The sequence below is a fragment of the Aphelocoma coerulescens genome, chromosome 4 (assembly GCF_041296385.1).
Source record: "Aphelocoma coerulescens isolate FSJ_1873_10779 chromosome 4, UR_Acoe_1.0, whole genome shotgun sequence".
NCBI classification, from domain to species: Eukaryota; Metazoa; Chordata; class Aves; order Passeriformes; family Corvidae; genus Aphelocoma; species Aphelocoma coerulescens.
The window spans coordinates 28,918,344-29,181,986 of NC_091017.1; the positions used below are offsets into that span (position 1 = coordinate 28,918,344).

General features: G+C 38.5%; 4 protein-coding genes and 1 long non-coding RNA gene across 12 annotated transcripts; 2 read left to right on the forward strand and 3 right to left on the reverse strand.

The window, feature by feature from the left end:
* Positions 1–22,161: 22,161 nt before the first annotated feature.
* Positions 22,162–70,867, forward strand: NPNT (nephronectin). Of its 4 annotated transcripts, XM_069013299.1 has the most exons (13): positions 22,167–22,400; positions 23,815–23,915; positions 31,319–31,369; positions 39,238–39,330; positions 45,480–45,599; positions 46,413–46,532; positions 50,640–50,774; positions 51,963–52,085; positions 54,182–54,571; positions 63,115–63,210; positions 63,586–63,684; positions 67,141–67,397; positions 68,942–70,867. In XM_069013299.1, the coding sequence occupies exons 1-13, from the start codon at positions 22,330–22,332 to the stop codon at positions 69,035–69,037; spliced, it is 1,752 nt and encodes a 583-aa protein (XP_068869400.1). In that variant the 5' UTR covers positions 22,167–22,329; the 3' UTR covers positions 69,038–70,867. The 4 variants fall into 4 exon arrangements, with proteins under 4 accessions (XP_068869404.1, XP_068869400.1, XP_068869403.1 ...); XM_069013303.1 differs by lacking the exons at positions 67,141–67,397; positions 68,942–70,867 and adding an exon at positions 66,359–67,130 and having other exon boundaries at positions 22,162–22,400; XM_069013302.1 differs by lacking the exon at positions 45,480–45,599.
* On the reverse strand, positions 69,968–81,003 carry LOC138109610 (uncharacterized). 3 transcript variants are annotated; one of them, XR_011150640.1, is made up of 6 exons: positions 80,719–81,003; positions 74,832–75,004; positions 74,403–74,461; positions 73,994–74,134; positions 71,525–71,720; positions 69,968–70,051 (listed from the first exon to the last, which is right to left on the reverse strand). It is a non-coding gene; the product is annotated as an uncharacterized lncRNA (long non-coding RNA). The 3 variants fall into 3 exon arrangements; XR_011150639.1 differs by lacking the exon at positions 74,832–75,004 and adding an exon at positions 79,407–79,562 and having other exon boundaries at positions 80,719–81,002; XR_011150638.1 differs by lacking the exon at positions 74,832–75,004 and having other exon boundaries at positions 80,719–80,997.
* Positions 81,004–98,148: 17,145 nt separating this feature from the next.
* TBCK (TBC1 domain containing kinase) lies at positions 98,149–192,782 on the reverse strand. 3 transcript variants are annotated; one of them, XM_069013296.1, is made up of 26 exons: positions 192,581–192,782; positions 187,984–188,218; positions 185,465–185,537; positions 169,535–169,649; positions 167,995–168,068; positions 166,861–167,002; positions 166,329–166,389; positions 164,914–164,975; positions 164,101–164,162; positions 163,590–163,738; positions 162,486–162,624; positions 160,973–161,072; positions 159,240–159,289; positions 158,759–158,888; positions 157,852–157,950; positions 156,549–156,611; positions 155,885–156,011; positions 155,273–155,323; positions 154,494–154,577; positions 152,210–152,295; positions 144,077–144,113; positions 142,525–142,686; positions 128,512–128,687; positions 115,143–115,318; positions 110,292–110,451; positions 98,149–98,804 (listed from the first exon to the last, which is right to left on the reverse strand). In XM_069013296.1, the coding sequence occupies exons 2-26, from the start codon at positions 188,174–188,176 to the stop codon at positions 98,694–98,696; spliced, it is 2,682 nt and encodes an 893-aa protein (XP_068869397.1). In that variant the 5' UTR covers positions 188,177–188,218; positions 192,581–192,782; the 3' UTR covers positions 98,149–98,693. The 3 variants fall into 3 exon arrangements, with proteins under 3 accessions (XP_068869397.1, XP_068869398.1, XP_068869399.1); XM_069013297.1 differs by lacking the exon at positions 192,581–192,782 and adding an exon at positions 191,898–192,548; XM_069013298.1 differs by lacking the exons at positions 142,525–142,686; positions 144,077–144,113; positions 152,210–152,295.
* A 108-nt stretch (positions 192,783–192,890) lies between these two features.
* On the forward strand, positions 192,891–225,292 carry AIMP1 (aminoacyl tRNA synthetase complex interacting multifunctional protein 1). The gene is made up of 7 exons (XM_069013304.1): positions 192,891–192,963; positions 208,689–208,822; positions 209,600–209,713; positions 211,920–212,078; positions 214,577–214,788; positions 218,108–218,276; positions 225,027–225,292. Coding segments are annotated over exons 1-7 (957 nt in total). The 5' UTR covers positions 192,891–192,961; the 3' UTR covers positions 225,194–225,292.
* Positions 225,293–226,019: 727 nt separating this feature from the next.
* Positions 226,020–230,455, reverse strand: GIMD1 (GIMAP family P-loop NTPase domain containing 1). The gene is made up of 3 exons (XM_069013305.1): positions 230,376–230,455; positions 228,632–229,053; positions 226,020–227,479 (listed from the first exon to the last, which is right to left on the reverse strand). The coding sequence occupies exons 2-3, from the start codon at positions 229,022–229,024 to the stop codon at positions 227,210–227,212; spliced, it is 663 nt and encodes a 220-aa protein (XP_068869406.1). The 5' UTR covers positions 229,025–229,053; positions 230,376–230,455; the 3' UTR covers positions 226,020–227,209.
* Between the last annotated feature and the right edge of the window lie 33,188 nt (positions 230,456–263,643).

The following is a 263,643-nucleotide window of genomic DNA, read 5'->3' on the forward strand; positions in this document are numbered from 1 at the left end:
AAAATATGGGTGTTGATCTAATATCGACACCCAACTAAGACGGACATATACTCTCTAACAGAGTAGAGTCAGAAAGTGTATGTTTATTCCTGTGCCAGGCAGCTGTGCTGGATAGCTCCCTAATGTGCACTGCAAAATTACAAGCCACTACAGAGTCTGTTTAATTACAGAAGTCTTGAATATTCAAAATACAAATGCATAGTTATAACATTGACACCTTCCATTCTCCTCTTCGTATGGTATTTAGTTTGAAAGTCATGAAGCATGCGTAGTTTGTTGTTTGAATTGCGCTGGTTGTCTCTTTATTTGGGGAGTGGTCTTAAAAGATGAAGTAAAGCTGCTCTCCCTCACTTTGAGTCTTATACCTTTCTGATTTTTGACAATACAAATTACTCTTGGGGGACTTCCAGTTCCTCCTTTTGTGACTTCTGAATAGGCTCTCAGAGGTGGAAATTAGTAATTGTCTCCATTTCTTTGAATCTATTCATCAGGGTTTCTGTTTCTCATTAAAAGCACAGCTAAACAAATAGAAAAGTGACAGGCAACTAGCTACCTACATCTAAAAACTTCTTTCAGGTCCGGCTCTCTTTGACTACTTATTAACATTTTATCAATTCCAGCAGGGCCATCTACTTTAACTAATTTCAACAAGTTAGCCTTTAACTAAAATCTTAATGTTTCTTTTAAAACCCATGTTTCAGAATATTTTTGATCCAGCCCACAGTGCAGTGTGGCTGCTCAAATCTGGGGTGCCACTGCTGCTGTGCAAAGCAGAAACATGCAGCAAACATAGCATGGCAGCTATCTCCTGACAGGCTTGTTGCTGAACCTTTGCAAAGAAAAGGCCTCCAATTTTACATCAGAATTTGCATGACCCACCTCCACTTGCACCAAACACAAGAGCAGCTTTGGGTATGGGGTTTTATGTCTTCAGCAACTCCTCATGTACTAAGCAGTGTTCAGGTGAATTAGCCAGTTTGGGGGAGAACGAGGGAAAGAAACAGCTCCAGCCCCAATCCAAGTAGGGACTGAAACAGGGGAGCAGGGAGTACAGTGTTCAGGGTGGTTCCTAAGTGCCTCCATTTCTATCGCCCTGCAGGACAGGGAGCAGAGCCAGCAGCAGCCACATCCTTCCCGAGCATCAGAGAATTCAGCCGAGGCCCTGGCAAGGGATGATGAAGAGGAACCAAGAGAAAATGATGGGTATGTGAGAGAGAAAGTGTCTACTATCTAAACTCCAACTTGAGATATGTGGTAGGAACAAGTTTGTGCCAAGCTTTTGGCTTCTGCTTAACTCTGTGCAAATACTTCAGACCTGGAATAGAGTGGCCTGCCTGGAAGAGAATTAAAATAAACCCAGCAAAATCCAGCAGAAGCGTTTCTTCTCTGTTTGTAAAGCCATAATTGTATAGAAGAGAAAGGCTTGACATGCTGAAATGCTGGCAGTACATAGAAATTGTTGCAGTGGTTGTGTTTCTGGGCTGAGATGTTGCTTAATCAGAATAGGGCAATAGGTTTTAAGTGCCACCATTTTCTTTGTTGGTAACCCTTGGTGCCCAGTGAAATAAATGGCTGCACATTCTTTCTGGTTCTGTTCCCTCCAGTGCATGGCCAGCAGGTCCTGCTAGTCCTGTGACGAGGGAGGACAACATCTCAGAGGTGCAGAGCCAGCAATCCCCACTTGGTTCCAGGGAGGCAGAGAACGCAGCTGAGCTATGGGCAGGTGACAATGAAGAGGAGCCAAGAGACAACGATGGGTATGTGACACATGAAGTGTCTCTCCAAAGTGTAATTTCTTACATACAGTTGACACAGGATTTTGCCAAACTGTTGGATTCTGCTTGATTCTGTGTGAAGGATTCTGATTTGGAACATAGTGGCCTGGAAGGGAACTAATGGAAAAGAAAGCACTAAACCCAGCAAAATCCAGGAGAAACCTTCCTTCTTCATTCAAGAAGTCATTCTTGAATGTTTCTTACACTATGGATAGCGACAGACTGAAATGCTTGCAGTACATTAAAGCTCTTGCACGGGCTGTGCTTCTGGGCTGGGATGTTGCTAAATGAGACTAAGGGGATGTTCTGATTTCTGCAATTTTATGTCTTGGTAACCCTCTGTGCACTGTGAAATTGACGGCTGCATGTTCTTTCAGTTCTTTGAACTCTAGTGAATGGCCAGACCATTTTGAGAGTCCTCCGAATTCGCAGGATGACATCACAGATGTGAGGATCATGTTCTTATAAGATGTTCTTATCATTTCTGCTTCATGGGAGGGGAGGGGACAGAGGGGGAGCTGCACAACTCAGTTTTCCCTGGTGGGATGCTGTGGGCAGCTGGCTGGAAGCACAGCCCTCGCTGTGAAGCTCCAACTTGCACGTCTCTCCAAATCCCTTCTTGGAGGTGTCCGTAGAGGGAGAAGCCCTTGTCGGGATTGCACCGGCAGATCTGTGTGTTCCTTGTAGTTCTAGCATTGACTGACAGACTGCACATGTTCCAAGTTCTGTTTGCCTGGTGCCAATAGAGCAGCTATCTGCAATTCTTTGCCCCAAATTCCTGTAGTTGTGGTTTGCGTTCCTCAGGAACTGTTCATCCAACATGAAGTGTTTAGGGCTATGACTGCAGAAGTTGCCCTTTTTGGGGCTAACGAGGGAAAGAAAAGGTTCTAGCCCAAATCCAGTCAGGGATCTGAAACAGGGAAGCAGGACGGAGTGGTTTCAAGCAGATCCTAATCTGTCTCCATTTTCACCCCACTGCAGGACTGGGAACAGAGCCAGCAGTACTCGCTCGGCTCCATCTCATCAGATAGTTCGTCCGAACCACTGCCAAGATTCCTTTTTCTGGAGCCAAGAGATATTGAATTGTAAGTGACAGATAAAGTGTCTCTCCAAAGGCTAATTTCTTGTCGCTGTTGTCCACAGGGACGGCGGCAAGAATCACGACATAATTCCAGGGAAGAATAGCTTCCTTTATTCGTTTACAGACCAGCTCATATACTTTGGTCCAAAAGAGTGGCTGTAGGTCATTGGTCCTTTGACCATCCACCTCCTCGAATGATTGGCTGAATGCTACAACACCCATTCTGAAAATACTATTCTCAATGGACCAAAACAATATCCACAGTATTCCCCAACAACCTGCACCTGCAAAAATAATTTACAAAATAGCAAACGGTTTCTCAGCTAGTTTGTGTGAGAACAGGGACTTTCACAAGAGGGTGTAAAAAGCTCGAAAAATTTCTCTGCCAGCCTTTCTCAGCATCCATAATTTCTGATATATGGTAGCCACAGGTTTTTGCCAATCTTTTGGGTTTTGCTTGATTCTGCTTGAAGAATTCTGATTTGAAACATAGTGGTCTGTCTGGAAGAGAAGTAATGGAGAAGATAGCCCTAAACCCAGCAAAATCCAGGAGAAACCTTCCTTCTCCATTCAGGAAGTCATTCTTGAATGTTTCTTACACTATGGATAGCGACAGACTGAAATGCTTGCACTACATAAAAGCTCTTGCACGGGCTGTGTTTCTGGGCTGGGATGTTGCTACCTGAGACTAAGGGGATGTTCTGATTTCTGCAATTTTATGTCTTGGTAACCCTCTGTGCACTGTGAAATTGACGGCTGCATGTTCTTCTGGTTCTGCTCCCTCTAGTGAACCGCCAGGAGGTCTTGTTAGCCCTCCGACTAGGGTGGATGACAATGCAGAGGTGAGGATCCACATGTTGTTGTCTTTTCAGATTTGTGGGAAGGGAGGGGAGAGAAGGGGAGCTGCACAACTCAGTTGTCTTAGGTGGGATGCTGTGGGCAGCTGGCTGGAAGCACAGCCCTTGCTCTGAAGCTCCAACTTCCACATCCCTCCAAGTCCCTTCTTGGTGGTGTCTGTAGAGGGAGAAGCCCTTGTCAGGATGGCACCGGCAGATCTGTGTGTTCCTTGTAGTTCTAGCATTGACTGATGGAATTCTTTAGTCCCAAATCCCTTCTGTGCTTTCCTTTCTTGAGCTGCTGATATTCCAATATGAAGTGTTTAGGGTTATCACAGCAGAATTAGCCAGTTTTGGGAGAAAGAGGCAAGGAAACAGCTCCAGCCCAAATCCAAGTAGGGACTGAAACAGGGGAGCAGGGAGTACCGTGTTCAGGGTGGTTCCTAAGTGCCTCCATTTCTACCCCGTTGCAGCAGCAAGAGCAGAATCAGTGGCACCCACTTATTTGTTCTCAGGGCAGCAGCTCTTTGTGCTACTGCTTTGAATGTTCTTAACCAAAGTTAGAGGGCGATACGCCACCCTTCCTCACCTCCTGTGCTATAGCTGCTTGCTGAGCTGAGGTTTGCCTGCAGCACGGGGGTGCGCACCAAAGCCTAATTGTATCTTCTTTTCTCTCCCTTCCCTTATGCATCGATGGAAGCTTCTTCAAGGTGAGTTGAAGTTTTACAGTTGAAAATGGATTTTATCTAAAGTGTTATAGGTATTTTTGTTGTTCTTTTCCAAGCAACTCGAGCAGCAGGGATTGAAACTGCTTTTAGCAAACGGCAACGGCCAGGGCTAAAGCCTCTGGCCAGTGTCTTAGAGAATGGATCCAATGTGTGTGTGATGGCCTCTAGCAGTCATGGCAGAAAATCCCTGCAGTAAAAGTTGTAGCGGAAGACTTATGCCGAAGGAACTTTAATTTGCTGGCTCTTTCTGCAGTTTTAATTGATTAGTGATTGATTAGTGTTACACGGACACTGGAGTTGCAGAGGTCATTGCTGCCTGTGGTTTCTGAGAGTTAAAAGGCAAACAGCATTTTGTGACCCTTTGGGTGTTACTGAGCAGGCCATGAAAAATTGATCTCCCTTTAACTTGGTCAGTATGTTGTCCACAAAAGTTGGATTTGTTACTGGGGTGCAACAGGTCAATAATTATATGTGGTGATGCGATACCTTTATTGTATTTTTATACAAGTTTTCTGTACCCCAATGGTTCATCCCTACCTTCCGCACTCCTATTCCCAGTTGGTTTTCCCCAGACCCAAGCCGCTCCCCCGGTGCTCCCTACATGGTTGTTCTCCTCCCCTTGTCCTAGCTCTTTCCCTATCAATCCCTCAAACCCCTCCTGTTGTTCCCGAAGGTCCAGTGTCCATCACCTGAAACCTCCCAGTTTACCCTTATATGGTCCCCATCAATCCCCCGAGACCCTACCCCTCTAGATACCACCCCCTTTGGAAATCGCCTAAACCTCGATGCCCCATTGGGGCATGTGATCCTTTTCCCTCCTCCCCTTGAGGCTATTGGCCCAGGGAAATGTCTATCCTCATCCATATCCCTTCCTTAGAGATTTCTATTAGTCCCCAGTTAAGCCATCCCCATTGTAACACCGCCCTTTAAAAGAGGTTCCCTGGAGCTGCTCGAGGCTTGTCCCCTGTGAGTTGCCTCCAATAAACTCGGATTATCCCGTGTGGCAAGCCTCCTTGCTACTTTTTATCCTCTCCCTCGTCCGGGCTGCTGACAGCCACTGTGCCTGGAGCTTCAGCTCCCCTGGGCAGAGCTGAACTCCTGAGGAGCAGCTTTAAACCAAGAGCCTCCAGCTGCTCCCCACTCCTGTCACAAACTGCAGGGGCGAGCCTGGGCAGTGGTCAGTGGCGGTCATTGCCACAATGATACACTTGAGACAGACAGTGATTGTTTATTCCAGCCTTGCACAAGTCTGGGTGCTCAGTGGTATTTCACAAGTCAGGCACACCCACTATCAAAACTTTTCATGATTTATAAATTTTAGCAAACAAAGGAATGAGTATTATTGGTTACAAGGTACATGGTTATCTTATTAGTTAGTATTCTGTCTTCTCCTGGTTAATGATTGTCTCACTTCTCCTGGTAATTAGTCCGCATGCTCAGTCTCTCTCTTCTTTTGGGCTGGGGAGTTTCTTGAGTTGCTGCTCCATGAGTCGGTGGTCGCAATCTCCCCCTGCCAGAATTAGTTTTCCCGGCCAGAGCTGATTGCAGGACAGCTGGGATTTTTGCTTTCTTCAGTTTCTTCCTTGTCTTGGGAGCTGTGCCAGGTGTCCTTTTGGCGCAGCAATTCTGCATTCTTTGTGTCCACTCTCAGTGGGCATCCTTCTTGGCAAGCTTTGTTAACCTTCCCCTAGGTGTGAGCTCCTTGAAGCATGACAAGCCCTGAACCTTTACAAGGCACTTCTACCAACAAGGAATTAGTTTTTCTAACCCATGGAATCACTTAGAGCTTGCTTGTTAGTTGCTGTCTATTTCATGGATTAAATCTCCCTTCTAGTTGATTGGGCTTGAAAGTATACCAAGATCCAATATATCTATACAAACAGCCTCCTTCCTTAGGAAATCTTTTACATATTCTCCATTTTGCATCACATAGAACTCCACTTTCAAACTCCCTTGACTCAGGAGGGAGATGATGACAATTTCTAAGGGGCCACGGCTCCAAGGAATTTTATCGTTTCCGAGCACTGTCCTTTAGAATCTCTCCGGTCACGTTTTTAGCTGTGCATAGGGTGGAAAGAGCAAATGTTTTGCGATGGTCTGTAGCAGAATACTCGCAGTGTCTGGAATGGTTTCAGCCTTACTATTTGGGAAAGTAGTTTGTTTAAGATTGTTTTAAACCCAGCTGAATCGGGTCCATTTAAAACAGGAGCCATTGGTGACTATTTATACAACTCGTTTCAAGGGTAGTTGCAGGGAGAGAGAGATGTAACTTCCAAAAATTAAATTACAGGGCATGAACAGCAAAGGGAAAATGTCACACTGAACAGCCACGGGCAGGTGGATGGCTCTGGTAATGGAACAGGAGCTAATGATGCACCTGTGGCTGATGCAGCCCCTGCAGAAGAGGGAGCAGAGGAGGAGGCCACTGCAAGTTCAGAGTACGTATGGCTCATGCCCTACCAAACACGGAATTCTGTGCCTTTTTTCCTTTTCTGTACAGGACTGAGTTATACTGCTGTGCCTGGTTTATCTGCAAAACCTTCCCTTACTCTACTTATTTCCCTCCTTCTCCCGTGTTGCATGAGGAGTAAATGAGACCTTTTGCATTTTGGGAGAAAAGGGCAGGCCAAGGCAGATGTACAACTTTGCACACAACCTTAGAGACGAGTGCGGGGGTATGGCAAGGAAGGGGGATTGGCCACAGCTCATAATGTATTGCATTTACTTTTTCTGACCAGCTCTAGTAGCGCTGTTAGATATGGAAATAATTCCATTGTTATCAATGAGGCTTGGCATCATGGGACCGGCAGGCAGCAGCTGGGCAATTTCCAGCAGAAATTCCCTGCTTTTTCACACCGTGGCATCAGCTGGCTGCCTCTCTCCTGGAGCTGGAGCCCTTCTTCCCAGGGCAGGCTTGCACACAGGCGGTTGTGGAGGTCATGCTTTTATGGCCAGTCCTGGCTTTCACAAGGCCTGATTTGTTTGCACGTGTGATGGGGATCTTGCAGCCCAAGCTGGGTGCCTGCACAGTAAAAGCCCCATTCTGCAGGGGGAAACAGGAAAGTCCTGCTGTAGGAGCACTCCATTAGGATAAGAAAGGTGCAGTGCATTAGACTGGTGAAATTAAATCAGGTGTCCATGTCACTAGGGGAGACAAAGAAGATGGGAATTCTGGTATAAGGTTTTCTGAAGTGTTTCTTTGGGGTGGGGGGGAAAGACACAGGTTTTAATGAAGCTGGTGTGCTTTGAGCCTTTTGGCAAGGCAACGTAGGAGAGCACTTGAGTATGGAACTTTTAGGTGTCAGGTGTTAAATATGCCACCTCAAGGGCTTCTGCTGTTCTAAACCATAATGCATTTTGCCATTGAATTTGTAGATGTTTAAGTTTTGGTTGTTTAGTCTGTCGGTGAACAAATCCCACCACTTGATTAATATAAAAAAGGAATACTTTGTTCCTTCAGTCTCAAGCTTCTCTGTTACTGAATGAGCCTTCCTGCTCTGTTTAGGTAAGGCTGAAAGAGCTCAGTGCTGCAGCATTTAACATGGACCAAGGGCTCCTTCCTGGGGCTGGAGCTGGCCAGAGCCGTGTTACTCTGTAGCGTTAGACCTGGGTCCTGGAATGAATATTCTGGGGTGAATAGTTCCCAGCGGGAAGCTGGATGCTGTAGTTCCAAAGCTGTTATTGATGACCTGGTGGAAGTCAAAGTTGCCATACATAAACTGCTAGAGACTGCTGTTACTTCAAATCCCAGAGCAGAATGACTGGCTGCACCTTTCTCCTGGTGAAAGACCAGGACACTCTTTCTGTCGGGGCAGGGAGACCCGAACTGCTCATCATGTGCAGCAAAGAGAGTTAAAGGCAGCAGGGTTCTTCAGAGGAAATGTGTCACGGCTGGTCAGTGCAGTTGCAGGATTATGTGAGCTTTTATGTCTCAATAAGCACTGCAGTGTGGTGATATTAACAGCTGCATGTTCTTTCTGGTTCTGTTCCCTCTAGTGCCCAGCGAGGAGTTGTTATCAGGTGTCCAATTTGCATGGATGCTTACTCAGAGGTGAGGACCCACACAGTGTCATCCTTTCTGCTTTGTGGGAGGGGGAAGGGGACAGAAGGGGAGCTGCTCAAGTCGGTGGGCTGATGTGGGATGCTGCGGGCAGCTGCTGGAAGCAGAGCCCTTGCTGTGAAGCTCCACAAGTCCCTTCTTGGTGGTGAACGTACAGGGAGAAGCCTTGGCCAAGATGGCACTGGCAGATCTGTGGGTCCCTGGTTATTCTGACTGCAGGTGCTCTAAAGTCTCATTTGCCTGGTGCCAACAGGGCAGCAAACTCAAATTCTTTCCTCCCAATACATGTTGTGGTTTTCTTTCTTCCAGATTATGGAACATGGACGACAGCTTGTGTCAACCCTGTGTGGCCATGTCTTCTGTAGTCGGTGCCTCCCTATTGCCCTGGAGACTGACAGCCTGTGCCCAACCTGCAGGATGGACCTCACACTTTATTATGACCTCTATCATCCCATTTATTTATGAGTGCTTCCACTTCTCAGGACAGACTCGGATCCTGGAGAGGAGGCGATGTAGAGACTTGTTCCTCCATGTATATAGTTCTTCCTGTATATAGTTTCTTATTTTCTGAATTCAATTTTAAATACAGTTTTGATTGATTTAAACATAGTCTGTCTGCTCCTCTGTGCTGGACTCTGCTGAAAGACAGAGATGTTGTTTAACAGGTGGAAATAAGGCTCGTGGTCTGAGCTGTCAGAAGGTCGTTCTTTTCATCCCACTGTAGTCATTGGTTTGGGGGAAATGTGCTGAAGACATAAGCTCTGTAGTTCTTGTGGCCAACGTGTGTAGTGTGGGGGAAAAGAAACAGGCCCTGCTTGGGGTGTGAGGGGTTCAGGGTCTCAGGGCAGACTCTGGCGGACACTTTGGTGAAAACGCTGTGATCTCATTGCTCAGAAGATGGAAAGAGGAGCGGGTTGTGCACACATCCAAAGAAAACAATTTTCTTTGAGAATAACTGGTACATAAACAAACTGCAGCATGTAGTGTTGTAAGGTTGCATTCTAATTAGAATCTGGAGGTTTTTGAAGGAATGTGTTTTTGAATGTCTGAAGTTGGCTACTGACTTGGAGCTGTTACCAGTACAACAGTGTTGCAGCTCCAGTTCCTTCAACTGCAGCAAGATAATCCTAAGTGACATTGAAGAGAAATGCAATTGTCGAGAGACACAATAATTGGACATAAGAAAGGAAAGAAAGTTACTTCTGTTCTATAAAAGCAATAAAGAGGAAATGGCGGATCTCAGGTAAACAATGAAACAGTAAATTCAGTGTGTCATGCAACAGATAAGTGAAAACTTTCTTTATTTCCAGCACTCTCTTGAAGCCAAATTTTTTATGTCTTTCCCAGTTTTAGTGTTTTTTCCCTTTGGATTTCTATAATTTTGTTCACCTTTCAGCAGTAGCATCTCAAAGGCCTCAGCAGGACTCCAGTCATAGATATATGATTTTGCAATGATCAGTGATTGATAGATCCAAGGTTCTTAAAATGATGTTGCAGATAAGAAGGATAGACAAGTTTCACAGTTTTAGAGCTTATGTGGGGAGGTGATACCCATTTCTTTAGGAAGCTACAGAGTTAGATGCAGATCATAGATGTATGGGTTTAGAGGTCTTCCAAGAGACCTTGCTCTGATTTTTGCAGGGGTGGAAATGAGATTGACCTCCATGTAGGTCCTTGAGTTTTCCTTCTGGATATAAGATTTACTTTTCTGTAATTATTGGGAAACCTCCCTAGGCTTCACAACCTTTCAAAGACAATAAGCTGCATCCTCATGATGGCACCAGCCAGCTCTCCCAGGACTCTCAGATGGGTCCTATCTACTCCTATGGACTTGTATGAGTCAGAGAACTGTGCGCAAGTGGGGAAAACAGGCTGTGGCTCTGGTAAGATGGGAAATGACAGTCATGGAGGAAACGGCTAAGTTTAGTGACCTATGAAGCACACAAGGACTAGTCTAAAATGTATCTTTTAACTTACTTTGGGGAAAAAAAAACCAAAAAACAAACAAAAAAACCCCAAAAAACAAACACACAAAAAAAACCCCATGCAGTAAGTACCCTACTGATCAGGTGTTTTAGCCTGATATTCTCCAGATAGCTGGGGTACTTCTGGTGCAGGCATGTGCAGAGGGAAGGGTGAGCTGAATGGAGGATGGTTATTTGACATACTCCAGCTGTGGAACTCTCTCCCTCTAGGAATTTTGTTTCCCTCTCCTGCCATATGTTTGTAGAAAGGTTTTTAATCTGGTATGTCCTGGACTGTGGACCATTTCTGGGTTATCTGTAGCTGTTTGAATTGATAGAGGTAAGAGCTGTTTATGTGGTGTTTGGGGGTTTTAATTGTGACAGGCTGATCTCCAATTTATTGCATTCAGTCTGTATAAAAATACACATTAAAAACAAGCATAAGCTGAAGAAAATAATGTAGGTGATTTTTAATTCTTTTTATGCAAAGAATCCCACTGTTTTGCAAAGAAAATACAAAAATGGTGGTCTGGGATAACATAACCAAATTCTTGTAGAACTCTGGGAGTGCCAATAAGTTTGCAAACTTATTTTAAGTGATTGCATTTATAACATGTATATTTCTTTGTGGTATTTGTATTTAGCCAGTGGAATTTCCCACAACAACTACCATTGATCCGGGTTTTAAAAAGAGGGGGTTTTAAATAAGGACAATGAAGTTACGCATAGTTAAAATAGATGCTAGGGAAGGATCATGGGGGATGGAAGCCTCATGGTTTAGAGCTTAGGCCAAGAATTTTGACCCAACTGCTATTCATTACAATCTTTGCTGCTGCTTTCTCAGAGGCCTCCAGTCTGGATCATTGTTGGCAACCAGAAGAATCAAAGTTCTGATTCACTATTGCAAATCCCAGGCACCCTCCTTCAACTGAGATCTGCAGTGGCTGACTTCCTAAAATTAACTTTTATTCAATTTTATTCTGCAACTACGAAAAGGCTGTAGAGTTGCCAAGCTTCTGGTTGTTATGGGTTTTGTCCAGCTAACATTACTTTTCAGCTTGAACTGTAGATTTCTCTCATTAATAGATACCCATTTTTATATCCATTTTGCAGTGTTACAGTTCCTGAGCTATAAGGCATATACACTGCCATGGTTCAATATAAACTTGGATGATGACCTGTTGGGCTGGTAATAACTTCTGGTCTATTTTATTGGCATTGCTTTCTTAAAATCACATCAGATATAGACTATTGAGTTGCCTGAGAGGTCAGCAGTTATAGTAGGTGTGTGTAATTTTGCACACACTTAGCTGATTTTGTAGAATGAACTAATGTTTGGCACCCTTGAAAGTTGTTTTTATTCATCTGGCATGTTTCCATTCAAATACCCATTTAATGTGGTCACCAACTATAGAAATATTTAAACAAGTCTGTAAATGGACATGTTTTCTTTGTTGGGATGATCGCTGACACACTGAATTCTTTTCATTAAGCAATTTGACCACAAGGATCTCTTTACTTTGGAAAAAGGAGGAAAAAAGCTCTAGCAAATAGACTTCCTTTCAGTTTTCATATTTGCAGTGTTTATATAGGGGGATATAATTAGAATTTCAGGATAAAGTGCACAAGGTATTGGAAGAAAATCAAGACTAAAATAAACATTCAATTCCTCTTTTTTTTGGATTTCACCATTGCACACAAACATTTGGTTATAAATAGATACTTCATCCATGCTGGAGTAACATTTTACATTCAAAGTAGGATTCTGGAAAAGAAAATCCTTTTCAAAGTGATTTAAAGCAAACATGCAATTTGAAACTTTTGGTTAGTTTATGAATCTTTACTACAATTGGATTACTTTTATATGCTCTGTAGTAAATAGCAAAAAGCCCTCTGAAATAAACCATGTTCCAGCTGAATAATCCTTACTGAGGGAACTTACAACTGCAGTTGTTTTTAGCTCTTGATAAGTTTGCATTAGCAGGGTGTTGTGTACTATTGGTACACACAGTAGCTACTGTTACAAGAATAAACACCACGGATATGTACACTGCCAACCTGACAGACATAAATCAGTTAATCAACTCGATGGTAGCACTTGCCTTACTTGAAAGAAGTGGGAGCACTCAAGTTCTGACGATAACAGTACCATTCTGTGTCTACCACCCTGATACAGAATTTGCTACTCTATGTGCAGATTGCTGGAAAATAGTTTTACATTTTTCCTTGTGAATCTAATCTTGAAGAATGTTAGTGTCTCTCTGAAGGTCTGTTAACCACGAAAATGTAGGCACACACATGCACAAATTGCTAGGAATTAATAGCTATCTTAATCTACGGGGAAGAATCAGTGCAGTGCAGAAGGCAGTAAGATAAACTTTTTAGCTAGTGTTCTCAAGCTGTACTTTTGAACAGTAGTGCTTTCTGCCTGGGTGATCAAGTCCACTGGATTTGTTCCTCATACAAAGCACGGCAGGTTCCTGTAAGTGCTATCCGACTCTCCTAGTTGCATGTATGCACCTTCCTTTTACTGAGAAAGAGTAGAAAATATCTTTATTTGGTAATTTGCTGGTTTGAACCAAGAAAATTAAAGCTGAATTTGACACCCATGAAACCAAATAGGAAGAAATTACTCAAAGCAGTAAATGCCAGCGGGTGCTAGTTTAATTCTAATCAATACTCCAGACCTTGCTGTGCTGTTACAGTATGAGGAGTGAGAAAATCAGTCAGGTTTTGAGATGCAGGAGGAATCTATAGAAATTTTTAGGAAAGATGCTTATAGTGCACACTAATACAGTATTCCTTGGGGTTGCATACAATGTGTAGAGTTGCTCTACATACACCTAAGTGAGCATACCTAACTTTTTATTCATAAATGCTATTGATGTTGGGGAAATGAATAATAAACTCAATGAATTAGAAGTTCAGGACAGCTAGGTTTGGCTTCAATGTCTGTTTGTTGTTTGAATCCAAAAATCATAATCTTCTGGGAGCCAAGAACTAGACATTAGCACCTTCAGTGTCATTTATAGCACAAACAAACCTGACCCATGGTCAGAGGGTTGAAACTAGATGATCTTAAGGTCTCTTCCAACCTAAGCCATTCTATGATCCAATAGTCGTTTAAGTTTTAAAACTAAAATGCTAAGAATAAAATGTGCTTTCTGAAATGTGACAGGAACCAACTTTCATCCTTTTGTCCTAATTCCATCTTCTGTCTGTCCATAAAATTGTTCATTAATTCTGTCACTAAGTCTGCTACCTGTGGATTCTGTAGAGCTCTCCAGGTCTGTTTTTAATTTAGCTTGGAATATTTTGATATAGTTCTGAAAACCAGTTTTTAAAACCATCAATAGATATATTGCAGTCTTTTTTAGATTTCCTGTCTCCTTTCATGATATTCATTACAACAATTTCTGAAATTTCCTTACTTTGTCTTCTGCAGAGTCTCCTCGTTACTGATGGAGAAATCTAGTCATGTGCTCCCAGTCTAAGTCAGAACTGTTTTATTTCTCTGCCTTAAAAACATCACAGTTCAGGAGGATTTTGGTTTATTTCAACAGTTCAGGCATTTGTTGGATTGCATTTTAAAGCAAGCACAATACTTATTGTCTCCTCTCAAAAGATACCCCTGAAAACACATAGAAGTCTCAAAGGTGTTAATTGTACTTTCTGTTTTTGAATATACACCTTCAAAGAGAATATGTTATGAAATAAAATTGAATGCTACTACATTATTTTAGCAGAGTATAGAAGAATCAGTAACTGTCTACCAAAAACCTGTAGATAACCCTGAAACTGCTTCATTTCCTTTCATGCTGAGCACTCAAACCCATCTTAAATCTTTTGCATCCTCTTGTCTCTTACAGTGTATTCTGAAGACATGAAGTTCATGCACATCTTAGTTTCTCAAATCCGACCTAATGAAAACCACAAACAAAATCTGTAATGCTGAAAGGCATTAAAAGGCTCGCAAGCAGCTCTGTGTACTAATTATCATATCAATCATGTGCTTTATTTATTTACCACTAATGAGATCTTGTTTGTTTGTTTTGACTTAATACATATGAAAACTTCATTGCTATAAATTTCTAGTTTCACAGAGGTTTCACTGGGTCCTGATCTGTTTAACGTCTTTGTTAATGAACTGGGTGCTGCGGCACAGTGTGCCCTCAGCAAGTCTGCTGATGGCCCCAAACTGAGAGTGCGGCTGACATGCCAGAGGGTCATTTGCCATCCAGAGGGACCACGACAGGCCGGAGCAATGGGCTGGCAAGGGCTCTATGCAGTTCAACGAAGGAAAGTGCAAAGCTCTGCACTTGCAGAGGAACAAGCCCATGCACTACACACCGACAGCTGTGTGCCTGGGATGCAGCTTTGGAGAAAAGAGCCTGGGGGTCCCAGTGGACACCAGGTTGAACAGGAGCCAGCAGTATGACCTTGCTGCAAAGGCAGTATCCCGGGCTGAGTTAGCAGGATTGTTACCAGCAGGTCAAGGGAGGTGATCCTTCCCCTCTACTCAACACTGGTAAGGACATACCTGGATTGCTGGGTCTAGTCCTGGGCTCCCACACACGAGAGATACAAAGCTACTGGAGAGGAGTCCAGCAAAGGACCATTGAGTGTTTAAAGGACAAGACCATCTCTCCTAGGAGGAAAGGCTGAGAGAATCAGGACTGTTTAGCCTGGAAGATGAGAAGGCTTGGGGGAATTTAACTGATTTGGAAAAATACCTGAAAGGAAGGTGTAAAACAGATGGAGCCAGGTACATGCTGACAGTGTCCAGTGACAAGACAAGAGGCAAAGGAGATTCCACCTGAACATGAAGAAACATTTTTTTACTGTGAGGGTAACTGAGTACTATCATGGGTTGCCTGGAGAGGTTGAGGAGTCTTCATCTTTGGAACTATTCAAAAGCTACCAGGACACAATCCTGGGCAACCAGCTGTAGATGACCCTGCTTGAGCAGGGAGGTTGAACCAGGTGACCAACAGAGGTCCCTTCCACCCTCAACTATTCTTTCAGAGTTTGAAGTTTAGTATAAAGTGGAACAGAGGAGCTGGGTCAACAATATCAAAACTAAATGAAAACACTTCCTCAGAGCACCTGTAGTAGGTTCTCCTGCCTACTACCTCCCCTTGGCATCTCAAAATATACTAGGAATTGTCTGTACATCAAATCAAGATTGAAATTAAATAAGGAATTCCATTAGACACAGCCATTTTCCCCTTGAGAATAGCAATTTAAACTCATTTATATAAGCAGTTCTAGGTCAATTTATCAGCAACCAGTACCAGAGGATGCAGGTCATTACACAACTATAGTTGAGCTTAGGCAAACAAAGATACAGCACCTGAAACCAAATGAAACTGAGGGAAAACCAGGACCAAGAGTGATTTATTTATTTATTTGCAGCTAATTTACTCCATCTTTGCTAGAATTTATGTAGAGGTTCAGGTTCATTATGAAAAAATTTAGAACAACCTGAAGGAGCAGGTTATAGTAGTGCTTGATCATTTCTTTCTGGAAAGGCATTGTCATAATTTAAAATTTATAATTTGTATAGGAAGTCTGGGCAGCATACTTACTTGCCCTCTCCCTCCCCTCTCAGTATTGGCAATGAGCCCAAGGCACAGGGAAAAACAAAGTTATGAAAACTGTGCGACAGTCTAAGCTGATACCTTAGGCTGTTGTAAATAATTTTCTTCTGGTTCTGCATCTCCCACTGTATTTCTCGCTGTAAGGACCATAATTCATGAGCAGGAACAATTGAATCCATGCTGCACCATACTTTTTGCAGCTTTTGTCATAAAGACAAATCTGATAACTTTTCAGGTTGATTTATGGCTCCTGCTTATATATTACAATTCTAACGCAACCAAGAAGTCCTAGCCTGCAGTTTTGGCTCATGAAAGTAAAAACTTAACTGAAGTCCATAATTTTTTCAGGTAATACACAAAACTCCTGGCTGCGTGATTCAATACAGTTCCTGTTAGAATTATGGTCAAGAACACGTCTTCATGCAAATCTCTTCTGTTAATGTTACCTTTTTCTTTTGTTGAAATTACAGCAGAAATTGTGAGGTTAAGTTTGGTTTCAGCTCACATACTGGTGGTTTTTGATTTTAAAAGTTTTTGAATAGTTATCTTCTGTCTGACGTATGTGACTCTTCCTGTTTTATTTTATTTATTTACGGAGAGTAATCTGGTGATTACATTTTTGGGTTTTGGGTATTTTTCTTTTTTTTTTAGGAATCTGTCATCTGCCTCTAATGTTGTTGAACAAGGTTTTCATGCACCTCTTGCCCATGAAAAAGACAGTGCACTGTTGATCCTAGATGTTGCTGAGTATGTATTTTTTTGCCATTTGAGTAATATTTCTTTGGTAAATTCCACTAAGGCTGAATGTCTTGCTTGTGCCTCAGTTTTGGTCTCTTCCCTCTGGCTGCTAAATGCATGTGCATTTAGCCCATGGAGAAGATAATGATTTAGGTGACAAAGTACCAATGATGTATACTACAGTGTTCCTGTGTTCAAGGATTTGCCTTCCTGAGGAAAGGAGACAGCATCAGGCACTGGCTGCACAGTGTAAAACTGGACATGAAGAGCTGTAGCATGATCTGAAAAACACATGCTGTAAAGCCATAGGAGTTGTATTGGACTCTCTATTATAGGAATAGTAGGACCTTACAAAAATCACATGGAAAAAAGTGAGGCAAAGTAGACTGACTCCCTAAAGAACAGGGTCATATTAAATTGGGGGATTATCATTCTGATCCCCTGTGCAAAATACCTTTGGTATCAAAATCAATAATGTGGAGAGCTAGAATTCTTTTAAAAATACATATGCAAAGGGGAATGTGAAATTTTTTACAGGGTTTTGAAAGGTAAATTGTTGGTTTTTTACAGGGGAAGATAACTTCTTTGCACTGTAATGAAATGCAGTAAACTTCAACACAAATACCATTCATAGTTTTTAAAGAAGAAGCAAGTAGGTGTGGAAAAAACTTATTGGAAAAAAAAAACAAATTAATTTGGAAGACTTCATGCAGAAAAAGCATTTGGAAGCTTTTGAACTAGGATCCAAAGCACAGGGCTTATCTGTATAGAAGGTAATTGGATACTACAGTGTCTGACATGCTGGATGACTTTCTTACCCTTTCAAGAAGGTTTACTAAGAGACAGCTGGAGTACAAGAGTGATTTAGCTGATTGAATTGCTGTACTTTATTGATACCTTATAGTTTTGTTATTAGCATGGGAGTCATAGAGATTGGTACCTGCCATGTGACGGAGATAATATTTACTTAATAAATATTACTTTTAAATGCACCACAGAATTGCATAGCCCCAGAGAAAAAGTAGTGACATTGAAAGTCTCATAGATAATTTGGACTTGGATTCCTTCCTTCTGTTCCATTTTGTAAGAGGTATACATGCTACATTAGCAGCTCAAATGCAGACTACGATCCTGCTTGCCATTAACTACAAATCAAATGTTTTTTACACAAGTTATGGCGTGATTTAGTGACTTGGGATAGTGTGGGATTTGTGGTCAACTTTCTTAGCCTCAATGAGGGTGAAATACCTAGAAAAGAGGAAGGATGGATTTATAGTTTAAGTCTGAAATTGGAAAACAGGAGATCTGTTCCTGGTTTGATGACAGATTATTTGATTTGTGGAACAGTAATTTTCTGTTCCTTAATTTCTGCTTATGTAAATGGGAGTGTAACGAAAAGTATTGACTGATTCTGCTGAACAGAGGACTTGATTTATTAACATTCATAATGTGCTTTAAGACAAGGAGGAAGTCAATATTAAAAAAGTGGACTGGAAAGAACTTACTCATTTAATACCTTCCTCAAAGAAAAGTTACTTGGAAGTAGAATACCCTGAAAGCAATATATTCTATTGGTGTGTTTATGTCCAATTCATAGGTATGTGTAACAACCAAGATAAATTTTAAGGTTCTTTCTGTGTGACTTCTGTTGTATCTACGGTATTCTATCACCTACCATATTTACCAATATCTGTTAGCCTAAAATATCTGCCACTTGTACCTTTACAGCTCTTTTTTTTCAATATTGCCTGTCCAGTCAATGCCAGGGAGTATTCCAGAAACTGTTTCTGTTCTGTTGGTTTTCCCCCTTGGGAATGGTTATAGCAACAAAGAGCATATAAAAACCTGGACCTCATCCTGCTGCAGAAGTTTGGAACACTGAGACTGCTGGGCACAGCCTATCCCATGTGAAGCAGAAGTAAGTAGTGTTGTCAGAGAGGAACAGGTGCCATGCACACAAGGAATGTTCATTTCACTAGAGAAAACTGTAAGTAATCCTCTCTTAGAACTGGGTTTCCTGTTGTTTATGCATGTTTTTAGTTGTTATTACCAGTTACATATATGGCTCATGACACTGGTTCTTTAATGGAGTATACACTGCAAATACACTCTGCACTGTACTGTTGTGGATTCTTGAAACATCACCACTGTCCTGAGCAGTGCATTGAACACGTTCCTCTGTGTGTAGTTAAACTGCAGTGTGCCAGATGTCACTCTGTCACACTTGCCATCCCAGAACCAGCAGCTGTCCTCACCACCTCTACCCTCCCTGCAGCAGAATTAGCAAGCCCCTCTCTCACAGCAGTTCTTCACCCTCTGCCACCTTATCACCAGAATTCAGTTTTGTGTGCAGTCACATGTGCCTTTATCACTTATGGTGCAGAATAGGAAATAGAATATATACCTGGAGCTTCATTCCCTGGGAAATTATAGGTAATTCAGAACCTAATGGGCTTGCTAATGGCATGGTCAGCTGCAAGTATTTTCAGCTGCAAATACTTTCGACTCTTCCTCTGCTCTCAACAGGGTGTCTCTTATCAAGCTTAGGGTCCTGATTTGCATAGAAGGGTCTCAATCTGAGCTCAGTATACCCATGAGACTAGAAGTCTGAGATGAGAGTCATGACTGATAGTGTGGCTTCTTTGGCAAAGACACATAAAGATAATTATGGAGGAATGAAGAAGAGTAAAAAAAAAGCAGGCAGGATCACTATGCTTGCATAAAATGAACACCTTTTCAGGCAAAATTCACCTTCCTATGTGTTTTAAGTTTTTTATACACAAGGATAGCCGCATTGCAGTTCAAAATACTGTCTTCCTCTGTGTTTCTGCTTTGCTGCTGCTAATTTGCAGCTAAAAACCTGACTATCATGTTATGCTTAACCAAGCATCTTACCAGTATCTTTGAAAAATTTTTCTTGGACACTTGTTCTAGTCAATCATCTGAGTGCTTTATGCACAGCTGCTGGACTTCTTCTGCTAGTTAAGTCTTGCTGAACATCAGGTCAACCCACCTGATGGCATCAGCATTTTGCAAGAGTTTCATTTTGCTTCACTAAACACAAGGCATGAAAGTGCTTTTTACTGTCATACTGCCAACAACTTCTCCATCTTGTATATAATATCTTGATGCATGCATACCCATCTAACTTCATACACCTTTAACTCATCAAGAGATCTGGTTCTTTGACAGCTCACTCACAGAAGTAATCCTTCTACTGCCATGGGTATGAGAAACTGCCCTGTTAAGAAAACTCCACTAGTGATGATAAACCATTGCCAAAACAAATGAATTCATAAGTGAATGGATGTTCAGTCCCACTGATGGGTGTGGAAGTGTAATATGTGATCTTTCAGTGACTGGTTAACTGTTTTTTTTGGGCTGATGTTCCAAAACAAATTGTAAAGGCAGCAGAAGTTAACCAAGAGCAGACAATCTTAATTAGACTAGGCACCATGTCTGACCAGCACACTAGTATTAACATACAAGAGAGCCAAACAGGCTGCTGAGGAAGTCTTAAATACTCAGTGCAGTCTGGAGAGATTAAATGATCTTACTGCCATTTGTGAGTGAACAGGCTTTAAAGGAATAGTGTGTGCTTTAAAGTTGCTGTGTACATTAAGTACCATTATGCAGCATTGCATTAAAGGAATTGATTTTATGACATGTCCCTTTGGACATGAGAGGGAAAGTGCCAGGTTGCCCTAGACCTTAATTCAGAGTGATGTTCAAATGTTGGTTTTGGCACTTGTCCTGGACTTGGTTGTGGCATAATTTGTGGACACTTTTTTTCTACAAGTTGGAATGGCACATGCAGATGCTGTTACCAGAAAGAAATACTTGTGGTTGTCACAAATAGGATATCTCCCCTTTTGCCCATTAAATCTTGACAGCGATTTCCCTATGCATGGTCTGTTACACCACATCACACATCCAAGTGGAAAAAAAAATTATCAATCAGTCAAGAACTGGCAATCAGCTCTATATTTCAGCAAGGATCTAATACAAGCCAGATGCTCTTCTGTCTTTCCCAAACAGCATTGTGTCATTGCCTTCACTGCTCGGTTATCCGCTTCTCATGTGAATGGAGGGAACCAGGTTTGGTCCTCAGTGCAGTTTTTATATCTGAGTCCTCTAAGGGGGCTTGCAAGTTATCTGAGTACAGGTACAAGCACCTTGCAGAATCATCACGTTGTAGCTTCTACAGTTGTTTTTTTCTCTGTGTCTGAAAAGTTCCGGGCTGATGCTGTGGACAGAAAGCTTAGCATTGGGATTGTATGGTCATGAAAAATGAAAAAAAGAGGGGAAGGAGCATTGGAGGGGGCCTTCTGCTCAAATGTGAGCAGGAAGTGGTAAAACCATTCTGAGGAACTGTGTAATTTTTGAAGGCTTACTGGCACAATTTGTATCTTGTGCAAAAAAATGGCCAGCTTTGGGCAGTGTTACTTGAATTATCTGTGAAGTGTTTTGAGGGTGGAAAATGCTCTGCACAGAACTACCAGCTCAAATCTGAAGCTTTAAGTTGTGGTTGGCATCCAACTGCCTCCTGAAGGGTTTAGCTTTGTGTTACAGCACAAACCAGAGAAAATCTTTGTTTTCTGCTTCTAAGCAACAGCCAGACCCTTGTAAGAACAGCAGATGAGCTTTAGCCTTGATGTAGGCACAAGTCAAACCAATGCTGCAACCCAGTCCAAGTGGTTGACCGCATCTGTCTGTAATCAGAGAGATCTTGGAGCAGCTCTGACCCTACATTGGTGACAGGCTGCTATTAAAGTGTCCTTTGTAAGTCCCAAAGCCGTAGTTCATAGAAACCAAAGAAAACTAAGGGCTGTATTTTAACATGTTAATGATGAGTACAGACGCAGCCATTGCTGTCAGTAGTGGTGCAAGCACGTTACATGATGTGTGGTTAGTGTTTAAACTTGTCACTTTTTCTTCTGGACACGGGCTGGGACACCTGATATCATACACACCAACACCTGAGAGCTATTAATAGGAGTGTTTGAGCCAGAAAAAAAATCATGTACACCTTGTAAGCCTTTCAAAAAGCTTTGGTTTTGGGGAGGTTTGGTTGGTAAAAGAAGGCCAAATCTTTAACACTCCTGGCTTTAGATGGGAGCTTTGCAGAGAGAAGGGTGTAACCATCTTCCTTCAGGAAGTTCAAGATACAAAAGCTCATGATAACAAAGCCCACCCTGCTTAGTGCCCCCAGACTGCGGTTTGTGCCTGGCTGTCCGCAGTAGCTGGGGCTCGTTGCCGCTCTCTCCCGCCCCAGGTGTCCCACGCACGCCAGGTGCCCCTCGCAGGGGGAGGCGGGCGGGCCGCGGGCGCCTCTGCCGGGGGCGGGCGGCGCTGCCGCTCCCCGCGCCGCGCCTCCTCCGCCCGGCAGCCAGGCGGGCGGGCAAGGACCGGGAGAGGGAGAGGGAAAGGGAGGGCGCGGAGCTCGCCGCCGCTCCGGAGCTGTGGCAGCGCGGCCAGCCTGGGCGGCAGCGGGGCCCTCGCCCACTCGGGAGCGCCTCCGCCACCGCAGCGGAGCCCCCGCCGGCCATGGAGCTCTCCCTGCGGCTGCTCCTGGCGTCCTGCCTCTCGCTAGGGGCGGCCGGGGAGTTTGACAGAAGGTAGGCGCGGGGAGAGCGGGGGCGGCGGCCGGGACCGGCCGGGTAGGGCCAAGTCGGCGTTCCCTCGGGCAGCTCGGAGCTGCCGCGGGGAGAGCGGGGGGAGCCCGGGCTCTCTCCCCCCCTTTTGACGGCGAGCGCTGAGGTGGCCCGCGGGCTCCTGCCTGGCACCGGCCCCCGGGGCTGCCTCCCGGCGAGGCGGGGGCGGCCGGAGCCGTCGGCGGGTCTCGTGTGGCGCTCCCGGTCCCCCGATGCCGGCGGCGGTGCCCGCGGGCACGGCTGGCCGGGGGGCTGCAGGTGGAGGCGCGGGGCCCCGGTGCCGCTCCCGGGGCTCCCCGGCACGGACTCTCCCGGCCCCCCCCGAGCCTCCCGCCCCTTGCCGAGTACCGCGCGTTGCTCGGCAGCCTAAACACGGGCTTAGGTATAAGATAAGTTTATTGCTCTGGCGGGGCTGCGTCCCGCAAGAATTAAAAACAAAGCGCATCGCGTGCTGTAGAGATAAAATTAGCTTATTGGCGCCCGGAGGCACTTGAAACAGACGGCGGCGGAGATCGCGACTCAAGTTTTAACACGAAGCTCGGGGCCGCGGGCCGTGTCGCGTCGTGTCCCGTCAGGTGTCGCGACCGGCGGCGCCGCAGGGAGCGGGCCCTGCGCCCGGCGGGACGAGCGGCCAGCGCGACCCCCGCCCTCCCCAGGGTTTCTTAATTTTTAAAGGTTTGTTCAAATGCAGCGCTCACGGGATTTCAGCCTGTCGTTAAAAAGACATTACCGATTTGTGTAAATACTTTGTAACTGCGTGAGGCCATTGTATCTTTTGCTTGGAACATAGGGAAGACTGCAGCTTTCCCTTTGTATTAAATTTATGCTTAACAGCCCAAGAAGCTTTTGTTTTTATTCTTTTTTTCCTTTAATGTTTCAGTGAGAAAGTTTGGCCGTATCTGTGAGAAAATTTTGCCATATATTGTGAAGTAAAACAATGCCCAAACTTTATGATGGCATTTATTCCATACTATAAAGTCTGTTTCAGACTTCTAAAACTGCTTAGTGCCAGCCTGGGAGTGGCAGCAGTGAGTGTAATGCAAAGCATGTCAGCTTTTTCCAGGCTTTCCTGAGTTACCCTAATTATCTTTTCCTCTCTTCACCTATTGTCATTTGCATTTTTTGAACTAAACAAAGTATTAATGTTAGGAATATCCTAGGCTCAGCTGAGAACAGTTACTCTCTTCAAAAAAAGTAAAAAAAAAAAATTGTATCTCTATGCAGGAGAGGTTTTTTGTGTTCTTTGTCTTTTGGGGTTTTTGGTTGGTTGGTAGATTTTTTTTTTTTTTTTTTTTTTTTTTTTTTTTTTTTTAACTCTAGGATGATTTTAGCTACTTTCAAAATGTTTCACTAGACTTTGTTGAACTGTCTTGTACAGGTGGCCCAGACAAATGCTCTCGTCTTCAGGACTGTGTCGATTTGGAAGCAGAATTGACTGCTGCTGGGGCTGGGCCCGAGTGTCCTGGGGACAGTGCCAGCGTGAGTATCACTGCTGCTGGGGCTTCTACTCACTTGTAGAGAAGGCTTGTACACACTAGTCATGTCTTTTGTGTCTTCACACACATCCTTACAATGCAGGGCCTAGGCTTTTGCACGTGTGAACCTGACTGACTTAGAAGGATGCTGTCATGTTAAAATTCTGTCTGTTTTTAACAGTACTAAAAATGGGTAGGATAAAATGGAGTTGAGGCAATGAGAATTTGGAAATTTTGGTTTGGTTTCTGCTTCGTCTCATGCTCTGATCTGATAACCTGATGTAACTACACTGAGTCATGTTACAGGTACTGCAGGGCATTAATATTTGCATCCAAGAAGGAAACCCAAATTATTTGTATTTCACTTAGAAAATTGATGGAAATGTTCCAATTAGCATTAAGTTCAAGTATTCTTTCAGTAACCCCAAACTAAGGGAATAAATCTGCCTGACAGCATCCTTTTACTGGGTCACATGTGAAGAGAAACATCTCTGAGATTCTCCCATCTATCTAGAATCTTTAATGTGACTGCACGATAAGCAACTAGATAAGTCTTCATCATTAACTACACCTTCAATAGCTACTGTGGAGGCAGCTAGTACCGTGTAGAAGTTAAAATTGTTAGGAGTGCTGTAGAGACCTCAGCTTGTTAAAATTATAGCCTTTGATACTGGAGATGCTTGCTCATGTATTTAACACTCATACATGAGGGACATCCTGAAGTTTTTGCAAGAGCAAGCCTATAAACACTGGTCCTTAGTTTTTGGTTTTTTTTAAAATTTAGATACAAACCTATGTAGACAAGATAATTTTCTGCCAAGTCATTTTCAAAGTAAAACAGTGTTAAATGCTGTAAGTTTCATAGTCTGCAGGGCAGTGACTGTAGGTGGCAAATATTTGGCAAAAGTTAGGAAAAGCCTTGGAAATGCAACTCTCAGCAAAGGTTTTGTTCAAATTTGTAAACATCAAGATTGGTTTCTCTCTTCCCAAATATGTTAGAAGCCCACAGTGTTTAATAGATATATAAGATGACTAGTAAAATGCTGTGGAAAGTACTTCTGGAATACAACATGTCTCATTCTGTTTCTTTGATGCAGAGTTCTCAGGCTGATACCTCTCAGGCCATACCATGAATAATTTTGATTTTTAGGACTCTAATTGGTAACAAGTATTCATGCCTTTCCTTAGCATGAATATTTATGAAGAAGGAAGGAGAATATGTAGTAGATTGATTGAGGCTACTCCAGAGGCAATAGGATCTATGTTCACCTTTCATGATGCAGTTTTATTTGAAAAATCATTGTGTGTTTAAAAGTTTGAGGCTATGAAGGCTTAACTGGCAAATATCAATAATTTGCATTGTTTAAAAAAAACCAAACCAAAACCAAAAGAGTCCAGACTACTGTGTCACTGTGGCCCTTTTCTTAGACAAGTTGTGACCCATGTTGTGACCATAAATTACAGCTCATGTTTAGGTGGAAGTCAATTTCTCATTATTACCAAATCTGATTTGTGGTTGCATTTTTATGATCTTGGGAGACAGGAATAACATAAAGTGATACTATCAAAAGATTCATAATTAAAAATTGAAACTGAGACAAAAGTAATAATACTCAGAAAGTATATTTTATTTTTTGTTCTTTGAAATTTGTCAGTGGGGTAATTTTAGTGTTAGCTTTTCCAGATACTATAAATGTTTTTTTTTTTTTCCTTGAGGCTAAAGGTAGGTGAATTCTCACCTCCTTCCACTGCATTTTAGTACATTATTCATAAATTAGTTTCCATGCATATTTAGAAGGCATATACATAAGTATTTTCTGTGGTCATCCCCAGTAATTGGGACCAGACTTTCAAAGGAATACAATTATCATTTAGGTGTCAAAAGGCATTTTTCCCCCTTTTTTTCTTTGTATACTGATAATTTTTGAATTGGTAGTTCAGAAGAATCTCAGATGTTTAGGTGAAAATTCTACTAAAACCATCAGCAGCTCCTTCTTTATTTTAAATGGGAGACAAATTATTGGCAAAATAAACCAAGAAAATCTGCCCCAGTTGTGGGTGGTGAAAATTCCAGACATATCACAAAGCAGGAGATTACACTAAATGAAAGTGAATCTTTCTAGTGCTTGCAGCCAAATAGAAAATCTGTAGTCAGCTCTCCACCTTGGGAATGTGGCACCCAGTATGAAGGATTAACCTGGCACAGAAGGCAACATTCCTGGCCTCAAAGGAAAACTTGGGTATTTTACTGTACAAAGGAATATAGCTGAAAGTTTTCCAAAAAGCCAAGTGCATGATTACTACTTCTCCTTTCTCTCTGGTCAAAGGTAAAGCTCTTATCCCTGTCCCCAAAATGAGTGGCATAAGCAGATGTCAGGCTTTCTCAACCAGAAAACACCATTTTCTGTGGTGTTTTTAGTATAAGTTATACTTGTACAAGAAAAACAAGTATAGAGTCAGGCTTAAAAATTAGTAGTGAGACCCAATTTGTAAATGTCTCCAAAAAGAAGATTCAAATATTGAGGCAATAATGCTGCGATCTTTATTAGTGAGTTGTAACTGCTGTTTTTCAAACCAGTTTGAGCCATCCTTGATATGCCTGCAACTGCTACAGCACCTTTGGACTCTCACCTGCTTACTCATGTGTAATTTACCATGTGGGCACTAATTATCTCTGAATTTATCCTTCTGACAACAAATGTGAGGTGAGAGCCTTGCTGGAGCCAGAGTGGAGCAGGCACATAGATCCATGACAGGGTGGTCCCAGTTTGCATCTGAACTGTGATGAGGCAAGGGCAAGTGGTTGCTAACATACCTGGATATGTTTTCTGCTGTCCAGCTGAGCTGCTTCACCAAGCATATGTGGTTATGCCCTCTGCCACGGAGAAAAAAATGTGTTTGTTTAAACCAACTGTGTGATTTAAGGTAATGGTTTAATTGTGACAAATGCTTAAGCCTGGATATGTCAGCTCTAACGCAGCAGGAGCGTGGCGCAGCTGACAAGTGTCATGAGGGCCTTAAGCCTTGGTGACTCTGTGCTCCTGATCTTCCATCCATAATCCATCCATACAGCTGCAAATGGAAACTGAACTGTGTTAGCTAAACTTGGTTTTGTGAAGTGTGTAGTTATTCCTTTTATGTCCCTTTGACTGGCAAAGGAGTGCACGTGGAGCACAACCACCCTTAATGCTGCTTAGCAATGCCAGTCAGCATAACTCAGCTGTCTTCTGCTCTTATAAACATGTAAGAAAAAGTTGAAATAGGGTCCTCCTTTAATTTACACTCTTTCTTTACAACATCCTCTGTCTCCTCTTCACACCAATCAAGACTTGTGCATGTAGGTCTGATCTGTCTGTAAACTTGTGTCCAGAGCCTGTCAGTGTCAGCTGTAACATGTCAGCCAGTAGGAATATTCACTCTGCAGTGACATGAAATTCCCTCCCCAAATGCCCTTTCCAATTCCAGAAAATGCACTTATAAGGTGTCCTTCCAGCTGAAATAATCAAGAACTTTGAAAGAGGTTGGTTTTTTTTCTTTTTCTTTTTTGCAGGTTTTGAACACTCAAGTGAGATCCATGTTTAGGCAACTAGATGCATTTTGAGATTGATAAAAATACAGGCCTATTTTCAAAGGGGCTGAACAAATGTAGCTCAAATTCGTTGGCATTTCTTAGTCCTTGTAAATTGAAAATCCATCCACACTTGTTTAGTGGCTTAGATTTAGAACTGTGCATGTCTTCCATCATTAACATAACTAAGTAGATTTTCTTAGATTTTGATTTGGTATGTAAACCAGGTTCATTAGTTAAACCTAGTGTGTAGAAAGGCTAATTTGGAAGCAGCAGAAGTGTTGTTTAAGCACCAACTATTAGCTCTCGTGGAGTGTCCTCATCATTGATAGAGTGATCATTTATACTGATGGACTCACAGCATCAATGCACTAAAGTTAGATATTAAATATCCCATCTGGAATTAGTCCAAAAATCCTATGTTGCTGCCCAGCCTGCAGGATTTACTCACACTTTAATTAGTAGGAGTGGGAGTAATAGCTGTAAGTGGGGGTAATCACACAAAAGCCTACCTCTGTGAAAGATGGTATGTTGATAAAGTACCTGATTAAATGTGTGTAAAAATAGGGTTGTTGTTGTCTTGCTTTATGTCTTACTGTTGTGCACACAGCTCAACTATAACCCAGAGCAAAAGTAAGGGTAGGAAGTGTTTCTTCTGGGCTTCTTTTCTCAGAGTAGGGGAGGTGACTTCCCGTGACAGAGTGTTTTTGGTGAAAGCAGATATCTTTCTGCACTACTAGTGCATTTTTAATCTCTAAATATTTTTGCATTGTAAGGCAACTGCATCTGAGGTACTGAATCTGTTGTCCTAACCCAGAACCCCTTCAATGGGTTTTTAAAGGACACAGGGAAAACCAAGTTGTGACATGAGTCCTTGAACACATCGTGCACAAATGCAACAAATAATTCCTTGTGGGTATTTTTGCCACTCCTCTATCCAGGTTCCCTCAAAATTATTATTGAAACTAATGGTCTGTCTGCCTCTTTTTTAGCCAGCTTACAAATATCTCTGTAGTTCTTTCAAAAGCTATAAAAATGGTTTCCACGTGTTTGTGCCTTTCATGAACAAAATACACCTGCTTTGAACCTGGCTGTGTGTCTGTTTGTAATTGATTTGTACACCAGTTATATGTAGTCAAGGTACACTACAGATGTAAAGATTGCTTTGACATTTTAGCTGCAGTCTAACAGCCAAAAACTGTAGAAAGAGATAATACTTTAACATAGATTCAAAAGGTTAAGCAGGATTTTTAAAAGAAAAGCAACATGAATTGGCTTGAATTCTCATTCTGTGTTACAGTTTGGACAACTCCTTTGCTAGAGGTGATGGCAAAAATGGTTCTTTTTGCTATGTTGATACAGGTACAGAATAGAATGTTGGATCTGCAGCTGCTATAAACAAATGCAGATCTGTTATCTGGTCCTCTGTTGACTGGAGTCTGTGTGGCTGTTGGAGTCAGCAGATTTTGTCTGATGGATAGAAATTTTGACTGACAGAAGATGCTTAACAGGAATAAAACTTCACTGAACTTGGGTTTGATAAGCAGTGATATTTGATTACTTCACCCATTTCTATGTGTAATTCTCCTTAAACAATAAGAAAGTCTATGAAGTCTGTCTCAAGAAGTGGTGGGCTCTTTCAGAGAGTCCATCTGTTGTAACTCCATCTGGTTACCTCCCTGTGCTGAGGTTTGAGTGTTTTACCTAGGAGGCAAATCCAGAGTAGGTCAACAAAGTTGTTTCCCATCACCTTGCACTAAACCCACGACAGCTGGCTAAAAAGCCTAGGGACAGAACAGTCAAGAAGGTATAAAGTCAAACCATCAATTTACACCTCCCCTTAGCTTTGCATCATTATAAAAGTGTTAATTGAAGGATGTCAGGCTAGTGTTTAGATTTAGCCAAACCTAGTAGAAAGCATATGATTTCAGGAAGTTCTAAAGAGGACTTGCAAGAGAGAAGAGCTTGTACAAGTCCATGTATAGCAGATGCAGGCATAACTGAGTGCTTTGCTGGGAACTGTGCATGCTGCTGCCTTCTCTCAGTGCTTGGGAAGGCTCTTGCAGTGTCTGTGCTGCTGCTCCTGTCCTAATGAGCTCAAAGGCTGTGCACCTGTACTGTGCAATCTCTGCACAGAGGTGTGAGGTGGTGGGAGGGGGAGGAAGCGGTGGCTGCGCTCTCATTGATGCGTAGAGGGAGATTTTGTGTAGCTAACACTAAACTTGATGGGAGTTTACCCATCTAAATCATCCGAGACATCAATGGGAGAGGAGGCCATGGGCTGCTTAGGGCTTCTGTTTCTTGCACATAACATTGCTTTCAGTGGAAATGGCAATTCTGTATAGTCCACGATGCACAAAAATAAAACCATGATTGTGTCAATAATGAGCTGTGAAAATACTGGTTTCTAGGAGGCTGATCCACTAGGAGAAACATCCTTAAAGTTGGTAAGAGTTTTGCTGCTGAATTTGTGGTTGCAAGATCACAGTCTGAATTAATGCACTGTGTTGGCAATGTTTAATAAATACTGATATGAAGCACGTCTGCTTCTTACAAAATGACTGGTATTCTTGTGCATCCCTGATACTTTTCAAAGAAAAGGCATTTTATACAGAATTGCAACACTGCTTTACACTGCTATGCAAGAATAAAAATGAGGTTTTGCTATTTTTATTCAGGTTTTTTTTTTCCAGTTTAGAACCTTTATGCCTTTAAAGCATGACTTTACTGTGTTAAAGATACAGTATCCTTTTCCATTTCCCTGCTGCATTTCTCATGCACTTTGTTTGCAGATTAGTAGTTTTGCAGCCCACTTTTCCATAAGGAAATGTCATCAGTAACATGATTTGACCAATTACAGCTGTAGTGTGTTTGTAATTGCATCTTCTCTCAAAGCCCAGGAACAACCTGAGGAGCTTCCTTCCACTATAAAAAAAGCTAAGGCACTTCCTAGTTAAAACTAATTTAAATTAGTGTAAGTTGGAATCATAGAAAACCCTTAAGGGTCAGTCACAAGCTACTTAAAGTACAAAGAGCTGCTGTTGCTTAAGTCCCAGCCTGCTATCATAAGGCTGTGTAGCCTAACAAGCCATGCTGCTAACATTAAATTTATTGGCAAATGAATTGATTTCAGATAGCCTGAAACATATATCTATGTTTTCATTTTATTTATGTTTTGTAGCATATCTTGTTTCATGTGGTAGCAGGAGCTGAAAAGGTTTCTAAGTATTACTTTGAATTTAGATGACATTAAATTTTTAAACATTATAAAAATGACCAGTAAATTTGTATGCCAACATCTCTATTGGTTACAGATATTCAGATACATATAAATGGGTGTAATTTTTATTGCTCTCAAATAAGCATCCAAATGCTGAGCATTTATGTTTGAGCTGTGGAGATGCAGTATTAAATTAAAAATATGTACCCATTACTTTATACTTAAAGGATACTGTGTCTTTAAGAAAAGCATTTGTTTTCTGTTGATGGAAACAGTGAACCTGAATGGTGAAACATAAGAATTTTTACAACTACTTTCTATATGAAACATGGCAAAGTGTAGTTCCTTAGTTGATTGAATAAGAATAGCATCACGTCATTATATTTAATTACTGTTATGTATCAGAATGTATTTGTTAAATCTCATAATGAAATACTGATGTAAAGTATTTCCATTTCTAAATGTGTACCAGAATTTTTTTTGTTTCAGAAAAGCTCTGAATGTTGAATGTATGTAATTCTCCAGGAATGTAACAAGTTGATAAAAACCACAGCCAAGTCCATCCTCCTTACAGAGAAAAAAAAAGCTGGAATTTCTCTTTTGGATATTTGTTTTGCAGCATTCTACGTCTTAAGGCAGAGAATAGCCAGCCTAAGGTGCCAGCCCAAAGGTTAGCTGAACCTATTTCTTGAAATAATTTTGGCAAGGTTATGACTTGGAGTTATGGCCTTGAAGTCGTAAGTTTACATAAAAATTATAATACGTGACAAGAAGATATGGATGTTTTTAGTTTTTTTCATTTTTTTGAACGTTTGATTTGGGGAAGATGAGGGGGGAAAGAAATTAACAGGGCTCTTTTATCCCAGATGCCTATACAATGATATACTTATTTTCTAAAATACAACACTTTCCCCTTTTCACTCCTTTTCTTTACTTTACCCTCAAGCCCTGTGCAATATTTTTTCCTTTCTGCAAATTGTTTGTACTCCCAGCAATGTATTTACAAGCTGTCAGGAGGCCTAATTTGCTTTCACGGTATTGAATCGTGCAGTGGGGGGTTAGTTTGGGATGGCTGAGGCACTTATTGCCCGCCACTGCCTGCTTTGCACTTCCACTACAGGTTGTCCTTCCCAGAACAGGAAAACTCTACAGCCCCTGTTCTCCAGCAGTGTAGAACCTGGCATGTTAGAGCAAAATGAAATCAGCATAGTTTACTTTGGTACCCAGGGCTGTAGGCTGCTGCTGCTTAGGAATTGATGTGTCTTACTGCATATCCTTGTGGCAGAGGCACTGTCTCAGACAGGGAGGAGGAGAGCACTCAGCCATTCATCTGTCTGTGAAAGTCAGCTTTGTCACTGTGATACAGAAGTTACTCTGCTGAAGCCAGTGTATGTTTTATATTCGAATAAACAAAATATCAGTAGGGCCCAGTTTGTCTTCTGTCACCGCACAGAGATACTCATGCTATCCTGTTTCTACCTGGTCGAATTCAGTAGACACATAGAAAGATTCAGGTAACAAGCAAACATTTGAGATGATAAAGTACCATTCTTTAAACAATTACAGTAAACCACTTGAAATGCAAACACAAAGATTTGCAAAGAATGAAGTATTTCTTGCTTTTCTAATTTTGCATGTGTTAGCTCTCGTTTTTGGCGATTTTTAAAAAAGAGTATTTAAGTGTATAAGCATTAGATTAACTTCTACTGACTTCATTAAATCCTACTGGTTTCAGTGCTACCCATGCTTAAGTTATGCATGCAGTTTAGTGCTTTTCTGAATAGTAAGGCATTCATAAATCAGGGTCTGGATTTGTCTGTGTGGTTTAGAAACATGTTTGGCAGTCATAGCCAAGCCAAGAATTCACTGCAGTGAACAGCCCACACCGGTTGCAGTTTGTCGTGTTAATGTGCTGTTACCAGAATCATATGTGCAAACTGAGTAACTGATTTACCCAGGCAAGTGTTGGAGTTGTGCATAAAAAATTAGGAGCCTCTTACTTAATGGAATGTATGTTTCAGATGGAAGCATAAGGATGCATTTTGACAACATGAATGTCACAAATAAGGGCAAGTAATTTGTGAAAAAATGTTCAGCATTAGATACTGCCATTTTGTCTGATGTTATTATTAGTTTCTAATTACAGAAGTTGGTCAAGGACATTTATTATCTTCCAAAAAAAATAGAGTAAGGAGTGTTGTGCAGATGGAATTATCTGAAAATTAATACCCAGTTGCCCTAGTCAGGCTTATTAATCTCTGCAGAGATATATGCTGTGACTACTAGTACACTTACTTGGGAAGCAAAGTCACTTTTTCAGAAATAATTCTCTAATGTGAGTTATGGGTATGAGCTGTTTTTACCACCTTCAAGTAACTTTGAGGTGGGATAAGCTTTATGTGTTCTCTTGCAGTTGTGAGTAGTTGAAGTATGTAGTTGAACAAGAAAGAGATACGCAACTCTGAAAGATCAATTTACAAATTAGCTTGTACCTTTGGGATCCTAGATCAAAATTACTGTGAATAAGGCAGTTTCATTTTCCTGAGCATGTTTATGCGATTGCATAATTTACAAAGAATTGCAGGAAGTAAACAGAAAAAGAGAGATGTGAGCTGCAGCTGACTCTGAGGGAGAGAAGTATTATGGAACTTGGAGTTGTGGTCTTTGAGCACCACAGGAGAAAGGCAGCCAGGTTCAGGTGAAGGAGGCAGCACAGAGGAAAGCCTCTTTCACCAACATGCAAGTCTTGTTAGAAAGTCGGCACTGGGAGGATGTAAGAAACAATCTGAAGATGGGAAATCTGTTCTGCAACCAGCAGTGTAAGAGGATCTAATAAAGGTTTGTGAAGCTGAATTCATTATGTAATCATTTCTGGGCTGCTGTGCAAATTACTTGCTGTGCCTGAGCAAACTGAATTTTAAGGAGCTGGAGTCTGGAGTCAGAATAAGTAGAGGGCTATAGATTACTTGGGAAGAGAGGGCAGAAGCAAGGCTGTTGAGGGAGATGGTTAGTATAGTTTGTTTCAGATGCAGGTATTCCTGTGCATAATTTTAGACTTCAGGGAGATGAAAAAGAAGTTCAGAAATTAGGAGGCAAAGCAGAGAAGAAGAATGTAAGAATTATACTCAGTCCTGTTTTAATGAAAAGCTTAGCTAGGAGTGTTGGAAAACCAAAGAGAATTTAAGTTGCTGGAGATCTATTAAGAAAACTCAGGGATTTCCATTGTTGGCCACAAATGAAGAGGAATTAGTCAAGTAGGAACCAGGCAGTGCAATCATCTGGTTAGGACTCCACCAAATTGTGTTTGGTAGTCAATAAATAAAGAATTAATACTAAAATTCTAGAAGAGAAGGAATGGAGGGGACAACATGTGGTAGTCACCCATGCCCTCAAAACTGGGCAGCTTAGTGCAGAAGAACTGACCAAGTCTGAGGAGTACTTCCAAAGCAGTTTTGAGGGAACTGAGTGCAGTGAGAAAATACAGATGAAATTCAAAAATCCCCAGCATTATAGACCCATAATGAATTTGTTGAATGTGTTTTTCATTTGTTGTATTTATTCAACAATTAAAAAATAATAATTCAGAATGATTGAGTCATTCTCAGATACCACCAACAGCAGGCAGTGGCTGGGAAGATTGGTGGCTTCTGGCTTTGGCACAAGCGTAACACATGCTAACAGCATGTGCATTTCACCAGAAATTCTTTCTTCCACGCTTCCACACTTGAAAAAAAGAAAAAACCAACAACCAATCATAAACCCAAACCACCTGTTCACATTTCAACTCCTTGTGTTATTTTTACAGGAAGTTTAATTTGTCCTGAAGTTTAAGTGAAACTTAAAGTGTGGTATTTGTCACCTTATTTTGGAGGAAGAAGGTAGTTCTTTCCAACCGTGAAAATAGGTAGTCGGTTAGATTTATGGCTAAGTAAAAGGCTCCAGGATACCTCCTTGACTCCACTGAAGTTAATGGGAACTGAGACAGAGCAAATCTTCACATCTGACCCAAAAAACCCCTTTTGAAATGACCCAACTGAAATGAATAATCATGAGACCAGGTTTTTTTTGCTGATTATCTCTTGAATGAATTGGTCAATAAAGTGGAAAGGAAAGTTTAGTTATAGTTTATTCTATGGCACAGATAAAAAAGCAAGACTTGACTAAAGATGAAAATTGCTGTGCTTAGGATTATTTTTCTGTCTATCTCAGTCCACACTCTTATCCAATGGGAGTGCAGTTAAACAGCTTTCAGTGAGGAATCCTTGGAGAAGTGGTAGGTCTGTTCTGATACTGATTCAACAGTAAATTAGCAGTCTTATTTTGAGTGGCACTTGTCTATCCAAGTATAATTTTAACTTTTGTTTGCAACAGTTACTACTATAAAGAGTAGAAAGTTTTTACTGATTTTTGGCAGCCATTTTCAGACTTCTGGATTTCAGTGCCCTATTTGCTTAAGAGAGTGACTTTCTCAGTCTGATGTAACTCTTCTGTCTGCATTTCCTTCTTCCCTAGTAGGGAAGCAAGTGTTACATAACAGGCTGAAATCCATGGACATGGGTTATTTCAGTCATATGTGGGTCACTTGGAAGGAAATGATGGTTTATTGGTTGTGGAAGAGTTTTTTAATTGTCAAGATGCAAAAAATAGTAATTGGGAGACTTTTTTTCCTCCATTACTTGTGAGTCTACTTGTTTTCAAAAAAGTGGAGAAACTCCATGTGTCTGTGTGTGAGGAGAGTGACTAAGTATTCTGTTCTGTTGTATCTGGAACTTTGCAAGAAAACAAGTGGAGTGGAGAATTAAAACACCCAGTCACACTAGCACATGTAGTGAATGCTCAGACTCATACCAAACAGCTGAAATAGTTGTCTGCTATTAAAAGAAATGCTGAAAGTCTGGCTTAAGCTTATTTTTGTACCTGGGTCTGGTTGTTGCCAGTGTTCAAATAGAGTTTCCTGGCAGTCAGTGAGTGGATCTGCTGCCATGCAGGGGCAGCTTCTCCTTTGGATAAGGGTTTTCAGGCTGGAGATGGCAGAGCTGGAGCTGACCTACTGCTCTGGGCCTGGTCACTCTGGTAGGGGTCAGTGGGGACCCCAGCCAGGCATGTAGACTTGGCTGAACCATCTGATTCTTTAGTCCTGAGCACCCTGCAAAGCCCCAGTAAAGTTAATAGGAAGATATACAAGTTTTTTCCTGAGGGTGGCTTGATTCCCCATAGGAAATGCCATCAGATTTATCTGTGGTGTTGGCTGAGCTAAAGATGTTGCTAAGCCTACTGCAAAGCGTTTTCCTCCTGTACATTGAAATTCTTCACTTGTAACATTGTATTGAATTTCAGCTGTGTCTAAATAAGATTCATGATGCTGAAGTAGCCCAAGTTCATAGAATATACTCTAATAAACAGGTTTTCTTCTAGAACGGTGTTTGGCAGCAAACAAAGGTTTCCAAATACCCATTTAATGTGCAAAACCTCCAACATTTTATAATTACTTTGACTTTATGGATAATGGTTTGCTAGTCATTAGGAAGCTTTCCTTGGGGAAATAGAGATTCTTGAACTGCAGGCTGTGAGGGGCTGAGGTCTTTAACTTTGAGACTTTTAAAAAAGAGAAAAGAGACATGTCTGTTGTGTGATTTAAATGCATTTCTTAATTCTGTTTTGAGATTAGGAGGTAGACTAGATCAGCAATTACCCACTTGTATGTCAAACAAGACATTAAGTCCTGCATAGTATAAAGCCACATTTGTTGGGATGTGTTGGACTAGATAAATGCTTGGAGAACTCATAGATCAGGTTTCTTGATGTAATAACAGGGCCTATGTTACATGTTTTGTATCTGTAGAAGTTGTGTAGTATATGTTTTAAACAAATACTAGTACATAATTTTGTTCAATATGGTATCTGACCTACTTGGTTAACTGCAAGAATTAAACAAAACACCTGATTCCCATTACAAATGTGCTTGACCTTTTGAATTAGAGGAGCATTTAACTTATAAATGAAATGAAAATCTCATTTCCTTACTGAATTTTACGAGGCTTTTTGTCTTCAAGTATGAGATCCTTTTCTTTTTCTCTGAGCAGCTAATAATATACAATCTCTGCAATTGAGGGAGGGACCAAGGCTTTAAAAAACTCAGCTAAACTAAAATTGCCATAGATTCAGCTACTGAACTGTTACACTTTACACCAAAGTGATCTCATGGTGCTTCAGGTTTCTTAAAAAGAACTGATTTAAAGAAGTGTATCCCACTTCACAATATGGATCTTCTCTAAAGGGCAGTTGAAAATTCATAGAAGTTTTCAAAAACATATTTATAGTAGTTTCTTTTTCTCTACTGTACTTAGATCCCAACTTTTCTTTTTGCCTAGGGACTTTAAAGTCATGAAGTTGGTCTTCACAGTTTTCATTTTGCCACCATCACCTCTAATTAGACCTGGGTCTGTGATGTCAGGAAGATAATCTCAGCATCTAAATGAACTCTTAAGCAAAGACCTTTTCTTCAGTTTATGACCACAGTGATTAAAAAGCAGTAATTGTTTCCAAGTACAATGTTCTAGAAGTGTCTCGTGATCTATCAGTTGCTCTTCAGTCAGATCTGTCTATTACCCAAGGGCACACTTTCTGAGACATAACCTTTTAGTAGTCTGAGAAACTCCTGTCCCTTACACTTCCATTGAGATGTGTTTCTGAATCTGAATCCCGTTTCTTTGTTTCCAGACAGTGTTTGTTGTGGAAAAAAAAAAAAATCTTGTATTTCTGTTGCCTTTTAAGATACTCCTTAACAATTGTTTGTAAAGAGACTTCCCATCGTACTAGGAAGATCCATCAGGAGCAGAGCTGTAGACTTAAACCCAGGGTTTTATGCTCTCAGGATATATCACTGATTATACATACATATTAAGCTTAAACAAGAAACATGCCTGATAGTAAAGGGCAAATGCAGTCCTAAAACTGGAGCAAACTCCTTCTATGCTAACAGTTGCTTCTCTGGATGTATTTGTGGGAATTGCTGATTCTGGATGCTTTGAATCTTATGGAAAAGATTTTCAGAACATCAAAGATCTATTTGGATAGTTCTTCCGCAACCAGAACTAGTATCTTGTTCCTTTTTAAGTTTTGCTTAATTCAACCCTGTTGAACAGCTTGGCTTGCATGCAAATTACATTTTTTAGTGTGTTCTGGCAGATTTCTGTTAAATTATGTCCTTAATATATCCAGTTTTATGATACAGCCCATTGTTGTCAGATTAATATTGCATCTGGATCTAGTTAGTTACTTGCAAATTCCAAATGATACTGTTACCTTATAAAATAAACTTTAAGCTGGGGTAAATAGATAAATCCTGGTTACAGGGTATTCAAGTTATTCTACCATCTGATTTCTGTCTATTTTGTATCTATCTTGGTTTAGCAGAGAGCTCACCACGATTGTGCATGTGCATTTTGCCATATAATGATAAACAACATCTTAGAGCTTAGTAAATACTGCATTTTTCCAGTGGGTTGAAGCAGTGGGTTTAGTAATAGAAAAACATTTCTAATGCAAAAGACTTTGAAGTGCTGTTTAAAATTTTCATCTGTCAAATGTTTTTCATTTATGCAGGAAAATATTCCTGTTGGCTAATCCTACATCAGTAAAAATGTATTTGTGCATGAATTCTTACATCTCTTCAAGAGCAATGCATTTGTTATTTGTTACTGAAGTTTTGAAAGTTTGTTTTATGAATTTTGTTTATGTCATATTGAGAGAGGTACCAAAAACTGGCTTTATAACTATTATTTCTTGGAGTTCTGTGTTTATTTTCTGTATATAACTTCTGAGTTATGGTTTGTACATTCTGAGACTGTATCTATAGAGCAGGGTGGATAATAAATGCTTGAAATCATCTGAGAAGTGACTTGGATGTGTGCAGTGGCAAAGCAGCGTATTACAGTCAGTGTTGCTTTTGCCCTGTTCTTTCTTCCTCCAAAATGAAAGAAAAAGTAATTCCCATGCCAGAATCCAAATGCTCAAAAGGGAGAGACTCAGGCAAAACTTTGCTCAGTAAGGGGGTAGAGTGTTGCTGTGTAATCATGGAGGAAAATGGTGAATCTGTGGGACTGTGTGGTCTGTGCCACTGGCTACCGATGACTGCACTATGGCTTTCTCTGTTGCCCAGGACATTGATGTACACATTTTCTGCATAGCTGGGGACTATTCCAGGTTTGCCAAATGCAATGGCATCAATCATAGTATATACATCCATAGAGCAAGTGAAGGCACAGTGGCTGCTTGCTGGTTAGGTATTAAAAGGGTTTAGTATCACACAAACAGCACCATGTATTGTTGTGCAAAAATAGACTACTAGCAGGTATCTCCCTCTTCCCACAAGTATTTGAAAGTGCACCTGATGTTTAACAGTGAAGCATATAATGTTGCTGAAGGGAGGAACATAGACAGTACTACTGTTTGTTAGGTAGTTGCTGTTTATTTTAAAGTAGAGCACTGTCAGCTGTGACTTGAGTGGAAAGATAATGAGTATTCCTCTATTTGCAGCTATATGCCAGCCAGGGTGCAAACACGGTGAATGCATTGGGCCGAACAAGTGTAAGTGCCACCCAGGATACACTGGAAAAACCTGCAACCAAGGTAAGAAAGAATTTATTTTTGAAATCGTGGAATTATTGTTGGTCTCTCTGCTGTACCCCACCAATGCTGTGTGTGTCACCTGTGTGTATAGAGTAATGAACTCATATACCAGGTCTGTTATTGCTGCAGCAATTCTGATCTTGAGACTGACATTTGTAGGGAGATTGATATTTGCAGTGGAATGACATGGAGGAAAAACTGCTTTAATTCAGAAGAAATCAATGAGATTAATGTATAGTTGGTAGTTACCTGCTCTCCTTAATCTGAAACAAATTATTTAAACCTTATGGTCAGGGTTGTTGTTTTTTTTAAAGTCACAATTTTCAGGTTTGAATAGTGAAATAATATTTTTTTTATTAAAAACTCCACAATTCATACATTCTAATTTTAGTGTTTCTAATCCTGAACTAACTAGGTTCCAATAAACTACTGGGTACTGAAGGGTTGGTGTAAAGATGAAGTTTCTCTGTTTCATTGTTCGGGGTTTTTTTCTCAAAATTTATGTCGAAAGCATGTAACAGTATAAAGATCATAGAGTATAAACAATTAGAGAATTTTAATATGTGATTGATTAGACTTTGATGACTAAGATGCGTTCACATACGAAGATATCTCAGTTATATCTCTTCTGCAGTTGTCTCAGCCTACAGGAAAATTAATGCATTTTCTGAGTGTTGAGGGAGTATAGTAGAAAAGTGTGATATTTAGAACAATTTTCTTATTCAAAAATGTACCCTGATGTTGCTAAGTTTCTTATGACATGTTGTTTTTTAAACTGAGCTATTTTCTTTAAGAATAGATACATATTTATTTTCGGATTTACTAATCCTTCCCACACTGATGTGGAAATGTGTGTTGTGTTTTTCAGTTTTCTCAAAAGTTTCTGTCATCTCTTATATTATCCTGTCTTTTTTTCCCCCCCTTACTCTGGGCTGACATTTTAAAGGATGGGTTGTTATGATTTTATTCTACACATGTTTTAGTCAGTCTAAAACTTTTTAAGAAAACAGGGCAGTGAACTAACAGTTGTTATATGTATGTGTGACAGTTTTTATATGTACTAATTTAACAATATAGAAAGAATGCTTTGGAAATTGCTGGAGGCTTCAGTCTTGAAAACTGAACTATTTCCTTGCCACTAAATGCTAAGGAAGGAAAAAATGTGATAAGTTATTACAGGAAGCCCGTTGGGCAGTATTGATGAAATATTCTTGTATGGTGTTGGTGACAAAGCTGCCCTGGCAGATGTACATGAGGCTTCTGAGATGCCTGCTGACTGGTGCCCCAGATGTGCACCAGTTCGGGTGGCTGCTGCTGCTCTACATGGTGAGACCCTTGAGCTGTTCCTGGGGTCACACTTTGTGTTCTTGCCAGTGCTGATTCAGTGTTTGGGTGAGACTTGGAAATGCACAGTGAATGCAGAGTCTGCTTTTGCTGGGAGGAGATTCAAATGGCACCGGAAAAATTGACCTTTGTTGTTATACGTTAATAGAGCACCTGTCCTCTTCAGTCAGTGGTCCATTTTCTCAATTCTGTTCTAGAATAGTAACAGAAGGAATAATGCTGGCAGAAGAAATGTTGGAGTTCCCCCGCAGAGATGGAAGTCTTTCTGGGATGTCAATGGTTCTGGGCTTTAAAGTATGCTTAGGTTCTTGGTGAAAGAGGATTTGTTCTAGGAACATAATGCAGAGTTCACCACTTGAAATGCTTGTCTGCCCTTGATATAATGTATATTTATTAATTTATAAATGAAGTAATGCATATTGCCTGATTTTTATTGTGCCTTCTCCCTGCTCTGCGAAGATGTGCAGCTGTACACAAGTCTACTTGGTCAGAGCAGTGAAGCTCTTATATTTCACCCCCTGGATCATCATGCAAGAAATGTAGCATCAAGGGGTGAGATGGTCCTGTGTTTCAGGTGTTGTGCTCCTCCTACCTACACAGCTTCAAACAGGAGTGCAATTTCTTTTAAAGGGGTGGAGGCTGATAGACGCATCAATGGCCAGGATGTGAAAGCTGACCCTGCAGTGCCATTAGCATGCAGAGCAAATAGCTGGTTGTATTTCCTTGGTGCTGCTGTGTGTCTGTATTCTGAAAAGTTTTGGCTCTCCACCATACTCACGGTTGTCACTTGCATTTGTTTTTTTCCTCTGTTCTTCTTTCAGAGCCTGCCTTTTTTTATTTTCTGAGTTCCTTTGTAAAGTGATAGTGATGGAAATAGTTTGTCAGGTTAGATAAAGTCAAAACTGTGATTTACATAAAGTTGGAAGTTGTAGAAAATGAGGGTTGATAACTTCCGAATTTGGCAAGTCACTACTAGTTGATTAATCTAAGTGTTGTGAACAAAACTCTTCAGGTGATACAAATCTCTTATGAGTTTGACATGTTAGTGTGATTGCAGTTGCTGGAAATGAATGCTGATCTACTGTTTACAGTATGGTGATAACAGTTTAATTTTTGCACTTGGTTTTAGTCCTTGGCTTTCTATTTTCAGAGTTGGGTAAATGTGGTATTGAGTATTTTACTTCAGTGTTGCCTGATCCAAGTTAGGTAACAGACAAAAAAAGGCAGAAAAAGTCTGAGTGCTGAAGTCTTCAGAAGCTAATTAAAAGAAAATAGAGTGTATTGAATCTGCCTAGAAATAAGTGACCCATTGTTGGGTGTGCACTGAAGTCGGTCCAAGATCATGTGTGGTGCAACACAGCAATCAAAGGAGTCACATCTGGGTTTGCCAGCATAACGCTCTTGTCCTTTCCTTGCACTCACATTTTCATTTCATTTCTTTAGATATAAAATACTTGTACTCAGCAGCTTGTGTTTGTTATAAACCTGCTTTCCATAGTGGCCAAAATGGTCAATCTGCTTTTATGTACTCTACTGTCTTATGTTACTCTGAAATCAGGATGCTGGTTTTGCATTGGCTGTGCAGTTGTAGGCAATGTGGGAAATTAAATGGCAGAATGATGAAATTCTCAAACACAGAACATGAGTGGACATCCCCACAAAGAAATTAAAGGGATTTGTTAAACTTTTTAATAGTGTAGCACTTTATACTATTCTCATAGTATGTTACTAAGAGCTGTTGTATTTGTCAGTACCAGAGCTTTCATTTCTGTACTAAGAATACTTTGTATCAAGTGGTGGTGTAGAATTCAATCCTATAGAAGGATCCAGTATTTTAAGGCTTGTAATGTAACCTACTCTATGCAAGGCAATAAACTGAGAACAATTCATAAATTCTTGTTTTCAGCTTTGAGTCTGTGGTCATAACTCTGGAAGTCAGTGCATGACAGTTCTTAAGTCTTCAGGAGTATCTAAACTTAGGAGCTGAAGTGCAGTAAGCACTAGGAGTTAACACAAGGCACTGTCAAAATCCTGCCCTATCAACTTAATTTCAGTGTTACTTTTCCTTATTCTCTCCCCACTTCTAGGTAAGTGTTTTATACTTAGCTCTGTTATGCCTTTATTTTGTGAAGTGATGCTTTTTGTAGAAAAGAGGAAGAATACTAAAATACAGGTATTTTAGACTAGGAGAACTTTTTTTTCCTCTTACTTCAAAATGATTGTTGTCAGTGAACCTCAGTACTGTGGGTTGCTTGGGGATATGTTTAGGAATTGAAATCAAACGCTAACAGAGTTTTTGAATGTAGCAATGACTTTTTTAACAGATGCATTGCATGTGTAATAAATATGTTAATGCAGCTATAATGTCTGTCAGGAGCTGCCTGCTTGTGGTATGTTTTACAGAAAAAAGAAAAAGCAACTTCTTTTCGTGCTGCCAAGAGAAGTTTGCCTTTCAAAATGTGAGCTTTCATCAGCTTATGATTGAAGATTTTTGCGTAAAGCTTTTCTTACACAAAGGTTTCCACAATGAAAACTTGTCCTTCCCCTGTAGCATAATCATCTGCAACATTTCCATTTGACCTAGACATATACCTACAGTCACAACTCTTAGCAGAAGATCCTGCTTTCGCAGGAGAAAATGTACCTTCTTCTACAACTGTTTCTCTCAAACCCAGCAGGTACATTCTTGTGAGTGTGGCATCAGTGCCTGTTGTGAGAAGTACATTCTCCTTGAAACTGCTGAAACTTTTTCCAGTTCCCAAAGAGCGAGAGCTGAAAAGGGGTGCTGTCTCTGCAGCACATGATCCACAGGAAGACTGCAGAGGTGGTCGTCACTCCTTCTTTGTCATGCACAGGTCCAGCCCTTATTTTGGCAGTCTTTCCTCCCTGAAGGCCTGCTTAGGCTCACCTGATCTTCCTCACAACTTGAGGAGAAAATATTCCCCTTCAGGTTTCCTGGAAACATCTTGTTCAGCCTTACACAGGAAGAAATGGAAAATTACATCCCTTACCACTACCCTCCTGTGGAAGAGGGGAGCAGGAAATATTCTTGTCTTTAAACATGTTCTTCCTGAAATCTTGGAAAATGAAGTAAGGGGAAGGGTTCTGGGAGGATCATGTCTGCATGATGCTCGCTATTCCTTGGCCCCATGAAGAGGGAAACAAAGTAGGTCAGAAGACAGCAGATTTTATGATAACATAAACACTGTTAGGAGCTCTCAGGAACAGCAGTGACATAACAAGCAACATCCTCATGGCTGAGTTTGGATTACATCAATGTTTTATAGTCTGATACATGTATTTTCACTTGATGGCTCTGCATTTTATCAGTCAAAATGAAAGGGAATGAATTTCTCAGTTTTACAATGCCATTTAAATGTAGTTTGCCTGAAAAGAATAAGATGAAGAATGTTACTCTCAAAAACTAAGTGATTACAGAGTTTCAGGACGAATTTAAAATTCAAACATTAGGAACTTGTAAAATTCCAGGTGTAGTTGTCTAGAATCAATGTTTTCTCTAACTTCACTTCCATAGCGAATGTATTCTTTCTCACTCCATTTACTACATAGACCAAGTTAAGTTTTCTGCTTTAGTTCCAAAAAGCAATCAATGAATCACTGACTTCATTTTAACCACAGTTGTATTTATCTTTCTGGTTCAGCATCTTAGCCCTGAGCCTTCACCTCTAGTCCACAGAAGGCATCTGCCACCTCCCCAGCTGGCATTTTATAAGTGGCTACTCTGTGTGTGTGTATCTACCACATTATGGGAGCCTCAAGGCTTGCTTTTCTACTACATGGATTGAGGGACACTTGATAAGATAGTGCTTAATACTGGGAGATGGTCTTTGAAAACTTCTGGAAATAATGGTGATTCTCTGTCTGCAACAGACCTCCAGAAAGCATCGTGCAGTATTAGAGATGAGGGTTGATAACTCAGTTTTTGAAGTTATTGCTGGCTGGATTTGTGGATAGATTTATTATTTTCATCTCCGTTGTCATCTTTGTTCATCACTATACAAATAACTAACAATAAAAATAAGTAACAAATTATTCTGGTTTACTCAGATAAAATCAACACATATTCTTGGAAGAGAATTCTGAAGGAAGTCACTCCATCTTTACTTCTTGTTTGGAGTTCTGTCTACTAATATGGAAATTGTAGGCTGAATATTTTCTGTTCAAGTCATTAATTCTGTATTAAATTGCAAATCTGAAATAGTAGCCCTCATGGATAGTCCTTGACGAATATAGCTGATGCCAGATACTCTTTTTTAGTATTTTCTAGATGATAAGGAATAAATTTTCTCTGTGAGATTATTTAAAGTAGGTTAGCATCAGCTTTCCTACCGTCCTCTGCCACTAATTTTGAAGCATGATAGTGAATCACTGAATTGCTATCAGAATTGCTGATAGTGATTGCAGAGTGATGTTTGCTTTCTTTCTCCTCCTCCTCTTTCCGAGTGCTGGCTGGTCCTGGACATGGCATCAACATGAACAGTGGCAAGATGTGGGCAGCCTGAGCTTGTGTGTTGCCTAATGAAACAGCTGGCTCTTCATCTAATACTAATACTGTCATTTTTTAAAAGATGCATTTGAAACCAAGCAAAATTAGCTGCTTGGCCAGAGGGATGAACAACGCTTCGTGCAGGATGTTCTGGACACTTGCTGTCAGCTGAACTGCATATCAAAAGCTAATTGCCATATTTTTCCTTCCTTCTCCAGCAGCTTGCACCGGTAGTTTTGCCACGCATGCCTTGTGTGTTTTCTTTTCCCACCCTCTTCCCCTGTGCCCTTCATTTCAGATGTGAATGAGTGTGGACTAAAGCCGCGGCCGTGCAAACACCGGTGTATGAATACCTACGGCAGCTACAAGTGCTACTGTCTGAACGGCTACATGCTAATGCCAGATGGAACCTGCTCAAGTACGGCCAGCCTTGCTGCTTGCTCTTTTCCAGCTTCTCAAAATCCCTGCTCGAGTTTCCCCGGGAAACTTCTGTGAAATGAAGATGAGTCCCAAAGTAAAAGATTAATCTTGCTGGAAGTTAGGCAGCTGCACAAGATGAGCTCCTTTTTTTCCTAGTTAAATTAGGCTGAAAAAAGCAAGAGCAATTGTTTTGATTGTACTAGTTTTATTAAAAGTTTCCCCCAAAGCATTCTTCAAGGCTGTAAATCACTGTTAATTGGCCTTTGAGGACAAGTGCTTGCAGTTTTCATTGCAGCAAGACACCTGCAGTTCTGCTGCCTTGTGGCTTTATAATGTAAAATCTTTAACGCTGCAGATGTTGATTGTTTGACTGGCATAAAAATTGTACTGCCATCTCTCTGGAGATCAGGTTCCTGCTTGCTCCCATAAAAGCAGTTATTTTGAATGTCTGGGCAGAGAGAAGGGGAGAGAAATTACCTTTAATTAGAGATGCCCCATTTTTAAACTGGCAGTACTGTCCAGGAGAGTCTATAGTACATACTAGCCTTTATATTCTGGGGACTGCATTCTGTAACACAACTTACTACAGTTGTGGTGGTTTTCTCTTTTTTTTTTTCTTAGAGATATAGTTTGTGGAAAGAAAAATTTTACTGGCAGATGTAGTTCCTCTTCGAAGGATACCCGTCAAACTCGACAAGCAGGTTCCCACTTTTATCATAAATATGTGACATCTTAATTCTCCAAAGTTTTCAGTTGTTTTCTAGTACTGATCAGAGTCTTTATCTAAATATGTCCAATTATTTTTCTTCAGATGCCCTTTCTTGCCTGATGGCAAACTGTCAGTATGGCTGTGACGTACTGAAAGGGGAAGTGCGCTGCCGCTGTCCTTCTCCAGGGCTGCAGCTTGGGCCTGATGGCAGGACTTGTGTAGGTAGGTGATCAAATGTAGATTTAACTTTACTTTATTTCTGCAAAATGCTTTTATCCTTACACAGAATGCAGTTCAAGAGAGTTTATCAGATGTACTTAGAATGCATTGAACATGCAGTTTAAAGTTAATAATGAGAATTGTGATAAGGCTGTTGCTCAGGTGCCCTTGTGTCAGAGATTGCCAGTGTTTTCCTCCAGTCCTGCAAGTTTCATTGTCTACCTAAAGCCCATACAGACTCCTTGGTATCCAAGCCCTTGGCCGTTGCCACTCCTGCTACTGGGTTATTTTAAACTATTGCTAACTCCAAAATACCTGCCTGCTTAAAAAAAGGAATGGGGAGATCACCTTTCCCTCATACCCAAAAAGGTGGTGCCTAGCTCACTGGGTAGAAGAATAATTTGTAAAAATTATTGATATTATAGTGGAGCAAGGTGAAGGGCTGTTCATGCTCCCAGTATTAGTGGGACTGAATCTTCAGTCTTTCTTCCAGACTGTGAAAACTCCAGGTTAAAATAAACACAGAAACTCAGAGTGTATAAAAGTGAAATGTTTTGTTCCCACGTTTGTGAGCATGGAGAAGGTGCTTATGGTTAATCAGACTCTACTATGGTCTGAAGAACAGTGTGACATGTGATTTCATTAGTCATTAACTATATATCCTGAGTGGATATGATGCTCCAGTGATTTTATTATTTATATTCTGTGAAGTGCTGCAATTCCATAACCAGTAACACTTGCACTGAAAGAATGTAAGAAAATGGGGATGTGCTGATCATGCATTTGGGTAACTTGGCTGTCCACAGGATGGGTGGCCCTTTGTGTGCCTGACCCATGCTGACCAGGAATTTGTTGTCAGAGAAGGGGATAGACTCTAGATCTTCTGATGAGAAGAGCAAGCTCCACACCAAGTCAGAGGCTTTCTGAAGTGCATGACTGACATGTCTGTGTATGGAAAAGAATGGACAGAACAGGAGAAAAAAACCCACCATTTTTACATGCTGAAGGGACTAAGTTGTGATAAATCCCATTGTGGATATTATGGCAGAGAGATCTTTGGAAGATACTTGTGCCATGCCATAGGGAGCTGAGTGATTTTAAGTACAAATTCAAGAAAAGTTACATCAAGTAGAGAAATTTGCTAGAAAAAATTCTCCTGGTGTGCATTTTTCAATTCAGGTAAACTTCACTCTTTGAAATAAACAAAGTGCACTTTAATGCCAAAGACTAACATTCAGACCAGTCCTATGAAGCTCTTTGAAGTTTTCAAAAAAACACTTTTTTCCTCAGAAAGGCAAAGAACTGCGTACCCACATTTTAGTTGGGTGTGCATCATTCAGAATGACCTCATAACCTATTTCTAGAATTTCCACAAGAATTTCAGAGCAGCCTTGTACAATACAGAGAAAATAGTTACAGCAAGAGATGTCTGTTCTTCCTACCTTGTAACATAATGTTCTCCCTTTTTTTGGTAAGAAGCGATTGTGACATGCACCCTTTCTGTGTTATTTCTTTATTGAGTTTGAGATAAATATGTGACACCTCAAAGAACTGAAGCTGCTTGGAACTAGGGCTGGTTTTTTCCTCCTGTTTGTACAAGCCTGTCACTGTTGGAGAGGTTGTTGGCTCCAGCAAGGGTCTGGATAATGCTGTAGTACAAACAGAAGTGTAGATGATGGTAAGAAAATTGAAGTGTGCATTGGCTACAGCTCATGAAATCCTTGTTTGAGGAGAGTTGGAAAGACAGCTGGGAATGCAATGTTTATTTTTAGCACAGGTGGAAATTCCTCTAGGCATTATTCTATTTTTAGTTTAACACTTGCTGATCATCCTCTTGTTTAAAATGTTCCTTCTCAGTAAAGAGCCACTAATTTGGCTAGAAAGGTAAATCATATAAACTAAATGACCACAAAGTGAAAAAATAATGCAGCAAAGTATTCAGTGAAAATGTCGATTAAACAGCTAATTAATTGATTAATGACTCTTGAATCAATAAATCAATCAGTGTTGGCAGGATTTTGGATTGGGATTTTCATTTAATGAAATTATCAGTATACATATTTCAGCTTCAAATGATCTGAGATTGAGGGCTGAAAATAATTACTTTCACTATAAATTGAAGTCTTTCCTCTTTTTTGTGTTTAGAAACTTGAAAATATGGCCTTGTAAACTTAAAAATCATACTATTTTTAGAATAGTCCAATAGTTACTTTGTGCTTGAGTTGGTAATATGGTCATACTTGCAGCAAGAGAGAGAAGCAATTCTGCTTCTCTGGTGGACACTGACCATCAGACTCATTAGATGCTGACCGTCACACTCCCTTATGTGCCTCTGGAGCAGCTCCCTGGGCTGAGGTGAGATTACAAACCACGCCCCCATGCCCTGCCTTTCATGGGAAGCAGGTATGAGCCACAGCACTTTGCAGCAGGCAGAGGGAAACAGCCCCACACCTTTTGGTCCAGGTGTGAATTGGCTTGAAAGAAGCCACCGTCACTGTACTGTACTGTTTGAGAGCTGCAGGAAACTAATCACAATCATATTGCATATCATCCTGTGGCTACTGATCAAAAAGTGGTTTTCCCCTCAGTAATGAGCATCCACACACCTCTCATTATATGCAAGTGGAAGGCTGTTACATTTTTCCATACTTTTGCATCAGTTTTGAGCAGTGTATTGATTAGCAGTTCAATCCTGTATCTCTAGGACACATAACTGCCTACCACCACACTGCTGCCATAATTTAACATAATTTTTGCCTTATGTGAGTTTGCAAAAATGTGAATAAATATGAATATGTACAGAGGAAAAAGCAGGACATGCTACCTTAGATTTTTAAGATCGTAATCCATGCCATGATGAGGTATATTCAGTGGCTAATCTTTTTCTTACTGAACTACTTTTTGAAGTTGTGGTTTAAAGATTAAAAAAACCCAACCAAAACCAACAAAGAACACAACTAACTCATCAAGAGTCTGACACTTGTAGCCTTGAAATAATATTTTAATAAAGGGTAGAAAATTGTGACTAGTAGATTAAATTATAATAAGAAACATGGTAGGGTTTGTAAAACTTCGTAACATATTCAAAGCCTAAAATGTTAACAATAAATTCAAATCAAGAGACAGATTTATAGGAAGATTCAGGCATGTGGAGAGGTGCCCAGTATTGGCCTTGTTTTCTTTCTCAATGAGGCCTTTGCTGCACCATTCCAGCAGTGCTCTTGATGGAGAGAGAGCAGTCTGACAGGCCAGGAGGATGGGAGCTCAGGGGTTGAATCCCTGCTGTCCTCAGTAATTCTTCATGCAGAGTGGGACAGTGGCAGCAGGAGCTACTGGGGCAACCCGTCTGGCCAGTAATTCATGGCTTTAGGTCACTTCTTTTGGCTGTGGGAGCACAGCTTGGGGAAGCTGAAGCTCCATCTCCCCCACCTCAGGTAGCTGTCCTAACTAACCAGCAGCTCTGTGGTAACATTTTTTTCTGTTCAGTAGAAGAGACTCTGCCTCGTTCAGCCCTCTTTCACAAGAGCAGCAGAGCATCAGTCACTTAGCTTTGTTTTGCACTCTTGACATCGGCAACTGAAGTGCTCCTTTTGGGAAAAGAGCTGAATGGAGAGCAAAATCTGCTTTCCCGTAGATCAAGAGTGTGATAGAGCTGCAGAGCAGAGGCTTGAACTGTGCCCTGTAGATAAGCAGCAAACGCGAGGAGCTGTGTGCGTCAGAAGCAGCCGTGCATGGCAGGTCTGTACCTCAGTAGAGAATTAGTGTTTAAGCACTCAGCAGCCTCAGATTGGTGTCCAAGGACTACAGAGTGAGTGGTAGTGCAAGCAGCTTTTGTGTGTCAGCCTGACCTCGTCTGAGAGTTTCCCAGGCAGGGAGAGCAGCAGTGGGTGAGCATCGGCTGCTCCCTGGGTGTCTGCCTGTGACCCAGAGCTGAACTGAGGGCACAGCCAGAAGAAGTGCTCAGGTATTACTGCTGGCTGACCAAGGGCCCTTATGAAAAATACTTTGGCTATTCTTTAGCTTTCCATTATGTGAAACCAGTTTCATTTAGACAGCATACATTGTATTTTAACTGTTATTAAGAATAATACAGTTCCTTTGTTTCTACAGATATTGATGAATGTGCTACTGGGAGGGTTCTCTGTCCACGGTTTAGGCACTGCGTCAATACTTTTGGAAGCTACATTTGCAGATGTCATAAAGGCTTTGATCTGATGTACATCGGAGGCAAATACCAATGCCATGGTAATAACGAGCTATTTTTTTATGTGCACATAACAGAGCTGCATATTCTGAAATGAAATTAATGGTTCAAAGAGGAATGTTTATTTTGGCTGAAACGTTGAAGCAGGGGGTTTTACACTGCATCAGTATTTTAAGAAAGATGGATTATAGAAATAGCTTGTGAAAGAGAAGGCATGTATTTGGCCCACATTCTTGTAACTGGTTCTTGTGTGGAAACTAGTGGGGAGAGCAGAGTTGATGACCCCAGGAATTCCTTTCCAAAGCCCTTTTTCCTCCGGGATTCACTGTCATCAGCAGTTGTAGGCTTGGAGCAATGTATGAGCTTGGGCTATACCTGAGCTGTAACACTGGTGTGCTCCATAGCATGCCCCAAGATCCAAGATAAGAAAATGTGCACACCCTCACTCCTTCCAACCCAGACTGCCCAACTTTTCCTTCCCCTGAAGACAGGTGGGGAAGAAGCAGGAGCTGGGAAATAGCCTGGTGTTGTCTGGACATGAGACTGGAATGCAGCTGGTATATGCCCTTCAACAAAGATATTCCTGGGTCTCTCTGCCTTAGTTTCACAGGGTCTTAACTGGTTATGATTCTTTCACTGAAAAAAAGATTGTGTGGTGATAATGAGGCATTGCTTTATGTTTGCTTAAGTATTTTTTTTTTCAGAGACATTTGTATTCAGAGCACTGAAATTTGGAGATTTTTGCTTGCATCACTGGCAATAAATGTGGATATGAAAGGTTTCCAGCAGTTTCTACTTGATGTAGAAACATCTATACAGATGTTTAATATGGGAAGCATTTTATGAAGAAAAACCAGTTTAATATCTGTGTGATTAAGAACATGCATGTTCCTAGACTCAGTTTTTTTCTTATTCTGTCACCTGTAAGAAGTGGCTGTTAAAATTGTGACCTTAATGATCTCAACTGCAATCTACCAATGGCATGTCTGAAGCTGATGCTAAGGTATAAACTGAGCAATACCAAAGTTGCCCAATAGTCCCTATTTACCCTAATGCTTGGATCACCACACTGATTTGTGACTATTTTCCTTTTCCCACTGGAAAAAGTTTTATTATTTTTTTTTACATAATCAAAATAGTAATAATGTTTGGGTTTTTTTGCAGGGATAAGCAGAAAGTCAGGTTTCTTTGAAGCAAATGATTTTTTTAATGTAAATTTTCTGTTGCAGATATAGATGAATGTTCCCTTGGCCACCATCAGTGTGGTAGTTTTTCACACTGCTACAACATTCCAGGATCCTACAAATGCAAATGTAAAGAAGGGTACAGAGACAATGGAACAAACTGCACACGTATGTAATGCTCCTTTTAAAATAGAAATTCTGAAAGCTTGTGTCCCATTTTGTAAACTTTAAGGTACAGCACTATCAGGCTCAGTTTCTATTAACTGTTTTTAGTACTAAATTGGGGGCTGGGGAATGTAGGTGGAGTTTTCTAGGTCTTAGCATGCCTTGGTAAAAATATCTTTCCCTGAGACATTGTCATAATTAGAAAGAAATTCACCTCTCCCTATTCACAGCTTGATTCTAGAGATTGCATCAGGATGAGAACAGCTGAGTAAGCAGGGTAGGTCTGATCAAACAGTGCATATTACTCATACCTGTTGTTATGTACACTCCACAACTGACCCATTTCAGCAGCTCACCCCCTCCACACCCTGCTGTTTCCCAGATGTGAACAGAGGCAGGAGGGAAGATTTCTCTGGAAGGATTTGCTGTTGGAAAATTCCCTTGGCCACCTTTCTCTTGGGAGAAGCAGCCACCCCCTTGGTACAGAATAGGCTGTTGGAGCTCCCCCTTATTTGACATCCCACAGGACTCTGCAGCTCTATGACATCTGCTGGATCTTTTTGATCCTGCGTTCCTTTGTGGGATCTGGTCCTTGGTGACTCTCTGATCTCTTTAAAGAGCAGTACCATTTTTTCCCTTTGGCTGTAGCTGTCATGGTAAGAGGTGTTCTTTCACATCCTGAGTGCTTGCAATTTTGTGTGGGCACATTTCACATGTGTTACTGGGACCTAGTCCTAAGGGGCATTTTATATTTTAATATACTATAAATGTCAAAACTGCAAGGTGTTCAAAGGGATAGTAATAAACAAGTGGCCAGAGGGAAAACTTCTTTACCTGCTATCATCAAACAATTCACTGTTTAACAAATAGTAGTTCTTCATTTTAACTGTGTGTTATACTTGAAACTCTTGTGCACAAAATGTGTGAGTAGAGTTCTTACTGAGCCTTTTAAGATCTCCAGTGAGATATAAAAGGCTTATTAAATAGAAAAAAAACAGATATTCTTGTGTTTCATGTCTGCAGAAACTCTCCTTGTGAGACCAAGTTAAAATTTGTTGTACTTTCTTTATGAAACATTGGAGGAGATGGTATTGTGGGCACTGTCACTGTGGTGGAAGTGGTGCTCAGTCCACCACCTCATTTTTGTGAAGGCGGAAAAATGTCATTTACTTAGTTTCCTGATGTTTAGCAAAGGTAAAGATCTAAATGAAGGCTGACTTAGGTGCAGTCTCTAAAATTATTACTGCTTATTGACAAGGAGAAATGTTTAGATGGAGAGGTCTGCAAGAATTTTCTTAAACCAAGGGTATCTGCCCATCTCTGACCAAAATGGTTTTGACATTGGGGTCTTACTAAACTTGCTGCCACTCCTGATTATGAACCACAGAATCACCAGGTAGGAAGAGACCTTCAGGACCACCGAGTCCAACCCATGCCCTAACACCACCTCAACTAAACCACGGCACTGAGTGCCACATCCAGTCTTTTTTTAAACACATCCAGGGATGGTGACTCCACCACCTCCCCAGGCAGAGGATTCTGGAACTTTATCACTCTTTCAGTAAAAAACTTGTTCCTAAACTTGAACTTGTCTAGTTTAGAGGGCTGCTTAACCCATGGCTTCCTGCCCATGCTTTTTTAACCTGCAGTGCTTTTGGGTAAGTTTTGCCAACTCTGAAAGAGACTTGATGATTGGGAAGAGGTGGGATGGAAGTGTCTTGGCCTTCAGTCATTCTAAATTATCTCTAAACTGCTGCAATGCCAAGTACCCCCTAAAGGGATGTGATAATTTAGCAGCACTGGTGCTAAAGCATGTTGCTAACTAACAGAAACTTTCAGAAGAAGAAAAATCCATGTCTCTCTGTGTCATAATGAAATAGATTGTTAAGTTCCTGGGATGAGAAGATGAGATGTCCATTTTGGTCCCATTTTGATTCTCTTTCCCGTTTTTCCTGTTGTTATGATTGAACCACCTGGTCCATATCAGATATTCAAGACAATTGCACTCTCCCTGAGGGAGGCAGTGGTATAACAAGTAGGATTGTTGATGCTGGAGGCACAACCCCTCAGACCATCACATGTACCTGCTTTTGTTACAGAAAGGCCAGTGACCAGGCCAACAGCTTGGCCGACACCCAGGCCAACAGCTTGGCCGACACCCCGGCTGACAATTCGTCCTACCCCTGGGCCAGCAACTCGTCCTACACCTGGGGCTACTCAACCTGCACCCAGGACAACGACTCGACTGACACCCAAGCCAACCACGAGATACGTGCCAGTGACAACAAGGCTGGTCACGACACCAGTGACAAAGACTCCAACACCGCCTCAGCCTACAACAGTAAGACCTACACTACCACCACAAAGAACTCCTCTGGTAACAACTGAAGAGCCTTCACGTGTTCCCATTGAAACTACATCTTCCCAAGGAGTTATAGATGACAACAGGATCCAGCCAGATCCTCAGAAACCCCGAGGAGATGTGTTCAGTAAGTAATTTTCCATATGCTTTCGTTTATCAAAGCTGTAGATGCAGTGAGGTGGAAGCATGCACAGTACTGTTTGGGTTTTTTGGAACACTGTACCATTGAGAACAGAGAAATCAAACTGAAAATGGTCATATGGTAAAGCTGCACAAATAGTTGATTTTATTAAGAAAAATTTGGGAAGGAAGTTCTGAATCAATTAATCAAAAAATGTGTTTATCTTTTTCCCCCTGAAATTATGGAGTATATTGTCCCATAGAAGTACTTAATTATGCTTTCAGATGAAGGTTTTAGGGAAATGGGAGACATTTTATTGAAAAGTATTGAAGTGCAACATAACTCATAAAGTGGTTGGATTCAAATTCAGAGAGTTGAGAGTCACTCTTAAATAAAGTATTACCATAGCTTTAAGAATGGTAAAGAAATGGGATCATGTCTGATTACCTAATATGTGACCTATTTTGTATGGGTTCGAATAGTCTCAGATGTTCATGACTAAACAATGGGAAAAATGCACAAAAATAGCATGGAGACTAATCCCTGTGGAAAGGGATACATGAAAAGCTGAAGATAGGAAAGATTCTCATAGCATGAACACATGTAATTTTAAGAGCTCCTCTGAAATCTACAGCACCATTGTGCCAGCTTTAGTGCATACCACAGGAGACATTACTGGCACTTACAGAGCTGTGCATGTCTGCCAAGAAATACTCAACACCCGATTTCATCTTTAGTTCTGCAGCTAATTTTAGAGATGGGGAGGGTGTTGGATCAGCTCTTCAGCTTGTTGTACAATAAAGCTGCTGAAGCAATGTAGTAGGAGGAAAAGTTTGCTGTCTCAGAGCAGGTGCACAAGTAAAGTGGGAGTTTTTTTCTGGTTGCTTTGGCATCTGTGTGGTAATTTCTTGGGCGTTGTTGTTGTAGGTCATTACTCAGTGAAATATTTTGTTCCTTGTAAAAGAGTTTTCCCTGTGACATTTTATCTGTTGTGGACAGATAAATTGAAAATGGAGAGAGAAGCTGACAAATGTTAGAAGCCAAATCCTGGTACTGCTTAGCAGAGTGTACTTTTGGCTTCATATTCAAAATATAGAAATATGTTTAAGTGAAATTTTAAAAGGAAATACAATAAAGACTTACAAAGCTTAATATAGTGGGAGCCAACAGTTAAAAATACAGTTTTGTGGACATTATTTTAGACTCCAGCATTGTGCTTCCCAGGTGTCTCATGTTGCAAGTGTTCTCTGGAATTCTAAAGCAGAGGGATAGTTTTCAGCTACTTTCATGAAGTCATAACAATCCTTTGTGTAAAACTTGTTATTTACAGTTAGTCTTTCTGTATTGTCCCTAGAGGCTAGATTTTGAAGCTAATGCTTTCAATACATATGCTTCAGATACAGGAGTTTGGAAAATAGAAAAGTAAAAGCCTTTTAAGTTTGGCTTGGTCTGAGTGCAGCTTACATTATGGTACGTATAACAAACACAGGATCTTTGCAAAGTGGTTATCAACTATTGGTTTAGGTCAGCTGCCACCCTCTGAGGTTTGTCATGTCCATACATAGCTTCAAAGGCTTCAGTGCACAGCACAGCAGGACTGAAATGGGTCAAACACCAGCAGCTGTTCCTGGCCTCAGTAGGTAATACAGGAACAGAGAGTCCTCAGATCAAGTCAACAGATGTCTGTCTTCAATTCCATATAACTTTTTATGATTCCCTGCAAGGGACACACTTGATGAACATATTTGTGTGACATAACTCTTTGACTGAAAACATACTCCACTTGTGCTCCAGATGATGCTAGTAGTGTGATCCTTCATGGAGCTGGTGTCTGTTTTTTCCTCTCTCTTATCTTTTTCTTTCCTTTCCACTTTGCTTCCTGCTCTGTTTTTCTCCCTTTCTCTTCTGGACACTTTGGAAGTGTCATCTAGGTAGTGGTCACTGGAGTCCTCTCCTACCTTCTGTCTGTCTTAAGCATTTGTGTAGGGGGTGCAAAAAGCATTTGTTAAGGATTTGAAATGTACAGTCGAGTGCAAAACAGTTCTGTTTCAGGAGAATGTGCTACTTTTTCAAAGAAAGCATTGCTTGTAGAGTAAGGTGTTTCTTCACCTGTTGAATCCTGTTACTGTAGGAGTTTGTGGGGAAGAGAAGTTACATCTCCTCATGTGGGACATACAAAAAAGCAGGTAGAAAAGTTATAGCCACATACATTACTACAGTAGGATGCACAGAGTGTGGCTCTGCCTCTCCTCAGTACTGCACTTGTAAGGATAACCTGAACAGAGATACCTGAACATCCCCAGATGCCATCACTCCAGGGGTTCAGCAGCGTGGGAGCGTTACGCCAGGTGCTGCATTCCTGGGCATTAGCAGGGCTGCAGACCCAGCTGCGTGAGTGCTCTTGGCTTGTGGCAAATGTGGAGTGCGTTAGCTGGAACACCTTTCCTGTTAGCTTACGGATGGAGTGTGCAGGGTGGGTTGAGCTTCAGGTTCCTGCTGGCCAGTCCTGCCCCTGCTCCAGGCCTGTAGGAAAGCAGTGCCTGGTTCTGTTTGGCTGCAGCTGCTCAGTGTGAAACACTGCGAGCTCAGGACAGCAGCGCTCCCACCGAGTGTAAGCCAGTGCCTCTCCAAAATCATTCCTCACAGCCAGACACAATGTTAACAACCATGGCGTTACGACAACACAGGATTTCAAACTGGAATGACTAGTAACATTTAGCTAACCTTTGAATTGCTTCTTAGCTGCTATTTGGATGTGCCAAACCCTCCCCCACTGCCAAAAACATTTGTGGATTTTTCACTTGCCTCTATATTTCCTCAGGGAAAGGGAGTTTTGAACTAATTCCTTCATCTTCTTTAAAGCTGTTTTGGTTTTAGTCTCACCTACATCAGACATCTTTGCAATATTCCTGGGTTGTGGATATGAGGTAATTTTGTTTGGCTTGTACTGAGCTTCTTTAGGTTCATTTCCCCACACCAACTGCTTCTCCAGTCGAGGCAGCGAAGAAGCCAGTTCTCAGAAATTTGCACTGTGGTCCCCATATGCCTGCCTGGAAAGAGAAAAAAAAGCTTTGTTCTTTCTGCCTTTATTTGTTTCCCACTAGGGAATACAGACAGCAATTAGTAGTCTTGTAACTCTTATTTTCTTGAAAAACAGAGGAGAAAGTCAATGTTAGATCCCCTCAGGTCATGAAGTAGGATTTAACTTCAGTTTTGTAAAGTCTTCAGAAAAATTTGTGTCATCTTAGGTGGCTGCTTCCTCCTGTGTCTCCAAGGGTTATTGTATTTCCAAAAGTCACGAAAGGTAGTGTTTTATCACAGGGATGGGCAAAACCCAGCACAGAGAGCATTGTACCCAGCAACCACTGGCAGTTCTGGCCTCCCAGCCATTAGCATCTGCTAAAGACCTCAGTATTTAAAGTTGTGTTTTCAGCTAGGTTATCTTGTGATGCATGGACATTTCCCTTCCTTTTTTTCCCATGGAGCTCTGAAGCCTTAGCCAGGCTTGGAGGAAACAGCACTCTTTTGCTCTGCCATTGAATAGCTGCTTCTTCTGTCAGGCAATCTGTGGCAAAGGGGCCAGTGGCTGCTGTGCAGTGATAGATGTCCTAGTGTTCCAGACCAAATCCTGCAAATCCTGGTGCTCTAGGATTGGTCCACATCAGGAGAGGAAACGTCCTGGGGCAAATGTACTTTTTTTCTGCAAGCATTTTTCAAATTCTAATTTTTTGTTAGTTAACCTTTTCCTGGGCTACCCTTGGTGACTCCTTGCTCCCTATCTTCTCCCTTTGTTGTTATTTGACCTGCTGTTCCACACACTGAGTAAACTTGACCTCACTTTAGAGCTCTCTTGAATGTGCTGCTCAACTTGAAATGAGCTGAGGACCAGAGAAATTGCTCTGTTCAGGAGTAATGAAGAGCACAAATGATAAAAATGTTGATAATGTTATTTAAATGCCTTCACAATTTTGGAAAGGTATTGGGTTGTTGCTTTGCTTTAGGTGCTTTACCCCTTTTCTAAAAATGCCTGCAGTGACTTTGGGGTGCTGCTTTTTTAGAGAACAAAAAAAATTAGTATTTTTTAAAATGGAATTCCTACACTTGGCCTTTGAACCACTTAGTCAGATGCAGACAGTGGAATCTGGCACCAAGGATAATCTTCTCCTGATATGGATATGGGGGGAATGGCAATGAGAGAGGAATGCAGTGATAGCTTAATATTTAACTATTTCAGGACTGATACAAACTACAGTGAAGTACAGAGGAATCTGGTCTAGTCATAAGTCTCTAACAAATAGAATAAACTTCTCAATGAGACTATGAATTTCTGCTACTATTGGGATTTGAATGATAAGCACTAAAAGCATAAACCTAAAGCATAATACTAGATATCAGGAGAGCAAGAACAAACCCCCTTATCTGTATTAGAAGACAGTACAGCAGTTTTCCTTCTTAGCCCTTAGTGGAGCCAAAAAAGTTGGAATTAGGAAATGTTTCTCGTAACAGCTATTTAAAATGTAAAGATTGGATTAAAACTTGATTCTTTCTTTTCTTCCTTTCAGTGACTGCAAAGTCCTTAGTGCTGCTGTAAGTGCAGTTTTGTGATGCTTGAAGCTGTTGAAAAAAGGGAAATAATAAAAGCAAAGAATGGAGGGTGTGTTATTCCTTGATATCATTAGAGTAGCATTATTTTACAACAGCATTTCATTTGTCTTCACTATTCTGGCACCTTTTAAAATGTATTTGTCTTTGTATTTAAGCATTTAAGATAGGCACTTCGTTCCTGTTGATGCTCTGGAGTTCAATCATGAAACCTAGGAGTCTTACAAGTCTCACCCTCAATCAATCTTCCAGCAAGTTTTGTCCCTGAATCTGATATGCAAGCTTCTGTACACTCCTTGTTTTAGCTGTGTTTCCCTGAAACTCAGCTGTCACTCTGCACCTCCTGAATGGATGTTCATAGAAAAGCAGGCAGGTTACTTTGCAGAAAACTCTCTGCGAAGATAAATACCAAGATGCTTGATTTCAGTAAAACTTAATGAGCCTTGTAATGGCCTGAGAAATGCAAGACTGGACTTCAGAGTGGTGGCATGCTGACACTCTTGTGTCTCCCCTCATATGTAAATAGTGCTGGAGAGGCTGGTGCAGTCCATGAAAGCCCTTCCTGAAATAATTCTTACTGCAGAATTTGAATCTGTAGAATTAGAAGAAACCGATCTTGGACACTGTGGGTGTCCAAAGGGAAGGGTGAAAGGCACCTCTCTTGCCTCTTCTTTTTAGCCCAGCATCTATCAGAATCTTCCCTGGAGGAAAACAGGACTTAATCCTGTTTTCTCAGTCCAACTGACCTCTGGACTATCCTTATTTTTAGCTGTTTTCTACTAGTTCTGTGTGAGATCTCATCACTTGCGGGAATTTTTTGGAAGTGGGATTTAACAGCTTTCAATCGTAACTACTCAGTCAAAAAATCTTTGTCCTTTTTTTGTTATTGTTGTTAGCAAATGGGAAGATTAGTCATGATCATTGTGTGAAATGGAATTGTACTTACAGTGCAAAACCAGTGTTTTCTGTAAGCCAGAGAACTGCATTATTAATAGTAATAACAATTACTAATAACATGAAATTGCACTCCATGTTTTGGTTTGTAACACCAAAACAGCAAATATTCTGTTTATTGCAAACTAGCTGATATATATACATGCACTTTCTTATACTCCCAAACTCAGCAATTAGCAAGTGAATAAAAAAAAGCTGTATTGTTTTCCCGAAGGTTAAAAAAGCTGGAAAGAAATCACTCTTACTTAATATTTAATAATCACAGTTATTATATTGTCCCCCAGATTTGTGCATCTATGAAGAAGTTAGCTCATGAACTTTGAGAATATGGTAGTGTTGATGTATTGGCTCGCTCAGAGCTTATAAAATTCTCCAAGAAAAAGAAGCCAAGTTTCTATTTAACAAGCTTTATCAAACCATTGAAGTTAAGTGAAAAGCACACTGATACACTATATAAAGTACACAGAAAGGGCTTGGAAAGCTTGCAGAAAGTAAGTGTGCCAAGTACTTTCTCCCACGATCTCCACTCGACATGCTGGTTGTCGTGGCAGAAAGAAGTGTACATGTGGGTCGTATTTAGAGTCCTGCATCACTTATGGTAACCCTTGTTTCAAATTGAGTGCACATTCCTGTAATTAAGTCCAAGCACTGAAGTGACTGTATTAGAGCACTGCAACACATTCTTCTAGATCTTCATAAAAAAAAGTGTTTGGAAAGGACTCTGGGGGAATTTTTGAAAAAATATTTTTGCAGAGCTTTGATTACAGGCAGATACATCAATTTGGAGAATGCTTGTATGTGTGCACAGACGTAACTCAGGTTTGTAGAAAACAGCATCGCATTAGAAACGATACTTAAGGAAGTAAACGGAAGTAGTTTACAAAATAAATTCCCAATATTTTTTGCAGTATTTTCCATAAACAAGGATTATGACAGACTGGGAAGAGGGTGCACGGGACATGTACCTTAAAACTGTGACCCCTGAGTATCCTACAAATCTTAGAGCATGGCAGTGGGTTCCCTTCATGCTCTTTGCCACAGTGCTCATTTAGAACCTTTTAACTACCTTCCTGTGAGCCCGTGGTCCGAGCCTTTGGTCCCTGCCCTGCTGCACTCAGCAGTTCTGAAGCGAATTGCAGACTTGCTCTCCATAGCACAGAAAACAAACAGTATCTTCTTCCCTTGGCACAGTCTGAGGTGAGGAAAGGCAAGGTGGTGGTCCCTGGGCATGCAGCAGCATAGATAGGGCTCCTAGGAAAGAGTGGTACACTGCTGGCAGGGATTAAGGGTGAGTGATGCCTTTATATGACTGAATATAATATTTGTGTGTAGATGTACTGCAAGGCAATTATTGGCCTAGGTCGTGTGGACTGTGCACATTTGTAAGGTTTCTTTCATGTTAAATCTCAAAGTTTCTAGTCACGTGGGCAAAATAGCCCGGAAAAAACAAAGCAGCAAAAATACTATTTACAATCAAGGTATTTTTAAAAATTAACAGTCCTCTAATACCCAAGTCAGCTGTAAGCCTGAAGCTGTTTTGAGCATTAATATCCTAGACTGCAAATAGACATAGTCTAAAATCTGCACAGGATCAAAAAGAAAAAGGAAAGCAAAAAAGGGAGACTTAATGATTCAAATAATGACTATTATATTTATGAGTTCATCAGTTTCCTACAGATTTTGAGCTTTTTAAGTATTTGATTTTATTGTACAGAATTTTTATTCAAGATCTCTAGCCTAGAATAGTACTTTAAAAATACATTAGAGTTTGCTTATTTTGTCCCAATTTCAACATTTTTTTCTTTTCTGTATTCTGGCTTTAGAGGAGCTCTTGCAGCAGTGCTATTTTAATGTTGTCCTAGTGCAAAAGAAGTTCCTTCTTAACCTTTGATTTGATTTTCTGAAGACAACAGTCCTTCCAGTCATCTTAATTCTTCTTGTTCTCACTTGCCCCTGAAGTCTGTAGAGACATTAATAGTTATTTTAGCACTGCAAATGGAAAACATGTCAAGTTTTTAATAGATAAGGCCCTTACAAATACCTTGGGTGTCAGAGGTGCCTATTAAATCTAAGGACATGTCTGAAACACATTACCACTGTTATAAATTATGCATTAGACCTGCCTCTAAATGAGGAATTTTCCAAGACAGCTCTATTCAGTGTAATCTGTTTATCTCTAGCTGACAGCTGTCCATCAGGCAAGAAATCTGCATGAGATGTACACAGACTGGCACAGCATCTTCAGAAATGCGTGGGAGTCTTTGTAGCCACCTGACTTTGGCAGCCATCACTCCCACAAAGACCTCATAAATTTCAGGTCGTCCTGGATGCTGAATGTCTAATAACCTCTGGGCCTCTTAATCACCAAGAGCTGTTCGTTCTCCTTGCAGCTGGGAAGAGCAGCTGAAGGACTGGCTGTGCTGCTGGAAAGCAAAAAGTGTAATTACAGTTGAATTCCAGCTTCCACTAGAGCTCCTCCTTCTCAGCTCTCAGTACAACCCTGATAATTGGGGAGCTCTGATCCTTTGCAGATAGATGGATGTACCTTCAGCTGTAGTTCAAAGGTTAAGTGCACGTGGGGCCTCTTCCAAGTACTGCTGCCTCCTGTCTAGGTTCTCCTATAAACATCGGTGGAAGGGTTGAGTGAGGACTTTCATGTGGCTTTATTTTATTGAGAAACCACTGTCTCTGAAAACACATTTGGAGAGCAGTAGTGTGCTTCAAGGATAAAGCTTTCCCCCCGGTTAAAAAGGAGCTTTCATTCAGAGGGCCTTTAGGAGATTTGGAATTACCTTTTATAGTGCTTAGGTAAATGTTGCAACACAAATCATAAATCATGTAGGCATAAAGTTTATGAGTCTTTGTGTCAAATATAATTAAATGTATTGAAATCTACAGGAAAAGCACAATGCCCAAAGCTGCTCTGCTGGTTTTTGTTAAAGATAAAGCTAGTTAGTGACCTACTTCCTTATCTCATTCATTTTTTCTCACAGTTCCACGCCAGCCTGGAGTGAGCAATAATCTGTTTGAAATACTTGAAATTGAAAGAGGGATTACAGCTGATGAATTTGAAGCAAATGATGACCCAGGTAAAGACCATGTCTCCTATGCAGGACCTAGGGTTTATGATTATTTTGAGATTTCTTGGGGGTTTATAAATTTTTCAGGGCTCCTACATCTTATGCACCTCTTTTAAACTGCTTTATAAAACCAACCCCTTGCCTATGAAAACCTTTATACTTTTATTTCTTAAAAAAATTAGCACAAAAATAGTGTGCATTGTTAATAAATACAAGGGTCCTTTTTATTGTTTTAGTACTTTTGCAGGTTCTTTTCCTAGGGCTTCTTCTTCTACATTTAATTTTCATACTTACTTGCTAGTGTCAGCCACATGGGAAATTGAAAACCAAACCAATCTGAATCATTTCTGGGGTTTTTTGTGACCTGCTGCTCTGTTCTGCCAGGTGTGCTGGTGCACAGCTGTAATTTTGATAGTGGACTATGTGGATGGATCAAGGGCAAAGACGATGACTTGCACTGGGAACCAGTGAGAGATGCATCAGGTAAGTGATCTGTGTACAGTCACATCCTGCAGTTGAAGAATCACCCAGGCTTGAGGTTGATGACAGTTCCTGCTTTAGGACAAATTACACAGCTTCTGTTCCCTTTAGTTCTGGGATATATTTCACACCCACACCTCTTCTGTGTATAAAAAGCAAAATTGAGCATTCCCAATGTGAAAGAGCAATTGAAAATTTACACTTTTACCATAGCTGGCATCTTTAAAATAGGAATGTCTGTGAAGGAGTAGTAAAAATAGCCAGCAAAAGTTTGTCTTAAAAGAATCTGGGGGACAAAAGTGGACTAGAGAACAGCTTTTACTTATGGTGAAACAAAGCTTATTTTCAAGCAACCATGTGAACATAATTATTTCCCTATCACCAGCAAAATTATAGAAAGTACTGGAAATAGTCTGTTTTGCTGCCAGATATAATGTTCTAGTTTAACCTCTCAGATTGCTGTAGGTTGGAGTAGAATTCAATAAAATCAATCTGTATATAGGAAAAAAGTAACTGGAAGTAAAATGTTCAAATTCAGAAGCTTCTGAAAATGGGATTTTTTGGGATGGTAAAAAGTGACATTACACCAAACATTAGAGGGGAGTGTGTAGTAGCTGCTTGCAGCACAGGAGACTGGCATCAGCATTGGTGGTCAGCATCAGCCCTGCCCTCTGGCCCACCTCTGCTGTCCGGGAAGTGGGATGTATTTTGTCCACGATTGATTTTGGTGTGGCACTGAGAGGTTGCTGTCCTTTCCTGCCTACCCTTCCCCCAGCAGTGCCTGCCCAGCAGTGCTGGGGATTAGACACACATCCCTGGCTCCCCGTAATGATGGGATTACTTCATCCATCCCCAAGGAGCAGCCTTTGAAGTGCACAAAGCTCACATTATGTGAGGGACGGCGGCCTGCGGAAGGAAACGCGCTCTCAGGCGGGACAATGGTACAGGTTAAGATGAGGGAGGACGAGGGCATTTTCCTCGTGCACTACCCTGTCACATCTGTCTGGCCTTATGCTGCCACTGCTGGCACAGTCATTTGCCACCGCAGCAGGTGACCTGGCACCTTTTCCAGGCTGTTTGGCTGGCTCAGTGGAAGTGCTGTCTTCACTGGCTGGGCAGGGCTCACCCCACACAGGCTGCTCTAGTACTTCAGGAGCTCTTTGTGACACTTGAAAAGCCTCAGGAATGACTGGGAGAGCAGAGCTCCTTCCTCCTGCAGATGAGAAAACAAGCAGCTGTCTCCTGCTTGCAGAGAGGCACCTAAAAAAAAGAAAATATGACATGTAATTCATACCTTTTTTGAAACAGCAGATGTAAAAATCCATTTTTTCTAGGTCACTCAAAGCATATTCATTATCTGTACTCAAAAACTCAAAAACTGTTGGTAATGCATACTAAGTTCCAGAACTATGATTTTTAACTGGCTCTTTTTTGTCAGACTTTTCCCCTGCATTGCTTCCCAGTAGTCAGGGACAAGCTCAGCTTTTTACTTCCTGTGTATGTTCTGCTGCTGTTGACATAACCTGTTAAAACTAGTCCCTTGAAGTCACCCACCCACTCCCTCCTGTCTGGAATACCTTGTTGCAAGGATTTATTTTCACAGCTTGTTCCTGACTGTTTGCTTTCACCTTGCAAAGTTTGCTATTTATGGGTTTATCAGAATCTGCATTTTGAAAGGTGCTGTGCTGAAGCATTATAAACTTACCTTGCATGCAGAAAATGCTGATTTGAGGGGACCTTTTCCTGCAGGGGCTTGCCTACAGATATGTTTGCTTTGTGCTTACCTAAATCTGTTTCCTATTGATCGGATTCAGCCACAGTAACTATCTAAAAACGATGCACTTAATAAGTCAGTACTTTCATAGTGGTATAATTGTATCTTCAGCAAACAGGTACAGTTATTTAAACAGTATTGTGCTTATTTTAGCAATTAGTGACCTTGCTACAAAAGCAATGCATTAAAAAAAAAAGAAAACTCCCTGAGAAAATACCCACCAAAAGGCTTTAACAGATCCTTGGGCAAATGGATCCCCCTTCATGGCTAAATGCTGATCTAGGGGCCCAGACAGCAGCATAATACTTTGCTTTGTTAAGTCTCATGGAGACCAAAGAACTTACAAACTTACGTAGAAGTAGTGAATTGGAGACAAGGTTGTCTTTCCTTTTAAGGGTGTGACAAGCCCTGGTGCACTGTCATTAAATCTTACAGCTTTTGAGGGAAATCATTGTGACTTTCAAAGAGAAGCTTTCCAAAAACAATGCTCTGGTTGAGAAGTAGCAGGGAGATAATTAAAAATTTTTCTATCCTATTTAACTGTATGTCAACAATATTACAAACCCCCAATATTTCTGCATCTTCAGTTTTAACTCAGGAGACTAAAAATGCCACCTTAATGAATTTAAGGTAAAAGTGGTATTTTTTTAATTTAAAAAACCTCCTAAAATCTGATCTCATAAAGAAAAAACATTCTTAAATTCAGTGTAAAATAAGTTTTTTGGGGTTTTTTTGAACCTTTTTCCCTTTGGTCATTTCAGATTTTAAAGGTTTCACCCACCTTGCAAAAGTTTTCATTAAAAGTACAAACAGCACATACAGGTCTGGATTTTCTCCAAGATGTGAAATCTCATTTAGTGTAGTTCTGAGTGTCAGTATGAAAGGTGCCTTTTTTCTTTCTAGGTTGTATGGATGTTGCCATTCCCGAGATCCTCAGCTTCTCATGTTCTAAGTGTTTTCTGGAAGGCATCTTTACTTCATACATGATAAGAGATAATAATAGGGTTTTGAATTGAGTATGTATGTTCACTGCCAACTTTCTACCGTTAGGCTTCAGGGTTAACAGCCATGTGGAAATCATTACTGCTGCTTGCTTTATCTATCTAATCCAGATTAAGAGTTTAAATTACGGTTATATAAAAGAGGTTGTCGGGGTTGCAAATGGATATGCATTGAGACTTAACCTGTTAACACAGTTCCCAAAGGAAAGGAAAGGGACAGAGCCATAGCTCAATTACATGATAGCATTTATTCTGGTCTTCTCCTTTATCTGTCCAACAGCAAAACATTGCAGCTTGAAAGGTGCATAAATTTGCACAGTGGCTTTAATATCACTGTGGGTTTAAAATCATGCAGTCACCAAGGGGTTGTCAGAAATTATAGAATACATGAGGTTTCAGTTTTTGAGAGGTATCGTTTGCTTTGTCAAAAAGAAATTAGATGGGCAACACCTAACCTGGTATGAATGTATAGAGAAGAGCAGCACTGTAGATCTTACCCTGTAGGAGGCAGATGCACCAGTTTTGGTTATATATGCCTTATTTAACACTCACTGAACCTTTGGGACCCCTTTATTATTTTTTTTTTTTTAATAACTCTTCATGCATTTGGTCCTGCAACCTAGTAGCATTAAGAAAACCAAACAAAACCTAACTGCTAAAAACTAACTGCTTTTTCCACTGCAGGGGGACAGTATCTTACCATCTCCGATCCCAAGGGCAAAGAAGGAAGAGTAGCGCATCTTATCCTGCCGTTGGGTCACATGGCTCAGGCTGGAGACTTGTGCCTGTCCTTTAGGCATAAAGTGCCTGGGCTGCATTCTGGTGCCCTCCAAGTCTTTGTAAGGAAAAATGGTGCTCATGGCCCAGCTGTCTGGGGAAGAAATGGTGGCCATGGCTGGAGACAGACACACGTAACTTTACGGGGACTGGGCATCAGGAGTGTAAGTACTGATGCTCGTGTTGCTTTTTGGGTTTTTGCATGAAAAGCTGAAGACAGTTAAATGGTGCAGCACTGCAGTGTTCATCTTCTGGGTTCAGTTTCAGTCTGTTTTACTACTGTGATCTCTGCCAATGGAATCACAATACAGATGAGAGTCATTGTGCCCTTTTTTTCCAATTAGTTTTATGCACAAAAAAGAGAAAGAAATCCCAGCTACAGCAATAGACTCAGGCTACTGTGTCATTTCCTGAGCTACCTGGTACAGCCTATTTTAAGGGAATCATCACACAGGAAAGAACAGCCTTGTGGACAGAGGCATACTCTATAGAGATTTCAAAAAAAGCCTGTATCAAGAGTCCTCATGAATAATGCTTTGAATAATACAGTGCCATGAAATAGGAATAATCATCCCCTGTGGATTAGTAACTGGCTCAACCAGGGCAAAGATACTGAAAATAAGTAATTTTTAGTAAGGTAGGGAGATTACACATGCAATCACTTGTGGTGTTATGCCCTTTAGCATCCCTGCAGCTGATCAGGCCAAGGAGGTGAATGATGACCTGACAATACCTACAACACAAAGGGGTTTAATGCAATCAAAAGAAGCTGCCCGAAGTGCCATGGAGAATCTTTTAACACTTGGAAATCTTAGAAACATTGTGTGATTAACTGGTATCAAAAGCTCAGTGTTATTCTTCAACCTCTGAAGGTAGTTTCTATTTCAGATCTGAAGAAGTGGCTTGGGTACTTCAGGGCCTGTTTTAGTCTGACTTAAATATCAGGTGCTCTGATGTGAAAACACATCAATGTTCATGGTGGGATCAGGCTACAAGACACACACAGTATCTATTTCTAAAACAAATATTAAGGCTGTAGGTACTGCAGATAATTTTCTGGAAACTTTACCTCAGGAACAGTAGCAAAGACACCTGACTTTGTTAGCTGTAAATGAATGTTGGTCTGAGAAGGTGGACATTTGTAACAGGTGAACAATATATTTGCTATATTCTTACTTGTTTTTTCCCCCCTAAATTTATCACTTCTGACAGTCCTTGTGTCTGTCTCAGTAAGTGTTGAATCACTCATGTCTTGTCTGGTAGACAAGATCTCAGACATGACCAGCAAAAAGTTCCTTTTCTCACAGTTCCCGTGCCTCTCCTGACCCCCTGGCAGTAGCTGTCAGCGTGACCTGCCATCCATTGGACCACAGACAGGAGCTGCCTCACGGCACACTTGAGTTTGGGATCTTTTGCAGCCAGCATGGGCAGCCAGGACTGCTGGCCTGAACCACTGTGATACTTATCCAAAGATCGGGGAGCAAAGGAAGACTCCTAAGTAAGCAGGGAAGAAATGTGGAAGTTTTAGTTTCTAGCTAATTAAAACCCAAAAGCAACCAAACAGTAGTGATTTTGGAGGGGCCTACTGGAAACCTGAGGAGAATTTGGATGAAGACCAGAATCTTTCATCACACTTTTTAATGAATTATCTCTGTGTAATTTTTTTTTTTTTAATCCTCCACTTAAATTGTTCTATTTCTCTTCCTAGGTTATTTTCAGAGGTGAGAAAGGGAAAGGAAGAACTGGAGATATTGGACTAGATGATGTGGTCTTGAGGAGAGGACGCTGTTCTGAAGAGTATTAGCCAAGACAATGGACCAACAATCATCTCCTCTTGCCCTTCTCATGCAATTCCTGCCAAACTTTGAAATAGAACTGCATGGAAAAGAAGAAAAAAGTGGGAGAGCAACAACTTCTTAGTGGTCTGCTAAGTGCAATCTCATGGAAATTTCACTTAAATACATGGAGAGCACCTCCCAGGACTGAGAAAATCCAATCTCAGGCTGGTTCTTTCTATTAATCCTTACCCCTAAATCATATTTTGTATGTAATAACGTTTTCCCCTTAGGTCTGGTGAGTGCTCACAGAAAGAGCACTTGTGAAAAAGGGAGAATTGATCACAAATGGTGAAAAAAGAAAGCTCCAGCTCAAAGTTTCAGTGTTAACTGATAGTCATTATCTTCCCTTAGTACTACTCTTTCATTGATTAATTTGTGTGAGTCACATTGGATTAGTGAAAGCCTGGACCTGAACTTTGGCTTACTGCCACTGACCTTTGGAAGAAAGGTTTGTCATATATGAAATAGCATTTATTTTGCTGTTGCATCTGTATTAACCAAAACCAGTTATAGAGAGTAGGCATTGCATCCTGTAATATTGCTTGTGCTGTGTTTTGTGTATATGTGTATGGTTAACATATTTATGTTTTTAGTATTTACAGACTGTAGTTGCAGGGTAATTGGCAGCTGTACTTTCTTTTTGTATGAGACAGGCGTTCAGCATCTTCTTCAATGCTGCTGGTCATGCCAAGTTACCAAAGTCAATTAAAGGTGCTCACTGAAAAATGCTGGTGCCATTTTTCGTGTTGTAATGTCCTGAAGGCAAAAGACCAAGCACTTCCCTGATGTAAACTGGCCTCTGAAAAAGCTGTACAAAGTTTGCATCGAGCTCACAAGCACGCCCTAAAGGGCTCTCAATCCTGCAAGAAGCTCCTGGTTCAGCTGAAGACTGAGCAGCCAGGAAAAGATGAACTTGGATCTTGTAAGGCTGAGCCTGTTGACACTGCCAGGAATGATCCCTTCCCACAGGTGCCACAAGTCTACACATAAGGAAAAAGGGCAGCTGCATTAACACTGTACAAACAATTCAGACCATGAAATGCCTCGAGTGATCTTTGCCAAATGTCCATACTCCGCCCAACCTTCTGTATATAATAAGCATTTTATTCTTTAGAACTAGAACAACTATTAGGTCTAGTGGGAACTATGGATTTATCAAAACTTTGGACTAATTTTATAGCCATGTATCATGAATGTGCTGTGCAGTTTCCCAGGGAATTCTTCTGTTTGGTGTGGAATTTTTTAAGTGGGCTATCACCACTGATAGCAATTCTAAAATTGATAAAGTAACTATAACATGTTAAGAAAATGACAAAAGATTGGTAAAACGTTGTTAGTGGTGCAGCCTTAAAGCTTCAAAATACATGTATAGAAGAAGTAGATCTCAGTACAGTGTAAAATAAATGTCAGCTGCATAGCATGTTCAGTCTTGTACAAAGCTCACAGACACAGAATTGCAAGACCATTAGAGGTCATATTCCAAATCCCTATTTCTGACAAAGTACCAGTCTGAGAATACTTTTCCCATTTGTCCCCTAGGACAAAACACTGTGTGTAGAGCAGACGTGAATGTGACCAAACAGAGAGTATCCTGCAAAATTGTATCAGCAACCATTTTGAAAAGGAAAAAAGCAATGTGTTTGTAAACATTAAATTTTAAACTATTTTGCTTCAAATACGATTATGATCTTTTTCTCTTATGTTACTTTGTGATGTGTCAGAAATGTCTGTGAATAGTTGAAAACCTTGTCCTTATTTTAAAGTAATCAGTAAAAGAGACTGTTACTTGCTACTAATTGGGAATCTTGTTTTCATTTCTAGATTGAGAGTCTCATTTTCATTGCAGTGAAATGAAACAAAAGATGACAATCCCAGAGTGAAATAGCTCTTAGTACCAGATTTAAAAATCAAAATACATTTCACTATCATATGAAGAGAGCACTGTACATATTATTCAGAAGGAAGAATGACAACTTTCAACCTAACTTTAAGAGAAGTATCACAGGTAATTTAAGAGCTTCCGCAATATAAAATGTCCATTTTACAAGAAGGAGCAGCTACCATAGTTCCTCACTTTGATTCAACCTGCACAAACTGCTGTTAGATGCCAAGGAACATAAGATAAACACATTTTAGTCTGGTTCATCATATTACTACACCTTTCTGAGCTTAAGATTCCCTGGTTAAAGGAGAAACCTATGCAAGACTGTCAAGAGCTTTTTGGCCATTTTTACAAGGAGTCCCTAGAACTCAGAATCTGAATTAATTCAGAAGGCAGACAGAAATAAGTACTCAGGTGACAGGGGGAGGATTCAGGTCTCTGTTTTATCAGTGCATTTCATTGCTACAGTCAAACATAGGCTTGTAAAGCCTTGTGACAGCTGCAGTCTCAGCAGACACCAAGGCAGTGTTTTTGAGCTCTGGGGGAGCTGCTGTGGCTCTAAGTCACTCACCTCCACTCCACAACTGGCTGATCTGTGACTGTGTGTGCTGCCTTCTCTCCATCTTTTGAATAGACAAGGTGAGGTCACTCAGGGGTTCTGTTGTGAGGATCCTTCTCATCCTTCTCCAGCTCTTTCTGTACAGGCTCTTTTCAGGCAGCTCCCTCCAGCCACACACCTCAGCCAGGACTGCTCTTGCCATATGAACCTCAAAAAAGGGATGAAAATATGGCCTGAGGTCTTCCTATGAAGTAGATTATAGTTTTGGGTTTAATAAGTAGGTAGTAGAAATTCCTGCTTAGATACTTAAGCAAGCAGAAGAAATTACACTAACTTAACATGAAAATATTTATCAAATGTTTAACTCTTGCCAGTTTATAATTGAATGTCTTTTCATAGACATGTTCAACTCTTTTCCCCAAAGAGATTGAAAATAAGATTCTTCCTAAATGACAGTTACTGGGACCAGTGGCAGTGTGCTTTTATGCATTTGCTGACATCAAAATCAGCACAAGGGAAGGGACCAAGACAAGATTTTTGGTTCGAGATTCCATTTTATAGAGTCCCCTCACCTCTCATCAGATCCATGTCACTAAATCAGTAGTGTTTTTAGTGAAGCGCATTCATTCTGGAGAACAGCTTCCCTCGGTTCCCTTCAATAAATTATCTGAGACTTGGAGGTCAAAACTTTGGTTTTACTACAGTTGGAGATGACAATAACCACCCTAATAAGACTCAGTCATGAGAAGACAACCCTGAACAGAAGAACATTTATGACAGCAACCTCCATCATCCTGCTCTGTTCTGCTGGAGAAAAGGTGCCACAGTAGCAGCTCTCTCCAACCCACAGCCCAATGGTCTCTATATGCACCCTAACAGAAGTTATTTCTCCTTGCAAATGAGGCACAGTAGTTATCAAAAATGATAGCTTGATCCAAAGTCTCTTGATTTTAGCAATGCATTGTGACACTCACCTTGAAATCTGTTCACTCTGCCTTTAAAAATTTGCAACAAGAAACTATAGCTGCCTTTAAAATTTTAATTGTGAATGTTACACATACAGAGTTATTAATTAGCAAGTAAGGTCCAATTAAATGCAGTGCAAATTTTTGGTTGTATAGATCTATCTCTCAAACAGTGTTTTATGACTTCAGATTTTCCACATCAATTAAAAACAAGAAAAGAATTTGAGCAATGCCTTGGTGTAAACCTGCAAGAAAGAATTTTAGAAAGAAATGCAAAACATTTTAGTGGTAGGCTTCAGAAATGATTTGAAAGATCACTGCATTAACTTTCAAAGCTTGAGGAGATTCCCTTCTCAGACCCCACCTACTGCATCAGACCTAGAGATACATGAGGAAATGCATTTGGAATCTCTGTAATGCTCCATTTGTTTAAAATGCCAACAGACCAAAGACCATCAGGAACCACAAAGACAAGTCTTCAGCAGTACAGACTGTGAAGCACCTCTAGATTTCAGAAACCAGCTCCATGTAAGTTTTCAGGATTGCAAGTCCAAAATGAATCAAATCATGTTCTAGTGGCTCTGCTCTTACCAATTCTGCTTGTGCACTTGTGTGACCTCTTCCAAACCCTGTTCCTTTGCTTTGAAACAAACTGTCCTTTAGACAGTGTTTTACACTGGTTGCTTTGGGCCAAGATGGACTATTATTGGACAAAAACCCAAACCAAACACATGGGTTATTTTATATTTATCTTTCTTCTTAAAGCTGAAAAAACATCCTGGGTAACATTACTGAAATCAGGATAGTCAGATCAGGATTGATCCAGTTCACATCACTGGATGTGAATGCTCACTGGACTGATCACGTTAGGTTGCCTTTTTTCTCCTAAGAAATGTTTAATTTAATGGCAGAGAGCCAGACAGGACATCATGCTTACACATGCTTGATACATGTCAAAGGCATAGGTTTATTCCTCAGTTTCTCAATAACATGTTAAACAGCAGAGCAAGTTAGACCTGAACTTTCTGGATAAAACCAGAAACAATTCCTGGCTTTCCATCACTATTTTTCCTCAGTTTGCTTAAGAGATGTTAAGAATCAAACAATGTTTTTCTTTAAGAAATATGTAAGCTCCCTCTGTACGTATGGTCAGATTTTTGCCACTGCTGTTTTCCTGCAATCCAACTATTAAAGATCTCCCTAAGACTCCACTTCCATCAAACCACTGCAGGTGTCTAAAAAACCACATGGAAAAGGGCCATCTCTACAGCATCTCTGTGCTCTGTGTGCCAGGGAACATTTGCATGATGGCTTATACAGAGTGTGTGCACGTGATTATTGTGCACAACAGGCTGAGGCCTGTATTCAGTGTTTGAGCAAGGAAGCCAAGATCCATCTGGCACACAGGATAAGGATGTTCCTCTCTGGGACACAGCCAAATCCTGCTTTCCTCTCACCACGAGTTACCACAGCACTTCTCCTGTAATTTTTTTAACTTAATACTTTGACTTTTTACCTTCTCTTCATGGCAGGAATAGTCCTCTGTCACAGTTTTCTCCCAGGTTTTATCTTGTTATGCATTTCAACAGCCCATGTTCTCATTTCAGACTCTTACCCTGAATACTCTTGATATATTCATTTTGAGTTTGGCAAACACCTGGAAAGACAAAGTACAGTGTGTACTCAGAAAATTATTTTACTGCATTTGTATATAACACCAGTGCTAAAATTTGAGATTAATACTCTCAAGGAATTTCAGGAAGACACCATCATTGTTTTGATACCACAGTGCCCCAGCAGAAACAGGACCACATCACCTCTACCCTTGCCTTTTGCCCTGCCCCCATTTTAGATCAAAAACTTGGAGAAATGGACTCAGCAGATTTTTCCCCCTATCAGAACAGTGCAGGACAGAATTCCCTTACATGTGAAGCAGGATTACTGTGGCATGCATACACTCCAGTTCAGTACCAGTGTCTTTGAACTGCAAAGAACAGAAAAAAAAAAGCCTTGCAATGAAAACTGGCTTTGATCTCACAGCCCTGGGCTCAAGTCTAGCACAAAAGCAAGAGCTCCTCATCTGGGAGCTCATGCAATTGTGCCACATCAGCTGGTGATAACACCACCAGAATCCTCAGCAAAGACCATCCTCACATCCAGCACAATGTAAATAGAGAACTAAACCCAAATAAGTACTGAGCAGTGCCAGTTATATTTTAAATTAGGAAAATAACTGTGAGACTGTCTAAGGCAAGAAATTTGATTAACAGGTTTCAGAGGTGTGTCCAATAGAGAGACACTTTGACTTCCATCCCTCTGATGTTGAGTTGGCTCAAAGAATGTTGTCATCTTACCTCAGTTTCCTGGATCAGTTGGAGGACCAAAGTTGGAGCTCTTCAAAGTTTCCCTGTCCCAATTCCAAGTATTCTCTCTCGGATACGCATGATTCTTGCATGTCTAGGGGATTCCTTTAGCCATTTGTATCTTGGAGTGAATATACAGGGTTTGAAGCCGCTGGAACTGCTCACTAATAATAAAGTCCACAACTCTATGGAGCACATCAATTTGCATAGGAGCCAGGAATCCTTATTGCATAGTTAAAGGGTCGTTAAACTGTGAGCAATTCAGTCACTCTCTTTTCCTATGCCACTGGTTCTAACCTGATTTTAAAGATATTATAGTTGGGCGAACTCTGTTGCTTGAAGGTTGCCTCTTAGAACTGAGTGATGTTTAGTTACTCACAAGGTACACCAGGCAGTTTTGTGGGGTGTTAGGAGACCTCAGCATTCTGGCAGCTCGTCTCTGTATTAGCAAACAGCCCTGGCACACTCACTACAAAATTCACTGTGAACTGCTCTGCCAGCTTTTATTTGAGTAATTTGCTTGCCAAATAAAGATATGTGACTGGGACTTGAAAAAAATATTGCAGTAATATGAAAAATAGGCAAAGAAAATACCTGGTACATCAAGGAATGTCTTCGTCACCATGTGGCCAGCCCACAGCATCTCACACAAGTTCTTTATAACCCTGTTCTTCATCTTTTATTCAGCCATCCCCTCCCAGGGTACCACTTAGTCCAAAGAGTGTGTTTGGCATTGCAGCAAACACCAATGATGACAACCCCTCTCTGGCTGGCTGTGACCAGGTGGTCCCTAAAGTGTGGAACTCTCTTCATGTTTCTCCCAGGTTTTGCCAGAGGTGTCACCTGGGATACTAAGAAGACATTGGGCAAATTCAAACTTTCATGTGCCCTAATGAAGGTAAGGACCTTTTCCTTCCCTGATGTGGAAGTCTGCTTCCTCCCTAAAGAGAGACCCTCACCAGAGGAGACCCATTCCATACCACCCTCTGCACTTGCTGCTCCAACTGAAATCCGGTGTTCTGCCACTGGGTCTGAGTCTGCAGGTAACAAACCACACAAACTCCCCAAATAGGGCAATATCCTGAGCATGCAGCAGACAGATTGGAGCTTTGACACTTTTAAGAAGCAGCTATGCATGAAACTTCAGGAGGCACAAATGGGGCATGCAAGAAATCTGCAACTGTACTCAGCAGTACACAAGTGCAAAAGAACTGGACTCCATTTCTGGCCTGAACTGACAATGACCTGTGAGTTTTCCAACAGCCAGTCTGCCTGGAACAGCCTAGGAATACAGCATCTCCAAACCACACTGCCAACAGCAGAGGCTGCCAACAGCAACTACAAGGTAATCCTGTAGCACGCAAAATATTATGTGAGAGGGATTTTCAAACCTTGCTATTTAAAATATCCTTGGAATGATGGCTCTGTCCTGACACTCAATACAGACAAGCCCTGCTTCATGTTTCAGTGGCAACAACTCTCTTTGGGGAAGAGAAACACCTTGCACTCTGGCACAGAGCTGCAGCAGAACAGGCACAGGCTGCTCCAATGGTCTCAAGCCTTGCCCACCAGCCTTTCAGTTGAGGGGTCAAGCTGTTTGTGAGCTCCCTGAACACATTCAAGGGGCAAGTAGAAATTTTCTCTGTGCACCTCTCCACACCCATATTACTTTCTTACTGCTGTAAGAAAGGTGAGTAAACTCACCAATGTGACAGATAAGAAAGGAGAGCAAACGCTTATATCGTGCACCCAGAGCAGGTAAGTGCCATTCACCTGAACTCACAAATTCTCCTGCCACACACTGTCTTCTTGACACACAGCCACATTAACAGGTCTTTGACTTCCAGAAGCCTGGACCTTTTTCACTCAGCCCTTTCTCACCACCACAGTCAGACGAGGCACTATGGACCCAGCTGCCACTGGCTTCTGGGGTACAAGATTGGGCCGGTCGTTCATACGATACAAAATGCTGTGCTTCAGATTAAAATGCTGCTCAAAGAAATGCATCTGACATTCTCTCCTCAAGAAGCTGCTGGACAGGGCCTCTCGAAGCTAAGAAACCCAAAACACAAAATTACAAAGGAATTTGGGCAGCTGTGAGACAAGCAACTGCATCAGGCACTGATGAATTCACCATGCTCCCTGAGCTATTTGCACGTGATTTATCTCAGTTTCTAGTTAATTTTTAACAGGTCCCTGTCCCTTGCCAAGCATTTGGCAAACTCACTGCATGTGCTCCAGAAACAAACATCCAAGCAGCAGTTCAAAGAGGATGCCGTAAATGGAGTTTTTACTCAAAGTAAGAAGCATTGCTTAAAATCCTGTTTCTCCGGTATCTGAAAATGAACAAACTCTTTTGCCCACATCAAAGAATTGAAGTGCAACTTCCCTCCCTTCTCCATCACATTCTAATGTGAACCACAGCTGCTTTTCTTCCTACCTAGGTACAACGTGTCATTCCTATCTCATATGCAGACCACTCTAAGGGCTCCAGAGTAGATCCTTCAATTAAACAAAGCCACCAACATTCAAAGTCTTTTACAGGGTGCATTTGCACCAACACAAACCAGGGCAGCATGAGGACAAGACAAAGGGAAAGCTCTTGCAGCCTCACATTTCAGGACACTACTACTTTGCTGCAGGGAGTCCAGTCTAGCCCACAGTGACATCAACCTGTCAAAAGCTCTCCAACAGAGCCCCCAGCAACTGGATAAACACTACACTTGAAATACTGGAACTCTCACCTGTAAAATGCAAACCCTCAAGATGCCTCCTCTAGTTCCAGTCATTTGAATCCTTTGGGCTGGTGGAGAGGTTGTGCTGCTCGCTACCAGCCCCAGCTGAGGGCTCTGACTCCAGGCAGGACCCAATCCTGCCACTACTGCCCTGGCTTCAGTGCAGGCTGGAGCCCCCAAGTGTGAACAGATTCAAACCAAATCTCTACAAATCAGACTGGAAGAATTCCCATTTGCCTCTGAGACTTCTGAGTTGGGCAGTCCAAGAAGCACAACCACCTGAATTTACACAGCCCATCAGGCCTGCACTACCCATACCACAGTGCTAGGGCAGCCCCAGGAGCTGGGATGCTGAGGATACACTGGACTGACAGCAGGTGAGTGGGCACTGGTGTTACTCCTAAGCATGACCAAGTCTTTGATTAAGCAGCAAGCAGCCAAGGCTGTGAACTCAGAGGTGGAGTGTTTCTTTCTCTTGCCCAAGGCAAGTGTGTGTATGTGTCCTTTGGAGTTGCATGTGCTCACCACAGCACACCATGTGGGGGTACAGCTTCCCATCTTCGGTACCTCTTACCCCCCTTCCTCCTCCTCATGCTCACAAAGATTTCAGAGTTTCCCCAAATGCATTTTACCCTCCAGTTTGTTCCAAGAGCCCAACTTCTTTCTCTCTGTCTTCCAGCTCTCTGTTGCTGCTGTGATCTTGTGCTTTTTATGAAAAAAAGGGCTATTTCTCCTCAGCTGCAAACTTCTAAGTTTAGGCCTCCCCATCTACCAGGAACATTCAAGTGAGGTATCAAGCACTGCACCTGGCAGCGTTTTCCAGATCCTGTCTGAACAATAATAAAGTTTCTTTGCCTCAGGACTTGCTGAACCCAAACACTGTTTTCTCTGGCACAAGAGGCCAATTTACTCCTGGAGATAAATATTAAACAAACAGGAATTTTTTTTTACTTTAGGAACTAAGAAGCTAGAACATTTTCCTGCAGCCACAGTCACACCCCTTTGTGCTTGTAACACTGAGCTATTTTTAAAAATTCATTCCTGTGGTATTTTCCTAATAGCCATAAAGCAGCAGGCATTCTCTATAACACAATTTGCTATTATTACTCCTTCTATGACCTTCCAAATTCAGATAGATTAGCCAGCTGTCAAAAGGAAAAAAAAATTATTCTCTTTGTAGCCTTTCCTCTATTGCTTGTTTTCCCCAGGCAGCAGCTCAGATCTGGCAGGAAACCAACTTAGTTCCTGCCCTAAGACTCCATCATATTTTGGAAAAGTCCATGTCCTGAATGTTGCAACATGGGACTTCTGCATGCTAAAAAAAGAAAATAAAAACTTGTATCTTTTGCCAGTGCTTCAACAAACAAAAATGGTGAACCAACCCCAAGTGAAGAATTGTTGCCCATCCATACACTCTCAATACCCTAAAAAAATAAGATTAGTATTTGAAATTTGCCAAGGGGCACCAACATCAGCCATTTAACAATCATTTCAACAATCATACTGTTTTCTTCATCCAGGAGATGACAGGTAAAATGAGTTTGTGACCTAGCTAGTAATTTTTAAAAAAGCAGAGTCCATAGCAAATGATGATACAAGCCCATATCAGCATGAGGACCTCTTGTTAAAATAGCAGGCAGAGACACAGAGCACTTAGCTGTTCTCTCTCCTCTGTATTTGTTCTCTGATATAAAATACAAAACATTTTTTCTAAGTCTATGCAAATATAAACAAAGATTAAACTTAGGACAAATATCTCCTTCTCCTGATTTCATCGTCTGAACCCTCAATTAAACTCCTCAGTAAGCATCTATTTTCTATTCATACCCACAATTTATTTCTGCTTGCCCATGGTCCATGCTGGGCTAGAGCACTCCCATGCACTCAACCTTTCACTCCCAGGTCTTGACCTTATTTCTTTTTTCCATCCTTTTACATGTTCCAGCCTTCTGACCATCTCCTAATGGTGAAATCAGCTTTTTGCTGCCTGAAGCAAGAGAAAATGCAGTGGCAACATATCTTTAATGAAGAATGGATTGCCTCTTGCCATGTTCTCTACATGCCAGAGCAAGTCTGTAGCCATGTGTCACCCTTGCCCCAACCTGCTCTGTTGCTGCTGCCCTCAGCAATGTTTGTGAGGCCACAAGATGTGGCAAGTTCTGTAGGAACCCCTCATAGCTCTGGTTTGCGTCTCGTCACACTCCCCCTGCTCCTGCCAACACACCCTTAGACAAAAGCCTCTTTCAAGTCAAAACCCAACTTACTGACACACAATGAGTCCAGCAACAGGTAATGGCAGATTTTGAAATTTAAAAATTTTCCCCTGCATGTTAATGCTATTTTTCTTCTACCTCAGTATGTCCGCCTCTGTCTTAGGGAGGTGATGAACACAAGATACTACAAGATACTTGCAGGTCAGAGCTTCATCCATCAGTACAGCCCAGCCCACCCATGTCACCTTCCACCTGCAGCTCACACTACAGAGACAGCAGTACTAAGCCGAGTGTTACTGCTCTGCTAGGAGAGTACAGTCACATCAATTCAGATCACAGCAAATTGGTAATAAAGTTTTAGTTCAAACTATGCTGGTTTTCATCATCTGATATTCTGGCCTATGAATTCCAGCATCATTCATTTAGTCAGAAATTATATTTAATTCTCATATACATCAGGATCAAAAAATTTACTTTGTTCCTTCCATGTCAAAGTTAAGGAAAAAAAAAAAAGCTGTTGGGTTGCAGAGCTTCCTAAAGCCAAATGCTAATAATTGCTGGATGAGAAAACAGCAAAAAAAAAGTTATCAACAACTTCTACCTAATTTCAGAGAGCAAACAGGATAAGGACTTCAACAAAAAAGAGCCAAATTCCACTAGAAAAAAAAGTAAGCATTTTTTCCTTCTAATCAATAGTTCTTGCAATAATTCCAGTGATTTATCTACATTTCTAGACTCTTTATTTGTTCTCACAGACACTGGAAATTAAAAACTAAAATCAACTTTCAACTCCTCTGAACAAGCTACGATGAAGTGCAATGGATAACAAGTTGAACATGCCTCTAGCAGGCAGCCAATTCCAACACTACACATTTATTTATATAGGAGGAACAACACATATTTTTTATATACATATGAAAAAATATATACCCATTTATGCATCCAGGTAGCACATGTAAGAAGGGTCACTGGAGAAATATTGCCAAGGCTGGTCAGTGCTGGAAAACAGGACCTCCCAGACCCCTCCCTGGGGCTTTCTGGGGCAGCAGGCACTACCTAAGGAGGAAAGACCTCCCCTAGTGCCAGGTTTTCCCCATTTCACAGGTGCAAATCCTCAGCAGTTTGTCAGGCTCTGCTTGTTATAACAAAAGCCTTCAGTCTCCTGACATTTAAAAAGGGTTCAAAGAAACATAACATGAGCTAGTTAAAAATACCATGTGGAGTGTGTACACACACCCACCCTGTGCTAAGCCAAAAATCATGGAAAGCAAAGTTTGTATGGCCTAATAACATGTCCTACCTATCCCCCTTCTCCTGCAGAACTCCTCCAAAAGAGTATCTACCCTGTTGCCTTGCCTGGTGTGCTTTGAAAGCCCCAATGGCCCCTTCTTCTCAGCAGGCAAAGAGCCTGTGCACACCCAGGCTGTGCCTGGCACAACAGGGCAGAGCCTGGCACCTCCAGGGGTACCTGATGTAAACAGATGATGGAGAGATCACACTGCAGTACTTTTCCTGACCTTCAGCCAGAAGGTTTGTTTTACCTAGTTTGAAGCTCCTCCTCTTGGAGACCACCCAAAATGTCTTTGTACAGTTCAGGTTGTGTCTTAATCACATGGTCAAACTTAAGCCCTGCGGCTCTTTTGATCTCTCATGGAAAATCAAACTTCTCGGTCACTTTGCCACTGTTGATGCTGCTCTCAGATGCAGGGACTGCTACAGAGAGAAGAAAAAATTATCAAGAAAGAAATGATAAATAACATCCACATAATGCAGATAAACCACCGCCACCAGTATCCTGTCTCTTTGCTGGGAAAATTCTACACGTCCCAGTTTCCACTACACAGGGTCATTTTATATTAAAAAAAATATGTAAATTAAAAAAATAATGTAAACTATATCACCAACCCTACTGTATAAAATAACAGAAGGTTACAGACTGTGCAATGAGTAGCCAGGCAACCAGACTTCCTGCATGACAGTTCTGGGAAATTATGATACTGTGCCAGAGCCTGACAGCAGCCCTGGGTTACTGCCTCCTAGCAATGCCTCCAGGCTGCTCTTCCTACCATGCAATTCATCACTGTTCTGCTGCTCACATCAGCATGCTCTGAATGCCCAGTGTCAAGCTTTGGGTCAGGGTGCATTTCACACCACCTTTGTGCTGGTGCAAAAGTGATGCCACAAAGTGGCAGGAAAGAAGGCGTTGGGCTCTCAGACTAGGAAACATCGAAAGAATTGATGGAGAAAATCCCGTGCCACTGTAAGAGAAAGATTGTTTTTGGAAAGTCAGTAGTGCCCAAATAGTTTATGCTACAATAGTTAATTAATACTTTTATACTGTGCCACTGTGATCCATGAGAGATCTTACACTAGATGCTGTATGAAGAAGGAGTTTTTTTCAGGGGAATCACAGCTGTTATGCCATTTGCTTTGACAGACAAAAGCCCCAAAACAGTCTTCTCATCTCTTCTTTAGGGTACTTTTTATGTGAAAAATTATTTTCAATAAAAAATATACTTGACTCTTGCAATACCCTCCTGACTGGTACAGTGCCATCATCCAGAAGAAACCGCTCTCAGATGAATTCAGCATAGCCTGCTAACAGCACTTAAAGATCTTTCCGTTCAGCATTATAAAATTGTTTGTCTCCTGAATATAAGAGTTTCACTTCACACCCTGCCAAGGTCAATATGCAAGATAAATACTCTCCCCCATCATGGCCTAGTGGGAGGTCTCTTAAGCACCTCAGGTTTGCCATATAATCCCTGGGGAAACATGAGATCCAATGTTTTGCAAGCTAAATTAATTCAGATTTCAGAATGCAAGCAAGATTTTACTTCAGCTACTCTGTTCTAACCCTCTCTGATACAGAAAAGAAGGGATCCTCTCTAAATCTGAGATACTTTGACTCACAGCAGTAGAAAAAAGAAATCAGTATTTCTTATAGGAATTGCTGCGAGAAGAGCTTTAGCTGAACAATAGCTGTCACACCAACCTCCTCCATGAAAAGTTAAGTGCCTGGAACTGAGGAGGAAGGGGATTGGGAACAGTGAGTGGGAGAGAAACACCATCACTCACTCACCCCTAAAACAGAAAGAGATCCATTTTAAGACTTGTCTCCCTCAGAGTATCTTCCTTAAAAATCACTTTTCCCCCCCTTAAAAATGGATGTATCTTTGATAGTAATATTGTCAATACTTATTTTTGTTATTGTTTTGCCAGTGAAAGTCTGTGCCACTTTGAATAATCTTTTCTCCAAATGAACCCATAAGTTTAGTTTTCATTGTTTGGCCTGGAATGAATATGTGCCCTGATAAAGTGCAATGACATTCGCTGAAATCTAACTACTTTACATTTCATTTGGCAAAAGTATAATTCAGAGGTCTACATATTCCTCAAAACATCTTGGTTTTTCAATTAAGTTCATAATGAAAGAGGAGTCATTCACAGGAATAATCTGTTAGCCTAAATCAGGAACTTCATACCTGAGGACACACACTAACACATGCATGAAAAGATGATGTGAGTTTATCTTGGTTGGACTCTATCTGTACCCTTTGTGTCAATCTGCAGCATTTCACTGTCAGTACAGCTACAGCTGTCTGCACTACCAAGCTAGAACAGACTAATTAAGTCTAGTTAACTCTGAGTCCTGACCCCAATGTGTCCAACAAACCTCCAGACAGCTAAGGAAAAACTTGCCCTTTTTAATTTTCAGCAACAGTATGAGCTATTGAGACTTGTCAGAGATGCTGCCATCTGAATATGCTTCACAAACTTCTGAGTTTTGACTGCTTCACTGTATTTCCTGAATGCATTGTGCCTGCAATTTTCCTCCTCTGAATCACACAACTCATCTGTGTCAAAATAAATTTATCACCTATTAATTTCCATTCTTCTGCACAGACAGTTATTTCACACCTCCAGCAGACAAGGGCAGTGCAATGGCAGGGCATCAGGTTGGTAACCTAGGAAGTTACACCATTCCCCCCCTCTTCAGTATGTGCACTTGGCAGTCTTCTGAATAGATTTCTGGCAAAAGATAAACCAGATACATTTTTTCAGTTTTAAGAGAGCTCTTCCCTGAGTTCATAGACCTGGTGTCCACTTTGACTCTTTCAGTTTAAAGAAAGATGCAGTTTTTCTTGTTCTGCTGTAATTGATGAAGGCTCTTTCCTAAAAAACATTTCATGGGGAAGTTAAACCCTACACAGAAAACATTTCACAAATGATGAAAAGTTGTCACCTTTGACAATTCAATTTTCAAGGGAAAAGAACAAACCAGAAAACAACAGACCCAAAAATAAGCATGTTTGAAAGGATTGAGAGGCAATTCTTAAAGGAAACTGAAGCCATGTATCTGACACAGCAGTGATACAGCTGGATAGAGCTCCATTTCTTGACCATCCACGTAAAAGATTAAAAAATAAAACAAGTCAAGATATATTCTAGTGTGGAGTAACTCAATCTCTCACAGAAAAGCTCTCAATTTGATTAAACCACTCCATCCTGTCTCTCAGTCAAATTAAACTCAGTTTTGCTTTCACATAGTTCTACTCTACAGTGCCTCCTTGCTACCAGCAGAGTGGGTGTATTTTTCCACAAGAAAGTACTGGCAGAAGTGCAAAGGAAGTGTACTTATCATCATGCTCTCACCCTAATGCCCAACTAAAACAAAAGCTGAGCAAACCAGTTGTTTTCATGTTTGGTAAATCAGGTGGCCAGCACCAGCTCTCTCCCACCCCAACCTCATTTGAAACTGATGCCACTCGTCAGCAGCAGCACAGCTGCTCCCTGAGAGCTGCTCTGTCAGCACAGCACCGCAGTCTCTCATTAGGACAATGTTAATTTAATTAAGAATATTTTAACATGGACAAAAGGCAATTAAAAAGCCTGTCAGTCATTGTATACAGTTTCCCAACTTCTGTTCTTTGAATATATGAGCTCACCACAAACCTGCCACCGATACACCAGGCTATCAGTCAGGCTATCAGTCCTCTTTATGGCACAATGTCTGTAGCACACAATGAACACCCTCTCCACCTCATACATTTACTCAGCTCAGTGGCAGAGTTTCATCACCAAGCTGCTTTAAAAAGGTGGTTGCTTTTTGAAATTGCCTTACACTGTTCTCAGATTACAAAAAGAACCCTGTCCAACAGACTTCAGACGTGGTTCTTTTTAAAAAATACACCTACAGGATTCCTTCTGCAGCCTGAAAAGGGAACAGAGCTAACACCCTGGACACCTGGTGAACACAAGTAAAATCTTCCTCCCATAAATTCGAGTTAACAGCAGTTAGCATTGTTACATGAACAGCTATGCCTGCGGGAAGGTGCTCCAGGGGGACCACTGGTCTAGAGGATACCTGTTTGCAGTGCCTGGCAGAGGATATCTGTTTGCAGTACCAGCACATGGACATCTGAGAACTGAAACAGCCCTCGAGTGTGCCAGGCTAAACACCACACTGAAGCCAGCAATCTGCAACAACATTACTCTTTAATGCCCAGTCTAGTAAAGTCTCACACTCAGCTCTGCCAAAATCATGCTATCAAATGCCAGGTTGTCATGTCCCACTGATTTGCACTGGAATACATTCCCTGAAACACATCCAAGAAGTGCCACAAAAGCATGCACCTAGAAGTGGCAAAAATAATAACCCCAGAAAACAAAAAAGGGAGGTAACAATAGGAGAATTCATTGCAGGAAGAGCAGCGTAACAGAGCAATGACAGAAAATCAAGCCCTAGCAGGGTAGAGAAGTCATGCAGAGCAAACATGACTTCTATCATTGTATGAAGGATCTGGAAAGACAGATAGATCAAGCACTGGAGCACATAGGCAAGTTTCCTCTTACAGTTCAGTATGGAGGTTTCCAGCCAAAACAATGATATTTGCTATAAGCTTCAGTGTCTTGCCTCAGTGTTCATTTGGGGGCAGATCAGATTCACAGTTTTCTTTCTAAGTGACCGTTTCTTACTCACCATCAATCCTAATAAAAGACACAGGGTATGAGACACACCCAGAAAATACCCAGTCTGGATTGCTACCATTTACTTTTCTTCTTCTGTGTCCAAATCAATATTGCTGCTCTTGACAGATGCTTTTAACAAGAGGAGTGCCCAGCTTGGTCCCCAGCTAAAAATGCATTATGATCTTTGCTGAGTAGGATGGTTGGATTTACTCCACTGTTCAGGCAGCTGTCTAAACTACTATTCTAAGTATGATATTCAGCTTGCTGCATTAATGTCAGATTTCCTGTGCGCAGTTTTAACTGGAGGGAAATTGGCCTGATCACAGGCTGAGTGAGAACAACATTTATACCCTTGGAGGTGGTATAAAGAGAAGAGAAACAATAACTGGCTGGCATGAAACAGAATCTGTGTCACAGGGGGCAAATGGACACTTGCATCCTTCAGGATTCTAGCTGGCACCTTTCCTTTCAGCTCCAAGCTGAATGTTTGCCACTGGAAGACACTGAAATTTTGCTCTGTAGTTGTATACAAACCCCAAAGACGTTAAGGGAAAAACAGCAGGATATAAAAGCTGGCTAAAACCAAAAACCCTGGGCATGAAAATCTAACACAATCAACATCAGTGTTACTTCTGGTAAATAAAAATTGACATAGCTGAGAGTTGAAAAGGGGGGCAAAGAAAACCAAGGAGAGAATCTGCTACATTCGATAAACTGCTGATTTCTCAGGATACCCTTATGTCATGAGTGTGCCACAGGACACTTGTCACATTAAACAACTGCCCACAAGACACAGATGTATATCTGATAATCTTTCCTTTGGCATGAAATATTCCGCATGTCATGCTCTGCACACCTTCCCAGAATGTGAGCTCTTGGCTCACTAATGAGACGTGTCCCTCATTTACGCATGACTGGGCCTTAGACTTCCTGAAGAGGCCAGACCTACCTGAGGGGCTCTGCAAAGCAAACACCAGCTTCAGGAAAGGCAGTAAACACGAGAATGCCTCTTAAACAAATAATTACACAAGCGCAATACTGGGAGAAGGGATGCATTCCAGACTCGCACTAGTTGAGAGTTTCTGGATAACAAATTAGTTCAGCAACACTTGACATTAATCCCTTTGTTCTCTGTACATATTAAATTGCTCCCATGTTGTCTGTGGTTAACAGACAGAATATGGGGAGCTGTCTGTTACCTCGAAGTACTCTGAATAATAAAGAAAGAGTACAGTTTCTATTCTTTTTGTAATGGTAAAAACCCCTTCCATGCTGGCAGTACATTCTAAATGCCTACACAAACATTTTATTTGACTTTGCAGGTCTCCCAGGTTTCCATAGCCCTTCTTTCCCCTCTGAATGGGTCTGAAGTTAAAACTCTTCCAGTGATACCTGACTGTAACTCCCACCTGCACTGCCAATATTCTCCAGCCCTACTGATATTTGAAGAAACCCACTTGGAGACTGAAGACTCTGGATTTTTTTGATTAAGCTACAGTAAAATATTCCTTTTAATTAAGCATAATTTTGTATAATTAATCTCCACAGAAAGCATTAATTTACCTTGCTATCTCAGATTTCCCCAGAGAAAACCTTTACAGTTCAAATGATCCCTCCATGTATCATCATAAATTATTGTACCTCAGTAATGCAGCCTGCAAGTACAAAGAGCTTCCCACACACTGGTTCTGTCAAAACAGAATATATATGCCACATACAGGACACACATGAATTCCAGCCTTCAGCAAAACAAATCCTGCCACAAGATGCTCCAATGTGAGCCAATCTGTCAGCATCACCAAGACTCTTTCCCTTCACAGCTCTGGTGTTTCACATATGTCAGCAACCCAGGAATCATCAGTATGAGCCAACTCAACAACAATCTGGTGACTAGGCAGTCTAGTTTACCAGACTTGCCCTCTTTGGGAAACTGTTCCTTAAAGTTTTCACCTATTAAAATGAAGGCTGTTTTACATTTTCATTAAACTGCAGGATTTTGCTTGGTGTACTTAGAGATGTGCAGTGCAGTGTGCACAGGGATGTTCATTTGAGCACCAGCTCTGTTAATTTGCCTTGGAAGAGGGAAGAAGTACTCCACCATGACATCAACTTGTGGATTCATTTAATGCAGCATCAACAGCTCTCATGTGCCCTCCCAGTTCTGCTGTTGTGTTGGGAACAGTTGCACCAGAGAGGGAGCAATGTTTCCCCAGCAGCTCCTCTCCATGAGGTCAACTGGACAGACACCTCCATACGTCTGGGGGGAAGGGGGGATTGATAAATATAAATGAATTTTAGTCTATGTTAAAATACTTTTGTTTTTGCCTCCTGACTGAGGCATGAGTTCTGAATAGCCCCCTAATATCTTCCCACAAAATAAGTCTAGTCTGTATTATAGGGCACAGGGGCATAATGAAATAACTTTTCCCTGTAGACATTTGAGCTTCAAAAAACTCACAGAAATTGCTGTCAATTTAGCCAGCATTTACTCTTATTAACTGCCATTTGTACAGGTGAGAGCAGCATTTTTGACAGGACTGATTCTCCCTCTTTCAAATTGTTCTTTGATTACAGAGAAATTGCCATTTATAATTAATTGTTATGTTATTAGGTTTGGAAGCATTCTCTTTAAAAAAACCCCTTTAGTTTTCCACTTGGAACAACAGATGGCACAACTATTCAGTCTCTAAAAACATCATCTCCTGCTTCCAGGAGGATACATGTACCAGGGAAATGAGGCAGGGGAAGTAGGCAGGCAGAGACAGCCTGTGTTCACACACAAGATAAGAACCGGGAGCGTGCAGGACAGGCCTAAGAAGGAACCAGGGTTAGAGACTGAGCACTTGCTGAATGAGTTTGACTGTGCAATGGACAAATTTGAGGAGAATATCTGCTCTCTTCAGTATCTCTGTCTTCTGCACACTCCTTTGTTTTCACTGAGTTTTGTTTGCACTGAGCTGTGCAAACTTTTAACCACCTTGATGACAACAATGTAACTTCAACTTCCTTAGTATGTCACTTTTAAAAGCTACAGTAAATAATAGCTTTTGGTCCAAAACCTGATTTCCTTCTAAATATTCCAAAAATATGCTTGGATAATTTTTACTTCTTGACTGCAAGCAAGAACAATCCTATAGTGGATACACTTATGTATGAGAAATCCCATGGTTTCTCAAGCTCCATGAAGAACACTAAAAAAACCACCCAGAAAATCCCCCAAAACCCAGGCACTCAGATAGCTGGTAAAAAAAAATAGAAGAGGGAGGGGAAAAAACCACTTTTAAAATGTATTATGTACATGTGCACTCATAGACAAAACCTACTTACAGTATGATTCTTCTAGAATTTAACTTATAGTTTTGGAGAGTTTGATATGACCAAAGGTTACAAGCCTTTCTTGCAGCCAGACTTGCCTGCCTCTTCTGTGAAGCTCCCACTGAACAAGACTGGAGGTGGGGGAGCATGATTACTTACTGTTTTGTACTCCAGGCAGGCTTTCAGCATCAGCCAAAAAGTAATCAGCAATTACAAATTGTACTATGTGACAAAGACCATGCTGAGCACTGGTTGAGCATTCTGACTACACACCATCTCCTCGGCAAGAGTTAATGAGACAATTTTTCTCCTTGGACGCTACATCACTTCTAAATCTGAGTAAAGGCAGCCTTTACACAAGCAGTACCTCCCCTAGAAGCAGGTCCCTGAAACAAAACATTATCTAATTGCAGACTGCAGCTCCACCACTACAGCCAAGAAAGGCTCCTCCGACCTCTGTGAGCCACTGCTCACAAAAGGGATGTGCTACTTGAACAGGAGAAGTTCCAGGACTGGTGTGTGTACTCTCTGTCACATCCCTTCAACACGTCTTTGGTGGGCGGCCTTTCTCAGTTTTGGTTTTGATTGTTTATACCCCCTCCTCTTTCCCTCAAAGTACCATCATTATTATTCTTCTAACAGCTATTCCTCAGTGTGATTAAGGCTCTCTGGCTATAGGAGGTATTTTTAATTTTGGCTTAATAAAACAAAACAACGTAGCGGAAATCCCTCAGGTCTTTGAGTGAATTCAGGCAAAGTTGAAGTTTTGACCATCCCTGCTAATTGTTTCTAGCCAGCTCAGAATAAAGCATTTACGGAACTTGAGCCTACGTCTAACTCAAAGCTAGGAGTCATGACATTTTCTTCAACCTGAGGGTGCCTCTGATCATCTTTGTGTCTTGCTGAATCACTAAAACAGTGAGGAAAGCAATCTTCATGCCTGCTAATATTTGAACTTCTTAAGGTTTCTTATTAAAAAGCACTCCCCTGAAAATGAAATCTGAAACAGGGTCAGCAGAGACTTTATGAGGATTTTATAGTCAGTCTAAGATTTCACAAGGTAAACAGGTACAGGAGATTTTTTTTAATCAACTAAATGAGATCAGTAAGGACAAATCTCATCAATGAATGCTTCACTCAAGCTTGTTCTATTGCACAGACAGAATGGGTGGTCTGCAAAACAGGTTAGCAACACTAGAGGGATGGCTCTGCCAGCATTTCCCACTGAAAACATTTACAGACCGTGGATGTAAAGCCTGACCCTTTTGAGGACAAATTCTACAAGCTCAAGTTCAAATTTTTAAATTTTTAGCAGCGAGTGTGGAGGCCTGATTTTCAAGAACCTGGGTCCCATCTACACCCAAATTAACAAAGGGTTCAGATTTTTGCAAGACCTCTGTGTAAGTAACTGAAGACGTCTGAAGACCAGCTGGGTGTTACAAGAAGCTGTTTCCATTGTATGAAATAGCCTTTTCTTAACCTGGTTCACACCTTGTGGCACAAACACAAGTCTGATATTTCTGCACAAAACTGCAAAAGTCCAATGCTGTAGTAATCTAGGTGTTGTACATTGTGAACAGGTGAGGCTCTGCAACAGGACAACACAGCATTGCAGCAAATTAACAGGTGTGCACTGGAGATTCCTAATATCTGTATGTTTAGATTACTTGCCACCATGACCATTTATCACACTACTTTTACATGCAGCAGAGCTGCTTGAATTTTTTCACTGCCTGTTTTTTCCCAATATTTTAAAAAAAAAAGAAAAAAAAAGGAGAAAAAATAAGAAGGCCTCCACCTTGTCTTTGCCAGAAGAGGAGGTGGCTGTTCATGACACAGTCTCAAGATGTGCTCACCCAAGAACAGCCCTGGTCCATGAGGGATTGCTGCTCCTATAATGAGCAGTGAGCAAGAGGCCGTAGTCTGAAGCACCAGCTCTATGTGTCAATTATTCTACCTTGCTAGGAAAGAGTAATTAGAGAAAAACTCTCTGATGCCTTTAACTCTCTCTGCTACCCCCACCCGTTCTCATCCATCATCATGAAGACTTCTCTCGGTGATTCATCACGGGAGGGCTGCCTTTCCAAGGGCAGCACTGAAAGGAATTTTCCACTTCTCCTCCCTTCCATCCACTGTGCACAGCAGCAATCCCATTTCATTACAAGCCCAGGATTCCCATGTCAGTGGCTTTAGATATTTGCTAATAAGGAACAAGTAGCTTCCAGGAACAGGAAAAACAATGAGTGCACTAAAAACTCTTCTGAGAAAGAAAACTCATCACATGTTTCCAACAGGGAAGGTGAGCTAAAGGTAAGGGCCTGTGAAAAGTTGAATGAAATCCTGGAGGGAGAGAGGGAGGGCCTGTTGAGTGCACAGTAAAACAGTATCAGGCAGGATGACAGACAGCCAAGAAGCCCAGGCAAATACTGGTTTATCTCCAGGACTTTAAGAAGAAATGTAGGGTAAGTGCATATTTGCACATATTTCACCAAGAGGCACAAAGCATTTCAAAAGGAGTAAATAGAACAACTGAGCTCAGATACATTGCAACAGCACTGGGTTCTTACTGCCCATTTTGCTGTTTCCCCTTGAGAAGCAATTGGAAAATTTCTCTCTGAAGTGACAGGAGGACTTACCTGGTTTAGTAAAGCACTTGGATTCATGTGTATGTGCATGCACTGCATGCCTATACAATTAATGCAAAGGAGAAATTTTAATTATTACAACCTGTTTGAGCTATTCTAACTAGGTTCAGAGTACCCTCCAAAAAGAGCTAGCAGTTTTTAACGACCTTGTCACTTTTAATTAAGGTGTTTGCTAACTATATTGTTGTATTCATACACATATTACAGCTACATATATACCCATAAAGTTTTATACTAAAGTAAGTTTTCCATGTTCCTTCTTCCAGGTACATATTGTACATGGGGCATCTCTCCAGACCTGGAGTATGGGCATTCCAGCTGCTCAAGAGTTACCATTGAACTGATTCCACACTGAGGACATGTAATACTTCAGAGCCACCAAGTTCCTCTCTTGAGGACAACATCCTACATCTGATGTCACCTTTTTCTTTGAGGCTGGAGAAACAATGTTGTTTGAAATAACAACTTTACTTAAAACAAATATTTAAAATCAGAGACATTAGCTCATTCAAATTTCAAAGGACTTGAGAAAAAAAATGCATTTAGGGTAGCAACTGAACCAAGTCAAATCAAATTAACTGACAAAATGTCACCTGTTCTGTGGAAGCTAAATACTGTGTGCTCCCTAAAAGTATGTTTCTGAAATTCGCAGTTTGTTGAATACTTCTAAAGTAATAATTATAATTACACAGCAGAAGATAGGACACAAGTGGCACAGTCTCACTCATGCTACACACTAGCTCCCAAACAAAATAAAGTTCTTTCTATGGATGTCAGTATAAAACACAAAAGCACAGCTCAGACTTGTTTTGAGTCAGCTTGCCATGAAAATGCCATGTGAGAAAAGTTTAAGGCTAAAAACCCTGTCTTTCAGCAGCTGTGAGAACGTCAGGAATACCCAGAGGATGAATATATTCAATTTAAACAAGAACACAGACAGTCTGAAACTATGAAAAACTGAGTAATAGTAGGAAATCCCATGCTAATTTATCTAAAATGATGACTATTAGTAAAGGCTAAATATCATGATTGATTCTATGACACTGAATTTAAAAATTCTCTAGATTTATCCCTGTTAACAAGAATTATTTGTTTCACATTGAGTCCTTTTAATAGTCATATGAAGTGGAGAAAATGTGGAGAAGAGAAATGAAGAGAAAGATCCATCCAAAAAGCTTGATACTTCCTATATTGTGGTATTTTAGTGAAGCATGTGAATGCATCAGTGAGATTAGACCCCCCTGCTATAATTTCATGCAGACCTCAGTGCCTGTATTTCCCTACTGAGAAGCTGTGAGAAAACTGTTAGCAAAAAGAATTTAACATTTTACTGCTGCTGAGTCAGGCAGAGTTTTCGTGCCTTCCCAAGCCATGGTAGGACAGAACAGCACAATGCAAGCTGACCTACACATTACTCTGTGCACGCAATGCAAACCCACTTGAAATGCTGAAAGAGCAAAGAGAACTGATAATCTAAACTAAAAATACTTTTTTTATTATGCTCTGACCTCAGCTTTGTAAGGGAGGCTATGGTTTTCTTCCTGGTATTCTAGGGCTGTAGAGCTTGGTATTTGGCTAAGTTTACAGAAAGTACTAATCTTCATTAACATGAAAGAAAAATCTAAGTATTGTAGTCATTGAAAATACATCCTATTTTATTATAGCCTAACTACACCAAAGTGTTTATTATGTACTATTAACATTGTTGCTGGATGTAGCTGACCAAAATTTATAGCAAGCTTTGCAATACCTAATAAATAATAAATCACTATTAGTATATTCTTGATAGGAGCTGTGAATTGTTTGTGGCAATCTGTGAAATTCATTCATTAGCAGTACTTGCTAGTGAAAGGATTGTTTACAAAATTAGTGATGGAGAACTCATATTGTCATCTACCTTTGGCTTCCAAAGAAAGTGTTTATTCCTAGGAAAGACATATTTAGTCTTCGCTGTCTGCACTGTCCTCACACTCACACACAGTACTGTGGTCACAGTATGCACTGTGTATCTTTTTTCTACACTGAGTAAAATAAGGAAACGTTATTAGCTTGTTTTAGTGAGGAGAACTGAGTCACTCAGATTATACAAGACATCTCAAAAGTTTGTAGCAAGGAAGGCAATAATGGCCTGGTAACTCAAGCTACTGCCATATGCACTGGATTTACTAAAACCCCATAATTATTTTATGTACCTGTTCTGTACTCTCAGTTTTACTCCTTTGGCCAGCCCAGCTGAAAAAAAGCTGATACCACCAGATTATGTTTCTCTCTAAAATGAGGTAATGCAAGATAATTCTAGACAGACAAAGAGGAGACATTTAATACTGCTTCAGTTAGGAAATATTAATTAAAGCAGTGATCTGCAACTTTCCCTGAATTGTTCCCACTGAATACAATGACTACCATACTGCTTTACTGTATCTGCTCTTTTACACACATTACTGTGTCTGCAAACTTGGGTGTCCCTGCTCCTAAAGCACATAAGGACCTATCACCAGGGAAGGAAAATACGTGAGTTACAGGAGTGCATGCACTGGGGTCTCTCTACCTTTACATGCAAGACCACTATTAGAGATTAATCTGAACATGGATTTACATTATGGTTCAAGAAATTTTGGGAAAAGGCTTTAGAAAAAATACTTAAAAATAGATTCAGTGATAGTAACACTGTACTGATTCTATGTTTTTGTTTAAATTCTGTATAACATTGGTTTATTAAATGTTGATAAAATGAGAGACATACAACAATATTGAACTATGTTCAATCACACATGCTTATGGCAATACAAGAAGAATTTTTAAACCTAAATGAATGGAATACAGACTCTGTTGTCATAGAATAGAGACTGTTGTCCAACAGGAACAGGTATTTTGGTGCTATTATTTAAAGAACACTACCAGTAGCAAACTTAAAACTTCATGGTTACTTGAAATGCAAATGAAACACTATTTCCAAATGAGCCTGCAGTTTCTGGCATTAGCTTTCTGCTAAGTCTGGAAACCTAAAAGATTGACAATACCAGCATTATAGCTTGGGATTCAAAGAAAAAGGAGAATCTGCAATTTTACTAGTCAAATACACAAATTTGATGTTAGCTCAGTCAGCACAGATCAAGTTTCATCACTTGTCCTGGAAAGAAACACACTTTTGGGAAAAATTATAACTCTTTCAGTCAATTTTCAGAAGCTGGGCCCAACAAAAAGAATTAAAAATAGCAAGATAAGACTGATGACAGTAAAGTTTCTAACATAACAATGGGAGAGGCCAGTCTGACTCATCAGCAAAGATAACTGGAAATGGGAGATTAAAAGGCCATACTCAGTCCCACACAATTCCCAGACCTCTCAGTAACTCAATCTGAACACTGTGAAAGCTAAATAAAGACATACCCAATTTTTTATATGAACTGAAGGAACTTGGTAAGACACAAACATAAATTAAATCTCAGGGATACTGTGTACAACATTCACACCCTGTAAATAAGAACAGCAAGTGTGTCTCAGGCCACAGAACTAACAGGCTCTCACAGTACCTCCTTCAATAGTGAGTGATAAAGCTGCTGAAGAACTAAGTCATGTTATTTGGGGTTTTTTGTTTTGTTGAGTTTTATGTGCTGCAGCTCTGAAGTCCAGCTAAGAGATATTCTAACAAACATCTTCTTCAGCAGGCTAAAATATCAAAGGAAGTGTAGATACTGATATCCAGAAGGTCACAGAAATAGCATCATACCACTGTGTGATGCCTACACAGATTAAGAATAGGCAAAGGCACAGGCAACACATTGAAGTGTGCAGTGGCCTTGTCAGTAAGCCCAAGGATAGATTAAAACTGGGAAAAAGAAGCAAGGGAAGAATCACATGAAATTTTACCCTTACCCACTCTAACAAATTATTTAGTCCTTAGTACTTCTAGTGACCATCCAGGAAATCAGAAAAATAAATTACCTACGTGAAAGAATACATACCACTGTCTGCCCAGCTGCTATGGTCACTGCTTCTAGTTCAAATATCAGGAAGACTCTACCAAAAGACTCTACCAAAAAACACTACCAGTGGGGAGAACATAATTTGAAAGGGAAAACTTATGCTACATTAAAACAACAAAACCTCTCAAAAATCAACAAAACCTCCCCAAAATCAACAAACCAGAAATACCTTAAGCAGACCAGATTAGTGAGAGTGAAGTAAACACTGTAACTTTCCTCCTTTCTGCTACATTAGCTGAGTTGTTTCCATCCTGCACTGGGAAGGTACTGTGGTCACAAGGAACCTAGACATGGAGAAACCGGGATGAATACGGGAAACAAAATGGGTGCAGGAAGGGAGGTTCCTAGGATAAGAACAAATAGCCTTAGTCTTTGCTCCAAAACAGAGAACCAAACAGGGCAAATACACACTTGTAAAACCAAAAACAAACTCAAGGAACTTAGATGCAAACTGCAATAAAAAGCTCAAAGGACTGTATGTTGTCTGAAGAAGGACACTCAAGTGTTAGCAGCAATTGTTTCACAGTCTGCAATGATTAATAGGTCTCAGGCTGCCAAAAGAAGGTTTAATTCCTTTGCATTTTTTAGAAGCCCACCTGGCTACCCTCTGGGAATATGGCTGTCAGGGCAGGAAGCTATAGGCCCAGGTGGCTGGGACAGATTCAGGATGTTTTTAAAATGGTAGGAAAAAACAGAGTAGGAGAGGCTGCATTTTCCAGGCCCACCAGTGGGAAATATTTAGTTAGGATATTTTTATGCTAGCAGCAGAAGACACCAACATGAAGCATTAATATTGGTTTTTCTTTCTCCTACTAGATCTTTATGGCATCCAGTTGCAGTCTAAAACAGAGAATGACAATGGTACAGCTGGACAAACCATGCTTCTGGGAATGTACATGTTTGGAAAACCCAGCCTTCAAAAATCTTTCAAGAGCTCTACAAAACCTTCTGCTTCCCCCACCAAGAGAATGAAGACTTCCTCTTTCAGCACCTTTCACAAAGTCTCATCTTCCACAGTTTCAGCTCAAAAAACCCCTCCCAAAACAACAAACCCCAAACCCCACAACCACCAACACTAAAAACTCCACAGAACAAGTGATCAAGTTGCCTGTGATTTATAGACACTGTTCCCAGCTTTTCACTGACCACCTCTCTGAGAATTCTCAGTTTTGGAAGCCCGTTGTGACAGAAGAAAAACAAAATAAAGTAAGGTGCTGCAATGTTCTGCTTGCCAAATTAAAAACTATTCCTGATATAAAATCCTCAAATGAGGCATACAATAATCCCATCTCCAGAGCAAATCCTCATTACCCTACAGTGACCTTGTATGGTGGAAACTGACTTGTCTCAGATGATACTCTAATAATAAAGAGCAGGGTGCCAAATTCACAATGCAAGCTAATTTGAGACTGTAACCAGGTGAACAGGTCTTTGGTGTCATTTTGTTAATTTGTTAATTTTACGAAACACATTTTAATCCTCATGCTTCAGTGATTATTAAGTCTCATGTCACATCAGTTTTTTCCAGCTTCAAAAATGTAAAAAGACACATCTAACACTTCCTTGTCTTCTAAAACACATTCTTCCACATTCCCATTTAATTTCAGTGCCATACTGACAGTCTTACATTATCATAACTGGTTTCCCTGGATTAAATGTAATATTTTCAAGAAGCATTCTTGAAGACAGATTCTTTTATTTTCCTAGCCTTCCTCCCATCTCCACCATTATTTTTAGAATAATGGACCTGATAAGATAGCAAACCTAACCTGGGATTTTGAGGGGGAGGAATTAGGATGTTGGTTTTTTTTTCCCTTGTATCTCCTGAAAGTTGGTACTTGTCTGAATCAGGTTTATTTTCAGCCTCTCAGCAAGAGATATGCCAACTCCTGTTTCTGTTGGTGCTTTAAATGCTTTCAGCTTCTTACTGCAAATTCCCACATCTTTACTGCACAGCCACCTTATGCCCTTTGTGGGAACCTGCTTTCACTGATCTGCAGCCCTTGCACCAGTCCAGTTCAAAACCAGGTTGCTGTCTAAATATGTCAGTTTTAAAGTTCATGTTCAAGGACTTAAAAAAGCCCCAAGAAAATTGACACCACTAGCTGAGAGAGTAGAGGGCCAAAGAAAACTCTCAACTTCCAATCCACGAAAGAGTGATTATTCTAGAATGTTTTTGAATGAAAATTAAAATTGCAATGTTTCCTTTCAAGGCATGAGCTTCTAAAATGGAAGCACACTATTATTGGCAGAATAAATGATTTCTAGTCCTAAGACACAGTACTGTTGAAAACCCACCTTTCTGGTAAGTGTAATTGTTTCAGAAATTGTTACACTTGATACAATTATAGAAACAAATTGTTAAATTCACCACAGAGTAGAAGAAATTTTCCAACTTTTGATAGCTTTTGGACTGACTCAGCAGCAGCTCTTACAGTGACTTCCAATTTGGGACACATCTTTATTTCCAAACCAGATGAAAAAAATGCTTTCTCAGAAATAAAGCAGGTCACAAGATACAGCAATTACTTTTAAAATATTGGAGAACACACTTTTTCCACACAATATACATGGCACAGTTTCACTTTGCTACTTTCAACATTCACAGTAAAATACTTTTTCAAATAATCTAAGTGCACCTTAGAGCCATCAAGTGCCAGTTAATTTTGCTCTGCAGAAATATAAGATACCAAACCCAAGATGAGGTCCTCTCTCTTTGTTCAGACTTGCCCAAGCACTTCTGCACTACATCAGTGCTGAAAGAGGTTTCTTGAAAAGCTTAAATCTTCAAATTTGGTCAGTTCCAACCGAATCTCTATACTAAGGAACAAACACAAAGCTCCTGGGCTCTACAGCTGCAGGATAAGACACTGATCATCAGGATATCTTGTATGGTGAAGATGTCATAATGCCCTTTAGGTTCAGGATATGTGTTGTAGGTAAGACTTTCCTCTTCAGACAGATTGTCCTGAATGTTTACAGTCACTTAGATTTGTGGAGAAGGAACTGTGAGGAGACCAGTTGGCTTGATCTTGTTGATTCCTCCATCTAGGATGCAGACCCTTGGGTACTTGTTTTTCACTAGATGAGCTGCAAACTGAAACGAATGTATCATTAGCCCACTGCATATCATAGTTCTTAAATCACAATAATGTTAAGTAAGGCAAATTAAGCAAAAAATATCAGACCCTTGAAGTTCTTTTTTTTGCACTAACTAGTCAACACAGGAGCCCAGGCCAGTGTGTTGAAACAGCTGGGATGAATTTTGTGGTCATGAAAGTGTCACACTAATAACCTTGAACTTTATTTATCTCTGCTTAGGCAGGATTTTATCTCATCCTAAAAGGACTGTTTAATCTCAGGGCAATCACTGGAGCCTCTCTCAAAGCATGAACTAACAGATATTTTTCTGTGCATTAATCTAACTCCCAGCTGTTTCCTGTAGGTTCCCAAAGGTACAAGCATCACAGTTTGAGGGTGTAGTCATTTGCTTACCCTGTCAAACTCATCCGATGTGACTTGATCTCACAGCTGTCAGAAATGAATTTGGGGTCTATCATCTTTCATCTTCCCTGCTCCCACCAATCTGCCCACAGGCAGGTTAAATAGTGCAAGCACCACTGAAAGCCTCTCTCCTCAAATAGTTCATGCCATAAACAGCAATTGCTACTTTCCACACAGTAACTTTATGAAACATATTACAATGACAAAGATATTTTGTATATCAAAATAATTATGATAAAAAAAAATTGAAATTATGTTTCAGAATACCAAAATCCAACCTAAAGGAACAGTATTTTGTGCATTACAGGTCAAACTTGCCTTCTATACACTGACTACAATTCATTAAAAAGCAAGCACCAAAACAGATTAATCAGTGAGAAATTAATAGTTTTACTTAATTTCCATAGCTGTGATAGATTGCTCTACCATCCCAGTCCTTGAGACTGTTGCTTTAAACTTGGCTGTCAAATCAGAAACCATTTGTAAAATCACTGAATGCTTCCAGTGGGCTATGTAAAAAAAATTGCTTTTCCCTTTTTGACTCTTTAAAATAATTAGTGATGCTATGTGAGAACCTGTGCAAGTGTGATGTCCAGATAGCTAACTTTGCTCAAACAAATTCCCAACTCAAGAACAGCTGTGGGCACCCCAATCAAACTCAGTACATGGGATTTCTTTTTTCATTTACTTTCCTTCTAATTACCTGTTACAGTGTAACAGATACTGAGGCAGAACTAGATGTACTACACAATTATCTGTAAACATTTTGGCTGTTAAATTTATTCAGGTAGTTGCCCAGAGAAAACCAAAAGGAAGTTCAATTATCTCCTTCCCCATCAGTTTGGGTTATTCAGTATAGGAGTCAAAGAACCAACTAAAAAAATCCCCACAATCAAGGAATCAAAGCAGCTGACAGTAATCTTACACCATATGTGGATGTCAGCTTTCATGAGCAAAGTAAATGCTATGCTTTTAGAAAGGTTCTTGGGTGCACAGGTGGTATAATATGCACAGAGGCATCACGAGGAGAGTCCAAATATCTCTTGCTATAATCACAGTCCATAAAGATGTGGTGTACAGTAAAACAGAGACATAAATATAGCTGTGCATACCATGAACTACAGAAGTAGTTTCTATTCCTAGTGAAATACTCCTACCAGACATCTCGGCTTCACATGGACTTACCTGTCACCTCACAGTGCTCTCCACCTGTGACTAGTGGACAGTGCTCTGCCTTGGACACCAAGGCTGCTCAGAGCCAGCAGAAATGAAAAATGGTAACAAGCGTTCTGGCTGGCAGGAGGCACCATGTTATTTCCTGAGTACAGCGTCCCATGTGCCAACAGAGATGTTCCACTCTCTGACTACTGATAACTTTAAAATGCTGATAATAAACTAAACTCCGCTCCATGTGTTTTGAATGCCCTACCTCTAATATAACTACCATTCAATGTAATCTTAAAAGAGAATACACAAACAAATGCCTTGTACTTGGGGTTTGAGCATAAAGGCCTGTGTCCGACTGTATTTTAGAACTGTGTCAGTAACCAAGTTATGTAAAAGTAATTTTCTTCACTGCATATGATGACCTTAGAGTGAGGCATTTGTTGCTTCTTGCAGGGCCTCTGGGAAGAAAGCACTGCAAAATCTGGGTCTGGTAGCAAATGATGGGCAGAAAGCACAAGAGCACAAGATGATATACCATAAGACGAACTTCCTATTTTTTTTTTCTTAAGTTGTCACAGAAGTGTTTTCTGTTGTCTGCCTAGTTTAAGTGAGAAATGCTGCAAATGCAGTTCAAAATATTGCAGCTCAACATCCAGCCAGGGAAAAATCACTGAGCAGGAAACATACTACTATCAGTATCTCACTACTGTGGGAATTAGCTGTGAGTCAGGGGCCCAGAGGCACATTGACATAAGCTGAGAGCTGCCATCCAACTCCCAATATCAGCCTCCAAGAGCTTTGCACATACATCTGTCCAGGCAATGCATAGAAGACTCCAGGTTTAAGTCACATGGCAATAGGACTTGATCTGATTAAAGACATTTAGTTTTACCTTCTGCCTCCCTCCATTTTTTCACTGAAAGTAGAAATAGTAACTTTTGGTAAAGCGTAGACTTAGAAATAGCCTCTTACCAGCATAGCAGTCTCCCTTATTTAAAAGTTTGACTTTTTATAGTTCTGTTCCTCTGTACATGTCTGTGCCACCCTCTCCCAGACAGAAGAGAGCCCGTCTGTTGCAGACAAGAACAGGAACTTGTTCACCATGTTTCTGAAATGTTCCAACACCACCTGATATCTTGCCTTGCCAAAATACACTCTATGAAGCCAGTATTTTCAAAACACAAGGGAGTGTTATTTCTGGTGTATGCACTGATGGAGGGGCATGAGAGGAAGGACTATTTGAAATAGCTACATAGATTTTCTCCCTAGTTTGACCCTCAGTTATGCCAAATATCAGTAGCCTGAATCCAAGAAATAAAGATAAAAAGCAAGGTTTCCTAAAAAGCTGAAAAAAAAGGTAAAATCAGTGATCCAAAAAGAGCAAACTTCATGCATCAAAAAAATCCCAAGGTGCTCTTCTGAATGAATACCCCAGACTTTCTACAACAGAAACTGCCATCTTGGCATGCATACAGGGGCTCTATTTGCTTTATAAATGCAATCATGAAGTGTCAACTAGAAGTTTACTAACAGGCACCTGAATATATAATTTGTAATTTACTAAGTAATCCAATTTAAAAAGGTGCTGTTAAGACTGAAAATAACATGGTGAAGAGATAAGCACATGGGTTCCATCATCCTTAGCAACCTGTAAAGCACCTACATTTTAAAGAGCGATGTACTGAAACATACAAAGGTAGTGTACAATTGAATTTCCATTATACAGAAATATATTTCTGTACACAGAAATAAACTGTCCTTTATTATAGATTAAACTTTCTCAAATTTATCAAATGTTTGTGTTGACATAACTTCTGAAATATATCTTTCCCCATACCACCAATGGATCACACTCCTCTGTAATGCTTTTGCTTTCATTTAGACAAGAAGACTACTTGAGGGAAATGGGAGTTGTTTCTATCTGAGGAAAGGCTTTGAGGGATACTACTACAAGACTTTTAAGCTTTTTACTTTCTGCTTCAGGTGGTCTTTCCTCAAAATGAGATTCCCAAATTCAGTTGCTGTGTTTTCTCTGGTTGCATCTAATGTTTAAACTGAACTTCGAAACTGAAATTCTTCTTGCTGCTTTCACAGCAAATATTACATATGAAAGGATGAATATGTGAGAAACATTGTTTAATGACTGCAATATGATGACTTTGCTGAAGACTTTGGAAACACAGTTCCTCTTTAAAGTAATGCATCCATCAATTCCAGATAAAACACCCTTCTTGGTGAGCATAACTAAGCCAGGAAGTTGCAATTTGCATTTGAAAGTAGTCATTTAAGACTCTAAATGCAGATACATAAAGTCAGGCTTTCAAAGACAGACAAGATCACAGAAAATTCATACCAAAATTAGGGCAAATATTAAATATTTTATCCTGTCTTGGTGATGCTCTCAATATAAATAGCATAACAGGACTGCTCCTTTAAGCACCATCAAGAACCTTAATGATCTGCACATTGCAGAATTTATCAAAATGTTTCTACTACCCTGTTCCAAGCAGCAAAATAACAGCTTTCAAGTGCTGCATGTCTTATGCCAGGCACATCACGTTTTCAGACTGTCTACAGCACAGAGTCTAAGAACACAACAGCTTGAGCAGCCCCACTCCCAGCACCCTTCGGGCCAGCCACGAGGGTTGCTATGTACACATTATTCACTTTCACAGACATTCTTGTGACAGGCTTTAATTAAAGGGCACGCTGGGAGGGAAGGAGGAGTAACATACTGCACCAGAATAGCAGAAAAGATTGCTGTGACAAGTGTTACCATGGTATAAATATTAACAGCATACTCTGAAAGAGTCAGAAGAAAAATAGAAGTTGGAGGAGAAATATCAACCAAATTTTGTATTATTCATTCATTGCCACAAGATTATTTCTAGTTTTCTACTTGTAAACTCATGCTACATAAACCTCTCAGGAGTTGCAGTCTATTTTGCTGTGTGATTTCAGTCCAAGAGCTCACCTACACCTCTCTGAAAGCTCAACAGTCAAAGTGATCAGTCTGCAACTTTTTTAACAACACTCTCCATATGCCAGAACACAGATCCAGTACACAAGATTATTTTTAGTGAGCTACTTCTTATATTAAAGAGTTCCAGATAAATGAAATGACACTTTAACACCATGGAAAAGATAGGAACCTAAAACCTCCCATATCAACAGAACAGTGCCTAGTTGTTGGTTATGGTATTACCATAAACTGAATGGAAGCTAAAAAAAAAACAAAGAAAGGACAACTTGATGCAAACACATACTAGGGGGTGGGAGGGGTGGAACATAGAACCAATCGCTCTAACAAGATCAAGGGAAAATTCTCTGCATGTAGATCTGGCCAAAATGGAACACTTTCCATTCTATCACAAAAACACAGCAGTAACTTAAAGGACATACATGCAAAGATTTGAAAATAAGCCTACAGAAACAGGTATTTAATAGCTGGTTTTGGAATAAGTTTTACTGAGAGCGAAAGTAAGAGTAAACTGTCAAATTTTTTCAGGTAATAAATTTTAAACACCTGTATTTTAAATTTTCCACCTAGAAATTATATACATTAAAAAAATACCCAGCTGAAAGTGAGCACTTGAAAATTAAAGTCAGTTGCCGAGATTTAGCTGTTGTAACACAGCTAATTTATACTGACTAAAATAAATGCAGTGCACACATTACAGTTGAATGGAATGTAAAATGAAAATGCAGAAAGAAAATTATTTTATTTTTCACTCAACAGAAAATAAAAAAGCTGTTAGTGAACAGAAATACAGGATTTTGAAAAGAGGCGTAACAGCTGGCTTGGATATAAAAAGAGAAAGTATGAGTCTTTGTGAAAGATTCTACCTCTTCCCCCCATGTCTAAGGGTTGCCCTGGATCTTGAATAATGGTCAAAGAAGTATTTGATAGCGAAAAACATTTCTTTGTCATTTGCAGTACTTTTTCCTAATACTACCCAAAATGCAAGTTTTGTCCAGTTGCTACTCAAACTCTACTCAAACCTCCTGCAGCAGTCAGTCATTCAGTCAGTCAGTCCTCTTCAAAGGCTGGTTCAGATACAGTTTAGAGAAAAGCAAAACAACAAGCAATATCCTTGCAGCCTGGATATTCTAACTGCCAAATTCACCAACACCATTCTAGCTGGTATATCCTTACACAAGGTCCTGAACTTCTAACACTATTTATAGGTCATTACCATCTCTATTTCAGTTATCACTATTTCTGATTCTCTGAACTGGAACACCAGGAAACACAAAACACCGTGTCAGAGCTGAGAAACAGCCCCAGAAAGTGAAAATTCTATGTTATAATGCAATAGCTCTGAGCAACATGGATACAACCAAATCCAAGCTCCATCAAGAACAAGAGTACTCTTTCAGAGGTGCAGTCTACAAGGAGTATAACAACAGCTGAGACAGATGTCTGGAGAAAGTCTGGAGCCTGACAGCACCACTCCAAGATTCAGGTTAACCATTCTCCCATCCTTCCTGTCCTTAGAGAGTTCCCAGATGATTGAAAAGAGCTGACATCCTGCTTGCCAGCATCTCTCAGACATATTTTCATAGGTAAAGCCAAGGACTCCAAGACTCCTCATTCCAGAAGGATCCAAACCTCTGCATAGCAAGGCACACAGACAGGCCAAACAACACCTACATCAAATGAACAACTAAAATTTCCAATGACCGCTACCACCAGTCTCAGTAAAAATTAACAAAGAGAACCTAGTTTGGAGTTTTGGAATTAGCCTGTTTTCCGTGGCGCTTACTTCAGAGGAGGAAAAGAAACACGCCAATTCTGCTCTGAAGATCCATCTTGCATTTTGCCCCTTCCTCTTTCATACCTGGCTGGAACAGTGAGAGATTTAGCTCATCACTGCTGTACCTGAGGCACTCAATGCACACGAACCAAAGCCAGGGGCAGGGGCAGAATTACAACAGCACAACACAACTCCTGGCTGGCAGCCCAAGTGTCTCTCTTGGGCTGTGTGAAGAGCATGTACTGGCAACAGCAGCTGGGCTGCTTTCTCTCCATGAAGGAAAGCATGCATACATTATGCATGTTACAGTAATAAAAAGGGCTAAATGTATGGAATAAAATAATGAAGACTTAACCATGTATTGGGGAGAGTTAAAACCAGAAGGACTGTTGCTGATTAACTCAAACCTTTCAAACTTTTCAAAATACAAGCTTAATCTCTTCCTCTTTAAAGGCAACAAGGAGGCTCTGATGATTCCAGTAGCCTCTGAGTCTGAATGCAGATAGGATGATGGGGCCTTAACAAAGAAACATGAAAGAGCCATTCTGGGAATCATAAGGGGCCTCTCCATCCCTGCAAAGAGAAGGGTTTCCATTCCAATTGTTCAGTCACTTTTCTGCAGAAACTATTTACAAAGAAACAGAGTTTAAAAGATGTATAGTGGGAACATCTCCAGAAGTTTATTGTCTAATTTCTATTTACTCACACTCCACAAGTTTTATTAGGCCCTTCCAACTAAATATATCTGTCTTTAGAAGCACAAATGCACCTGTCCTTCCTTTAGTATTCTATGCAATACCTAATCTTCAGATCACCCTATGAAGTTTCATAGGTATCCATTTGTAGTTTTAAGACAAGTTTATAACAGAAAATCATGCAAGGACTTGCTTATCTGGCAAGGGGTTTTTAAAAGGCCTCAGGAAGATGACAATAAAATCACACAAATTCAGTAGTAACCAGACACTGTAACCTATGTGTCTCAGTCTTCATACAAGAAGAAATGCATTTTTGATAGTGTGCTGGGAGAGAGAAAATGCTATATGCTATTTTCATACAGAAAAAAATATTTCTTTTTTCCAAGCTAAGAATATGTTATATAAAAAGAATTTTGAATTTGACCCTGTCCCTCTTGCCTTGAAAATGGTCAGAAAGATCTCATGGAAAATCAGAACTTCTTGTCTTTGTTTTGGAGATGATTCATGTACTTTATCTATTAGCTATTGCGATGCAATAAGAATGACTGCTTCAGTAACTTGTAGAGGTTCTCTAGACAATATATTTACAGCAGCATAACTTATCTAGACAAAAAGTAATCAATGTAACAATTAGAATTTACAACACAGAATTTATTTCCCAGCTATAAAGACAGATGTCTTTCAAGTTTTGACTTACAGCTTATCTTTTTCCAGGCAAAATATAAATAAGTTGCTAATTATTAGACAGATTAAAGTGTCCTGTATATTTTATTCCATTATAGCATTTAGCTGACAATAAAGCACATGCATTAAACCACTGGGGGAAGCATGCATTTATTAAACAAACATGTGACAGAAGTAGGAGTGTGCCACTATCAAAATTAAGTTGCTAGGGAATAATTTAGTGCCAGGTAAGGTATTTCTCCTGTTTTAAATTCAGTTAACATTGCAGTAATATAGGCAAAAGTTTGAAATGGAAACAGATAATGGCTTAGCACCTCAAAGCTGACTGAAGGAGGGAAGATGAAGCAATGTCACCTTTCCATAAAAACATCCAAAATAATCCCTGTACTACATATGCATAACTATAATCCACCTTTTTACTTGCTGCATCTCTGAAAGTGACAAAAATCAGGAGACGTGTTATTTGTCCTAGACCAAAAAAGAAGCTACAGTTGAACACCTGCTGCCTATTTAACTATTATATTCTCAACTGTAATGATCCCTTGACCATAACAGAATTTACAACGTGCTTACCTGCCTAAGGAGGTGGGAAAGGGGAATTCAATTCACTTAGGAGATGCTGCCACTTAACATATCCAAAAGTTACATATAAAAATAGAATCTGGTTGATGAACTCCAGCATAATGCCTTTTATGTGAAGGTTTCCTGCTGTTTTCAGAGACAAACAAATATCTGCTCTGTTAACAAGTGCCCAGAAAAACCTAGAAGAAAGGCTGGCACCATAAGAAGCAGCCTAAAGGAAGGAATATTCTCCAGAGAGGTGTGAGCCAAACACCACCACATGATTCCCCTTTTACAATATTTTTATGCTGCTAATGGTGCATTTAGTAAGGCTCCTGTACATCAGCCAATATATTAATTTAACTTCTAGATGTAGCACCAATGTCTTATCATGCAGGATTACCCTGTTTTAATTCCATCCTAAGGAAGTGTTCAACTAGAGCCAAAGCTGTCATATCCAGAGGCACTACGAGACATTGCTGGCTTCCCTATCCTCTTGCTGGAACAGTGCTGTGGTGAAGTTTTCAGTTTTCCCTCTCACATCTCAAACTCTAGACAGCATTTTCTTTCTAATTTAAATTTTTTATCATCTAGCACCAAATCAAATGCAAATAGCAGAAACAGAAATGAAGTGCAAAAAGACTTTTTCTACAGGTCTGTCCAGTGTACACCACTTTGCTTTTAAAATTATTTTTAAGTGATGCCAAGTAGGCTGCTCATAGGAAGCATAATTTAAAGATTCAACCTTCTAACTACAAACAGACCCATATACAATTGGTGTTTTTTCACACTTAGCCCTGCCTCTCAGTCCTATATAAATTTAAACTGAACATATCATAAAAATCTCCAAATTTTTAGTGGAGTAAATATCAGTGAACATTTCTGAAGAATGCTCCTTTATGGCAGAGGGTACAATTTTTGGCTCATCCCATTTAATCTGGAAATACATACCTCTTTTTGGAAAAAATGCATTTAAAGTTGGGCATCTTGTAATGTGGACAAAAACTGGTTTTGTTTTCATGCATTAACTTTTAAATTTTTTTCCTAAAATTGGATTACCTAGTAAAATTTAAAAAGTAATAACTATTGTTCTTGTCAAACCTTGAGCTACATAGCTTGGGCATGAAGAGTGGCAGACAGTTCTATGGAGCCATGCAGAGTAAAACTGAAACTGACCTTAAAAAATTACCCACAAAAGAAAAAGTTTTATCAGCACAGTCAAATTGAAGCTAGTTTTATATGTATTTTAAGGGTGCGATAGAAGTGGCGAGTCCCTACCAGTATTTAGGCTTTAGTATTTAATTAATTTCTGGTCAAACTGGTCAATCCAGTATTTTGTTGCTATTTAAAGCTCAAACCTCTTTAGGCAGGATTTCAAGAACTCTAAAAGCAAAACAAGAGGCAAAGCAGCATCTCTCCTTTATGGAAAGCTACGATATTGACAATTCTGGGTCAACATTGTCTCAACTGCATAAAATCTGGGTTTAGAGGATAAGACAGCACCTGTCATGTGACTGAAGTATTTGCACTCACTAAGCACACTGCTAGATTTTTTTAGATGCACAGCAAAGGAAACATTCCATGTTCATTTCAAAAATTTTGAAACATTTAAAAAAAAGTCTAATTTTGCATCAGAATTGTCTCTCAAATACAGGAGAAAATAGCATCTGCTTGGCCTTGGTGAAATAGACAACCCCACACTGTACTTTCCATCCCTGGAAATTTGTTACAAGTTGTTTCTTCACTCTGAGTTCCTTTGTTTCAGACAAAACATTTCTGACTGGTTGTGAAAAATAGCTGCCAGAAAATGGCTTGGTAGTGTGTGGAATATGTCCCATAAAGACACCCACTAGTGAACACCAAAGAACTTACTTTTTCCTCTTCTTAATCCTCACGAGTTTAGTGAATGGTTAGGCTCTTCCTGAGATAAATTTGTATGTTTGGTATTTTGAAATGTAGTTGTTGAAAGCAGCTACATAATCCACATCAAACATGTAAAGCATCATTTAAATCATCTCCATTTCACTCTTAGCATTTTATGCATTTTGCATTTGTTCTTTTGAGAGGGGATTTATGCATTCAGCATTTAGTGGGGAATTGTGATTATTCAAATGGTCTGATTTCACGATGAAATATCTATCATGAACTTACCTGGATTCACACACAAACCTAGATACTCACTACTGAAACTATGTGAGAGATGGTTTACAGCCTCCTTCATGCCATCTCTGTTACTATTTAAGAAACCTGATACATACCACAAGTTAATTTTCTAAATGATGAAATGCAGGTTAATGAAAGGGATTTCTCCCTCTACTTACAACTCCCTACAGGTATTAAAATCAATATCATGTGTTGTGCTGATGCTGCTGCTGTTCCTGACATGAAGACCTTTTAATGATTCACAGCCCTCCTTGTCATATCAGGTTTACAGTTCATGTCCTTTGTGTAAACAGGCTTAAGAAATGGGTGAACCAAAGGTAAACCATAACTAAGAGTGTGTCTGAAAAAAAAAAAAAGATAGCTTTCCTTCATCCGAGAGAAGTATAGTGAAAGAAATACTTACGTACTTTTAGTTGTTATTCTGGAGATTCTCAACACCATCAAGTATTTAATTATAGAAAAGAATTTGAATAGAAAAGTTTGAATATTCTCCGTCCCTAGCTAAGGCACTAACAATAAATACATCATACAAAAGTTACCAGTAAGGATCATTTTCCTCTTCTCTAAGCACAACTGCAGGAACAAGTGATTCTAAAAAATTGGGCAATACATTGTTTCTTACCAGTAGGAATATGAATTATATCTTATTTTCTTTATAGTTCATAACGTATCTGTCCCCATCCAACTTACCTTATGTGTCCTTCCTAACACCACAAAAAGTAAATGCAAGCCAATTTTGAACATTATGCACATTAGAAGTGCCAATGTCACTTCTCTGACATACCAAAAATAAAGATTTTAAAGCTGAAGAAGATAATGTCAAGCAATTTTATTTCAAAACATCAACCTTCTCAGTTGTGGACCATTTGAAGGGAAATGTCTTTGTCTAGAAGCAGAAATGAGCAACAACAAAAACATTACCCCAGGTCCTGTCATCATACACAAAATTCTAACCTAAATTTTCCAGACACTAGCATTTGTTTTACTACTGCCAGTATGCATGGTATTGCTTATCTCTAAGGATAAAAATATACATTTTAGCAATACACTTACAGCTGCTGTGTTCTTCACTGCATTTCCTACAATCACCACAACTCTTCCTTTAAAGCTCTGGAGTGTGGCAGTTGCTGGGCACTGGATGAGATCCCCTTCTGCAGTAAATGCTGATGCAAAAGCGACATTGATGCTGCCAGAAATGTGGCCACGGTTAAAGCTTTGGAAGGTCAGTTAAGGAGGTCTGAAAGGCAGAGAAACCTGTGGTACATGAATAACTGTAGGATGAACCTGCTTGCCATCCTGGCTGTCATGATACAACACCATTGGTTTTTGTGATAGATTATTTCGACAAACCTCATTTACTGTTTACTCATATGGAGAAAAACCTTCATAGGAAAATTACATAGGAAAGAAAGCACATAATGAAGAACTGGTTGGTTCAAAAAGGACACAGCATGACAAAAAATGATCTGCTAAATTAAATACTTAATGCTAAAGAGCCAATATCCCCAGTATACCTAATCTTGTGGATTTCACTTCAACTCTAGTCTGCTAAGAGGAGCCAAATACCACTAAGCAGTTGGAGCACCTCTTCTAGAGGCATTTTATGCAAAAGAAATGAAGTACTTAAAATGAGAACCAAAACTAAACAGGGATTATCAGGAAATGTCCTCAAACTTCCTATCTACCCCCACATGTCCTCCACAGTTTTGATCCAAATTGAAATTCTAATGTATATGACCTCAGATTCCCAGACAATGAGCACCATGTATATTATCTGAGTTCCACTAACAGCAAGTGTATAATGGGTATTGAAAAGCAAACAACTCTGAGACATCATAGTTAGCTGTCCTTCAGTTTCAGAGGATGATCACTCAATGGGATTTTATAAACAAATACTGAATGTGAAAGTCTCTTAAATAAAAATTAAGTTGGACTACTACTAGCTAGCTTTTTATGGATTTGAAAATCCACCATGACCTCGATAAAACTCTGAATTACTTTCATAGACTGAACACACATGCCTGGAATATTCCCCTTCCCCAGCTATAAGCAAAAACAGCTTTGAAGAGATGGGAAACAGCAAGGTTCTGCAAAAATACACACAATGTCAAATATTGAGATTAGTCACTCTATTCCTGTTCTTGCAGAAAGCCAGTTAAATTTATAATTAAATCCCAGAATCCTATTACACAAAGGAGCTGCCTTAAATGGAGGTAAGATTTAACTGACTTAGCTTAATATTAGCATTCGTTTCTCATTATTTATGTAACAATTTTAGTTTTATGATCATCACTGTTATAGTGTGGGAAAAACATGGCTATATAAAAACACTGGAAAGAACAAAAGATGATCATGTACCATTAATTAATGTTGTCAGTTTATTTCTATTTTGAATGGGAAAATTATATCCCTCCTTCACTGATCTATGCCAATCCCCTTTCCCCAACCCCATTTATAACCACGTAACTCCCACTGCTATTGATCAGGTTCTGAAATGATTATAATTTAGACAGAAAATAACTTTGGACAAATTTAGTTACTTAAACTACTGAGTACACTTAGCTGCTCAGAGAAACATGACCTAGTCTTTAAAAAAAGTTCTAATTGCTAAGACAATTAACAAAAAGGCCAAGATTTTGTGCTACAGACTGAGACACCATAAGCATGCAGCCATAACTTTCAAAACATGAATGGAAGGCTGCCAGTATATCTGCTAACGTGCTTAATGAAATAAGCCTTAGAAGAATTGCTGGCCAACTGAAACAGTGCTTTGTGTATAATAGCTTTTCATTAGAAAGCCTTCTGTTACAAAGCTGTCTACTGGGAAAGAGGGCTGGTAGCTCTTGGCCTTGCAACGTGAGATTCATAACAAAGCAATCCCTCAGCTTTTATGTGGGTCCTATTATGAAATATGAAGCATGTTTGATACTTGTTGGAAATCCTCTCATGATTTTCTCAAAGCACTTAGAAAACAAAGTAAAAGTGAAGTTTAGCATGACAGGCATATATGGTGAAAAAGACTAAAGCCAAAATATACTAAATGATATTTTTGAAACACCTCACAGTGGTCTGTCACATTTTAAAATACACACCACAGAAACATACAGACAGTCTGATCCTATCCTAGTTTGTTGAAATTTCGTGACAAACACAAAGTCTGTTTCCTTATTGCGAGAGTGAACAGGACATTGAACGTGGTATTCTTATGGTGTCCCACGTATATTCACAACTGCTGACAGTTTAACAGCTTTCTCCATACCAGGTATTTTCTTCTGCAACTGACATACAAACCAATACACTCAAGGGCAATTTTACTACCTACCAGGCTGCCTTTTTATTTATACTTCCTACCTCTTAATACCAGATGGATGCTAGGATTTCAGTGCACCCCTTATTTAAAGGGCAGGACATTTTAGTCTACCATAAACTTCAAACATACTAAAACATCATCAGAAGTGACTAAAGTGCACTATTGAAGCTAATGGAGATTTCCTCTCTCCACAATGGCTCCTCATTCAAGAGACAGAAATAAAACGTGTGATTAAGAAATTCATACTATGAGAAACAGCCTCATAAACCCACTTAATTCACAGAAGTCAAATAATTTTGAAATAATTGAAATTTTGAATCTAGTCTGCTAGAGTAGAATAGGATCAATATAACAGTACAGTAGAACCTATTATCAAGGTAGTAGAAAAGCTATAGAAACATTAAAGCAAACACCTTGCCTTTCATCCTGATTACAGGATGATTAATGAATTTATAAATAAATCCATTACCCTACACAGATAATAGCCTTTCAGTGCAATGATTGTAGTCTAGGCATTTTATATTACTTGCCTTCCTCCTGCTTTCTCCTTGGTGATTTCTAGGAAGTAACTTTAGTAAGACAATGATGCATGTAGAAATAGAAACATAATTTAACTTGGTAGTATCAAAGCCTTCTATGCACTAACAATAACCTTTCATAGCTTTTACTTCCAGAGACTTCTCTTTTAAATTGGAGTCTAAAAGTATTCTCTCTTGATGACGAAATTATCTCTCAACAAATAACCTGCATTTTTACTGTTATCTGAATAATAAGGACCTCATTTTCAACAATCTAGATCCAAGAGTAAAGAAAACACTGAAGACCAGAAAGAAGGAGTCAAACTACCCAGACACACGAATATATACTTAATTAGAATCCTTAACTTATGCATGAAAATAATACATGCAAGCAAAAGAAAAATTACCTTTTTTGTACTCCTTTAGCCATTCTGTTTTATCTACATAGCAGATCACATTAAAGGTTCAAGTTTGGCATACAAGAAAATAACTGTTTTAATTCAGAATATTAGGAAATTCCATTTACTATGTAAACAACAAATTTACCTTTATATAGTAGAAAGAATATTACTTTTTTACATCACCATACTTTGTCATAAACATTGATAAAAGATTAATAGAAAAAAATGTTAGTGGAGGTGCTCCTCTGCATATACAATTACTTTTGAAGTGGCATTTTAACAAACTAGGTGAAAAAAAAGAGATTTAAACGTTATTTAAATTTTTACTACATATTTTAGCCCAAATACTGGCATTGATCCATCATTCACTTCTTGGTCTAGAAACTGCACTCTTCTAATACACATACAATATGGGAAATGTCCTCATGGTGCATTTGTTAGACACTGGAAGATCTCTTTTCATGGTAAAACTGTCAGGAGCCTGCTGAATCCCCATCATTGGAGAACTTTAAGAACAAGCCAGACATTGGTAAAAGGAACGATTTTCCTTTCTCAAAGTATAAGGTGGAGTAAAACTCATAGAATCATGGATTTTTTAAGGTCAGAAAAGAGTCTAAGATCACCAAAGTCCAACCATCAACCCAGCCACCACCATGGTAGCATAGAGTGATAAGGTCCCTACTTGAGTCTCCTTTTCTCCAGGCTAAACTCTGAATCATCTGTTATTTTTGTATTGAGCATTGTTAGCCCACTAGGAATTATCACTTGTGACACAGCAAGCTAAGAGTAGACTACAAAAAACCCCCAAACAATCTACATCAGCTTTGCTATTATGAAATGAGCAATGCTTAACAAAAGTGATACAAACTAGTAACAAGTATATTCCAAAATACTCAGTACAATGTTTAGAGATACCTCTAATAATGTCTTATCATTTTTTATGCTTTTAAATGGATGCTGACCAAGACGTGTGCTCCTGGAGGACTACCCCTTCCAAAATGCAAACAATCCCTGTCATGTAACTACACTACTTCATAAAAAACCAAGTCCAAACAATTAAAAAAATACTCCACATGCAAAGAACTGTGTACTTGAAAAGGAACACATGAGTAAGGTGTAGACAGGGTAGTGACCCTGGTAAAAGTATAGCTCCAAAACCCCTTTAAGTCTTTTCTGAGTATCAGTCACTAGAGGACTTAAGTTAGGGCAGCTATGTGGTTGCACTACCTGACATAGCTAAAAGACACTCAATAGGAATCAATTTTCCACTAAGGGACTGGCAAAGCACATGAGCTATCAACTCTTCTCTATCTCCCTTCCATTTAATTGGAGAGTCTCACACCTTTCCAAAATATCGGTCATATTAAACAGGGAAGGTCTGCTGATAACACCCGTTATGAGGAAAAATGGAGCATTAAAGCACTTGTGCTACTGGTACAAAGTGATTTCACTAAACCCACAACTGAATATGGGAAGACAAAAAAAAATACAACTGTCCTCTTCTCTGCAAACCAGGCCTCTCCATGCCAAACCCCCTGGCCTTCAGTTCTTCCATTCCACCTCAGATCCCTCTCTTTCCATTATGTACCATTCCAACATATCACTCCACAGACAATGAGGAAGTAATTGACACAAGCAGGATTTAGCAAGGCCAGCACTCAGATTTGAAGGATACTCTTCGCTGTTACGGATGTCCACCACCAGCAGCTTTGGCTTGCTAGGCTTTGTTTTCTTTACAGGTGTTTTGGAATGACTAGGTCCTGTCAACTCACACAAGTCAATCAGATCTTCTGCTGAAATTCGTGGTGACACCTCTGCCTTCAGGTCATCCAACTTGATGGAGTCCCTAGACTTTAAAAGAAAAAAATTAATATCAGAGGTGAAAGAATTAGAGACATGGAGTTTTTTTAAACTTATATTTATTTGACAAACTTAAAGTGTAACGACCTAGTTAGACAGAAACACAACTTTTTCTTATAACTCTGAACTGTTCAGAGTTAAACTATCCATACAGAAAAGCTCCAGAGCAGTGCCAAATGCCTGACAGCTATAGCTCTATCTTCTGTTAGAAGTTGTTAAAATAGAAAAATAGAAAATAGAAAAATTGTTTGACAATCTGTGCAAATGATTTCAGTTTGTGATTTGTTAATGAATTATTCACTGTGGCTGATGGGCTCACAACACCCACAGAACATTTCTTAGCATCAGAAATAAAGTAAATTGGCTGGAAAACACTCTCTGGAAAGAGAAACTGAAAGGTCTCATGACTGGAGCAGAAAAGATGGTTAGCAACTGGCAACTTGCCACAGAAACTGCAGGGATGTCTCTGAAAGATACAGAGCTACCTGTTACTACCCCAGCCCAAAGACTAGGCACAAATCAGGACACCAGAAATTTAAGATTTATATTATGTATAGAAATATACTATTTCTGTTTTCTAATCTGGAAAATTTGTCCTTAGTTTTGTGGGATGGGAAAATTTATAGATATGTGAATATATATCAAATCAAGAAATATATTTTGGGGAATGCAACAGATTATGACACAGCACACACCACATCCCTGGTAGCACTCAAGCAACTGGTATAATAATACCTGAAATTATTTTTCGTAAGAGAACATTCATTGTGAATTATCTCAGAAATATTCACAAATACTAGAATTTCTATGCTCCAGATTCTTAAAGATTATCACAGTAACAATTTTTCTGCTTCTAAAAAATATTCCTCTTCTGTTATCTTGTTTTAGATTGCAGTAATCACACCAATACATTATTTGCTTATAGCCCCAGGATTCAAGGGAACAGGAGTAGCACTCTGAAGAAAATGGAGGCATTACTAACTGGTGTTAGTCCAACTGACTCTTGTCAGCCTAGATTTTGTTTTGGTTTTTAACCATACTAGTTCCCCATTTATCTGAGGACTATTCCAAATTTAGGGAATATGCTAGACAAAACAGAGAGACGTACACTTTTTTTTTTTGAGTTATGTCCCAAAAAAGGCTTCTTAAGACTTCCAGCACTTAGAAATACCTCTGCTGTAAAGCAAGTTATTCAAAAGCCTTCAAAATTACAAACAAAATCAGTAATTCTACTTCAGGGAATATTACCTCACCAAACTGCCTTTTCATTTTATATAATAATATTCAAAACAAAAGTAGTTACAAATTGCTAGTCTCAACACATCATTTCCTTCCAAGTTCAGAAAAATAGTCAAGACACTTCATAATCAGAAAAATGCATAATTTATGGATAATGTATTATTTATTTCAACAGAATAGTCAATAATCAAGAGAGACCTGTTTCCATAAAAAAACCAGCGTGACAGGGCACAGCCAACTCCCAGCTGAATAGCTGAATTTTCCCAGGAATCATCCAAGGAAATGAATTGCATTAAAGGGGAGGAGGAAGAAAAAAGTCAAACTCTTCTCACAAACTTCAGAACTTGCCAAACTAATTCAGCAGTCCCACGTCTAGGGAATTCACAGCAGACACATTTGCAAGACCCAAGAAAGGCAGTAATGCAGAAAGAATACTGATTACATAAATACACACTTGGCTGGCACAGCTTAATTTGCCTGATGACAAACTGGCAGACATTGCTATGCTCTCCTCAGACATCAGCTTCTGCCTCAGGAGCATGTTTGAGGAGCAACACCAAGGAGGGAAGGGAGGCAAGTCTGCTGCAAAGAGTTCAGTCCTTGAAGCAGGTTCACATGATTATCGGTAACAATAAACACTCAAAAGTCACTGAACCTGACTGAGATGACCTGAATTAAGTCTTCTGGAGAAACTTTTACATTATGTTGGACTCTAATTATAAAACCACTTCCTACTTTTATTTGTGCAACTCTTGTCCATTCAGTTGATGGGATGAATGCCTCAGGGAAGAATGAAACCTTAAGAAGAAAGCATGAAATCTACAGAAGAAAACAAACCAACCAAAATTCACTTAATCACATACAAAAACATTTGCTCTTTATCTAAAAGTATAAAGCCATAAAAAGTGTTTTACAGGTACACACTATCTGTCCTGCTAATAGGTTTTAATAACCAGGACAAGCATTCTTTCTCTTTAACTGGGTTGAAAATAAGGAGAAACACATTCAGCTGTAAATTTTACAACCATCTTTGCCTTGACCTACTATGTCCAGACCTGCCTTAATGATAGATTCAGAGATATGACATCTCTATATAGGCTTTGAACAAAACTGAAGCTTCTCAACAGACTTGCTGGAAATAGAATTGCTGAATCAATTATTTCTCTAACAACTATTTTATCATACTAATTTATTTCCTTCAAATTGCAAAGTGAAATATATGCATGCACTTGTAAGATAATCTTTGTTAATTACATTAAAAAAATTCCTATATCTGCTGTATTTGGTAACAACTATATTTCATCTCAGGCATTTCCTCACAGGAATTTTCTAATGAACTGTCAGTCAGCAAAAGCTAAGGATGGCTAACATCAAGCTGTCAATTCTTCTACCCTGTCCTCACACCTCCTCTGCATAACCACCATCCTGAGACACATACTTGGAAACTGCAAGAAACTACTACAGAAACCGGACTTGAGTTTAATCAGCTCTTCAGGCTGTCATAGCCACTGAACACACAAATCTTGCAGATTCTTCTGAACCTTTAACCCCTTTCCTACTCCTCTACACAACAGTGCTCCAGCTGTTGTCTATCACTTCAGTGCCTACTCCCTTTGCCTCAGCATGGGCAAATAAGAAGAGATGTACAAAACACAGGCTGACATTTTAGACAGGAGTCTTCACATTTTTCAGGACTATTTGCTTCAATTCCCTGTTTAGGCTTTACTATGTCATTGCGGGCATTGCTTTCCAGCTGTGAAGAACCAGAAAGAAAAGCAGGTGAAGGAAGGATTTAAACCAAATCCTTTAAGTTAGGTTAGCTGCACTCAGAAAAGGTTTATGGCACTGACAGTGTCTTAGTAATGATTTACAAATATCCAACAAATTGTGAACAGGCCGTAGCATGTAAATGAGGTTTTGATTTCAGCTACATTAAGTTGCAGGTAGGCACCTCTCAGGACAGCTACTTACAACATCTTGTTGAATTTATAATTTGTAATTTTTTTTTGTTTTAAACAATGAAGGGAGCATAATGATTATCTCACAACCCAAGATTCCCATGATAGTAATACTCTATAGGCAGTACAAACAGGACAAATAAAAAAGAAAAAGCCAGGATAACCACCGGGAAAAGCTTAAAAAACCTTAAAAGCTTTTCACATATATCAAATGCGTGTTTCTTCCTTTCAGTTCTCTTCCTGCTGTGATCTATTTACTCTTTTCCAAGGCAGACATGGCACATACTTTCTAAAAAAACCTCCACTCTTTCTTAAAAAAGGCAAAAGCTCTACTTAAAGCACAGTACCAGAAGGTAAAGTCCAGTTACAAACTTGTGTTTTAGAGATTGTGTAAGAAACTGTATACTGACAACAATACTGAAATTGAGTACTGCTCATATACAGAGCATACCCATATACTTGCTGTCATTACCTAGGAAACATTAAAATTATCAGAAAGACACTCCCATTTTCACACATCCATGTACACACAAGTCTACGTGTGCTAAGATACTGAGCTTACTACTTAAGTTGCTTTATCTGTTTTCCTGCAAAGAGAAACTTATTTTAGCATATTCTAACTACAAACATGAATCTTGCTTTAGACTATTCAGCTAAAAGAAACTGTTTGTCAGGGAAGACTGCTTCATCAGCAGGATGGCAATAGCAAAAAGAGTACTTAAGCTGAAGTCTGAGGTCTCCTTGTTGCCCAGAAGTTTCTCTGACAACACCCTACATTCTTTACTTTCAAAGTACTTATTCTTCTCACCCCATTAATTTCCAAATAGGCCTGAGATTTATTAATCCATATGCACTTACTACTCTTAATAAGAAGAAATAGGCATTAAGAATTTAATTTTTTTTTAAATATTAGGAATTAAAGCTGCTTAACCATTCTCAATTTCAAAGTCAAGTTTCAAAAAGATTAAAGCACTCCAGAACATGAGACTGGTACAATCACAGCTTTTATCTCTTTTCCCACTAGCCTGTAATCTCTTACAGGCATTTCATCATGGCTTTTAAATGAAGATATACACTTCTTTTTTTGAGGAAATAGCCAAGGATCTTTAGTTCTGCTGGACCTGAATTCAACAGTCCCATCTGATAAACACAGAAGCTATAAAGGAACTTTCTATCCATGGAAAGGATAGCTTTATCTGAGTAGATGCAGGCTTTCTCCCCTTTGTCTTTGAAGCTGGCAAAACTTAGTGCAGCTTATTTAATATACTAGGAACTTCAGCCTGTATAATTAAAAGTATCAGTTTATACTTTAATTTAATTATACTTCAGTCAGTATAATTAGAATCTGGGGTTCAAGTAAAATACTCTATTCACAATATCAAGGTCCTTAATGAAGAAACATGTTTTCTGAAAGATGTCATTCCATAATTTTTGAACATATTTCTGAAATCAGTGTATATTCATGTACATAGAATAAGACTACAAAAACATCTTTAAAAAGCTTGTAAGATAATGGTTTAAGCCCTCCAGTCGCCATCCCCACCATTTTTTATGACAATTACTAGCAAAGGGTCATACTAAAAGGCTTCAGTGTTTTTTGATGTTCAATTGCAACTGTTTATAAAGGAGGAACAACCAAAATTTCAGATTTTAGTAACTCTTTCCTACAATTTTTCAACACTTGAGAGCCAGTGTTCTCTACACAACCTCTCTAGCAAACTGATTCTTACACTTCAGATTCAGTCCTCTGTAGCCATCATATTCTGCTTCTCATATTACCTAGTCAAGACACTGGTGTCTACCTTCTCCATGTTCCCTCTCCCTCTACTTCCTATTTAAGTTTGCTCCATTTTGTTTTGCAAGTTGTACTCTTCCACCTCCTCCACCATCCTAGCTCCCTCACAAAGCTCCCTGCTCCAGCACTCCCACCTTGGGAAGTGCAAACAGCAACTTCCAGCCAACTGTCAATCATAAACATCCTCCAAATGTCTGCACACAACTTTGTAGGCAGTCTACAAAAAACGTGAGTGAGCTCTGCTTGCCAAACCAGCTCATTATTAAGGAAACCTCTCTAAATGGAATAACATAATTGAGTGAATAAACTGAGTCAGCAGGGCTAAAAGTCAAGATATTCCCCTGCATGCAGCAGGGCAGACATGCTGCAAACTCTCAGTTATTGCCCCTGACATGATAAAAAAGGTAAAAGCTGCTCACCACTGCATGGAACCATTTCAAAACACAAAGCTGAGACATTATCTAGTCGTGCCTGAGAATACTCACAGGATACCTTAATGTGCAATAAAACTTGAAGTAAAAGCAGGAGCAAGAATGATCTTGCCAGCCTTGAATGCTTTCCATCAGTGCCTCTTTTTTCCCCTCTTGATAGATGCTCTGTCCTTGAAAAGAAACTGCATTCTTTTGATTCGAGAAAAATTATTACAGAATCTTTAGGAAACAGTCAGAGATTCCTCTGTCATGTTTAAAAACAAAACCAACCAGAATTTAGTATCACATCTCAATGCAAACTACAACTGTTAAAGGAATTTTCTTCATAATGTGATCATGTATGGTCAAGAGACCTTGGATTTAGACAGTCCACCTTTTTTCATCTGTAGTTGCTATTTATTCACATTCCTGTTTTCTGAACTGGCATTAACAGTGGCAGCTCTAGGACATTTTCAGTTATTTACCACTCTGAAGCCTGTCAAAACATACTGTTCAGGCTCTCCCTTAACTAGTGACTATTAAGATGAGTGCTGAATTTGAGTAACTGACAAGAAGTTTGAGAATATGGTCAGCCAGACAGTTACCCTGGAAGGGGAATGTGCTTTTCACATAAATCTCTTTGGATTTCTGCACCATTCCACCCATTTTAGAGACCTGGGCCCAAGCTTTGTTGAGCTATATGAAACTCATCATCAACATTTATTCCCATCAGCCTAAAATGTATTCATTCACATTTGCAGGATGGGCTCCATGACTAAATTTTGATGCAGGCTCAACTTTGGAACCAGTATGGATTCTTTCTTCTAGTTATGCTGTCACACACATTTGATAATCAGATTTTCCACTCCTAATAATGTCAGATGAGAAAATATATATACATTGCTGTAACACTTTTACTAATAGATGAAGATGGTGTTGACACAATGACACAGGCCACCAGACAATTTGTATGAGGCTATGAACTGCAAGAAGACAGTGACAGCATCAGGCAAGAGAGCTGCATCCAGAAAGTTTTTTCTATCCTCCAACTGCACTTCTTAATAAAGTTAGATCATAATGACACTGCATCCTGACTCAACTGAGAAAACATACAGCACCTAGCCTGGCCTGAGGTGCACTAAGAAAGGAATGTGAGGAATCCTAAGTTCAAGACTAGCCTAAGGCAGGCTCCTATAGAGCCGTATGTTGAGAAGAAGCATAGGGTAGGACAGAAGACTGAGGAGTAGAGGGAAAAGGCACCTTAAGCTGACATAACACAACCCCTCCCTATGTCATGGAAACTCTCTTAATGGCACAGTTACACAGCACTGTGCTCTAAGACCTAACTTTCACAGCAGCAGTATATGGCACACACAGGAGTTACTGCAAGCTGGAATTAGAGTTGCTGTGACTGGTAGGTAGCTACAGCTGTGCACCTGAGCATGTTCGTGTGTGAGACAAACCACTAAGATCCTCCAAAACTTACAAAATGTCTCCCAAACTCCATTGCTTCTAATGCTACAAGCACACACAAAAAATGTAACACCAAGTGGATAATTCCTCTCTGCAGTATCTAATTGTGCTCATCAGAAGCTGAATGAGGCATTACGCTATTTAAATCCGTGCTGGTCCTAAAGTGCATTTTAGCACAGTCAGTGGGTTATTTTGACTGTTACTTCTCTTGTAAAGTAAATTCACATAAACACTGCACTGCTCTTTCATTTTCCCTTTTTTAGATGCAGGCCACTATTTTTTAAAATAAAATATGGATTATTTAACAAGGTATGAAATAAAAGTTTCACTCAGGAAACTTTAGTTTGGCTTTGGACGCCAAAAAGACTTATTTCCACTATAGACCTCCCTCTCAAAGACTAAATGAGTCAGTCATAAAATACACGAAAACAAACAAAATAACAATTGTGTCTTCAGTCAGCCAGCCAGATTGCAAATCAGGACCACTAGAGCCTGAAAAATTACTCAAACATGGAGGTGTGTAATTATTTACTAATATTTTCCATGCATTGGAAGCGCCACCATTCTGCATTTTAATATTCTGGTAATTTTCTTTGGCAAGGACAGACATCAGACCATGCTACCACAGGCATTTCAGACAATGTCTTCTCACAGGATACATTCCACAGGGGCTAAGACTGGACATAGAAAGGAAAAACTGAGTTACCTTAAGTCCAAACTATTTAATAGCTGCAGCAAACTTGAGTGCACTATTCTGCTCTGTTTACTACTTTATTGTGGATCCAACCTCTGTCTTGTTAACAGCTCATTCATCAATAAGTTCCACACGTCAAAGAGTGGTGAAGATAGCTGCCATATTCCTTATAGTCCCACACAGTGGCTACTACTTATGATTTTTAAAGTAAATTTCTTTCTCCAATAGTATGACAAAACTGGAAAAAAACCAAAGAGGAAGAAAAAAGGAACTCCTAATATTTAATTGATCAAAGGCTATCAAACCTAGAATCTGATAAAACAATTTCCAAATTGGGAAAAAAAAAATTAAAAAGGACATTCCTACAAGATGCAGAGAGAAAGAACTGGCTAGATTTTTAAAAATAATTAATTTTACTGGTACAATTACCCTTTCCCCCTCTGCACATTTGTTAATCAGTCATGGAATCCCAATTGTGGAAGGTCTAAAAGGTCAAATACACCCATCTTTCAACTTCAAAGTGGGTATAATGGCAAAGGCTTGTGAGGAAGGACTAGTGGACAATCAGTGAATCCAGAACCTGAGCCTAAGGCTGCAGCAGAGAGTGCTCTGGCTGCTCCAAATGCTCCATTTACATTCAAAGCAGATAAACACATCCTAGGGAGACCTGAAAACCAAGTCTATGCAAAACAAGCTTACAGTCCTTAAACACGATCTAGAGTGTCTCACAAACTATTTCTGTCTCATATAAATAATATTTAGATCATTATAAACATACTCCTTTAATTCTGTCTCAACTAAGCAGTACATTGGTTTCAACGAGTTTACATTCAATTAAAATAATTGTAATTTGTATCACAACTTAAAAAAAAACCAGCCACAGCATTCATTAGAGACTTTAACATTTAGCATCAGTTATTTCCTGAGCCTTATACTTTGTATTTTATCCACTCTGGCAATTGATTTAATATCTCATCTTCTACCAGAAAAAGTCCTAAAACTATAGAAAATACATAGAGATTTTTAAGACCAGACAGAGTAAAAAAGGTGCTAAATAAGGCTTCCTTCAGGTAACTTAATCTGCAGAACCAAAGTACTGGAAGCAGAAGTTTCCCTATACTCCCCACTTCCTGGTACCTGGCTGCCTGGCTGGTAAGTACCGAAAGAATTTTAAAAAGCTAACCAAAAAACAGAGAAAGTTTTGAAGTTTGCAACAATTCCTAAAATACTTGCCAGAATGTGATGGGCTTATGACATGTCTAATTAAACAGGGACTTGTTTATTCACTCACAAGAGAGGGACATAAAAAGCGCATTTTAATCAACTCATCTAAAAAATTACAAATAACCCCAACTTCTCACTCAAGTTGTTGGCAGCTACAACCAGAAAAACAGAAGCATCAAAGGCAAATGTGAAATAAATTAGAAGCATTAACTGAGATCCTGATCAGTTAATGCTTTGCACAATTTGAACTAAAGACAAATTTGAGTAACAGCTTTCTGTTGAGTGTAAGAACAATGGAAGAGGAAAACAAAATCAAGTTCCATACAAAAACAGAAGACAAAAGAAACCTGAAATGGGTCAAGGCAGTCAGAAGACCCTTTAGGCAGAATATAAGTAGCAGCCATTATGAACAGCACGAACATCATACAGATATTTCTTAGCTTGTACACTGAAACAGAAGTGTTGGTATACACTACTGACCATGCTTCTTTTTGAAGAATAAAAGGATTTATACATCAGTTATTTAATGGCTTAAAACCTAGCTAATATATTTTATACGGACAAATACTTCCTAGGTGCACACAGGAACTCAGAAGCGAGTGCTGCTGTATGACAAATAGGCCTGAATTCCCATCTGTAGGAAGTTTATCACACAAGCTCTCCTTAATTACTGGCAAAGGAAAGTTATCATTTGGAAACTTTGCTCATACTACTTCTGATAAAACCATGTTTTTCATATTTGTGTTGTTCAAGCCATTAAGAGATCTTGCTGCTTAGGTATTTCTACTGCTTCATCAAAAACTAAAAGCTGAACCAGACTGTTGGCATTTAAATCAGTGCAAGGATCAATAATCATCTGGTAAACATTTCTCCAGTTGAATGCTTTCATTCCTCAACATCTGTCAGGAACTCCCACCCTTGAAAAGAGAACTGTGAGTAGAAGAACAAGGCAAAGCTGCAACTGTATCAGTCTCTGCATTTCTGTGAGTTCACACATGAGCAGATAGAGAAGCTGCAACATTTTCTCCTTTTTATTTAGAATTATCCAAGTAGCCGGAGAGAGTGTATGTCTACCATATCTATAATAATGGAGACACAAATACAGCAGACAATTTTTATACTACAGTGTTATTTGTCTCTGTGACTCCTGGACATTCAGGGAAAATACTTTGGGAATTTCCAGGGTATAAAAGTAAGTTTCAGGAAGAGTGAGAACAAAAAAAAAAATCATCCATGTACTGGTAAAGAAAAGTTACAGACACAAGACTGAGTAAATTGCAGTGTAAATGAAGTAGTGAGTTTAAAGGTTTTCTTCTGTTGTTATTTTTGACATTTTATCTTTCTCAAATAAACATGCAAACTCACTTAAGATGCACATTCATTTTCTCTGAAACTATTTCCTCCTTGAGATTTTATCTCAGTAGAAATATGCTTACTAGCTGAAAGAGTAAAAGATTAAGCAACACACATGTCCAGGAGGAAAAAAGAGAGCACCCAAGACTATTTATGAAGTTGCAAATAGATGCCACTAAAATAAAAACTAAGCAATGCTAGTGATAAAAAAGAGTCAAAACAGTTTTGTTTTACTGACTGCTGATTCAGGGAGAAAAATGCACACCCAGAGGGGAAATACTTCTCCTGTTATTATTAACCAAAGCACAGTAACATGCAGATACACAGAAATACTTGAGTAGCCAATAAAAAGCACTTAAGAAACAAACTGAAGCAGCGTAAAAAGAAAACACACATATATAGAGGTAAGAGACAGCTGGTGTTTACAATTAAAAATACTAAACATTTAATGTTTCAAGAAGTCATAAATTACCTTCAGAAGCAAATCCATAACTTTCTTCACAAAGGAATTGTTTCATACCCTACCCACTTTAAAATACAGAGGTGACCCACAAATATAAAACTGGAAATAGAAATGTAGTGCAAAGTACTCGTCCAAAGAATGACCAACTAAATAGGTAAGGAAACAGCAAAGTTATTTTTTAACAGCTAAACTGAAGAGCAAGGACACAACAGTGTTTTAGAAAATCCATTTAAAGGGTACTGTGTGTCCTAAAGATTGAACTCAGATTTCACTGCTTTCAAGTAGATTAAAAGTTTCCCCATGGCAGCAAACACCAGTAGAGGGCATGTCTGAAGAAAGAGATAGATACTTCCAGGATTAAGGCTAAAAATGCCCCCAAACAAACACAAACCACACCACCTTTGTGTGTAAATAGTGTATTTCACCAATAATTTCAATTTTTTAAAATCAATATTGCTCTAATCCCTGAGAAGTGTCATTTTATGGAGACAAACATCCAAAAGTGCAGAACTGGTCACAGAGACGTAGCTCATTATGGACTCATGTTACATGGGACTTTCCAAGTCTGAACTACGGCTTCTGACTGAATCATAACGTACTTGACTGATATCTATCCGTCTCAAAATCTGACACACAAAAATAAAGCACATGGAAGCACACAACACATTTGCAGACTATAATTTAAGATATGAATAGTCTTTATTTTGTCCATGAGATTAGTTTCCTCTTTGCTCACATATTTCTGTACAGATCCCAGAACCTATACAGCTCTCTTTCATATGATGAGCTAAAAACCAAAATACAGCAGTAAGCAAAAGATCCAATATACTTGTGCTTCAAAAGATATTAAACCTCCAGCTGCACTGCAGTAAATGAAGAGGTCTTTCCTGTTAGGCAGACAGAACTAGAAATGAAAGAGAAGGCAATAGAAGTTCTAGTATTTATTTCTCTCCTCTTTAACATACCAAAAACATTTGCTAAGTTTCTTGGAAACTGTGGGACGGATGAGCCTAATTACTGACACTATAAACAAACACAACTTCTGGTATGCAAATAAAAACACTATCAAGAAAAAAACATCCAAAATATTTCTCAGGAAATGGAAGAATACTGAAAGAACCTTGCTCTATCTGAAATAAGGATTTTTATCTCTGTTACAAATACAAATCTTTTTGTTATTTATTAGTTCAGTAGACTAGTGCTGTTTTCCCTCATCTCCCTCTTTGCTACAACCAAGTGCTTTGACTCTTGCTTGTAAACACAAGGCAAAAGCAAATGCCTGGGAATCAGAAGACTTGGGTTTTTACTCTTTTGTCATAACATTCAGAAAAGCTAGCACATACACAAAATAATTTTCACTGTTAGCACTGTCAGGCATCTGACCAGACTGCCAAGAGAGACTGAATACTTTCCTTGAAAGTTCTCTTGACCTGATGGATCAAAGTCCTGGGCAACCCCATCTGAATTCAGTGTCACGTGTGTTTTCTGCAGGAATTTGTACCAGATGACCTTAGGAGGACCTATCTGAATTACTCTATGAAAGTGCAGCCCTTGGCTCCTTCAGAAAGCCTCTCTACATATCTCTCCAGCAGCACAGCAGCAGTTATGCTGGCTACAATTCCTGGATGACAACAACCAGTATTCCGCTGTAATTTCATTTTTCTTCCCCAGTGCCTTTCTACATCTACCTATTGTTTCTTAAATCCTGTAAGGTCTTTGAAGTTTCCTTTTGTTCTTCATTTGCATGTCTGCACTTGCAGCCCTGGATTTGTAGCTAAGGCTTCCAGAAATTAAAATAGAAATAAAATAAAAACTAAAATAAAAAACAAGAAAATGACTGAATATCAAGCTCCAGTTTAAGGACTAAAAAGTAAAGAGTCATTTGAGTGACAACACCTCCTCTTAGTTTCCTAGTAGTTAGGAAAAACAAATGGAAAGACTAAAACCTAACAAAATTCACCAAACAGATACAGCAGGTCTATATATACTTCCCCTATTATTGTAATGTGCTCATGAATGAAATGATTGTAGGAGAAGGTGGAAGGAAAAAAACCACAACAAAATAAAATTTAATTTTTAAGAGACTAACTAGATTTATACTACTGAGAGGAAGGAAAGGAATAATTTTAAACCACCAGTCTTCAGATAGCGCATCAGACAAGAAAAACAACCATTAGATTCTACTAGAGAGATAGAAGAAAAATCTTTTTAGTAAACTGAGTATCTATTTAATGCAGATATTCTCTTAGTTATTAGTTACTCCTTGCCAAGATAAACACAGGCATAACTCACCTAATAAACTCTCAGAATAACTTGTGGCATATCCTTTACCTCACATGCCAAGATGGAAAAAGCAGCCAGAGGTGCCTGCATCACTTTCCAGTTCCCTATTTCTCACTGGCAAACTGTTCTCTTAACTGGTTTTCTCCTACTATAAAGCCTGTTAGTAGTTCTGCAGGTGACCTGTGGACATTAGTTTGCTGTAGTAGCAGGACTGAAGGAGCAGGAGTTGGGAGAGACAGGAGAAACACGCAGTCTGAACAATTCTCCCTGCTCCAGTTCCCAGGTTACTTACTAGGTCACTTCGAGGAGCTTCCTGGTAGTCTGCTGAGAAGCAGGACACGGAGCTCCGGGCGCCGCCGCTCTCCGGGGCTGGCCGCGGAGGCTGCGCATACTGCCGGTAGGTGGCACTCTTGGGAGTCCAGCGGAACAGGTTGATTGACTCGCGAACACAGCGCTCAATATCGATCTCTGCAAGGGGTTTAAAGGAAAAGCAAGGAATGCAAGAGAGAAATATCAGTAAAGCCAAGTAATCCAGCTATGACATTGCTGAATAAACACATATCCATCTATACCTTTGTCTGTCTCTCTGTGACTTGCTCAAAGGAAATGTAGATTTCAAGAACATGTTCCCATTCAAAAAGAAAAGCACTCAATTTTTTTATTAAAAACTAGACATTTTAAGAGCTAATTTTATCCCCAGTTATGTAGTGAAATCTGTTTAAGGGAAGTGTATCAGAACTTCAATCAATGCAAAGTCAGGACAGTAACTGAAGTCTAGTCATTGTAAGGCATCTTAAAGTCTTTACAAGTCAGACTACTGACTGCTCAATGTAAGTTCATGCAGTTCATCGTAAGTAGATTTTCATACAGTGTACAGACATCAGGATTTTTTGGATCATCTGAGTGTCTTATCTGTCAGTTAAATCCTACTAAGAGCCAGAACCAAAAGCTGTCAGCTACTGAATTTCGAATGGCCTGCCATTTTGACAAAGCTACATGCTATCTGTTTGCTGGAAAACAGGAGTTTTCAACATTAATTTGTGCTTGATGGCAAACATAATGGATTGTTTTAGAGATTTTAGAGAATTTTTTAAACAAACAAACAAACAAACAATACAGTCCAAAACCCAATCAGTCATCCCAATGAAACATCCTGGCTGAAAGAGTGAAGTGCCATAGTGATAATATGTTACTCAACTTGTAAGGAAAGCTGGCACGTATCACATGGGAAGCATCCTAAAATAAGATGTGGTCAATTAAAAAGTACAAAAGTACAATGAAATACATATGCAAAAGGAAAAAAGCGAACTACTGAAAGTGTATTTTTCGCAACACTAAGCATCCTGCATCTATCTTCTAACAAGATATAACATAAAATCCATTTACTCTTTTATCACTATAAAAGGACTGGTTAACTTTGCACATCCTATATCTGGTCTCAAGAAGAGAAAAACGATCCTAACGTGCATTTTAAGACAAAACTGGTATAGTGCAACAGACAAACAGCAGGGATATCATCACTTCTTGTGTCTGTCCCAAGATCTTGTATGATTCATTACAACAGTCATGATTTCGATTAAAGCATCAGCTTCCATGAAGAAAACAGAGGCATTGTAGCCAGGCTTTATTTATATATCTCAAACAGATTTGATGCACTGCCACCAATCACTCATTGCCATCAGCAGATTTGATGCCTTGCCATCAATCTGGCAGCTACTTCAGAAACCTCAGTCATTAGCAGGGTGGTTAGCAGAAGCTGAAATTGAAGCTTGGGGCAGAATAATCTAGTTGGATGAGATTGACTTTGTTTAAAATCTGAAAGATGTGATCTATTACTCTCCCATTCAAAAAGCTGTCCATATTCAGGTAGGATACAATCTGCAGCAGATGCCTTAATTCCGTTGATGACAGCATGCTTATGTGCTATCTTGCTTCTAAAAGTCTGAAAAGTCTGAGAGTAAAGCTGTGGCTTACCCAGTTTTAATTCTAGCTCTAAAAACCTTGTTGTGGATGTGTGAAAGTAAACCACAATTCTTCCTGACAATATCAGGTTCCCTAGCGACTTGGGATAATAGATGTCAAAGATAAATGGAGTATGTGATGTCTCAACAGTAGCTAACCATTTTTCATTTTGACTATACTGCAATAGAAGGCTGTTATTTAGCAACATTCCCAAAGAAAATCCACACAACTGGAGAATTTTACACAATTTCTAAATTCAGGTAAAGAGAGGAGATGCCTTTAACTGGTTATTATTCCTAAAGTTCCAAAAACACCCTAAAGCACCATCATTACAGTAGCACTTTTTTCTACATTTCTGAAAACTCATTGTATTTATAAAAAGTTGAAATTTTCAGTTCAAGACTGTAGTGTATTTATAGCAGGGCTGTGGTTTCTTTCTTTGTTTTGTTTTTGTTTTTCTTTTGTAAAGAGACTGCTGTAATTGAGTTATAAGCCCCATTTCCTGAGATTCTTAGCTAAGGAAACATTAGTAGTACTTCTGTAATAAAGGATATGAATGCAGAATTTAGCCAGCAAAAAAAAATATATATGAACACCAATAATTAATAGCATGAGAAACACTTGGCTGTGAGAGGGCATAATAGCCTACATATATCTGAAATTGAAAACAGAGAATGGGGGGATGGAATAGGAACGCTGTTTGCAGTAAAGCTACAGAAAAGCTAAAAGCAGAAATCGAGACTGACAGTGTTAAACACAGAAAAGGGTCAAAACATTTTTCTTAGAAACAAGCTCTGTAATTCCAAAAGGAATCCATTTTAGAGAAGTGGAAAATAGGCTTGGGCACTGGAACAGGCTTCCCAGGGAAGGGGTCACAACACCAAAGTTGACAGAGTTCAAGAAGCTTTTGGACAACACTCTCAGGCACATGGTGTGACTCTCAGGGTATCCTGTGCAGGGCCAGGAGCTGGACTCAATGATCCTTGGCCCCTTCCAACTCAGTTTATTTTGTGTGTGTGTGTGTGTGTGTGTAAAAACAACAACCAGTTCTCACAAATCAGGATGTTAGTAAAAAATGTAGGAGTCTGTTTTTCTGTGATTTTGGAATGCTTGGTTTCTCACTTCTACTAAGCAGCATTTCAGGAGGACAGCAAGCATGGCTGAAAATGAAACTCCACAGATCAAGAGAGAATTAAGCCATCTAAAGCCTAAAACAAATTTACAGTCTGTCAATTAATTGATCTGCTTCTCAATAATGCAAAATAAAAACTACAACAAAGCAAATGGGGTTTCCACAAGTAACAATAAAAAAACCCCCACAACCACAAAATGCCCCCCAAACCATGTGCAAACCATAGGCACATGCATGCATATAATATGAGAACAGTCAACATCTAGCACCAACAAAGGAGACAAGACTATGGGTGGTAAAAGAATTTACTCAAAGAATTTACTCACATTCTTTTTTAAAAAACAATTGCTTTCAGGATATTGGAGTTTAAGACTACATTAAACTGGTATAAATATTTACAGAATATTTTTAGCCACATTGCATGAACAGGCTTCACACTTGGGTAATCTTCAAGCCTGTCTTCATCATTTGTTTGCAATTTCAGTTTAAGAAAAATCACTTCCTGTCAGTAACTAAAATGCAATGCAATCTTGTGCAGCCTTGCTGGATAAGATCTTCTCTCCTCTTTTTGGCTAATAAGTAAGGGTCTGCTGCACTACTTCAATCCCGATTCCTTCCCATGCCCTTTCAAATATATGAAAAATGAGTCAGTCTCTGGTGAAATGTCCATCTTTTGTTATCTCCCCAAGACTGTGCATTCACACAGCATTAATCCTGCCTGTACTCTTCCTGCTCCCAAGTCACTGCACTACAAGCCAGAAAACATTAGAGCTTCCACATTATTAGAAACATACCACTGATATGTCAGAAGCACATCAAGCCAGAGCCTGGATTCTTGGACAGGACTATGAACAAACAGACTACCTCAGCAGAATGCCAGAGTACTTGACACGAACAAACAACTTAGAAGAAGATTCTTCTGAGAGCAGGCTCTGCATACATCTCCAGGTGTGAGCAAGAAGTGAACAGTAACATTTAGAAAGGATGAAGAGGGCATGCTCACTCATGGAGATGTACATGTAACATCTCTGTGTTCTCCAAGGTCCCAGCACTGGGGTATTTTGTAGTTTAAAAATTATGTGCCTTCTGTTTTTATTAAGACAAATTATTTCACTGGAACATCTGTAATGAAAACATGCTGATGTTACATGGTGTCATTAAATCTGAAGTGTGAAAAAATTTAAGGCTGACTTAAAACATAATAAAAATACTATAAAAATAAGTTATAATTTCAAAACTCAGTACCTCTTCAAATTATTTTTGAGAAATTGCAGAGTGCCTGTATTTCAAAAAGTCAAAGCTGGAACCCAAGTATCTTAGGAAGCAAAGTCACAAGTTTACTTTCAAACATTAGGTTTAGGAGTTCTGGTTCAAATGAGATCAAGTATTTCACAGTCAAGCAGCAATCAAGACTTACAGGAAACAATTCTGTGGCACCAGCTAATTGCTCAGCATCAAAAGGCTTCACTGACATATCTAAATAATACAGCAATCGAAAAAGGTAGGGGTAGGGAAGTGAAAGAAAAGTTATCTAACAGTAACATCTTTGTTTTGCCATGGCCCCATCCTAACATTAAGCCTACTGAAATGTTTTGCTCCTTTTCTGAACTAAACTTACTGTTTATTCTAAGATGTTTTTCATTTTGCTTTGTTCATGCTAAACTATAACTTCTTACCAAGATGCTGCCTCCCTCTATCCACAGCCTCAACTAAGAAGGATGGCTCAGCCTGACATGGCTGCTTTTTAAGCTATGTACATTTAAGGTTTATTATTATAGATACAGGAGACAAGTAGATTGCGCTTGCAACAGATGTTGAAAAAAGCATCAGTTTAAATGCAATACACCTGTGACAAAAGCACATAGAATTTTTTATTTCTACAGCAAAACTGGATGTGCATATGCTGTTCACAGCAAGTGAAGGCAAATAATGGAGAAAAATGTAAGATGAATGGTTCTTTCCTAATAAAAATCTACACAGACCAAGTCTTTGTGTGCAGTTAATCAATTCCAGAGCCTTTTCCTTCGGTAACAGGATACCAGTTAAGAAACTCAGCCAAAATAAACTGCTTCTGCATTTTGGGAATAGCCCAGAATTATGAGCTTGGTTTGACATCTCCATCATAAATACTTTATTACAACCCTGCCAGGCAACATCAGCTTTCACCACACAGCCACATAAATAGGCCAGAAATCTCTGTGCTATTCAGCTCTGGAGCTGAATAGGTCAGTCAGTTCAAACTCCTAATTCCTGCTCTTAGAAGAAATAGAGGTGAAAGGCCATAAACTCTTTTTTCCTGATGACATACAAAAAGATACACTGAGTGTGCATATTTAACAGGACAAATCTAGGAAGAGAAGTGACATTTCTATCCAACATCTCTGTATCTATTACTATAAGAAGGTTATTATAAATGAAAAAGTCAATGCAGAACTATTCTTTTTACATTATTTATTTCATACATTGCAGGATAGTTGAGTGACTTCATTTTTTTATGGACAGCAGTAGAGAGAAGCAGCAGCAAACACTATGAATTATTCCCTAGACATTAGACTGCATAAAGGGCAAACATGGATTCTTTTCTTACTTGTGATTGCAAAAATTCCTCTGACTCAGCAGTTCAGTGAAAACGTTTACTAAAGAATGCCTTCCAGTATGGAAACGTGACAGTGTCCTGCACTGATTGAGATGAGCCGAATGCCAAGTGACTGTACAAAGAGTAAAGCTTTACTGTAAGGCAATCACCAAATGCCACATGCTGTCTTACTGAGAAAGAATACAGAAATAGAATACACAAAGACTGTAGGTAAGCTCCAACAAGAAAGAGCGTTCTAAACATTTTTATGAGGTGTGCCCGTGCTGCTGAACAGCAGACACTTCTACAAACTAACAAACTGTTGAAGACATGTGGACCAGCCCTAACACAGGGTAGGATACTGGCCAATGACAGATGCACAGGAATTCACAATATATAATAGAAATAGTCAGATGAAGGCTACCATGACAAACTTGAGAAATACAGAAGGGGAAATAAAGCAGCACAGCAGAAAATTGAACATAACTTCATAGGTAGATGATAACCAGAAGATGCATAAAAGGACAGGTTTACAAAATTGCAGGGATCAGCTCAGAGGAGAAACCTGTGAGAAAGCCATGGCGATGAGGAACCTGTGGTGCCACCCACACAACATCCAACAACAGCCAATTTTTGAAAGAATAACTCTTTTCTGGCTTTTCTATGTTCTTTTTGTTGTAGTATTTGCTAAATGTCTGTTAAATCAGTTTTAGAATCTGAAATACTAGTGAAACTCACCTTCTTTATGCTAAATCTGTGCTTCACAGAAATAATATGCAAATACTGAAACTCAGCATGCAAAACTAGAGATCATGCTGTTACAGGTTTCCATCTGGGTGGTAACTATGAGCTACTGCAGTTATTTCCCAGGAGTAATGGGTATAAACCTGTAAAAACCTCTACAGTCAGAAACTCTGACCAGGCTAGATGCTTATAAAACTGATGACTCTCATAAGAGCCATAAGTAGAAGACCTTTGTATTAGCATAGCTCTCCTGTTAGCCTTCAGGATATTAATAAGGAAATAACATGAGGTAACTCAGATTTTCTGCTTTTAAAGTAAGACAAAAGTTCAGGTAATCTTGAAAAGGAGTACCTGTTGCCATGAGAAAAGGATGAAGGCCTCTAATTTGACCTGTTTGCTCCCATACCAATGATGGAAAAACTCCGGGTAAATATAAATACAAATAGAGAATTTAGATCTGCCTAATGAGTATCCTGAACCATGTAACACTCTCAAACTGCTAGAGCAAGCAACATTTTACTCAGAATTGAAAAGTTATTTCCCACAAATACAGCAACTGTAAACAGGAAGGATAATCATCTTGTTTATACTTAAAACTGCTTTCATTTATTAAAAAAAATGCCTCAGCCATTTGGCACTACAGTAGATAACTTACTGAGATCCAAAACTTCCAGTGTTTACTACTAGTCAAGTCTATGTTAGTGTTTCACATAGCAAAACTAATAGCTTTAAGTAACTAATATCAGTCCAACCTTGTCAGTTTACATTTTTGAAGTTACTCAAAGCTTGCTGCATAATTAACCTACTCATAAGCCACGGGAAGAAGTTCCCTTATTCTGTGAAAGAGCTAAGTTAACACTCCTCATTTGAATTTACACATGAAAATATTAAATTATACTCAAGACATAAAAGTTTGTAATTTCAGGGTTGCATTCCCAGCAGACAAATTTGTGGTTTACCAGCTTACACAATTGCTTACATGATTTGTCTCCTTAGAATGGTGCTATGCTTCTTTTTTTTACTATGAAGACTGAAGAACCAGCAAGAGACTGTCCAGCTCCTTGCCTTGCTCTAAAGCCAAATGCAGCGTGACCAGCCTATCCTCCCTATCCCCTACAGATGCTTGCCTAGACTTCTCAGATTTGTGAAGTGACAGAGGTGTCACCTGACACACCCATGCTGGTTACTCAGACTATTTCTCATCATTTTTAGAATGCAGGCAACATTGTTCACATAAAATGTGAGCTCTTTCCAGTTGGGATACCTGTTCTCCCTGAACAAGTTTTGCCCTTCAATACTAACACTGCAGTCCTGAAATTTATTCCAAGCTTGCAATATCAATAAAGTCTTCCCTTTAGGTACAAACCCTGCTCTAGTTCTCCATGTTTAGTTTTGGTCTTTCTGTTGATTTCTACTAAACTCCAGTATACTCCTAGTATATTAAAAATGAAGAAATTTGGACAGACAGAATCAAATGCCCCAGGCCGATTTATAAAGGCAAGAGTTTAAGTGAAATATTATGTGAAAGTAAATCAAAGGGAATTGACAGCTATCCCAAAGTGTAAGAGCACGGAGAGTTCACTTAACCTCATTTCACAGTCCTTATTTTGACAGAAAGATTTTTCTAGCTCTCAGTGTGTACTGCCATTCCAATTCTGTATTTAAGCAGTTATGTGTATCTCTATTACAATGCTAGATATACACTCCCCAAATATATCTACAATCATACAGAAATGTGCTGCTAATGTACATTTCAATCAAGAATTTTTAATACTGCATTATTTGTGCAGCTCATTTAAAAATTCTCCTCAATTAACAGTTAGAGAACGAAAGATTATTGAGCAGAACATTTATACCTGTAAGGCAAACAAACATATTCAGCATAACAAAATTATAAACAGATACCCTATGAGGCACCTTGCTCTGTCAGCAATGTTCTCCACAATTAAGGGAAAGGAAAAAGGAAAAACATCTAGTACACACTATTTCTTTCTAAGCATTAGTCTAATCCTGAAGCAGTTGCTATGCCTGTAGTTTTAATGGGGAAAAAAAAAGGATATACTTTCCCAAGACACCTTTGTAATGAGGAAAAAAAAAATAATTCGCCACATCTAGGAACAAAGCTCAGATAAGAGCAGCCTGACTTTTGTCAGTTCATGCCTAGAAATCCTAGAAATGCTAGTATGCTTGACAGCCTACCCTCTTGTACTTTCATTTTATTCCAGTGTAAAGGTGTACAAAATCCTACATGACTAACAGATGGATTATTCTATTTTCTGAAGAGCCTTTTCACTATGAAGAGCACTATCAGGGGTCTCTCAAGAAACAGGAGGCACTACCTGTGTGTCAGACTGTTTTAAAGACATGGACTAGGAAAGTTCTACCAATGAACTCACTTTTTACCCTTCTTATGAAGCATCATTCATTGCAGCAGACAGACCTTTGCTAAAGGATATATATTTGATTTTCTTCTGCCAGTGACAACCACAGACTACAACAAAGGATTTCAGTATTTCTTTCCTTAGTGTGTCACCCACTCCAGCATTTCTCTTCAGTCTCAAGAGGGTAGAATCTATAATCTAGAACTGTTTTGTTTGTGTCACAATGAGTGTAAAAGGTGAATAATTAAAGAATTCACAGCCTCAGGTAAAAAAACATCAATCTTACAGTCTGACACTACCAGACAGCCTTGTTGAGCAGGTGTGCCCTAACAAATCTCTCTGCTTCTGTCCCAAAACCAATAATCTTGAGGAATTGCATTATGAAATACACTTGCATCTCCAAAAAGCCATCTAACATAGCAAAGATGAGCAACATGCTCAGAAAAAGATGCTTCCATAAATATCAGTCTGACCTACATATTTCAAGAAAAGAAAACTAGGAAAAGTGACTTCCTTTTAAATTCTGATGTCTTTTGATATTTCCAATCAATGTTTTTGTCATAGTTACAACACCATTATCATGTGTATCAAGTGAACGAGACCAAAGTGCTGTTTTTCTTCAGTTATATGGTAACTTAAAAAAGTAGTCAGCTTCATTAAGCTTCATGACAAAATACTTTCCAGTGCTATCTTCCATGAACAACAAAAGAGCGCTACGTCAAAATTTCATAGCTGAAGTTAAAGAAGTTTCCCTTTAGAAGAGTTGTTATGGCTTCTGTTCCTCAGAGCCCTGATCTAAGCAATAAGACATTTTCAAAAGTGTATGAAAAAAGTCAAACTCTAATCAAAACGATGTATTAACTTTTTTTATCCCTATTGCTCACTGGAAAATGACAGACCACTGTTTCTCTTGTCAGTCCCTTCAAAGGTGGTGTTTTAATCCCTGAGGTTACATTTTCCTTGGAGGAGCGCTGAAACAAATGGGAACAGCCACCAAACACCCACAAACTCAGTGTGGACATGGTGTCCAACTGCCATTTTTCCTCTTACAAGATCTATATTAACTAAATGCTGAACCACCAGAAATTCCAGTACAGTAAGCGTATGGATCACAGACATGTGCAGACAAAGGATCTTCAGGAAGCAAACCAGCAGAAAGTAAAATGGTAGCTACCTAGGGTCAGAAAAACATCTGAAGTAGAGTTTTCTGATGTGTGTCTAATTTTGCTGCTGTCAACAGAAATGTATCATTCAAAATTGCTCCATACAATCTTAGTAGAGAATTTCTACTATTTTTTAACCTCCAGTCCATTTATAAGCTGGATGCAATCCTTCTAAGCATTCATATGGCTTCCACCATCATGAAATTCAGCATTTTGGCACATCACTAGAATGGCAATGGAAATAATAATTTCTTCCAAATTAGAGAAACTCTGTTCCCTAGAGAATCATTTATGTCTGTGGTCTGACGATAGCCAGATCTTGCATCTTAAAGCCACATGCCTGTGTCTCACAAAGCATAATCCCTCTGTTTTCCACTTCAACCATTTTAGTGTAGCTCCTCATTGCACTGATTGCAAGCTACTGGATTGCTTTGCTACAGTCAGTCTTTACAAACTTCCTATCTGAGGCCAAAGTTCTTCCTTTGGAAGCAGTGACTAGACTGGAGTCAGCAAAAAGACACCTTCCTAGAGTACACAGCATTAAAAGAATGAACCCTCCTCTTGCTCCAAAATTACAGAAGATGAGCTTATTGAACTAGCCTAAAAGGTTTATTTGAGTATGTTTTATCTCATGTCTAGGCTTGGTATTTCCCTATTCTCTAACAACATCTGTCCCAACCTTTTCACCAGTTCCCTATCCCTTTAGAAGGCAGTAACTCATGTCAGTATGCCAGCACTGGTACTGGCACTGATCACTGGAGGAAGATCTGTTTGCCAGGCCCTATACTGGACCCATTCCAGGTGGGAGTGGATTGGTCTAAGGATTCTTCAACTGTTTGCAAAGAGCTGTATGTGTCTGGATGCTTCCTAACAAAAGCTGCTGTTGACTTCGTACTACTTGTACAGTGGGTAATGAACTTGGTAATCAAGTCAAACTACAATAAGCACAGTTTTTGAGTTGAATAATGGACATTACCACACAAACTTATGGCAAGATTCTAAAGACTAAGCTATAAGCAAAAAGTGCATGTTTTAAAGTGAACTCATACAGTTGGTCCTCGGTCCATGAAAAGCCTTCTGGGTCGTAAATCTGCTGATACATGAGATTAAGGGATATCCAGACTGGCTTAGTACAAATCAGCACTGGTGCGAAAGCAGAGTCCTGTCTCGGTTGTTGGTACCTCAGGAATCTCATCACAGTAGTGTCACCCTTACCATTCTCATTTTCCTGACACATTCTGCTACATGTCAGACTTACATACTGTCTTTGTTCTCTCTCTGCATCACCTGAATAAGACAAAATTTACTAAGTCTCAAAACTACAGGTAAAAAATTAGCAACAACTCCAGGGCTGGTTTTGTTTCCTGTCTCAAATGGTACTTCCTAAATATTGTCTGTATTTATATTGTTTGAATAAAGTTTGTACTTAACAGAGCTCTTAGACCCAAGGAAAAATATGAAAGAAAAAAATGAAAGAGAATTTAAGTAAAAAACTCCAGCATTTTGGGGGAGTATTTCCTAAACAACCTAATTCTATTTAAGTTTTAGCAGTTGCTTATATGCCCCCTTCATACAGCTCCATGAGGAATGAACTAGGACATTTGTTGCTACAAGGGGACACTTGTTGCAAAAGGACTTTCCAGTATTCTTAATTAAGCAATTGTTTTTTCAAAATCTTCAAATACATTTCCTGATATGATAGGACACTGTTTAAACTATATAAAAATAAATTTAAATTTCCAACAGAACTCCCAAAAATAGCAAGTAATGCCCAATTGTATTGGCTTTATAGATAAAATATGGCCAATTGTATTTGGAAAGGGTTTTCAGAATCAAGTAATCAATAAGGACACAATGCCCCTTCATTTTCCTCACATCACTATTATTTTAAAACAGTAATTGAAACTGTGTTATATACAATAAACTGGAAATTAGGCAGCAGGGTTTTTGTTTTGTAAAAACAAGAAATCCTAAAAGTGTTCCACAAAGTTGCAAGATGGCAGTAAAATACCTTTATCAGTCTGGAAAGGAAGTTGTTTTCACTGGCAGCCTGAAATAAGCCATTCCACTGCACACAAAGCTTAAAAATTGCAGGAGTTACAGACTGTTGAGCAACAATTGATTTTAGTTTAAAATTATCGCACATGTTTTGAACAACAATCTCTTCCTGGGAGTGACCTAGTTTCAGGTGAAGGTCATTTGTAAATTACTTTCAGAGAATTCTCAGCCTTGGCACACAATTTATCGTACCCAAAATAACAGAAGTCTTGTTTGGAAGACACAGGTGACAAAATGCATAATGAATCAATACTTTTTAATCAGAAATAAGACTCAGGTCAGAAAGAAAAGGGACAAGGCTATGAGAATTATATGTTGAAAAAGTTACTGATTAAGCTAGACCAACAACATTTAAGTCACACTAGGATTGTCTTCCATCTTTATTTTTTTCCCCTTAGTAGTTTTACTAGCAGTATTTTATGGTATGCTTTAGATTAATCTCAAAATATTCAATTTTGCCACTGTTGACATCTTAATTATCACAGGCATCACCAATTTAAGAAAAAAAAAAAAATTCAGAAATTCGTATATCCTACCAGAGTATCAGCAAAGTTGTCATCAACTACAACCAGCAGAATGCTTGTAAATTATACCACTATGGATTTTAGTGATTTAATTTTATTATATGAACAGATATGTATTACGAGAACTAATGTGTTCTTATACATGACCTCAGCATAAAGTACTTCCACGGTCAGTACATCAGCTGATTTAAGATAAATTGGAATCTATAATTTAGCACCCTTCAAGAAAAAAAAAAAATATGGAGAAATGACCTTAGGCAAGAAAATAAGTTAAATATTAATGAATCTGTACTTAACTAGGACATACAGCTAACCCATGGGGGAGGAGAGGATGGGGAGAGAGTCAATCTTTTATTTTAGCACTCACATTTCAGCCATCTGTAGATATCCTGTTAAATTTACCATGAGCATGTGAAATGACTAAGCATACAGATTGAAAATTAAAATTCTACACTATAAGGAATGGCCCAATTCAATTTCTTATAAACTGAAAAATACAGCAGCAAATGCATAGTACATACTAAACTAATAAGTAGGAGACAAATTTTGAAATCCAGACCTGTATGGAAAGGTGTACAGCGAGAGACCATTTGTGACAACAGTATTTAAAGAAACCACAGAGCTTCATTTATGATAACGCACTGACTTATGCAACTGTGAACTCAGCCTCATCTGCTTGCTGCCATATCCTAGACTACTGCTAACCTCTGTAAACTCTGCAGTTGTGGAGACTACAACACTTAACAAGACCTTTTAAATTCTCCTCCAAACTTCATTCTCTCCTTCAGTTCTTCTGAACATGAATTACTTTAAATGAATATGAATTACTGAATTACACACATGGTGTTCAAATAGAGCTCACTAAATCCATAATTACCCCAGGAATTACCCTAAAGTTAGAGTTATCTAAAGAAAAGCTACACATTTAAAACACTGTCACCTCTTAACCTAAGACCTGTATTACATAAGTAAGATCCTGAGTTGGAGGGAGGGAATTAATACAAGAACATAAGCATGTTCTGAGTGCAGCAGCCTTCCTACTTGTGTTACTACAACTAAAACACATCTTTCAGGTGACATGGCTTACTCAGTTCACATGCCTTCTACTGTCTAACTAGATACCTGCTCAGAAGGAAGATCCAAACTGCATGGTTAACTGCAATTTTTTTTGTAAGGTACTCATTTGCATGGATAGGTTAATCACCTCCCACTGAGCAAATACATAGAACTGGACAATAATCATGCAGACTCTGATACAATTTTGAAAGTTCTTCTAAAAGCTTTGCATTTCGAATGGAAACATTTAACATAGGAATTCCAATGGCTTCCTATACTGGTTCCCCTAGTCCTTTTACATTAATTACTTCCACAGTAGAAGTCTAATTATGTTTGAAAGGAAAACAGGCTAATACCAGCATCAAAGTGGAAAAGGACTATTCAGAACAGTACCCAATTTGTTTCAAAAAATAATTCAGATCAACTGGATGGTGTCTGTATGTGCCATGACTATAAACATTTGATTCTGAATTATATTAAATTGTTCTAAATTTCACAACAAAATACTCCAATCTTCACCTGGAAATAACAACCCTATTGCATTCTTGCTGATGACAGCAAAAAGACTTCAACTAACTACAATAAACTGTAGTTAAGATCTACACACACTGGCAGTGAGTTTGCCTAAATCTACCATGATTTCTAAACATATATTTAGAAACACACTGGAGAAGACAGAGAAAAAAGGAAGAAACACTTTTTTTCTGTACCTGGCAAGTCTGAAAAAAGGAGAATGCACTCATTGAATCCATTAGCCAGAAGACGATCCCTCAGCTGTTGAAGTATGGCAACTCCAATACAGAATGGGAAGGAGGAATTTCCAAGCAGTAATGTATCCCACAAGTGAAAAATTTTGTGCAAAGGAAAGACATCTGCATAATGAATAAGCACAATAAATAAAACTACAACCATATACACACATTCACAGTGTTAATGAGTTGCCTATGTACTTCCTTTCCTCTCCCATCTTGAATTATTTCTTTTTTATTTGGGAGCAAAGAGGACTCAGCCTGTTTAGGATCATATTTGCCTTCATAGGCAGTTTGATTATGCTGGAAATCACAGTCTTCTTTTATTAATGAATACTTGGAAGCACATGGGTTTTCACATTTCAAGTATGCCAAAATTTAGGCAATTTATTTTTCTTTTGGTACAGTACAATTATGTATTAAGGCATGCATATCAGTTTTTCACAATAAGATGATATTAATGAGTTAATCAATAAGACCAGCTACTTACAATTAGACAAAAAAGATGAACAGAAAAAAGAAAAAATTGGCAGAATAAAAGAAAGATAATGAAAAAGGCCTATTAAAAATAGCAAGATTTTATATATAAAGCTGAAGGTGGCTCTCTTAAAATAAGCTATCTTCCAACTAAATAGTTCTAAGATTTTTTCACACTTCACTGCTTAAGGAAACCATCTCCTTGGTTTTCTAAATGTGGTGATTCTCATGAAAGGTATAGAAAAATGGACAACTGCAAGAACTACTGCTTCACAGTCAAGATCTTTAGAAACTGCAATTAAGAGTTTCACATTAGGGTCTTTGATATTTCATCAGAGAAATAATCTATGAGCTCTTTTCATTCTGCCACTTTTTAAAAAATTTTAATTCAATGTCTGCCAATGTTGATATGACATGAAAAAAATCACAGATTTTTAAGAAAGTTTAAATTGCTTTCTAGACTTGATTTATTAACTTTGTCCTCTTTAATTAAAAGCTCACCAAATTATAAAGCTCTCTTTGTTCCTAATACACATGCACAAATATAGAAAACTAGTGCCATCAGAATAACAGTGTGTCTACATGCAATAAAAATATGATTATCTTCAAAAACAAAGTCATTCTCTTTCTTATATTATTTGAGTGAGGGCACAGGATGGTGGTGAGGTTTGGTTTTGCTTTTTAATTATTATTACGTCTTTTTCCAGGAGATAACAGCTTCCTTTGAACACATCCTAAATACTGCATGTGTAAAGTAACCCAGATAATAATAACAACAAACCAACTATATAATAATATAACAATAACAACAACTCAAAAAAGTAGTAGAAATGCTAATTATTACCAAATCAGGGCAGAAAGTAAGTGACAGGCACTGTCGAGTTTTTCACTCACAATACCTCCTTGCAAATTACAAGCATCCTACTAAATGACCTATCATATTAATTAGAAGGGCTTTAGCTGAAAAAGTGAGAAGAATTAATCTTAAGAAATAAAAGAACACTAATAAAAAAAAAAAAAAATAAAGCATACTCACGTGTAAACATTGTAAGAAACCAAGGAATCGCATAAAGCTGCAAAAGGTGGTGATGGAGGAAGAAGACAAAAAACAAGCTTAGAGAACTAAAGTTGTCTATGACAATTGTCAACTACATTAAAAATTGCCTATTTTGCCTGAATTTAATTAGAAAGGAAAAAACTGCCATGGCAGATCTACTATCACACAGCTCATAGCCCCTCAGAAGCTTTTTTCATCCCCAAATTTTTCAAATTACTAGTTTGTAACACTGCACAGAAAAAAAAGAAAAAAAAAAAAAATCTATCACCACCCTTACTAGGCTGGTTTGCAAAATAGAACCTCCAAAGTCTTAATGAACACAAAAACCTGCTCCACTAAATTGCTACAATTCTCACTAAACTAAGCAAAAATTAGCCAAGGATGCCTGAAAAAGCATAAACCAACTGGATTCAATATATTTTTTTGACTACAGAAGAAAACGGTTTTATAGAAATAATTAAAAGTTCAAATCAGGACTTCCAAGAGAAAAAATAACCACCTCTGCCTTTTTCTGTGATGCCGGTATGTATTAAAATGCATACTTGTCAGTGAAGAAATTAAGGACAGTTTCAGTCTCAATAAATGCTCACTAACACCCATAGCATTTATGTAGTTCTACTGGGACTATTTTAGGGCAGGTGTCATCCAAAGGTGTCTTGCTTCTGCACTTACACCACTGAGACTTGTGCTGCTGCAACAGCTACAGAAAACCTTTAATGACTGCAAACTTTCATACTCATGACATCATACAGAGAAAGAAGAGCTAAGCATTTATGACACCTTAAGAATTTCTGATTTTTCAATGAAGCATTTAGCAAGACAAAGGCAACAAAATCTGTTGTCTTGAAACATCAAACTGCACAGAAAGTTTCCATAAATGCAAGCGTGAGACGATCATTGTTAAATTTTACTCAGCCGCATAGCTCATGTGCTATGAAGATTTACAGCTGAACATAAAGCTTAATATATTACTTTTTAACTCATAAGAAGTGAAAATTAATCCCCCTATTGAGCTTTTCCTGGAAGTAAACAAATGAGGAGTAGAAAACATAATTGATATTATGTTAATAATTACTTCTTATTCCATAAACTCTGAAATGGGTTATGGCTCCAACTAAACGATGTAACCTTCTTAAGCACAGCTCTCTCTAAATTTTATTCCTATGCCTTCATCTGAGCATCTGAGATCTGAACCATACTGTCCATAAACTACAGAAGGCTCAATGACCTTTTCACCACTTTTAATATTCAGCAGGCTTTTATGAAGCTTGGCCTCCAGTCCACCAGTTGATTTTAAGTGTTCAAAATCCAAACCAAATCAATTTAATCTTGTAATACTTTCATACTATTTCCCTGAGTATATCTATGTTTTGTTTTAAACAGATGGCATTCTAGGGAACAATAACATATCCTGTTCCCTGAAATATCTCCTACAGTGGTTGTGATAAGCCAATACCTATTTATCTCCTTGTTTACATGCAATATCTTGCTTCTCATGCAGTAGGAACACAAGCCTAGTGTCCTGAGGCTCCTCTTTGCTTGGAGGTACATATTATGTAAACCACATTATTTCCTTGGTATTTAAAAGCAATTATTTCCTCCATTTCATATATTTGATTAAAATGTTCTACCAAAGCAGATCCTCATTTTCTCCTAATTTCACAAACACCTCTATCGTGCATGCATTTACACAGAAATGTACAAGAAAATACATGAAATGTGAAGCTCTGAAGTTTATTAAAAGGTAATCACACAGAAAATCACTGCTTTGCTCTAAACCATCCTCACCAAAAGTATCAGCAGTGACATGAAAAGTAGGTCAAACAATTTAAGTAGAAGGTGTCAGGCGAGCTTTTATTGAAGTTTTATTGGTTTAAGACAGGGAGGTGCTGGTAGGCCTGAAGAGGTTGTGGATGCTATCGGTAAGCAAGGAAAGGAAAGGCACAACACGGGTGGCATTACTCCACGACGGCAGTGGAAGGGAAGGAGGAGCTGCACTGAGGCCAGGACAGAGCTCCGGGATGCGCTCGGGAGCGGGACTGCTCCCAGCGTTAGTGAATGCTGCCCTCCAGCGGCCGCCGTCCGGAACAGCACCGCGCCTCCGCAAAAACAAGCTCCAGCAAAAGAGATTTCAACCCTTCAGGGCTGAGCCCTCAGACGTAAGGGAGTTGTGGTTTTACCGCACACTTAATTCCGGACCTGGGAAGTGTACCTAACGTGCAACCAAAGTAGCATCAGAACTGCTGGAACAGCCTGAGAAGAAGTCAGATTTAAAAAAGAGCCCGTAAAACGAACACATCATTTTTTAGAGAGACCTTGAGAGGAGCAGTGCCGCAATTATAATTTTGCTTTGCTGGTAAAATACAATCTCTTTTGTGCTTTAAAGTAAGGACCTCGACATTTCTTATATATGAAGTACACAGCAGTCCCCTTAACACCAGTTCACATTCAAACAATCTTAATAATAGATTCACAGGGTTTTTCTAGTTACAATTTAAATCTGTTGACCTTAGACTAGGTTTCATTCCCCACCTTTCCATTATCCCTAGCTAAATTCCTTTTCAATAGCTAAATTCCTCTTCAATTTCAGTCTGCTATGACAAATACTGCTCAGTACCTGAGCTTGGAGATGCAGTTTTTTGTTTATCAGCAGGATGAAGACGTTTAATTGCCTATTGCTAAGTGGCCATGTTCTGAGAGGAACGCATCTTCCATTAGACATTCAAAGCTCTTAGAGATATTGGGTCAAACCTTGCTGAAAGTCTTTTCCATGAGGATTCCTTTACTGCCTGCTAAAACTGTCTGGACTGTTTCATTATTTGAGTGTTCCTTCAGAATATGAGAGTTTTACATACTTGGATCTATAGAAGATTGAGATTTCAGCTGTAAAGAAAATAGTTCTAAAGAAATTTAGGCTCAGGTGATGTTGAATCTAAAGAGATTTCAGAGGGAAGAACAAGGTGAAAATGAGTGTTAATATTTGTTGGTAGTGATGTTAGGAAGTATTAAAAGGTACACACACACAAGCTTCTTGCTCTGTGAAAAGTCTGTTAAGAATAAAGTAACTCTTCTGTATGACCCAGGTGCACCTCATGAACATCAAAAGGGAGCTACGCACCTGTTTGCAGGATAATGTAAATATATTATTTAAAATTGAAGGTTTGAGTTTTCAGAACATCAAAAATGCCAATATTTTTTACAACTTATTTGTTATGCATTTATAGGACATGTTTACCAAAAGGTTCCAGGAAAATTCAAAAATCTTTATGGAAGTTCACCTTCCACATCTCAGAGTTACAGAGCTGAGATTAAGGTTAAATACCTACAGTTTTAAAGATTACAACCACAACAGGATGACCACAACAATTATTCTTGCCAACTCTTATAGGAGAATCCTCACCTGACTATCTCTTATTCAACACATTTTGAAACTGGTAAACTGTCATGTCTTCATCACTATTAAAATAAAGTATAGATGATATAAATGATTTATAGATGGATAATGAGAAACCCCTATGAAATATTATATATTTCACACTATTTTCAGTGTTTGAGACTTTCAGTGGTGCAGCCTTTCCTTCTCAAAGTGAAGTCACACAGAAATACAGGAACTACCACAATCAATGGCAACAGGGGCAAGTATTCTAACTCCAACAGTGAGTAGCTCATTTGCTTCAGGAGAACCTGCTAAGAACCCTGAAATTGACAGTTGTAAGGCAGTGTCTACCCTACTAACTTGCTTTCTATATACTTTAGGCAGGCACTAGCTTAAATGACCACAGAAAGGATCAAGAAAAGGTATCATATATTTCTTTTCTTATTGGACTGTGCAGTAACAATCCCAGATACTGACAATCTCTTAAGTAATCCAATCTTTCTTTCCCAGCATACTAAAAACCATTTGCCATAGCTACACAGAAGGCTGGTCAAACAGAACCCAAGAATGATTCTCAGCTAAAAGGAATCCTTTTCACCTTTGCCCTCGCCGGCTCCTCCAACCGTCTCAACTCCATCCCCGCACTCCCCCACCTTCCTCCCTCCTCTGTCATGGTCATCCTCACCAAGTAGAGTGAACCTCAGCCCTCCAGCTCAGCGCTGCCACAAACACCCACCCTCCCCAAAGACACTCCCACCACTGAGCACCAGAACTTCACAGCCTCGCTTTCTTTCTTAGAAGTACTTTAGAAGACAAATTCCTTCCACTTTTCAGATAATTTTTTTTGTACATATTGTTGGGAAGTCCATCATTGTTAAGCAATACCAGATTAACCAAAGAGGGACTTTGAAACATGTATCTCTTTTTACCTATCTCTGACTCGACTTGCAGTGTGACCAGGCCCAAACCATTCTCTCAAAAATAATAAAATAAAACCTTTTAATAAAATGAAAAAAAAAAAAAAAATCTAGTCTTATTCTGAACATATCAGTGACGTTTTTTCTGCTTATACTTTAGCTGTACCACATATTGCAGTTTATATGAGGGGCCAAAACCAAAGAGGTTTTTCTTTTTTTCCCGTGTCTATTAAATTCCTGTTTCTTTTTTTTTTTTTGTGTTTGATGCATGCATGAAACAATGTTGTCCAACAATAAGTGGAATTTTATTTTGCTGAGTTGTTCTAACAACTGTCTCACCTGCTGCTTTTTGCTTTAATTTTCAGTTGTTAATAAAAACTATGTGTTTGCTTTCTACAGCTTCTTGAGGAAGGGAGGTGGAGAGGGAAATGCTGAGCTCTTCTCCCTGGGATCTAGTGACTGGATACGTTGGGACAACTCAAAGTTGCACCAGGGAAGATTTAGACTGGACATCAGGAAGCCTTTCTTTACTGAGACAGTGGTCAAACACTGGAAGAAGCTTCCTAGAGAGGAGGTTGATGTCCCAAAGCTGTCAGTGTTTAGGAGTCATTTGGAGAATGCCCTTAACAGCACATTTTAAGTCAGCCCTGAGGTGGTCAGGCAGTTGGACTACACGAGTGTTGTAGCTTCCTTCCAAAGGAAATTGTCTCTTCTGCCAACTCCAGATCTTTCACCTTCCTGTTCCATGTTTGAAATACATACACACTTGGCTTCAATCCTATATGGTGCCTAGACAATCATATATTTAAAGGCTACAGAAAGGTGCAAAAGATAAGGCAAATTGAATCACATTTTTAATACTAGATTCTACCCAGCTATATGTACCTACACAAACAAAATTTGAAGATTGATCACTTTCTTCACAAGATAAAAATGTCAGCAAGAAACTCCTCCTCCAGATTCATCATCAGGTAATTGTGTAACAGGACAAACAGAGATAAAGTACTTCAAGGGCAGGATCTTGAAGATAAAGCCCTATTACTGACACCTTGGGCCTATCACCAAAACCAAGCTAAGGTATCTACCTGTTCCAGCAGCTTCAGCACAATGATACTAAGGAACTGCAATCAGTTTGCCTTCTGTATTAGTGGATAGATGACAACTGTGTCTACCTTCCACATTTCGCAGCTGAAAGTGCTTTAGAATAATTTATAGCTACAGCTACACTTTTAGCAACATTGTACACTTTCTTGTTTTTCTTCACTTTAAAATAGTCTTTTGTTTTGGGTCAGAATTATCCAGTAAAATAAGGAATGTGTTATAAAGCATTATAAAGGGTGGAGAAGACTATAAGCTTTGGGAGAGTGAGCAAAGAAGAACTGTAAGATTCACTGTATATATCATCCCTCTATTTATATGTAAATCACATAGCCACAGCAATGTACTTAATCCAGGCACCACATCAGCTAATAATATTCACAAGGACTCAAGCTTCAGCAGCGTTCAATATTCTGAGAGCTACGTGACCTGAAGCAAATGAGAAGGGTGCCAGGAACACAATCTTCCCTGCAGCAGAGCCCACGTTTCAATGATGAAAGATTAATCAGGGTTTACTTTGATAGGATTAGTACTCAAGCACGAAACTCTGGTTCAGATCTCATTACTACAGTGCATATCCTTCACCTTGATGGATCCTGTGCTGCCTTGTTACAGTTACAAAAAATCACCTCTCTGACTAATCTAAACAACAGAACAACTTTTACATATTAAAAAAAAAAACCCAAACCCTGACACATAATTCAGAAAGGACAACCTCTCTTCATAGGTTAGTGCTAACTTAAGAACTTCAATGCAAGAGTTTTTAAAAAATACACCTCTTTTGCAATTGTTTACTGTATCACCTGATCATCTCTAGACCATAATATTTAAAGATAAGGCTCATGTATGACTATGTGCTGTCCAATGACTTGCACAACAGAAACTAAAATATAGCAAAATGTGATTTTAAACTATTCCATCTCACTTGTACCTTGGAAGTCTTCAGTGGAGAATTATAACTTTATAAGCGGACACTAGGAGCTGCTGAAATATCAGGTAAGACCCAAGATGGGTTGCTACAGAGCTCTTGCACAGATCACTAGCCCAAACAAGGACCTGTAAGGTGGTCAGGGAAATTATATCTCTAACTCTTTAGCGGGAACTAGCATCCTGGACAAAATACACAGAAGAATTGCTTCAGTAAACTGCAGCCTTTAAAAAAATAAAACATTAAATGCATTTATATAGTGATGCTGCAAAATTGATTCTCCCTCAGGAACTTAAATGTTGCTGTTAACCCTTGCACTTCATCTACCCAAATATTTAGGCTTTCTACAGATGAGTATTTTTCCTTCTCACTTTCGTTTCATCTTCCTCCCATCCGTTCTCTTCAGATGTGCGTTATCTGAAATATATGTGGCTTTCTCAAACTCCTCTCTTTATAAGGCAATAACACCGGATTTCTCTTCTCATTTTAACACCACTGTATCTCCTGAATTTTTATCAGTGAAACAACATTATTACATTACAAAACTCTCAACAATGAAAGTATATACTTGCTTTTCCATTACAATATTTGTAACCAGTGATAATGAGTATCTGCCAGTCCCAAACTCCCATAAATTCTTTCAGGAACTGTCTAAAACAAATGATTTTCAGAGGCTTCGCCTTGCTGCTTCAACTTGAAATATTTCCCAATAAGCATAAGGCTTTTCTGATAAACTAAACTTTATATTGCTTATAGAAGCAATGTTTATAAATTTCTTACTTATGAAATTTGTATTTCTATATCAACATCTCCTGAATCCAGTTGTCTTCTTCCATTCTGACCTCTCAGTCATTATCTGTTCTTATAACCAACTTGCAATTACCAAATTAGTAAGTGCCAAAAATAGAATGATACAGACCATATCAATTAATGTTATCTCTATGGCCATGCCTAAATCTACTTTTCAGAAACATCAGTATTTGTAGGCAGACAAACATTTGAGGGGAGGCACAGGGTTTCCCTAGCCCCTGGTCAGCCTCGTTCCCCATTGGTTGGTTTGTGTTTTATTTTGGCTTTCTTGACTATACACACCTCTCTAAAAAAAGGAGGAAAGCTTTACTACTTACAATGATAGCTCGAAATGAGGCTCTGAAAAAGACCTTGTTTTGCTTTTTCACAAAGTCCACCCTCTCTACAATGCTTTGGCCATGTTCTCAGTTTTCATTTTCCTCCATCTTAGAGATTTTTTTTCCAATGGAAGCATAAAACTTGTGTCTATGTTATGCACTTGTCCCATGATTGTGACACACTGCAGCACATGACTGCTAAGCATTTTCCAAGGTCTGACATATCTACAAAACTGAAGATCACTTGAACGTACTTTTTCTGTTCCTTGCAAAATAATGTGTCATTTGTGTTAAACAAAAGCATTTAACTAGCTGCAGTAATTTTGCTGTTAGCACTTCATGGGTACACTAACTTTTGTATATTAACCCACATTTCAAAAATAAATGTATATATACCTTTTAAGATGAATCTAAGTTATAATAACTGGTTAGTAGTATTTTTATTGTATTTTCCATTCCAGCAGAACAGGAAGGACTAAAGCACGTAAAATCAGAATCAAAACTTTACCATTTTATCAGCATATTCAATAAGGTCTATTAATATGGAAGTTTCACATTGGTCAAAGTGCTACTGAAGCAGTTTGGAAAGGCATCTCATCCCAGTTTCCCTCATTTTCCATTTTTTAATTCCTTTGGATAACACTTACAAGGACCCTTAACACTTACATCTGGAATGAAGCCAATTTCATTGAGGTGGTTACTTAGCTCTGGATCATGGAATGCAATCATTTGGGAAAACACCGTCAGGTACTCTGAAACAACAAATCCAAGACTGTTGTCAAAAACAGAAGCCACCACATGCTGCTAGCTCACAACAGAGCTGTAAGAAAGGACAGCCACTAATTTTAAACCTACAATAAAACAGCGAGTACCACCACTCTACTCCTTGTTACCATTACATTCAATACAGAGGAAGAAACATTTAGTTTTCCTTCTTTAGCTCTTCTCAATTTGGATTTTTAAGAAGATTTTACTTGGCTCACACTTAGGTTGTGATGTATGCTTGACATGCAAAGTTAAAAACTGTTTTGTAACCAGCCAGGAGAAACACCCACTATAAAAGATAAAATTTATTACATCTTCAGCCTGGCCTATTAGGTTGATGGGTACAATTTCATTAAGTTGTCGAAATAACTTGCTTTTAATTGGAAGAGAAGCAGACAGCAGAACACGGGACAGTAACAGGTTTCTCTCTCTGTTCTGCCCCTCTCCATTTTGTCCACACTGTCACATACTCTATGAGAAGAAAGAAGAAGAAGCAATAGCATTGCAGTTTTGTAACAGATGGCAATTCCTTTTCCTCCACGTTCCCAAGAACAGAGTAATTAGGGCAGGGACAGCTAGTCCTGGGGAGCAACAGAGAAGGCAAACTCTGTTTCTGGAACATGCTGCCATCTCAGTGCTCCACACAGCTTATATCTACACAGAAAACACAAAGCAGCTAAAATTGCAGTGGGTAGTTAAATTACACATTCTTAACCCTTTCCTCTACCTTAAAAAGGCAGGGGAATTGCACAGAATTTTCCTTTAAACCTGTATTTATACATCGTTATTTGATGTACAACCCTAGAAAGGATTAATTAGAATACTGAAACAATCCTAAAGGGTCCACTCTCCCTGAGTCCTTCATGATGTCAGATGCAGACCAGGAACTCAGGAACGCCTACACTACCTTGGGTTCACAGAATCCTACTGACCTGTGTTTCTAACTTTGGCTGATACATATTTTTGCAAAGCTCCTTAGGAATAACATCAGGAAACCCTGGAGAGCACAAGTATTATTTTATGGAAAGTATAACCTCTTGAGAAAATCTTTACCAAGCTATTAATTTTGAAGTCTGAATTACCTGTCTCCAGAGCAACATATTTATTCTCTTCCTCTTTAGACCTTTACTGCGAGAGATCTTTCTTTACAGACAAAAGGATGCAAACATGTTCTAGAATAATTTTTCCTATTATTTTATTCAGTTTATAACACTTCTTACCCATTGTCTTTGATACAAAAACTCTCCTAACCCCTGTATTCTCTCCTTACATTAGCTCTCTCCCAATTATCTAACATGTAAATGCTTTTACATCTAATTAGTTTTCTTGATTAGTTCTTAATTACATTTCTTGAAGACAAAAAATGACAGACACTGTTTAAAGTTGATGAGTTTCACAAGAAATATACAAAAGAATTTCTTTAAAAGAAATACAAAGACAGCAAGCCATGCTGATACTCAGTATTCAATAAACATTCGTAACTTTTGATTTTTAAAAACTGTCTGGAAGACAAATTATCTTCCCAATACAGACTGTGCCAAGCTGACTTCCTAGGTCGAGACAATTCCTATTTCATGTTTTAATGAAATTTAAAATTAATTTTCAATAAGAACAGACATTCCTAGCCATTGTTTTCATTTCTCTAAGTTACCTACATACTTGCTGAAGGCTGAATTATGGAACATTATTCTTCAGGATTCTCCAACTCCTGTCCTGTATTGAATAACATCATCTTCTGCTCAATAAGAAATTCCCCTTGAATCCCTATTTTCCTGAATACCATAACTTTCATTTTCTGAGGAACCTCTAGTTTGTACTGCTCCTCTTCATTTTCCCTTGCTGTCCCACCAGCTCCTCTAACAGGATGACTTTGATCCCTTGAAGGCTAAGTCTTAACAGACTTAGAAAACACTAGGAAAGACTATTCACTGCTTTCACAACTTTGCAGGACGGACTGACTCTTACCTTGGATTTTACATAGAACATTTTTCTGTGTGTGTGTGTGCACGCACATCTGGATTTTTGCTCCTACCTGAATCTTTAACCACTTATTTTGTTCCAAATTTTCTTGCACAGTTACATGATTTTAACTGTGTCCCAATTTTGCAACCCCTTAAAAAAGTGTATTTATGTATCCAGAAATAATTCTACTTCTCTTAGAACTACACCAAATAACGTGACTTACCTTGAATAACATGAGAATTATCCTTCAGAAAGAAGTTATATAAATACTTTGGAATAAAAGCAGACATGCAGGCATATGCCAGAGCTGAAAGAATTAGAAAAACAGATGCAGGGACAGAGGCACAATTTAATGACACCTAAAAAAGTTCATTATTAACCAGATAATAAGCATAAAAAATTAATCTATACACAAAAATGATTGCATGTACAGTAGGTATAACAGAAGTCATTGACCTAAGAAACTAGTTTTCCCCCACAAAGACCTTATATAAAGAAAGCCAAGTACAAGACAATAAAAGCTTGGACTACACTGTTTTGAACAAATCACATTCTAAGAAGATAAAGATCATATATGTAAAGCTGATCTGATAAACTTTCAAGCATTTAAAACTACCATCAGCTTTTCTGAATAAAGCTGGTCTGACAGTTTAACACTTAGGTTACCAAATAATACATTCACCATAAGCAAGGCTGAACTACAATTCAAGTACTACAGCAGCATTTCTTGCTATTTTCTATTCAAGGTTATTTGTGCTTTTTGTTATATATCATTACTGTACTTGGCAATAAACAGTATTTGAACACCTGCTTGAAGAGCAGTACACCACAGGCAGTTTTCAAAACCCAACCATTTATTTTGACCAGTGGCAACAGGAACTTTAAAATTCCTTTGTAGATACACAAACTTTCCATCTCTAAGTGGATGCACACATCTGTCTGCACGTAGATACAGACCAGAGACTGTGCTTCTCCTCAGTCACTGCAGAAAAAGGTACTCACCTTCATTGTTAAAATTCAAGTAGAGAAACGGTGCACAAAGAGAGTCAAGACCTAAAGAGCCAAGAGCCATGAAGAAACAGCACAAAGAGCTCATTTATTTTAATGCAAAAGTCATTAATTTATAACAAAAATCTGCACACTAGATACTGGTTCTGCATTGTCAGGGCTTCACAAGTAATGGTGAGAACAACTGTGAAATCAATGCATGAAAACAGCAAGGATTTCAAATTGTTCAGCTATAATGCTAAATTGATTATTTTGCCAAGGCATCCAAGAAATGCCAATTACCATCCCAAGAAGTCAGTAACTTTTGCAGTATTATCTTGGAGCTTAATAGCAAGGAACAGACTTTTGTTTTTGAAATAAAATGACTGAAAGTTATGAAGACTGAATATAAAACAAATAAATAACAAATAAAAACCAAATTTTTATTACAAATTAAATATAAATTATTAAGATTTAAATTTGCAATAACCCACAGATTCATTCTTTAAAGGAAACAGAGGAAAGCACTCAAAAAAAGGCTTATTGTGGGGGTGAAAAGCAGGAGGTACTTTTAAGTCAAAGCTTTCCATTCAATTATCTGCCCTTGCCAACTATGGTCAAACTCACCTTGCCAGTACACCAAATTAGGATGGGAAACAACCCAGGCCTTCAATACACGTCGAAACTTTGCATGACCCTCTGGTGATGACAGCAATTCATCATACTGATGGCAACGAGGAATGTCAACTTCAATCTGCACCACAGCCAAGCATATAAAGAGAAATGGGGATGAGTGGGGTAGTACTACAGCAATTTTGCAACACTAGAGGTGGAAGTCAGCCAAAATATGGAGGTCAGATCACCATCATACACAATCTGCTTCCTCCATCACTCTCAAAACCAAAACTGACATGGGACCTAACAGACCTGTCAAACTTTAAAAAATAGAGATTTTTTTTTCCTTTTCTGCATTACCTGGTACTAGGTCCAACAGGCACAACAAGCATTCTATAAACCCAGGAGTTTTAACAATAAATCATTAATATTGTTCACTACACTGCTGCTGCTACAGAAACAGCGATTATAAAGTAAAAAAGGATTTCAGCTTCCCCATGTTGAAAGTTGAGTTAAAGTACTTGTGCCAATCTGTTTTGCAAGATTCTTGCTACAGCATAAGGCTAGAGGGCAAGGAGAACCATATTGTTATTATCTACCATGTGTGCTGTAATAGGCAAGTGATGGGGGGGAAAGATCTTCAAGTGACAGTATTTGGTAACACCGTAAGTCTTACTTGTCTGTCTGTAGGAATCGGTGTGTCTTTATCAATGGCATCATATTTTGCTTCTATGGCACCCTAAATGTGGAAGAAGAATATTTGAGTTTAGAAAGCCCTTACCAACACAAGTGCATATGACAATGTACATGCTGATATGCAGAAGTTGACTGTTTTGTTAAGAACTTTAGTTAACAGAACAACAGAAAATTCTGACAGCTTAATTTTAACAAAAACATCTTTATTCCATTACTAACTCAGGACATACAGACTTTTCTATAGATCTCCTCAGCATGATTTTCAGTGATTTTCAGTTGTTCATGCAGAAACCTATGTACTTTGTAGTTTCCCATTTTCAAGTCAAGAGATGCTCTCAGTTTAAATCCAGTGCTTACCTCAGCCAATGGCAAGTGGCTTTCAGCACCATCTCTGTAAAGGCACTCAATCCAGCTGCCTGTTAATTGATATTGCCAATACAGATGACTTAAATAGCCTGTCCTTGCATAAATCCCAAGGCAGGCATGCTAACAAGTTCATTTTAATGTTATGGGACAGGAAAACACCCATACAGATGACACCCATACAGATGACAAGTTGCTGAAACATGAGAATTGACTCATTTCTTCAGACTCAGGCTACAGTCCTGACCAGCATTTTTTTCTTTACCTTTACAGCTTTCTTTGCTGTTTATATTATATAGCACTCAGAAGACCACATCCTAAGCTAAATCTCCTGAATAACCTGGGATGTGTTATCTCTAAGAATCTCTTTGCTCTGCTGCTGCAGGATTGCAAGCAAAGTAAATCCAAAGGCTAGGTAGTCCAGCAACTCTGTGAGGAGCCCTCATTTCTGGCACATTCCATTGTCCAAACGGACTGTATTTGATTTATTTATTCTCCATTCTTTCTGGGAAGTGTATTGATTGGTAGGTGAGAAAAATACCTTTCATGTGTTTTCTCCTGTTTTGTCCAATTATTGCTGCCTGGAGCAGAAGGGCTGTCAACTGCATTTGTCAAAAATATTAAAAATCAAAACAAAGAACCCCTGTTAACTACCAAATGTCAGGATATTATTTTCCACCCCATAATTGAAATTAAAGGCAGTCAAGTCTACATAGGCTTTCTGAAATCAAATAACCTTACAGACAAGAAGCAAGTTTGTCAGAACATTGTCTTTATTTGCACAATTTCATGATTCATTTTGTTTGAAATTCCAGTAACTCTACCTGCCAAATTTTAAACCCATTCCACCTTCCTTGTCAACACCATTCCTATCCCACTGCATCCCCGGTCAGTACTGGAACTTCTCCAAATGCCCTTACCTCAACACCCAACAAGGCAGCCCAGGTTATGCCTCTCAGAAGGGGAGGGATGTCGACCCTGGCTTCTTTCCAAATTTGGTTTTTTTTGTATGGGTAGGCCTTCAAAGAGAAGAGATTAACTGCAAAAAATGTTACCATGTAACTGAGACAATTCAAATACCAAAGCTGGGACAGTCTTTCCCCAAGTGAAACAGCCTGAACAGTGAATACAAATTTCCCAAAAAGTGTATTTAATTCCTAACTGGAAGGCCTGGATAAAGGACTACTGTTTGATGTTAAGATATCCACTCTTTCTCATAAATGCATTCATGTGCTCTACTGGATAGATATACTAATGCAACTTCATATTACAAGTTTTTTCTTCATTTTATGTCTCCTTTCATACTGTGTATCCATCTTGGTTTTATTAAACATTTCTAGTTTATACTTGATAATGTGCATCAGCTCACTCATTCTTAAAGAGGAATCCATCTTTCTGCATATATGGAAATTAGGGGCTGCTATTCCTTTCCCCAATATAAACCTCACATTTATAACATGGCACTGCCATGTTTTCAACTACTTTACTGCTTGGAAATGCAGAAATGTTACAGGCATATTTATATCTATAACAGCTTAGTCTGTTATGAAATGAAGGATGTAAAGTTGTTTTCATCAGTAAATAACCAGTACTAGCAGCAGCTCTATTTTCAAGTGCATACTTTAAAATCTACTTTTAAATTTATCAGTACTGAGAATAATTTGTTCTATTTTTATTTTCAATCTTCTTATACTTCTGAATGGTTTTCTTCCCCCTTTCCCACTGTGGTCTCTTGCATCTCTGCTTCCTTTTACAATTACTTGGTCTTTCAAAATCTTCCAATTAACAGACCGAATCCAATTATCCAGCATCACAAGGATTCCATACCTTCAACAGCCTGTCAAACAGGACAATTCTATTTAGCTGGTACTCTGTGTCCCTCTCCCTGATGATGAGAGGAAGAGTAGCAGCTGCAGAGAGCTCATTGCTACTGTTGGAATGAGGTAAAGCTGGCTGGCTAGAAAAAAAAAAGGATAGTAATAGTGAACAGCAAGAAAAACAGATCAATGAAAAAAAATTAGTACCCCATGAAATATTTCTGAGCCAGAAACAAGTATAAATGGATAATTGTGAATATTCAGCACAAACAATTGGTTGCTAGGACAGAGGCTAAGATTCTCAGTTTGGTATCAGGGCCTTAAGTGCAGAGTGCCATCAGCTCTCAAATTTTAGAGCCAAACAAAGACATGTTAGTTTTGCTTTTGGGAAGCAGTTGTGTCTGCTGTGCACTGCTGTGCAGTGTGCCACTCAAATAAAATTAGTAACTCAAAATTCAGTGAGTTACAGATGTACAAATTGATACACATACTCATCTTCGAGCAATGGATAAAATGCTTCTCCACCAACATCCTTCAATCTCTGGAATGAGGAAGAAAAATAATTCATTATCAGAATGCTGCCCAGAATTCAAGTGGAAATCTTAGTGGAATACAAAAACTATTAATCAGCAATTCATTTGCCAAATTCAGTAGCTTGCCTTGAGACCTAAGCATTAGCTCAGTCCTTCTCCAGCAATGAAGCATACAGCCTTCAACACTACAAACTTTTGCTAATACAGGCTTTTGGAGTTGATGGAAGTTCTCCCACCTGAAGATAATGCATATAATCCATAAACCTATTTCCACACAAAAACCAGTTTATATCGACGATGGATTAACACATCAATAATATTACATAGTTCTTCTTTGTTTCCTCATTTTTCTACATGGACTTCCTATCCAAGTAGCTGCAAAGCAAATGCACAACTTACTTTTATGGTGCCAGTCAGTTCAAGAGTTATGCAAACTTGAAATCCTTTTAGGAAAAACACTCAGCAAAGGTGACAGACAAACATGGCTGGATTTTTGACTGAAGTTTTCAGACATTTTATGGTGCATGATTAATGTTTAATACCATGCTCCCTGCAGTGCTCTGTTTTGCAGTTCAACCCTTAACTTGCAGGCACACGGCACACAGCCTGTTCTCTTGGGGCTGACAGAAGAGTTCATTCTCAGTTCATTCAGTACTGCTCCTCTTTTAATTATAAGCATCATGCTTTGCTCTATAAAAGGTGTTTGAAAAATTGCGCAAGCTCAAAAATTTATTTCAACTAACACTGCAAGGTTCAGGCCTGCACCTTCCCCAAAATGAAACTTCAGTATACAATTATTTCCTGTTGTATTTATAGAAGTAGGCAGCAATATCCAAAATTACAGATCAAAATGTTTAAAAAAAGCCTGAAAAAGCTGCCCTCTAGTAAGAACAACAGTAGGAGCTGCAGTGTGTATTATGTTGACAATAGTTGTTGCATATTTTTAACCTCTCTTCTGCCTCACAAGCCCTACTGACCTAGTGAAAGAAATAACCCAGTTCTTTGGTCTACCTTGATGCTTTTGTGTGAAGTAGTGCAAAGTTCTACTGAAGAAATGTGTTTACACAGTGTTTGACACACTATATCCAAAAATAAGGTGGCAGAGTCAGGAGTCACCTTTTTTGTACTATCTCTGTAATCATACGGAAAGGGTTTTTTAAAAAAACTGACAGACAAAAACTGCATTACAGCATTTTTGCAAAATGCTTTGAAGAGCTCTTTTGAACTAGCTGTTTCATAGATATATATTCCAAAGATTAGTAATCAAGTACTGGAAACTTGGTATCCAACATTAAGTATAAAGCTTTTGAGGAGTTGAAACTGAACTGAGTTGATTTTTCTTTTAGATAATGTAAGCCATTGACAGACAGTAATTAAAGCATACAGAAGACACTTTTTAGCAACTGTGGAGAATACCAGGTACTACAGAACTATTTGCACTACACTGGAACAAAGCAGGTAACAGAAAAAGGAAATGGAGGGACAGAAGATAAATCTAATTTAGTAAACTTCTGCAGACAAAGCAATTTAATAGCACAAACCAGAATCTGAGTTGGACACCAAGAAGTGTTCTCTTGGAATCAGTGACACTTCCATTGGTAGAAACAGCAGCAGGAGCTGCTGTTACATATTCCCTTTAAACAAATGTTTCTGCAGAGAAGAACATAAGAAATGAACGATACTCCTCTTACGTTTCGGAGCTGGCACAGAGACAAAGTCACAGTTGTGTCATCTAGGAGGGAACTTCTATCTCGTCCTTGCCCAAAGCTCTCACCATCTTCTAACAAAAAGCTTCAAAAAGGAGAAGAAAAAAGAATCAGGTCATTTTATAACACAGGACTTGAGCTAGGAAAAAAATTTCTTACATCGAGCAGTTTCCTCTTTAAAACAAAGTGTTAGGTCTTAGAACTATACTGTACTAACTCTGCATGGCATGAAACCTGCTATCAAGGGAATGCACAATCACCTTAAATTATTCAGACAGCTTTTTTTGTAAAATGGCACATTTCAGGTTTTCTGTAACATTGCTTTGCACACAAAGGAAGAGTTATGAGACATGGGATTAATATTCCCTTTTATTCCTTGATCTGGCACAGACCAGGACTGTCATTTATTGTGAAAAGCAAAAATAAAATATTATTATCATATGACAGCCAGTTCTCATCACGACAAAAAACCCCAAGCAAAAGTCCGACCTTTTCTGTTGCAGTCCATCTAAGGACACAAATGCATCCAAGACAGAGAGTACACAAATTTTCCATTACATGATATTTTTAAAGTAGACCACATGAAACCGATTTTCAGAATTTAAGCTAGCATTCTCAGTGTCACTTAAGAGTTAGACTGCATTTTTAAAATTAATTCCTCATCTTCAAGATAGACAGTAAGGTGGAAAATATTTTTCCCTCATAATTCAAAAGTACCTGCATTCACCTATGGGCAAAGAAATAAGTAATCCCTCAAAAATCTAACACTAATTTTGATACCAAAATAACACTTAAAATCTATATCCTTTTTTTTTTTTAATAATGATATTGCATTTTGGCTGTACACATACTTCATCTGTTTTTTAAACAGAAACAGTAAATTGATATGTATGGGCACATAATTATGCTACTAAGATCAGGTCTTAGGATTAACACATGAATGTACTACATAAAATTGCAACATGTGCCGCAGTAAGATAAAAGTAGCAATCACTACAATGGTGTTACAGAGTTCTAAGTCATAAAATGAAGCATTTTGAAAAAAAATAGTCAGCTGATCTGCTGAATAACTGGGTTGTCCATTAACTACTGCTGCTCTGTGAAAGAGAATTCAGAATGTGAGAATTTGCAACATAACGAATTAAATCACAATTACAAATATCCCTCTGAAGCACAGTGAGACATTATTACTAAAACTCAATTCTATTGGAAAGAGTGCAAAATTTAGGGACTTCCATTCAGTATTTTTCACTTCACCAGCATCTTTCCAAATTTCAGAAAGCAGTAAGTAGGTGACAGATACAAGGCATTCAAATAATGAACTAAATTGGGTAAGAGGGGAAGTGGAATTTCCTGCTGTTAAAGAATGCCATTTTCAGTATTTTTCACATATACAGGTACTTAAACTAAGTATGTTGTCTTGCTGTCACTAGCATCCATCCATCCATCCATCCTTCATTTCTCCCTCCTTGTCCTTAAATTGCTTCTCCATCCTTACTTGGGAAGTGTGCAGACAGGTGGCTTTGATCGAATGATTTCCTTGTTGACGAGTTCTTTCTCCAAGTCTCCTCCAGCCAAACACCAGAGATAATAAACCTCTTCAATTGATCTTTCTGCTAGGTAATCATTATCTTCATCTGTTGGGAGAAATGACAAAAAAGTAAATTACAGCCTTTTAGGTAGTCTGTATTTCTTTCTACAAGTCTGAACACATACTATTGAAAAAAAAATTATTCTGCTTGAAAGGTCATAACCTTAATGTGAAGTTACAGGAAAAGGGATCTTTCCTTTGCAAGTACTCTTTAAGGAGATTTAAGGAAAGAAGTAATTTAAAAAGCAGATATTTCTGCAGTTTGCCATGAACCCCTCACATGAATACACTGAAGTGTGGACTTTTGCTTCCTGTGTGTTTTTAAACAAAACAAAACAAAACAAAACAAAACAAAACAAAACAAAACAAAACAGTGTTTTGTACACAGCACTAAGACTTAAAATAAGAAACACGTGATTCCTACTGAGTAGTTATAATCTCTCTTCCCTTCACATACCATACTCATTCTAACAAGGTATAAAATCTTTGTCTAAGTGAGATTTTCTAAACATCTCCAAGTTCATAAGAAAAAACTAATGAGGATTTAGTAGAGGTAGCATTTTCAACATACTCTAGTTTAAACTTAGAAGTATATTTTAATCCAGAATGTGACCTCTTTTACAAAAACTTTGTTTTCCAGTACTTCCAAAAATCATCTGATGCTATGACCTAGCAGAATCCAATTACCAGTAAGTGAAAAAAAAAATGACCTTATACCTGCATATGTCCAAATTCTAAAGATAAAAGATAACACTGCTTTTGCAACATGGACTTGAAGACTAATGTTATTTTTACCCTGAGGCTGAAGCACAAAATTAAGATTTGACTCCTCTGATTTGCACACATCCCTCAAAATGTTTGCCCATATCTCTGTCTGTTGAACAACTTATAGTGTTAATGTAGTGTTGTAACATTTAATAGTCTCTGTGAATAATTTTTTGGAGAGAAAATGCAATAACATTTTATTTTCCTTCCCCCTCCAATGACATTTATCCCACTACCTGCTTTTACCTTTACATAATTGACTTATGTCTTCAGGAAGTGTTAAATTAGCACACCTTGGAGAAGATGAGAATAGACCAGCAGGTTTGTGGAAGGGAGGATATAGTGAGGATACTTCACTGAACAAACTGTCATGTAGCAATTCCTCTGGAGTTGGCCTTAAATTAAGAGAAGAGGATAAAACAATTAGAGCAAAGTGCTCCCAAAAATGTTGCATTTTAGCAAAAAGGTCCCCAGTAACAAATATCAGCAAGTTACAATAAATTATATTGGATTTCAGAAATTTTAATAGCGAAAAATGTCTACCAATGTTTTTCAATTCATGCAGCATAACATACTAGTCTGTTTACAGCCCAAATTCAGACCTCTAATTCTTCTCGTTTGCACACTGAAAAGCAGAAAACTGGGAATTTCTTATAGGTAGTCCAAATGTCAGTATTCCAAAAAAAGGTTCAGCAACAGTTCTTCTAATTTCACAGTAACCCACAGAGTTTACTAGGCCCTTGGACTGAATACTTGCCTCTTAGAAGGCTGGAACATAAGGCATTTCCTCAGTAGAGCTATGGCAGTTTCAGAAAGGTCCTGGAACATAAGAAAAATATGGAGGAGGTCTGTTTATTACTGTCTTAATTCAGCAAGTCACTTGGCTCATACTTAACTTTTAACATACAGGCTATTCCTTTGAGGGCAATACAATTTCACACCTACGCATGTGAGGTTAGCTGTGTGAGACCAAAATTCTGGGGAAGCAATTCTTCTCACCTTCCAATCCTACATTTGATTTAGGGGAAAAAAAGTCTGAAAAATTTGCAATGTGTGCAGCTTTTTACTTATTTTTTAATTTAGATACTCTGTACCCTGCCAGAAACAATGCAGTACCTGGCAAATTCCTTCTGCTAACAATCAGAACCCTTTCACATAATGTCCCAAAAATAAAGACACTAAAATTCAATGATTATTTTTGTGGTTAAGGAAAAGTTGAACTATAAAAATCTACAATATCAGAATGTATAAAGTGGACCAGATAGAAGACTTAATTTCTGGAAGAAAAATACTTAACCACCAAAACGTTAAAGAAAATTTTTAACTTATTAAACTACCCAGAAAGCATTAACATTTACTGAAACTGACAGCAATTTTAGGAAAGAATATTGCCAGTACTGGATATTTGAAAGGATCTAAGATATGCAGATTGGACTTCAAAATTTTTCATCAGATTGCAATACAGTAAGTGACCAAGTGAATTAAAAAAAATATATATGTGAAATACTATGCAACAATAATAAAATATTCTGGATAAGACAGCATGGAAGAGCAAACTAGTTTCACAAACCTTAATAATATCAAGGCAACCATGTTCTTCGGCCAATACAGTTACAATATCATCTACACAGCCTTTGAAAAACAAACAGAGCAATAAAAAGGTAAAGATTATTAATAAAGTGATACCAATTAAACAGGATATCAGATAAATATCCACTCCAATAAAAAACACTTAATTTTGGCTTTTATTGACAATGCCACATCACTTGAAAATGAATTATCAAAATCCGAAATGAAAATTATTATAACCTATGCAGACAGAAGCCTAGGAAAGTTAAGTAGCACATCTAAGCTAAGAGTGAAAATCTTTTTACTGGCCTAGTAAATCCAGAGTGTCAGTCTCTGCCAAATAAAGTAAAACAGTCTTTCAGCTCATAAATAAAAAAATTTAAAAAAAAAATCCTTGGAAGAACTTAAGGGTACCTACATGAATCTTGAGGTCATTTTTCCCTCTGTTGCTCCTTGCAGATAATACTAGCAGTATTTTAGAACTTCCTGTCATTACTTTACTGAATAAATAATTTCCAAGTCATGATATGAATGCTTTTCAGCGGATAAACCAACAACTTTCATTCAGATTGAAGTGGATGAAGATGCTTCAGGAAGCCTTGTTACCAAATCCCCAAAACAGTCAGAATTTCAGCACTCAAGCACTAACTGCTGAATGAAAAAAATGTTTCTCCTGACAGCAATTAATTTTAGCAGTATTGCTATTTGCTCCAGATAGTAATAACTTACTGTTAAAGCTTCCAATTGCAAATTCATGCCTTTCCCCTTCCCATGGTTTATACATAAACACCACCAGAAATCAAGTTTTAAAAGCCACAAGAATAGTCCCACTTCTGACTCATCTACATTAAGCAAAAATTCCACATGTACAGTGATATTTTATAGTTTGAAGGTGAAACCACAGACAAAATCCTGGGTTCACTAAACACTTCTCAGCTCTCTTTATTTCCGTCTTCTTATTTGAGTCCTGCTTCGCCCTGCTTGGCCATTACTACACAGGCACTGCTAGTGTGGGGACAGCTTTCTTCAGTGGCATAAATTCCTAACTCATTTCAGAAACCCCCTGCAACACAAACCAACAAATAACCATGAAAACGACCATCGTTCTGGAGCACCCTTCTTTCCCTTTTCCCTTTTCCCCTTCCCTTCCCTTTTCCTTTCCTTTTTTCTTTTCTTTCTGTTAATAGTTCACCCTTACTGTAACACACCCCCAGCCCTTCCCAAGTTTTTTTCCCCAGCATCCAGCTCTGTACTTTCCCTAGAGAAGCAACATGCTACAAATGCCTATTTAAATCTGTAGATGAAAGATGACAAAGGTGAAGTGCTTTAGGTCTGAGCATAATAAGCTGATTAGTCTGTAAAGCTCTAATCATAGAGCTGCTTGGAAATTTGAAAAAGTGATTTTGTGCTACTTACCTAACATAAGTATAAATTTCAATCTTTCTGCTATCTCCAAACTCTGAAATAATTTTCTCCCCTAAACAAAAAACAAAGTCAAATTACAGTTGAATTTGAAAGAAACAGCTACTACATAAAAATATTTACGTAACATTGTATCCCATCTATATACAAAACCAGTGAAACAAGCTTCTACATGCCAATTTTAGACATATCAAAAGTACCTGTCAGAACAAAAAACCTTATTTACCCCAACTATGGCAGAAACATTTCACGCCATGATACAGTAAAAATGTATCGATAACTTCTCTTAAATGGAATGCAGTCAAATTCTTGTGGCTCCACAGGCAACTATCCTCCATGGTTAACACATATACCAAGCATCCTATTCCTTGAACAACCAGTACTGCCCAGGTAGGAGTGCTAACATATTCTGATATCTGAGGTTGGGTGATGGGAAAAGGTGTCATTAACCCCATGCTCAAGAACAATCAAGTTAATGAAACTATTCCCCCAGAGTCAAAATCAAGAGAACTATTCTTTTACATACCATGCAAAGCTCAAATAATATTACACCAAGAGACCACAGGTCTGATTTAGGGCCGGAAGGCAGAGGTTTCTCACACTGAGTGTGATCACTTGGTTTGCCTATTCCCTGTGCAATCACTTCAGGTGCCAGATATGATGGGTACCTAGAAAGATGCAGCAACATTAGATACCATCCTGTTGGTCCAAAAAGTGTTCCTATTACATAATCAGAATAATTTGGCATTCTGAGAAACCAGAATACTGACTATTTTATTCAGTCAAAATCTACACATGGCAGCAAAGTTTCACTCCAGCATAGTGTTTATTACATAAAACGTCAAATCCCAATCACTAGTTCTGTCTTTTTGTGAAAGGAAACCTCATCTTTAAAAGTAGTATGTTTACATGTCTTAGGGAAAACATACACTGAGTTTCTGCATTAGTATATTAAATAAATGTATCCTGGACTCATACTTGGGGATGGTGGCAGTATTCTTCTCCACCGATAGTGTATTCCCATTAAATAACTTTTGACTTTGCAAAAAAAAAGTAACAAAAAGCGTTAAGGACATCTATTACCTTCTACTAGATAATTTTAAAATAGTATTATCATTTTTCTTTTTGTTAACAATTCACTATAAGACCTAAAAAAATCTACAGCCATGTTTTGAAAGGAAACATCAGTTTCTTTTGGCCACGTATTTAAGAATCAGCTCCGTATTTCATTTGAAAATGACATGACACCTCAAAAAACCCAAAAGTGACAAAAACCTTACTGCAACAAAGCACTGGTTTGTAGTACAGTACAATCACTTGAAAATAAATCATAAAATTATAGAGAGACAGAAAACGTACATTGGTGGGCAATAGTAAAGTACTGGTTGTGCATTTTCCTAGATTTGAAATTAGGAATCCAAGTCATAGGGAACAATCAGTATCTGAAAGCAAATCTAGGGAATAAAGACTGACATCACAGACTTGTGATAACATGCTGGCATGGTACCCCTTCTCAATTTTTCATTCATCTCACCTAGTCAGATGACAACCTCTTTAGTGAGATTATCAGAAGCTTCTGTATAAGGGGTGCTCTAAACATCATATATTTCCTGAAAAAATACATCTCTGATACATTTCTATAGTGTAGCTAAATCCTTACCCTATAGGAAAATCAACATCAACACCTTGAGCAGTCATATGGTAGAGTCCGAATTTTGCCAACTTCACGTGTCCCTGAAAAAAGAAAAATAAGCGATCAAGAGCAGCAGAATCCAACATTGGAAGAATCTGTGTTTAAGTTTAAAAAGTTAAAAAAAATTCAAAAATAATTTCAAACTGCATTAGCTGTCAGAGGACAGAAACCCATAAAAAGCACCCTTTTACATTTCTGTCTCATCTATTATGCAGAAGTTCACTGCAAGTTAAAGAGGTGCTTATTTCTAATGTTTTTACTTCTTAAGAGTATTAAGTAAATCATTTTGTTTGGAAAACATCATAACTTTTTAAGTTACAGTGTATTTTCAGTAATTGAAAAGGCTTAAATACTCCACTGAACATTTTTCCTCTTTGAAAACTGTTCAAAATCCTGTTTGACTCCTAGAGCTCCCTAAACATGATTAGGGAGCTCCACTATTCCCTCAACTCTTCCCTTTACCAAGCCTTGCTTCTGTAGACCTCCCATCAACTCACTACTATCTTGCTCTCCTTAACGTTTTCCTAGGTACTTTCTTTTTATTTGTGAAGACAGAAAGCTAAGGACAAAAAGTTAGGCACAGAAGTTAAACTGAAGCCTTATTTCTGCTGGATTTTGAATTGCACTCAGCCAGCCTCCAGATGGTGCAACAGAGAAGGCTATATCAGAAAGCTTTCTAAGGGCAGGGGAGAGCTTAAAAGTTTATTGTCTTACAGCCCTCTTCTGTTCTTTCAGTGATTTTAGGAGTATCTTAAAATCCTAGAGTACTTTTGCATGTTGGAGCATTATTATGATTTTCATTTGTTTACAACCATATAAAAATATACTTTTTCCTTATTTTTGTCCTCTTCTTTCTCTTTGCCTTCCACAGGGAAGATCTAATTATTCTACCTAAACTGAGTAAAAAAAGGATGGATAGAGGAGTTATGCAGACAGGTTAAACTCTTTAGCTGTTGGTTCTGATGAAGGAACTGCTCCAAGTACAATAGTATATATTAATTTCTCTCAACTTTTATGAGCAGAAATTATATTCCACACTGCCAACTCAATAGTCTGTGATAACAGAACAGATACTTAAATTTGAATAATTTAACATGAACAAAAACCTATCTTGATATCTTAAAAGTCAAGTATCATAGCACTGTGGAACACAAGAAATATTATTGAAGGTAATTAGCTGTAAGAAGTATTTTTCTATTCAAACAGCTAGGAAGGTCTTGTAACTAATTACAATGATGACAAGTAGACTTACATTACCACTTTGAGAAGAAAAGGGAGAAACAGTGTGTTTTGGGATAGAGGAAAATAGAAAAATAAATTCTGAAATACATTTGAAACATGGCAAATGGAGGAAAACTGTAGTTTTAAAAAAATAAAACCAACACCTTTCCAGATATGCAATTTTTTTCCCTACTGGAAGGACTGTGACCATCCAGTCTCCACCTATGACACAGCATGGCACTTGTTAGCAGCAAACAAACCCATAGATTTATTTCTGTAGCTGTACCTTTCGATCCAAAAGAATATTGCAAGGGGAGAGTGCTCGGTGAACCATTCCATGTTTATTCATATATTGTAAACCTTGCAAAACCTCATATGCTATGCATAAGATCCTTGAAGAACTGAAAAAAACCAAACAAACCAACAACATGTTACAGTGAATGTTTTCCTTTTTAATCTGTAAAATTGTATTGCTCCACAGCTACTCCAAACAAAAGTGAGACATTTACAATTCCAGAACAGTTTAAGGGATCAGCATTGAATATGGTGGGATATGTTCAGTGCCATACACACCCCAAGACACATACATATCCTCAAAATCCCACAACTATTTTTTTTCACCCTGAAATTGTTCCTTAGGAAGTGTAGAAAATGCTGACAAAGTATAGAATACTCTCTGCAATAGAAACTCACCTAATCAGGGAAAAAAAATCTCTACCCTCCCTTATTTTTATTTGCTCTTAAGTATCCTATTGATATTCATAAAAAAGTTCAGCTGAACAAAAGTTTTTGAAACTCAGCTGTTAACTAGAGCTTATTCAGAAGATAGCATAGAGGCCTGACTAGATCATACCTATAGTCTTCAGTAATCTCTGAATCTAAAATAAGAAAAAGAAAGGGCAGAAGACTGCATTTTCAGCACATTTTGTTTTACAGCCTTGGAAGTATCAACCTTACCATCTTTGTAAAGAAACTTACCATAACTATGTATTTTGACAAAAGTTACCATTTACTCTAAGGACTGATAGCCTTAAAGAGGAGTTTCTGTGAGTAAGCAATCAGGAATTTGTACCAGATCACCAGTAACAGGCTTCCAAAGTGCACCCAAAACAACAACAAATCTCATGTCACCCAGAGAAATTCCATTTAACTTTCTACTCTTCCTCGTTCTGTCCACTCCCCCTCAGCCATTTCAGGTCTTTTTTGTATCTTTTCCTCTGCAAGCACTGGTTTGCACAACATCCAAAAGCAAAGTGTATCTACTTATAAAGACCTAAATTTTTTTTTAAAGACCATTCCTTTTTTTTTTTTTTTTTTTTTTAATTTTTTTTTTATTTATTTCATTGTTAAAGAATAACATACAACAGCATTCTGGAAGATATTCACCACCTTCTCTTGCTTGGTAAAAAACTTGTGCAACAGCAAAATGTGGAAGAGTATTACAGACTGATGACAGTGACAAGCCAACTATGTGACTAAACACCAAAATTAATTGCTTTATTCAACTTCATCAGCTGCTATTCATACCTGAAGTAATGACAAAACTTTGTCACAAGAGTAAATAGGTAGATTTTGACAAAAGCTACACTTCAAACAAATTCTGAAACTAGTGCAACACAGAAATTCTGAAAAAAGCCACGACTACGTTACCCTGCATGGAGCTATCCCCTAGGTCCTCACCTTTTTCCTAGGAGAGCTCTGTACTAATTTACAATAGTTGTGAATATATACTATTAAGATAAATTCTAAGCACAAAGGGAATCTGTTCTAACATATGTTCATACTGCTGTATCTTAGGTCGTAGCATTTGAAAATGATTCTCAAGGTCTTAGCAATTTGACCAAAACCTCATGGCTAATAACCACAAAACCAACCATCTAGCTCCTCCCTCCGTAGCATCTCCCACCCCCAAGTTAAATACTACACCACAGCATCAGACACTATTGACTGTGTACCTTTCCTCTCAGGCATTCTTGGGCACAGATATAAATGCGGTAAAACCATTACCTTAGAAGTCTTCCGCTTCCTTGTCTATTTTTTTTCCTGCAATGCAAATACTAATAATAATGGTGGCGAACAGAATCCCCTCTCTCATTTTTCTGCACAGCTTTGCAAAACAAGACATGAAAAATAAATGATGGAATATTCCTGTTTCTAGTAAGAAAACAATTCCTTGTGAACAATTAGTACATCATGAGGTATTTTAGCCTAAAAATTGTTTCTCTGTGTTAAAAAATAGAAGTAAATATGGCACACTGAAAAACCAAAAGTAACTATTAAAAGTGCAATTTGGTGGCCGTTTGCCGGCAGCATGCAGTGCGCTCTGCTGCCACCAGGGGGCTTCAGCCACCCATTTTTTTCCCGTGTTCTCTTGCAATTCATTAAAACCCCCCACCCCCAGAACCCGGGATTCTTTGCTTTAAGGTAAACCCTTCACGTCGTTACAACGATCAGGAACATACTAGTGATAACTATTTCTCCATGTGCATTCAATGCTCAGTTCTCTTAAAGTCTTGATGCCACCGTGCCGGGCAGAAGCGCTGAGCCAAGTCCCTAACGCTGGCCCTTCAGGAGAGAGGGAACTCTGTGTAACAAGCTCTGCATTGTGCTGCTGCACATTGTGTAGTTCTTATTTATTAGGGAAAATACACTGTGCGGTTACAACCCATGAGATTCGTATTTAATTGCAAAGGGCCTGACAACTGCATTTACACAACTACACTTACTGCTGTTATCAAGCCCAAGAGACTTCTCTCCTTTAAACTCCCCATGGCCAAGCTCAGCAGATGTTCCCAGCCCCACTGGAGATCAGTACCAAGGCTGTCCCCTTGCTTCCGTGGGTCTCTATCCCAGTTTCTACAGCCACTGTCAACACTGCAAGCATTGCATCAGCCTTTGGCAAATGCAGACTCATAAAGGCGCTGCAGGCTTCAGGTTAACTCGACCTTTAAAAAACCCCCCACAAATAGAAAAGGAAACAGTGTTATAAATGAGGAGGGCGCTTATAAAAATCCAATGGTGGTGGCAAGCTCTGAGCAGATTCAGAAACTTTTTTCCCAATTAGCTGGAAGCCTGTTTTTCAATACACTAGCTAGTGTTGATCTACAATAAATGTACCCTTGTTCAGCTACTGGGCTTCTTGAGCTGCAGAGGTATCAGCACCCTCCTTTAACAGGAGATGGAGGGAAAAAAACAACAGCAAAAGCAATAGAAACAACACAGGAGATAAGGCGGCCAAATGTAAGGATGGCCAGGTTTGACATCAATCATGCCACACCATTGACCTAAGGAGAGCCATAATGACAGCTGTGTGGCATGAAGCAGCCTCTTCATCTCGGGAGCTGATGATCATGGTTGTGACTTCAAATTACAGTGAAGCAAATCACTCCCCTGCTTAAGGCAATACTGTAGGATGCAGCAAGTAAAAGCATGAAAGTGTGAGATGCACTGGAGTTTCCCAGCTCTTTCAACAAGACTTGTTTTAAGGTTATGTTCCTCTCCACCAGCAAGAAAAGAAACACAAATTTCTTTGCAAAAGGAACACACATTCAAGGAGCTGTCTGCATTTTTATCCTCAGTCTGGATACCAAAAAACCTATTCAGCTGTAGCCTAGTCAGCTAGGCCTCTGAAAAGGGGTTCTCTTCAATTGAAAGGATTGCATACAGCTATAAAATCAAACTGGTTAAATTTAATGATTCTCCTGGTTTGGAGAAGAAACATAGCCATGAAGAGGTCATTTTGTGTTCCTTCATACCAGAGATCATGAATTAAAAGACCGTAAGGATTAAAATCAATACCAGGTTTGGGGCTGTAACTTGAATGCATAGAAAAGGAAGCACGAACGAGAACTGTATTCCTCCCTCAGATTCATCCTGTAAGTAAGACGAGGAAAAAAAAATCTCTACAAGTTGATATGAGTAAGTTGAGCCAACAGTACAAAACTCAGCATGGTTAAGAGAGGCATGTGCATGGCATTTGTGGGTGGAGAGAGAAGGGAAGTCGACTTAAAAAGACACAAAAAGGAGGATTGTTTTATTACCTCCAGAACTTGTCAGACCAAAAGCTATACCAGACAAATGACTAATTTCCATGCTCTAATAGTACACAGGTGGCTGCATTGTGCCTTCACAAAAAACATTAACTTTTCCACTTAGCAGCCAGCCTGATCGCCAGTCTGCTGAATTCTTACTGGTAAGGACACAAAGCTATTTTCTGGAAGTTTACTTCAGGAATAATAAACCCAACCTGTCAGGAAACAGATGTTTTAGCAGAGTTTCAATCTCTTGTGGCTCTGCAAACCCACTGATGAAATAATCTGATTACTTAGGAGACTGTTGTCACTTTTTGGATTCAGACAGGTGCGGTGGGGAAGAAAAAATTCTTAGTGCACCCACTACACTCCCTGAGATCTGACTGAGAAGAGCTTCTGAGCCAGGGTGAAAGTGAAAGTACTAGAAGAAGTTGGCATACCCAGAGTCTTACCTTTTTCAAAAGGATCAGATTTTAGCAGAGAGAGTGGGAAAGATGGATTTATCAAGAACCAAGTAAAGACAATAAACCCTGACAATAATTAGGGGATTGGAGAGCTAAGAGTGAGCATACTCACCCAGTAGCAACTGAACAGTACTTGGGAAGAAACATCTAAGGAGAACTGCCCAAGCCATAGGTCAACATAAACACAAGATTAAACAAAAAAAATTGAAACATTTAGAAATCAAAACTTTATGACAAAAATGTGGTATGCTGAATTCCTGCTAAAATAACCCCAACAATATCACCTATATATTATTCAGTTTGAGTGGTTATTAACTTATTATTTGTGATTAATGGGAATGATAATGCAGCTGCTGGTGGAAGCGGGAACTGGACTCCAAGATAGGATGCTCTACATCCACCTAGGACAATTTCTTGCAACTAATTTTTTCCATTTTAGACAAAATTACTGGTCTTCCAAACCCCAAAACAGTCATACTAGCTCAGACCAAAAACTATTTGAGACCACTATCTTTTTTCCAAAAAAAACCAACCAACCAACCAAACAAACAAAAAAAAACCCAAAAAAAACCCCCAAAAATATGCAGGCAGATGCCTAGAAGAGAGGGAATATGGAGCAAGCATATATGAAATTTTCTTTGGTATTTTCCCATCTTTTAACTTGCTCTAATCCAAGTTTTTTTTCTGGGTGAAACAAAGGTTTGCTTCCTAAGCATCATGTCTTATAGTATCACCTACTAGTTCCTGTGGCAGTTCACAGCCATCAAGAATTCTATTGGTAAAATCTCTCTGCTATTTCATCATTGCTTAACTCTGGAGCAGGAAAAACAGTTGTGGAAAAACGCATTCGACAGCCAGCAGCATGGTTGCTACATACACCACAGACTGCTGGAGGGAAAATAAAAACTACTTCATGCATGACACATTGAATACTTAGGAACAAGAGGACTGCAGATCACACAGCTGGAAATCGGAGATGGGTGGGTTTGGGACACTTGACTTATTAAACTGTATGATTAAAAAAATTCCAACATGAGAAAAGAAACAATGAAGAGGTAAATTTTCAGCATTCATGTCAATATCATGGAAGTTACAGGCTCACGCAAGTTTCTTTTCCTCCAGTTTAAAGGAAAAATCAACGCCACACACAAACTCACTCTGTTATCTTTAAGAGAAGTGCATTCATGGCATTAACTGGAAATACATCTTCTCCATCCTTTTGCAGTGCTACAATAGTTTATTAAGAATGAGTAATTTGGTGTCTCAAAAGAGCTTCCTGTCATCTTACTGTGTCCAGTCCTACCTTCACCTAGACTACGTCATCTCCCGTTTTGATGACTGTGACCCAGGCAGAGGCAGCTATGATAGTGTAGGTAATCAGAACACAATGATGTACTTGGACAGCAGGACAGAAGCAGCTATGATAGTGTAGGTAATCAGAACACAATGATGTACTTGGACAGCAGGACAGGAGCAAAAACAACAGGCTGGAAGCAAAGTGAAGGCAGGAGCAAAATCTTGGGGAAAGGAGCAATATTTCTGGCTGCTACAAATACATTTGTGGTATTTTTAACTAGTTATGGCCAGTTGTAAATTTCACTTCCTTTTATGCTTTTGTATCAGTCAACACAGAGCTACCAATCCAGTTTGTAGAAGGAATAAAGCTGTGCCTGGAAAGAATGACAGTGCATTCAGTATTTAATAGACAATTTTGAGTAAGAATATTTCATGAAGTGAAATGAACAGAAGCCCCACCAGAATGTGAAAACACAGGACTGGTACCAGAAAGCAAGCCTCCTTTTAATCTACTTAACTGTACAGAGTCCTGTAATTTTGTAGGTACTAGAGATGTATATGTGGCTTCAGTGCAGTGGCAATTTAAGGAAAGAGGAAATAGGTAACAAAAACTGGAACCAGAATTATTTTGACTTCTCTCAGGAAGGCAGGGTAATACCAAACAAGGTAAGATTACGTTGACGATACCATCTTGCTCAGTTTCTCTTTCCTCAGACTTACAGTTCATGGGTACATACTTAGCAATGCATGCTTAAGTAAGTCCTTTATTAAATCTGTGCATCTTGTTCTACACATTGTAATATTCCTGTAAAAAGTAAACTCTAGAGGAAGAGGACCTCAGCAACCAGAAGTCTTAAGAAGCTTATGGCACTGATACACAGGAGCAAAAACATGGGTTCCTCTTCCAAAGCAGAGTGTCAGACAGGGTCTGCCCTGAGGAAGCACACCAGAGCAACACAAACCAGCAACATCATCAATCACTACCCCTGAACTTGTGAAACTAATACACATTTGGAATCCAGGAAGGAGATTCATCACAAAAAATTGTGTCTGTTCAAAGTGAAAGGGAACCAGGTTGTGAACAGATGTCATGTTTCTGAACTCATAAAAGTGACAGTATTTCAGTACAAGCAAAACCATAAAACAAAGAAAATGACATTTGCAGTTAGTTCCATTACTGCCAACAATGTGGACAGACTAGTTAGGAGTGGTGTGGCCAAGTGGTTCAGCAAAGGATAAAGTTTGGGTATAATCCCAGCTGAGACAATCACTACGCTGACCTCAAGAAAGCCATCTGACCTCCTTATTCCTCAATCAACCAGCTGGAAAACTGGATAAAAAGCAGAACTGGGTTGAAAACCAGATGTGCAGATAAATTGGGTCTTCCTGGGTAAATAAATTACAAAATACCCTATATAGAACATAAAGAGTTTGATGCAGGTGGGAATGGTCTATTTAGCACTTTATTATGTATTTGATTAAAAAATGGCACTGGGGACCAGGACTGTAAACACTGCCAATTTACTTGGAAATGCATTCACATTATCAGAATGAAATGAACTGGAAGGGAATGCAACAAACAGAGAATAAGACACACACAAAAAAAGAAGAATTTTATAGACAGAGTCCTCAGAAGTCTCTAACTCATGGACAAGGTTATTTCACACAGGATATCTTCAACAAGTTTATATTGCTCACTTGAGGAAACTCAAAAAGTCCTTTCATTCCTTTTTTAAAGTTCTAAGGTGCAAGTATGACTTTAAAAGCAACACAGATGATGTTACACTTTTATGAAGGTCTCAACTTGTAATGTATGATAAAAGTCCATAAAACAACAGATGAAGGCACAGATAAAGAACAACTTCATATATAGAGCAGATTGAATACAAAATTTTTTATCAGACAGGTGATTTTTCAGATCATTATCACTCTGAATGAATTAAGTCATAAACCAAACATTTTCAAACATTGCGCCTTGAATTCCTTTAAGACATCTAGCATTCATCCCAAAAAATAGGAGAGCAAATGAACAAGGTAGTTTTGAAAAGTAAGTACACCTTATAAAGCATTATTTTAATGAAACTTCTAGTGCCATCCTGTTTAATGCACAGAACGGGAATGACAGTCCATATTCCCAGTTTTTGATCTTGCCCCTGATTAACTTCTAAGAAGATTTTTTTGCATCTTAGCCGCAGCTGGCTCATATGTAAAACATGTAATAGTGATACTTTTTACATTGGACCAAAAAGTGCAATGAAATAAATGATTTCAACTACTAGATACAAAGATTAGGTAAAGTAGCCCTGATTTAAAACCCCATCAGAGACTCTGCATTCTTAACACTGACTATACACTCTGAGTAACATAACAGAACTAGATACACAGTGATGGGTCCCTAAACTCATTATACAAAGAGATAGATTCCCTCATTCTTACTGTGGTACCCTAGGTGGATCAGAAAAACCTGACCAATGAAAAATTTTAAAAGAAAAGCTGAAAATGAAGTGAAATTATTGATGTAGTTAATGTTGCAGCTGCAGGGCAGTATGAACTGAACTGACAGCTCTAGAAATCATAACTTAGCTAACAATAAATAATGCTGTCCTTGCAGTCAGAGAGGATTGGTTTTTTTTAAATTAATTTCTGCAGGCATCTCTATGAGAGGAGTAAGCATTATTAACAAGCCGCTTTCCTAACTAAACCCCTTCTCCCCCATCTTACAAATTTGCAACAGAACTTTCAGAGCTATGAACAAATCTTGCAACACTGAAGAGATCTTTTCCCAAAGCTAGGCACTCTATGTAAATTAGATGTTGCAACAGTATTATTTTAACAAATAACTTTACCGTACCATATCTAAAAAGAAAAAAAAATCTAAATATTTAAGGTGAAAAGCCTACCTAGGTAAGTTTTAGTGTTAGCTCAAAAAATCTGGATCCCTATATCAATGGTACAGACACTGCTAAAAAGTGAAACAGAACAGAAAGTTTCAAAAGAACAGCCTGCAAATTCAAGTGATCAAAGGGACTTTACAACTAGGCCAATAAGCAATGGTGCTGTTAGGAATTTCATGGCTAACAACTAATCTTGCAAAAGCCATTAGGAAGTGCATCACTTTGATCTATAAACCAGTACATGTCATCACAACAGGCACGAAACACCTATCTAGAGAGGTAACCATAAAGTTACATGTAGACCAAGCAGATGCCTGTGACTATAAATTAGAAATTTATCAATCAGCATACAATTAAGACCAAATTTTCTTGAAAGTGACATGAGAATGCGATCACCAAAGGGGAAAATAGAGAGGGATACAGCTGCATGTAGGAGAAATCCACACACCAAAATACCAGACTAAAGGGCAAGAGAAGCAGAACCAACTGTAAATATGCAGGACATACTCCCAAATACATAGGTAGGATGGCTGGCAAAACATAAAACAAGCAGTACTGGAAATACAGGAAATCACACTTTGCAGGGGCTGGACAGTGCTGATTACATAAAAATATCAGGCATTAGACAAGCATAGAAGAAAGACCAGTTCATGCTTGACTTGAAGAGCTCTCAAGCTTTACCACCTTGACTTCTAAGAACCACCAAGGGCCATAGCTGCCTCTGTTGACTGTACAGCACCAGTTCTGTGGTATTGGATACTCACAGCTAATTTACAGTAAGTATCAGTTTTGTGTATACAGTGACAAGTAACAATATGCATGACCTAACCTTTAGCAAGATATGTACTGCTAATGAATGAAATCAATATTTTAAACCTTAAAACTAGCCTGATCTGCCAGCTTTCTAAACACTCCCATCACAACAATGTCCAATGCCCTGGTACCTATCTAGTTATACACCCAAGAAGAGAATATCCAAATGCACAGAAGAAACAAGTCTGAAACCACAATGACGTTAGAGACATTTGCAAGCATATCAATGCATCTAAATAAACCAGCTGTCTGATCCCTAATTAGTGACAAATGCTCCCTTGAAGACATTGCTCAGCAGTCCAAAAGCAAGAACCTGCACTTTAGAAAATAAAATCCCTTTCTAGAAGGATGCACAATAAAGTAAGTCTTGCAAGTGTTCACTCTTCCTTTTTTTTTCTTTCTAAAAGCAGGATGAAGTGTCAAACACTGTGTTTTGTTAGAATAACCATATACTAACCACATCTTGTTCTCACAGTCTACAGCAAATTTTATGCTAAGCACAGCCATCATAAATCAACATTAAGATTAATAATGTACTTTAAATCCCCTAAGATTTGCACAGGACAAATCTGACATATGGTTTTTCAGCCATTAGTTCATTAGTAGTAATTTGCTCATTAATGCAGAATGGAATTTTAACATGATCCTTACACAATTCCTTGCAGAAATATCTTTGCAGGATGAAGCCACCCTCCCACTGAGGATGGTGTTTTGTCTGTTTGAAACTCAACATCCTCTTTCACTAGAAACTGTAGACTCAAAACTCTCCAGTACTTTTGTTCTCAATTAACTCAGCATAACTCATCTTCAGCTCAAGATCTTTAATACTGCTTTTAGCACGGAAATCTGTATGAAGTGTCTACAAGAAACTACAGAAAAAGCATAGTTGAACAAAAGGTTGAAATAATCATACTTTTTCCCCATCTACAGACTTCATATTGTCATGGTCTAAGCCCAGCTGCAAATTAATCACCATGCAGCCACTCTCTCAACCTCCCTCTCTCCCCCCCACCTCAGTGGATCGGGAAGAAGAATCAAAGTAAAGCTTGCAGGTTGAGATAAGATTAGTGTCATAATTGATAATAAAGTAAAATACAGTAATAATGGTAAATGATAATACTATTGGTAATAAAAAGGGAAAAACTAGAGATGCACAGTGCAGCTGCTCACCACGCACTGACCGATGCCAGAGCCCCTTCCCAGAGCCAGGCTGGTCGCCTGTCCAGGTAACTCCCCCAGCTGATGTGCTGGGCACGCCGTGATCCCGAAGATCCCACGGGTCAGTTTGGGTCACCTGTCCCAGCTCTGCTCCCTCCCAGTTTCTTCTGTGTACCTCCTCACTGGCAGAGCATGAGCCAAGGAAAGATGTCCTCGACTCAGGATAAACATGACTTAGTAAAAAACCAAAACATCAGTGTGTCATCAACACCATTCTCATTCCAAATCCAAAACACGGCACTGTAACAGCTACTGAAAGGAAAATAACTGTAGCCTAGCTGAAACCAGGACAAGAATATACAGCTATCATATCTACATTTTAATAGCAAGAGGCAGAGACTTTCATAACCTCAAAGAGTAGGATTCTTCTTTTATTTCCTGGAAGAGAAGAAGATAAGAAACAAGTGTGCACACGCTGTTGTGTTTCACATGTAAGGAGGAAACACATAGGTGTTCTGAAATGCCTTTGTGCTGCCATCAAACAGTGCAGCCAACTATACAGGCAAAATACCTAAAAAGATCACTCAAATATCAAGAACAACAATGTTCACCTCAAATGCCTCATGCAAGCTGTACCCATTTTCCATTCCAAACAACTGTCTTCTTGTGAGAGGAAAGGCAATCACAGGAGAGAACCTATGCTAAAAGGAACATTACAGGAAGATTTGCAGTCAGGCTAAAAATTACTTACAGAAAAAACCCAGTACTTCTATATGAAGAAAAGCATAATTGGACAATATAAAACAAGTCCAGACTAACAGATAATCTTTCATCATAGGTTTGCAAATAAAGCATTATCAAGAAAGTAAATAAAAAGTCTACAGACACTAAATGCCCAAACTACAGAACTTCACACATGCTTAGGAGAAAAAAATACTTTCAGTTTATTAATGCTACTTCATTTTACTATTACATAATTTTTCCTTGCCAAATTCAGCCTTATTATGATGTATGGATTTCTTACATGAAATTCCAACACAGACTTGATTCAAAGCAGAATACACTCAACCCATGCAGCCCTTCAAGTCAAATCATGTAAATCCTTTGGCCCTTTGATGACTTGCACCTGTTTTAAAAATATTTTTGAAGAATGTCTGGCTACTCAGAAATTGTTTCCCCCCCCCATCTTGTAACTTCCTTACCACAGTTGCATGTCAATTTTGCCAAAAGCACGCTAACAGCAATGATGGCATGAAGAACTCTAGCCCAATCAATGAACAGACAACTGTTTAATACAGCCAAATAAAATCTACTCATCCGAATCCATCAGATCATGTTTTCTCCAAACTAGTAAACAGCTGCAGACACAGTCTGCTTCCCATCAAATGTTTTATGTACAACAAACTATACCTTGTATCTCTGATGGTTCACTAGTAATTTTTCAATACCGTGACTTTCAAAACATATGACAACTGTATTTTATTGAAGAAAGGAATAGACTTAGACTGTCCAAGCCCCAAATTGAAGACCAATCCATAAACTGTACTGTAGGTGCCAAAAGTCTGCTGAATGTCAGTATTTGCTGGCATTTTTATTGTTATGAACACAAGTGCAGACCAACTTCTTCAAAGAAGAAACACACTTCAAGCATGACAGAAAAGGAAATGCTCACAACTCCTTTTATAACAGCACAGGAGCAGAGAAAATAATTCCTTTAACACTGTCTGGAAAAGGTATCTCAAAGGAGTAGTTGGAAATGTGTTTAAAAGATGGGGAACCTTAAGGATAAATGTACATCCCACATTCTGGTCTTTGAAATCAACAGTGCTAAAATAACTAGCAACTTGGAAAAGCTAAAATTTTGATTGCCACTACCTTTAGTGAGACTGTTAAAGTATAAAAACATCTACCTGCCATAACTTTTTGTGACTTATTTTCAATTCATTCACAAGAAAAAAATCCTTGTATGCGTAAGAAGACAGGAAGCCAGCTAGACTGAGACACATTTTCAAATCTCTGAACAGCAATAAACCATGATGAGCTTAAATCAGGTATTTACTATTTTTGTGCGACTATACATATATTCCCAGCCCTTTAAATATTTAACTGAACATACTTCAGAGAGCTGATTTTGCACTAGTGTGACTATTATAAACTGACATGAAGTGCATCCTTGCAGTGAGCACAACAACAGACAGGACACCAAATCAAGAATATACAAGCAGGAAACAATGACCCAGACTACAATTTCTCTCAGAGAGGACAATGGAGACTAGTCTGGTGAAGCATGGGATATCAGTGCCTAAAATTCTTATCCTACCCTTATCATACCCTCTTATCCATGGTTGCAGCCTGAATTTCCTGTGGCACACAACTCCAAAAGACGCTGTTACTGTGATGCCCTACGGAAGCACAGTAAAGAAAATCAGGATTAATGTCGCTTTTAGAAGCGTTAATTGTAGTTACAATGTCCACACGGCTATCCTCTGAAACAGAAAACACTAAAGAGCTGTATTAAATTCCTTTTCTGTACCTGGTCACCTATGGTAAGAATTGTGATGAGCCAACACTCATTTTCTCCCTTTGAGAGTTCTTGAAATTTACCTGATAGGAGTTCTAACAGCAGCAGGTGCTTATTCCAGGATCCCAAATATGCAACACTCAAAGCAGAAAATAATCTGGCCATAAATTACCAAACACTTACTTGCATTAATCTTTGAAAATGAAGTTGAGCATGTTAATTTTGAGGACAATGATAAACTATCTCTGCAATTCCTGGGGACTGCTGACATGGTATTGTTAGGTAATGAATGAATGAATTCTTGAATATATCACAAGTGCAATTTCTAGAAAATGTTTGGTGGTATGCTCAGTAAAATGACTTTCTGAACTGTGACAGAGCAGATAAAGCAAACAGTTGAAGCTCTAATTTCCAGTGTTGGATCCCTATGCGCAACGGATTTATTAGAATTAGAAAACCTGGGGAAAGTCTGAAGGTAATTGAAGAAAGAACATTGCTACATTTCTTTTTTTAAAATATAATTCATATATTAAGGAATGTATGCTACACCTGATGCATGACTTCAGCAAAGATTAACTGCAAATAACTACCAAACAGCTGTATGGCCTGTTTTCCAAAATGTATAGAAAGACAGACAGTCCATAATGTAATGTCTTGAATTTCAGGACTAACATAGTAGAAGATTTCCTGCTGATTTTACATCAGGTTGTGGTACAGGTGCAAAGGACTTAGGTTACTGGCAAGTGTAAGGGAAATTAATCTAGGAACCAGAAGAGCAGTTTCTCACATTCCATGAACAGTTTATAAAATTAATTGCAATAGCACACACATCAACTCCGGATGTGTAGCCAGCGATGCTATCACTGACCAATGCAATCAGAATTCATAAAAAAGCCAAATACTTCCTCCAATGGTAATTGATATAGACAGATCACATAACCAATAACTGGGCATTGGTCCATCCAACTTATTTCTGGAAATTTCTGGGTCTCCATAGGAACAAAAAAATCTGTTTTCATTAAAAAAAATAGAAGTAAAAGGAAAATGTCAGTCTTGCAAGGAACTTCATTTGAAGTGAACATAATTTATCCTTTAGCTACTACTGCAAAAGCTGTAATTTACAGTAGATGAATCACTAATGTCTCTTAAAACTATGGATACACATACAGGCTATATTTTAGCCCTATACCTCAGGTGTTACAACTTCCAGAAGAAATCCCAATTGGCTCATTAAAAGAAAGACCAGATAATAGAATAATTTACTACAGTAAAAACTATCTCAAGACGAGGAAAAAAATAAAGCCAGGCTTTGTGCAACTACTCTCAATCAAGACACAGCTCAAAGAGCTGAGCTAACACCACAAACTAAGTAACTTCCTTCAGCATGCCAAAACCCACAGTTGCATACCTTTGAAAGCTATCTAAAAAGGTCTAAAAAATCCTGCTGGATGCCACAAGAGACATGCTGCTACAGAAGGGCATAATGGATGTGCATATAGACCACATCTGTTATCTGAGGAAGTTTTGTCAGAGAATCTGAGTAAGTATACTGCATCAAGCAATTCAAAGCAAATTAAAATAGCTACATGCAAGCTTTTTCCAAACAGTCTAGAAGTAAGTAAGCAGTCTGGGCTACTTCTCATCTGACAGCAAGACACACGTGCTCAAAGAACAGTGTGAGAACGGAATTAAAAAGAATGAAAAGAGCTTCTGATACTTTAAGTTCTTCTGGAACTTTGCACAATAGCAACCTGATGCAAAATTGTTTGAAGAACTATAGCATATATCACACATGAAAAACCCTTTACACCTAACTACCTCTCTATCTTAAGAAAAAAATGGAAGCTAACACTCCTCAAGCTACAGCACTCTGCAACACACAGTCATGCAAGTTCAAGTTCACAAAATGCTAACACAAACACAAGGCATTTAAATGTATCTCTGCCAGACATTGTTAGCATTCTATTTAGGGATCACAAGGCTCAAAAGGCTAGAGATCCAGTATTATTCCATTTATACATAGCTAACTTGGGATGGACCACAGGAAGTCACAGTAGCATAGTACCTTATTGAACACAACCCATCTGAGATGCCTCATGTTAACCAGGAAGACAAAAAAATTGTCAATTATTTTACTGAGTAATCATCATCTCTATGTTGGCATAAATATCAAGAGAGATGAAGCCTAATGCTTGATATAAACTTCAGAAACTAGAATGAGGAGTCTGAATTTTTCTAAATGTGTTTTATTTTTATATATTTTCTGTGTTCTTAACCAGCCAGTTAGCAGGCAATTCCTTGCTATCCAATGGAAATAATGTTAATCTCCTTCCACTCTTCACATTTTCTGTGTTACATATTATCTAGGACAAGATACCACTTCTTTGTTTCAAAGACAATAGTGATAAATTTCAAAATGGCAGTTAACACTTTTTGCAACAAGCCTGACAATGAGTTTGGGTTTTTGCTTTTTTCTTTAAAGCTCAACTATTCTATACCTCTTACTATTTAAGCAAATAGTCCTGACAGCCTTTGGACTTGGTTTGGACCAAAGCCTTGCTGAAGTGACTACATAAACCCAAATTCAAATCACTTATTAGCACTCTGGCATAATATCTTGTCCACTTTCTGGATGTTAAATTAGTAGATTTCTACAAATAAAAAACACACAACAAATTCCATCCATTCTGGTGGAAGTTGTATTTCACCACCTAGCAGACTTAACTTTCTAAGAATTGATGTGAAGATTCCTTATCCTGCCATAGGTCTGATTTTATTTTTAAAAAGAAACCCCAAGACTACAGTGTTTTATAATTTACAATATATTTCAATTATAAGCAAGTTCCCCATAATAAAATTTCACAGAAATGAGTACTCTCTCTTTGGGTGCATATTTTGCCTGACAAACAATGTCTTTAGGTTAAACTTTAACAGAATGAAATTTATATAAACCAGTAAAGTTAAAAGGTGGTCCAGAATTTTGCCACAGATGATATGTAAAATAATGATGAGTGTATTTGAGTTAGCTTGACACCTCACCTGACAGGCTTTCTTTCTCGTAGCAAATCTTCCAGACTCTTTTCACAGTGTTCAGCTGCCACAACCAGTCTCTCTAATTGGAAAACAAAAAAGTGTAAGAGGACTGGAATCCAAATGAAATTCTGAGAGTACAGACTTCTCACTCTACCTATCTGGCAGACATTAAAGTATTTTGACATATGTTGTACAAAAAATTACACACAATTAAATGTTACAAGATGTACAACTTATGGATAACACCACTAGTTTTTATTTATGAGATACAGGAAATTATCTTTCCAGCTTCCTCATGCAAAGCACTGTCAATCCAACTATCCATGTATCCAGTAATCTCCCAACAAATATTGAAGCCCTCAGCCAATGTCAGTCAGATTGGACTGAACAGAGGTCTCAAAGATAAGCGTATATAAATTTGCAGAAATCTGTGGCTGGGTTGATGAAAGAAACTCAAAGCAACCCCAGCTTTGAGAAAAGGGACTCAGGGTGAGCACAGAAGCTTCAGTCCTGATGGGCCGACGAGCACGTTACAAGCTCTAGCACCTCTTGCCCAACATGAAGCTGTAGGGATCCCACATGCTCTGGACATTGATGGGCTGGCTCTGAACATAAAGGGAAAACCAAAACGACTGTTGCACTGAAGACAACAACCATGCAGTAGGGAAACACAAAGGTATAAGATGTTACAGGGGCGTGTGAGAAAACCGCTAAAGAAGCTTTGCTACTTCCACTAACCCAGCAGTCAATGTTCACATTCAAAGCCAAATCAAACTAAACTATTACAAACATTTTTGTAACATGACTGTTACAGTAAGATGAAGATGGAAAATTGAGGAACACAAGTCATCACATTAAAGCTGGAAAGCTTGTTACACAACTCTGTTTTTCCTTTTTCAACTCAAAAGACCATTTAAGCTTGCTTTGGAAGGAAAAAAATTGAGATTGTCTTCTACAATGCTAACAAAGATTTGAAAAAAGTTTACTTTTACAGAAAAAAAAATCCATCTGAATGTTTTTCTTTTATTTTTATATTCCCCCCTTGAAAGTCTTTTTTGGGGGAATTCATACATCTAATTTTTTTTGTATTGTTTTCCTAGCCTGCTCTTACATTTCTCTGCAAGAGTAGAAACTGACATTTGCAAAAAAAACTCCACAAACATTAAAATCATTAGGCATAGAACTGACACACAGAGAATTCTGTCAGTATTGAAACGACAAAATTTGCCACTAAATTTCCCATGTTATTTCAAAATTATTAGCTGCCATCGAACCATTGTTAAAACAGAGCATTCTCCTGACTTCATGGTTAGACATTTTATTTGCTATCCTTCGAGTTACTTTAACTATAAGAAGGTGTTTTTTTTTTTCTCCATTTTTATAAACACACAGGAATTTTCATTAGATTTCATAGATTTACTCTTTGTTGTAAAAAAGGCCAAGTTTAATTATTATTTATTAAATGTTATGTTAGTTAATACTTCCTAATGTTTCATCCCAAACAATATTGTGAGAAAATCCCAGTTTTTGTTTCAAGAGATAGTAGTAAATACAAATGAAAATTATTAAATTTTCTAGACCTCCTGACTGCGTAAGTAAAAAATTACATGTTGAGGGCAAATGAAAACACATAAAGAACTCCCTGACCCACAGAATACTTCAGTATCTGGAGTTGGCAATATCCTAATTTCGTAAAATTCTGAAGCATTCCATCATACCGCATTCTAAAGGGGAAAAAATTACTTGCTCTACTTTATGAGACCCTGTAGCTAATCAAATACATACAATGCACTTTTGTATGAGAACATTGTTGATTTAAAAGTTAAAGGTGGCAATGACTTAAATTGTCACAGGTGTTGCAGCCTTTTTGTGGAAATTAAGTGCTGTAGTCCTGCTGAGCTTGCAACAGAATATCTAGAGCAGAAAGAAACAACTGAAGTTTTATTTGAGCTAACAATAAGTGTGATAACAGGTACTGAAAAAAACCCCAAACCTGTACTGGAATAAAGTAACCATTAGTGGGAGAAATCTTGAAAAAATCAAAAGATAATAATAATACAGGAAGCTTGCAGCCAGGACATGAGATGACACCACCAGCTGCAAATCAAGTACAAGAAACCTAACCACCACATGAAAATGTTCACAAGATGAACATGAACATGGGTTAGGAGTTCACCATCAAAAATACATGTATTTCCATATTCCACACAAAGACATGGCAGAGCAATTGAGTACAGGAATTTTAGTCAGGTATAAAAAGAAGAAAGTGCTCATCTTTTACCAGTTAGTGTAACACAAAACAGGACAGACTAATCTCTGCTTTGAGTCTATCAAGAAGACACAAAAGGACTAATACTGCTGGTCGTAGCAAAGGTATTCAGGAATTTTGAGACTGAAAACTGGCCACTTTCTGGTGCTATAAAGGCAGTATTCTGCTCAGTCACCTTAAATTATATTGTCACCAAAAAACCCCAAACCCAAAACTATAATCATACACAAAATTTGTTTATTGAACTGATACTCACCATGTTTACCTCTGGTAATGTCAACATACTGGCAAAGTCTGGGATGGGTGATTGTTTTAAGGATTTGAAATCTCCCCAGAATTTTTATGGAGTTAGGTGTTAGAGGGAGGCCATTACTTCCACAGACATCATGTGGCAGAGCTGAGGCAAAGAAGGTGGAGGCACCCATCACACTGTCTTTTAAAGGAAACATCTTTTTCACACAAACTTATGCCCTTCAGAGCTATTCGTGTTCCTTAAATAGAGAATGCAGAGTAAAAATTTATCAGCAAAAGATACAGACTCAGGTTACTAGTTGTTTACTAAATAATGCAATTAATTTTTTTTTTTCCCTCAGGAAGTCACACAGGAGAAACAGAACACTTAACAATTTGACGTCTCAAAATTATTCTAAGGGAACAATCTTCTTCAAAGCACAAAATTCCCAGTAAAAAACTACTAAATTTATTTGTGAATCCCAACTGAGAGCAAGTCCATATAGGTTGCACAAAGATCCCTACATACCAAACTTATTTACTAAGTCTGTACAAATGGAAATTATGAAAGATACCTTTTAACTAATACAGTCCAACTTAAGATACAAAACAAATATAAAAGACTGATCTCATTTGTGGTTTTCTTCCCCCCCAAAGAAACACAGACATGAGATATGTACTTTTACATTCTAATAAATATAACCATATTAAATATGAATGTATAATGTTAAGGATAAAACTTTAAAAAGAAAGAAAAATCTGAAACAGCTTTGAGCACTGGAATATTTATGATATTATTTGTATTAAAAGTCTTATTTGTAAAAATTCAATACTTTCATATCTCATGAATATTTCATGGTTTTTTGCAGATGATTTATTTTACGATGTGAACAATGCACACTACAGTTAGAATTTTCCATTGGAAAGACATCAGTTGGACTGAGTGCAAGCCCAAAGATTCATTGGCGTGTAGCAGGTTCCAAGTGGAAACCTTTAACAGTGTATTTGTAATAAGAACCCTCATCCTTTATTATTCATTAACATTCCATGTTAAGAAACATCAAGTCTGCCAAATAAACTATTCAGTTTCAGAAAGAAAATATATATTATAGGTTACAGATTCAATTATAATCTTGCTTGACACAATGGTCTTCTAATGCTTGCTCCAAAATAAAACAAAACCAGGTTATTACAATCAGAGTGGAGGTAAGGAGGAGTAAGATTATGTCTAGCAGCAAGATATATTACGTCTCTAAGAAGGTAAATATGTACATATATAGTGTACAATATATTTACGGAGATAAAATGTTCTCATTTTTACCATAGAAAAATGTTAGAGAATACTTCTCTAATACATTGTACCTGCATTCAGCTGACACTTAGGCATTTTAATGAAAAGAATTGTTAAATACTATCAATTCAATAACTAGTTTAAGTGATTAAACTTTCCTTGCACTCCAGATCATTTGGCTTACAAGGAGGAATTACAGCACCTACAATGTGTTCAAGTAGGCAACTGCAGACTTTTCACTCTGCTCCTTTGGTTAGAAACCAGATGGGCAAAAAGCAAGACATTGGATAAGCAAACAAACTTTCCTGTTGCCTACCTAAAGGAATCAATAAAGAATTTTAAAAGGTATGCAATAAACCACATTCTCTTACTACATAATTAATTCCAGGGAAACCAAGAAAGCAATGAAAAAAGTTTTCTCTGATGATGATGGAAACCAGCCAGTTCTGTCAATTGCTACCCTCACAGTCAAACTCTGATCTCTCCTTCATTCTCCACTTACATAAATTCCAGGGACTGAGTTAAAAAATAAAACAGGTAACCCCAAACTTAAGCCTTCCACCACCTTTAGAAAGGGACACATATTACAGCTTAAATGAAAGGGTGTTTTTTAACAAATTTTTTTAAGTCTCAACATTTCTCTAGTAACTTACTGACATTTCCAAATTCAAAAAGAATGGTTATAGATATTTTAAAAGTTCATCTGAAAAAAGCTCTCCTCTGACTATTTTAAATTGAGGGTGTTTGTTTGGTTTGTTTTGGTTTCTTTTTTCACTCCACATCAAAGTCTAGCAGAACTATAACACAGGAGAGTGCTACACATTGTCCTTAGTTCAATGTACACAATTTTATACTTCAAACTCACTTTTACTGCACAGAAAAGACACATACTGCATTAATTTTATGATTTGAAGGAATTAATTATATCCTGCAGAACTCCCCTGTGACTTTTAAATAAAAATAAGAAGAGAAGAAGAAAGGTTTGTTATTTTAAACTAACACCAGAACCAGTTAACGCAAATTCAATTTTCCGACTGAATTCTGGAAATCCAATTCTGATAATCCAAAACAGCCAGGATGGAAGAGGAAGCAAAGACTTGTTTTATTGTCATCTAAAATTACTGAGTCACTGTTTCCAATGCACCATTTATTCCACCTATGAAAGACAGCCTATCACAGCCGTGAAACATGCTGGCATAAAGATTAGAAGGCCAGAAGAGGATTTCTTGCATCCCACCTCTGAAAAACCTTCCCTAGCTCCCTACTTTCATCTAAATCCCCATTAGAAACCTTTATAGTGCACAAAAACACTAACCAACATCAAAATCAGCAAATAATAAAAAAAAGACCTTTAGAAATTCCTGTTCCAATATTCAGATTAGCACTACTTTGAAAATCTTGCACTAGATAGCTGTTTGGTGTCCAAAAATGAGAAATAAAATACAAAATGGAACTCCATCTACTGAGCAATTTATTTGCTCCTCTGAATATCTACTGCTCTCAGAAAACAAATGTTTTTTCTTCAGAAGTCAGCCTCTTCTAGAAACATCGGTTACAACTTCTTCACTGCAGCAGTACTACGGTGATTGAGTTAATGGACACTTAAAACTTTGCCCTCAGGAAAAAAAGTCAAAACATAATAAATCTGATTCTCAGAAGCAAATATTCCACATATAAAGAGACCAAGCTGAATGAATCCATCCAGTAAAACACATCAGTAAATTCCTAAAGCATCCAAGTAACCCCATTAGTAACTTGACATGGCTACTTAGTTAAATGCCCCCTGAGTACTCAGATGTAAATATCCCTTACCTAAGGAAGGCAGCTTTTCAGAATTAAGACATAATTATAATCAATACTGCTATTGAATTAGTTTTAAAGCAATTGAGAGCAATTTCAGGAGAGCAGGTAGCCTAAACATCCTATACTTCTTCATTAAATCATGGTAAGTTAAACAAAGTAGGCTATTTCCTAAGAGGAAATTCTTACACAAAATAATTTTGCTCCTAAAATATTTCTGCTGCAACTACAGTAATTATTAATTTGATAAAATAACTGAAATAGAAGATACAATCTAACTAGTGTTGCTACTTCACAAAAACCCTGAAACTGAGTGATTTCACAAAGTTTATTAAAATGCAGAACAGGTATTGAAGAAAAGTTGAATTCAGATTCCTATGGAAGGGAGACCAGAAAATAGATAAGGGTTTGTTAGAACAATCACAACAGTGAGATGGGATTTTTTTTTCCATCTGCAGTATAAGCATCTACTACAAAATGCCAATATGTTGCTAAAAAAAAATCTACATGTCAACAGTACTGTTTTTAATTAAATGTTTTCCCCTATGATTTTACATCAAAACATCTTCTTTTACAAAATTTTCTAACTTCTCTAACATTTATTGAAGTAAGAAGTATTCCAACTATATTTGAAATGTTATTTTGTGAAAACGCTAAACGGTAATTCCTTTGTAGCGATATTAGAACATCACTCAAGTGAAACAGCATTTTTTAATCTTTGCTGATTGCTTATGTATCAGTAAAATTTGGAGAATTTTGTCACACAAACATGAATGCCTCTGCATTCAGTGTAGGTATTTGCATAAGTTACTGGTGCTGTTAGGAGCTTTTATAACATTACTACATACATTAAAACACTGCTGCTTTGAAAGCCAGGCGTCAGAGTTGGTGAGATTTACAGACACCTCAAGTTCCACAGCTGCAGCTACAATATTCATCCAGTGGAAAAAACAGCAACACTTGGATAGCTCGAAGAAAACATATAGAATCAGTTTTGACAAACAATTAGATAGATCAGAATAGGTTTTTAGTCCCATTTCCCTCCTTTATAAATTTGTTATTTCTTTAACCTGTTTATTAGTGTCTTTTGTTTAGACCCTGCCTGCTGTGCCACGTCATTGTCCCAATAAAGACATAAAATGGGGTTTGTCACCATTTGATTTATCCCAGGAACTAAACCTGGCACAAGAGAAGTCACTTTCACCCGGTTCTCTAAATAACTCATAGAAATGCTGGGGACCCTGACACCCCCTGCGCTGCTACAAACTCACTGGCCAGAGAGCTCCTGGGGAAGGGAAAGGGAAAGGGAATGGGGACGGGGCAGGGGATGGTGGAAGGGGGTGGCAAGGAGTAAGGAGATGGGCAAGGGGGAATAGGGAGGGGGAAGAGGACAGGGATGAAGGAAGGGGATGGGGAGAGGGACTGAGCAAGGGAATGGTGATAGGGATGGGCAAGAGGATAAGGATGGAGGGGCGAGATGGGGATAGGCAAGGGAACGGGAGAGAGGAAAGGAAAAGGGGCCGGGGGGTACCTGCGCGAGAGCCGCCGCCCCCGCCGCGCCCCGCCCTCTCAGCGACGTCACTGCGCTCCGCCAGCCGCTCGCTGTAGGACCATAGGGGCGGCCTGCACGGTGCCTGAGCATCCTTTTTGTTCAAAACCAAAAAAAGAACATAACAAAAATATATGTATATATATATATAGAGAGAGAGAGAGATTAACACCCTTTCCCCCGTGTGTATGCGTGCTCTGCCAGTGTTTCGGGAACGGCGCGTTGGGCGCCTTAGCCCTGTGCTTGCTGAGGGGGAGCGAGGCTTTTCTGGGCGCCTGCTTGCAAACCTCAGGCACTCGCTGGAGCAGCCCCGGGAGCGGGTCCTTCTTCCCGGGGCGGGCAGCGGCGGCGGCTCCTCGGTTCATGTGAGTGTCCCGGCGGGGCCGCGGGCTCGGCCGGCCGCGCTCTGCCCCCACCGCGCTCTCGGTGCCCCCGCCGGGCCTCGCCTCGGTGCTCCCCCGCCAGCCGCTGGGGGACGGCACCATGGGCGCCCTGGGGCTGCCCCGAGGGCCGGGCCGGGCCGGGCCGAGCTTCCTGGGGTGGGCGGGAGCTAGGCAGGGTCCCGCTAATTTGCTCCTGCAGCGCGGGTCGGGTGGAGCGGGCGTACCCTGTGGCGGTGGTCGCAGGGAGGCCGCCCTTGTGAAGGCAGTACCCCGGCGGAGGGGCAGGATCATAGCCGCGAGCCGCAGGAAGCTGCGTTACGGTCGTGGTTCAATTCATGCAAGGGATTTTATGGCAGAGCTAGACGTTCGCTGAGGCTGTAGGGCGGCATTGTAAATTCAGATCCCGCGCTTTGCGTGGAGGACGCGCCCGCACGTGGAGTGGTTCATCTCAAATCGGTTGTGTTCCTTTATTCAGCCGTGTCCCTGGAATGAGGGTTTGGAAGCGGGGTAGTGGTGGGCTGTTCAAGAAAATGCTATACTGGCCTGCAAAGTACGTGCACGGAGTATCCACTGACGTTTGCTATTACTTAGGGAAAAGTAGGTGCTGTCTCACTTTTGGTTAAATGTATAACGTTCGTTATACTTTTGCATAGACTTGAGTGAAAAACAGAGGATAACTCAAATTATTCGGTCCACCCTCAGTAGAGATACTTCCGAGGTTTTACATACAACACGTGTTCTGTGCAGGGATGCGTGCATTGGATCAACGGGGATGAGCTTGTAGTTATGTTGCCATTCCTCAGATCCCCAACATATGGCAACGCTACTGAAGCACTGTATATATCGGGTATATATCAGTATCTATATCTGTATATATCAGTACTGAATATATCAGGTAGTGTTATACCCGAGGCTCATCAGTCAGTGGTTTTGAACTGGGTTTAGCATCTGGCAAAATAAAACGATACTACTGCAAACTAAGTAATACCTGCATTTCTTGCTCTTTCTGTTTCTTTAACTCAGAGATTCTTGTTTTCTTTTAAGTGAACTCATTGCTTTTCACAAATAGTTCTGGGATTCAGGATACTTACATGAAATCTGTATTAAGTTGAGGCAGTGTTGTATACTTTTAGGTAGCCTCAAGGGTCATTGCTTATCAGTACAGCTTCATCATAATAAATTCTCTCCACCTTGTCACATGTTAGCAATATATTCTTGTTGCAATAATTTTGACTTACAAGAATTTTAAGCAATATATTTGTGAGTTGCTTTGATGTTTTAGCAGCACTGAATCCTGAAGGTGCAAGATGTTGAAGACAGAAATTATTCTTAAAGCTATCTTCAGCAAATTTATGCTCTGGAATGTCTCTTTCCTGTTGTAACTGTGTGCATATTTTCCATACATTGCTATGGGTATCTTTGTTTATTTTACACCTTTAAATGTAAAGAGAGAAGGAAACAACTTCTCATTCTCCAGACTGAAAGCAGTGGATTGTGTGGAAAAAATGGTATCAAATGAAAAAAGGTATTTACTAAAAAAATTTGTGCAAATCTGAAAATAGTCCATCAGATTGGAATAATAGGACTTGAGTTGCCTAGAGCCTTGAAAACTTGATGCTTCTGTTCATGAAGCATATTTGAGTGGGAAAACAATCTAAAAAATAAGTTTAATGCAGAAAGGTACGATGATACAGCTTTGATATTATTATAATTCTAATTTAGTATGAATTTAGTAGTGGCAAGTTAACCTAGGGCCTCTATCAAAGGCGGGCTAAGCAGTCTGTGGATTTTTCTTAATCCTTTTGATTTAGGAGATATTGTCTGTAATGGCTTTTCTCCTAAATATATTTGACTGAAGTCTGCTTAATATGTCATTGTCATTTCAGTTAGTTGTGTTATCCAAGACTAGGAATTCAGTTAATTGCATGCTGTGATGGGGGGAAGCAAGCAACCCCCTAGGACTTCTTATGCTTTGCAAAATCCTTTAAATCAAATCACAGCATTTTCTTAAAATGATTTTTCAAAGTCAAAAATTTATGCATTCTAGTCTACTAGAGTCTTTAACTTTCTACTACTGATCTGCAAGTTTCACAATATTATGTTTTCCTGAAAAGAGAGCCATAAGATACCCTGTAATGCTCCATCCTGCAAGATGTATTGGTGGCACTCCTCCCTTTACTTTCTCTCAATTCTTTCTAAAGTTGCCTGCTTAATATCCTTGGTGAAATCACATTTGTGAAGGACAGGGTCCTAATTTAGAGAATGTTGAAATATATATATTTGACTATAGTTTATCACTGAAATTTCATGCTATGTGCGTGATACACTGAATTCCTTATTTGACACATTGTTAGAATAATTTTCTGGGTGTTCCAACTTATCTCTTAATCTTTCCTTTGTTTTTGTTTCCTAAACTTCACTGAGACCTTGTTTGCAACTTTGGGGGTTGGGCTGTGTGTTCTTGTTTCTTAATTCAAGACTAAAGTAGAAAGTTAAAAACTTTGATTATATATTAGACTGTAATACACTGAGATACAGTACACTTATTTCAATTAGCAGGAAGCTTTAAAAACAGTTTCTGGAAATATCGTAAACATGCCTCAAAGTATTTCTATCCTTTTATTACCCAGCACATTTTATACTATAGAACTGTGATACTTTGAATTATGAGATCATGAGAGATAACATAAGGTAATAATCAACTGCAGTGATTTGTGTTTTCTTTCTGAATCTGTAAACCACTTCTAAAATTGTTGCTCTATGTAAATTTACTAATTGCCAGTAGAGCCGAATTAGAAAAATATTGGTTTCTCAGCTTCCCTGCCCTTTCCACATTAAAGCAGAATAAATAATTTTATGTCATGTTAGTCTGAGAAAGCTTGACATCAGACTGAAGGGCGGATCTTGAATTGACAAGAAAAAACACATTGAGATGCAAAATACAAGATAAATGTTATCCAAGGCCAAGAATGAAAAGAAGAATTGAGTTCTTGTATGCCTACAAATCCCACCTGCTTTTTAAGTCCCCATGAACATACTTGGGAAATACCTTTATAATGAAAATAACATAAAACAGTTGTCATTAGAAGGGTTGGTCACATGTGCAGAAAGACAAATCTGGTATCGGCCGTAATATTTTTTAACTTTCCTGATTATGATCTGATTGCTTTATGTCACAGCTATTAATTCGTGTTTGTCTCTTCTAAGGGAGTGTTACCTAAAACCTAAAGAAGGTCAAATACTAGCCAACATAGATAAAACTGAGGGGTCAGCACAGAGGACAGCTGATAGGAGCATCAGATGTGAGCAAAGCAAACAGCACCTCTTGCTTCTTGTAGTGATAGGAGTTAAACGAAGTCAGTCCAGCAGAGACCCCCAGAAACCCAGGTGTTCTTCTGAACAGTTACCTGCATGGTTCTTACCTTTACCAAGAAACATTTTTGCTGTTAGATTTCCAGTCATACTGGGGGTGAGGGAAAATCAATGTTTATTTTTTGTTTCCATGGTTACATTAGTATTAAACAGCAGGGGGAGGAAAAAGGTCTCTGATGGCTTTTTTTCCTCCAGTGTGATGGAAGCCATACTTACTCGTAATTAAATATAGTTTAAAAAAGACTTGGATACTTCTCACAGTAGCCTCCTGCTGTCTTTTTTTTCTATTAATATTTTGTAATATTTCATGTTATATTATTTTGTGCTTGGGGAAAAGTGCTTTCTTTAAAAAAAAAATTCCTTCAAGGAAAATCTTAAAGTGACTCCAGATCAGTAAGTCATCAGCTGAACAATTTTTTCTCTTGGAAGACAAAACAATGCAGTGCTGTCTGCATTATGATGTTAGAGGTTAATTTATTCAGAGTGAGTATAAACTGAATACACTGGTATTTTACTTCACAGGTGGTTTCTTTATCCTGCTTTCACACTTAGCAAATCTTTGATGTGTATTATGTTGTCCCAAATAAATACACTTGAATATGTGGAAATATCACAGAAGGGTAGGTTTTACTGCATGGTTTTTCAAGTTAAATAAAACACAGGCATGTAAAAGACAGAAATGTGATTGGGTTTTTAACACTGGGTGTTACAAAAAGAATTTGGCAGAAAAGGAGCAAAAGATCTTCTCGTCTATTATAACTTAATCACTTCTGACAGTTGTTTGCCTAGCCTGTTTTTAAAACCTTCCAGTGATGGATATTCCACAGCCTCCAAAGGCAGCCTGTTCAGTCTATTACTCTTACTTGAAAGTTTTCCAAAACTTAAATCTTGCTTTCTTTTTCATGTCTGCATCAGACCTGGTGAACAGTTTAGTCCCATTCTCGTACCAACTTGCTTTCTCTTTGAAGAACAAGACTAGGTCTCCCATTTATCTTGTCTTCTATAGACTAAACAATTGCACTTCTTTCAAGCTTTTTGATCTTCTTTGAAGTGTTTTGAAAAAGTTGAGAGACAGGAAAGGGGAATCTGAACAAAGGCAAATCTCTGTGCCAGTTGTAGGGGTCTTGAGTATGTATGAATTCAACGTGAGTATTGCTTGGGCAGCCTCTTGAGCAGCTGAGGTGGTTTGCCTATAATAAAATGTGGCTGGTCAGGCCTTTCCTGACTTGCTTCTCCTTATACCCTGTGTCCCTCACACTTGTTTGAACTTTTTTTTTTTCTTTACACTGGAGCAGACAGGCGTGGCAGGGTACTAGACTCCCAGGTGAGAAGTCGTTCTCTGTAGTTTTTGTAGTGTAGAGTTGTGTTAATTGATTTTCATTAATTGCCTTTATGCTTTTTGAGCCATAAAGTTTTCTAATGGTGAAGTCTATAACAAGCATGAAACATATTGCAAGCAGGTATTTTCCTCATGACAATACAGCCCCTGTGGCTCCAGTGTCAGTTTAATAGATGGAACAAGGGAAAGTGGTTTTTTGAGTATAATAAAAATGTGCTAGTTTGCTTGGGTAGCTTGATAGCTGCAAATGTTTTGAGATTGTCACCATGTTCATTTGAGTATTCCTAAACTGTCAAACATCCATGTTTATATTTAAATAGGAAAAGTTCCTTGCCTGTGCATTCTCTGTGCTTCTAGGAAATGTTTTTAAATTCAGTCCAGTTAGAAAGTCCAGTTAGAAATTTCTAAGCAGTTATAACTGGTTTTAGGCATGGCAATCGCTGTCACTCTTGATTACAAAATTCAGTGTGCCAGATTCCTGTTCTTTCTAGGGGGCAGTTGCTTATGATGCAAATCATGGCCTGCTGCTGGATGATACTCCATAATACCAGGTGATTGGCCAGCACACAAAGAAATCAGTTTAATTTATAGGATTTTTTCTAAATGCCAGGTCTGACTTCCTCCACCCCCACAAAGAAACCATCTTAAAAAGGCATGCCTTTCAGGATTGTCACATGGTGGATGTTTTTGGGCTGGGAGGGACCTTAAAGATCATGAAGTTCCAACCTCCTTGCTATGGTCAGAAATACCTTCCAATAGACAAGGTTGCTCAAAGCCCCTTCCAGTCTGGACTTTGAACACTTCCAGGAATGGGGTATCCACAGTTTCAGTGGGCAGCTTCAACCAGTGCCTCACCACTCTCAATTCTTAACTTCTTATGCAGCTTTATATAAATTAACAGCCCAGAAATTATTCTTTGACTTTCAGAACAGTAGAGAGGGAAGATTAAACTAGCACTCATATTAGAAAGCAACATGTACTGTATTTAATCATCAACTGCTAAACACAATTCTTGTAGACCTCATTCTTTCCTCAGAATTCTGAAACGCTGACAGAGATTCTATTCTGGATTAGGGGAAAGTTGAATTCCTGGCAGCTGGTAATGCATTAAACATCATCAAAAATTGCCTCAAGTTATAGCACATGTCTTCTTGAGGTAATTTGCTTCAATCTTTTGGCATAAAACTACCTATTATGGAAGACTTCTATTTCCATTTCCTTCTCATCAGGAGCTTTCCCAACATAACTGAGTATGAATTAATAGTGCAAAGCTTAGTCTCTGACTTCAGGACCCTCTCTCGGAAACTATCCATGGCTATTGGATCTGATTTCTATCCCAGAGTGTTTCTCAATTACAGTTTAATATACAGCTTTGTAGTGGTGTCCTGTTTCAGACTCTCAAGATAAGTGGACAGATCATTTCAGCAGCTTATTTGTCCAGGGCAGCTGGGGACTGCTGTTCCCACAGGAGTGCAGGGGCTGGTGCGTGGCATGCGAGAGGCACTGCATTTGGCTTGCTGGCAGCTGCTGTGGAGGCAAGGCCCCAAGTTCACATCTGGGCTAGTCCTACCTTAAGGTTTGAAACCTGTATCAAGGGCTCTAATAATTGGTAACAGTCACACGCTAAGGAAGTCACTGTTGCCAACTAGGATATGATGCTGAATTGTACCCCAGGGAAATTAATATTTTCTTAGAGGTTCAGTTACCCTTGCTGCATCACAGTGGTAAGTAATTTCACATCCAAGTGACCCTCTATAAAATAATGCTCATGATAAGAACTAGGCACACACAAGTCTTTTCTTTTTCCTTTGCATTTTACTGAAAACTTACCTGCGAATTAACACTTCTGAAGATGTTAAACCAGCATATTTTAATTGAAAGTACTGATTTAAAAATTATTGGATTTTTAATAGAAGAATTTGGAGCACAGCAAAATTAGACTTTAGCTAAACTTGTCTTAAAACTTCTTTTGTTTCTGTAGTTTGAATCCATAAATGAAAAATGGCTATTCTCCAAAAGCTGCTTGGAGGATTCTTCTGTCAGAGACTATCAGTCTTAATAGCTGACATCAGCCCTCTCAACATCCAAGATGAGTGCACAGGGAGTTTGTTTGCTTTAGTGAATTTTTTTTTCCCACTCCACAGATCAGTATGAAAAGAGGGGAAATAATTTTCATCCTAAAAGTTTTGAAAGCTGTGAGCCTCAAGTGCTTCTCCCTACATACAACTACAAAGAAGTGGTAGATACTGCTGGCACATGGTTTTGAAGCTACATGAAACTGCTCCTGGCTGCTGAGGATTACTTGTCAACCCACTTTAGATACAAAAGTTCATTTAGACTTTTCACTCCACAGTTGAATAAATAATTTTCTCTGCACAGGGTTAGTTTGTATCTTTATAGGTTTTCATTAAAATAGCATCCTATTCTATTATGTGAGTAAATTCAGCATTGGAAAGTATGGTTATTTGTGATGTGTGGGGGAGGGATTTTTTTCTGTGTAAATAAGGTGCTGCAGGCTCAGAGTTCATCAAGATCTGCTCTTCCCCTGAAAATTTTGTTTGACAGCTTTGTTGCTCCCCATTAAAAGATGTTTGCCATTATTCTTGCATTGGTTACACACAGACGTGCACACAAACATGCACGTTTTCAGTTTTTTTCCTCAGCTTTTATTTGGCCCACATGAAGAGCACCTAAAGTTTCTGCCTCAGTAAATACCAGCAGTTGCTAACGTGTCTGAAGTTAGAGGACACTGATTTCTTTCGCAATATGTCTGCATGAGGTCTGCTCAGTGCTTTTGTGTATAAATAATGGTTATTTTTAACCTGAGCACTTGTTTAAATTGAATGGTTAAATCCTGTTTTCCTTTAGCTGTGCTACAAGATACTACTTTCACATGTAGAAAAGATGATAAAGTAATAAATTTACTTTAGTAAAGTAATAAATTTCAAGATTCTTTTTTAACACACTTGGACTATGTAAGATAACTAGCAGACAGGTTTCAGGTATTAAGAGCATTATGAATTGAAATGGAGCAGGGGGATCAATGTTCCTGTGAACTACCTAATCAATACTATTATTTTGCAGATTATTGCAGACATAAAATGCATTATTTAATGGTATTCTTATTCTTTCTTTCCCTTTCTATAACTGCTGTACTTGCTGTAAATTAAGGAAGTAGTGTTAATGTTCACTTTTTTAGGATAAAGTTGCAAAAATCAATAAAATGCCTAAGAAACTGTTCTACTTGGCATCAGCAGGTAGATTTCAGTGCAATTCTGATTCTTCTATCTGATTTATGAGTAGTTTATTCTGTAGTTACAACAGTAATCTAAAGCTTTCACTTTACTTTCCCAGTAAAACCCCAGAGGGTGAGCCACAGTACAGATTCTTCGAGTTCTTGTGGCATATGCTGACCTTGCAGACTTGTCCAGATGCGGCTGAGTCCTCTTAAATTTCTGAATTTATAGGCATATGTGTGTGTCTGTAATTGTAAAGTTCATCACCTGTCAGGGAAGTTTTATGGGGATACTTTAAGATGTGAATAGCAAATACATTTTAATGTATGTATTTTTATTTGTATATGCAGACACATCTGTATATAACCACTGGATACACCGTGATTTGGTAATTTAAGCTTTTATATGCATAAAAAACCCCAACAAAGTGAAAGAAAAACAAAAAACCCCACAAAAAACTTGTCAGTTTTTGATGTAAACTTTCTGTTCTAAAGAACTGGATGTGTTTTGGGTTTGGAAATCGGTGATTACAGTCAAAGAGACGAGGCAGGATGTCATGGGCGTTGCATCTTTTCAGTCATGGGATTTATTGTGGGAATTTCTCGTGCACGTGGTGATCATTTACTGAAAGATTTTGATAGTATTATTAAAATATGAATGCAGTGGGATTCGATAGATAAACATTGCTGAAACACACATAAGGCTGTCCAACTGTTCTGGCATATGAGCTGCTACTTAAACTGCAGACTGCACTACAAAGCACAACCAGATGAATCTCTCCGGCACTTGCAGGGACCTGGCAGATGCTGTGGGTGTGGAACCTGGTGAGACTTCAGTCAAGTGGCGCAAAGAAATTGCTTTCCTTGAGTCCTGTTGTGAGCCATCCTTGGCTGTTGAATTACCGGGCAGACTTCTCAGATGAATAAATTAAGGTGTAAATTTTGTTACAGACCACATTCAAATACTTAACTGCTGTCTTAACCTGAACAGAAATCCTGAAGGGTAGTCATGTCTCTGCTTTGTTTAGTCCTTGGAGTGTCTGCTCTGAGGTGGGAAAGAGCATGAAGTTGATTCAGAATTGGACTGAGGCAAGCATTAGTAGAGACTTCTCTTTTCCTCTTCTCCCTGAATAGACATTTAGTGCAAGTTACATCAGGGATGTGAATGAAACTGCGAGTACTCTTAACCTTTTGAGTGTTGGCAGCTGTAGCGTGCTAAGGTATGATGCAGTTAATTAATACAATGTGGTATTTACTAAAGTCTTGAAATGCAAATTCAACGAAATACTAAAATGATTTTTACTTCTGACTGTTGAGTTTCTAATGATCTCTATGGTATCAATCCAAGGCATCCATTTTAATGCAAATTAAGCCAGTCAACTTCATGCTTCTACTCTATTTGTTGTAATGTATGCCTGTCTTACTTCCCCATTCATTGCTTCTCATAGATTGGATTTTTGCCTGTCTCATTAATGCTGTGACTTGCTTGTAGCTTTGGTACCTTGTTCCCTTCCAAGGCAGACTTGTCTTCATGTTTAAAAATAGTCATTACTAAGTAACTTCTGTTGCCTCAAAATTGGTACCAGTGGATGGGCCTTTTGTTGTGTGATGTTCCATCACATGTTTAAAAAATCTCTTTTATGCTGCAGTGTTTTTCAATATGAAAAAGTTCAGTTTTCTGTGTTTTTACTATTTACAGCCATTTAAAATAGGGAGGGGTAGGCTCTTAGGACTACTAAAAGGACCTGTCTGCAGCTGGGATTGAGCCTGATTTATCTGGCAGCCAGAAGGTTTGGACTGTAGTCTCCAGAGCTGGCAAATCATTCCATAGAGCTGACATTGCTGCTTGGATGGACTGTGTTAAACATTTCGGGTGTTTGAAAATCTGCAAAGCAAATATTCTGACTTTCTCAGTGCCAAAGATGTGCATTGAAATAACATATGGCAAAAACGAGCAACTTTGCCTACTACTTTGGTGCTTGGCAAATTCCTTTCAATACTGTCTACATGGAAGCGTATAGATAATGAATACATAATAAATTGTATTTAAGAGCTAAAGGAAAAGAAAATCAGGTTGTTCGACTGTTTAAAGCCCCAGTTACAGCAATCACTTTTTCGGAAGAAAGGAAGACAAGAGTTCTGATGTCTTTCTGCAGTTATGAATCTTTAAAGCTGCACTGCCATGCTTTGTAACACCCTTTTACATTTTAGGCTGTAATTTCTTTTTGCTCATATTAAAAAGACCATTCTTTTTTTAGAAAAATACAAGGGTAGTAGTTAAAATTTCATTTGATCTTTTATAGTGCCCAAATTTCTAGTACCTGGCAGGGAATCACTGGTCTAGTACTGAGAGTCAAAAATCATTCCATGATGATTCATTTGATAATTTCTAGATTTTGACTTTTTATACTGCATTCTACTAATATTGCTGAAATTTTGGAAAAAAAAATACAGTTGTGGTTTGGGTGTTTTGGTTTTTTTTTGGGGGGGGGGATTGTTTTTTTGGTTTTGTTTTGGTTTGGGTTTTTTTTTTAATATTTTTAATTTTTTATGGGTTGTCTTCGTTTCCTTTGGAGGAATTTTTCTATGTTTTCTGGGGTTTTTTGTTTTGTTTTGTGAGTTTTTTGTTTGGCTGGCTATTTTTTGTTTGGTTGGGTATTGTTTTTTTAATTTTGTTGTTGCCTTTCAAGTGTTTGCCATTGTTCTGCCAATAATGTTTTGACAGGTTTCCTTTGCTGTATGTACAGAAGGACCTGTGTGAGCACCTGCATTTTAAATACTTACACATATTTGCTTAAGGTCCTGGACCGTATTTTTAGATGTGTGAACTTTCTGCTATTCAGGAAACATACATTCTTCCCTTACAGAGCTAACAATAAACTTAATTCTGAGAGAGACATGAGCTGGTAGTTAAATCTTAACTGATATGTGCATGCCTCAAATGTGCTTGAAGTGATATTTAAGTGTAAGTGCGCTATGTCTTCTTTGCTCTGTTGTAGCAAGGAAACTATGGGTTTGACAGTAATGCAATGCAAAAGTATCTAATACTTAGAATACTTCTGTCTTCTTTCTCAGCATTATGCTGTTTGTTATTGATACTTTTGCCTGTTTGTATATGGGTTTAAAAGTCACATTTTTTGAAACTGTTTGTGAACGTCTCCATATCTGACTTTTTTTTGATTAATTTTTTTTTTTAATTGAGGAATTATATTTTTCTCAGATAAAACTGTGGAAAACCTGCATTTTCAATAAGTAAATCTGATTATTTTCCATCTATTGAAGCCTGGAATCACGTGATCTTTTAGAATTGCATTTCCTGAGAAGGAATCTTTGGGTGTAAAAGCCATGATTGTGTTTTACAATGTATAACGGGTATAAAACCAGTGAAATACCCAATCTTTTGTGGCAGTGATAGGTGTAAGTGCATGAAATGTACTAAATATACCTGATTTCCAAAATATCCTAGCAACAAAACTATTTAATTGGAAATTTGTAACAAAGTGTTTTGGGCTATTGCTTCCCTAAGACAAATTGGGAACTGCTGCTGATTTTCTTTGCTTTACTTCGAATGAAGTGTGGGGATGATTGAGTCAAAACTAAGATTTGATTGCAAAACTAATTAGTTGTAGCTCTCCTATGTTTTGGTTTGGGGTTTTTTATGTAGTTTAAATTTTGAGGTTTGAAAACTACACCTCAAGTTTTTCTACCAAAAATGTGAAATTGTTAAATCAGGTATTCTAAATCTTAGCCAAAGATGCTGACAGCATCAGGTCTAGAATACCTTGTCGGAAGTTAGGAGAAACTGTTAGGAGAGAATTGATTTTTAAAGCATGGATCTCAATTCTCCAAGATGATAAAAGGTTGATATATAAGAGTTGCCTAGTTGCAGTGATACTTCGGTTCAGCCAAAGAAAACATACCAGTCTGCTTTCTTCTGTTTTGATCTGCTAACTGTTGTTCCTTACCTTGCAGAATAAGAAGGTGTGATGTGAGATTCTCAAATCTGATTCACTGTATCCTCACAGTTCATAGAAGTGCAAAGCATAGGAAAGCAGAATCTGGCAAGCAGCTGGCACGTTCTGTTAGGTTTATGGGTTTTTGTAGGATTGTCTGCCAGAAATGGCCATACTCTGAAAAGATGCTCAGATAGAAGTCTCTGAACACACTTCTTGCAGAAGCAAAGTGATTGTTGGTACTTGGTGTTTTACAGAAAGTAGAATACTTTGCTATACAAGTTGGCCACAATCTCACAAAGGAAGAAAAAGAGTTTAATTAGAGATCTGCTTAAGATTTAAGACCAAAAGCTTAGGAAGAGGAATTAACATTAAGTATTTTTCTATAGTTTGAATTACTGAACTTTGGTTAGCACTGGACAAATTACCTTTGTGTTGTTGGTAACTTTTCGAATAAGCCACTGGTTCTGTTTCATTTGAACAGATATCTCAATTGAAAAGCCAACATGTCTTTTTGCAAATCTTTATTTTTTCCCCCTAGTGAGAAAATAAAATCTTAGGTCTTGGTTGGCAGCCACTCATTAACATACCATAAACATATGACTCACAGAGAATGCCACCTGGGCCATTTGTGATTGTTACCTGCTCTTTGTTAAAGATGAGTAGGATTAGCTTTGCCATAGGAATACTTGATCCCTCCATGGCAAGCACAGAGCAAGGAGCAGTGATGAGTGGGAGCAAAGGTCTGTGCAGAGGAAGATGCTGCCCAGGTGTGGTGACCTGTCAAAGTTTACCCTCTTACTGTGAAGGAATTAATGTGTAAGTGGGAGAGGAAGAGAGGAGGAGGCAGCACTTGTGGTTAAATCTCCTGCAGTTGTAGTCTTACTTCGTGTGTTGATATTAGCAAAGCATTGCATGAAAAAGCTGAGAACTTCAAAGTACTGAGCTTTGTGAAACTTCCTGGAAAAAAGAATGCTCAGAGCTAATTATTTTAGGCTTTAGGAGTCAGTTGTTCCGATTTCAGGTGTTGCTTTTCATTTTGCTTGTTTGTTTGTGGTTTTGGTTTTTCTGTTTAATGATTGCTTTTCCAATAGTGGAAAGTAATTGGTTCCATGTTCAGACTATGGATAGATTCCAAAACTAATTTTTAGAGTTTAAGTTTTAAGTTTTGTCATTAATTTTATTGGGATTTTGGCTTTTTCTTGCTTTTAACAATAGACAATATTAATATTGAAGAGTAAGCTACAACCAGGTTTATGTTTTTAGCGTCTTTTGTGTGTTCAGTTTTTGATTTGGATATATTCTAAGGTTGAGGCCAGTAAGGTAAAGGTTAAAAAATTTTTAAAAATAACAGATAAACGGTGATCTTTGATTGTTGCAGTTCTAATTTTTTTTTGATGCGTTTTGTATTCCATAAGAAAGGGTGGCTCTTGCTTTTTTTTTTTTAATGTGCCCTTTTTGGATACAGTTTTATCACTCTGCTGTATGGGTTCCTGTGCTTGTTCCTGCAGCAGTTCACTTCAGCCTGTTGCCTTTTTATATTAGCATCGGAAATACCTATTCCTTTGTGTTATTGTTACAATACTAGCTTTACAGAAATTTATTTGACAAGTGGGAAAATTGTAATCATGTAACTTCATTTCCAGATCTTCAGTTCATTAGCCAACTTGGCCAAAATCTGTAAAATGTACCAATTCTATTCACTTTGAAGTTTTAGTAGCATTTCTGTTGTTGTTGGCAAAGTTTCCACTGTTAGTATTGTGTTCCCCTGAGAGAATTTGTAGCTTGCAAGAAATCTTACTGGTATGCAGACAGTAATATCCCAGGCTTTGTATTATGCTGTGTTGTGCCATAACAGTTTTATGTCTGTTTCTATTTGACATCTTAATTAGTAACTTACTGGAATCACTGTTTTCCTTTTTAAAACTCTCTGTTTTCAGTCTGCCCATGAAAACAAAATTATTTTCTTATTAGCAGAGGTTAATTTGAATATAAAAATTAATTTAGTTATCGTGGAGAGATTTTTTCTCTCTTTGCTCTGGGAGAGTTTCTTTCTTTTAGAAAAAAAAAAAACTCTTGTGGATGAGTGGAAGGTGTGATGGCAGTAATACTCTTACACCTCTAAGTGAAACAGTATGTGTAAAACAGACTTTGATTGTATTGTATTGCAAAGAAGGCAGGATGTTGGTTCATGCATCACATTTGCCAGATACCCCATGCATCATCTGACTATTATGCCTGTCTCTGGCTTTGTGAGTTTTACTTTGGGAACTTTTAAATACACTATTCCTGAACAATTGCAGTTTGTTTCCTGGTTTTTTTTACTATTATTTATTTATTTAGATGTATTGCTGTGGGAATTTGAGTTATTTATGACATAAGATCAGATATAAAATGTGTGTTGATACTTAGAATGCAGCAGAGGCAGTATGTTAGCACTGGCATGAGTGTATCTGTTTACCTTTCAGTTACTTCTAATCTGTTTTGTCTTCAGCATGACTTTTGCTACATATCCCAACAGGGAATATTTGTATGTTAAAACCAGATTTAGATCACAGTGTTAGAGTAGTCTTGGAATAAAATAGGAAGTTTTCTGCCAGTGTGATATGAGAAAAGGCATTTTTGGATTTTGATAAAGTTGAGGAGCCAACACATGTGCCTGGATTGCCATTTTCTTACCAATTCTTTCCTTTGTTGCAGTTGATGGACAAATCCACAGGAATTAAGTCACCTCACAGGAATTAAATCACCATTGCTTGTAAAGATCTTTTCTTCCCACCTGTAAAAAGTTTTCTTGATTTACAGATGAGGCAGCTATTAGTTTGAAAAACTAACTGAACAGATTCTTTCCTCATTTAGATACTGAGAGAGAAAAAGTACTCTCTGCTGCAGATATGAGTGACTGTAACTGTATTTCATCATTCTGTTGCCACTATTTGAGCTCTTGTGTTTAGACACAAATGTTGCTGAGAAGGAAGGTAGGCCAGATTTGGTAGCTTTCAAGAAATAAAGGCTGTACACAAGGCAGAGCTACTTTGTGAAACATTTGTAAATAGTGAATACTATAAAGGAAGGTTAGACAGCATTTATTTGTGCTCTTTGCTGTGTTCCCTGCTTCTTTGTTATCTGTGTGCTGCCTCTTCCATTTCAGTGGATGCAAAATTGAACAACCAAAATTGGTGCTAAAATAACTCTGAAGGTGTAAACTTAATAAAAGTTTTTTATATCCATGGTAAGAAAAATACTCATGAATTCTGAGTATGAAAAATAAAACAACAGTACATTGTTAATATATACACAGCTACAATGTATGAAATATTCAGTATATTCTGAATAAATTTATTAGAAAAGTTTGGAAATTTTTGTGGGATTATTCCATTTTCTTAGTCTTCATAAAATTGGTATGCCCTTAATATATATTTTTTTAGTTAAGCACAGGATACAGTGTTTTCCTGTCCAGTCTTTTCCCTTTTATTTCCTTCCCCCCTCTCCCCCCAAATATATTCATACCTTTCCTTCTGAGAAGGTAGATTTATTTTTTTTCTGTTTCGTGAAGGAAGAACACATTTTCTGCAGCTGGGAAGGAAAACAGCTTTTCTTCCAAAATGCTTGAAAGCAGCTGTCAAACATCAGATTCTGTTTAACGTTGCTTTTTGTTTGGGCTTTGCATTAGGAGGTGGGAGCCCAGCTTTTCACTTAGCAATGTTTTTTTATTCAGCAACTGATTTGAGAACTGCTTGACGTGGTAAGAGATAAGTGTTATTGCATTAAGAAGTTACTAATTTTAGGCTGTCTGTTGTTTGTCTAGGTTTTTATCCCGTTTTTTGGTAAAGATGGCAGCCAACAATGCAGTGCTGAACAGACTGGAGCAGAAGGGTGCAGAGGCCGACCAAGTTATTGAGTACCTCAAGCAACAAGTTGCTCTGCTCAAGGAAAAAGCCAGTAAGGATTTACCTATCTTATGCTAAACCTACTAGCCAGATGGTTCACAGTAAATGCTCATAGGAGACAATGAGAATATGTGGTGCTCAGCCTTTAAAGTGTGTTTCAAGTTCTCCAAGATAAAACTTGTAATAGTAGCACTACTTCACTGTCCTGTGGTTTGTGGGTTTTTTGGTTTGTTTGTTTTTTGTTTTTTTTGTTTTTTTTTTTGTTTGTTTTGTTTGGTTTTTTTTTGAAGCTGCTTGTTCTGATCTAGAAGAGGTATGGATGAGGAAGAATTAATGGCACAAACAAACTATGGAAATTTGATAGGACAGGATTCCATTTGAAGGGAGTAAGGGAGTTGGAAAGAACACCAGACCGTGCATTATCCTGAGTTTGTTACTGCTTTTTCACAACTATGGCATTCTTTCCGGAGTATCATACCTTCAACTTTGGTATTTTGTACTTAACTTCACTGTATCCGTGAATTGAGTTGTATTACAAACATCATCAAGGTTTTTCTATAGGTTTCTTGGAGCTTTTTCTTGTGATTCTGTTTGGGGGACTGAGAAGATAGTATATTAAGAGGCAACTTGATTATATAAGTATTGTAAAAATGGCTATTTCTAACAAAGTAAATAATTCCTAAGTATTTCTAATGATACACTCCTTGAAAGTTTTAACTTATGTGCTTTTGGCTCACCATGTTTCGCTTTTCTTTAAAAAGAAACCTCTGTGTCCAAAGTGATGAATGCTAGTTACTGAAACCTGGTTTCTTTAATGTGTCAATTCTAGTCTTGCAGGCATCTCTCCGAGAAGAGAAGAAGCTCCGTGTAGAAAATGCTAAACTGAAGAAAGAAATTGAAGGGCTGAAACAAGAGCTGATTCAGGCTGAAATTCGAAATGGAGGTGGGGAAAAACAGTGCTGTTCTCATACAACATAGATGTAGTTAGCACAGAACTATCTTAATTCTTTTTTTTACCTTTTGTATGTGATTCTATGGTACTTCCTACAAATCCTGGATTTTCCTGGGTTTGGTGCCTATGACAAGTTACTTGATTCCAACTTTTTAATGAGCTGCAGGCCTGACAGATCCATATACCAAACTTAATCAGAAGTGGAAGTAGTTCTTTGTATGTTTTTGTTCAGTGCCTTTCATAATAAGCCCCGAACCTCACTGATGACAATAACTCCTTGTAATACCTTAGAAATTGCTGCATGTCTAACTCTTCTTACTACTTTGAATATTTAATCTGGCATGACTGAAAAATCACTATGGACAAATCAAGCCATAGTGCAAAGTACAGATGGTCAGGGACTTAACTAGGAAAGCTGTGGTAATGTAAAATTAGAAACAGTGTGTTCTGAATTTATGATTCTGTGCTTTAGACCAGCCTTCCATCGGACTTCTTTGTTCTTTGCACTCCTCTATGTAGTTCTATTCAGCTTGTACCATCATTATATACTTCATATTAAAAAAGAAAAGAGGAAAAACCTCCCCAAAACAGAAGTGTTTCAGATACAGGATGTTGTCTTTTAAAATCCTCTTCTGCCCTCAACAGTTATTGCTATTTTTACCTATGCTGTCAGTATTGTAAATTGTTTAAGATAATATCTGGATGCTAGCATTCAACTGTACTGAATGTTTTACTGGTAAAACAGCACATTCAGTCTTCGAAAAGATTAACATGTTGTATATACAGAGAATTATTTTTCTCCTTTGGGCACCAGTAAAGCCTTTTCATGTACTGAACCAAACCATTAGTTATATTTCTCTGTTGTCTGTTAGTCTACAGCAGTTCTTGACAGGTGTAGGATATTTCACAGAATCTGTTTTGCTTGAGAGAGGTCTCAATATATATTGGATGGCAGGAAATGCTTGCTGTGCATCTTCCTTTAATTAGCGAGTTCATCTAGGTGGTAGTAGGACTAAATTAGTATCTTTTCTTATGAAGGAAATAGATGTTTGTTAGCTTTGAAAGTACTAAGTAGCTGAGCACAGAAATTAGATGGACACAGAATATCAAAAATATCATGAGATATTTTTTCAAAAATCTGAGAAACAAAGACTTTCCCTAACTAGCGAGCAAGAGGTTGTTGGTAGAACAAATCTCATATTCAGATGATTTTAGAAAGTCATTTATAAGAGTATAATTTGTGCAAATCACTTCTGTGTTGAAGAGGATAGACATCAAACTAACAAAGTGCAGTTCTTCAGGAAAGTTAATAAATATCTGAAATACGAAACAAAACATATATGCAGAATGGAGAATTGTATAATAGTGACACTGGAAGGATTTATCAGTCATTAATCGTAGAACAGCCTGGATTGAAAGGAAGTTCAAAAATCATCTATCCTTTCTTGGGAAAGGGAGCCTTGATGATACTGTCTAGTGCACTGATGATGCTTACCCACTACAGTGATTGGATTAAAAGCCTTGATGAGATTCTTGAAGAGCAGAATGTAGAAGAGAGGTGATTCGTACACTTTCATCTGGTAAGATTGATAGTGCAATGTCCAGAATTATGTATCAGCAGGTTAAAAAGAGCTATTGAAGGTAACGTGGAGAATTTAGGGAAGGGATGTGAGAAATCAACAGATCATGTTAGGGCTGCAGGTAGTTTCATATTATTCAGGCTCCGTTTCTGAAGTTTAATCATAAGAGTTGAGGGATGATCTGAATACTGTATAAAAAGGATTTTGTGCATAACTCATTTATGGAATAGTCTCCAGTATGATGTGCTATAAACTGAAACTAGCTATAAACTGAAACTAAACAAATTGGAAGTAGGGAATTGGTTGAAAAAATAACTAGGTGTTGACATAAACTATAAAAAGAGATGGTATTTGCTTATATATTTTCTGGTATTTAGCACTTTCTCCCATTTAAAAAATATGTAATCAAACACTTCGTTTTAACTGATGATAATTATCATATATAGATTGAGTTCTGAAACGTGTTTTGTAATGTGCTTCACTACTCAGCAGTTGTGGTTTAGCTCTATTAAGCAAAATTTTCAGTTCTCTCTGCTTTTTCATTTATGTTGGACACTTAAAAATGTCAGTGTTCAAAGTTCTGGTCCTGCCCCTAACTTTTGTGGTTTTGATTTTAGTAAAGCAGGTCACAGTTCCTCCTGGTACAACCCTTTCTACAGCTTCATTTTCAGAGGATATTCCACAACCTACAGCAGTTACAGCATCTTCTGGTTCCAAAGATCAAATTAAAGGTGAAGATGAAGAAAAGAAAAAGAAGGAAAAAGTAGAAAAAAAAGGTGCTTCACTTTTCTTATCTGTGATAGACTGTTGAGGTATTTAATTTATGCAAGTGCTTTTGCATGGTTTTGAGCACAGAAAAAAAGCTTTCATACAGCTACAGTAGGAAGAGTCATGTGCTAGCTCTTAAATCTTGAAAGTACTTGAAGTAAGCTACAGATTCTTCCTTGCATGGGATGCATGCCAAATTCTGTTTAATGTGACTGAACTTCCTATTTTAAAAAACCACCACCAACAAAAAACAAGGCATGTCTGTTGAACACCTGTACTTTCGTGCAAGCGTATCTTGTAACTTAAACCTATGTTTTGCAAACATTCTCTAATGCAGATTATTATTAATTTGCTATGAATGGATTTGTACATGTTTTCAGAATTTGGCTATTATGATAGTGCTCTGTCTCTCTTATTTTTCTGGTGAGCTGTACAGAGACTTACAAGCCATTTCATATTTTTTGATGTATTACAGTCTTTGCTGCATTAATATTCCACAGAGCTGTAAACACAAAAGCAGAGGCCACATATCTTATCAGGCAATTAACTGTTTCCCTCAAGTATTCAGTTGGTAAGGAAAAATAATACTTTCTATATATGATGAGGGGAAGTACAATACAAGTAGCTTAAACTCAGTTAGACAAACACAGATCACAGAATATTCTGAGTTGAAAAGGGACTCACAAGGATCATCAAGTCCACCTCTTAAGGAAATGGCCCATACAGGGATTGAAGCCACAAATTCAGTGTTATTAGCACCATGCTCTGACCAGCTGGGCTCGTGTCACATGGAAAGCAATGGTTGACTTTTGCCTTCCAGTGACTATTTTGAAAAAGGTGAAATAGAGCATGAACATTAAATAGTAGCCCTGAACAGGTTATTTCTGTGGAGTTCAGCATCTGTTGTAGATACTGTATTTAACAGTTGAAGTAATCAATGTGTAAAATTTGGTTTGTAAGTCTAGAAATTGATGAAATTATGGAATATCTCAAATCCCTTTGCTTTATGTCCTCTGTGTCATCTGTTTCCTCTCTGTTATTCTCATATTCTTTGTTCTACTTCATGCAAATCTCATCTGTGTGATTTCTGTGGGTATTGATTCTGGACTGACTCTGACACTGGCCAAAGGAGAGCATTTTTCTCCTTAGCGTGTGGCATTGAAATGGATATTTTCTATGTATCTGTATATATGCACCATGTACACATTTGCTGTGTTCTCTTTTGATGAAAGACTTCATTTCTCTTGTAGAGAAATGTCATGGAGAACAGTGTGGAATGACACCAAGGATAAACTTAGCAGGTCTTTCAAATGATTTTAGATATTATATGTTAGCTATTTGGATTGGGATTTTTTTTTCCCCAGTTTCTCTTACATTATTGTATATATGACTGATTTTATTAATCTAATTGTCAGTTACATTAAAAACCCCAGTCATAATCACTAGAGCTTTTCATTCATCATAAATGAGCTGAAATATTTTTGAAGAGCTGTTGCTTATATTAAAAAAATACTGTCTTTTTATTATTGAATGTATAATTTAATTTCAGGCTGTACTGGAACAATGATGAATGAATCAAATTGCATGTTGTGTCCACTTTTCCTTTTTTGCTCCCTAAAGAAGGGGGTTTAGTTTACATTAATATGTAAGTTATCTTGGATGAAAGAATAACTGAATATGCTTATTTAAAGTAAGCATCTTAGACATTTCTTAATCTCCCAGAGATTATAGCTGTTAAACAAGTCTTGAATGTCTCCTAAACAGCACAGTCTTATCTACAAACTGGATGTAACTTGCTCATCTTGAAAGCTGTATTGCATGTTTTATGATTCTATGATCTAAATAAGCAGCTGAGTATGGGGAGCATTGAGTCACTGTTACTTTATACTATACAGTCTGTGTGGGTGATGATCACGGGGTAGAGACACCATACCAGGGGAACCTTGTAAGCTGTGAGCATTTTCATGCACTCTTCAGTTTGGGAAGTGAAGAATGTTGGCTAAGGTCATCTTGAAGGGTTGCATTGCAGCTGTGACAGTGCAGTTGCAGTGAGTTCACAGCTCCTGACTGTGTACAATGCTGATAATGCTGATAAGCACTAGTAACCTGATGGACTGTGATTGCCTAGTTTGCTTTTGCTGGTGAAACACCATGGCAAGGCTTACTGGTAATTGCTAAGTATTAAAATGGGACTATCAGGCTTATTGATGTGGCCTTTGTCAGAGTATGTATGTCACTTACCCATGTTAGCTGCACTTAAATTCAGGGTGACTTTACAAACAGGAGGTGGTAATTAGTTGAGGTAATGATGTAAATTGAAGTGTGTATGATGATTCACCACTGGAAACTGGTAATAGAGGTGGTAACTCTTTACTCTTCTTTTTGTGTTTTGCACAGAATTTATGCTTATTTTTGAGATTGTAGCTCACTTTTCCCTTGCAGTATTCATATACATCAGTTGTGCTTTTTTAAATGTTAATTTCACGAACAAAATGTTCTTTGATAGGTGAAAAGAAGGAGAAGAAACAGCAGCCAGCTGCGGGAAGTAGTGATGCAAAACCTGTAGATGTTTCTCGTCTGGATCTTCGTGTTGGCTGCATTATTACTGCTGAAAAGCATCCAGATGCAGACACTCTGTACGTTGAGCAAGTGGATGTTGGTGAAGCAAGCCCAAGGACTGTTGTCAGTGGTTTAGTGAAACATGTTCCTCTGGATAAGGTACTAACAAAATTATTTACTTATAGCTTTTCCTTTCCTAAAGTATCTTAAGACATTCATCTGTTTATAGGATATGTTTTCATTCTGCTAAAAGATTTGTACAGTCATGAAAACAAAAATAAAATGCAGATGGAAGTAATGCTTAACAACATTTGCCAGAAACCAGAGAAGTACCCTTTCCCCAAATCAGTTTCTGATTGCCGTGCTTCTATCCTGGGATCTTATTCCAATTCCTCTGCCATTGGTACACACTGGACTCCAAAACTAAACAGATGTTACCCTTCCTTTAGGTTTCTCCTTCTATGTAGTAGAGAAATCATAGTAACTTTGTTGGTATGATCCAAACTTTTGAAACCTTTGCCTTCCAATTCTCTTTTATAGCCTGTTGAAATATTTGGCAAGAAGTAAAGCAGAGAGCATGTAAATTCAACTTAGCTGGCAATAAATAGCTTAAACAACAGTGGAATACAAAATGCATATTTTTACTTCCTTGTGGGGAATAGAATCTGCCTCTATGCTTCTTTTAGTTGATACATTTTGGTGTTTGACACAGATGGTTTATGGGTGCCTTTAACAACCTAAGGCTTCAAGATTAAGTTCTGCTTTCACACCTCTTCTAGAGGGTGAGAGGAATTGACTGAAGGCTTCTCCTAAATTCAAATTCAAGCTCAGCATTTAAAACATTGTTGTTGGAGCAACTGCAAAATGGATCATGAAGGAATCGATCTTAGTCTGGAAAAAGCTCCACTTTCTTAAATGTCTTTTCAGTCCTTGTTTGCACACTGTCCCCATGGTAAGACTGCAAACATAGGAAGCAATGAAAATTGTGATTGTTGTTTTTATGCTACACAAAGTTACTGGATAAAAAAAAAAAAAAAAAAAAAAGACTGAAGAGTAACTATTCTGCGCTGATCACCTGATGGTGTCCACTTACTGGATTTGCAGTGGACAAAATCTCAAATTCCTTGCTTTTAGCAGTCTGCTTTCAAGAAAGTATATAGAAGAAAGCATCTTAAAAGCCATTCTAAATAGATTTTAAGACTTACAAACGTGAAGTGCATAGAATGAAATGGCAGCAAGAGTCTTTTCTCTTTAACCTTCTTTCTGAGTGGTAGAATAATCTGAAGTGCTCATTAGCAGAGAATTAGGGATCATCCTTGCACGTTCTTTGAGAACAATTTGTTTGCGTGTCTGGTTTTGGTTTTGGCAAGTCTCTATTAAGACAGTAAATTCTTAGGGGCAAGCTTCCATCTTTCTGTGTTTTTTGAAGTGTTCAAAAATGTGAAGGCCTGGCATGTGTCTACTGCCATATATTGAAATAAAAATATATACATCAGATCAAGGACCATAGCCATAAATTTTTTCACAAAAAAATTCAGCTGTTCATGATTTTGGTGTTTGATGTGGTAATTTAGCAGTGTTTGAGGCTGTAGTATTTGTATCATCTGATTTTACTTTTGGTTAGGAAGCACAGTGTGTATCTTCACTAACATTTCAGTATATGGTGCAAGTTATTTATGAGTGTGAAAACGTCTTGCTTGCCCACTTTATATGTGGTATGCTGTGTTTTTGTTCACATGGTGGTGAAGCCATGTCAGAATTTGCACCCTCTATTGTCATGAACAGATGTGTCACAAGTAATAGGGATATGGAAGGATGTTGGCATGAGGTGGACCATGCCATTGCTGAGCTCTTTTGGCAGCTGTGGACAGTTAGGGAAATTTCTGAAATGTCAAAATGAATTGACAGCTTTTCTGCCACTGCATTTGGCTTTTTGAAGTGGATCTTTGTGTTCCTAGCATTGATACCTGTTTCAGGCAATTGTTCTTGAAATTCAGGCAATTCTCCAGTGTCACTTTTTCTCACCTCCTGAAATCCTCTTTAACCTAAGAGAACCTCATATCAGTGATCAGAAGTGAAGAACAGAAATGCAGGGAATGTATCTTAAACTTAACAAGAAGAGAAAAGGCCACTATCATCCTCCAGAAATACTATTCTACAGTTCTGCTATTCTATTCTACATTTGTTGTAAGAGGACACATTACACTTACATCTGTTATAAACTATATACTCTGATTTTTATAGCAGAAACTTCTTGAACTCTTTTCTTTCTAGATCATTGTGTTGTCCACCCAGTAATTAGCATTCCATTCAGTAGTTGTTACTCACTGCTAGATAATACTACAACTTGCATTTTAATCGCTGACATGTTACGACCATTTTTTGTGTTTTGGGCTACTTATTTCCATAGCAATAACTTGAGAAATTTTCAGTCAACGGGCTGGCTTGAAACTTATGCAAGATCAACTTTTCCTCAGCAACTGCTTCATTTTGGTTATTTATATTTTTGCTTTTTAAAGTGTTCTACTTGGAAAAAATACAGTATTTGAAATAGTTGATCATATGAGTTTTATTAATTATTAATCCTGCAGGTTTTGTTCAAAGTTTGTGTAGCGATGCACAAAGACCAAAATCTAGAAATATGAAATATATATATATATATATATATATATATATATATAATGTGCACTAGTAGCATGGTAATTAAGACATCCTTACTTTGTCTCTTAAGAATGTTCAGGGTTTCATTTTTATTAGTTGTGAAAGTGTGGTTTGCTTTATAGTCTGAAGTGTGGCAGTTTTTCTGAACAAAGTATATTTTCTCTGGTTTACTACTGTAATTTTTATTAAAATAAAACAAAAACCAGAGAAATGTAGTTTCACAGGTTTGCTCTAACAAATTCAGTGTACAGTATATACAGCCATTTTCAGTGGCTAAAAAAAAATTCAAGGCATTTGGGTTAAATAAGATAAAATTTAAGATTCAAGCGAGCTCATTATGTAAAAGACCTCTAAACTTCCAGGATACAGTTTGAAATTTTTACCTATGAGCCTAATTTGCAGACTGGTTTTGTTGTTGTTATTATCATCATTAAATAGAAATTGCTTGGTAATAGTGCTATATTGAAAGTAGACTAAAGTGGTGGTCTGTAATGAATAAAGATGGGAATGCAAGTGAAATGCCTCGCCTGGTTTTTAGATTTCTGAATTGCATATTACATATTTCCATGATAAATAAGTCACATTTCAGCATTTAATCCCTTATTCACTGGCCAGCTCTTAAGGGGTTTAAATGTTATGTTACTGGTGTCTGTCCAGGCATTAAAATTGTGAATCTGTTGCTATGTGCTTCTCTTACACTTTGCTTATCATGGTAAGATCTCGTCACTGTAATTCTTTCCTTGTGATGAAATAATGGGAGTCCCCAGGACCACATGGCATTTTAAATACTCATATCCTTCTGTTTTCCTCCCCCAAGATGCAGAATCGGATGGCAGTACTTCTCTGTAACTTGAAGCCTGCAAAGATGAGAGGAGTAGTGTCTCAAGCAATGGTGATGTGTGCCAGCTCCCCAGAAAAAGTGGAAATTCTGGCTCCCCCACCTGGAGCAGTACCTGGGGACAGAATCACTTTTGAAGGCTTTCCTGGTAAGTAGATATTTGGGAAAATGATGGAAACAGGTATGCCAATGTGACCTCAGCATTGAAACACATCAAAGTGCTTTTTTTAAAGTTGGTTGGGTTTTTTGTTGAAATTTTCTGAATTAGTTCTATTTTTTTTTATTAACATGCTAATATTGTGTAAATAAAGGATTAAAAATACTGTATCATCTGTTAAAAAATTGTAACTTGATAAAGTTGTAGAACTAAATGTAAAATATCCCATTCCTTTAAGTCTCAGTAAGTATTTCAGCTTTGAAATATATGGATAAACATAGTTGCACTTGGCAAGTTACAACAAGCAAATGTAAAGCATCTTTCACAGCGTCTCAGTGTAAGTGATGAAGTATTAAATTCCTAATTCCAGCTCCTCCCTGTAGTGAAAGTGTCAGAACTTTGGGGAGGATTTTTTTGAAGAAGAAGGGGTGGAGAGGATAGAAGGGGGTGGAAGTCTCCTGCTCATGAGAGGAGCCCATAATATTCAAAACACCAGGGGTTTTTTGTTTGTTTGTCTGGGATGAAATGTCTTCTTAGGTTTCCAAAGAGAGACATTGGACTTCTTCCCACTTAATTAAATCAATAAATCCATATTTTTTCAGAATATAAATAAGAATTCAACCAAATATAAACTTTATCAAAAGATGATTTTTCATCCATTTTTCCATTTCTTCAACCTCTATAAAAAGGATTAATTTTTGACTGCATATTGAGAACTCAAATAAAGCCTCACAGATTTATCATGTTGGATGAATGCTTCCCTCCTACCCAAATGCCAGTTCATTATTCTCAGTCTGAAAGGGATACAGTCAGATCATCTTCATCTGTTGCTGTATTTGTTAGCACTGCTACTTTGTTATTTTTATAATGGTTATGAGTGTTTTCATCAGGAAGTGCTGGTTCATTATGATCCCAGTAAAAAGCCACTCAGACTCTCTAAAGTGTCATTTAAAATGCTGTTTATGAGAGCTGAGTCTGAAAAGAAAGACTAGTATAAATAATCTTAGGTTGCACAGATGATGGGAGTGCACCTACGGCATGCTGTGCGCTCCCTGTCCGTAAGGAGAGTTTCTTCCCTTTCTGTTGTTTGAGTTATTGCTGTATTTTTTTACTCATTGCAACTGTCAATCATAAAGGAAGTTTGTGTGAGAACTTGGTGCTGCCCTGTTCCATAAAGGTGAGGACGCACAGGAGGTTCAGTTGCTGATGCCACATGGGAGCTGCCTGCAGGCTCCTCTCCTAAGATCAGCTGCCTAGCTTTATCCTGCACCCTAAGAATTTAGGAATTTGTGCAGCACAGCCCAAGCTCAGATCTACTCAGGTTAACTGTTAAGTGGATCACAGAGGTCTTGATGAACAGTGCTCTTCAGGTCAGGATCGCTGCATCACTTTAACATCAAAAAAATGTGGTCCAACTCCCAGCATTTCCCATACTGGGTGAAAGTGTATGTGTGTGCATTTATCAATGAAGTATTCATCTTCAAGGTGAATTTGTTGTTCAAAAGTTGGCTTTCACATGTGAGAAGATGGTGTAACTTTATTTTCTGCATAGAACCATATTAACCTTTTTAAACTATTGCACTTCTGACAATTTCTAGCTGTACAGCAGCGTTTTGATTTATGAACCTCTTGGCAAGCTATTTGCTTAAACATATTTGCATGAAATATCTTTCAGAAATATATATGTGTGTGTATATATATATATATATATAATTTTTTTTATACTTCCCAAGAGTGAAATTGTGATGCTTTAAATATATATATATATTTTTTGGTTGGAATATGATAAAGGAAGCAATGCTTTGTCTAGGTGCTCAATGAAACGGAAAAATAGCTCAGCTTGCTGAGATTTAATGCTCCAATTGAAAATACTTAAAAATAATACTGTGTTTAAAAAGGAAATCAGTCTGGCAGCATTTTTTTTTCAGTTTTAGTTTCCTGTATTAAAAATATAGCAAGCTTGCTAGTTGAGATGCAGAATTGGTAAGCTGTACTGAAATCTTAAATGCTTCAGCAATTGCATTGACTAAATTGCAGAATACTCACTCATAGCTTCTGGTCATTATCACACATAGCGAGTAAAGATGGATTAAATCTTGGACCTTTGTTACCTGCAAGAATACTCTCATACTGCCTTCTGTTGCTGTGGAAATGGATGTGCAAGAGAGCATCAAGTTGTAGAATAAACACTTCTAGTGTATAGGCCCTGCAAAATGATATGCAAGTTCACCCCTCAAAAACGCCCTATGCCCAGCTTGAGGGTCTTTTTTTGTTTGCTTTTGTCTAAGATACAGCCTTACTCCAAACTTATATCTCAAGTAGCTTCATATGCCTGGCATTTGAAAAGTGAGAGCTGGTAGTACTGCTATTTTCTGTTCACCAGCATATCTATTCTTGCACAAGACTAATGAAGTTAGCTCTGTCAAAATAATTGAACTATTTGACTTCAGTTGTTTGGTTTTTTTACAGTGGCAAAAAGATTTTCCTAGAGTAATCAGTTATAGAAATATTTGTTCTAAAATTATTCCCAGCTGTTACAGTATGCAGACACTGTGTTGACATTTTGATCCTTAAAAGATACAGAATAAGCTAAAGGTAGTGTGTAAATTGTTCTAGCTCTGAAGACTTGCAGCCAGTGACACAAGGTTTTGTGTGCATTATATCAGTTTCTTTCTGGTGGGCAGCCAAAGACATGGAGCTCTGATGAGTGCCAAATGAAGGTTTTTACAACCCCTTTGCCAGGTGTATATATCCAGGGCTATAGGTTGTAGTCTGAAATGTGGCACTGTTCTCTAATGCTACATAAAGAGCTGCTTGGAAAATTTTGTAGGTATGAGATTAAAGCTAATCACTGACTTTGAAAATTTACCTAATGCATAATAGTGCAAAGTGATCTGTCTTTTTCTTACCTAAAACTTATTTCAAAGAGTTCTAAGACTTGAGATTTTACTATCTTGAGTAGGAAGATGCAAAAAAAAGCATTGGTAAATGGAGACTTACAAAATCATGGTGACATCTGCTTCTGTAAATTTATTTGTTGGGTTCTTGTCTTTTTAATGTTGCTGTTGTAAACTAAGATAGGGGGAAACTCACTGGGAGACTGGAAAACTATTTCTCAGTTTTTAATGGGGTTGAACATCTATCTTCTACTCACCTTTTTTGTGTTAAAACCTCATGCTTCTTAGCTGCTGCTCTCTCCTCAAAGACCATCTGGCACTTCCCTGATGATGTTACCAGGAGGATAGACTCCTTGTTGTGTCACATGTCATTTAATTTCAATGCTTAATTGTAACCATTTATATTCTGATCAGTTTTTTTTTTAAATATAACTGTAAAGCATAAAGATTCAGTTGGAGTCCTTGAAGTTAAAATAGAAAGGACAGCTGGGTCTTATTTAAGTTTGAAGTATGAAAGCCTGTGAAGCAACAGAAGCACCACCGGCAACAATAAAGCAACTCTAAAATGCACGCAGCTGTCTATCAAGCAGCTTGGAATTGAGTTATTTTTAAGTCTTCTCTCTCCATCATACACAATACTCATGAGATACAGACTAATTTTCTTTGGTTGTTTTAGTCGAAGTAAACCAATTGTATCTTGTTTCAAACCACTTAAATTTTTTTTCTGTAGCAACTGGAGTGTTTACCTAGAACCATCTTGGGTGTTAGAGAGGAGAGATTTGATAAAGAATGCTGTTGCCTGGAGTACTGTTCTGTTTTGTTTGTTTATTTGATGTCTTTGCCCTCAGTGGAATTCTTAACACTGTTTTATACTCCAGTGCATGAATCTTCAAGATCTCTTGGGCCTTTTTTGCATTCAAAACTTTATAAAATTTTTATCCTACTTCACTGGAAAAGGTCTGATTTTTAATCCGTGCAAGAATTGTTCTGTCATGTGTGTGTAAATTCTATAACCTCCGACAAAGCAATTGCCTTAAGACAGCAGTAATACTTGAAGATTTCACAGCTAATTGTGAAATCTGTTTTCTGATAGCAGTAACAGATGCTTTGATGCCACAGGAACCAGAAATCTGTTACTTAAATTACATAATTAAATTATCATTCTGGTCTAAGAATCACTAGCAATTAAGGAAATTACTATCTAAAAAAATAAAAAATGATAAAGCTGGAGTGCAGTCGTTAGCCTGTAGTTAGCAGGTTTCTTTAATCAAAGCTTGAGAGTATTCATGTTTTCTTTCAGCTGCATGGTTACAGTTCACTGTGGGGTAAGTGGCTTTAAGTAAAGTCTCACATCACTGTGTCCTTTTGCCCCTTGCTGCACTGAGATATATTTCTGCAGTAATTATTGAGCTGTTACAAAATGGAGAAGTTTCTTGCTTATTACAAAAATTTTTTTGTAATATTAAAACTGCAAGATGGAATGACATGTTTAACAAAATTTGGGACCTCTTATTTGGCTCATTTTCAGTAAAGAAGAGGGGAAAGCTGATTAAACGATTAAAAGCTTCAATTTATTTTATTTATAGAAACTCTTCTAAAGAATATTTTCTGGGAAGAAGGAATGCAGTGAGGAGAAGGCATAGGAAAATGCACAGCCTAAAGCTCTGGTAGTATTTAAAATTGGTGCCTATGCTAATCTAATATTAGCTCACCACAGATCCCAAGGGGGCTTGACGCAGGATTCCAAAGAAATTTATTAACATCCAAAACGTGTTTTTTATAATAAAAGTATGGGTTTTTTCTTACTGAAGACAAAAAAAATCATGTGCTTTTTATATTTGAGGAGGGGAAGGAAAATGCACAATGGATCACTTAACATTCTGTTTAATGATTTTATTAGTTTGTGTGCATGCACTGTGGTCTACATCCAAGTTTGCTTTTGTTCATGAACCTGAGCATTAAGCTAATTTATTTTTGTGAAAATGCACAGTTAGCTCTAAAGGTTTAACAATTTTTATTTAATAGTGTAATTATTTAGGCAATTAATGCATTTAAATTTCTCCCTCTGTTTACTATTAATTATAAATATTATATAAAGATAGTTAATGATGTTATTACTGATTTTTCTTTTAAATACTAAATGCACTCTGGCTGTGAAATAACTTGATTGCATTATTAAATACTGCTCTGGTAAGGCTAGCTTACTTCACAGAGAAATCTGGCCTGGTCTGCTTCTCTTGCATATATAGAAACTACAGAATTAGACCCATCTATGGACAGAAATAACCCAGGTTTGCAGGCATTGCAAATGTGAGTAGGCTGAACTATTGAAAACATTTACAGGAGATTACCAATAAGGCATGAGGCAGTAGTTTTTAACCACTTGTTGATCAGTCAGTCAGGACTTACCAAGCAGTGATGAATTTCAACCAGCTACTAGAAAAAGGTAAAAAGGTAAAGGTTAAAATCCCTGTAGTTTTAGTTTTTCTTCCTAAACCTTTGGGAACACTTTGTAGTGCAGCTTGGGAGTACTTGATGTTCTGCTCACTTGGAGAGCTCTTCCTCTGAGAGAATCTCAGGGACTATATGATTACTAGGATTTGGTTTTTGATTCTTGCTTGTTGTTGAACTTTTGATTTTGATAGTTTGGTCAGAATAGTGCCAATAGGGCACTACAAGCAAGTAAAAATATACAGTGTAACAACAATGAAATAGTGTGAGATTCCTTTCGGTATTTAAATGTGCAATTCTTGTGGCGTATTTTATTTGTCTTGCCTGTGTGGTGCACAAGAAGTTAAAAGCACCCAACAATGTTATGATTAAATTATTTTTAATGAAATTTTTTAATAGCATCTGTATTGTTTTAGAGTTAAGACATTAAACTTACTTGACCTTTGAACAGAAAATAATATTACAGTGAATTTGCTGTCTTGTTTTATCTAGATTGTATCAGCAGGCAGCAGTTTATTCAGTATCTTTGCAGCAAGATTATTTAGCTTGTTTTGTTTCTATACTTTGCATTTCATGCTTATTTAAAAATAGGAAAAATGTGCTTCACTATGCTATCTAATTTGTTGACAATATGACAAAACATTAATAGAAAAAACCTGCATTTTGTGGTCATTAGAGATCCTTAAATAGTCAGATTTGCTAATGTAGTTAGACTGTCAATACCTCTAGGGTGTAGGTATCTTATCATGATGTCTCCATTGAAACAGGAAACTGAGGCTTATCAAGACTGAGGCTGTACTTGCTGAAACTGTAGCTAACTTCTGCTTCTGTTACTTTGGGCATCAGAGCTTGTCATCAAACAGTACAAGATGTAGAAGAACAGTGTTGAAACTTGGGGCTAAAATTATATGTCAGTATTCTACCTCTGCACTATTCTTGTCTAAGTTCAGTATTCCTCAACTGTAGCAGCATCTGCTAAATGCACTTAATTGCTTCTAAGAACATCATTAATTCCTAAACTTAAGATGCTGACAAACCTGTCTTGGTGAGCAATGTACTTCTGTGGTCCATATGTACTTAATTCTTGGGAATTCTTTTGGTCTGTAGTATAAACTAACAGCAATTGTTTAATTTCTTCCTTTTGACAGTGCTTGTTGTCTGATACAACCTTTTAACCTTGAAATATCATTTTCAGAGAGGTTCTGGAGGCATTTCCTAGACACTTCGTAATTCCAATCAAAGTTTTCATTTTGAGATTTAAAAAGAATGTTGGGGGATTTTTCCCTTAAAAGTGTGTGTGCAGTGATGCTGTGTGGGCTGTCACAGATGTGCAAGTCCATAGAGCTCTTGCTCTGAGTTGTGTGCTATGACGTTATTCTTTGTTTTGAAACAGGAGATCCTGAGAAGGAACTTAATCCAAAGAAGAAGATTTGGGAGCAAATCCAACCTGATCTTCATACCAATGACCAGTGTGTTGCTACATACAAAGGAGTTCCATTTGAAGTGAAAGGGAAAGGAGTCTGCAGGGCAGAGACCATGGCAAACAGCGGAATTAAATAAATAAATGAATATTAGAAACTTTTACAGATTTTGAAATGAAAAATGATGCAAGCACAATAAAACACATGAAATGCATGGCTAAGACCCGTTTTGTTTGACTTCTTTTCCAGAATATGTTATTTCTCCAATGTTTTGACAATGCACTCATTCACTATGCTTATTGTCCTTGAGGTTGTGTGTTGTCAGCAGTTATTAACTACTCAGTGCTCATAACTTAATTGCCAAGTCTTGTTTGTGGTAGGACTACAGACAGGCAAGTAAATTTTCTGGACAGCTTGAAGGTGTAGAAAATCTATTTAGCAAGAGCTAAAGGAAATAAGGAAAATACTCTACCATATTCCTTGTGTGCTAATTGCAGTACTAGCAGTTGGTTAGTGAAGACCACAATTGTCTTTATTCTTCTAGTCACTTAGCAATAGTTTTTCTCCTCTTCTTCCAAGCAGTTTCCAGATCAATTATAAGTCTCTGCACTGTTTTTCTTGCCTGTGTTCTCTCTGTAGTCTGCAGTCAGTTGTAACTGGAAGATTAAGTTATGGTGGTTTATGCCCTAAGATGTACAAGTGGACATACTTTCATGTCCCCACAACTAAGCCATTATAATTGCTTTAAGATCAAAGCTATCACTTAGCTAGAATAGTTCTTTATCTAGTCTGCCTAGGTATATACTTCCAAACCATAGGACTAAGGACTAAGAAATAATTAGTAACAAATAGATTCCTGGAACTAATCAAAAACTAAAAAACCCCCCCCAAAAAACCAACCCCCAAGAAAACCCAAAAACCAAACCAAACAAAAAAATACTTTTCCAGTGCTAAAACAGGTATAAAATTTATTTATTTTTTTGTTTCATTTTTATGTGCTTTTATGCAATGATATTTTATACAAAAAGTGTTTTGGTTTTAACAGAAATAGCTTCTTCAGTTTTTACAGTTAGAATTATTTCATAGTTATGTTGTACAAATAGTCATGTTGCTAGGCTATTAGCCTCAAATTAATTATTTTAATTCTTTACTTTCAGTAATATGCAAATAAATGTTTTGGATCAATTTACAATAACCCTTTTAAGTAGCTATTTAGGGACACTTCAGATATTTTGGCATATAATAAATAGTTATTGTCCAACCATTGAAACAGTAAATGCTATTTTAACTACTGAAATTAAAAAAACTTAAGCCTTTCTAAATTTTGCAGGCTTTGAACTTCATTCAGTAAGTGGAGAGAAAACAAAATAACAATGATATAAAATTAGAAGTAACATGTGTAAAAAGGAGATGAACAGATTTCCCTTTTGAATGAGTTTTGTTTGTGCCTGTAAATTATTAGTTTTTCATGCATCTGGGAATAAGCAATAGTAATTAGTTCTTTTAAATGTGCTGAATAGCATTAGGCACATGGAAGCTATTTTATCTGCCTTGTAAACTGTATATCCAATAATGTTTTATTAAACAAAATCCTTGTAGTTCAAGAACTCAATTATAACTAATCTTGAGTCATGGTAGGGAAACACTTTTATAATAGATAAATCTTAGCTTTTAGTACCAGAGAGCTCCTTTTAGAAATGGAAGTTCAGAGGAAACTGAATTCAGAGGAACTTCTGAAAGCTAGAAGAATTGAGTAAAGAGGCTCCCTTACAGTCTGAACTCACGTGCATTTTTAATTTTTTAAATTTTTTAAAAATTTTTATTTTATTCTTCCAGATCTGTATTCTGTGTGAACTGAAATATACAGTCTGGTGTAGTACAAAATCTCATTTGTGACTACATACATATTAGGAGCATGATTTTGGAGCACTAGCTTGTTCTGATTTTGTGGTTGAAGCTAGGATTCTGGATGCAGTAGCGTGAGGTACTCTATGAAAGGCAAGTAGTTCAGTAATCTAAAGAGATATTTCTAATTGTGTGTTCAAAGGTATTTGGTACGGATGTGGAGTTTTCCAGTTGATGGCTTTTACTCTTTTATTTCTATTAGATGTTATCTACTGTAGAAAATAGACACACGAGCACCTGAAAGCTAATTTTATTCCTTGCTGTGTTTAAGTAGTACTCGATAATTATTTTTTCGTATAAAATTCAAGAGCTTTGTTAAGACAATGTTTCGTTCCTCTTTAATTATGCTGTTGTGGTTGTCTAGGAAAATGTATTTATGCTGTACTGAGCTCAAAAGTGACAACAGGGTACTTGAGGCACTGCACAAGTATGTTTCCTCACTGTATCCAGCCTCTTCTGCCTTGTCTGCATGAGTAAGTAGAACTGCAGTGAAATCCTTCCATGTGGGACCCAGAAGTTCCTGTAATGAAAAGCAAATCTTAAATAGTTATCTCTTATTTCTTTTCCCCACTCCCATTTCATACACTTAGTACATTAACAGACCAATTACATGGATGGGTTTTTTTTCCTGGCAGTAATCCAGTTCATGCTATCTGAGTTGCTGAAATTTCTGGGTCTTTTTTCACCTTTCCAAGACATTGACATCCACTTTCAGTGGAAATACGTGGTCATGCAGTACTAGCAGTTCTCTGTTCCCTGACTACAGATGTTAACAGAATGTCTCCAGTTTAAAAGTGTTCATGTAAATAAGGAAAAATAGTTGCTTAGCCATGCCACACATTAGTTTGAAATCAGTAGTTACCACATATCCATATTGCTACACTGTTAACAGCTCTTTGAAAAAAAATTTTTGAAAAGCACCGAATCACCTTTTGTTGAAAAAATAAATGATGAATTTCTATGTAACACCAACTTCAGTTCCAGCTGTGATCCATAAAACTGAACTATTCTCAGCAATTCAGGAAAAACACAAATCAAGTGCATCACCCTAAATAATGGGCCAGAGCATTTGTCTTCAATTTTGGTGATTTATCTGATGGAGGAGAATGGAGAGAACAAGCTGCTTTTCTTGAAGTAAGTACAGAAAATTTTAATAGAAATAAGAGAGGTTAGGCTTTAATTTACAGGTGTAAATGAAATTACAACTTCAGTGCAATCCTGCTAACTCCTATATGACAAGAAACCTACCTTGGTGATGAAGGACACTGCAGTGATCTTGACTCTGTAACCTAAATGCTAAGATATATAAAACTACTTTAAAGGATGTCTGTCCACTTCCAAGATAAGTGGGGTGTTAAAAAGATCTAGTGTATTGATACTGATTCATCTGTTTTAGACAGTAGGGATTAAAAATACTGAATGCATACAAAATTTTGCCTTAAGGTGCCTAAGGAATTCTTGGGTTATCGGTTTCAGAAAGAGAGGATAGAGCTTTGATTTGCTGAGGACTCAAAATCAATTACAATGTTTGTTCTGAAATTAACATCTGCCACTCTCAATTCATTAGGCTGTTGGAAAAAAAATATTTCACTTTTGCAGTCACCTCTTCTGTAGCTATTGTGACCTGAAGAGTTGCCATTAGGGCAGAGACTCCTATTTATTTTTTGGTTACCTGGATGAGCTGAACTGTGTCATCACTTTCATCTGGACACAGAGGCAGGTCAGACCTCAGGACCAAGAGAGCCAAGTGCAGGCCTTCCTCCCCGAAGTGGTGAGCCAAGGCTGCTCTCACCGTGTCTCTCACTTGCTCTTTGCTCAGAGCAGTGTGAGGGTAGCTTGGAGTGTCCAGTACTCGCACGCGGAGAGCTGACTCACAGCCGTTTCTCCGTAGGAGCCCCAAAATGCGGCCGCTGCGTCCGAGGCTGCAGCACGTAGTCACAGAGCTGGGGGAGAGACGGCTCTCAAAGTCTGAGCTGCCCAACAGGCTGTTCCCAGCAGCACTTTTGCCAGTCTGAGTTTTTCCAAGGACAACAAGGTTGATGGTCATCTCGTTGCTGTCTGCCATTGTCTGTGCTTTTATCCACAAACCTGTCACTGAGTACAAATAACATAAGATATTTCAGATAACTTTGGGGGGGAAAAAAAAAGAGGCAAGAATTTCCAATATTCAATGTCTTTTGAGTGTTTTTCCCTGCCTGAAATGTGAAAAGAGTTTTAGGAAGAAGCAAAGTAGAGCTAAGGAGAGGCAACAGAGAAGGGAGGAATTGGGAAACAACAGTGGAAAACACCGTTGCCATTCTGAGAGAGTAGTAGGTTAGGAAAAGGAGGCAAACTAGGGAAGGAAGAAGAGAATGGTGACAAATGGCTGCTGCTGTTATTGACAATGTTTCAGGATGTAAATATTTACTTGTTTTAGGAAAAAGAAATGAATAATCAAGAAGTAGATTCTAAGGGAGCACTTTTTCACAGCAGAGAACAGCTTAGAATATGTTTGATCAGCTACCACTGTTGTTGAAATAGTAGTCTGAAAGGGCTTTCTGATGCAGATAAATCCAAGTATGTCAATTAAAAAAAAAAAAAAAAAAGAGAAGAGCTGAAATAGCCAATCTCAAGAAAAGGAGATTTTGGAAATGTATACTAAACCAGCTTATTAGCACATTTAGTGGAAAAGAAAAGTATAGACTAGTGGATAGAGAGGGGAGTTGGCTTGGTATCATTTCCAGTTACTCTAATTTTTCATAAATAAAAATTCTCATTCTCTTTGTACTTTTCTCTAATCCAGTATCTGAAGGGGGTTTAGTGCATGTTAAACATCTAACAGGAAGAGTGGTTATTTGACTAAATCGAGATGTGTTTCAGAATTGTAGCAAATAGTGGATTTTAAGTTTCTGTGACGTGAACTTCAGAAAGAGGTTTTTCTGTTGTTCTTAAGTTACTATGTTTAGGTACTTACAGAGAGATCATGGATAATTTTAGATTGGGATTTCCTGTGATAAATTTATTTAGATTCTTGCTGTGCAATTTAAGCTTTCTCTATCATAGTGATTCCATGCCTGAATCAAACTTTTGAAATAGCTTCAATACAACACCAAAGATGCAAGAGCTAGTAATACACGAATTTTGTTACAGGTAGCATTAGATATGTACATGATAATCTTCCTTACTGAATTCACAGTGGGGTTTTGTGGATTTTTCAATGATCAGTTTCCTTTTAAGAAACACGTCTTATCAAATGGTTGTCTTCAGTTATTTATCAGTCTCGATGTGCATTGTATATTTTGTAGCATAATAATAGGAGGTAGTGGACATGGATTTGTCTATTCCTTTTTTAAATCGCAATCAAAGATTTGGGGTTTTTTTCCCTGTAAACAGAATACGCTTAAATACTTAGATTAATTTCATATCGTGTCACTTACCTTATTTTCCCTTAAATTCTTCTTTCATTCAGACTTGGTTCATAAACCACATGTGCAGTGTAGAAAGAAGTTCGTATGTGAACTTTGAAACTAACAGCAGTGCCGTACCACGCTGAGACTGTTACGTACACATTAATCTGGTTAATCTATTACTGATAGATCCTCATTCAATTGGGTATGTTTGGTCAGTAATTGGCACTGTTGAGTTTTTGTAACTTAGCTGCAAATACTGTTTTTGAAGTCATCTAAGTGATTGTATGATGTTGATATTTTTAAAAGTTACTAGAATTCCACCAGCAGTTAAATGTGCAAGTGATAATGGTGGTAGTGGGACTCCTTTGTATTGTGTGTTTTTGAATGTGTCTTCATATATGCATGTGAAGACCAAATGCACTCTCTCCTATTATTGCAATGAATTATTAATTGCAATATTTTCATAGCACAGTGTAAATCATTTGCAGAGATAAAGATGTTTGCTTAACAAAGATGGATTAAAACAATAACAAATGTATTGAAATGCAGAAATTGTTTATGAACCAGGAAGAAAACTGAAGGCTTGCAGAACTACCAGTTGTGCATTAGCTGTTGGCTGTTAGCCTAATACATTTCTCTTGAAAACATCATTATTTGGCATGCTATAATAGTATTAAAACCAGAGATTAAAAAAAAGATTGTCCAGAAAGGACCTATCACTTGTTTTTTAGACAATTTTCCACAAGTGGGAAAGTAACTAACTGGTCAGAAAATAAATGCAAATTTGTGCTTTAATGACCAGGTTCTAGTTACAGAACGGAAGAGTGGATGAGCCCATCCTGTCTGTTCACAAGGTTCAGCCATCTCTCCAGCTGTAAATCCCAGGGGGTGCAGGCACAAGTTTACTCCAAGGGTACTAAGATACGTGTCAGTGAGAGCATGAATCTGGTATGTAAGCTGTATATGGTGGCAGGAAAAGAGGAATGTGCTTTCCAGAGCCCAGTCCTGCTGGGGACGTTGTCATACGAGGTGTAGTTCTATGTGGGAGCCTGTAAGGGTTGGTTTACCACAGTACCAGGGCTATTCCAGCCAGCCACAGCAGTGAAGGGGGACTGAAGCTCCTCTAGAAGCTCATTGTGTCCTGCTGTGGAGCCACAGGCACAACCAGTGGTCTGGCAGAAGGTAGGAGCTCCTTGTGTAAATTCTCATAGTTCGTCATGAATGAGTTCATCATTTGTCTTACTTGGCTGGAGGTGGCTGTGTAAAAAAATTTGTTACTGAATGTTTTTAAAAGCACACAGACAAGTGCTCTTGAGCCTGCCTATTCTCATAAGAAATCAGACATTAAATCTTTCCCTGTATTGTGTGTGCACCTGAGGCAACTTCTGATAGTTTCCACTGCTTTAGAGCTCTGTGCTGTGCACAGCCTTTGTGTCTCAAGGCACATTTATGTATAAAGTGTATGGCAAGGTCCTTCCTGCACTAGTGAATAGAAACTCAAGCCTGAATGAGGGGTCACTCAATTGCAAAGCAGAAGAGTAGGTCAGTCTCATAAAATTATAGATATTGTAAAATAAAACTCACATGGTTTCTTCAATTTGCCTAGAAATCTTGACTTTGGTTAAACCACCAGTCTTGCTCTGTGTTTTTCATTGTTCCTTTGCACAGTAATGCCCCTCATGACATCTGGGATCATACGTGGCCTAGTAGTCGCATCAAACTAGATAATTTAAGCTGTCATGGACAAGGATTTAGACTACCAAGAAAGCTAGAATACCAGAAGCAGGGGAATGTTGTATGCAAAATACAGCTTGCCCAGCTGGATGCAGAACAGGGCTTTTACAATGGCAAGATGGCTATAAAATTAAGAGTAGTGTAAATGAGGCACTACCTAAATGAGCTCTAAAATTTGGCTAAGCAAACTTTTTTAAAAAAAAAAAGGCATTTCTTTCCAGTATTATTATGACTGTAATACAATCCAAGTTGGAACACATCTGGAAGGTGTTACAACAGCACGGGCAGAAGATTTTAAAAAGTTTTCTTCCTGCGAGGATATGACAGGGGAAAAAATCAAACTGATTTATATGACACTTGCATGAGCTCTTCAAATATGGAAAAAGTCCTCCCCAAGGTGGCAGTATCAGCCTGCTCCTCAGGTACTGTAAAACTCAGCTGGGGTCCCCTTGCTCTGCAGTCCTATGCTGAAGTAAAATACCAGATCAGAAATGAGCTACACCATTAGAAAGCACAGAATAATTACAAAACTCTTCAAGTATCTCCTGAGATAAGAAATTTAAAAAGCATTAGTCTCTCTTCTTTCACAAGAAACATTTTTACTTTACATATAAAATATGAACAGTGTAGCAGCTTAATTGATGAATTTGAACATCAGTAATGGAAGGGTAGCAGTTAAGAAACCGAAGTGTTATTCACTGTTCCTTACATGACTCTTGAAAATCAAGGTCTTTTATTTTCACTAGCTTTTAAGTTGAGTCAGTGACAATTATTATGAGGCTTTAGATACAAGATCTTAAAGTCTACTGTCAGAAAACCATCTTGTACAGAGTACAACAAAATTGCCTAGGATGCTTTTTAACACTGCTTGCTTCCAGTGGATAAACTATTTTTTTGTTTGCTTTGTTTTTATATTTCTTTGTTTTTGAGATGGCAAAGAGAAAATCAAAACTGAGCCTATTGCAGATTGGCAGGCAGGAAGGGTTCTTGTAACTGATAAAGGAAGCCCTCTACTGCTCCTATGGAAATACCAAGCAAGTCTAGTGAGGAATTTTCAGGAATCTAAGGAAGTAAAATCCCTAATCTAATTGAACATAAGGATCATTTGTGTGTCTAGCATCTTTATTTATCTTTTAAATAAACAAGGCTAAAACAATTTGCAAGCAACCATTATTTTTGTATCTATCTACAGAGTTAACTAGAGTTGCAATGCATTTTAGTCACATTAGTGTGTAAGCTGCTGTTCTGTTGTAGTCCCTGTGATTACCCAGTTGGTTTGCACACACCCTAAGCAAGCTCTCCATGATGCTTGTCAGGGTATACCGAGCAGGCTAGATCTTGTAAAACTGAAATAGCAGTTTCTCTTTAGGCACATGGTATCTCTTATGATGTGTCATCTTTCAGTTCCCACGCCTTCCCATCCCTTACAGCTTCTTTCCTGATGTGGGCTCTCATTTTAGCCCAAGATGATGCCATAATAAGTAATTTAAGATGTGCTTTGATGAATTTCTCTTACTTAGAGAAAACCCAGTGAGGCCATTTTATGGATTGCCACACACAAAGACAGGCTCTTAGCCTGCCCAAACAACATGAGAAATCCAGGAAGGTATGCAGTCCATGTAGTCAGTGTGGCTTCAGTTCTGTTAGATGCTCAATTTCTAAGAAAGAGCAGGCATGTCACTGCTGAGAGAGAAATAGGACAGATTTAGTGATGTTTTCCTTTTGGTCTGCATTCACACAAAAATCATCTGATTCCAAAGGAAGACATGGAAAGTACACTACAGTTTCCTTAAAACACGTGATTTTTTTCCCTTGCTTAACGCAGTCCTTAGTATCCTTAGTATTTTTAAACATAAGTAATAAATTATCAGCAGTCTACAAGATCATGTTTCTTTTTGCAATATAGGTGGCTATGTAGGTTGTGTGCTACTCCATTGGCATTGCTAAGGGGAAAGGAGGTGGGGTGTAGCTGCAGACTAACATTGCAATTGCACCAGGTTTTGGGCAATGTCTGTTTGTACAACTGTGGAAGCAGCTCCTCAAGTTCCCCTGTACTTCTCACAGTCGATTATGGGTTCAGGACAAATACAGCTGGCAGAAGGGCAGATCAAGGACTCGCTTTGTGGTTGAAAGAAAATCAAACAGAACAACCAAAACAGTGAGAACATCAGCTGGACATTTTTTCCCCCCTCTCTATTCTCCAAAGGAATCACTAAGATCCACAAGATATCTTTGTCCTTCCTTTGCAAATAATAGGGAGCTTCAGATTTGAAAGCAGTAGATTTGACATGCTCATCTGGTAAGGCTCTGCTGTGGAAGTAGCACAGGAATTCCTTCCGTTGGCAGGAATGATATTCCTCTAAGCACTCTGCATTTCTGTGTACTTAGAACAGCACTGTAACAAGCCACAGGAACAGAGTCTCTTCTTGTTAGTATGGTTTGGTGTGACACGGCTATTCAAAATGTGGGGGAATGCAATGTAAAGTAGGGCACGTCACTGCTGCAGGATGCCAGTTTGATTCTCTTCCTAATCCTCACCTTCTCCATCATTTAACTGATGATTTTCCCCATGGCACCATATCAATTTGTTTTTTTAATATGCAGTGAATGTTTTCAATATACCATATTGTGCTATGCTGTCTCTTGATCAGATTATTTAGAGATGTTTCAACTACTTTGTTTTCACCTGTGTTGCCATGATATGCTTTCTACACTGTAAGGGTTGGACCTGAGTCACTAGTGCACTGGTCTGGCTATAGGATTGTGCCACAAGGCTGGCGTGTTTGTGTCTGTTCAAGGCTTCATGTGAAAAATAGAAAATAGCCCAAGAAATTAAGGTGATAGTACAAAGAGGACTATACATATATAAATAATTAGAAACAACAGCAATAAAAATGCCGCCAACAAAAAACCCAAATTCATAAACTCTTGGTTTCAAAGGCACATACTTGGGAAAGAAACAATGATCAGAAAGAATGAAAATACAGACTTAAGGAAGAATCCTTTTTCCCTTATACATGCTTGGATGAATTCTGTGACTTGCCCCATACATCTCCTGTTGTAACAACATGAGTCAGGACACCATACTCATTCACTTTTCTTGTGCTTAACCTTCAGAATGTATCCATGTGTAAAAACATTTTGCCCCTGAGACAAAAGTCCTGTGAATGGTGAACATATTTGGAAGCTCAGGAAACCCAGATCTGGCTGCTATTTCTGTAACACTCATTCCCTAATTCTGAGAAGCTGCACAGTTTCTCAGTTTCCTCATCTAAATAATACAGGGAGTATCTACTTCTTTTGAAGATGTGTAGTGGGAGTGATTTAGCTGAAGGGAACAGATTTCTGCACAGCAATAACAGCATTGCTTTCATTAAAAAAAAAAAAAGTGTTTTTATCATATTGTACACTGCTCTATAGGGACGCTAATGGCTGAAGACATACTTTGCAAAAATATTCCCATGATGCCTGGAAAGGTTATAATCATTGTAACACTAGTATGCACAGAAGTTGCACTGATGCACAGACTTGAACTGGTCACACTGCTGCTCTTAAGCACTCTAATGCTTAAGAGATATTTCATAGAGTGCCAGTAATACAGAGCTTACAAAGTTTCAACTCAAGGATGTGTAAAAATGACGTATTTCTACTCAATAACATGGGTATCTGTGTGTTTTCAGGACAGATTTATTACTCGGTTCCTTTATTTTCTTATTTTCCAGGTTTTCTAGGGTGTTTGTATTTCTATAGGTACAACATATGTTGAGGACTTCTCTTAAAATACACAATAACTGGCAACTTGATATTTTTTATATTTTATTCTGATTCCAAATCCCTCCTGTCTTCTCCTTGTATACCTTCCCTTTAAAGGCAATGTGCTGAATTGCAAAGAGCATTTCTTAGAAATACAAGTTTGAGAAAGTGGACTATTAATTAGAAATACTACACTTCTTGGTTTTTATAATCATGATAGCTTGTGGACATCAAACCTGCACAGGTGCTTTTTCTATTTTAAAACATTAAAGCTGAATCCGAGGTCAACTTTCAATATATTTCATGATGTTAAGCCACTGAACATGTAATGTCAGAATTATCCTGTAAAAGTTGTCTTAAAAGACAATGTCACTTGCTTTGGCAACAGAATTGTTTGCAAAAGTGGAATTGCTGTAGATAGTTTATTAAAATTCTGATCAGGAAGGGGCACAAACTATGTGGTTATAGAGCTGGTATCTGGTTTGGGACTGGGAACCCCAGACTCTGTAATTAACTTCAGTGTTTGAAACTTTCTAATATTAACTGTCACAAAATAGTGTGACATTGGAGCTTTTCAAATTGGTGCCTTTTCTGCATGAGGGGACAAAAGGAACAAAAATCCCTATCTACCTTTCAGAGTGGAAAGGATATAAGAAATCAGAACGCTTCCTCTCTTCAGTGCTGTGTGTGTTGTAGCATCTCCAGTGTGCTGCATTCAGGAATGTGTTATATCTATAAATTGTGGAATGTGTCTAGGATCTTTCAGGCCTTGAAGTGTGACAGACTACTACCTTATTCAGTGGCTGGAATTTTGCTGTTGATGCAAAATACAGAGCTGCATCACCACTCACTCTCCTGAAATTAAAGTTTTGTAGGTTTAGAGAAATAAAATTAGTCTGTGCAAATGCTGCAGACCTGAAGCCTACTTACAGAGAGCACTGACATAGCTAGGAGCAATGGAAGTCACACTTGAGCTTCAGATACAGCAGAGGGCTCAGAAGTTGCAGGACAATTGGACTTTTCCCTGAGTTCCTCCATGGTTTTATATAACTGCTTGGCAGACTTCATCATCTGCATACAGCAGAAGCCTTCTGCTGAGTATCCTCAGATAAAATAGCCCAGGTCCAGCAGTCCATGTGGCACACAGAAAATGTGAACCCAGATCCTTCTGATGTCATACACCTTTGGTAAGTCACCAAAACTTAGACTGGAAATTTTAAGGTTAATAATGATACACAAAGAAACAAATAGGGACTAGAAAAATATTTTCAGAATTCAATTTACATTGTTTTTTTGTTTTTGGGTTTTTTGTTTGTTTGTTTGTTTTTCTTGAGGTCTACAAATTCAATGGATTCAAAGTCCTTAAAGACCTCAAAATCCTCCTCCTTTCACCTACTTCCCTCCACATCTGGACTTGGCTTGTTTCCTTCTTGATGTAACAGTCTTTCCTGTCAGGAAGAGCTGGGTGCAACTTTTGTGCATTTGATTCCTTAGTTGACATCAGCCTCTCTGCCTTAAAAGAGAGTTCTTGGGTTCATTTTTTTTCTTTTTTTCCCCCCACTCTCAGACATCTGGCATCCTGGAAAAAGTTTTCTTGATGGTGCTTCCAGTCCTCATGCAAACCTGGACTCCCTGTAGAGAGTGGGATAAAGGGTCAGAAGGGAAGACTGTTGATTACATGGCCTCACTAACCAACTATCAGGTTCATGGACTCTGATAAAGTAAGTGAAAGTATTGTCTCCCCTTCCTGTTCTCAGCTGTGGTTTTTATCTGAATAGTTAAGCCTCTGACATATTTTACAGTAAAACTGCACAGAACCGTGAGGCGAGTTTAAAACGTGGCATCACGCTGTGAATAACTTCCGTGGCAGAGAGGAGAATATTCCATCTGTAGCGCCATGCAAAAGCAGCACTGCTGGTGGAAATCCAGTTATAAACTACTGTCATGCAATGTTCCAGAGGCCTTTTCTCAGAACAAAGGTGTACAGGGGACAGCTGTATAGCAGAGACCAAAGCATGACTCCCAGTAAGTTCTGTCTCCCAGTTAAGTGAACCAGCAAGGGTAATTCAGGGCTGCAAGTGAAGTTTAGTTTTGAATTGGAAAAATAAAATCATGTAATGAGTTTATGTTCTTACATTATCTCCCCGTAGCTCAAACAGTGCTTGTTCATTGTCAGCAGCTAAGATTTTACAAAACTTCTCTATAGAGTCAGCATAAAATCATCAGAGGGCCATGAAGAAAAAAAGAGTAGTAATTTTTTACATCCACATTTCTTTCTTCAGAAATGGCATTTGTCTCAAACAAGAGAAAGGCTTCATTTAAAATTTAAAGAAAAAAAAAAGGAAACTGTAATGCAGGAACAAAAACTTTCAGCTGTCAGCATTTCCATAACCTCACAAGACCCAATTCTCATGTCTTAATTTACAATCTTGGTATAAAGATAAAACATGGTTTTGTTTTTCTTGTTTTAGATTTGAATAACTGAATGATTATATTTATAAATTTTCTGCATTTGTATAGAAGATGTATTGGTTTTAACATCTGTCAGAAAGCCGCATCTTAAATTGTTTTCTGTGATCATCTTTTGGCTGTGATTTTCTGGAGAGTTTGGGACTTCAGACTCAAATCCAGCCTGATTTAAGAAAGTACTGTCTCTCTTTAACATGTATACAACTAGAATTCTGTGGCTAAATTATCCATTTTCTTAGAAAAGATAAACTAGTGACAAAATTCAACAGTTAGTTGAGTTTTGGTGCTTCCTGAGGGGGGTCTGAAGGCCTGCAGTGGAGCTCTATGAAATGTGTATTAGACAGGTTGCTACAGAGGGACAGCCTTAAACAGATGGAAAAGGAGAAATCTTTCTTCTAATTAGAAGTCTGTGTGTAGTGATATGGTACATTTTTTATACCATTACTTAAGCTGTTTGGGTATAAAATAGGTTGTCTTCTGGTAGATGTGAGAGCATTCACTGGAACCTGGGAAGTGAGAAAAAGATTTCAGTCGTTTGGTTAGAGCTCCGAGGACAACATTTTTGCCATATTGATTCATTGGACACATAACTTCATTGTAGGAATAAATAAAGTAGACACTTTCTCAAAAAATTTTAGAAGAGCTTCTTAGACATGACATTCTTTAACTACAGTTAGCACCAGAGCTCCCCAGGCAGCACATGGAGCTGTCAGCCTTTGCAAGGGAATGAATCAGGAAAGGTGGACATGTACAAGAGCATGCAGAGAAAGCTGGAGAAATCATAGAATGGAGGAACATGCAAAAAAGGGGTCAGCTATAGTAGGTTGGAGATTCAATGACTGTATGAAATATGCACTATATCATACTGGCTAGTGCTGCAGTGTTCAATATTAGTCCACAAAATTTAGCGTGCTGTCTTGCTCCCCATGATATTTGCTGTTACGGAAGACTCAGCTTGTGGAGCCTGGCAGCAGAAAAGAGGAGTTACCCAGATGACTACACACTGTTTAGAATTTCTGCATTTGGGGGATATTATGGAATTGCTAACAAATTAGTCTATTTTAATTGTAGTGGCATGTATGCATTTCCTGTCCCAGCATATCCATGCCTATTCTTAGCACACCAAAAGAGTTGCAGATTATTTTTTTGCCCTTGAATACAAACATCATGAAGAAAAATTATTTTCTAGACATCAAAGAGAATGAAGTCAAAATGACCAAACACAGAAAATTGAACAAAAATCTAAATATTGGCCTGTTCTAAGCCGTTTAATGGTATCAAGACCAGCTATTAGAGAGAGGAAAATGGGAAAAAAGAAAGGGAAGATTTCCCCAGAGTTTGTATTTAATCATGGACAAAAGTAAATTGTAATTTGGGCTGTAATGTGGTGAAAATAGCCTATTTGGATCTGAGTACAAGGATGATGTGATAATTCAGACTGTCATTTCAATAAGACGTATTGGGTACTTAAGTCTGCACTTGCACATGAGTGACTTTTATTTATAGTGTTTCACCTTTCAGATTTCTTGGATCTGAACATATCTAACCTTACTGAAATACAGATTTAGACATAGGAGTCACTTAACTCCAGCTATGTCATCAGTGTAACACAGGAAACCAACAGTTTAGAGTCAGAAGTTAAATATATTCAGAGGAAACTGGAGGATTGTACAGGCAGAGGATAATTTCTTACGTGGAATATTGCCAAGGAATACCAGATACCTGATAGCAAAAATGTCATGTGAGCATACTTCTGTTATTTCTTCTTCCCCAGTACTGGGTTTACACAGCATAAAACAAAAAACAAAACAAACAAACAAAAAAGGGTGGTTGCCCAAACTGAAAGAGGAGAATTCAGACATATGGCACATAGAGTGCAGGACAAAGTGTTCCACTGGTGAGGAAAAGGCACCAAAAGGTAGGGCAGAAGGAAAGTTATGAACATTGGTTGGTTTATTGGTTGAAGGAGTCTAACCTTGGTCTAAAGAATATGTACATACGAAGGAATGAACTTGGTAAAGCAAATAGTAAGATTGTACAGCTTTGCTTATTTTAAGTTAAAATAACAACAGGTTTTTTGGAAGCCTTAGAAAACCTGTGTGTCTGTTTGCATCTGATATCTGGAATGTAAATTTGGATTAACTGCAAGATTAGGAAAAGGTATTGTGCACATTCTGGTGGGCTCTCTGAAAATTAATATTGGTCCTGGGGCAAAAAGCAGCTGAAATTCCTGAGGCTTAGGACAGGAGCGTCACAGGGATGCTCCAAGCAGTCTGCTTCTTCATTGTCTTTTGCACTAAATAACATCTCTAATTTTCAGAAGTGCTCAGCCTCCAAGAATTCTCATTTGGGTCTGTAAGAAGAGAGAAAAGTAGTGGTTTTCAATTAGAATTTTGAATTTAAATGCTTAAACATGGATTTAAAAAACTAACGGTTTTGTCTCTTTCTTAAAAAAAAAAAAAATAGAAAAAGATAAGAAAGTCCCATGTCTGCACTCTAAACTGGTCCCAGGTATCTGTGCAAGGGAGGTCTCTTGGAACCTGGATGCAGCTCTAGCAAATCCTGCAGTGTTCCTGTTGGAAAACTTTGCGGAAGAGTATTGCAAAGGTGAGACTTGCTTTGAGTGATAGGCCGTATGTTTAGAGGGACTTTGGTCCAACTTCCACTGGTATCAATGACCATTTTAGAGCTGAATTTTTCAGCTTCTCCTTCAAATCACACAGTTTTTCTCCTTTTCTTGTGCATACAGGTTTTTCTTTGCTTTGTCAAGGCCCCAAATATAAGGAGCATCCAAACTGTGCCTTTGTCCATCTCATTCCTGTGTTTTTCAGGTTCTCTTGAGTTCGTTTTGAACCTTGTAGACTCTAGTCAGCAGCTTTTCACATTCAGTGACTGAAAAGAATGTAAGAAGGATTACAAGCATAAAATTTTGACTGTGGCCGTAGCTGAAGAATACTGAACAGGCTTTAATGCATGAAGGTATCGAGCAAAAGAAGGATGGAGGACTTGTGTGTAGGCACTGTTAAGTTTATTGATGGAAAAAAACAAGTGCATTGCTCTTGAACTGAGCCAGTAGCATATGGCCATGGTAAAATGTCATTAGATTAGTCTGATTTCCAGGCATTACAGTAACTTAGGGCCCTTTCATATATGGCAGATCCAATTCCTTTCTGCTGTACCCCAGAATAACTTTGTTGGGTTCATTTGCTTTAACTATTACAGTGCTCTCTTGGTTGGGTGTGCTTATAAATCATTTGAGTAGTGCTGGTTAAAACTGAAATAACATTGATGTAAGTGAGACCTTTCACTTCAGATCTAGATGGCAAAATACATTCAGCCTCTTGAGAGGAAATGACAAAGAGCTATGGCGTACTAAAGGAAAACTGAGCATTGTAACTCTTGGGATCACATTGAGAAACTCTTTGTAAGGCCATGGACTCTCACTTCATATTTTCAAGTGTCCAAACGGACTTTAATTCTGTTCAAAAGGAGGACAGTCAAACTTTTATTTTTCCTGCAAGTTTGTGTTCTCATTTCTCTCACTTTCACAAAGAATGTTACCTCAGAAACATTAAATGGGAAACATGTGCTTCAGGGCTAATGATATTGCTTCTTTGTAAGGTCAGCTCCAAAGTCTCAACATAAAGGCTTTGTTAATCTAAAGTGAAATAAAAGCAGCTGTCATAAAGCATGTGATACATAAACTCTCATTTAAAGTTGTATTATATTCCTCTTATTATTTTTAATAGTCTGAATTGAGAGAGAGAAAAGTATTTATTGAAAGGATAAAAAGCAGCCCTCTTCTAAACTTCTCAAGAAAGGGGAGTCAAATATTTTGTCACTGATTAAAAGACACTATCTTTAAGTGCCTTTTTCCCCCCTTGCTTCGCATTTCTCTTCATTCGTATATTCTGCCTACAAAAGAACAAGGAGTGTTGGAATTCTGTAACTGAGAATAGCAGACAAGAAAGATAAATTTTACAGCTTTTTCAAACCAAAGAAAGAAAAGTTTTTCTTTTATTTATTAAGTTCTCATTCCATGACTCCACTCAAGGATTTAATTTTGGTTGGTGGTCCCAAGGAAAGGATTTCTCCCATGTTCCTACTTTGCCTATATGAAAGTTGCAGTCAAAATTGACCAAAAGCAAGCTTTCCTGTTTGTGTCACAAGACCTATCTTGATGAATACTGTTTTTTCTCCCAATGGAAATACAAGCTGCTTCTGTCTTCTGTTGACCCCTCCAATCCCTACCTCATATCTCATTAAGATGAATGCAATTTATGAGGTTGAGTTACTCTTTGCTTTTCGTGGAATAACTTTGGTGCTGTACATTGAGGCCCAAAGAAAATGGTTCACATCACAGAAGCTTCATGTTGGATATGCCCTGGGGAAAACCACTGGCCCTGCTGGGTTTCTTGACAAACAGTTCCAGCTATGACATCCATGGAATCTTACCTGCCAGGGCACATGAACATCAGTTGCTAGATATGGAGAGCTATCCTGACGGTGTTCGTGATAGCATCTCTGCAGCTTTTAAGATATATATAATGTTTTTAGTTATATGTGTGTGTCAAGAAAAATTGCTGCCATTATAAAATCCATGAATCACTGTGTGTGTCTGATTCTTCTCTCTAAAGATTCTTTTGCAAGTACAGGTATTAAAAACCAGGACCCACAGAAAACGTGGAGGCCAAACTATTTCATTAAGAAATTTAGAAACTTCTTGACAGACTTAGCCTATGAAACTGAACACTAAATTTGCCTCTAAGTGTTGAGTATGAGCTTTTTCCAAGACTCTGATGACCATTTGACTATATAAAGTCACATTAGGGAAAAGTGTACAGGTATGTGAGTGTTTTATAAGATGTTGGTGGAGCTGTGCCTTTTCATGTATGTCAGTAAGAAAAGAATTAACTGAGGAAACCTTAAACTACATTTTCTTCACTGCTTTGCTGGTTCTCACCAAACCTATTACCCTGGAAATCAGAAAGTTTGGAATAACTGTAGAGAAGTTTTGGGTTTTTAAAAAAGCATATGTACATTTCTCATATGTATCAATGTTTATTTTTCTTATCTTGGTTGTTATCTTCCTGTGTACAACAGATAACTTAGTTGTTGGTACAGCTATCTATTCTTTGACAGCTTAGTCAGAAGTGAAATCTAGGGACAATTCTGGTAGTCTATAGAGAGAAATAAGAATAAAACTTATATAAACAGAAAAATAAACAGCAGTTCTACACTTTGTAGGCAGTGCACTGCTTTTCCTCTCAGTTTCATCTGTCTTTTCATTTATCTAACTTCTAAATAAATTTCTGGGTTTATCTTATTTAACATCTGTTTAATATATTTCATAGTTTTGCTCCCCACCCATAGCAAATCTTTCTGCATTCATTGTAGATATTTTTATCTAACTGTAGTTTTATGACAGGATAAAAAGCCTTTGTTTTCAGTGTACAATTATGGCTATCCTTTATGAAGCCTATATGCATTTCATAACATACATCTTGAGATACTTGCTTTTGTGAACTTTAAGTGGAATATCCTCAACTCTCTTTTATAACTCTTTTGGATATCTTTCTTTTGTTTTTATTCTTTATTTTCTTTTCTGGAAAATCACAGTTTCTCTTTTTACAGTTCTTCAAGAAATCAGAAACCTTATTAAAAACTGTCAAAATTAAAAAAGCATGTTCTGTGAAACCAGAATATCTGTGTAAGTGTTTTTATTGTCCTTTCTTCCTTTTACACAAGATCAAAGCATCAAGGGACAAGAAAATAGGGTGAGAAAAGTCAATTCAAGCTTGCAGAAGTCATGCTCATGCCAAATATTTATCCAGTGATTCATCAAAAATGTTGCAAAATGTAGTACTGGATTTTTAATGATCACAGGTTTCACTGCCAGTTCTTCTAAGACATCCTGTTTTTGTGTAGTGCTTTAAACAAAAGAAAAAGTCAATGTATTAGCTTGAAACATTATTCAGGGGCAAGTGGAAGCCACTAATGGGATGGACATAGCTCATTATGAGGTGGTTTTCAGAGGAATGCAAATACTTTATTCGGTGGTACTAGAAAACTCACATTTAGTTTGATTGTAGAGAAATGTTTTGTAACTGAACAAGTTCCTGTTTCTGCTCACAGAGTAAAGAGATTCTTCAAGAGCGAGATGAATTCTAAAAAGAAGTGGCACAGACATGGCAAGAGTAATTTCTCACATTTCAATTCAGCTGAAATAAGAGGTGAAATTTCAGAACTAAAAGCCATGAGATAGTGAGAAACAGGTTACTTGTAAAGAACACTGATGTAGTTTATAGGAATTCTTGTCACATGAAATGAATGGACACACAGGAGATGCAAACAGACCCCGACTTCTGTTGACAAATTAGGCATTGGTTAAGCAGGACACAGTGAAAGTAGAAAAGAGTAGAGGAAACAAGGTAAAACAGAAAGGTATGAGTCAATATTACAGAGGTTGAAGGACAAAATAATTGTGAATGTAGTCAAGGTAACACACAACTTATCAATTAAAACTGAAACTTGTCTGCATGAAATCTATTACTTTGCTGAACTTCACCATGTACAAACCACTAATACAGAAGGGTTTGTTCCAACAATTTCTAACTATTGGGAATTGCTGCATTCTGCCTGCTGTCCTTGCGCCCTCTTTAGGTGGCTAAACTTCATCCTGCTCCTATTATATAAGTAGCAGCACTGTAAGAGGAGCTCAGTCTATGAAGAGGTGACGTCTTGAGAGGCTTCAGCTCCTGAGGCACTTTCCTGAGTGCCTTTCCATGGTGCTGTGCATAAAAGTGAAGCCAGTCCAAACATCACTGCTTTTCAGCCCAACCACAGGTACTTTCCACCATGTTCCCTACTATATCATAGATCAGAAACTTATTTAAAAAAAAAAAACCAAACAGGTAGGGACAGCAGAATTAACGTACAACCATATAACCTATATATTAATGACATCGGTATGTAGATAGTAAGAAAAGAGAAGCAGATGCTAAGAAGTAACTTTAGAAACTCAGTTTTAAGGAGCAGAACTGCTACCAAAGATAAGTTTTGCTGACAAAGCATAGTATGCCTGCTATTCAAGCTGCATAGCATGTGTCTATAGGAACAGCTTACTCTAAAATTTAAGACCAATCCATGACCTTTTTTTCATATGACATTCTTAAAAGTGAGAATGCACAGTTCAGTGCAATGGACTATAGTGTACAACCACATAGAACCACAAAGGTTATATATATACTAATGCAGGTATAAAATAGAGAACAAAGTTGGAATGAAATGCATGGGAAAACTTTGGCTCTCATACTGCAGAGAAAAAGGCAGGCAGATTTGTCTCTTGTGAAACATGAACGAAAACACGTAACTAAAATTTTAAACATACAAGTTTTTTGGCTTCTCTTTCTCCCAGGATTACTGAGGTAATGAAGATGGGATTCTACTTGTACTTTTAGAAATGTTATTAATGGCATTCCTGATTGCCAATGGAAATATCTTTGCTGACTCCTGATGGACTGTATTAATTTCTTTTGGAGCTGTAAAACACTGACTGTTCCAAATCATCTTAAAGATGCTCCTTCTCAGCCACTCCAGGAGAAAATTTCCAGCAAAAAATCCATCAAGCTTAACACATGTAAGCAAGGAGAAGTGTCCAGCCTCTCTAATGGGAATGGCAGGGACATGGGCACAAGCTGCTCCATGGCATTCACACCCTTCTCCAGTGCTGCTGCTTTGGCAGAGTTTTCACACCCATCATACAGCAGCACAGAATATTGTAACATGGTATCTTCACCCTGTTCTTAAAAGCATCACTGCCAACAAAATATGCATTTTAAGGAATTGTCAGATTCTTACTTGACCACAGTTTTCCACATCAGAAAGTAGGAAAGAGTATAAGAAAAGTGGCTCAGATTAGTTGAATAGGAATTAGATTGCAAGAAAAAGAGAGCTAAATAGCTTTACTCTCTTGCACAAATCTGTAAGACTGAGCAGTGGAGAGACAATAGAAGAGAAGATTTGCCAAACAAAGGAACCTGATGCCCAAAAGGAAATCTGTAGCCTTCTTGCAATGTTTTTCTTTAGATTACGCACCAAGAGGTTTCAAGGAAAGGTGTTAGAGTTCAGAGATCTGTGAGGGAAGCCCTCCACTTCACTTTTGAAATAAAAGGTTTTTCTAATATGCTTGCAAATAAAACAAGAAAAAGAAAACATGTGGTTTGTTTTGAGACATGCACAGAGGCATTTATGGCAGCTGTAAAGCGTGGTTGATGTGATGCTGTTATCTTTTTGAGCCAGCAAAAATGTGACAGAGTGGTGATGTAGGCTTTGATCCTTACCACCTGTGTTACACAGATGATGGAATCCAACGCGGTTACTGCTGGCATGCCATGGGAAGGTTTTGCTCCCTTTTTTGAGGATTTGTGTGGGTGAGCATGGATCTGCTCTGTGTAGGTTGCTTTTTCTCTAAAGAGTTGCGGTAGTTTTTGATGTACAGTTAGTTATTTTAATTCTTTTACACTGCAAAACTAAAAGAGAAGCTGACCTCTGATGAGCAGCAGCCTCTGGTTTTCTGGACTGAATAATGGAGGTGAGTGGCTGGGTGCTGATGGGGAGTGGAAATTAATTATTAAGGTACAGAAAGATGTAAGCTGGGGAAGAAGAGAAGATAGCCCGGCACAGTAGAGAAGTGGTGGTGCTTCATGGGTTATGTGGAGGATATGTGGATGAAATCCTGTTTTCTGCTTACAGGTGCACAAAAGGATTTGGATCCCCATAGCTATCTTGGTATTTTATGGTACTTGTTGCCTGTGGAGGAGACATTTGTCCCTGTTTATCTTAATATGTCAATGCCCTTTTGCTTCTGTTGGATGAATTGAAATTTAGAGGGCTCACTTCCTTTTTCAGGAACATCTGAGGCTCTAAATCTGATTAGAAGAGCTTTTTTTGGTCTGGGCTTGGGGGAATGTCAGTGAAGCTCTTTCTGTGCATGTCTAAGAAATCCATCCACTCTCTGATTGCTACCAAATACCTTCAGTCTCTAGAGATTTGTTCTAACTTGTGAGCTTTCTGGGGAAGCAGTTGACAACTCAGTTTTCAGTTGGGCTGTTATGGAGAGATGGATGTCATTTGGACATGGATCCAGTGTATATGTGCCCCATGTTCTGGGGGAAAGCTGGAGGAGAGGAAAGCATCAGCCTCACTGCTTCTTGAGCCTTTCAAGAAAGGCCAGTCTGTGTGAAGGCCTGGCTGCCATAATATTGAAGTGAACCCTGGCAGAGGGACAGGTTTAGATCTGCATGAAGAATTGTGGTTTGTTTTTCAAGCTCCACATCACTTTGAGTAAGTCGTACGTGCTGCATGGGTTTAAGTCATACGTGTATTTTGGTATGTGGACTGTCAGAATATGAATGTATGTCAGAATATCTTCCCAATATAGCTAAATGCCTCCCCTTGAGCCTGAGTAACACAGAGATGATTACTGTCCTGGAGGTACTTGATGTTTACAGGTATGTGAAGCTCTGCCGTGTGTTTTGTATCTGCTGATGTGTAGAGAAGAGCAAGCCAGTGATGCCAATGATGTCATGGTTGAATTGTTAGAGGAAAGCAATTAATGTCTGCCACTACAGTGTGGGAGACAGAGGAGTAGAAACTCCTGCAATTAAAGGAGGCTTTGATTTACAACCCTGGAAGAGACTAGGTCTGGCTTAATTGACAGAGATTTGTGGACTTTAAGCAACAGGATTACAAACTTGTGTTCCTATCATTATAAGTAAAATTGTACACTGGGTGTTTTGGTGAAGGGTTTTAAAATATAATAGTGGGATTTTATATAGTTTAATTAAGAATTTAGATGGTATAAGAGAGACATCTGTGTGTACGTGACATGAAAAGTTATTGGTCAAGACATAGCTGCATTGCAGTGAGAAGTGCCACAGGTGATAGGTCATTAATCTAAAACAAAGTGTCATTTTAAGTATCTATTGGATTAGAAAGTTATAAATTATGATGTAACCCTAAATCTTGTGACTAGTCGCCATTACTTGGAGGTGTTGTAAAATCTCACGCCTTGGCTGATGCGTTTGTTATTTTAAACAATAAATTCGTGTAGTTGCATAGTCCCATCACTTAAAGTTATTTTCCTCCGACACGTGAAGCATGAGAAACGGACACTACAGTCCTCACTGTTCACCATGGACATCTCAGGTGATGGAGGTGATGCAGCTCAAAATGAAAAAGGAACCTCTACTGGTGTGCATGAAAGTTGGTGCTTTTCAAAGGATTACTCCTTGTCTATTTACGCTGATCTTAGAATGCCACATATGAATGTGAAATGATTGAAGTACTGTACTTTTTAACTCCTGTATTCACTTCATTTTGAATTTATGCAAGTAGGCCAACCCCACAAGTAGTGGCATTTTTTTGCTCCTTCTCACAAAGAAGAAAGAGTTTCACGAACATTAAAGGAAAAAGGAAAGTTTGTATGGAAAACCGGAGGCTGGAGTCAATTAGTCCAGCCATTGAAATGATCTCTATTCTGGATGAAGTCGCACCAGCTTGGAGGCCAGCACTTGCAACTGGCGTAATGCAGGTGTGCTCAGGATTAACATGTGGAGGTGAAGTGTGGTTCAGCTGCCTCGGTGGATCACACTAACTCCAGGAGGCAGGGAATCAGGTGGTATGAGTTAGCCATCAGGACATATGCCTCTGGCTGGCTTGCTGCCTGGCACACGCCTGTGCAGTAACAAGAGACAGGCAGGACTTAGAAGCACATTAGGAGACAATTTGACACAGAACTGAGCAGGCAGTGTGGAAGATGAAACAGGGAGTTTTAGAGGTAGGCGTAGAGTAAATTACCAAAGCGTTTCTCTTTTCCATGTGTTTAATTTGAAATCTGATTTCATAATAAGTGTTCCCATGTGGTGCTTCCTTAAAGTAATAGTTACCTATTGTAAGCCTTTAAACATTCTGAGATGCCTGAAGTATGAATGTTAATCTATTAGCTGGAATGTACTAATCTCACTTAACAAATTTTTTAACTGCTATTGAATATTTTAATGTCATTTTTCCTCCTTGTTCAGCTCTCTCCCCATCCTGGGGGCAGGGATGTTACTGTTCCTGTAGCAGCCCTGGCACAGATACAGCTGCATCATGTATGGTTGTGTTGGTGGTGAATGGGGGTTGAATAGAATGTTTTAGCTGAATGTGTATGTTTAGACAATATAAATCAATGGTCTAATATAGTAATATAGTGAGTAACTTTCTCCCCAATTTAGCTGTAGGCTTTAGGAAAAACATTATTACAGCGGTGGTAACTTCCTTTTCTTTTTTCTTTTCTCTTTCATCTTTTTCTTTTTCTTTTTTCTTTTTTTCCCCTTCCATTAGAAGTATGACAAAAATGGTGGTCGTTTCCTTTCACAAGACAATCTGGCTTGACTCTTAATAATCGTCTTGAAATCTCACTCAGTTGATTGTACTCATTTTGGTGATGTGAAACAAAAGAAACAATGTTCTGTGCTTGTAGGTCTTGTTGCAAAGAACAGCACTGAGAATCTGAGGAATGCAAGAGTTTTCCAATAAAAACATCCCAGTAATTGCTTTGAAGGAATGATTCATACATATAATCTTTCAAATATGCTGGCGTGGATTTTGTTAAGAACGATTGGCTTGGCTAGTGTGATAGGTGCTATTCTTCAGAAACATACCTAATGATAATAAAGAGGTCTTGTCTTATCTCAAAGCAAGGTAGGGCCAAGTAAGGCTAAATCTTGGATGTGAAACTTTCTGGACACAATAGTTTTCAGAAGAAGATGCTTTTTTGGGGGGGTGATGCTTCACTGGTAGAAGTGATCTGTGTAATTACCATCATGATCCCGACAATCTGGTGACATTGATGTAAATCATTCATGTTGGAAGGGGCCTTAGGAGGTTGCCCAACAGTTAATTCAGAGACAGTCTGAAGTTTCTTAATTAAGGAAATTTAATAATTTCCTTAGAAAATTGGTGATGCTCTGGTTGGTACAGCCACATGTACTGTTAGCCTTCGTTGTCACCAGGTCACAAGTCACTAGTGTTTAGACACCGGTCCACCAAGACCTCAGAGATTTTGCAGTGGAGCTGCTCACTCCAGGGTCTGTACAGCTCTTTCTTTGTAAGAAGAGAACCAGGTTTCTTGAGAGATGAAGTCCCTGCTCTATCTCCCCCAGCTGAACTGTGATTTGCATTATTAGTCTACTGCCTTCTTCCGACTGTAATTGGCTGTAAAGGACTGATGTTGCATGCTGGTTAAAAAGTTCCCATGTCCACCACCAAAAGGATTTGGTTTTGGTCAGAAGCAATGTTTGTATAGTCTAGACCTGAGAAAACATCCAGACAATCTTGGGAATGTTCTGAAGCTTTCTAAATGAAGAACAAGAAGTGTTCATATGCAAGATCTGTTTGACTGGTTTTTGCAGTGGTACTTTCAGTAGTAACTCTTTTTCTCAGTTTTCCATGAACAGCTCTTGATCAGGAGTAACCCTGTTAAAGTAATATCACACTGATGTGATTGAACTTATTGAGAGGCTTTTTCACCCTACCATTTGTTTTTGTGTTTCTATTTTACCCTAATTTTTCTAAGGCTTGTGTTTATGGGATTCTCTGTATCTTAACTAATATAATTAATTTTTCATTTGAATACGGTACTACTCACCAAAATTGATCATGAAAGGAGACAGGCTTGCACTGAATAAAAAATAAGTAAGAGCTTAATTAATCTGGATATAAGCCTAGGATCAGAATGTAGGTGAATAGTGAAATACTAGTTATTCTATATACTTATATATATATAATGTTATACAATATTCTGTGACCTGTTCTATGCACATAGACTACTAAACTGTATAAAATGAGCTTCACACTTTATGTTGCTAAAGAATCCAGCATGTGATGCCCACCAAGTGAAGTGGAAATGCTATCAAAACAATGGGCATCCATTTTTTTTGTTTGCTACATGCATCCAGTGAAGTTGTAATTGTGGAAATAGTTTTCAGTTTTCCTTTCTTGTACTTTATTTTTAAGTATTCTATTAGAGGTGAGATTATTAAAAAATTATTTCTAAATATACACAGAAGAATTTTTAAGATATTTGTCTAGTCACCTTATTAAAAAAAGGTGGTGGGAGGGAAGGAGAAGAAAGTAAAAATCCCAAAAACCATCACCCCCCCCCCCCATGCTCTTCTGAAATGCCCATGCCTTTGTTTGTATTGCATAATAAAAACAGAATGTTGGCTGTTTATAGAAAATTAGGAAAGCAATCAATGAATAACATGATAAATTGTCTTAGGGCATGTTGAGAAATGCCGTAAGAATGGCTGAAAATAGTGTTACTCTTGGAAAGCAAACAAAGATCAGTCCCCTCTTACTACAGAGTACTGATGCAGTCACTTGCTGAACAGGGGAGAGTGAGGATTTTGGTAAATTTTGGATTCACTAAAGAGAAGGGGTCTATACAGCTGGGAAGTAGAATAGGACTGTTGATGCCACTGTGACAGCCACATGAATCCAATGTGAGACTGAGAATTACAGAGCTGGTGCTGCCACGAACAAGGCACATAAGAGGGGGAACTCTGATTTGCTTGCTGGCTAGACTGGCTCCAGAGCATTTTGGGGTTTAATATGTGATAGACTGAAAGTCATGGCAGAAAAAAATGTATTAGCAGAAGTGTTAGCCTGTCCTAATGGGAATGTGGGTAACAGTTCCATCAACTCTGTGTCTTTATAAAGACCACAGATTACATTTGTTTAGTAATAATTTAGAGGAAGGGAGAAATCCCAAGCCTATACACCCTTCTTTCTTTTGTATTTTATTTGTGGAATAACTGAAGCAGCCAAATCTCACCCCCAGAAATGTACATGCATTCAGTTGAAAAAAAGCTGACTTTCTGAAAAATTTTATATAATTGGAAGGAAAAGAGGCTGGTCATTCTTAAATTCTATGAGAGATTGGTGAATGAAAGTCTGACCACCATTGTGCCCTTTCTTTTAAGTCACTGAATTTCAAATAAAAAATAGCCTTTAAACCATGCCAGCTGCACTATAAAGTTGTCTTACCAGTATAGCTGCTAACCTGAAATATCTTAAATAACTTCATATGTATATATATTTTTTTTCTAAAGCAATGGCAGACTGTTGTAAGAATGTGTCCTTAGCATGGACACAATAGGCTGTCTGCCAGTGTCTTCTGAGGAAAGTTTGTCTGTAAACTATTCCTGATAACTGGTGTACAATGACTTAATAATGAATAGATTAATTGAATTTTTTATCAGAATAAAAAATGCTTTTCAATTTAATTCTGTTTCTTCTATTAAGTAAGAGAGATGGATTTAACTGATGTTTGTTGGGTCAGCAAAGCCCTATTAGCTGATGAGCCAACATTTAGGGAAGCAAACTGAACAGTGAAGTTGCAGGCAGTGGAAAGCAGCATCCCATATAGCTAGTGGTCATTTAACTAGGTTCGCACTGAAGTCAGTTTGCAAGAGCACAGCATAAATACAGATATAGCTTAGTATTTTAATGTCTCTTTCATCTGAATTCCTGGAAAGAGCAAATGCATGAGCTCTTCCAGTATAATTTTCTTTTATGGCAGTCTAATGAGCTACAGTGGAATAGTGAGTTACTGCTTGATGTGTCTAAAAGCCAGAAGTGCGTTGTACTGCTACATGACAGGAATAATTCCTGAACTTCCACCAAATTCTTGGTCATTGCAACTAGCAAACTCTTCATGCAATTTCATGTGCTTTGGACAAAGCCTTGATTGTGACAATAGTGAGATCAGAATTGGAATAGTCAAAGCTTCAGTGCTGATCCCCCTTCATTTGCGTCGGCTGCATCCCAGCCACAAGTGGGATTTCTTGACAGAAATAAGAATAGCTCCTAGAAGAAAATGATAACAGCCTATGAAGGAGATGTTTGAAGTTACTGTAGAAATAAAGACAATAATCAATGCTGTTTCAGCAAATTGGTCAAGTAGGAGCACACAGAAGAACTCTACCATAAATACAAGATCTCTGTGACCTCTTATTTTCCTCTGATGCTAACACAAGCTGTTAATCAGAAAAATCAATGAGATTTATAATGCAATTAAAGAAACTTGGTGTCAGCTTAAATGTTTACTATAAAAAAAAACCCCAAACACCATCACGGGGAATAATATTTTTCTTTATGTTGATAAAGAAACAGGTTTAAAAATTAATATAAAATTTAACTGTGATGGGTGGACAGCATCAACCACAGGCTGTTTAATGGTAGGACCAAAAGATCTGGTTTAGCAGCATATTACCTGTAAGTGAAAAAAGTTCAAGTAGTAACCTAAATGCTATTGCCAATTCTTAAAACTACTGTAGCTGCTCATATCCAAGTTTCCAAAGAAATATTTGTCGCAAGTAATGTTAAACAAGGGAAATGTAGCCACTAGGAATTTCATCTGTGTTTGAAAAAAATCAAAACAACCATCCAACCAAAATGACCACTAAAACTTCATTTTGATTTCTAATGGAATATTTCATATTACTTGGGAGAAGAAAAAGCGAGATGCCAGCTGATTCCTAAAAGTCTGTCACAAAGACTTGAGGTTTAGTTTATACTGGGTGTTCTCAGTAATGCCTTTGAGGTTCACCCACTAACAGTAGTTCTGAAAAATGCCTTTAAAGTCTGCATCTTGTTCTTTTGATGGATTACCAGAATCTCAGGCTCGTGCCTCAATGTAGTGCAATATAAACTGCAGCTAAAGCAGAGAAGGAGGAAATTAGATGAGAATGCCTGAAGAAACTTTGAATGTCCTTGCTTTGATGTATTTCACAATCTTAGCATGACTTCATAGCTGGCAGTATACAATATATATAATACTCAGAGAGCCAGCACAGCATGCCAGCCTGAAACAGCAGTACATACTATACAGCAAGTGAAAAGTGAACTAAATAAGTCAGGAGTAACTGCAAAGTTCAAACAAAGTTGTTGTGAAAGTGTTGATTGTGACTCTATTGTTTTGAATTGACCTGTTTGGGTTTTTTAATTTCTGAAGCAGGTATTACATCCCTGTGATGTCCAGAAAGAATTAGGGCATTTCCACTCCCAGATTATAGCAAAGAACAAATAAAAGTTATGCGGCTTTGCTGTATAGTGTACCTTGTAACTAGATCTAAGAATAACTGGATACCTCACTAGACAAACTTGAAGTGAATAGAGATTGTAAGACAACCTAAATATTAAAGGGAGTACAACAGTGAGCTGTAATGCATTTTGCAATGTGAAAAAGTGAGGATTGCCATGAAATGAGTATTAAACAAACGCTTTAGGACCGTTTCAAGGGCTTCTTTCAGGTGTAGGTTGCTGTGGTGGCTGCCTCCACCAGGGTTTTGCTAACAAAGTTACCCATCAGTGGGAAATAGTAATGACTTTGAATTCATTACATAGCCTTTGATAGCCTATTCATTATATGACTTTGAATTCATAGTCTTGGGATGGCGTTGGACGCTTGTGCACCAGAGACTGTTTTCTGCCCTTGGTAAACCTGGGCTAGTCAAGATAAGCGCTTGGAAAGATTTATTCACAACTTGCCTGAAGGGGGAAGCACAGACAAAGGCGTCACTGTGTCTGTCCCAGAATTCAACAGCTCTTTTGAGAGTTCAGGGCTTCTGAAATTCACTCCTGTCACATCATAGAGATTTTGGGGTTTTTTGTGTACTTAGATCTGATTGCTTCAGTGACAAAAATGTTGGCATTTTAACCACATTTTAAAAAATGCTTGCAAACACTGGAGAACTGACATTCTTAAAATGGCAAGAAGCAGCTTCTTGACTATCAGTGGCAATTATTACAAAATCTATTTGCTTGCTTTTGTGCAATGAGGTGCATTCTGGGAACAATTTTGGAAGCGAAATGAGAAGAAAGGCAGTCATTTGACTAGCAGAATTATTATTTTGAATATAAGGTGGATGACTGTTTTGTTCTTTTTGCTTTCACATCATGCAGAAAATACAACTTTATTTGGCAACTTTAGAAATCTGATCCAAGATTCCTCTAGTTTCTTTTTCACTTTTGTATGTGTGTGTCCTAAAATGGGTGTTTGCAACCTAACCACCAAGTAGAGTGCAGTCTTTCAGTGGCAGAGGAAAAGTAGTCTCTCCTGGTGACTTAAATGGATACTTCCATTATACTGAAAGACAAAGGACCAAGATCTCTGCTGGTTTTACTTTACAGACAGTAAAGTAAACTTTACAGTTCTGTTTCATATAGAGAGAATTGTAGCAGTAGCAGATGCCCAAGGCATCCTGGCTTGTGTCCAGCAGGACCAGGGCAGGGATTGTCCCCCTGTACTCGGCACTGGTGAGGCCACACCTCTGGTGCTGTGTCCAGTTCTGGGCCCCTCACTCCAAGAAGGACACTGAGGTGCTAGAGCATGTCCAGATGAGGTAAACAGAGCTGGTGAAGGGTCTGGAGCACGGGTCTGGTAAGGAGTGGCTGAAGGAGCTGGGGGTGTTCAGCCTGAAGCAAAGGAGGCTCAGGGGAGACCTTATTGCTGTCTACAGCTACCTAAGAGGAGGTTGCAGCCAGGTGGGGATTGGCCTCTTTCCCCAAATAACAAGTGACAGAATGAAAGGAAATTGCCTCTAGTTGCACTAGAGAAAGTTTAGACTGGACACTAGGAAAAATTTCTTTCCAAAATGGGAACAGACATTGGAACAGGCTGCCCAAGGAAATGGTGGAGTCATCATCCCTGGATGTATTTAAGAGATGTGTAGAGGTGGCCCTTGGGGACATGGTTCGGTGGACTTGGCAGTGCTGAGCTAATGATTGTACTTGATGGTCTTGAAGGTTTTTCCAACCTAAATGATTTTATGATTCTAATTTAGCTTCAGGAAGGAGTGAGTGGTCCTGAAATAGAGAGCAGAACAAAGGATGAGAAGAGATCTCAGAGGCAGGTCTGCTATTTCACTGTAAAGCTGGAATTCTCTTTTGTTGAAAGATTAAGATGCTGTCTGTTACCTCTTACAGTAGTACTTACAATTTGATTTTCCGTGTCTCAGCCAAGTATCTGTTGTCAAAAGCATTCATGACTAAGGTAAAAGAATGAAGGATTTTGCCAAACAAATGGTAGAAAACAAAAGGCTATCCACGTTCCTTGTTGTTCTAGATGAATATTGTATTAAAGACGTGCCTAAGTAACATGGTTAAACCTGGCTCTGGTATTTAATTTTTATTTAAAATGTTAGTACATTTATAGTACAGATTTTTTAATTTGGAGGTCACACTCTATTGTCATTGTTTGAGAAACAGCATATAATAATTTGAAACACCATATATATATCACATCTTGAAGGTAGCCTTCGGGTCCCTTACATGAGATCATACTGAATTAGAGTATTATACTGACAGTGGGAGTGATACTGAGAGATGCAATGAGGAGCAATGAGCTTTCTCTCTGAGTTAGGTGGTCTTAGCCATTTTATTTGTAATTCTAAATTTATAGCAAAGATGGGGTAAACAGTGACAAGGTAAAAATGTAGTCAGCTGTACAGACTGAAGCCTACATGTGAACATGGGCAGGCAGAGTGGAGACTCAGTCTTGGTCAAAGATTGTTATCCAAAGCAGCCCTTGATGGAAGAGTGAGACACGTCTTCTTCATTTCTGCTTTTGCCATACCTGTATAGAACTTAAAATACAATTGCTTAGATAATAGAAACTGATGGGCAGCTAATATCTGAGAATTAAGTAAAAGCTTTAAGGGGTCTGAATGGGCTTAGGGTGCAGCAATTTAATTTTTAACAGACATTCTTTGGATTGATGCCTTGTCTTGGTAGTATTCGTCCTTGCAACTAATTTCTCATAAATTGCTGTCAATTCCTTTCTAAAACTTTAAGGTAAATTAAAATAATACTAAACACTGTGGGCCAGTTTGTAGTTCTTGTAACATTGTGCATGTACAATGCTACTTTAGGATTTCTGAACTAAATCAACATCCTTTGACAAAAGAAATGTAATCTTGATAAATTAGCAGCAAATCAAAACAACTGTCCTTCTATTTAAACATACACTGTTACCTCATTGACACTGATGTAAAATGTTTTCCTCAGTAAGAGTAAAAAGAATGTGCTCAAATGAGAGGAAATAATTTTTGATTATTTCATGGTTATTATTATTTTGGATTAAGTCCATGAGGAGCTCTTAAGAAAGTGTTGCGTCACCTGACACACCGATACGTGATGACTGTAAAATGATTAGAGAAGAGATTAATAAAGAGCATGTGTGTTATGAATTAATCAAATGTCAGGATCCAGTCTAGAGAAGTGGGGAAGATGGTTTGCATGTATTCAGAGAACTGTGCCCAAGGTAATTTACAACTGTCTCTGTGGACCGCAAAGAGCTCAGCTTCTTTCAGAGTGCCCCATGGCTCCGTTTAAGTGATGTGTGTGAGATCTGGACAGATTGTTGAGCAGATGGTCCTAGTGGGAGATGGTGTACTCCTTCCAAAGCACTAGTCGGTGTGAATGGTGTGCTGGCAGAGAGGTGTTCCGTGACCTGGCTACTAGAGAAGGCGGTGATGAGAAAAATCGGTTTGGAAAGAGGGAGCATTTGAGCTGCTCTGAGAAGTTTGCTGTAAAACTCAGGTTAAAATACTCGGCAAATTTGGATATTCATATCACTATTAGATTCCCAGCCATCATCATATCTGGTCTGTTTTGTGTACCTGAAATGTCTTGTATTATTTCATATGGCTGTTCAGTGTATGTGCCTTTGGTTCATACCATGCTGCTGCTAAAACAACCAAGGGTTCCTTTTTCTCTTGATTTCCTTCCTCCCCCCATGCTCCTTCTGTGTGGTGTCTTAATCCTGTGCTCTTTCTTTATCAAAATGTAAAATCTCTGCTGGAAGAAAACATGCTGAAAATTTGAATGGTGCATTGTCTCACCCCACATGCGGTATTTGGCAGCCTCAGAGTGACTGTAATCACAGCTGCTTTCAAACCTGCTTGCTGTCAGAGGATCTCCCACAGGCCCTTGTGAAAGCCAACATTAAGATCAGAGCTGGAGCAATAAACTTCTGTCTTCCATGGTTATAGACATCCCAAATCCTACTCAAAGGTGTGCTTAAACTCCAGCCAAAATCATCACTTTTCAGTTGGAGTTGCAGAGGTGAAAAAACCCAAACCTTTCTCTTAATACTGTTAAAGGGTCAGTGTTGAAGAAATACAGAGTGTAGTGATTTACTTACTAGATTTAACATCTGGCTTCAAAATTCCTGTAGTGGGCAATTATTGATTACAGCTAAGAGCCTTTCTCAGTAGGTTCAACAAAAGAACTTTTTTTTGGGGGGGGGGAGGTGGGGGGGAGAAGATTATTTCTGGCTGTAGGTGTTGGACCCCCTATTCCCATCTTTATACTTGCAGAATTTTCAGTGTTGTGTTGTCACCATTTAGTAATTTTGCCCCACAGGAATGTCATGATTAGACCCATGGATAAGTGAGACTCTTACAACACATTGAAAATACAAACCAAAGAGTTGCTCCTTCTGAAGAGCTGGTAAAGTTCAGACTGGGTCTTGAGAAATCCACACAAATGTTCCTATTATTTTTTTAGTGGGGTTAGTTTTATAGTTGTTTTCTTTAAATAAATAAATAAAAGCTAATGAAAAGGGATCTCTTTCTTTACAAGTGGTTTGATCCCACTGCTAGAGAGGATGTAATCCAGATGACATTCTCAGGGGATAGTAAAGACTTTCGCCAATATTCCTATGTTGCTGAAAGATTCACCAGGCAGCATTCCTAGCTGGGACAAAATGCATTACTGCATCACTCTCAGTTTTACCTCCAATTTCCACCCCAAAGCCCCCTTTCTTAAATCTTTTGAGAATTGAAAAAGCAGCAAGGGTTCAAGTGAAGTCCCTAAAAGTAATTCTCCATTAGTTTAAAAGGTAGCTTTGCAAAGTTTTGGTAAAGTAGTTAGCTGAAACTTGACATTATACAGCTTATTTTAATTCAGTAGTGTAATGATGTGGTGATAGAGTATTGCCATCTACCAAAAACATATGTTTAGGAGAATTCCAGAAGTTTTGATTTGAAGAAATAAAAGTTGTTCCAACTTAACATCTAATAATGAAAATTTTGAATAACTGAACTCATGTCTTCGTGTAGAGTTACCCTTTTTCTTTTAAATAAATATTTTCCCCAGATTTTATAGCTTTGGCATTATTTGTTCTACAGTTTTTTCTAGAGGTTAGGAGGGCCTTGTAGCTTCAGAAAATTCTACCAGATGTTACATCTTTAAAAAACTCATGTTTTCTGAATCCTTTTTGCGGTTGCATGAGTTCTTTAAAACATTGTGATTAGTGTCTACCTACTGCTCATAAATCACCCTTTCCTCATCAGGCATATCTCTGCTTACATTTTATTTATTCATCCCTCAGTGTTACCAAACACTAGTAACTCACTGAAAATGTACCGTAGTAACGCTTTGTTCATGTAAACTTCTTTGAAACATAGACTTTAGACTACTTGAGTAAAATGTGAATTAATAGATAGCAAATTCCAGTTTCTTCCCAAATCCTTTGCTTCAGAACACCTACATAGTTAAAAAAACCCCCAAAAACAGAAACAGCGAGACAAAAAAAGTTTCTGATATCATTCAGCTAAAAAGGATTAAGTTTTTTGTTCCCTGTGGGAGTACACAGGTGAAAGGATCCTGTGCTAGCTCCCTGCTGGCATAACAGCTGACACACCTACAATTACAACAGCAGATGCTCAACCAGCATCTCTTTCCAAGAAGAACTGGTCTTTGTAGATATTCTCTGTGCAGCTGTGGATGCTGTGCTTTAAATCACTGATTTTATTTCATTCATATTTGTTGCTGTGTGTATTTGCTTTCTCCCGTTACGCAGCATTCTGTCCTGAGAGATAATCCCTTGGTTAGCAATTCATAAAAGGAACAGGCACGTGAATGAGTGCTCATAATCTTGTGCTCTGTGAATTCAGATGGATGTATGTATCTCTTAGCACAGATAGATACATCCATCAAGCCCATCTCTCTATAGCCAGTTTATATGAAGTATAGTAAATATAAATACAGATTTAGGGTTCTTCTCAGGAGAGATCAAATAGAGTAGCTGGAAGAGCACAGGCAAATATCTGATTTCATTCTGGCATTAACTCACACAGTTCTTGGGCTATTTTAAGAACTCTCTTTGTATAGTTGGAGCTGAGTTGGAGCTGAGTTTCAAACAGTGCTTCAAAGTAACAAGTGTTCTTGGCAGACAGAAAACTTCTGCCAAATTAGAAGTGAAATTAGACTAGTATAGTGTTACAACAATAAGGTTAATCAGTTAAGGGAATAATTTGTGGGATAGGATCATTAAAATGTCAGTGCCAGAGATGTTCCTGGACTGCACATAGTGTAGAAGATGCTTCAGTGAAAAGGGAGGAATAGAAGAGTCTGTTCTTCCTCAGTAACTGTAACAGAAAGCACTGCTGCTTTTGTGCTTGTACATTCTTTTTCATTTAGCAGCAAAGTTCTTGGTAAAGATCAGAAAACTCTTTAAATAACCACTTCCTGGTACGTCCTTGAGTTGCTGATAGCTCAAAGGAGAAACTTCTTTTTCAAGTGTGAGAATTCTGTTCCTGATCATGGCTTTTGCTGGTACTGTTTGTGACTGATTAATATGTATAAAGCGCAAGTAAAAATCTTAATGATTTGTACATGTACAAAACTATGACCAATTGCCTTTTTCTGCTGTTGGAAGTTGTCACACAGGAGCACCTAGAAATGGCCACCTGGGTTGGAAGTTGACCTTGGATCTCTTTATTCTGGTATTCTGTCTTCATTTGTGACTAATACTGGACTGAGAAGGAGATGCACAAAATTTTAGTGTACATGAAAGTAGGGCAGTTTCAATTTCCTGTACTAACTGTATATCCTCTTATTGAAACCTATTCTAAATATATGGTATTATTTCAAGATATAATACTGTTATTTTGCACAAGGTCATATCACCATTTTATAAGAAAAAATTTAAACCAACTTGTCTTAAAGAACAGAAATTCATTGGTTAAAACTGGCAGGAATTGATTAGGAACTCCAAGCAACACTTCAGTTGAAAAGTCAAAGCACTGAGTTGATGATTTTATCAGCTTTTATCTGTCTTTTCATTGCTCTGGATGAACAGCTGAGGAAGAACTGTACCTCTAACATCCATAGTCTCTCCTGAATATCTGGCTAAGGCTGCAGAGTTTCCTCCTCAGTGAAATTTTACTTCTATAGTGCTAAAGGTGTATCTAGACTGCATCTCTTTGGAAGGCCTTCGAACTACCATGCCACAGTATGTAGTTGGCTGATTTCCAGCCTGTTTGGGCTAGAATGGGGCATGGTAGAATTCTTCCTTCCTCCTTTGAATCAGAAGGAGTCCAGGTATGTGGGACAGGCACACAAAGTATGTCTGAATTTGGCCTGGTCAGGAAAAAAGGAAAAAAAATCAATATCCCTTTCATCACATGGTATTTGTGTAATTGATAACTAAATAATAATTTTTTAAAAGCCATTTGTTTCAGTGATTCTGAAACTAAATATGAGTTACTAACAAGCATTTCTGTTGTTTGCTAGAACCCTGACTACCCTTGCACATCCATGTTAGGACTTTCAAAATGGCCTAGCAAAATTGGTTCATCTTTCATGGTTATCAGGAGGCAGAGGAAGATTAGAAAGGGCCATTTTCTTTCAGAAAAATCTTTTGACTACTGATTGTCCTACAGAGGCTCCAACAGTCTATCGCAATAAAGCAGGGGGAAACTACAATGAAACTAGGGAGTCCTAAAATAAGAGATAAAAGTTGAAGAATATTTCTTTTTCATTATAGTGTTTTGTCTTCTTGTGTATTAATTCTGTGCTTTAATTGTGAAAATGGAATATGGTAGTAATAGGGATTTATGTTCTCTGTTAATGTGAGCTGCAGTTAAAACCTCACAAGAGCTGAAGGACAGATAAAAGAAAATCAAACAAATGAGGAGCTCACATGTTTTCATAACACAATGGGTCATGGCAGTACCTAAATAGGACAGAGGAGAAGGCAGTAGAAAACCAGGACTACCTTCAGCTTGCTGAGGGTGGAGAAGGTAGAAAGGTGCAGGTAAAATTGCATTTGATTGTTTTACATGAAATTTGTACCTTGGCCAGAATCCCTTATAGAAATTCTTCACGCTGGAAAAATGTTACTCAGGGGAATCCATCTTATTACTTTTTTTGATGAAAAAAGTAATGATATGAAGTGGAAAATGTCAAGTAAAATTAATCTAAATATTGGCTTTGTGCAACACAATAGAAAACACATTTTACTGTGTTTGTGGTGTTATTCACTGAAGTCCTTAACTACAGGTGTGCCAAACTGTCAGGACATTTTTATGCAACTGATCGATTTTCCTCTGCTAGAAAATGCTGCAATCCCCAGGGTTTGTTCTCCCCTTGGACCATGACCTAGAAAAGTTTTTAAACACTTGCTGCACAAGACTCACCACTCCTTTCCTTTTGGCTATATCCCAGATGGGACATTTTCCATCTGCATAGTGTGGCCCTATTCCTGCAGCACCTGAGCATCTCACCTGCACCTTTCTGCTTACTCAAAGACAATGGTGTGAAAGTGCAAGACAGACCCCATGGAGCTGGAGTGGCAATTTAAGCATAGGTACAGTTTACTTCTGTTGCATGTGTGCAGGAAGTCTGTCTGTGCGTGCCCTACCCCCGACACACGGAAGCAGAGCAGGAATGGGAGCACCATTTGGAGTGGATAACAGAAGCCTGCTGCCCTGGCTCCCTGAGGGTGTCCCTTGGGGGTGTCACTAGAAGATGGTTGTTCATCTGTGGAAAGGCTAAGATGTTATTTTTGTGCTCTAAACCAGAGAGTTTCTTGTTTTGTTAATTGGAAGCTAGAAAGAATACATGCTGATGGTCTTTGGTGCTTCCAAGTCAAGCAACTACTCTTTGATGAATATTTGATGCTAAATTTGTTACCGAGTTTGATTTTTAGATTTTTGGAATCCCTTTGGTAATGTAAGCCAAGATACACTGGAAATCCTTGTGAGAGCAAGAAATCAATCCCATATTTGCAAGCCTTGGCCAGTTTCCTGAGTGTTTGAATGTCGTCCCTCTTGGAGTCTAGTTTTCTGAAACACACTACTCCTGATTATGTGCTGTTTGGATGACAGCTGGAGAAATTTGTAAGAGTGAAGGGTGACCTACTTGCATTTTAATTTTTTTTCTGTGTGGTTAATGAAGATATTCCAGTTTAGAAGTTGATTTTATTCACACATTGTCTCAA

Excerpts from the sequence above, each read along its gene's own strand:
- AIMP1 (XM_069013304.1), top strand. Across the intron at positions 214,789-218,107 it reads AACATGTTCCTCTGGATAAG|ATGCAGAATCGGATGGCAGT; the intron begins GTACTAACAAAA and ends TCCTCCCCCAAG. Across the intron at positions 218,277-225,026 it reads CACTTTTGAAGGCTTTCCTG|GAGATCCTGAGAAGGAACTT; the intron begins GTAAGTAGATAT and ends GTTTTGAAACAG.
- NPNT (XM_069013299.1), top strand. The coding sequence starts at position 22,330 with ATGGAGCTCTCCCTGCGGCTGCTCCTGGCGTCCTGCCTCTCGCTAGGG. Across the intron at positions 39,331-45,479 it reads TGGAAAAACCTGCAACCAAG|ATGTGAATGAGTGTGGACTA; the intron begins GTAAGAAAGAAT and ends CCTTCATTTCAG. Across the intron at positions 63,685-67,140 it reads ACCAGTGAGAGATGCATCAG|GGGGACAGTATCTTACCATC; the intron begins GTAAGTGATCTG and ends TTTCCACTGCAG.
- TBCK (XM_069013296.1), bottom strand. The coding sequence starts at position 188,176 with ATGTTTCCTTTAAAAGACAGTGTGATGGGTGCCTCCACCTTCTTTGCC. Across the intron at positions 162,625-163,589 it reads CATAAGTCAATTATGTAAAG|ATGAAGATAATGATTACCTA; the intron begins GTAAAAGCAGGT and ends TTCTCCCAACAG. Across the intron at positions 155,324-155,884 it reads TAATTTGGTGTACTGGCAAG|GTCTTGACTCTCTTTGTGCA; the intron begins GTGAGTTTGACC and ends TTGGCTCTTTAG.
- GIMD1 (XM_069013305.1), bottom strand. The coding sequence starts at position 229,024 with ATGGCAGACAGCAACGAGATGACCATCAACCTTGTTGTCCTTGGAAAA. Across the intron at positions 227,480-228,631 it reads ACACAGTTCAGCTCATCCAG|GAACTTCTGGGTCCCACATG; the intron begins GTAACCAAAAAA and ends TTTTCATTACAG.